At 46.1% G+C, this 224,410-nt stretch overlaps 3 protein-coding genes, 1 long non-coding RNA gene and 1 pseudogene across 12 annotated transcripts; 3 read left to right on the forward strand and 2 right to left on the reverse strand.

Annotated features, from left to right (window-relative positions):
* Window positions 1-68,855: 68,855 nt before the first annotated feature.
* Window positions 68,856-69,876, reverse strand: LOC140216353 (uncharacterized). The gene is made up of 3 exons (XR_011892997.1): window positions 69,806-69,876; window positions 69,465-69,743; window positions 68,856-69,185 (listed from the first exon to the last, which is right to left on the reverse strand). It is a non-coding gene; the product is annotated as an uncharacterized lncRNA (long non-coding RNA).
* A 35,999-nt stretch (window positions 69,877-105,875) lies between these two features.
* LOC126546924 (uncharacterized) lies at window positions 105,876-155,448 on the forward strand. Of its 2 annotated transcripts, XM_050194645.3 has the most exons (10): window positions 105,876-106,138; window positions 131,185-131,266; window positions 131,756-131,831; window positions 133,843-133,998; window positions 134,523-134,708; window positions 136,174-136,263; window positions 148,045-148,111; window positions 149,442-149,541; window positions 152,750-152,901; window positions 155,135-155,448. In XM_050194645.3, exons 2-10 carry the CDS (start codon window positions 131,201-131,203, stop codon window positions 155,256-155,258), a joined length of 1,017 nt encoding a protein of 338 aa, XP_050050602.1. In that variant the 5' UTR covers window positions 105,876-106,138; window positions 131,185-131,200; the 3' UTR covers window positions 155,259-155,448. The 2 variants fall into 2 exon arrangements, with proteins under 2 accessions (XP_050050602.1, XP_050050608.1); XM_050194651.3 differs by lacking the exons at window positions 148,045-148,111; window positions 149,442-149,541; window positions 152,750-152,901; window positions 155,135-155,448 and adding exons at window positions 139,934-140,155; window positions 141,983-142,904 and having other exon boundaries at window positions 105,884-106,138.
* LOC126546906 (uncharacterized) lies at window positions 140,069-190,613 on the reverse strand. Of its 8 annotated transcripts, XR_011893384.1 has the most exons (6): window positions 190,438-190,613; window positions 188,424-188,527; window positions 182,232-182,441; window positions 178,429-178,552; window positions 177,775-177,909; window positions 176,862-177,353 (listed from the first exon to the last, which is right to left on the reverse strand). XR_011893384.1 is itself a non-coding variant. In XM_072287168.1 (5 exons), exons 1-4 carry the CDS (start codon window positions 190,463-190,465, stop codon window positions 172,031-172,033), a joined length of 399 nt encoding a protein of 132 aa, XP_072143269.1. In that variant the 5' UTR covers window positions 190,466-190,613; the 3' UTR covers window positions 167,790-169,697; window positions 171,768-172,030. The 8 variants fall into 8 exon arrangements, 4 of the variants coding, with proteins under 4 accessions (XP_072143269.1, XP_050050584.2, XP_072143270.1 ...); XR_011893383.1 differs by lacking the exons at window positions 176,862-177,353; window positions 177,775-177,909; window positions 178,429-178,552 and adding exons at window positions 167,790-169,697; window positions 171,768-172,067; XM_072287168.1 differs by lacking the exons at window positions 176,862-177,353; window positions 177,775-177,909; window positions 188,424-188,527 and adding exons at window positions 167,790-169,697; window positions 171,768-172,067.
* On the forward strand, window positions 174,765-176,750 carry LOC140216276 (uncharacterized; annotated as a pseudogene).
* Window positions 190,614-190,833: 220 nt separating the features above from the next.
* Window positions 190,834-212,841, forward strand: LOC126546960 (coiled-coil domain-containing protein 86-like). The gene is made up of 4 exons (XM_050194691.2): window positions 190,834-191,033; window positions 194,065-194,194; window positions 211,543-211,617; window positions 212,689-212,841. The coding sequence occupies exons 1-4, from the start codon at window positions 190,942-190,944 to the stop codon at window positions 212,794-212,796; spliced, it is 405 nt and encodes a 134-aa protein (XP_050050648.1). The 5' UTR covers window positions 190,834-190,941; the 3' UTR covers window positions 212,797-212,841.
* The last annotated feature ends 11,569 nt before the right edge of the window (window positions 212,842-224,410 follow it).

A 224,410-nucleotide genomic window follows, 5' to 3' on the forward strand; every position in this document is an offset into this window, starting at 1 on the left:
TCGCAGGAAATGACAGCGATCGAGTCAGTTTGGAATGTGCACGACAAAACAATCGCGGACCGCGCTTTGCGTGAATAATGCGAACGATTCAACATCATTAACGTTCGAAATTGTCCCACTCTATCAACCACTATCGGAGTAACAGCGATTATCTTGCGACCGAACGCCGTACGTCTATTAATTGTACCTTGCACCGTGTTCTTTAATTTTCTTTTTTATTTCTTCGTTGAATACATAGCTTGGCTAAAGTTAGCTAGGACACCGTGTATACGGATGGGCTGATGGCGTTAGCGCCTTTTCCCTGCTGCGTAGTTGCTTCCTTGAGCCTTGTTGAAATAATAGCTTATTACCATATACAGTTTTACCCTAGCTATATATTTTGTTACATTGCAGTTTTATGATCATCCTCATCGTCATCATCACCAGCAGCACCAGCGATTTCCAATTACCTTTGTCCTGCGCAAGCTCATATCAACTTGCGCCTGGAATCTTGAAAAGATCTCGAAGGGTACTTTTCTTTTATTACTAGTACATATTTGAGCGCCATATATTTGCAAACCTACTTGTGACTGATTGCGCTGTTCTTGCGGTACACAGCACCGCAGCTTCTCTATCCCTATTTTTGTTTTCCTCAGCAAGTACAATGCACGATGAATGTATTGATCAAATCATCCCAGCGTTCGTTCTATATAAGTGTCGGGTAGCTATACCTCCGACAGAAAAACCGCACAAGTGTAATTGGAGTATTTTCGTTCGCATGGTGAGTTTTTCGTCTGTAAATGTAATGCACGATCAACGTACCGATTAAATAATGCAGGCGTTCGTTGTTTTTTATTTTGTATTTTTTTAGCGTTGGGTACCTATCTCCAACAGAAAGATGAAAAACCACTGAAGGCTAGGTATTTTTGTTTGCACAGTGAGGGTAAAGTCGAGTATAAGTACGCACCTCAGATCGCTTGCTCAGGTACCAGAATGCCTAGCACATTTGTCCTCAGCGTTTGGTTTTCTTATTATTATCCAAACAACACTGCCGAAGATCAAATAATATATGACTCATACCATCTTCGAAAGATTCAAATCCTGGAAATAAAAGCGCTCATTTTACTGCGGCGTAAAATCTGGACTCGGAACCTAAAATTTAAAAAATAATTCTGGGGTCTTACTGGCCAAAACAGCAATATAATTGTTATGCACACTAAAGTAGGGGAGTCGGGGTTAATTTCGACCATGCGGGTCCTTTAACGCGTGTCCAATGCACCGTACACGGGCGTTTTTGCATTTCGCCCACACCTCAGTGCTGCCGCCGCAGCCAGCATTTGATCCCGCCACCTCGGGCTGAGGAGCGCAACGATAAAGCCACTAAGCAACCACAGCGGGTATCTCGGAATTTTTTATGCGCCAGGTAACAGCGTAGCTAGTGCATATAGAAAACATTATTCAACGGACGGACGGACGGACGGACGGACGGACGGACGGACGGACGGACGGACGGACGGACGGACGGACGGACGGACGGACGGACGGACAGACAGACAGACAGACAGACAGACAGACAGACAGACAGACAGACAGACAGACAGACAGACAGACAGACAGACAGACAGATAAAAACAGACAGACAGACAGACAGATGGAAAGAACTCTGCGTTACACAATATTCCTATTTAAGAGAAATGAGCGGAAATTTTAAGTGCAATGTATCCCTAAATTTTAACCATAGTGGCGTAATTGTGGGCGTTACGGAAAGTTCATAAACCCTTATCATTACGATATTTTCATGCATGATACGACGTTCACCCGTTGTCCTAGGAGAACTAAAGCAAGCATCTGGTTTGTTTTTCATGCAAGTAAGGGCCAGGTAATGGTAACATTGGTTGATGAGGTAGTGGGTACACAAAGTTCAAAGCGGGTGGGATTATTGCGACTTCTAGAATAAATTACGCATGCCAGCACTCCGAAGCGTTAAGAGTGTTTTACGAGCCCTCAGAATTCAGCCCGTTTCACTTGTAGAAAAACAAACGCAACCAAGTTAAATGGCAGCAATGCTATGGAAAAGCTTTTCTAAAGTTGAATGCGTGTGAAATATTGTCAGGTAGTAGTGACGCTGAATAGTACAGCTGCAAAACTGAATGACGAAACTGACTTTTTATTGGGCGAACTTCTGCCCACAAAGGCAAGTTACACTCAAAGTGCAGCAATAGCGGTGAACACGGTCGACAATCGTCGAAATCTGATGGGCCGGTCAAGTGCGTCGGCTTTTATGCACGAACCATCGAACCATCGAACGTTCCAGGGTAATCGCTGGTGCCCGCCTGTCTTCCAGCAAGTTCTACAAGATTCGCGTCGCGCAAATATGAAATCAAAGAACACAAGGTTCGGTAGCAACAGACAACTGATAGAACCACCCATAAAATTCCATAAACATCCAATACATGCATGCAAGCGCCTCTCGCGCTGAACGATAACATTTGTTAGACGATGAAAAGCGCTCACCCAAAAAAGATAAACAAGTCCACGTGTCAATATACACTCCATTTGCTAAAACTTTCAGCAAGTGTTCCAAAGTTTCATACTGCCGTTATCAGCTATGCTTCCTAATAACCCAAAATATTTCTATTTTTACACCAAGGTTATGCTTACAGGAAACGGGGGTCATCTTCAGTGCAACGCGTGGAGAAGCTTTAACTTTCCTAGCCAGATTAGAAGCGTTGCACGTAATAACAGAACTCCTCTCTCTCTCTCTTTTTTTTTTTTGCTTATTTATTCAATCAACGTGGTTTGCAGTAGGTTTCCGCGATGACCTCGACGAACTACAAAAGGCACATAGTTTATATTTGTTTAAAAGTAGAGGCAGTACTCTGTGTAGATAATGGATTCGGTGCCTCAAAGAGATGCGATGTAATGCTAACACATTTTTTTCGCACTTACCGATAAATTGCCACTAAATATTTTTTGCTCTATCATCGAAATTACTCTCCCACACCTAACAATCGTTACGATAAGAACAAGAGACTTTATGTGGACGGACTGGGATGCGTTCCGTAAACGCCGTGTAACAGCAACAACGGACACTCCCATTACCGACATAGACTCATGGTCATGCGATCTGCAGTGTGATACTATATCGACCACCCGTACAATCACAACAGATGCCCCGACTGAGCGCATGGACAGCAGATTCGCCCACCTTATCGAGGCCAAAACATCCATCCTCTCTAGAAGGAAGGGACAACGGCTCAATAGAAGACTCAGACGGAAGGTCGAACTTCTCAACAAGGAAATTGAAGCACACTGCCACGTTCTAAGTCAACAGCAATGGACAGAGCTCTGTAACTCTCTAGACGGGCAACTCCACCACTCTCGCTCGCGTAAAATCCTCAAACATTTGCTTGATAGCACCACCGCCCGCTCATATCAACCAGATTGCCTTACCAAGCTTTTCACAGAAAGCAAGACGCATGGCCAGGATCATATTAAGGATACCTTATGTCAAAAGTACATCGCATCTGGGCCCGCTCAACTTCACGGGCCATACACAGGGACCTCCAACCCTGCCCTTGATAAAGATTTCAGCGTCGCAGAGATTCATGCTGCCCTGTACAAACTGAACAGCCGTTCGGCGCCAGGCCCAGATGGTGTTACGAATAAAACACTAAGAAATCTAGCTGACCCCTCTGTGCAACAACTCACTGAATACATCAACTTCTGGCGCCAAGGATCCATTCCTCCGACATGGAAAACGGCCAAAGTAATTATCATCCGCAAACCCGGTAAGCCATCTAACCTCGCCAATCTCCGGCCCATCTCGCTAAGTTCATGTGTAGGCAATGTCATGGAGCACGCACTCCTAACCCGTGTAAACACTCACCTCGAAGACACATCTGTTTACCCTCACTCGATAATTGGTTTTAGACAGCATCTTTCCACCCAGGACGCTATGCTCCAACTTCAGCATCAAATACTAGATGGAAAATCCCGTCACACGAAGGCGATCTTGGGTCTCGACCACGAGCGCGCCTTCGATAACATCAGGCACTCCACCTTCCTCGACCGCAACTCCTTGCTCAACCTTGGAGAACGCACTTACAACTACGTAAGAGACTTTCTATCCAATCGGAAGGCATTCCTGTCGGTCGGAGACATTCGATCGGAGGAACTCTCCCTCGGCAGCACGGGCCCACCGCAAGGCTCTGTCATTTCCCCAATACTGTTTAATCTGGTTATGCTCAGACTAGCACCAGAACTACAAAAACCCGACGGCGCTGAACACACCATATACGCCGACGACGTTACAATCTGGGCAGCAAAGGGCAGTGACGGCCAAATTGAAACTGCCCTACAAAACGCCATTGACGTCGTAGAAAATAATCTTCAAGGCACGGGACTCCACTGTTCCCCTGAAAAGTCGGAGCTTCTCCTATACCGCCCCGCACTCCGTGGACGCTCCCCACGGGTCTCCACGAATGAACGCCAATACGAGGAAGTCGAACTCCACCTGAGGGATGGCAGACCCATATCCATGGTCCCTAGCATCCGCGTTCTTGGTATGACCATAGAAGCCAACGGAGCTAACTCTACGGCTATCTCCCAGATCCTCCGACAGACCGCTAATACATCCAGACTGCTGAAACGAGGGACCAACCGACGAAAGGGTATGAAGGAAGAAAGCCTCATCCGCCTTGTCCAATCCTTTATCATCTGTCACAATACTTACGTTGCGCCCTTTCTCAGCTGGTACAAAGCTGAAAAGACTAAACTGGACATCATCATCAGAGGAGCCTACAAGCAGGCCTTAGGACTACCCAACAACACCAGCACGGAACTCCTACTACAATTAGGTATCCACAACACGCTAGACGAGTTAATCAAAGCGCAACGCCGATCCAAACTCGAGCGGCTTACCCTCACGGAAACGGATTCATTCTAACCACGCATTCACGATTCACGCATTCTAACCAAGCTTGATATCACCTACCATCGCGAACATGAAGACAAACACCCAATACCACGCGACATTCAGCAATGGATACACGCCGACCCTATTCCCCAAAACATGCACCCAGAGCACAACAAAGAATGCAGGAAGGCACGAGCTACCTCCTTCATCAAAGCTTATGCCAACACCGCGGGCGTCACCTTCGTCGACGCAGCTGAGTACTAAGATGGACGGCGCTTTGCGGGTTACCACAGCAGGCGGCTTGCTCCGACATGCTGCCAGCATCGTTACCTAAAATGCCGAGACGGCCGAGGAAGTGGCCATTGCCTTGGCCACTCTCGACCCAGCCTGTCACACCATACTAAGCGATTCTCGCGCAGCAGTCAGCAACTACATCAAGGGTCTTATTTCTCAACAGTCACTTCGTATCTTACAACAAGCCCCGCATTCGTATGAAAATCAAATCACCCTCGTCTGGATCCCAGCACACCCCGGCGTTGTCCACCCCCAGCTCACCAACCTCAACGAGGTTACACACTCCGTAGCACGAGGACTAGTCAACCGTGCCGGAGAGGGTGCAGGTGCACCCGCAGGACGCGACCGCCTTACAAGATACAACGACCTTGTGAAGTCATTTTACCTCGCAAGAACTTCCCCACACCTCACCGCAAGTTAAACAGAGCACAGGCAACCACCCTTGGCCTCTTACAGACCAATACATACCCTTCCCTCACACGCTATCATATCATATACACGGACATCTACCCGAGCCAGACTGGCAAGATCCGTAAAACTCAATCAGCAACACTCCGCCACATGCTATGAGAGTGCAAACATCAATACCCAGATCTTAATCCCGCGACCCTCTCGTCTAGATGGCACGCCGCCCTGCGCAGCTCCCACCTCGACGACCAACTCTGGGTGACCCAGCGGGCCTACGAAGCGGCGAAGAGGCAAGACCTCGATGTCCCATCGTGGGAGGCCTGGGCCCAGCCGACTAAACTGCTGGTTCTCATTAAAGTTCACTCTCTCTCTCTCACACACACACACGTCGAATTATGCAGGCTCCACGTTGAAGGGCAGGTAGGAGTTTCTTGGGCTGCAGTGGTGAAAGCTTACACCTTCAAGCTGCAATGCAGGCTGCTTAGGGGCCAGAGAATTTGCTTTCATATGTAAATATTATTATGTACGAGACAAAGATTACCTTGTCTATACCTCGCCTAAACAACGAACTTCATTACGCGTCTTATTTCTTTTATTTCTTTTTTTTTAGCCAGTCACCTGATGTTTTTGGCTCTGACGTCACATTTTATTGTATCCGCGTTGGAGGCCAGGTTGGAGATTGTAAGATTGCGACAGTGAGAGAAAAGGGATACAATCTAATCAGTGTTATATACATGCATAGCAGTCTAACATTTTGCGTATTGATCTTCGATATCTCTCTTTTCACCAAAATCTGCTATATAAGTGTCTATATTGCTGTTGTCCCGCAATGCAGCCCGCGTGGAATGCCGGAAGAGTCAATTTGAACAAACTGTCGGTGCGAACGCGCAGGTGACGTCGGTGACTTATCATCGTAAGAACCACCCACCCACATACGATTAGCACGCGCGAATAGTGTTATACCTAGCTTCTGCAGCTCTGCTGTCCTTGATGTATAAGTTCTTGAGATGGGCCTGTTTTTGCGGAAAATTTTATTTAATGCAAAGCATTGTTTGTCTGCTTTGGGCACTTTGAGTCTATCTATGTAGCCTCTTAGGCCATCAGGATGCCGTCGTGGTCTTTCCTTTAACTGGACATATATCAAAATGCACACGACCCGCATGCATGATATGAATGACATGACATGATGTACATGACATCATTAGATTCGAGCGGTCGTAGTCGTCGGGAGGACCTTGGGACGACAGGACTAGGCGAGCAGGCTTTAATGGCAGTAATTACATTTAAAACAGGACTTACATTGGCAGACTAGCGCGACTCCCATATGGAGCCCGCAAAACTAACATACAGCAAACAGTTTACGAGCACACAGCTCACTCCTACATTTCGAGAATGACAGAGCACTCAGCTCCCGACAACGAGCACGACACGAGCACACTCTAGCAGTCGGCAAACGCTGCTTATAAACTCTCCGCTTGACGTCATAGTTCGACGTCACCGTTCGGCGTGGACGGAGCAGGAATGGTCGGGAAGGTTCGTCCAAGCATTGTAAACTTGCCGCCGCTCCGCACTATGGCTCACACACACTAATGCACACAAGTTCGAGCCCATACACACAAAGGCTCCGGAGTCCACGACCGAGGGCTTCGTAGAACTGTGCTCCGTCTCGGGTGGCGCGGCGGAGTACCACATTCCTGAGCTGACCGCGCGCCACGTGGCCGCCGGTCATCCGCAGTTCTCGGTACCGCCCAGCTTTCAGTGCCGACGTCAGAGGGCTTCCTAGAACTGCTTTGTCCCGGGTGGCTCGGCCAAGTACCAATTTCCTGAGTTGATCGTGCGCCACGTGGCTGCCGGCCCTTCGCAGTTCTCCGAAGGGCGCCCCGTCTGGTGGGCTTGGAACACGTGCAGCGGGCTGAAAGCTGGCACGTTGCCACCCCGTACGGCCATTCTTAACAACATGCATCTCCTGACATGCACGACGACATGCATAACATGTCGTGATGTTGGGCACACCATAGATTGCCGGAGTCAAGCCACTGGGGCAGAATCAACGGTAATACAACGTCCTGTGCTCAGAAGATACCACTGGGAAAACACTGGACAGTATCTTTTGGCATTTGGGCTGGATACTGCTGGTGGGGTCCTTCTTTAGCAAGGAGTACGTCACTTCATTCTATAGATTGTCCGGCATCTTTTCGTGGTACGTGTAGCATTCTAAAAGAACCGTGCCGTTGCCCTTATCCGCCGGCAGAATCGCCACATTCTTGTTTCTGTGTGGTGTTACGTCTCAGAATGGCACTTGTCCAGACGGCGACACGGCCCGACACAGTCTGTGACGCGCAAACAAAGGAGCTCACTTCGTTGCTCAGACATTTAAAGTGCTCCTACATGAAGTGGGCTTCCATATCTGGAGCCAGTTTACATATGCAAAATAAACACTTTTTTCTTTCCATCCTACTCCCGGACGTACTCAAGCCTGTGCCCGGAGGATTCGTGGCCAAAGCGCTATACGGAGCCACGACAGTAGGCAACGGATGGCTTCTTTTCCTGCGGGCGGGAAACTGGACGCTGTGCTGCGTTTCTGCCATGATGAGAGCCAAGCTCGTGCATCTGCTCCCTTTATACATCAGGTGATAGCTCGGAAACCGGTCGCTCCACAGTGCAAATCACTTTTCTTCCGATCAGATGCGGCACTTGTGTCGAAGTTCATACCACGGGGCAAGACCAATATTTCGGAAGGAGTTGGCTGGTAGGGTTGAAACTTGATCACGGTTACGTTCGCCTCGACTGCAGTCTTCGGACTTAGCGCATCAAGTCTCCTTTCCTGGGAAGCCTTGCACTGCTGCTCTTTCAGACAGGAGGTGCATGCAGCTGAACAACTGGAAACTCCTGCCCGACAAAGGCTAAGAATGCTTCATTCTGAAGGTTCTTGGTTTTCTGCCCGCTCTCCTAGGTTCTGGCTGTGGAGAGTTTCTTTTCTGTTTGCCGGATGTTCGTGTGGCCACAAGGCGTAGGAAGTGGAGTCCATGCGAAGAGACTTTGGCATCAAGTACTCGTATCTGCATGTCTGGTCGAAGCTCAAGTGGGGCTTGAAAGCTTCCGCTCTGAATGTTAGCGGAACAAATTGCCGTATCTTGGAAACAACACCTTGTCCGTGTATGTTTCTGTAGTATACATAGTCAAGATCTCGACGAAAGCTCGTCTGCTCGTGCGGCATATTAAAAAAGCAACATTACGGGGACTGACTAAGCCAAAACTAGTTACGACGTTTCGGAGCCCGTAAGGTTTCCTTATTGGCAATACAGCGGACTAGGGTCGTAGACAGTGTCTGTGCATAGCTCGTGACAAAGGGAGCGAAGATAAACTAGGGACCTTGTGCCATCCGTCTGGTTCACAGTGTTGTATTTCGTCTCTATCAGTAAGTATTCTAGGAGAAGGCTCGTTGTCACGTTCTTTTGTTCTAGCTATCACTGACGCATTGTCCCAGTTGAGTGCGTGATTGTACGTCTGCACGTGTTATGCAAGCGCGTTTGGCACATGCGAACAAACGCACTTGCAGAAAGCTCAATAACGCACTCAGCTCCAACAACGTGTAAATTATCGCTCTTGACTATTCTGTTATATAATTGAATAGTTATACAAGTAGGCGGAATAAAAGAAACAGCGCGACTTGTTCCACAAAATAGTCAGGAACGTGCACTTAGTCGCATTTTCACAGAGTGCTGCGGCATACTTCTGAACCTTGCCTAAAGTTAGCTGGGACGCTCTGTAAACGTAAGGAAGTTCGGTGCTCAAAAGCATAGTACCCTATAATTTCTGGCTATAAAAGTATTTTCTTACCTTGTCATTTTTATTATAGAAATTCTAAGTTAAAAGTGACAAATTATATGTAGAGTTTCTAGATTTCGCAGCTATGGTATCTTCATTTGCTGTAGTAAGACTAAGTGTTGAGTAATGTGCCAGGTCTACAACCAGGCCAAACTTTAGGGTGATAATGTATGACAAACAGGACGGAGCAGCAGTGGTTCTGGCTCCGAAGCAGTAAAAGCGTGCAGGCTTAGAAGCATTAAATTTAGGTCGCGGCGAAATAACGCTACCAGGGGACATTAAACAGACCGAGCATATGCAAATACTAGGTATCAAATTTTGTACAAGTGGTGTTTCACCTCACACGTGGCGAGACATTGTCAGCTCCATTAAAGAACAGTCAGAAGCAGTGACTGCGTCGCCACTGCCGCTGGCAGAAAGGGCTTTCTTCATTAAGAACGTATTGTGCAGTAAACTGTGGTTTGCTGCAAGGGTAGCTCTCCCGCCGTCACCAACAGTACGAGTAGTAAACTCATTTATTTTCTCATGGTTCTGGCTAAACAAGTCGCAATACGTAGCGCAGCAATTTTTGCGTCTGCCAAAATCCAGCGGAGGATGGAGCTTGCCGTGCATAGTTACATTCGGTAGGCTGTTGTGCACTAAGAGTACATGTGATCTACTTGATGATGATGAGTACCCTGGTAGGCCACTGCTCCTTTATTGGCTGGGCCATTACCGTCGAACGCTTACGCCGCAGAGTACAGGCAACTTGCTTCCGACGGCGGTAACGCCAGCACCGCAGTATGCGGCGGCTGCGCGCTTGCAAAGCCAGCTTGTACAACTAAGAATTACAAAGTGGCGTGCGACACCAGTTTCCAGGCTTTGTGAAATGTTGTGTGAGACAGTTGTACCTCCACGGACAGCTACTACACAAACATGGACAGCTGTGCTTTCACCTGATTTGCCCTCTCAAGTGAAGGATTTTCATTGGCAATATCAGTGGGGCATTCTACCTACAAGAGACAGGCTTGAACGCTGGCATATGGTAGCGAATGATAAATGCATATATTGCGCACAAACAGAGACCAACGCGCATGCAGTAAAGGACTGCGTTGTAGCACGCACCTTCTGGAAGCTAGTTGCAAGAATGTTCGGAATATCCATCGTGCGGCCACCACAGCGCCGAGATCGGTTTGCGAGTCTCGTCTACTACAGCGCTAGCTACATTTTGCGGTGCTTCCGTAACATCGCAGAACGATCTCGGCAGTCAAATAGAGCAATGTACCCCAGAATGCGGAAACTACGGGTGATAATATGGGGTCATCTTGAAGAACAGTTGTTCAAACTCGGTGAAGCCGAGTTTCTTCGCCGCTGGTCTACGCGGTACATAACCGTCTCCCGAGGCAAAGTCTTTCTACAGCCAGAATAATGCTCAATTCTGTTGCCTGAGTTCAGACTGTATCTGTATGTGCCCCGGGTACCTTTCATAAATTCGAGGCTGACAATAATGCTTTTGCGTGGATGCGGTAATGAGTTTTGTTGTTGTTGTTGTTGTAGTTGTGTGTGGCAAAGCCAGTGTCAAGTAGACACCATTTATTATTTCATTTGTTAATCTGTTTTGTTTACATCAAGTATGATGAATTACATGTGATGTACTTTATATTGTACTTTTCTTTCATACCACAGTTGTAAGCGTGCCTACGGGTCAATAAATTTCCTTGTCAGCATACTGGGCTATTTATTGCCAAATTGAGCTACTTTTTAAACGGGCTGGCGTCCAATATTCCAAGTTGGCTGCATTGCAATATTTGGGCTATATTTGTCTTACGCACTTGCGAGTCCCGAGCACAGGCCAACACTGACGAAATTCGGGAACGCCGGTTTATGGGACCCAAAGCTCAGTGCTGCTACAAAGATCCGTAGGCAATTTCGAAGGTTGTGTTTTTAAGCAATGTCGGCCCTGGGACGATGGCGTTACGTCATGGTTGCCATGTTTATGCGTCATTCAAGCGCAAAGCTCTCTTCGTTCTGTTTGGATTTCGGCGCCGTCTGCTTCCGGTTCACGCGTGGTTGAGTAAGAAAAACGGTGGGGCTGACACGAGCACGTGTTCTTTGTTACAGCTTAAGCTGCTATGGGCTTATTCCAACAACCGTTTCGGGTGGCGATCGTGTCCGCTGCCGGTGTCCGGTGTAGCTATCGCCGTAGCAGCTATCGTGGCAGCTATCGTCGGTCCGTAGGAGCTATCGCCGGGTACGGGAACAAAAGGATCCAGCTCCCGCTGGGATCGAATCTGGATCCGCTGCATGGGAGTCAGCTACTCTACCACTAAGCCACGCCCACTCTTGCTAGCCTGCAGGAGATCTAACACGAGGAGATCTAATGAATACATTGAATACAGATACGCGCCGCATACCGTCGATACGTGCTCGTTTTGCATTGCATTGCGTTTTATTACACCCGGTAGAACGTCATGGAGCAGATGCACATGTATCGCTACAAGAAGGTTTGAGGAAGAAAAAGAATTAGTTGAAAGATGTGAACAAGAATGCTAGAAAAAATATACATTGTGTACCTGATTGTGTGCCTGATCATGCCAGATGCCTTGCAATGTGAGATTCGCGCCGCGTAGCGTCTATACGTGCGCCCTTTGTACTGCATTTCACATTATCACATTAGGTGGCACGCCATGTAGCAGCTGCATGGGTAACGATGCAAGGTAGACAGAGAACTCTTGAGGAAGGAAAAGGAGATGATGGAGATGTATAAATATTGATTTAATGAAAAATATGTACGACATACCTCATCAATTTAAGCAGACTGTTTTTCATCACTCCGTTTCAAAGGTAGTGCCGTTAAATCAGGATCACCATCATTACAATCGCGTCAGGCCATTTGACATGCGCACTGCATAGCGTCGACATATACAAACTTCGCATTGCAGTTCCGTTATATTCCACAAGCTGTGTCGACATGTAGCAGTTGCATATAACAGTTCCATGCTGCATGTAGTTGACCCTGAATGTAGCAGGTTAGGTGACTATTTGTCACCATCCCGTTTCGAAGGGGATGCCGTCATTATCGTCACCATCATCAACAACAACGTGCCGTGCCACAGGTCAAGGGATGTGACATGTGCGCGACGGAGTCTGGATGCCTGTGTTTACTCTTCGGTACACGTTATGGCGCCTCCTCGCAGGGGACTAACCTAAAGAAGCGATTGGTAGAGCTACGCGCGCGGCTGCAACCAGAAAACATCGGGCTCAGCAGACCGCTGTGCAGAGAGAAGCCGCAGCTCGCCGTCGACGCCGGGCGGACAGGTCGGATCGTTCTCGTGAAAACGACGCGAAGATGCTTCGCCGCGAAGACGTGTAGTGCGTGGTGCCCAAAATGGAGCCCCTATGTAAGCGCTCCTCCAGCTTACGCTGTGATTGCGCTGCGTGTGCCGCGCAGGCCTGTGGCTTTTTTTAGTAAAGCAGCTACGTATTTCGTCAAAATTGCGATTGTTTCATTGTACTTCTTGAACGTTGCATATAATTACAATGATAGGCTCTGTATATATATGAAAAGCGGTGTTCGTCCACAGTGAAGACGGCAAAACAATCGCTCACCAAAGGTCGGTGAGGGATCGTCTTTATAACGTCAGGGTGATAGCTCGTCGGTTTTCATACCGTACTCCTGCGACAATGTTTTTTTTTTTTTCATTAAATCATTGCGCTGCGCACATACGAGGAATTGCGATTATGGCTTACCTTTTATATGCACTTACTTTATCATCGTTATAATTCCTCTTATTTATATTACTAGTCATTAGATTGTACTTTGCTCACGCGTATTTTCCAGCCGTGGAGAGAAAAGAATGAGTTCGATATACACAATAGCTGCTCGTGGTGCTCTTACATCCATATTGTTACGGAGCAGGGGGGCATAGTCATAGTACTACTATGAACAAAGCCGACGATTTGTCGAGAGGACCATATGTGGCTGGTTCGGGCAGCCATCTTGTGCATCTAGTGCTGCTGCAACTTCTATATACTTGTAAATACACCTACGCTTCACTAATTCGGCCCCGTGGCATTTTGGTCGTTGCCTCGGTATTAACATCATGACAGAGGAGGTGGGGCCTGCGCCAGTAGTGACAACTCCAACCGTTGTCCTTGCGTTTCCGAAAGATCTAGGAACGTTCTGCAGCACCGACAACGTCGACGTGTAAGATTTTTTGGATCGCCATGTTGGAGCGTATGAGTACCCACAAAAGATGGGATGCAACCGTAATGTTGGCCAACCTGATGTCGTTCTTGCAAGGCATGGCGAGGGTGTGCTTTGACAACCACGAAGAGGAGCTTGCGGACTGGGAAACTTATAAACAGAAGTTGAAGGACTTCGCCGCTAAGAAAGACCTAACAACTCGCGCGCGAACATCCACGGAATCGTACGTCGCTTACATCCTGAACGTGCTTGCTCTGTGCCGCAAGGCTGACAGTGACATGTGCGAGTCGCACAAGGTCGGCCATGTTTTCAAGGACATCACTGATGATGCTTTCAACTTGTTAATGTGTAAGAATCGTGCGACAGCCGGCGATATTATCAAGGAGTGCAAAAGCTTTGAGCAGGCAAAGAGCCGGCGTACTGCAATGTCGTTCGCCCGCTTGCCGAACACAACTGCGACTTCCTCATGCGTAGGCAGCAGAATGAATGCCGCGACCATCGGCTTCAGAAAACGTGACACGAATTGTTCGGTGTGAAATTGAAGCAATGTCACCTGCCACCCTTGATCCGCGCGTCTTTGATCCTAACAGCTTGTCCGCGGTACCACTTGTTCAAGCAATAGTCCGCGAAGAGCTCCAATATCTTAGGGTTCATTCCATCTGCTCTATTACAACTTTACCACGCTCTGATGGACCTTATCCTTCGCCTAGCCAGCGGTACCCTTCAGACTATCAAAACCTTGCCGAATGGCGAACTGCAGACGATCGACCAATCTGCTTTGCTTGCCTCCGAATCGGTCACATTGCCCGTCATTGCCAGAACCGCATCACTTCTTCGCTGCCACGACCGACCTATGGTGATTACCTTTCTGCGCTGCCCACGCCGTTTCCAGCCTCCATTAGACCAGTAACCACCCAACGCCGGCGCGACTGCTACGTGGAACAGTTTCTCACCGTCATTTCGCCGTCACCAGTCCTGTTCGACACCATCTCGTCGGCCGTCGTCCCTATCGCTTCAGGCTCGTCGCCCGCCGTCCCCCAAAAACGTCCGACGCTCTTCGGAAAATTAACTGCTGCAGCTCCCAGAGGTGATGCTGTACTGATGATCCGACCTAAAAATCCTCTGCTCACTTTATCGACCAGACAAAACTTGATAGAGGTTATAGTCAACGGAGAAAATATTTCGTCGTTGATCGACACTGGTGCGCAACTATCCATTGTGAGTGCCCAAGCGTGTCGCCCCCTGAAGAAAGTCCTCACACCTGCCACATAACGAACCGTCCACGTCGGCGATCGAGGAACGTCCACCAAGCTCCGAATGTGCACTGCTCGCGTCGGCATCGCGGAGCATTTTACTACTATTTTGTTTGCAGTTTTGGAATAATGCCATCACGACATTATCCTAGGGTTAGACTTCTTATCTCATTCCGCCCTCTGACTGCGCGTCCGGTGTAACTCAACTGCAACTGCCCAAGAGCTGCGACATTCCGCAAGAGACACAACCGCGCTTATGTTCCCTCGATGACATCCGCCTGCCCCCGCAATTAAGCCACCAAGTACTTTACTGTGACCTCATTTCCCCCTGTTCCTTACGGCGTCTATGTGGTGTGTCCGAGTGCTGACGTAATGCTTGAACGTAATGCTGACGTAATGCCCTTCCACACACCCTACTCACTATTGAAAACAATCGAACCACACTCACTCTGCTAAACTTTAACTACTTCGCGCAGGTCATCCCAGGAGGCATGTCGCTGGTTGATATCTCGCCTATCGATGATTGCGAGATATTCGTATTAGACGCGAAAGTTCCACCATCGCCCGCAGGTGATGTCGATCAGACTAATCCTGCACCAGACGAACTAACCGAGATGATCGCACCTGACCTTCTTCCTACATAGGTTGCCGTTGTGCGTCGTGGAGGCTCATCGACACATTTTTGATTTTGATTGCCTTCGCTTAGGCCAGAAGTCAGTCGTCACTTACCGTATATATACTGGAGGCGCCAATCCTATACGCCGACGTCCGTACCGTGTTTCACATGCCGAACGTGAGGTTATACAGCATGAGGGGGACTAAATGCGGAGTAAAGGCGTCATCGAATACTCGTCTAGTCCACGGGCGTCCCCAGTTGTCCTTGTTAAGAAAACGAATGGCAGCTGGCGCTTTTGCGTCGATTACCGACATCTTAATAAGATCCCGCGCAAACACCTGTACCAGCTGCCACGTATTAATGACGCCTTGGACTGCCTGCATGGAGCAAAGTACTTCTCGTCCATAGACCTTCGCTCTTGGTATTGACACATCTCTGTAGATGACATGGACCGCGAAAAGACCGCTTTCGACGGCTTTATCAGTTCTAGCTTATGCCCTTCGGCCTTTGCAATGCCCCGGCAACCTTATAGCGAATGATAGACTCTCTTTTTCGCGGATGTAAAGGGTCCACTTGTGGATGTTATTTAGATGACGTGATAGTTTTTTTGCCAACATTTGTTAGTCTCCTCACGCGTCTGTCGGCCGTTCTTGCTGTTTCCCGACGTGCTGGCCTGCAACTCAACTCGTCCAAATGCCACGTTGGACGTTTGCACACCATGCGACTTGTATGCGAAACATTAGCGGTGGTAGAATAGCTAGCAGCTACAATGCTACAAGCTGACCTGAACAATGTGTTTGAACGTGTGGTTCACCCGTTTCTGTTTGCCTTGCTAGAGGCAGTCGGCGTGGAAGCTCGTCTCTGGAAGATACACTAGTATATGTAATGTCGGCATTCCAGCGCGCCTAAGCAATACCTGCAGAAATAATATCGGCACAATCAAGATCAGGCGCAGGTACTCAGAGTTTGCCTTGAAATGTCGCACTGCACATCGACAGAGGAAACAATTGCGATAGCTCAAGATTACCCAGTCACAACTCATGTTACATTGGAAGTGCTCAGAGAACAGATCAGTCACATCACCCGCACCCCTTCCCACCCCCTCGCCGTATTGTGAAAGACCGCCCCAGTGCTGCCTTTTGCCAGGAGTTACCGGTGTATCGTGACTACATTACTCGAGATTATACGCCTGCCGAGAGGCTGCCATCACCTCCTTGTTGTTTCGCTCGCCCACAAGTTCAACTCTCGGTACCAGGAATTCGAAAGAAAGCAGAAAATCCCATCGCCAGCTCCCAACAAGCTATCTCTACTCAGGCTGCACGAGGGACACAAAGACCATCTTCACATGTGCGCTGATGGCTCGACAACTGTGGGCGGATCTGCAGGAGCTGTGATCTTTCCCGAAAAAGCCGTGACTATTAAGTTTAAAACTTCTCACATGACAATGTCGACTGCTGCGAAGGTTGCTGCACTTCGCAACGTGCGTCGCATGATTCATAAAGATCTACCACGAAGATGGAGCATATTTACCGATTCGGAGGCAGCACTACATTCTCTGCTATCCGCTCTACGTCGCGAACCAAGAGACCAACTTGTGCTGGAAATAAGGCAGCTGTACCACGAACTAGCAGAAAGAGGACATGACATCAATTCGCAGTGGCTTTAAGACCACTGCAGCCGCAAGGGCAACGAACATGCCCTGCTAGGAGGGCTCGCGAAAATTCCGTGAAGGAATCCATCCCGCTATAAAGTGCTGATTCAATACCAAAGCATCGCATACCCGCGCGTGATGCCACACGATCCATGTCAAACACGCCAGGTTTCCGGCATACTCGGCTGCCCCACCTGGACCCATCCCTCCGACTACGCATTCCATCTGGACTATCCCGGGTGTGTGTGTGTGCTTGGAGTAACTTTTGCGAATGCATTTGCCTGCCACATCGCATTTGCTGAAAGTTCTGCCTGTGATATGTGCGTGCGTGCGTGCGTGCGTGCGTGCGTGTGTGCGTGTGTGCGTGTGCGTGTGTGTGTGTGTGTGTGTGTGTGTGTGTGTGTGTGTGTGTGTGTGTGTGTGTGTGTGTGTGTGTGTGTGTGTGTGTGTGTGTGTGTGTGTGTGTGTGTGTGTGTGTGTGTGTGTGTGTGTGTGAGAGAAAGAGAGGGAGAGAGAGAACATTTAAAACAATGCGCCGCAGCAAGTTTGTTTCTCAGTCACGCAAAAGGAGGGGTCGGAATCATGGACTTCGAGTTAAAACTACAAGCTGAGAAATTTTTACGCTCTAGTGAAAGAAGGATTGCAATCTTTTCGAAATCTTTAGAGCATCTAGGCGGCGCTGCCTTGTCAAATTGTATGGATGCGCCGATAAACAGGTAAAGGAACTGGTTGAGGATCTATAAGGAGATAGCAACGGCATTTAAGTTCTTTCATTAACGCTTTTCTGCAGAATATCCCCAGTAACGCGAAAACGAGTTCATTGGGAGTGCGTGGATTGATTGCGTCCTGTTCCATTATATCGCTCAATTTATCTGGGCTCCAGAGGCTCTTCTATGTTTAGCCGGGTTCGAAAGTTGCCCGTGTTAGGACATTTCAATGCATATGAAAGTACTATATGTCCCATTAAGCGAGAACCCGTATGCGTCAGCTTGACCGAAACATTGTACCAAAATTAGCCGATGGAGCAAGGATAAAAAACACGTCGAAAATGCTCGGATTGATGTCGAATTTCTCAGGGAGGTTTCTGTAAACAAAAGTCTTTCAAAAGAAAATTTGGTACAATCGCTCTGGGTGGGAATCGAACATGGACCTCCGGGATGCGAGACGAGCACGCATCCCCAACACCACAACGGCTCCGTGGTGCTGGCTGACTAAACGTGTGCCTAGTGCGTGCACTGACGCCAGGGAAAGCTTGACGTTGTACGAACTCAGCCAACTCGTCAGCGACGATCCCATCACGTGCGCTGTGTACTCATATTTCACCAAAGCGACTATAATACTTCCCCATTCCCACACGTAAGCAGTCTTAAGTGTCTCTGCTGAATTTCTTTTTCGTTTCACGTAGATGTATGTTCTACCTGTTAAGACTTGGAAGGAACGTAAAGGATTTCGTGTTGCTTGGTCTACAAACTGTGCCCTAAGTCCTGTGACAGAAATTTACTTCAATGGCGTCTTGGCCGTTCTAGTGCTTATCTTTCTTGGACGCGCTGGTGTGTAGTGCTAAATATTGAATTCTATCCGAACTAGAATATCGCTGAAACGCTGTTTGGCGGCGCGAGTCGTAATATAGTCAATGCTATGAAGTCCTGCAGCTTTTGGATCGGCATGCTCCTTGGAAGGTGAGGTCTGATTACGTTATAGCCAGAGAAAGGCCCAAGCCGGCGTGGTGGTACATTTTTGTCAGATGCCGTCACAGTGGCATGCTGGTGGAAGCGAAAGGTCCAACTGGCATGGGGCAACTTGAAGCCTATAGAAATGAAGCTGGTGCAAGCATCTTAGCCTCACTGATGCAAGCGCGGCCCAGCATGCGCCGTTCTAACATGACATATATGTATGTGTGTAGATGCTTGAATAATAAAGCATTAACGAAAAAAATGTGGCGTAACGGTTTTGATATTGGGCTTGTGTGCTAGACGTCCGGCGTTCCATTCCTGCTCGAGTTATAACGCCGTACATTGCTGAAAATGATGAGTTTGCAAAGTCATAAGGCCGTTTGAACGCAAAAGGACGAACTTTTGGCAAATTTATGCACTAACCCATAAAAATCATAACATATTCCTTGTAGAAAGCTCTATGCACTAAGGATCATTCCAACGCTGGCTCAATCGCTCTTCCTGCAGCTCCCGCAGACACGGGCGCCATGGTTCCCTCCAGTAATTATTGTATAATGCTCTATGTTTGAAAGGGTAAACTACTTCACTGCATCACTTTTAGATGGCGCCACGAGTCCCGTTAAACTCGTTCACCATTAGAGGCCAGATCCGTACGAGACAATCTGAGGACACCTAAGAACTTATGAGTTGTGAATGCGACTGTGAGCTGAGTGGTCCTTCGAGTTCGGCGCTGCGGGTAATGTACCATTGCGGTACGTGTTGCCCGAGCCAGTATGCAGCAACTGCCTGCAGTGCCAACGTCGCATGCGACTGACGTCCTGCGCGTCTAGAGACTGGGGAAACAGCAGCGGTCACCAAGGCCGGCAGGCATGTAAGCCCAGCGGGGATGAGAGAGAGAGAGAGAGAGAGAGGGGGGGGGGGGACGGACTGCACGCTGGCTTCCGAGGGCGAGGGAGACGTGGTGTCGCAGCAATGCCCTCTCCCCTCACGCAACAACTGGCGCTCTACTGTTTCAGCGAGTGTTCCCTTTACCCCGGCCGCTCTGCTCCGTTGAGGCGTGATCGTGGCGTGGCGTCGCAGCCAATGGAGAATTTAGGCGCCCTTTCGCTACACTAGACGACAAAGACCGGTTTCTTTCTCAATGCACCATTTGACGCTTTCTCATCACAAGTGCCTCGAACTCGGCAAGATATCTTCGACGAAACGTCTCCCAACTCTTTACTCCTTACGCAGCGTGTACGTTCGGGTCCATTGATAGGGTTAATGTTCCGACCTCGAGCATGCACTACCTTAACATTTTGGACGAGAACTACGTTCTTTTAACATAGTTCATTTAGATTTAAATACTTCATTAAAAGGCGCTTAGCGGTAGCGGAGTGCTTCCACTTTTGTTGCTAAACCTTCACTTGCCTCTATATTACAAGTAAGTGCACTGATAAATACCCGTCTAATTGCCAGACCAATCTTTGTGAGTATGATATAAGACAGGCATTGCAGAGAGCAAATTGCTTTGGCTCCAAATGCGAAAGGTAAGCTGGCTGCCTGGTATACGGGGGAAAGTGCATTTTGTCGACACCATAGGCGTGACAGAACTTCGCAGTTTCAGGCCATTGTAAGCGTTATAGCCTGTAGGCGAACAACTTTCTGCGGCAAGGTAGGGAAAGCTACGGAGGTGAAGCGCGTACAAGCGAGTCCGTTTCCGAAAAAGTTCCGCTTTCTGATCCGCGTTAGCTTAAGCTGGGCAAGAAAATGCATAAACACCTTACGATGAGGAAGCTTTTGTTGCAGGCCTCCAATCTAAATACATGGGAAAAGAGAAATCGTTTTTCTCGGCAGCCACTGCAACAAATTTGGTAAGGTTTGTCGCATTCAAAAGATAACGTTAAAATCTAGCGACTGTTGACTGCCCAATTTTGATTTAGGTTGTCAATATTTTAATACAAATTGATAAGCACCGCAAGTTTTCAGAAAACGAAACTGTGAAGTTTATAACTCTGTAATTCAGCAATGAAAAAGGATATCACAATTCTGTAAGTGGCACTTGGTAATGCACTTAAATCAGACAAAATTTGTATAATATACATGGCTTTCAAGAAGACCACCAAGTTGTGAGTAGAACTCTTTCAATGTCCTTGTAAAGAATGCAGCAGATTGACATAAAATATAAGTTGGCATATCAGATTTGTCTGTTTGGGTGCTCTAATGTTTGCAGTTTACAGAACTGCGATATCTGTTCCAGCTGCAGAGTTATGAATTTCTAAACTTTGTGCCTCTATTTTTTTTCAAACCTACCAATTTTTGAACATTCCATTTAAAAAAATTCAGGCCCTAAATAGAAATTCTGCTTCTAGCAGTCACTATAACTTAACTTTCTGTCTCAAATGCAATCAATTTCATTTAAATCCACGGCGTGGTGATCTCAGAAAAGCGTTTCGGCGTTTTACATGAATGTGAATAGGCGGCATCGGAGTTGGGCCCGTCTTAACATTCGATGGCAAGAAAACCACGTGATCAAATGGTGACGTCACGTTCCCGGTATTGACCTGCTCCAGCTCTCACTGCCAAATCCACCGCAATGGCCACGGCGTCTGTCCGACGCCGTGGCCAACACCCAAAAAAAAGAACTTTGCCGAGAAGCGGCCTCTATTTTAGAGAAAAGGACTTGCCCCGGTTTTCATTATATCACGTGGTTCCCCGCACACATGGGGACGAACGTTCTCGAGGGCTTCCCAAACCTCAACGAGCTTGCCCACGACCGTGCGCGAGAACTCACGCGGCACGACGGTCTGGAGGCTCCGGAGGGGCAGGAAGGGACTCAGCAGAACGATCCACTCCTCACATTTAATGAAATTACCAAACATTACCAACTTGGTCGGAGAATTTATCCTCTGCCTCACCCGAAGCTCAGTAGAGGTCAGTCAGCTACACTTAGAATGCTGCAGACGGGATCTTTCCCGTCGCGGGGATTCCTCAGTAGGATGTACTCGGATGTGGACCCTAGTTGTCCCGACTGCACTGAAACCTTTTGCTCAATGGCTCACATGCTCTGGCGATGTCCCGCGTTGCCTAACGACTTCCTCTCCAGCGAAGCCGAAAGGGAGGAGGCCATCAGAAGCACGGTACTCCGAAAGCAAGCCCAGGCTATCCAGAGGGCCCAGGAAAGAGCGGAGCGTCACGGCGTTCTGTCCTTTACGTGTGTGCGGCGAGCGGCTACAATGGCCTCCCGTTAGGAGGTCCTGACAGTAGCTCCTCAGGATTATTTTAAATAAAGTTCGTTGTCTGTCTGTTTGTCTGTCTGTCTGTTTGCCCGATTCGGAAATTGAGTTGACCCACGTTCAAATCAGACCTGGCCCACTCCAAAAAGTGACTTGGCCCACCTCCAAAATTTGGGTGGCCAACACCCAAAGATTTACTTTGCCCTATTCGAAAATTGAGTTCATCCACTTTCAAAACGGCTCTGGCCCATACCCGAAATTGACTCCGCCCACCCCGAACACTTCGGTGGCCCACACCCGAATAATTGACGTTGCCCTATTCGAAAACTGAGTTTATCTATTTTCAAAACCGCCCTGACCCATTCCCAAAATTAGCTTGTAAGTAAAGGCACGTAAGGAGACATAAGTGTCTCTGTTACTTCTTTACAACAGATACATAAGACCACCAAATGTTAAAGTTTACTTATCTTGCGGGTTTTCCCTTCCGCTTCCGAGCAAACGCGAAACATCGCACGTCGAATCAGCGTCTGTCCCGAGCATAGTTGCGAGAACCGAAAAGTGCTGCCAAACGCTGCCGGACTACTTAGCGCAGTGACACATGTGCGAAAGCTCCGCCTCCATAGCTTTCCCTGCATTGCCATAGGAACTTGTTCACGATTATAGCAATGTATTAGAATATTACGCGAAGTAGGGCTTAAATTCATAATATCATTGTGGGCAGTAGATAAGGCACTAACTGCTTACCAACTAAAAAAGCAGTGGATCCAACCAGCTGGAACCTATATATACAACAAAACTTAGTGTGATTGTATAAATGGTCGAAATACGAGTACACGCACGCACACAAAAACGCGGGTGCACACAAATTATACCGAGCGTTTTGTTAAGCGGAGAGCTGCTATTAACGAATACGACAGATGCTTTGAACGCATCATGGTTTCAGAAGCAGCATGTGCATGCGCACGTAGCGCAATTCGAATCCATTCTATCAGCAAGCAACGTTTACTTCCTCATTACCGTGCAGCCGCGGATGCGTGAAGATGAGCTTTCTGGTTCTTTTCTTTTTGTTTTCTCCGCACGGCCGGCGCCGCCACCGCCGCGGATGCGCGGAGCGCCACCTGGTGGTGGTGCAAGCAACCCAGCGGCGCGTGGCGAGCGTACACCATTACGATTGATTGGCCTATTCGGCAAGAGAAAAGCCAGGCCGCACCACTTACTTCTGTATTCAGAAATGTAACTTGAAGTTCATACTTGACTTGATATAAATGGCGCCTGGTGCGAACGCGCCGAAGACGCTCATTGCGTTTCTTTTGGTACGTTAACGATAGGCGTCATTTAAATCAAGTCAAGCGTGGGCTTCAAATTAAGATGCATTTCTGAATACGGGAGTTAGGGTCACGGAGCCCGGCAAGGTTCGCAAACAAAAGCTTCGCTTTTAAAACGGAGAATGCAGTGCTCGTGCCCTGGAGAAACATGATCAGAGTCGATTCCATGTCCACGACTAGCAGACGTCCGGCAAAGCTGTCTTGGCGAGTTGATAAGTGGTGTCGCCAGTACGGGTGCGCTCGTGCTTGTCCCAAGAATGAAGAGAAGTAAATATTTTAAAAATCCATCTCGCAAGCTGGTTGCAGCACTATGGAAGCTCCACGAATTCTAAGCCAATAGGAAGGCAGAATTCCCCTCGAGATGGGCTCATGCGCGCCGCGTTGTGTGCTCCGCGTCTGCTTGCCAGCCTGCTACATGCTCCATGGTTAGCTGACTGACGCTAAAGACGTTTTGGCGCCGTAGCCATAAGCTGCATTTACATGTATGCGACAGCAGGGCTCCGCTTTACCTCTACACTTTTCCTGCAGTTACTTTGCAGCCTCCTTTGCAAGTAGTACGGGCGAACGCCTTTACACATGTTAGCCTGCGCCACAGCGTCTGCTCGGCGTCTACTTGGCGCTTGCTCGCTACCGTCATGATGTACCAAGCTAGAGTGAGACCCGCCGTGGTTGCTCAGTGGCTATGGTGTTAGGCTGCTGAGCACGAGGTCGCGGCATCGAATCCCGGTCACGGCGGCCGCATTCCGATGGGGGCGAAATGCGAAAACACCCGTGTACTTAGGTTTAGGTGCACGTTAAAGAACCCCAGGTGGTCGAAATTTCCTGAGTGCTCCCCTACGGCGTGCCTCATAATCAGAAAGTGGTTTTGGCACGTAAAACCCCATAACTTTTTTTAAAGCTAGAGTGAGGCAGTAAAATAAAGATGCAGTGAACTGTTAGGCTTTCATAGCGTTCCGCAACATCAACGCACCAGCAATGCTAATGTTGTGGAGTCATCTGCTGACTAGAAATCAAACCAATTTTACGGCTCGGCGCTGTGTCTCTAGCCCTAGCGCCGTGAGAACAAACACCAGATCTCAATAATTACGATCAAACATACCTAATGATTTGACCTCAGCTTATGATGAGACTCAGCGATGACGAATTTCGCCGCTCGTTTCTTGCTGACTGGGCGGAGAGCCAGTAACAAGCGCCAATTCGAATCGAAGCGGGTGGTCGGTGCTTTAACTGCCACAGTAATTCTCGGCATACGACGTGTAGGCGCAATGGTACTAACATCTCACGTGTCGCTCTACCGTATCATGTAGTGACCAAAAATAAAACTCTCTTGTGTAGCCAATAATCAGCCAGTTACGCCCGGAACTATATACCGCTGCGCAAGCATATTACCTGTGTACGTCTTGTATACCTTCGGCAGTGCTGCAATAAACTTGTGAGATGGATTATAGCACGGAGCATGACGCCAGGCAACCACGCTTCGCAAGCAAAGGTTCCGTGCTAGCGTTCCCTTTACAATTTATATGCATCCTGCCTCCAGAATTCAGCAGATCGATTAACCTTCAACATTCGGCGATAGGGAAGAGGGCGTTCATCAACGTACCCGCCTTGGCGCCGTAAGTGCGCTGAGCATCTCTCCAGTTTTCTTCTTATCGACCACCCTGATGAAAACTTGCACTTTGTTTCGGTTCCTCTATGATACTGTCATCGCTGAAACTTAACCAACCTTGGTGACAACCAGTGCACACTTGGTAGAACAACATCCACTTGAAGGAGCAGCCCATACCACTCGGCGTAGGAGGTTTTACGCTTGTCAGCCAGGTTCAGCAACCACCAGCCGTATGCGGCTGCTGAACCTGGATGTGATATGAGAAAAAAAAATGGATAACAAAAAATGTGGAAAGAAGGAAACAAAATAACATTGGGGAGTTTTACATGCAGACGACAGTCGGTCATTGAGGTCAGTCGAATTAAGCCTAGCAATGCATGCGTTCCATTCTGAAGTGTGTGAGTTTTTTATCAGCACAATCAACAGTGCTAAACACTTGTTTCCTTTTATTGCTTACAGGCGGTATATTACACACTTCCAAGGTTTTCTCACTTCACTGCGAGAATCATTTTAGACTACTGCAACGTGTACATTGCCACGCTCTCAATTTACACGATGACTGCAACGACGTTTCTTGTTGCATGAGACACAAAAGACAACGGACATCACACAAGAGGGCTCATTGTGGCTACCAAATAACCAGGTAGGAAATAAAAACGTTTCCAAATAAGTTATACAATAATTTCAATTTCAACATGACTGGGAATGCATTCAAAATGCATTTGAAGAATTTATTTCTTGCTCAGTGTCCGGGAAACTGTTTGTGGAAAGGGAAGGGAGAGATATGTCCCCTTTTGCCTTTCATTCACGTGTCTGACTCTTCACTTTGCATTTTTCAAAAGATAAGATGTATTCGTGTCTGGCTACTGTTCGATGAGTGCATGTACTGAATGAAAAAGTACTTGTGGTAATCGCATGCTCTCGAGTTAGTTGAGAAAACTGTCTTTCACTTTCGTGCAGATTTCTTTATGCCATTACATGGGAAAAAATTCTTATCTTTTCTTATTTTAAACATGATTAAAAGAATGAACTTGTCTGAACCATAATAATTTTCAATTTTCTTGGCAAGACACATAAAGTGCGTCATAATATGTAACTTCTTGTCTGATTTTTCATTTTTGTTTTCTTTTTTTTTAGTGGCCAAATACCTTCTGTTAGTCGAAATTACATATATGTATATGTAACAAGTATAGGAGCCTGTGTCAGGCCTCGCGTGACTTAAGCTCTTGCCCCTTTCTTGAAGTGCACTCAAGAAAAATAAAGACTCAACGCAAACAAGGGTGGCCCCGATTTTATATTTATTTATCTTTGGAGAGAATGGGGCAGCGTGTCGAACCGAACCGGAACTGAACTAAACAAACATTCTTGCAAGAATCCTTGCGAGCTGGCTCGACCACAGGTTCAGCACGTGGTTGCTGTTGCTGAGATTCTTTGAGGGCATACGACGTCTGTTGATTCAGCGCAGCACGCGGCGTGGTTCCCCGGGAACCGTCATTGCGGCTGTACGCATGGTCACCTCACCTGTAGCCTCTGAGCATAGCACAATTTTAAGCTATCGTCATCCCTTATGTAAATACATTAGTAAGGTAAAAGCCGTCTACGTCCTGGTGGTAAATTCAGTGTTAATCCGTCACCTGCGCGGGCATGAAACGTCCAGGTAAATGATTTATAACAATGAAGCTGTTCATAGCCAGCGTTCTGTAGATTTTTCGAGTCCGTAAACAAATCTGCGTGTGCAACAAGTTAGCTCCGGAATTTGATGGAAAAACACTTCATTCTGTGCAGTACTTTATAAATCTCATCACTTGGATATACATTTTCAGTACAATCAATAGGTACCATCATCGAGATCAGTTGACTCTCAGGTAGATAATTTTGTTTGCTTGCTTATGGGGGCATACGTGATTGCTAAAGGGGGTATGAGCTATTCATTGTCTTACATGCCGGAGAAATTTCTCGTTGCATAGGCGTACAAATGCTTACGCATTTCATAAGAGAGGTGATGCGAGAATGTGTGTGCGTACCTATCGTCGCGCTTGCTCTATCAAAACTATCCCCCAAAACATTATGCGATAATTGGCCGCTAGGTCGACTCTATCATTACGCTGAGTTTCATTTACTTTTCTTAATTACGTAGTTCACACGGAAGTCGTAAATGTTGTGGAATTCCCGTCTGCTGTCAATACATCGTCTTCTACGGGAGGGAAATGGAAAGCTCCATCTTTGCTAGGATAAAGCTCTAGTCCTTCCTAGTTCCATTAAGCTAATTAACTAAGACGCATGCTCAATCGCAAATTACAACCAGACGTGTTTCGTTTCGTGCACTCGTGTGGCTTTGCTGTCCGACCACTTTCACACAATCGATTGTGGCCGAATTTGGGAGCACAACATCTTCGCCGGCATTCCATCATCACAGACTGCATTGGCCCGCATTTTTTCACATTAGCTTATATTATTTCACAACTTCAGTTAAAGGTTACAAATACACCACGATTTAAAAGAGCATAAATAACCTAATTTTCCTAGAGCGAAGAGTCCTTTACTCATTATCCCTAGATTTTTCTGGTCCTCAGCAATCGTGAAAGGAGAACGAAATTCTGTAGAACACGTTTGGCTGCACGCTCTTAACATGACGATGAGAAATATCCGAGCTTTATATGGGTCAAGAAAGACGTTAAAGAAATGGACAACTATAAGCCCATTAGCTTGATTTCGGCATTGTATAAAATATTCACAAATTTACAACAGAATCAGCGAACACTTCACTTCAATCAAGCAAGAGGACAGGCTGGCTTCAGGAAGGGATATTCTACAGTGGTTCACATTCATGTCACCGATCGGGTAATTGAGAATTCTGCGGAGCACAAGGGCGACGTGCCAAAATTCTACCTTTGGACAAGTTTGGTAAAAAGCAGATGTTATCTAACTACCAAGCGATTTCCCTGATCTCTCACTCTAGCAAACTACTCGAACGTATAATTTACAAATATGTCACGGATTACCTCGAATTCAGTAACATACTAAGTGATTGTCAGCATATTTTTCGTCGTAATATTACCACCGTAACTCAGATAATTGAATTCAAGCATGATATTGCTAATGAATTAGACCTTGGTACATAGGTTGACGCAATTTTCATAGATCGGTCCAAACAGTTCGACACTGTGGTTCCCCATAAAGTACTTTTTAAACTCAACCTCATTCTAAACAATACTAAACTCGAAGACTGGATTGCCAGTTCCCTGTGCGACCATTCCCAATATGTACGTTATAATGCGTCTGACTCCCCTATTGCTAATGTTTCCTCTGGGGTGCCGCAGGGTACAATCTCGACCCACTTCTCTTCCTACTTTACATTTATGATTTGCCAGAAAATATAATTACTAACATATGTCTCTATGCTCATTATTGCGTCCTCTACCACAATATTAACTCCTTTGAAGATCATACTGCTCTTAACGACGCATTCTCACACGTCTGCTTACGGTGTACACCTGGCAGATAAGTATAAATTTCGTCAAAACCGTTTCAATGAAATTCACTAGGCCGTTTAACACCTGTTTTCTCGTACTTCTTCAATTACTCCTTGCTATTAAAGGTACCCGAATATAAGTACCTCGGTCTCCCTTTCACTCACAATTTATCTTGGAGCAAGCGTATTGAAGTAATATGTGCCACATTATCAAAAGAGCTCCGCTATCTCCAACGTCTATCCAGTAGTAAATCTAAAAAAAAACGCTGTAAACGTCGAAAGAATGTACCATTGTTATTACTGAACAACAAAAGCAATAAACATGTTGCGTCGGCATGTGTATAAATGCCTGTGTAATATTAGCCCTGGCTAAAGGTCACTTGCTGAAAAGTAAAATGGGAATTTAGTTCACATGACATTACCATGACATAACAACTTGTGAAGTTTAACAAACACAAGAACGCTAGAAAGCCTTGGACATCTCGTGACCTCTATAACATAATTAAATGTCGCAACAACCTCTTTCAACCTTTTCAGGGACACAGAACTGAAGATTAAATTCGGTCGTTCATATCTGAGCGAAATAGATTAAATTTTGATATTAAACGTGCCAAACAAGAATCTTACATGAACAAGTTTCCTGCTATCACGGAAAATTCAAATGTCACGTGGAAAGCAATCAATGAGGTAACGAAGAAAACTCTATCGCAAAAAAAAAAAACGACGTTGAATTCCAACATAGCGAATTATCGGACATCGAGGTTGCAAATACGTTCAATTCTCATTTTATGAATGTTGGTGCGCCCTCACCAAATGATGCACAGGTCTCTTGCACGGAACATACATTAAATCGATGTCCTTCTACAGTGTTATTGGCAGCTCCTAACCAACACGAGATACAGATCATAATCTTATCGTTAGGTGTGAAGTTATAAGACATCCGCACGTATTCACACCGACAGTATTTTCTTCCCTCCCTACCCTTTCTTTTCTTCCCTTAAACCCCTTCCCCTGTGTAGGGTAGAAAATCGGACGTGCGTCTGGCTGACCTCCCTACCTTCCTTCCTTTTCCTCTTCCCCCTTGTCGTTAAAAGACAATTGTACTTCCAGTGCAGATGACATAAAAGCGAACCTCTGAAAGCCGTCAACGAAGTGGTAAACATGCATCTTGCCCATATCTGTAATTACGTCTAACGGTGTGTTTACAGATAAAAGAAAGCTAGCATGAGTGACTGTTATTCATAAATGTGGCCCAGTTGACGATATGAATAACTACAGGTGAATTTTCGTACTTTCTGTCTTCACAAAAATTGCTGAGCATGTTATTATCAGAAGATTGCATGGGTTTTCAAATGCGTATAAAATAATATCACAACAGCAATGTTGTTTCCGCAAGGGTATATCTTCAGAAACCGCTTTCTTCAAATAAAAGAACAAATCCTTGAAAACATAGAAAGGGGAACGCTAAATCCAACGATCTTTCTCGATTTTAGGAAGGTCTTCGATTGCGAGCACCATGATGTTCTTCTCGAGAAGCTACCTTTTTGTGGAATTCTAGGCCTCGTACTATATTTAAGAAAAGGCTATCTCACCACAAGAACACCGTACACACTAATAAATAAAGCTAGCTCCGAAATTCAATTTATTAAATGCGGGGTGTCTCAAGGATCCGTCTTAGGGCCTGTTTTATTTTTACTGTGCATTAAAGTATTGTGCATATTAGAGGCTGTTCCAATATTATGTTATACGCGGCTGATACTAGCGTGTTCTTCTCAGGAAGAGAAACGCACAATCTTTTTCAGCAAGCTAAGATCTGGTTACATCAACTAAGTTTTGGGCTGAATGCAAATAAGCTCCAGTTAAACATAAATAAAGCTAAGTATTTAGTATTTATATCGAAAGGAACAATAACCCATCCTGAACTACAACTGGAATTTCAAAAAGTCAAAATCAAACAGGCACCGAAAACGAAATTTGTAGGAATTACATTCCATGAGAATCTGCTTTGGTCGCCGCACATAGATATTTCAGAAACATTATTGCCCGTGCAGTAGGTGCGCTAAACAGGGTGCGATATTCCCTACCCATAAATGTGAAGCGCAATACTTATAATGAGCTTATACATTCTCTATTACCTTATTGTTTCCTGGTTAGGTCGACAACTACACAATTTAACTTAAGATCCCTTCAAACACTTCAAATCCGAGCACTGCATACAATAGGAAACTTAGGACGTATTGATACCACTAAACCGTACTATAACCAATATAAAATACTAACAGCATTAAAACTTTACACTTATAAATTATTCCTCGAATTCTCGCGGCAGTTCTAGGCAGAGCAATGTTCCTTCCAAAGCAAATAACATGGTAAAACGACAGGCTATTACTTCAGAAACAGTCTGATAGCTAGACCACGTTACAGAACAAGATACGGAGATCAAAAACTGGCAGTACAACTTCCTAACCTTCAAAACGACTACCCCTTAGTTTGTACCTTCTAAATCGTGGAATTTCAAAGCAAATTTTTAAGAAGGTAAAAGAATTGTTACTATCAGAAGACTAATACTAATCTTTAACTACAAGTATAAAATATTTCGTATATGTTTTTGTTTGGTGCTTCAAGAGCGTATCAAACTGTATGACACTCAGCTTTTTTTTTTCTTTCTTTCTTCATGAATTGTGCATTGAGTTGTTTAAAAATATGTGTACTTCTTTAATTTTATGTGTGCTGTCTCAAATGTCTGCCATTTTTGCCATACTGCTGCTACTGTACGGGTGGCACGGCCTAGTCAGGCAAATATTCGCCTTGAGCAGTGTCCCCTAAGACGACTTCAATGTTTTCTTAAATAAATCAATAAAAAAGAAAAGGCATCCTTCCACTGTCATTTGCGTATTTTTCAGACGAAGTCTTCATCGAAAGTTTGTTCTCATCAGGACAGAGAGAGAAAAAAAAAGGAAGTCAGGGATGTTAAGCAGTCAAGAGTCCGATTGTCTACCCCACGCTGAAGGCATAGAGAAGGAGAATAGAAAGGAGAGAGTGGGGGAGAGATGTGCACAGACAGCACTACGGAGTCAAAGGCGCTGGCACAAGCCATACGTTCTAAGGAAGCGCGAAAATGCCTTCACTGCCTTCTGAGCTGTGCCAACGCCTGCTCAGCTCTGTCGAGGAGTGCTTGCGCCGAAAGTGAGAGGGAGCGTGACGTGGCGTCGTGGCGATGCCCTCTCCCCTCACGCAATACTTGGCGCGCTACTGCGGCAACGGGTGTACCCTTTCGCCCACTCTGCTCCATCGAGGCGCAGCTCTTGACGTACCGTCGCAGCCAATGGCAATACAAGTTTAGGCCCGTTTCGCTGCTACAGATGACAGACACCGGTTTTTTCGTTGAATGGGCCATTTGACACTTTCGCATCAAAAACAAAAAAATGAATCAGGAAGCTCGCCTTCGCGTATCTACGGCAGCGGCGGCGGCATTGCATTATAGCCTCTTTACAATGCCCGAGTAAAGCCTTCCGTGTCACTTTGTGCAGACATTAAATAAACACAAGCTCGTGTGTTTCGAATCTTTATGCACTCACACAAAGCGTCAATGCATGTAGATTCGATCTCGTTGGACCTGCTGGATTTTTTATTCGGTTTGGCTCAGGAATAGAAAAAATCGTAAAGCTGCGGTTCAGTTTCAGTTCGCACAAAATAACTACCTCTCTTCTTTTGCTTTTGGTTTTTCATCGAGTTCCGGTTCGCTACCTTCACACTGCCTAACGCTCCCAGGGTTACACAAACATAAATATCCGAGAATGTGGACGTTAGAACAGCCACTGCTGCAGCACAATTGGTAATGCACCTCAAGCGTAATGTGATAATTGTGCGTTCGGCTTCCACCGGCGGCAAGTTGTTTTCTTCGTTCAATTTGATTTTTCTTTAAGTTATTTCTACATTTAGATTAAAACTACAGATCACTTCCCCTATGCTTCCTTGGCTTCGTTATCTGTTGGCTTCATACGGTTTGGTTTAACGAAAATCATAATATATTATTTGCTGCAATCTACGTCTCGTTCTCACTCCAGTAAAATTAGTAGCTTATTTAGCACTTGTTCCTCCCTAAATACCATATGCGGACTCTGTTTGGGACCCATACCAATTTAAACTCTCGCCAGACTACGTATGTAGTTTACGTGTTTAGGCAGCATACGTTACGTCTTTACATCACACAAACTATTTTGTTCGGAGTGCGGTTGTATGGGACGTAAAGAGCGAAACAGCCGGAACAGGCGCGAACCTATTTGACCGCAGGTCCGCTAAATTTTTGTATGATCCAGATATGACCGTTACGAAAAGGCCATGCGCGCTGTAGTTCCGGTTTTGCTTTTTCGGTTACTGAATTTAGGCATCCATGTTTAGGGCAACGGCTGGCAGGCAGCCACGGTGTGGGCATTCGAGCGCAGTGGCTGTGCTTCTATTTGTGTTTTCTTCTGTTTGCGTGCGCTCTTGCGGGCGTGACCTATACCAGAATGCGTACATCTCGAATGGTCCCCTGGCCACCCCGTATATTGATTGGCCGCGTACAGCGCACGTGACGTGTGTCAGTGGCAATGCGAACGACGACCAGCGCTTATCAGAATGCGCCTGCTCAAGCCCAGTGCAGTCGATACAGTAAATGTGTGCTTTGCAAACGTTATCACCGCAGTCTGAACATAGCATAGCCGTTAGCCCTACTCCCGGCCCCATTTCGTAAGTGAGGTCTCATGAATGTCTGCGCAGCATCCGAGAACATGACACCCTTCCCCCCCCCCCCCCCCCCCCCGTAGCATATCTACAGCCTCTCGTTACCTTTCGCGAGAAATATTTTTTTCGCAGTGCCCAACTATGCGGGATAGATGTTTCTTCTTTTCAGATTTAACAGGCGAATGTCACCGTCTGGCCACTTCAACCTTCCTTCTGCTGCAACCAAAGTAAAGCATTATTGAAATACTTGCACCAGACTGCTGTTTTGCTGAAGTTTTAAGTCATACCCGTGGTCTCACTGTTACCTCTTCTCACACACAGCACGTATGCCGATGCGCGCATGACCCTCACGTACTCGTCAAGCCGCCCAACGGACGCGTATACAAGGGTTTCCCGATGAGTTAGCGCGCCAGGTTGCGCGCTCCTTCCACCGTAAAGGCACGCACACGCCTCCAACAAACACAGGAAGGCAGCACAGGCGGCTGTCTCGCTGGGGTGACGCGCACAAAGCGCGCCACCCCAGCGAGACAGCCCAATTGGTTGCTGGTCGCGTCGCTTGCTCTGGCAATTTGATCCCCGTTAGGCTAAAGGCAGACCGCGACCTGCCACGACCGTTCGCCGGTCGATCACCGACGCATTGCCGAACACGACCAGCAATCCGATGAGAGCTATCCCACCGCCCGAACAAGAAAAAATAGGAGGGAAGATAAGGACGGGCGGTATTGGGCGGAATGAAAACAACGGTATACAGAAACGTGCCAGCACGGCAAGCCGTCCAGACGGGCTACTAATCTCACGACGAATTCGCCGTGCTTGCCGCAGGTACAAAACGCGACTACCCGTCCGACGACGTATAAGATTGTCACCCTCTGCGATCCATAGGCCCTATACTTGGTCTTGCCAACTCTATGTGGTGCAGCCAAGGCTACTGGTGACGTCAGCCAACCGTGATAGAGAACCGGAAGAAGAAGAAGAGCTCCCCCATTGTACGCTTCTGATCGCCCTCCGCGCGGCACCGACTGAATGGAAGCTTCTCATAATTTTGATAGGCGTCGGTGATGAACAATAGGCGAACCCTATTCCTGTCTGGGAATGCGCTACAGAATCTCGTTACTGACTGGCTGACAATTACCCGAACGCGCTACAGGATCTCGTTACTGAATGGCTGACAATTACCCGTATCTTTCATTGAACTACATGGAGGTGGCGAGACGTAGTGTAGATTTTGGAGTAGTGCCTACAGGGAGCCGCAGTGGAAATGGATGGATGTCTACCTCCTGCGCAACGCTATTTCACATAGATGCGGTATAGTTGTGTATATGCCTACCACTAGGCTGGCGCTTCGTCAATTGGATATAACGGAATTTTTTTTGGTTTAAATAGGCAGCAATACGTATGTGAGTTTATTTTTCTTAAAACTCTGTTACACCCAGTGGCTGGGTAAATTTTCTTGTCCTGCCGAAAGAAAATCCCCATAGACGGAGATTCCTGCAACTTCATTAGTAACACCGGTAGGCACACAGACTCCAATCTTCTCTCTGCCAATACAGTAGTATGCTAGTGACTTCGCAGCACTATTTCGCTTTCTTTCTTTTTTTTTTACATGTATGAAGGAAAACTCCGCGCGGTTCTTCGTGGAATCAGTAATCACTGCCCAGCACAAGAAAAAAAACGTTCCACAACACATATCATAGGAATGGGCCATTTCTGAACAAAAACGACGGAATGTGCTATCTACAATGCCAGTGGATAATTGACCACATGTCTACTGGGATTGGGTAAAGGTCCTTCAAAAATCACTGTTGACTAGAGCGCTTCTCCCTAATTGGATCGATGATCCAGATTTCTGTGTGGGTATAACTCGGGAATTTCCAGCGAAGAAGCTAACCCCATTACCATGAGGACGACTGTAGAGAAGTCAAACTGCTGCATCACCATCCTGCCACCTACAGGTGCAGCACCATGACAACCAGCTTCCTATTAACTGCCGGCGTAGTACGAGTAGTTCAAAGCGGAAGTATACGTTAAAAACATCGTGGTGCGAGAACGCTCCCTCTCTGGTCTGTCGCACATGAGTAAAAACAGCACGTGCTGGTGGTGTCCCTAGAGCTTTAGAAATAGGTTCTGCCACGGGACCACAACAATGATCAAGTAAGAAAGGGAAGACAAGCCATGTGAACGAGTAGTTTGGCTAGTTTAGAGGGGGAGGCGTTCGTGTGATGCGATGCAAATGAGTGTTGTGCCAGCGGCGACGTTATTGTACGAGATTTGTGCGCCATCGGCCACTCATGATTCGGAGGAGATACTCCAAGTGTGATTTTGCGTGTAGAGTCAAACGCGGGGACAGCGGAAATGCAGAAGAGAACTTTGTAACTCTGCAGTTTCATAATTTTCTAGTGCGGAAGTGAATAACGCAATTCGCGATATATTTTCACCGTATGAGGCTGAGCAGAGGAGTTATGACGTACAATGCGGTCAACTGTTAAAGAGAACACTCAAATTGGCGCCTCTCACTCTGCAGGCGCACCAGCTGCAAGTGGCTGCGGCAGCAATGTCAGTGTACTGCACAGATATGCCAAAAGGAGCCAGAGCAACCAACCACAGGTTATCTGCTGCAAATGTAGTTAATTGTGCTCTTGCGAGAGAGAAAAATTCGGACATGCTCTGCACGAAAAGGCTCACTTTTTTTGTGGACCCGTCTGCACATCGGAGACTATAAACCCGTATAAAGATTACGTAAATATATAATCGCTTAACGTTTGCTGGACATAATAAAAAAGCCGAATTGGCTCTGCAGGCAGCGTGCGGCTACAGACAAGGAAACCGACGAATGACGGCGCAATGCGAGAAGATTTCGCGCACTGAAAACTGCACAACTGCCGCTTTTATAGCGTTCGTTCCAGAATTTCGGGAATCAGTTTGCGACATCATACTCGATGAAATTCGCGAGCCAACTAATATTTCAATCTTCTTTTCCAAACCAAAGTGTGTGGTACGGACGCGAATTCAATAAATACACACACTGGATTCATATTTGTGATCTAGGCAATAGACATTTTTTACAGAGCAATACAAAGCAACGTCGCCTATGTGGAGACGATCGGCCTTCAGTTTCTTTATACTGCAGACAGTGTACTTAATACAGGAGTGTCAAGTTGGAGTTGATAAGATAAAAAAGGAGGTGCACGAGCTTCTTACTCGCACGTGAAAGTATATCGAGAGTTTACTGATAAGTTCTGAATACACTGCGGCGATTAAGGATGCGCTGCCAAATGTTAGTGATTTATTGTCATGTCATGCAACCTGCGAACACTGCTTGTGGGGGCGCTTCTTTTATATTCTTTTACGGCCTCCGGCAGCCTAACTAAGGCAGATATGTTTCTCGCAGAACTCTGCGTGCGGCCACCCTCGTGTGGGCCGTATGATCACCCTCCTCTGTTCGCATTGCCAGTGTCTCTCTTGCCCTGCTTTATTCTCGTATCATAACCCCCTTTCCTATGTGTATGGCAGCACACAGAACGCACATCTTGTCAATTTTCCTATGCTTTTCCGTACTCTCTTCCCTCCTTCTCTTCCTCTGACAATGTCACGTGCATGTAGGGTCGGCAAAATGACAGGCTTAATCCAAAGCGCATTTAGCGAGAGTGGCAAAGCATCGGCACCTGAAGTTGCATTGAAGTACTTCGGCAACATTGGTCAGTGAAATGGAACCTCTTTTAGGGGTGAACTATCACTAATAATCGTCATTCCCAATTACCCGACGCTCACGAGTTACTTTAAGAAGGAACACGTAGAGTAGTATCGGGAATGTTACCCATTCACGTGCTTCTACATCAATTGTATCTTTAGCGTTCATCCGCGCATCTTACACAGCAGTTAGTTCTTTAGCGTAAAGTCTAAGCAACGAGTACAAAAACTTCTGATTGCCCGTCAATAATATAACCGAAGCTGTCCATAACACCTCTACGACGAGCCTCTCGCTGTGACACGTATTGACGTATCTGTCAACGTGTTTCGGCAACGAAGCTACGACTTGCCCCTTCTGTGTCACTCTGTCCTGCATAGTTTCGCCCTGTCACTGCCACCCGCAAAGCTGCGCTCTATGTTGAACCACCGTTCAATATTGCTCCCGAACTTGGTTGCACTCTGTGGAACAAACGACACAAAGGCGAGCAACCATATACCGCCTACATCCCTGTTAAGGCGGCTGTCGTTTTCACGATATTTCACGTTTCACGATATTGTCGGCGGGTGACGTTCACAAGGAAGCGGCATTGATATTATTATTATTTTTAACTATTCGCGCAAGTTGGCTTTGTCGAAGTGTTATCGCGCTTTTGCGTTTCTTATATTCAAAAAGAAAAAAGAATGAGAAAAAGCGCAGACGCTCAGGGACGTTAGTAAAATATATCTTACAGCGACAGGTTTAATTCTGAGGTGCTTTGAGCGAAATTCTCGCGGCATCTGTCGCACGTATCATCATCCTATTTATCATCCAAATCACCACCACCATCACCATCATCATCATTATAAATAGAGAGTTTTAGAATAGGGGCCCCAATAGTTTGGGGCACCCAAGAGCTTTGCGGGTGTTAGCGTTGGGGCACGTAGGAGTGAAGAGTTTGCGGATAGCGTCTTGCGTTGGACAGCGTCACTACGGCGTCAAAGAAAAGCTATTAGAAAGAAATAAAGAAAGAATACCATTTTATGATAGGAATAGTAATTTTGACTTGCATGTACTCGCGTTTAATTACAATTTAGAGGTTATTCTGTAAGCAGCAAACAATTACTTGCGCTTAGTTTTGAGCAAACCAACTTTAAGTGCCTTCACCAGCCAAGCTTAGCCGTGTTAGGCCTACGAGCTATAACATCCACAATCGAATTCGGAATCAGCGGCGTCTAATGAATCAATCTTCATAACACACGCTAGTTGAGAGAAAGCGATAACCGCACTCACTTCTCCTAGCTTGCGAACTTCACGCGTTACCATGAATCGAACCCAGTTTCGTGCTAGGTTAGAGCCGTCGATTCAATGGGTGCCGCCATGTTTGCTGACGCAAAGCTTTTGGGGACGCTATTTGGGCTACCGCTAAATCGGTGAAATAGCGTTCCCAACGCTATTGCGTCCAGCGCATGCGCAGTGGCTTCGACGCTATTTCCTTAGGGCCCTAAAACGTTTGGGGCCCCTATGCTAAAACCATCTATTATCATCTTTCCCTGTCTGAAAGAATCGCCAGCTTGCTCCATTTGTTATGTTGTGTTGTAACTTCAGAAATATTGCAAGAAAGCGCAAATAATAAATTTGCAAAAATAGCTAAAGCTCTGAACAAATAAACGAATAACTCCTAATGGAGATAATCATAATAAAGATGGCGCTCCATTAGCCCTCAGGCAAGATTTGATCCGGTCTGAATATTTTAGCTTCTATACGCATGCTTCTGAAATTTAACGCTGGTATGTACGCGCGTGCATCACCCCTGTTCGCTTTCCTCCTCCTCCTCCTCCTCCTCCTCCTCCTCCTGTTGTTATTATTATTATTATTGTTGTTGTCGTCGTCGTTGATGATGATGAAGATGATGATGATGACGATGACGACGACGACGACGACGACGACGACGACGACGACGACGACGATGATGATGATGATGATGATGATGATGATGATGATGTACGCGAAGGGCACTCACGACGCACCTCTGCTCATCAGGGCACGACCACGGTCCTAGCCCACGTCTGCCTAAGGATGTTCAAATGCTCACGCAGACGAACCCGGTGTTGGACATACTGCGGAACTCATGAGAGTCTCCCTGTAGCAATGGCCCATGCAATGGTACTCATGCACAATCTGGCAAACTTCCTTTCGGTCTCGACCAAGGTTGCTTGCACCAAAAGATAACATTAATCATCGAGAGAAGAAGACCCATACGCGATAGGGGCTGCTCTAAATGGGTCTCCTTTCGCAATTATATTTCTGCAATAGAGGAGAGTAAATGGTCCACTGATCCTATATCCCCACTCTAGGCACTAAAGTTGGATGGAGCGAACACACACCCACTCATGTACAGATTTATTGCGGTATTCAACAACATACTAGGGTAATCGAAACTTCCCATTACCAAGAACGACACGACCGGACATTCCAAGGGAACGATAAATCTCCGTAATGCAACGCAGAAAGCAGGGTCTTTTTTTGTAATTTAGCATAAGATACAGAGACGCAGTCATCTTATAATGGTTACGGCTATTCCTTTTCGCATAGTGGGAACAACATTAAAGGTATATGTGATAAAATGAAAGAAAATCACGTCATAGGGTCAGAAACCCACTGCACATATACACTCATGAACATATACAAATAAAAGGCAAATACAAGTTCCACCACAATGAGTTTGTAAATAAATTCACCAACACACACAAGCGGCCATGATGTCGACTGCGATGAGCGTATAAACAGATAAGGGAAAGAACAGAGTTAAAGTAATGCACGCATAGAATACAAAAAAAAAGTGTAACACGTAATATACAAGCGCTAATAATCCCGATAGAAGCAAGTTGTAGTGTCACTATTCGATGCGATATATAATACTTGTTAAGGGCCGCATTATTTCAACCAAGGGTTCAGAATACTGTCGGCTGTTCTCGGTGTTGTCTTTGTTGTACGCAATGCCTGGTATGTTACCACTTTCTTTATGACATTGAGTGCTCTCCCTTGACTGGCCTTCAAAGTTTTCGCCTTTTTTTTTTTGCAAAAGGCGTGATACGGTATCTTTTTTTTAGTTTCAAGATGAATGTGCTTTTTTTTGTCTCCCACCACAACGAGTTAAACTCATTTTATATATTCAACTTGCTTGCTTGGCAGAAGGCTATCCTAATACAGAGTAACCTTTCTGTAACGGCTGCTTAATCAAGGTCGTCGGCACTCCGTTAACACATGCATCCATGGTTAAACTGATTGCGTTATCAATTAATGCTTACACTTGAGGGACATCTACCTACACAACATCCCAAGACACCTTGCATCGCCAATTCAAAATAAACGAGTGGCAATGGCACTCCTTCGTTTCGTAGTCGTTTGTCGACGTCATTAGGTGATTGCAACCCCTCCATTCAAACACGCAAGCACCCTTTCTTCTTTTTCTTCTTCTTCTTCTCTTCGTTCCTTTTTTTCCCTTTTTCTTCAAGGAAGAGATCTTCGACTGAGCGCCGCTCACGCGAGGGCGGCTTTTAGTCGAGTGTTTACGGTACTACCATCCCCCAAATACCCTGTCTCAGATTTGTTTCGCCCCTGCCTCGATGTCGAGTTACGCGGGTTTTATCTTGACGTGCTTTGTAGACGACGTCGCCATTTACAGTTGACATGCTCACAAGTCGTCGCAAATTTAAAGAAGATTAGCATGGCGTGCTACCCGTTGAAAGACGAGTGCGCCGCTGGAATAAACATGGGAGCAGCAGAAAAACAAAATTCAGCTTGACGCCACCGGTGTAAGCGAGAGAACAAAGATGGGAGACGAGAACAGAAGCTGTCAGATACAACACGCTCCATTGGTTGTATACACTTTGAGCAGCCTAATGTTTACAAAGTAGGGAGAGAAATAAGTCATACAAAGTAACGTTGTTCGAACGCGTCAGCCTGCTGGCTCTGCGGTGATATTACCATATGAGCCAAAACGTTGGCCAGTGTTTGTCGGCAAGAGGAAATGAATTTTATGCGAGCAAGAAATTATCTCGACAGCTGGTGTCAGCAGGGTGTTGCGTGCTTTATTGCGGTGCTGTCAAGCGTAAGAAACCTTTGGAACAAAGCTGTTGTACCGTATAGCTGCCTGCAGGATAGGTGTGTTAGGCTTAATCAGGATCAAACTGTGATCTGCCACGTTCCCGGATACTGCGCTTCACTTATGTAAAAAAATAGGAATTTGCTTTATACGTAAGGCTGTTCGCAGTTCAACAGATTGTTTCTTTTCTAGTTGGGAAAAATTACAAGGAGCCGCAAAACTTTCGCGCGAAGATTCGAGCGTCATAGTTGAAGGGACAAATGAATCAACTTTCTTTTTTTATTGATACTTGTTAGTTAGTTAGTTAGTTAGTTAGTTAGTTAGTTAGTTAGTTAGTTAGTTAGTTAGTTAGTTAGTTAGTTAGTTAGTTAGTTAGTTAGTTAGTTAGTTAGTTAGTTAGTTAGTTAGTTAGTTAGTTAGTTAGTTAGTTAGTTAGTTAGTTAGTTAGTTAGTTAGTTAGTTAGTTAGTTAGTTAGTTAGTTAGTTAGTTAGTTAGTTAGTTAGTTAGTTAGTTAGTTAGTTAGTTAGTTAGTTAGTTAGTTAGTTAGTTAGTTAGTTAGTTAGTTAGTTAGTTAGTTAGTTAGTTAGTTAGTTAGTTAGTTAGTTAGTTAGTTAGTTAGTTAGTTAGTTAGTTAGTTAGTTAGTTAGTTAGTTAGTTAGTTAGTTAGTTAGTTAGTTAGTTAGTTAGTTAGTTAGTTAGTTAGTTAGTTAGTTAGTTAGTTAGTTAGTTAGCACGAGACCGCAGGTCCCCCCCAATCGCCCACCTCGCAGGAGGTATTGAAACGGTTATACGAAACGCAAGAACGCCCTCAGGCATTTCTTGCCTGCATTAACGCCAGCGATCTCCGAGGTCCGAGCCAGCTAGCGAGCCAGCTTCATCTAGCGAGCCAGCGGTCGCTAGATGAAGCGGCAATGCTACGAGGGAGACATCCGAGCTCCTCTGTAGCCGCACCTCTCCGTTTCGTAATGCAACGCAAGGATAGCTTATAAAAGAACGACGGACATTTTCTTTCGAAGTGCAATTTGATAAATATTCAAGCAGATATAGAAGACATTCTTTGATGCGGAAGAAAATGAAGCTCTGCTGAATTTCCTCCATGCAAGGCTACTCGCCCAAGGAAAGTCCCTCTCCCACAATACGGGGTGATCATTTTTAAGTTTTGCCTGCCTTACCCTGCCTTACCGCACTCCCTCTCATTACATGGAGCTTATAAAGAAAGCAATTGACATGAAAAAGGAAATTATAGAACCAGGAACGATAGGCTGCAATACTCTGTGAATCCTGATGACCCATATTGTTATCGTGCGCGAGCAACCACTGCAACGCCGCTGTTACGCTGGCTCGCTGCTGGACGAGTTAGGTCACATTGATTAATGCCATGTCGACACTCACGAATACGCGTTCAGTCATCACTGATTACCGCGGCGTTTTCAGGTCCCTACCCGTCCTGTCCCTTCCAAGTCTAAAAGCGACCATAGCAATTTAGTCTCACTCTTCAAAAAAATGATGGGATTGAGCAGCGTGGACCTCCTTTCGCGTTCAAAGGTCGAAACAGGAACAGACTTCGCTCCGCCAGGCATTGGTGCTTCTTCTTCTATAAAGCTCGAAGGGAATAATTTACTCGGTATAGACTGATGTAGCCGTCACGTACACCAGCGGTCCCACGTCCGTGTTCCTCTTTCCCTCCTGTCCAATAAATACTCAAACGGCGTAGTATGACATCCAGAGCGCTTGGTGCGCATGTATTTGCATAACAAATGAGCACAGCGCTCCACTGCCGTTACAAGCAGGGTGCCTGCGTTGCCCCGAGGCTTCAAAGCTGCAGGCAAGATTTCACCATGTCGTTAGCCAGTACATACAATAGCTATAAGCCGACCATTACAATATCAACAAACTCTAAAAGTCTGTGTCTTACCTTCCTGGGCAGGCCATACTCTGAGTCTTAGCAAGGATGCTTTCTCGCTCTGACGCACATATTACTTAGCAGCAGCGGTCGTGTTTCGATGCGATGCGTAATAAGAAATCACTCGCGTACTTGAATTCAGGTGCACGTTTACACAACCACAGATATTAAAAATTAATCAACTGATCCGCAGGCCTCCAGTACTGTCTCTCTCATAGAGAGAGAGAGACGTTGACAGAGAAAAGGAAAGTCGCGCGCATTTCCGTTTTCTCAAGGGCACATACACGCGAGAGCTATACCGTGTTCGCCTGATCCTTGTGCACATGCGTGAGTTGCTAAATGAAAATCTAGGGACTGCGACAAGGTACTACGGAAGAGAACACACTTTGCTTCGTGTGTGTCTAACTGAGCAGCGGCCGACCAATGAATAATGGCACGTTGTTACTGCGAATTTGCTCTGCTGTATGCTCAGCAACCACAGACTCTGTTTCGGCTGCTGTGACCACGTTCGGATGCAAATTAAGCGCCTGTTCTAGCGTTGTGCGAATTGTCATCGGCTGGGGACAAAGGTAGAGAAGTGCGCTCTCCTGCATAGTACCTAGGCAAAGAGAGATTTTGAGAAGCAAAAGTCCCCAGATTTGTCTCCCGAAACTCTCACATGCGCACAAGGGTGGGCCAAAGGCGGTGCAGCTCTCGCGTGTCTGGACCCATGACAAAACGGGAGTACGCGGTGACCTCACCGTAACTGTCTAGCACGTGGCTGACACCTGAACATCGGTCAGCAGTGTGGGGAAGACGAGAAGAGATGAAAAATACGACAGAGATAGAAAGTGTCTCGTTGCCCAAATGTTGCGTCGGGACGCGAGACTCTATCAGTCTAACCCCTGAGGCATACACTACACCATTGTGCTGTTTCTCCTGAAGAGGCCAAACTCTTCATCGGAGCCCGGCCATGGCAAATGGGAACGTATCTAGCTTTAAAAAACGAAATAATTGAATAAATATGTCTGAAATGTGGTATGCATTACTCAGCCTCCCCTTGAAGGCTGTGATGACTTCGGTGTTAGCATCAGTGCACTTGCGAGCACGAAATGTAGGCTTTCTCGAAAAAAAAAATAGCATGTGAAGGGCGAGCTTGTCATCCATTTTAACTTCCTAAATCCGGGCCTTCTGGGTCGCAGAACAGTAATGAGCCGTTTGTCCTTTGCCGTTTGTTTTATATTGCATAACCATAGTCAAAGCCTGTGCTTTACTTGAATGCTTCTATCCTTGTTCCTTCTGAGTTCACGTTTCATTTTAGTTAGTTAGTTAGTTAGTTAGTTAGTTAGTTAGTTAGTTAGTTAGTTAGTTAGTTAGTTAGTTAGTTAGTTAGTTAGTTAGTTAGTTAGTTAGTTAGTTAGTTAGTTAGTTAGTTAGTTAGTTAGTTAGTTAGTTAGTTAGTTAGTTAGTTAGTTAGTTAGTTAGTTAGTTAGTTAGTTAGTTAGTTAGTTAGTTAGTTAGTTAGTTAGTTAGTTAGTTAGTTAGTTAGTTAGTTAGTTAGTTAGTTAGTTAGTTAGTTAGTTAGTTAGTTAGTTAGTTAGTTAGTTAGTTAGTTAGTTAGTTAGTTAGTTAGTTAGTTAGTTAGTTAGTTAGTTAGTTAGTTAGTTAGTTAGTTAGTTACAGAACATGCTCGCTGAATGGTGCGTATTTGCGACGTTTGGCGACAAGGTGCAGCATACACACACACTGCGTTGACTAACAACTGCATGTTTATTATCTTGCTGAACGTTTAGTACAGAGAACTAAGGCAGTACCAACAAGATCGTAAAAAGAAAACGCGCGAGAGAAAAAGAAGCAAAGAGCTTACACCCAACGGGTTCTTGTTACAATGCCGTAGCCAAAAAAAAGCTTTGTTTCTTGGACAGCGTAGGAGACGGGATGCTGAGGCAATCAACACTTAAGCGATTCACTTCAAAAGTCTACACACTTTCCATGGTGCATTTATGAGGGCGTATATGCACTGCTTCACACTGCGAGAACATTGGCGCATACATCCAAACTGCCGACAATGCATGGCAAGATTTCAACAGATAGCATGTCTTTTTTTTACATTGCTGTTACGTTCGCTTAGCCTGTAGTTAATAGAACTGCGTGACTGGCCGACATATCGTTTTCAACACGTCGGCGGCACCGAATACACTAACTCTTGCACACAGTCAGCAAAACGGTTCTTGTGTTTAGTCATCCATGCTCACTGTGTGTACATGTCGGAATTGACCTTAGCGCATAAGCCAATTACCATGAGCGGCGCAGAAAAAAATCCATGCTAAGGACTGCCGCCTGGCCGATCGTTTTAAGATTGTGTGACACCTGGGGCAGGCAAGGCCGCACAACAACTTTTCCTTGCCAGCCGTTGCGTTGCCACGTTTCGGCTGACGTCATTGCGCTTCCTTAGTTAATTAAGCTATGGAGTTTTACAAGCCAAAACCACGATCTGAATATGAGGCACGCCGTCGTGAGGGAGGACTCCGGAAATTTTGACCACCTAGGGTTCGTTAGCCTGCACCTAAATTTAAGTACACGGGTGTTTTTCGCATTTGGCCCCGATCCAAATGCGGTCGCCGTGGCCGGAACCTCGTGCTTAGCAGCCCAACACCATAGCCACTAAGCAACCACGGCGAGTATTGCGCTTCCTTAGTAAACACGCTGCCGCAGATATTAGCACGTGCCCAGGAAATACTGCAGACAAAAGGGGATCGACTTGCCTGCAGAAGCTGTCCGGTGCAGTGTGCGCACAAGATTTGTGGACCGCGTTCCGAAAACAATGTGCCACAATACTTCCTTTTTTAGAAATTTAGTGTGTGCCGATGTAAACGGGAGCAGAGGCTTGTTGCCTCTTGGCTCGTACCACCAGCAGACATTCCTTTGGCCAGAAGGAAGTTTTAAGTCAAGAAATCTAGTTGATTCATTTGCCAGCGTTTCATGAGTTAGGGGATTCAAGCATTCACGGAAAACAGCAAGAGTCGTCTGGATATTCGAATCGTAGTCAAGATGTTTACAATCTAAAAGCATCAAAAATCATCTACGCATAACGAAAGGTCTTAACACATGAACCACTCAGAGTGGCGAGCAGCATTCTGCCATAGTAAGCTGAGTACAGGTCACTTAAGAGTAGTGCTATGCAGGAGCCTATACATATCCCATTTGTCTGAATGAAAAAAATCATCACCCCAAGTAACGAAGGTCGATTCCAGGTAACATTTAAACAGCTCAAGAACGCCACCTGATGTCACAGCTAGTGCATTTTGAAAGCGAACTATTCCGTGTTGGTCGGTCGCATCTTCAATGCCGAAAATTAGTTCATTGTGAGGGAGGGAGCAGAATGAGACTTTAATGTCAACATAAAAAAATTCTGAGCTCTTTGTTAAGGGTATCCTTAAGGAACATAATCACGTGGTCCAAGTTGTTACTTAGGAAGGGTCGTCAAACATAAGAATTTTGAGCTATACCAGTAGTATTGCTAGAGCTTTGCTATTAGTAGTACAGCTTTGCTAGTAGTAAATAAGATATTGCTAATAAGTGATTAGTAACGGAAAATAAGTAATAATGGAAATAAGTAATTGATAGCGGAAAAGCGTCCACATCTAGGTCGGCCGAATGAGAGCACTTCGCAGAAAGGCGTTATTCAAGAGACCATGCCAGATTGTTTCAATATTTAACCCGCGCAAGGTTCTCAATATTCCAACATGCGCTCATCGGTCACGCTGGAACATCGTCTTATTCGTGTGTTCTTAAAATGTTTTCAGGTCATTCAATTGACATGACAAAAATCGAGTGAATTATGCGTTCAAAACCAGAACTATTGTATAAATGGCGACAGCACGCTGCGAAATCATTTATGAATCGCTCTTTACTTCGTCAGCCAGTGGCCATAGTTTATTATATAGCGCGCATTGACTTCTCTGCGAGAACTTCGTACATGCCGGGGTACCCTGCCAATGTTCCATTGTTACCGAGCGCCGAGAACTTGTTCACAGAAGACGCGCTGGACAATGTAGCAAGGTTAGGCGTTAGAGCAGTACTGCAAATCGAACGTCATCTTGTACTCGCCCATTCTACCTCAGTTGTTCACTTTTCATGACCCAGCTACTTAAATCAAGAAATACAGTGAGTGGAAATTTTACTTGGTGACCTGGGTAGCGACGTCACCACTTATGTGCTTTCAAAACCACAGTAACGCTTATGCGCCGAGGTGGGCTTATACCTCGCTTTCGCGAAACAGAAAAACGGCAACCAAGTTGACAGCTGTTCTTTTCCTACTTCGCACAGGGCCTCGTTGATCTGCGAAAGAACTGAGCTAAAAGGCGTGTACAACTTCTACGGGATCTCACGCGGAAGCAACAAAACAAGTCAGACGTCAAGCCCTAAAGGCTGGACAGAAAGTGAAGTTACGCATGCAACGACACTAACGGCCGCCGGGCAGCCATCGGCAACGCGAGTAGAGCGCAGGTGACCCTGACTTTTCAAGTACGTGCTCAGCGTGCCCAACGAGGTGGACACGTCCGTTCAAGGTGTCCGGGCAAATGCCGGTCACTGCTGCATTCTCCGGCAATGTTATGACTGCAGTATGCAGGCGGGCATCAGAGCTACTCGTAACCTGACAACCACTACGCCGAAGCTGCAAAGTTCTCTCTCGGGACTCCTGTCTCTCTCTTTCTCTCTCCCTATCACATTTCCGCTGCCTTGCACGTGTACCTAATGTCCTGTCAGTTACGCACGCACGATTCAGCGGCATGCTATGCACTCCAGTAGCATCACTGAGGTGGCGCCGAACGTGGGCGTCAGATTTCGAATGTGAGGATTTCACAATATGTCCCTCATCCTACAGTACTTCCGTCACGCTGGTCTTTCCGCCATGTTATTGCATTAATAATTGGCCGGTGTTTTCGGGCAGTGATACCTGCAACGTGCTTGCTTCCCACTGTCCTAGGACATTCTAATTTGCCCTTGAGCATCGATTTCGCGACGATAATAAATTATTACTCCACTATGTGTGAGACCACGTTCGCCGGCTGCACGATCTCTGCCGTCTATTTTCATGTGCTCTTTGCTTCCGAAAGTGCCAAGCACTTGCCGCGTGAGACAGAAGTAATAATTTTCCTTTTCATATTATTTAGCTTGCTCGGTGATCTGAATCCAGCATTCTGGCAATGGACCATATATGCCACCCCGTCAGGCTTGTTTGTAAACAACCACTCGATAGTCCTATCGTGGAAACTTGTAACCAGGCAGCACTTCGTACTTTATGACATCAAGAAAGCAAAACATGCTTAGAGCTAGGCTTTCCGCCCGTGAAATGTTTATTTCCGTCTGTTTTCGCTGCGGCGGCCACAGCATCTGTTGCTACTTATTTTGTTAAGGCGACAGCAACGCGTGCCTTCAGAGTAACACGACTCGACCCCAAATCTCTATAAGCTCTTTTCTTCACACTAACTCGGACGATGCTGGGCATTTATCTTGTTCCACCGAAAAAGTTTTGTTTCTTTATAATTCCCTTAGCTGAATGCACTCTGACAACAGATGATTTCATTTTTGTGTTTAGGCTGCCTTCATGTTCGGTCGTGTTCTTTGCTTAGAATTAAAGACGCTGTAGTACACCGGAAAAGGCGCAGTCGCTTCTCGGATCTAAGTAATCCTCGTTTTGAACGTTAAGTTCTAAGCGACGAAGATTATGTCTGCCCTCGAGCTCAACATTCCCTCGGGATATATAGCTGTTGTAAAGCTCTCACTGTCACTTCATGCTGTTGCCCACAAACGCTCTTGCCTTTGCATGAATTTTCCGCAGCCACGTCTGGCATGTTGACATGGAGAAATCAGTCCTGTCTGCGCTCTCTCTCTCTCTCTCTCTTTATGTGTTTGTGTGTTGGAGCCCCTGGCCACATGTGCTGTTCATTTATTCCTCACGCTTTCCTTCTTTCCTCCTCTGCTTATTTCTTCTGCACAGTAGCCTTCTTTTGCTTTTCATCCTCTTCTTCTCACATTGAAGTTGATGGAGTGTCTGTGTCCGTCTGTTGCAGCGACCCAGGATGTCTGCATTTGCACGAAATGCGGCTCCGAGGTGCGGAATATCTTTCCCGCATGCCCCGCTTTTGCGAATCTGCGCGTCGTCTGGTTTTCTCTAAATCCTGCGCACTGCGAGAAGAGTCGCCATCTGAACAGTCGTCATTTATCACCTGAGAACGAGAGAAAGCGCCCGGGCGCCCTGTTCGCTCGTATATTTCCGGCGCATCAGCAACGGTCTTCGGCCACATCCTTGTTTTCTATGAGGCGGTACACATCTGTTGTGTTTTAGAACGTCGTCGTTGTGGTAAAGCTTGGAAACTCGCCGGTATCGAAGCACCTTTGCTGCCGTGTGTAGCCGTGCTGCATTCGCAGCTGGATGTGTTGTCAGTCTCTCGTGCATGAGAAACTGAAGCTATGATAAATGACTTTGCCAAATGTTTCAGAGCGCATATTTTAGGCGTTACCTCTCAACCGAGTGAACGAGCGCAGCGAAGGATGAAAGAGGGAAAGTGGAGTGCAGCGGCAGGTGAAAAACGGCGAGAGCGAAGAGAACGCGAGAAGGAAAGTGGAGGATGGTGCAGCGAAAGCGTGTGGAAGAAAGCGGAGTGCTGCACGAGACAGGCTCAACGGTGCTTCGGACCCCCTGCGCCGCCACCACTAAAGAATTCGCCTCGCGTGCGCCACACATTCCCATGTTTACGCTTTCTTTCAGAGCAATGAGCGACACAACCAATGGAAATGCTTTGTCTGCCGCTACTGCTAAACGAGCTGCCTGGCCAGAAGCTCAACGCCACCGACCCTGTCGTTCAGAATCAAATTCTTTGCCGCAATATATGAATTCGAAACACCTAAACAGCTGCGCTAAATATCCGCGTTAGAGAGTATCGTAATCGACCGTGATTTTTTTTTTTTACCGGGTTGTACAGCGACAGCTGTAAGGGACTCACTCCAGCTGTCGTATTAGTGTTCAGAGTGGCCGCTTGTGTACTCCCACGCAATTGGCAGTATTCGCAAAGTGTTTTTTTCGATAAGCTAAAGAAGCGAAAGGACCTCTTTGCCCCGCGAGACTTATAACTAGGGACTCCCACATCGGCAGTCGAAGATTTTATTTTTCAGGCACTCCGTCGATATTAAATCGGAGAATAATACAGCCATGGGAGCTTCTATGGTTGGCCCACACCAGCTCAATTTCTCGTCCTCTCTACTGGATTGCGCTGGCGTTGCTGCATCCTTCGCCTGCCAGCGCCTCGTCGTCCCATTTGCGAAGGGCCGTTCTGCACCACTTGGGGAAGAAGACGACCCCCAACAGCGGCTACTGCGACACCCCAGACTCTTCTGTGGTACACTTTCTCGTAGAGTGTTCACAATATGCTCAGCAACAAGTACATTTTTTGCGACAAGTTGAGCAACCTAGAGAGACATGATTTTTCTCATAACCAATACACTTCGTCCATGATCATACCCCGATAACAAACCCTGCTTCTTGACAGCCCCGCGGGATTTTCTTGTAACGAGCAAGCCAAATAATTCGATTTGATTTCGAAGTTCTTATGAAATGTATGTATACTAAGTATTTGATTTCGGCACTACTTCCTCTGTTACATCTGTGTGTTACATGTATACTGGTGTTTTTATTGCGCAGTGGGCATGAACCTTTTCTTTTTACTTAATGCAGCTGGCAACTGTTTCTGGGCTCCCTAACTTCTTAACACAATAATCAGGGAGCAAGGAAACATAATCAGCAAGTGACCCATCCTGGAAACCTAGCTGTGCGCTGTAACCAATGCTCATGCGCACCAAAATTTACCAGAGTAATTATAGAGCCAACAAAAAAGCGACAAAATAAGAGTAATGTTTAAATCGGTAGTCATGGCTCCACAAATGTCAGAAAAGTGTGCGACTCCACTACGTGTCAGCATGTCATCGGTAATGACTGATTCGATCGCGGGTGTGCAACTGAATTGTTAGAGATGGTGGCGCTTTATCGATTTTGTTTCGTGATGCCTCCGTCTTTTCACCACCATGAATATGACAAGGTATGGAAGAATAAGCCCTTGCTAGGCACGGTTTCTCCTGTGCATCTATGCCTCCGTCTCCTCTAACCATGTCGTGCTTTCAACTCGGCGCGTTCTCAATAATATCATTTTTATTATTGTCGTTGCATATATTTTTATGAACCGCTCCCATCATCTGTCGATGTTGGCCACTCCTCACCTTTTGGTACCGCCGTATGTAGACGAACAAAAATGCCGAGAATACGAGTTTCTTAATGAACGACTCACACAAATATGGCAGATTGATCAGCATTCGATGGGTTCACACTGGTGCAGTGTAACTCAATCGACGTTATATACCGCGCTACCGCTCACTGGCACATTTTTTTGTTTTGTTCGTTTGTCCGTTGTCATGGTCGTGAAAACAGTGTCGGCTGCACAGGGGAAACGTGCATGAAAATGATGATGATAGCCTTCAAACATGGCACATACCCACAGCAAAGGACGCGCCGAGAATAAGGTAGTTCGTGGAAAACATCGTCGAAAGCATCGACAGCATCAATGCCAACAACGACAACGCAGCGACAACACCACATATTTTGCGCAGTAGCTCACAGGATTCACAGTCGCGAAGTGCACTGTATAGCAACACTGTACACGTACAAAGCAAAAGAAACGGCTCAAATCTCGTAGGTTGCACTGCGTTATTTCACTTATCACATCAATTGCGATATAATTTTTGGCCTCATAGTTAATTCATCCCTAGGCAGAAGTTTAAACTGAGTAATAGAACCTAACGAGCGTGCAGTCTCGAGCACTGCAAGTGGCTCTTCACCTGCGTCCTAAATATTTATATACAAAAAAAATTGGGTATAAATACTGTGTCAGGAGACCAAGTTCGGAGACTGATGATTTTGAATGACATGCTGCCGTCGCGTTGGGCAGGTGGGTGCGTGGACGTTGTTTTACTAAACAATGAAAACAAAGAAATGTCACCGTTGAACATAAAAAACAAACTAAAGTATACATGAAGTACCAAGATTACCTCAATCAAATATATTTAAATAGTGAAATGTAGAACCAGCTCAAACAAATTGCATGTCTTTTGCTAAGCAGCTGCGAACAAAATGTTTCATAAACTATTCATTCTAACTGAACAAATGTAGCCCCCTTAGACCGAGTTAGTCTGGAAGTAATAAGGTATGCCCATGTGTCCAATTCAAATTACGCAGCCTACATTACTATGTCAAACAAAAAGGAAGTTGTTGTTGTTGTTGTTGTTGTTGTTGTTGCTGTTGTTGTTGTTGTTGTTGTTGTTGTTGTTGTTGTTGTTGTTGTTGTTGTTGTTGTTGTTGTTGTTGTTGTTGTTGTTGTTGTTGTTGTTGTTGTTGTTGTTGTTGTTGTTGTTGTTGTTGTTGTTGTTGTTGTTGTTGTTGTTGTTGTTGTTGTTGTTGTTGTTGTTGTTGTTGTGCTTATGAAAACTTATGAAATAAAATGAAACTTATGAAGTAAAATTTTTGAGAGAGGTAAAAGTGTTCCGAATAAAACGGTGAATTAAAATAAGAAAAAACTATAATAGGTAAATAAATACATAAAAAATAAATAAATAAAATAAATAAAGACTATGGTGGGGAGGGCAGACGATCAGCCTAGCACGGTAATCGACCATATTCATTGAGGTAATTTTGGATTGCCAAGCAAACATTTCTGCTGCTGAACTCAATAATAAAGGTTGCGTACATATTAAAGTACGAGTCAGGATTTCTTTATCTATCCACCCTTGTTTTTCTGTACTATTATATAGTTATATTACAGTTTTAACTATTGTTACGGTGCATTTGGACAGGACCGTGTGCGCAAGAGGGAAACGAAGAGGAAGTCGTAGACTCTCCCCTGGAGCTGTGACCTTTGTAGTATCAGCCTGCGCGACTACTACTAACGTTTCCCTATGTAAATAGTAGTAAATACATTTGTGCATTCTTCGTAAAAAATATTGCAATACGAAATGTTTGTTTTTCAAGATTCTTAAGTTATTGAGTTTTTATACGACCACATCCCTCTCCCCTCCAGAAAGTACATTACCCGTGTGCCTGGGACTTCACTGGGTCCCACGTGTGACAAGAAAGTTCAAAGGCGCGTTACAGGTTCCCGAGCCCACAGGGGTACGTGCCATCGATCTTGGACCCTTTCTGCACTATCACCAGGATCGGTCCACATGATGATTTTCCTGTTTCCGGACGCCGAAAAAACTACAGAAGAGTAGTCATACACAGATTTCGCAGTAAAACACAGAATACGATTGTGGTCTTCACAGCGGGCGAATGCTGCTGTCACAGAAACTGAGTTCGACGCCTAAGGAATCGCTGGAGTGTGCTGTATTTGTTTCTCTCTCAGTCTATTTTCCACAGAACGTAACGGAACAAGTTGTTCATTACTTGGGGTAACCGATACAGGAAGTGCCTTCCACAGGAACTCCTGCTTCCCGAATAGTGCTGCGGGAAAGACAGGAAGCCATGCGACGAAGAATGGGAACCCGGATAAAAAAAAGCTCATGCATGCGATCCGGGAAACGCGGACGCACTAATTAAAAACAAAAAAAGAAAGTAAGATAGCGAGCAACACCCCCAGAGTCCCTGGTCAGACCCTCTTGCGATGAGCCAGACTGTTTTAACAACCGAGAAACGCAAACAAGAAAGACCGCCGCGCCCGGTTCGTTAGCACAGACCTTGCGGTTGTGTCGCACTGATCTCCACTAGAGGCTGTGGAAGCTAGTGCTCTTGCGGTTGTTCCGCGCAGTCAATGCCAGATCCCCTCAGCTGACCTCCCGTTTGATGGCGTATAGTCAGGGCTGTGTGCAACTAATCAGATAGTCCCGCGGACACTGTTCCACCCCGAAACCGCGACTGCGATCTGTTGCGATTCGGTCGCGTACATTTTGTGAGTGCAGCAGAGTGTAGCAGAAATTCAACGGTGTAATTAAGGGTACTAGTTGGCTGATGTTTCCTTCTACTAAAGTAGACTGCTGACTTGACTAATTTTACAAAAGTTTACTTTTTTCTTTTACCCTTGTATAAACACGTGTCTCGTGTCCAAAGGGAACCGGTAGTTCCATTTGCGTGTACGCGTGATCGTTGTTCTCGGCTTAAAACTTAGCGCTGGTAGTTAAAGTTAGTACCCAGACGCTATGCTTTTAATGAATATAAACACTCGCAAGTGCTTATCTTGCGCATATGGACTATGGAACTGCTCAGGCATATGCGGAGCATGACCCACGTGGAGTGAAATCTCCTTGCGCCCTCTCTCTTTTCACGTCCCCGTTTTTTTTTATCACTGTTTATCCGCGCAGCTACTAGTCAACGTGATTCATCTGCATTCACTTCGTGTACGTACTTACGCGCGTTCACGCGCTTCAGTGTAGCTTGTAGACAGGACTAGCAGTCACACACTTTGTTCTGAAAAGCGACTCGTGCGGGTGGCAGTGCAATTCCACTTGACCACTACATAAAGCACTGAAGTTCTGAACTACACACTTTAATGCTGCACATTTAATAATATCGCCTCGAGTTATTTATTTATTTATTTATTTATTTATTTATTTATTTATTTACTTATTTATTTATTTATTTATTTATTTATTTATTTATTTACTTATTTATTTATTTATTTATTTATTTATTTATTTATTTATGTTATTTCTTAGCATGGTTCCAAATCTCGCTTTTCCATTGTTGCGCTGAACATTGCCGTTACATTCTGAGTAGAATTGTTGGTATTATTAAAGTGTATTTTTTCAGGTGTTGCTTATCATTTGTGCATCAGCTCCTTTTCTCCTTTTTTTTTTCTGGATACACATGTATGCCTACATGTACAGAGGCAAATATGTATAGATGCTGGGTTGGTGTAGATACGCATGTGAATCTATGTGTGTAGATGTTATAAACGTTCTGATGTGAATATCAGTGTCTGTATAATATGAAATTCTTTTGTACATATGTAACAGATTCTCTTTGTGAATATGCTGCAACTGTTCGTCAAAGACAGAGGACAGGAACCTCGTCAAGCTGCGGTTGTGCCGCTTTTTGTTTTTGCCCTTGCATTTTCTCTTGCTGTAAAAAGGAAAATGCGAAATAAAGTTGTAAGTTGAAATAAAGTGAGAATGGGAGGAGAAGGAGGAGGAGGAGGAGGAGGAGGAGGAGGAGGAGGAGGAGGAGGAGGAGGAGGAGGTATCGCCAGCTGTAGGCGGACTTAGCCTTGCAAAAGTTGCCGGCAATTGCTCCGCCAGACTGCTGACTTCACGGGCATCCTGCACAGGCCGGCTTAAGCGACGTCGCAGACGGTCTTTTTTTTCTTTTTTTTTTGCGTGCGCTAGTTGTACATTTCTGAAAAGAGCGACGTGTATTACTAACGCTTTAATGTTTGCTGAGACAGCTCCTATGCTCTTGAAAAAAAAGATGACAAACCTAACTGCTCCTTCGCTGCACGTGTGACCCCGATAGAGCGATACCTGGCTAATAATGTGTCTTCACATAAGCAGAAATTATCGCTGAACTCTCGGCCGAAAGGTGACGTAGTCCGCAAAGTCTGATATGCCGCTGCACGAAAGTTATTAGGAGCGAATGTCAGGACTATATATAAAGGGAGGAAACGCTCTTTGGTTTCACGTGTTTCGTTTGTTTCTGATGTTTGTATTAACATCAAAAATTAATAATATAAAGTGGTAGCTAACCTTCGCGTTTCAATATTGTCAGTAAGCTTAAACATACATCTGGAAAAAAAGAAAATATTTATGGCAATTTTATTTCTTTAGAAGAATATCGTTATGGAGCGATAATGTTGTTTCCAAGTGTCATATTTTCGTGGAATAGTTGAGTGCAAGTGATGCACCGTTTTCGCAACCAATTGATTAGCGGAAGAAACATTTTCAACCGATAAATACGTTTCGCACTGTAAGCGGCAATCCGTTTCGCCTAATGGTATTAACCTTTCACGGGCCTGAACCCCACGTATCTGAAGCGGTTCATGCCCCTTTGTGCCCTTTCGAAATCCGTGTCGCACGAGAGCGCCGTTTCCAGCCCAATTCTTTTTGCAGAGGCCTCATTAGAGTCAGTTCAAACGCGAAGACCTTTGAAACTATGGTTGCTGAGCTCGCAGAAGCACCCTAGTTAGTTGCATGCTTCGCATTTGAGCATTCGCTGTTAATGAATAGCGTTCGCTTTTCTAGAGAGCAAAAATATCATGGGGAGCTCATCGAGAACGTTTCGCGCACAGCTTAGCCCATTGTACTGAGCTACAAAGGCTACTTATGCAATGTCTAAGCCGGCGTGATTCGTTTACAATGCGAGCGTTAGCCTCTGACATCTGTTTTCAAGAGGCCTGTAAAGTTTGTTTGGTTTTTACAGGCCTCACTTAGTTTTACTTGTTTTGCCGGCAGGGTGCAATAGTACGTTGAATGACAGTATGCAACGCGAGCTGTACTGATAGGAAAAACTAAAAGTACAGACAAGAACAAACTTAATCGAGAGAGCGTGTGGCTAGAAATATGTAGGCGGCATTCATTTTCTAAAAAGGATTTTAAAAAAACGCAATTTCAGTTGAGTCAGGAGAGACAATGTGCAAGGTTGTGGAAGTGATTTAGAGCCTCACTCTAAACCACGATATCATTTTTCAATCTGTGACGACAGCTTTTTCTTTTCTAACTTGTTGTTTCTCGTGGCGCTGCCCTGCTTCTCGGAGACGTCGTCTGAGAGCGCGCGCGTTATAAGCCTCGTATCTCAAAAGCTCGCAACGTGCTGGCAGTTCAATGGGTCCTTGTGCCGGCGTTGCTATTGCGCAGAATGTATGCGTGTTGTTGCTGTAACCACCAGTGATTGCTTGTACACGCGTGGTTTCGTTTAAATAACCACGAAACCACACGAAAAGGGCGCGCTCTTTCGACATTTGTTAAAGTAAGCACGCTTCAGAAGTTGGAGAGTCGTGTAAGAAAACGCAGGCGTCCTTTAACCCTGTCAGGGAGAGCATCCGTGCTTCAGTGGTTTTGAAACACTTGTGTCATTTTTTCAAGCGGCAAATGTTTCTGCAAGGATGTATTTTATTGAGTTTATTAGCTTCCTGGCTTCGATTTCTTTTTTTTTTGTACTTACTTTATCTTTTCATACAATGAATTTATGCCGACACTATTATAATCAAACGACGCTAGAAAACCTGTACTGAATTTGAGTGGTAAGGTAAGACCCAAACTTCTGGCTGTGGCCACCGTGCATCCAAGCTAGCTCAGTCAGATAACCCTGCGGGCTGTCAGGCCACCTTGTCAGAGAATCCCAGCCCAGACGATCCTGCGCGCCTGCAAACATACTCGAATTATCCGTGGTATACGGGTTTTGCTGATCGGGGCAGATGGCACGACATCGTATTTTTCAATGGTTTTAACATCGCGGTTTCGGAGTCTCCCGTACGCATGCGGCCATGAAGGCGGCTAGATACACGATGCATTTTCGGCGAACTTGAACAGCACTTAGAAGTAGTGTGAAAAAAAAATATGAGAAAAAGAAAAACTTTCCGCGCTTACCGGGAATTCACTAATCGCTTATGGACGTGCACAAAACAGCTCGCGGTCTCCTCTACCTGCCTCAGGCATCGCGGAAGTCTTTCCGAACGAGACGGAACTGATGCTGAAGCGCCGCCCAAGGCTGAGACGTCGGATGAGAGGAGGGTGCATTGGCAGAGACTCGCTCAAAGGGAAAATCCTCAGAGCGGTGAGACGGTCCGCCAGAACGATATAGTTCTGAGCCGCGCGTAAAATAGGCGACCTTGGAAGCGGCCTTGCTCCATGCTTGGAAAACGTTGATACGATCCCTCCTTTAAGCTACAGCGAATGCACCTGCTATCAGTTAGACATTGTCTGTAACGCTTCGCGCGGAAAAGCTATTGACGTCCCTTTTGCTGCCGCACTTGCAATGCATGCAATTTACCAGTTGCGAATACATAGTCCTAATCTACGGGAGTACAAAACTGAAACACGCGAAAACGAATGTAAATGCAAATGTCAAAGAAATAAATGGATCCAAACTACGACCTTTTTTACTTGATCAAGCTCTGTATGTGAACTTTGCAAGGTAGGAAACTCGAACTCACCTCCCCCAGTACACTACATTTCCAGGCTTGGAGTGGCGCCTGACACCGGCAAAGACGGCGAGAGCACGCAGGGCTATACTAATCCAGGTACAACCAAATTAGGAAGACCCACTAAGCTTCAACAAGATACTCCCTCACCAGAACAGGATTGGCCTCCCTGGTGCAGTATTCGGCCACGCCTTCCCAAATGACTCACTCAATTATCCAATGGCCCTCAGTCCCCAGCAGCTTCGGAGCACCTGACCAAGACGGCGGTCAGACCTGTAACGCAGCAGAGGGTGCTAAGAATCTCTGGACCCGAACAGGCCACCAGTGGAAACTGACCCTTGGAACGTCTAACTCGCAAACCGTCTCGAGTGAAGCTAGCCTGGCAGGACTCTTTGGGGAACTATCAGGCATTGTTTGGGATATCATTGGCCTTAGTGAGGTTAAAAGAGCTGGTGAGGCTCATACAAATCCCCCCGTCCTCTGCTATAGAGGACTACCAGACAAGAAGCAGTTTCCTAATCTATAAACACTTATCGGGCAACATTGACGAATTCTAAAGCATTAATGAGAGGGTAGCAGTAGTCGTAATAAAGCTGAATAAGAGGTATGGAATAAAGGTAGTACAAACTAACGCTCCATCCTCCAGTCCCAATGATGAAGAAATGGAACAGTTTTATGAAGATGTTCAATTAGCGATGCGAAAAGTGCAAACTCAGTATACTGTAGTCATGGGCGACTTCAATGAAAAAGTGGGGAAAAAGCAGGCTGGTGAACAAGCAATTGGCAACTACGGCGTGAATTGTAGGAACACTCGAGGAGAGATGTTTGTAGAACTCGCGGAAAGTAATAAGCTACGAATAATGAACACCTTCATCAGGAAGAGTTGGAACAAACAGTGGACCTAGAAAGTCCTAATAGTGAAACAAGAAATGAAAAGTATTTCGTACTTTCTGACGATCCCAGCATAGTGCAGGATGTAGAAGTGTTAGAGAGGGTAAAGTGCAGTGATCATAGGTTAGTAAGGGCTAGGGTTCACCTCAATTTGAAGAGAGAAAGAGTAAAGTTGGCCAAGCCGAAACAGACCAACCTAGACGCAGTAAGGGTAAAAGCCGACCAATTCAAGTTGGCATTTGCAAACAAATATGCAGCCTTAGAAAAGAGAGATGAAGATGACATAGAGGCAATGAATGAAACCGTAACTGGGGTGGCTTCAGAAGCAGCAATTGAAGTGGGAGGTAAGGTACCAAGGCAACCAATAGGTTAGCTCTTCCAAGTAACAAAGGACCTAATAAAGAAACGACAAAGAATGAAAGTATCCAACACAAGAGATCAGACTGAATTCGCGCAATTGTCAGAACTAATCAACAAGGAGAAAATAAGGGATATTCGAAATTATAACGTGAGAAAGACTGAGGAAGCAGTAAAAAATGGACGCAGCTTGAAAACGGTGAAGAGGAAACTAGATATCGGGCAAACCGAGATGTATGCAGCGAAAGATAGACAGGGTAATATCATCAGCAATCTCGAAGATATAGTAAAAGCAGCAGAAAAATTCTATACTCACCTGTACAGTATGCAAAGCAGCCACGATACCTCAGAGTAGTAGGGAACATATTACAGAGGCTCCTTCTATAACAAGCGATGAAGTTAGAAGGGCCTTGCAAGACATGAAATGGGGAAAAGTGGCAGGAGAAGATGGACTACCAGTCGATTTAATCAAAGGTGGTGGAGACGTAAGGCTCGAAAAACTAGCGGTCCTTTATACGAACTGTCTATCGACTTGAAGGGTGCCAGTGAACTGGAAGAAGGCCAACATTATACTGATCCACAAAAATGAAGTCGGTAAAGAATTGAAAAATTATAGGCCCATTAGCTCACTTCGAATATTATATAAAATACTCACCTAAGATAACCTCCAATAGAATAATGGCAACACTGGACTCTAGTCAACCAAGAGAACAGGCATGTTTCAGGAAGGGATACTCTTCGAGAAATCTGCAGAGTACAATCAGCGTCTCCATATTGCTTTCATAGATTACGAAAAGGTGTTTGATTCAGTCTAGATACCAGCAGTTATAGAGGCATTACGTAAGCAAGGAGTACAGGACACTTACGTAAATATCTTGGAAAATATCCACAGAGAATCCACAGCTACCTTAATCCTCCACAAGAAATGTAGGAAGATATCTATAAAGAAAGGGGTCAGACAAGGAGACACAATCTCTCCAATGCCATTTACTGCGTGCTTGGCAGACGCATTCAAGCTATTAAACTGGGAAGGCTTAGGAGTAAGGATCGACGGCGAATATCTCAGCAACCTTCGATTCGCGGATGACATTGTCCTGTTCAGCAACACTCGGGACGAGTTACAACAAATGAATGAGGACCTTAACAGAGAGAGTGTAAGAGTGGGGTTGAGTATTAATATGCAGAATACAAAGATAATGATCAATAGCTGGGCAAGAAAACAAGAGTTCAGGATCGCCACTCAGCCTCTAGAGTCTATGAAGGAGTACGTTTACCTAGTCAATTACCTACAGGGGACCCCGATCATGAGAAGGAAACTTACAGAAAAATAAAAATGGGTTGGGGCGCATTCGGCAGCCACTGTCAGATCCTGACTGCAAGCTGACCACTACCGGTGTTGACATATGGGGCAGAAACTTGGAGACTGACAAAGAAGCTCGAAAACAAGTTAAGGACCGCGCAAATAGCGATAGAACAAAGAATGTTAGGCGTTAGGCATAACGTTAAGAGAAAGGAAGACAGCGGTGGTGGATCAGAGAGCAAACAGGGATAGCCGATATTCTAATTGGCATTAGCAGGAAGAAATGGAGCTGGACAGTTCATGTAAATGCGCAGGGTAGACAAACGGTGGACCATTAGGGTCACAGAATGGGTGCCAAGAGAAAGTAAGCGCAGTCGAGGACGGCAGAAGACTAGGTGGGGTGATGAAATTAAGAAACTCGCGGGCGCTAGTCGGAATCGGTTGTCGCGGGACAAGGGTAACTGGAGATCGCAGGGAGAGGTCTTCGTCCTGCAATGGACATAAAAGATGATGATGATGATGATGATGATGATGATGATGATGATGATGATGATGATGATGATGATGATGATGATGATGATGATGAATACTCGAAGTGGCTGACGAACAGGCATGCTAAAATGCAAGAAACTGAGCGCGATAACCATAGTCACAAGCATGTAATTTCTTTCGTCGCAGGAGTGGTTTATGTAATGCTAGCTACACACATTTATGAGGCGAACAGACCAGTCCTAGATTTCATATACTCCAGGTGGGGCAAAAGCGGCAGCGAATTCTTAAAGATGTCGAACAGAGCAAGGTGCTAAAAAGTGTGACGGAGAAGGCCCAATTAAGAACGTTTGCAGGTAGCAGTAAGAAAACAACTCCGTGCATACACGTCTACATGCAGGGCAACCAAATAGGCTGGATGTCCTTGTTTACATCCAGTTCAATTTACACTTCACGATTAAGGTGGCCTCCAAGAGACCCGAGCCTCTCCCGCTGTTTACTTCGGACCGCGCCGAATTTCCCACTCCTCGGATCGCACGGGGACTGCGAAATTGTTGAAGGTAGTGGAGAAACATAATAAGCAAGCCATTGTAAGATTTCTGGGCATTCTACACAAAACGTAATCAGTGCCCATCATCTCTGCCCGTCGGTGCCCACCGACGTATTCACGCATTAGTAGCTGCATCGGTTTTCTTTTTCATTTCTATACAAACAAGTAACTTTTCCGTGAAGCCATACAGAAAAAAAAATGACGCTGAAGTTACAAAAAGAGATAGATAAGAGCAGTCAACCTGCTCCGCTCCTGCAGTTTATCCCAGCGGAACAAAATCCGGAGGACCTGGAACACTTGTTACCGACGCATGGACATTAATTAGCAACGAACGGGGCCCTGCGGAAAGTCTAGTTCAAAATATTAAATTATTGGGTCAACCTCTCTCTCTCTCTCTCTCTCCCTCTCGTTCTCTCTCGTTCTCTTTTCACGGGAGTCGACGAGAAATAAATGGCTGGAAATTGTTTGAACAGTGTCTCGTGCCCGGCTGCACGCACTAATTAATTTCCGGAACCGGAACCACGCACTGGCAGCGACACCGCGCTTCGCCCACGCGAAAGAGCGCAGCCTGGTTTCTTCCAGCGTGTGCTGATAATAATGTGAATATAATAACATAATAAATGGGTGTGCGTGGGGGTTACGTGCAGCGGTAACGCAAACCGTGCGCAAGAACTCGGGGATCAAACCTGGGTGCAACCACTGCGTTCTTTCGATTTTACTATTTGAGATTTTCCCCTGAAGTTGTACGAAACCGATGCTGCGGCTTCTGGCGTCCTTCTTTTTTTCTCACTTCTTTTCGTTGAAGAAACTTGAGAGAAAAGTCATGCTTTCAAGTTTAGCAGCTTCCTACGAGAAGTTGATTTAACTGCTGCTAGTGGCGGATGCGCCTAATATTTGTGTTGGTGGTCATCGCTTATGCGAATGCTTCTCGATGCTCCATCCCAACGATATAAAAGAAACAAAGCCCGTTCTTTCATGATCGAAAGAACTCGTCGTCGGCAGAGTAAATTTTAATTGGAACGTTAGGCTGTACGGTCAGCAAGAAAAAAATGTCTTGCCAATTTGTTACGCGAGAAGTACCGCGTCCGCGAAGAAAACTCCGTATCTGAAAAAAAGTCTCGGCACGCTTTCTGTCGTTTTCTCACCTCGCGAAGGTGTTGTCACGTTATGGTTGTTTGTGACTGCGCAACGCGAGAACCCGCAGCTGCAGGGCTTCTTTCGCTCCCACGTGAACTTACACACTTGCACAGTGGAACTCGAAGGAATTTACCAACGCACGTCTCCACAAGTTGGATTACAATGTACGGTTAAGTCTTCCGTTAGGACTACCTAGAGCTGAGGAGACGCATCTGTGCCGCTTGTGGCTTGGTGTGGCCTTCACGAAAGCTTACTCATTTCGGATCGGAATGGCCAACAGCCCTACATGCGATAACTATGGGTGCGCGGAAACAATCGCCCACCTTCTCTGTGAGAGCCCCCCTTCAGTGCGCGCAGGAAAGAACCTTCAAAAGCGTTAGATAGTCTTGACAAACACCCGTTGTCGGAGGAAAGGATCCTGGGACACTGGCCGAGACCGTCCCCAGCGCAGAAGGCTTTGCAAGCGTTATTGCACTTCTTGCGGAGAACTGGTCTTAGAGACGGAGTTTAAGCAATATTGTTTTCTCCTTTCCTTTTTTCCTTTCTTTTTCGCTCTTCTTTCCTTTTTTGCAACATTTCTGTTATCCTTAACTCCCCTTAGGCCCTTTCCCCAGCACAGAGTAGCCAGCCGGTCAGAGAACTGGCTACCCTCTCTGTCCTTCCGCCTATTACTGCTTCCTTCTCCTCCTTCCTTACTGGGTCTATAGGCTTTGGTTTTATTTTATTTTTATTTTATTTTTTCGCAAAAGCCGAGCAGCATGGGGAGCGACGTATTCGCCAAATCACCGCTTGGCAGAGGAGTGATTGGACCCGGTTGCGCCGACATTGTAATCGGCGATAGGCTTGCGTTTATTTTATGTTCTTCGCGGAAGCCGATCTGTGAATGCTTGTTATTCACGTCGCGAGTTGACACCAGCGCGTGGATTAGCATGGGAAGGGACGCCGAATCAGCGCTTTCCAAAGAAGTGACTGGACCTGGCTGTGCTGACATTGTAATGGCTATACGCTTACTTTTTTTTCCTTTCCCGCCAAGCCCAATCTGCGCATGTCAATTTATTCATCTCGCAAATTGGCGTCAGCACGTACATTAGCAAGAGAAGGGATGAATGCGCTAAACCGGCTCTTTCCAGAGAAGTGATTAGACCTGGCGGCGCCGACACTGTAACAGGCTATAGACTTACCTTATTCTGGAAAGCCAATCTACGTATGACCTTTTATTCATCGCGTAAAATGGAGTCACCACGTGCATTCGCAGAGAAGTCATTGGACCGGGCTGCGCTAACATAGTAACAGGTTATAGGCTTACCTTTCTTGTTAGGGAAAGCCAATCTACGCTCGTAAATTATGCAGCAATTATGCGTTGAATGCGTACATATTTGTTCCACTTAGGGTGTGCAGGTGCGTTATGTTGTTTCCCTGCGTCATGCCTGAGAGAACAGAGCCAGCGGCCGGCACATCTTTACGATTTGTGCACATGTATGTGCGCATATGAACCGATTCGTCACACGAGTGCTGTTCTGTGGGTGAGCAACTTAGCAAGACCGCAGCAGCAGAACCTAGAAGTTCCAGTCACGGTCAGTAAAGCCGGGTAAAGTTTGCCTAGAAAGCTTCGGTTGAGAAGCGCGCGAACGGAAGAGGGACACAAAGTAGGGTGACAGCACGAGCCCTTCTTTATGTTACCTACCACCTAACCCACTTGACAATCCTTCTGCGCATAGGTTGACCACACGTTAGTCGAAGTGACCCTCCCCCGCGTCCCCCCCATGTGTGACCATATCCACGCCCAGCTTAGCGCGGACAGGCAATCAACCTAAGTCAGAATGAGGCAGGAGTGACAGCCTCAACCCGTTTCTTAGCGCGAGTCTTCAACTAGCTGGATTACAGTGGCCATATGTTTTTATTGAGAGACCGTGCCGGCGCACGCCACAACTCCCTGGCGATCGAGGGGGCCCCATCCGTTTGTCAACACCAAAACAAATCGAGCTGTAATGCTATCCAGGCCTTACTTGACTTTTTTTCAAAAGCATGGAGCACGGGCCTGGACTGTAGGCGTTAAGCTATCCAAACAGCTTACTGTTTGCTTTACATCTTTCCTCATCATCGTCACCCATCATGCGCCTTTTTCTTCTCTCTCTTTCCCTCGTCCCCTTCTCCCAACACAGAGATGCTGGCTAGAGGAATGTACCTCACGCCGACCTCTCTCCATTTCCTGTCATTAAACTCTCTCTCTCTCTGTCCCTCTCCGTATTCCTTCATGGCCTTTCCCTTGATACGTTTTAAACGTCATTTTGATAAGAGGTTGTCATTAGCTACAAACGTACTGCCGCAATAAATCTGAGCTGGAACGCGCGAGCCGCGGCTGCAGCAAAGCTCTCGAGAAAAAAGTGGAAAGGGTGTCGCCATTTGAACGATGCGCTCACCCATCCTAGATAGCACATGACCTGTGCACTTCAATTCATGACGTCGTGCTACCTTGCCGGACTGCCACAGAATCTAATGGGGATGCTTCCGAGTAAGCCGCTGTGATTTTGACGCCAATGCTTTCGTCACGCCGGGCTTGGCAGTGGAAATGTCGGCCCAAGTAGCAAGACGTCATAAAACAGAGTTCACAGACCTGCCATCAAGGAGGCGTCGGCATACCCCCTGCTTACCCTTGTCTGCTTTCTTCGAGGAGCAATACGACGCTAGTGCACTGCTCCCCATCACGAAAAAAAATAGTTATGAAGCTAGAACAGCTTGCGCCATGACGAATAACGCTGCGCTAAGTACATACGGGCTGCTCTGCGGGCAACTGTATTATCGCTCCGCGAGAAATGCAGTTAGCGTAAAGCACAAAGGTATGCACGATTCTCTAATGGCGAAATTTTTTTCGAGCGCGTAACTGTGGTCACGTCTCGTCTGTTGCATATCATACAGAGCACGATAACACAGTCTCCATTGGAGGCATAACTATGATAATTAAGAAGGAAATTAGCGAGTCCTTGGTAATGAGGCTGTTGATGTTCTCTAAACGACTTTCTTTTTGTCCTTAGACGGCTGCACTGAATTAGTTAAAGGAGCGGGAATGAATAAAGGGGGAAGAGTTGTGATGGTGGAGAATTATAAACTGCATCGTCGGAGCCGACGCGAGAGGTTATTAGATTATTGCGGCTAGGGTGGCGTTCAGTGCATGTAATCCACCAAGCCCATCAACTACATCAAGTTGTACAAAATGAAGGAAAAGGGTTTATTAAGGTTAGCTACGCGGCTTGTAAGGATTGGCGGCCGAAGCTGTAGGGAGGACCTTGGTGCGACAGGACTAGGCGAGCAGGATTTATTTTCAGGATTTACATTTTAAAACAAGACATACATCGACAGTCTAGCGTGACTCCCAAATGGAGCACGTGAGACGACGCATACAGCAAACAGCTCACGAGTACATTTCGAGCATGACAACGAGCACACAGCTCACTACGACGAGCACACAACGAGCACACAGCTCATGACGACAAGCACACCCTAGCAGCCGGCAAACGCTGCTTATAAGCACTTGTTCCCCCCTTGATTCCCAGTGGACGGAAGCGTTCGTCCAGTCATCGTTCGATGTTACCGTAGATGACCCGCCCTTTTGGAGGAGGTGTCACGAACACGTGTTGCACAGGTTTCAGTGCCGCACACACACACACAGGTGTAAAGGTCCGGAGCCGACATCAGAGGGCTTCGTAGAACTCTGCTCCGTCAAGGATGGTGCTGCCGAGTACCACATTCCTGAGCTGACCCCGCGCCACGTGGCTGCCGGTTATCCGCAGTTCTCTGAAGTGCGCCCCGTCTGGTTGGATTGGAACACGTGCAGCGGGCTCAAATAGCTGGCACGTTGCCACCCCGTACGGCCATTCCTAACAGGCTCCAGTACGGGAGCCCGCTTTATGCAGGAGCTCAGTTCCATATCAGTATCCTCTGTCCTCATTCTCGAAAATTATCTGCTTTTAATCCCGTCGTTTTACCTAGGCGAGTCGAGTACGGAATCTGAAGACTGTCCAGCAGCAAATCATCACCGTCGGCTCCGTTGCGATACCACGCCCATCCTATCCATAAGCCGCAGTAACTCCGCCTTGAAGAAAGTGGTTTGCAATTTGTGGCAGAAAGAAATCATCCGGCGACACCTGGTTCGTTCATCGTTGCCCACACCAGGTGAAGCGCAGGCTGAGGTCTTTTCGTGGAACCCTGCAACAGCCGGTTTACGCACTGTCTTGACGGCTGGATAAGTGCCGAGGGATGGGTGGTGATTTGACTCGTCTAATTAACTGCGCCTATCCATTCGCTGTCGTGGCGCGATCCCGTTCATCCTTTTCTCCAGTTTTCAGGTAATGGTGGAGTGAGCGCTTTTAGTCGTTGTCCACGCCGCTCTGACGCCTGGTTAGGAGGTGCGGTGGTTTGACACATGGCAAACGTTCAATTGACACCCTTGGTTGTGTCGAGACGCAAGATGACGGATAAACTAGTGCCAGTGGCCAGAATATCAGGATCATCCAAGAATTCTCGTTGCGACCACCATAGTTCGTTGGCGACTGCAGTGGTGTTTTGCCCCAGTAATGCCACGATCTGGGGGAGGCACGTCGCCATTCCGTCGCAAGTAAAGCAAACGGCCCGTAGCCTGGGGCCAGGCAACAGCTGGCAGTCCCAGATTAGGTGTTCGAGGTCCGATCGGGTGTTTCAAGGGGCGCAGGTACCCGTATGCGAATGTTCTAGGTCATCAATTCTTCCTTCTTGCGAAAACGCTGCACTAAGAAGCTGTACGATCATCTGACAAAGTTTCCTTTCGTCCGTCTTTGTTGTCATTCTTGTCCTGCGATAAGTAATACTAGATTTGAGTCGATTGACTCAAATCTTTACGAAAACTTACTCTCTGGCGGGGCGCATTCATTCTGGCTCTATCTTTACCAGATGCCAGAACTGCGGCTGCAACTATGACGGAAACGAAGCTTCCTAGAAAAATCGATATACGGCAGCATATATAGCCGCCGCGTGCCGCAATGGCGATCTACGAGACCATTGTCAGGCCCTTAGAGCATAGAGGAAGCATGCTTAAATTAAGTTTTTCAGCTTTGCGCACCAAAACCACGATACAATGAGGAGGCATGCTACAATGGGTGATTGTTGATTAACGTTGACTACCTGTGCTCCTTTAATGGGCACCAAATGCACGGTACAGGAGCATTTTTGCATTCCGCCTCCACGGAAAAGAGTCTGGGATCGAACATTCGACGTAGTGCCCCATACCACCAGCGCCATAGCCACTGAGCTACAGCGGTAGGTGGAAGCCAATTTCTTTCCTTAGACTGTGGCCTAGAGACAGAGACAGCGCGAAGTAAAAGTTAGTTCAACCAACAGCGCTATCGATGCCGCCTGGTATGACGTAATTAAGTCGCTAGTATTACTGGCTCCCAAATCCACGTCCCAGCGATGGCTTTCTTGGAGTAACAGATCTCGAGGGCTTTGCATTTGCTGGCTGCAGGAGTCAGGCACACATCGTTGCCCCCATTTTTTCGTCGTTACTTTGTGTTGTCCACGACCAAATGACACGTGTTACTCCAAAGCCCACGCTAACAAAGAGCTCTTCACTATCATGAAGGATGATTCACTGATTGATCTTACAAACGGCCGTCGCAGTCCCGTCCGGCAAGCCATCACCATATGTTGCCACTTTACTATATGGCGCTTTGCGACCTTCCTTTTGCGTCAGCTGCATGAACTATCCCTTAAATAAAAAAAGCCATCAATAAGGTTACGCCAGGGCATCGCCAGAACGCACGTAAACACTGCCTTTTTATCGAATTTATATGTTTCGCTGCAAGGCTAAGGTAGTTGAACTCTCTCGAAGCCGACATCGACGGGCGTCGTCTACAAGCTCACCTGCACCGTCGGCGTACCTAAGCTGAGAACTAGCGCAGGTAGTTCACCTTGAACCTCTTTTCCTGCCTCCATTTCACAACATATTGCGGCAGCATACGCACAACTAAGCACCGAGTCATTATTTCACTGTTTCCTTACCGGAATAGTAGTACAGCACATAGACTGAGGCCTCTGTGGCATCTATTATTGAGTCACCGCTTATTCGCTTGCAACAGGCATCAGCAAGGTAGAGTTGCTATTGCATGCAATAACGGCGTCAACTATAATGCGCCCAAGCCAGCTATACAGCAAGCACTTAGAGCATGGACAGGAACCAGACAGTCGGACGTAATTCTTAAAAAAGACGCTTATTTTCTTTCAAACACTGTTTCGCGCGTCGTGCGGCAACTCCGAACTGGCAGGGTAAGTCCACTGCGAAGAAGGAGTTAGCCGCTGACTGAAGATCACAATGCGGTAGCATAGGTCCGTGGTAGCAAGAGAAGCTCAGACAGCAGATGGTATGACGGCAGCACGAAATCAGTCGTCGCAGCAGCAAGAGGCAGCAGAGCCGGCAGTGTTCGGGAAATAGCGCCTGCAAAATCCATAGAATCTGCAACGACACCAGAGGAAAAAAATCGTTAAACGAAGCCCCAGTACAAGAATGACTGAAACGCGAACACAAATCGAAACTTAACACTAGTCATATGCGCAATCACATGCGAGCGCGATATGCAATGTCGCCCAGCAGCCGGTTTCTAAGGATGGTTGTAGGCAAATATCGTAGCGAACCCTGAACGAGGCCTTTCGCAAAGTTAGGTGAATGTGAAAACTCAATGAAGCGTTGAAGTCGTAGACGACTTGTTCGCATATGCGCCGAGAATATACGTGCGGGAAAATGACGGCCGAGCTGGAAGGTTGGCGGCGCCGCGACGCAATGCTTGCGGACCAAGATCCATGGCCTAGAAGGACGGCGCAGCCATTCCCGGGAACGGGCAGACGAAGCACCGCTTTCACCTAGCCGTGAGAAGAGGACGAGGCAGCTGCGAAGCTTCTCCGCAGAGTTTTCCGCCGAACGAAGGTCCCATGGCAGATCCGCCGCCAGAATTGCAGCAGAGCCATGCAGCACTGCGGACCAAGCGCCCACACAAGAGCCCAAGGGTACGTGTAACTGCGATGTCGGCAATAAAGAAAAAATTTAGGAAAGCGTAAGCAAAGATGCGATATACTCACCCTGGGGATGCGGTGACGGTCGAGCGCGAAAAACGCTACAGAAAAAGTAACAAAACTCAGGCGCCAAGCGTCAGACCAGTGCCGCGAAAAAAAAAAATAATAACGGAAGTTTCTTCGAAAGGCCACGGCTAAAGGGCGCGCATGAAAAGAACTGTGCAGCCGTGGCCTAAGTTCTGACGATGAGTTTGCGTTTTTCCGGAGACGGCCGAAGAACACTGTGGGTCATTGAAGTGGCACCACACGGTGGTGCGCAGTTTCCAGTTTTTGCCGGGGGGCGCACAGGGGCGTCGGATCTGCAATGAGTACGAGAAGTGGTTAAGCAAAAGTAGGAACAAAGGTAAGATGTACTCACCTGAAAACCCAGTGGTTTAGCGGAACGTCGGTGGCCCAAAAGGCACGGTGGAGTTGATTCGCAACACGCGAAAAAAGCGTCGTTGAAATGCGAAAAGCTGTTCGAGATTGCAAGGAAAGAACGAAAGGTAGCAGAAAGCTGCAACGCCCTTTCGTCTGCATCCCAGGACAGCCGAATTCCGAATGCGAAATTGCGCCCGGGAAGCACTTATCGTTCAAGAGCACCTCTGACGCGCGCGGGCATGCCTTGACACGATAACGTGCACCCTTTGCAGCGGCATGCGGAACGAGTCACCGTCCGCGACGCAAGCGTAGAAGTGGCAACCCTATACAAGCTACTCCTTCCTAGTGTTCGCTAAACCTGAAGCTCGTGTGCGAAGACACCCTTCACGCTTCCGTCACCGACAGGACCCGACATAACGACGGCCCAACAAACCTTTGACTCAATTAAGCGTAGCAACATTCAACGCAATATCGTTAGACAAAAATCACGCTCGCGGAGGTTCACCTTTGGTTAACGAAGCCCGTCGTTCCCAGTCGGCTCCTTCCGCGAAGGCCCTCTGCGAAGTGCTCGCGGCGCTTACCGGGTGCCCCCGACGACCGGCCAACGGTCCGAGCACAAGCACGCGCACAAGAAAAGCATAGTCCGGTCCAGTTCTCTTGGGAACACAGCAGCACAGACAAGTACTGCAGCGCGAAGTGACTCGCAAGGGTAGCTGCGTTGTGCGTTTAAAAATAGGTGAACTGGCCTTACTACGCAGGCGCAGATGGCGCCGTCCGATCGTGTAATGTTCTAGAAGATTCTTTCTTGATAACGAACAGAAGCGGCGCGCACGCGCCGACGGGAACGGCCAGTGACGCGGCACTTCTGTTAGGTTCGCTCCTATCGTCAGACTAGCTTATCGATGGCGTCGTTTGCTTGCGTGTGTGCGCTGTTTTGTATTCTAAATGTTGGCATAACCAGCTACAATTTGTCGTCTATGCCAGACAGCCGCCATATCAGGCCCTGTTTCAATCCTAACGTGGACCGCGAAGACAACTTGATATACCGAAGCCTGCAACGATGCCGTCTATTTTTGCTGTCTGGGGAGCAGACGGCACAGATCGTTTTGATCCACCGAGCACTTAAGATATCGTTTAACATTGTTGGGATGTTAAACATTGAGCGTGGATGTTGTGTAGGAGAGAGGCGTTCCCTCGGAAAAACGCAGGTTTAGGTATGCGATCTGCATGAGTCGTCATACATCCGACGTCTGCATTATCGGTTGTCTCTAATGACGGCGACTAAGTAGCCCCATAGCCTCAAACTATGAGAGAACAAGGGTCATTTTATTTCTTTGGAATTTTTCGCAGAAAAATACTCACAAAATCTTTTGGGTTTGCTTTGGCGAAAGAAAAAATTGATGTCATGGGTTCGGCAAACGATGTCGAGGCGTGTTCCAATACACAGTGTGACGGTGAGGAAGAGCTGCCTTAGTATACAGCTGCTGGAACGAATTGAAACACGTTTCGTTAGTCTGTCGCTGACATCGTTCGAAGCGCTTGATATAGAGCCATTGCGAAGTTCTGTCTGGGTGTAAAACTCAGCGGCCGCTGTGATTGAAAAGGAAGGGAGGAGGGGGAGGGGAGGCGAAAAACACGTTGCAGTATCAGAGCCTACCTAATCAGATATTGGAACGTAGAAAGTTTAATGGCACGTTGACCAACTTCTGGTGTAATTACTCTATAGCCATCATTTTAGAATTCACTCCTCCGAAAGAGGCCGGACGTCAGGGTTAACGCGGTTGCGAGTGACTGCCTGCTATAATGAGGACAACGGAAAACGGCAAACAACACATTGAATAGTTCCATCGCTGCATCAGCTGTCAGAAGCACACCTGTCGGCCATTCCAATGAGTAAAGCCAAATATCTTGGGAAAGGAACGCCCAGCCACACTGAACAAAGTACTAATGTCTCGGTTCAGGATAGCCCAGATGAATGACGGAGCCAATGAGGGCGATCAAAGCGGTGCAGACGTGCGTGAGGCAAATCTGGTTATGTCCCATAAGGCACCATTTCGAGACATCATTCGCAAGCGCTCGAAGTTTCGCTGCTTCTTGACAACGGGATGCATGTAGATAGATACGCTTCATGAGCAGCTTTATCGGCATGATCGTTGTTTATTGTGCCGCATTTGCCCTGGAAGCAGTGAAACTCGATATCGTGTCTTTGCTCGGCGATTGGTCAAGCAGCTGTCGCTTTCTAGAACTAGTTAGTATACTTTCCACGGTGTGAAGCGGTCAGTAAACAATGTAGAGCGTTTTTGGGGTCACTGACACACTCCATTTCTGAGAAGCAGTTGAGATGTCGCGAGGTGAGCACGTCAACTACCGACTCAGGCAGCGCCTGCAAGCGGCGTTCCTGCCCTGTCTTTTCTAATTCTTTAGCCCTTTGACGTATCGCAGTAAAGAGTCCACGTAACGTTCACGTCACCTATACCGTCACCAATGTGCATTAATCTGCACGAATCTGTCCTTGCGGCGCGTACGACGAAATTGTGTGATCTGCCATTAATGGGGAGCACTCTTCTGGCGTTGCTGCTTGCTGTTGGGTTCTGCACCACGTCCTAATATCTGACGTTGCAGGCCAGACACGCAAGGCTCAGCATTCGTCATCGTCTTCCTTGGCGGGGAGTCTTGTTGTTGCAGGATGAAAGTGTGCACGGGCTTTCGTTCGAACTTTCCGCACTTCACTTCTCATAGCGTACTACTTAGACACGACCCTCAGCGAGGGATCGACGCGCCGGGATTTTTCGCATTGTCCAAAGCTGGCCATTTAAAACTTTCGTTTTTTTTTCTGCTATTAGCCATTTGCCACACCTCCAGAGTGAGTCGCTCTGGCGGTATCAAATGGTTAATATCTCACGAATGCTGTGTACCTTTCACGAAGGATCAGCCGTCGGCTTAAAGGTCCTTGTGATATACCTCTCGGCTTCTTCTCGCGGTTCAATACTTCTTGCTCTTTCGTGGGCAGGTTTTCGCTCCTGATAAAAATACGACGGCCATGTTTTTGTCACGAATCGTTACAGGCAGCAGAACAGAGCTTTACGTGTAAAACTCTGCATGCACTGGGAACCGGCAGTGGCGGAGGCTGCAGCAACAAGCAGCGGTGGCAGCTGGAGGAGGTGGAGGCCGCCGCCTAGATTTGTGTCCTCTGCAGGACGAAGGTCTCCCACAGTGATCTCCAGTCACTCCTGTATTGCGTGATAAGAGAGCCGCGAATTCTCTTTGGAAAAATAACTTAACTATGCGAGAACTTACAATGAAGTGTTGGTTAGTGGTCGGACGGACAAAATATCATTATCTATCTGCAAGAGTCATAAGATGGTAAGACAGCATACAACTATAAACATATAATTATTTTACAGAAGAAACCTATACGGGTTCTTAATAATGGACGCCTCGCAGTTTAAGAAAACTCGCTCTACTCAGGGGAGTGAACCTTGGAGTGGGACAGTCGCTCAAAGCTTTTATCTTGTCAGAAATATTAATATAGTAATTCCTTTCGTCATCATTGGGCCACTGACAGAGTCCCGAGAAAGCTTCCGGTGCCTTGGTTTTATTAAATTTATCTGTTAATAATAACGAAGGACTGAATTAATAATTTAGTGATCGACTTATGGTCCTTGTGTACTTTCGCATAATTGTTCGCACATTTCGTGTTCGCCGCAGTTCCACATTTTAGGAAGTCGAGAGCTCCAGCAATCTGCCGCCAAACGCGACAACGCCGCTGAAAGTAGCTCACAAACGTTCTGACCGCGGAGCTCGAATTCCTTGCAAGACTTACATCTGCCGCCGAGCAACGCCAAACGCGAAAGCAGTTTGGCAGCCAGCGCCATCCTTCCCTTTTCCCTGTAAACACGCAGCCGTTTGCGCGCCCTCCGAGATTTCCAACGCCACACTGTGCTAAAGATCGTCGAGAGGAAGCGCTTGAGTGCTTCTCGGCTTTGTACCAACTCAGCTTGGGTGCGTAGTTACAGCATAAGTGCAATAAAGAGAGAAAGCGTTAAGGCTTTGGTTTTGTTTTTGTCTTATTTTGAGAAATGTTCATAGAAATAGCAAGAGGAAGGAAATGTTTCATATTCATCTCTTTTGAGATCATCGGCACAGCTGCAGCCTGAATGTTTCTCTATCTCCAAACCTCCAGCCTTTGGATTGAAGAAGCAATAAGTAATGCGCCTTATCTAGAGGCTGACGATCTGTGAGGCTCGAATACTAAACACAACGTCACGGTAATTTTTAATGCTCTAATTTGACGATGGTGAGCTTAAAATTCACCTCCTGCAGCGCACATCTGCAGGCTTGGAGTGACGCCTGACACCGGCTAAAGATGCCAAGAGCGAGTGGGGCTATACTAATCCAGGTACAACCAAACTAGGAAGGCCCACTGAGCTTCAACAAAGACACTACTTCACCAGAACACGAATTGGCCTCCCTGGTGCAGTTTTGTTCGGCCACTGCCTCCCGAATGATGATTCCTATAATTAATCTATGGTCCTCAGTCCCCAGCACCTACGGAGCACCTGACCAAGGCGGCGGTCAGACCTGTAACGCAGCAGAGGGTGCTAAAAATCTGTGTCCGGACAGGCTGCCAACGGAAACTGACCCTGCAAACCTGTAATTTCCGAACTCTGTCGAGTGAGGCTAGCTTAGCAGGACTCTTTGAGGAGCTATCAGACATTGTTTGGGATATCATCGGCCTTAGTGATGTTAGAATAACTGGTGAGGCTTCTACATTGCTAAATAACGGGCATGTCCTAAGCTATAGAGGTCTCCCAGATAAGAAGCAATACGGGGTAGGATTCCTATTCCATAAGGACTTAGCGGGCAACATTGACGAATTCTACAGCATTAATGAGATGGTAGCTGTAGTCGTAATCAAAGTTAATAAGAGGTATAGATCAAAGGTAGTACAAGCCTACGCTCCAACATCCAGTCACGATGATGATGAAGTAGGTTAGTTTTATGAAGATGTTGAATTAGCGATGAGAAAAGTGCAAACTCAGTATACTGTAGTAATGGGCGACTTCAATGCAAAAGTGGCGGAAAAGCAGGCTGGTGGAAAAGCAATTGGCAACTACAGTGTTGATTTTGGGAATGCTAGAGCAGAGATGCTGGTAGAATACGCGGAAAAGAATAAGCTGCCAATAATGAACACCTTCATCAGGAAGCGTAGCAACAGAAAGGGGACCTGGAAAATCCCTAATGGTGAAACAATGAATGAAATTGATTTCATACTTTCTGCCGATCCCAGCATAGTGCAGGATGTAGAAATGTTAGGTAGGGTGAAGTGCAGTGATCATAGGTTAGCCAGGTCTAGGATTCACCTCAATTTGAAGACAGAAAGAGTAAAGTTGGACAAGAGGAAACAGGCCAGTCTAGATGCAGTAAAGGTAAAAGCAGACCAATTCAGGTTGGCACTTGCAAACAAATATGCAGCCTTAAAAAAGAGAGATGAAGATGACATAGAGGCAATGAATGAAACCATAACTATGCTGGCTTCAGAAACAGCAATTGAAGCAGAAGGTAAAGCACCAAGGCAACCAGTAGGCAAGCTCTCCCAAGTAACAAAGGACCTAATAAAGAAACGACAAAGAATGAAAGTATCCAACTCAAGAGATCAGATAAAATTCACGGAACAGTAAAAACTAATCAAGGAGAAAATAAGGGATATCCGAAATTATAGTGTTAGAAACACTGAGGAAGCAGTAAAAAATCGACGCAGCCAGAAAACAGTGAGAAGGAAACTAGGCGTCGTACAAACCAAGATGTATGTACTGAAAGATAGGCAGGGTAATATCATCAGCAATTTCGAAGATATAGTAAAAGCAGCGGATGAATTCTATACTGAACTGTATAGTACCCAAAGAAGCCACGATACCTCCTTTCAAGGTAGTAGTGAACGGGTTACAGAGGCTCTTTCTATAACTAGCGATGAAGTTAGAAGGGTCTTGCAAGACATGAAACGGGGAAAAGTGGCAGAAGAAGATGGAATAATAATCGAGTTGATCAAAGATATTGCTTGAAAAACTGGCGACTCTCTATACAAAGTGTCTCTAAACTTCAAGGGTCCCAAAAAACTGGAATGCCAACATTATACTAATCCACAAAACGGGAGACATTAAAGAATTGAACAATTATAAGCCCATCAGCTTACTCCCAGTATTATATAAAATATTCACCAAGATAATTTCCAATAGAATAATAGCAACACTGAACTTTAGTCAACCAAGGGAACACAGGCTGTCTTCAGGAAGGGATACTCTACGATGGATCACATCCATGTCATTAATCAGCTAATCGAGAAATCTGCTGAATCCAATCAGCCTCTCTACGTGGCTGGGACAATGTCTGATAGTTCCTCAAAGAGTCTTTCTAAGCTAGCCTCACTCGACAGACTTCGGGTGTTAAAGGTTGCCAGGGCCAGTTTCCATTGGTGGCCTCTCCGGGTACAGGGATTCTTAAAACCTATGCGGCGTTACAGGTCTGACCACGGCCTTGGTAAGGTGCTCCGCAGCTGCTGGGGACTGGGGGCCGCCGGCTGATCGAATGAGTCATTTGGGAAGTAGAGGCCGAATACTGCACCAGGGAGGCCAATACCTGTATGAAACGTGTGTGTACGGTTCAAAACCTAATGATTAGAGGTATGTGTGGTATAACGCATGTTTTATTTAGTGTATCCAATTAAGGGATACATTGTTTAGTTATCAGAGTAAACATTTATGGACACCCTGTATAGCACGGCCGAGACATCAGCCCGTTAGAAAAGAAGCACAACGTATAGACGACGAAACTTGTAACGTCACTTTTAGACAGTCGATAGCATGGTGACCGCTGCCATCACCCCACAGTTGTCGTAGATCAGGCGCACCAGGTGAAGCCACAGGGTCTGGCGCAGGTCTTCTGAAGGCGCAGCTCAGCTCACCCATGCGTATATGAAATAGACGGATTGGTGCCTACCCGCGCTACAACAATGGGTGACGTGAGGGCTCAAAGGCATTGCCAGGACGTGTGTTTCGATCAGGGGCGCTGACCACGGACATGATTGATGGCGTAGCCTGCTCTACGCTTAATGTGATGGATGATAGCGTTAAAAGGGAGAGGCAGGATAAGATTGTTCTGGAAAGATGCGTTCGCACGCAAAAAGAGGGTTTTTACCTCCTCCAGTGCTGTCAATCCCTTTCATCAGTATAAGTCACGATTTGATATTTGAGCAGCAGCAACAACAACAACAATAACCACAAAATATATTACCCGGGCTCTTTGATTCGAGCGCAGCGTTTATATCACCGAACATGAGTCGCACAGATTAGCATGTGCGCTTCGTTGTTTTCTTCCCGCGTGAAATGCGCTGCGGAAAGCAATGTGGAAAGAAATCAGCAATATAAAAAGAACGAGGCAACTGGTGTTGTCTAATACCACGTGGTTGGCTCGTTCTTTGGATTCACGCAAATGTCAAGACCCTCCCTAATCAGGTAAATGTTAACATTAGGAATGCCTTCACTTGGACACCGCTAAACTAAGTTGAATGGCATTTGCATCAATTGAAATGTGAAAAATTATATTCTTGAGACTGTTAGGAGCAATTTCTTTTATTTGTGTCCTGAATTTAGGGGGAGAAAAATTTAAAATTGGAAAACATTTAGAAACATAGAATATCAACTCTGCAGCTCCGGGATAAGAACAAATTTCCACATTGTGGAAAGTGCACACACAGGATGTCTAAACCAAACAAATCATACATGGCGTTCGCTGCGTTTGAAATATACCATCAACTCGCGAACTCAAATTTCTCAAACGTAAAACTTTCGCGTTGACTTAGACTTTACTCTTCCGCGAGACTATGGCGCCACCGAGCAGCATAGGGTTTTTCGTGGTCTAAGAAAATCTTAACCGAAAGAAACTTGACGCAGCGCTCCATATATGTCACCCCTACCACGTCGAAGTGCCAAACCAGCAGCTTGAAGGTGTCACACTTTGGCCTTCTCCGTCACTCTGCCGTAATCGGTGTCGGTTGTCATCATCATGCCATCTGTACATCCGTCTTTAGTAGCACTAAAGTATTTCCTCTAAATGGCCTAGTGCAGGTCATCGTCTTATTATTTTTCTTCCTTTGCTGGACATCTCCTACATACACTTCTGTCACTAGCGTAATTCACCTAAAACTTCGCATCCTCACTTGAGTGAAACTGGGTGACCTAAACGTCGTCGCTTCGCCTCCTCGCCGTGTATAACCAGTGAGCGGCAACCTCGACTCCGCCTTACCGCACTCCCTCTCATTAGATGGAGCTGATAAAGAAAGCAATTGACATGAAAAAGGAAATTATAGAACCAGGAACGATAGGCTGCGATACTCTGTGAATCCTGATGACCCAGATCGTTATCGTGCGCGACCAACCACTGCAACGCCGCTGTTACGCTAGCTCGCTGTTGGACGAGTCAGGTCACATTGATTAATGCCATGTCGACGCTCACGAATACGCGTTCAGTCATCACTGATTACCGCGGCGTTTTCAGGTCCCTACCCATCCTGTCCCTTCCAAGTCTAAAAGCGACCATAGCAATTCTCACTCTTCAATAAAATGATAGAATCGAGCAGCGTGGACCTCCTTTCGTGCTCAAAGGTCGAAACAGGAACAGACTTCGCTCCGCCATGCATGGGTGCTTCGTCTTCTATAAAGCTCGAAGGGAATAATTTACTCGGTATGGACTGATGTAGCCTTGTGTTACGTACACCAGCGATCCCACGTCCGTGTTCCCCTTTCCTTCCTGTCCAACAAATACTCAAACGAGTTAGTATGACATCCAGAGCGCTTGGTGCACATATATTTGCATAACAAATGAGCACAGCGATCCACTGCCGTTACAAGCAGGGTGCCTGCGTTGCCCCGAGGCTTCTTAGCTGCAGGCAAAATTTCACCATGTCGTTAGCCAGTACATACAACAGCTATAAGCCAACATTACAATATCAACAAACTCTAAAAGTCTGTGTCTTACCTTCCTGGGCAGGCCACCCTGAGTCTTAGGAAGGATGCTTTCTCGCTCTGACACACATATTACTTAGCAGCAGCGGTCGTGTTTCGATCGTGCGTAATAAGAAATCACTCGCGTACTTGAATTCAGGCGCACGTTTACGCAACCACAGATATTAAAGATTAATCAACCGATCCGCGGGCCTCCACTACTGTCTCTCTCATAGAGAGAGAGAGACGTTGACAGAGAAAAGGAAAGTCGCGCGCATTTCCGTTTTCTCAAGGGCACATACACGCGAGAGCTATGCTGTGTTCGCCTGACCCTTGTGCACATGCGTGAGTTGCTAAATAAAAATCTAGGGACTGCGACAAGGTACTACGGAAAGAGGACACGCTTTGATTCGTGTGTGTCTAACTGAGCAGCCGCAGACCAATGAATAACGGCACGTTGTTACTGCGAATTTGCTCTGTTGTATGCTCCACCATCACGGACTCTGTTTCGGTTGCTGTGACCACGTTTGGACGGAAATTAAGCGCCTGTTCTCGCGTTGTGCGAATTCTCATCGGCTGAGGACAAACGTAGAGAAGTGCGCTCTCCTCCGTAGTACCTAGGCAAAGAGAGATTTCGAGAAGCAAAAGTCCCCAGATTTGTCTCCCGAAACTCTCACATACGCACAAGGGTGGGCCAAAGGCGGTGCAGCTCTCGCGTGTCTGGACCCATGGCAAAACGGGAGTACGCGGTGACCTCACCGTTACTGTCTAACACGTGGCTGACACCTGAACATCGGTCAGCAGTGTGGGTAAGACGAGAAGAGATGAAAAATACGACAGAGATAGAAAGTGTCTCGTTGCCCAAATGTTGCGTCGGGACGCGAGACTCTATCAGTCTAACCCCTGAGGCATATACTACACCATTGTGCTGTTTCTCCTGAAGAGGCCAAACTCTTCATCGGAGCCCGGCCATGGCAAATGGGAACGTATCTAGCTTTAAAAAACGAAATAATTGAATAAATATGTCTGAAATGTGGTATGCATTACTCAGCGTCCCCTTGAAGGCTGTGATGACTTCGGTGTTAGCATCAGTGCACTTGCGAGCACGAAATGTAGGCTTTCTCGAAAAAAAAAAATAGCATGTGAAGGGCGAGCTTGTCATCCATTTTAACTTCCTAAATCCGGGCCTTCTGGGTCGCAGAACAGTAATGAGCCGTTTGTCCTTTGCCGTTTGTTTTATATTGCATAACCATAGTCAAAGCCTGTGCTTTACTTGAATGCTTCTATCCTTGTTCCTTCTGAGTTCACGTTTTCATTTTAATTATTAGTTAGTTAGTTAGTTAGTTAGTTAGTTAGTTAGTTATGAAGCGAGCCAGCGGTCGCTAGATGAAGCGGCAATGCTACGAGGGAGACATACGAGCTCCTCTGTAGCCGCAGCTCTCCGTTTCGTAATGCAACGCAAGGATAGCTTATAAAAGAATGACGGACATTTTCTTTCGAAGTGCAATTTGATAAATATTCAAGCAGATATAGAAGACATTCTTTGATGCGGAAGAAAATGAAGCTCTGCTGAATTTCCTCCATGCAAGGCTACTCGCCCAAGGAAAGTCCCTTTCCCGTAATACGGGGTGATCATTTTTAAGTTTTGCGGAATGTTTAGAAAACCCTGTTTCATGATGATGTAATTCATGTCCTTGAGGTAGATTATTCAGGGAGACGGGCATTACTTGCATGCGAAATCAAAACAAATAGTCAATTAACAAGAAATCGCAAATTATATTGAGAATTCATTACTTTATGGCACATATTGCAATTTACAAATTGTAGCGCGTGAGTATGCAAAGCGTATCCACTTGAAATGAATTTCTAGAAGTACGCCAATTTGGAGATATGCGCCATCAAGCTCTCCGTAAAACTGCAGCGTTCTTCCCCTTAATTTTTTATTAAAACGCATTTTTATGCAATGGAGCACTAAAGTTACTGGAACGCCCACGTATTTCGTCCTACACTTGGTAAATAATATATGGAAACCGGCGTCATCCTGGAAATTTATTTCAAGTAAATACGTCTTGCAAGCTCACCGGCTAAAATTCGTAAATTGGGATATGAACCGTTAGTAATTAATTATGAAGTTAATTACTGCGTATTAATTATAAGTTGAATATGTGTTTAATATGCGTTAGTAATATCCGTCTCTTCGAACAATCCAGCTCAAGGACAAGAACTATGCTATCTGCCACTGGCGATCTTTAAAAATTCCATAAAACTTAAAGATGATCACCCTGTTTACTGCCAATGTCGGTTTCTAATCACAGAGATGGCAGACAAAAAATAACCGCCGAAGCACTCCGTACAGATGGTTAGCCAGCGAAGCTGAAACGTGCGGCCCCGGTGTTTATCACTGGGTTAATCCCGGCGATTCACTATACGACGGCTAGGTAGCTTGCCGGATCCTCAGTACGCAGTTGCTGCTTGCACTCGGCTACACGAGCCTGTTCTTGTGCCCGGGCTGCAGCGTCGGCACGGCGTAGACGAGCTCGTTCCAGGTTCTACTCGCGGCGTTGCTAATCGAAGGCTGCCTGTTCCTAATATGTACGTATGACACGTGGCCTACCCATTTCGGAGCCGGAGAGAAACTGCTGCACGCGCGCTCGGCTGCGACGGAGAGCAACGACATCACTACTGGCGCAGCTAAACCAACACCACCTATATGGAACAAGGCCGTTTCAGTCCGATCCATGACATCATGTTACCTGGCCCGACTGGCATAGAATCTTATGGGGTTTCTCCCGAGTAAGCAACAGTGATTCTGATGTCACCGCTTTCATCACGCCAGCCTTGTCGATGGAAATTTCGGGCCAGGTAGCATGGCGTCATGAATCGGAGTAAGCAGGGCTTGTGATATCTAGGTGGCGTTCGCTAATCGCGCGCCTCTCTCTCTCTCTCTCTCTCTCTCTCTTTCGCACATGCGCATTGGGTTGCGCTGGATGAGTTTACGTCGTGCAGGCGACCGACGGATGGACGGACGGACGGATTGACAGACGAATGGCTAGCCATATACAGCTTCGCTGTACAAACGCCACCGTGCCGCTCCCAAAAGGGAGACAGGAAGAGGTTGAGGATATCGCTAAAAGTTAGTTTTAATTTTAAATATGAAGCGAATGCGAGCAGGATTTGCGTATGCCTCGCGCTCCCAGATCAGGCGCACAGGATCACTTTCCGCTCGCCGAGTGGTTGTGTTGGCCGGATGTTGCCCTTGCACTTCCCGGAGGCATTCTTGCGGAACCTTGCAAGCTGTGCGAAGAACAAATTAATTAGAGGCACGTGACACGGGTGCTTCACCTTTGCGCGGGAACAGGCGTACCCGGTGAACGTTAAACAAACATCGAGACGATAACCGAAGTCACAAAGGGTTTGAAAATTAAATGAAGCATCGAGCAGGCAACTTTCGCCCTGTTCTTCACTCTAGCCTTTTTGGTTAGACACATTGGCTATCATATCTGCAGCATTTCCACTGAAAAGAGGCATGTTTTCTTTAGCAAAAAAGCAGCGCAACACTGCAACATGGCACTAACAACGTGACAACTCACTAAACCTTGGTAACACTGTAACGGTTGTTGCCCTGCACAACGCACGCGCTTTTCGGCGGTTGCAGATCACCGTAGCTGTTCCGGCTTAAAAACGAGCAAGAACTATATACGTGAAAGCTACCATAGAATAAGTTCAAATTTCACATACGTATGCACGGCTCCCCTGGAAGCTCTTTTTCGAATGGGCCGTATGAGACATCGTTGTTTCTCAGCCTGAACCGACAACGGTTTTCCATAACGCTTCTAAGCAATGCGGGTTGTGAGCAGCCGCCAGAAAGATACATTTCCACTCCACTGTAGTTATTTTTTTTTTTTTTACGGCAACCATTTATTCTGCCTTTTTGGAAAGGTAGTCATACAGCAACGATTCTTTCTTAGAAAATTTGTTTGTAACCAAGTTCTGAAGTTGCTGGGAGGCTAAACGCGCATTTATTTTCAATTATGATTAGTGATCTTGTGTTAGGAACGGATCCTTCTAGCCAGATAGTTAGATTATGGTTGTGGTTTTTTTTCTTTTTTTTTTTTGCATTGATCAACACAGGCGTGGTGCATAATTATACCGAAATAAATATTCCTGCTGTAGATATAGGCGTCTGCGTTTCATTATTCGATATTCGATTGGATTTTCGGCACCTTACTATTCATATTCGATTCGCATTCGCTAGAGTTGATATTCGCCCACCAAATAATTTCCTATACATAGGTACAATCTCCCTTCTTGCTAGATACCATCCGGTGAGGAAGGGAAAGGGGCGGGGTTCTACAGAAGAGGTGTAGCTATATGTAGAGGAGCCCCTGTTCTTGAAGGAGATAGTCCACGAGGGAGTCCAAGATGTACTCTCCAGGCTCCGGTTCCCCGCTAACCTGCTCTACTACGATAGCGCAACGATAAACTGGCCTGCTCCCGGAAATTCCGAGGTGAAAAGTGGGTCGGTCCTGAAGATAAATGCAATCAGCGATCATGTGGATCCGGTTGGTCGGTTTCCATGTCTTGCTGGCTTCCTGGCGATGCATATAATCGCTATGCTGAAGATGAAGTGCTTTATAACATTTAATGAATTGCTTCATCATAGCTTCGCTTCAAGTATATACAGGATGCGCGACGTATCTGAACAGACAGACAGACAGACAGACAGACAGACAGACAGACAGACAGACAGACAGACAGACAGACAGACCGACAGACAGACCGACAGACAGACAGACAGACAGACAGACAGACAGACAGACAGACAGACAGACAGACAGACAGACAGACAGACAGACAGACAGACAGACAGATAGATAGATAGATAGATAGATAGATAGATAGATAGATAGATAGATAGATAGATAGATAGATAGATAGATAGATAGATAGATAGATAGATAGATAGATAGATAGATAGATAGATAGATAGATAGATAGATAGATAGATAGATAGATAGATAGATAGATAGATAGATAGATAGATAGATAGATAGATAGATAGATAGATAGATAGATAGATAGATAGATAGATAGATAGATAGATAGATAGATAGATAGATAGATAGATAGATAGATAGATAGATAGATAGATAGAAACAAATCACATTAAGTCGATGTGCGTTTGAGAACGCAAGGGATAGCATACTGCGGCTGAAGTGACCTCCAGGGTTTGCGTGCAGACCACCCAAGTAACATTCTCGGACCAAGGAGGCGTCGTCAAGGATCCGGAGTAGAGGTAGTACGACGTCGGAGGAATGCCGGGAAGCATCTGGCTCAACACGAGCGGGGCAACCTGTGCTGATAAGTAGGCCAGAATGTACGCTATGACCAAGGATCGAGATCGCGAATACATTTAGTAGCTGAAGAACTTCTAACATCTGCCTAGCACAGTCGCTCGCGCAGTTTAAATAAACAAACAGCAAAACACCTGCAGTTCTGTGAAAATTTGCAGTGGAATACGCAATTTTTCCAAAAATGAATGAACTGTGTGAAACAGAATTTACAGCTTATGATGCTAGCCATTTTAAACAAATCTGGAACGCGCGTCACCAGTGTATAGTGTTTGATGTTTTGATCTGTTTTTGTGAACACAAACCTTCAGGGCTTATCCTGTGCTCCCTTCTCTTACACGACTGAATGCTTGTAATCGCCTGACTGCGTACCTAACTGTTGTGCTATATTTTCAGCGCGGAGACAACCTGAGAATCTAGTGTCGTAGCTATCCACTGTTACAAACGGCCTGCAGGGGTACCGACCCACAAAATTTTCCCAGCCAGCTGCTGCTGCGGGGGTGGCGAGCTTCCCAGAAGCAACCTTGGAACCCTTCCCCACGTGCTGCGGCGACTCGCTTTGTTGGGACGACGATGTGCCGCATCAATACCCCCTCGGCGCTGCTATGACTAAACGCGGTCGGCGGACCAATTTTGTTAGTGGATTCGCCGTCGCGGTCACGGCTTGTTTGAAGCGTTGGAAATCCTGGGAGATGATGTCCTGCGGCCGTCTCATAAGGCTTAGAATTATGGACAGACAAACGGCCATTGTCTGCGGAGTGAAGCGCCGTGTCTGCGAGAACCCTCTCACCTTGGTGTGGTCAGTGCAACCTGTGCAGAAGTGAGTGCGTAAACCCTCCCCCTCAAAGACGGATCGGCTACGATGACTTTGGACGCTCCGAATTGGTCGGGGGTGAACTGCCGTTTTCCCTCACCTAGGAATCTAGGGAGGACAGAGCGTATTTAAGGAGCCGTTGGCGGCTCCTCGGTGTGCATTCCTTTTTTAGTCATGTTAGACTGATGAACTGTAACGTTCTCATGTAGATACTGTAAATAAATCCCATAGTCCTCGTTCTCAATGAGAACAAGACTCTCCCTTCAACAACGTCCTCAGTGTGGATAAGTTGGACGACGGCATGGGTCAGCTACCATCTATTTCATGCCCGACCCCAACCATAACACCACCTGAGATTCACCTCCTGCTTGGCCAATACTCTCTGAAATAAATAAAGATTCATTCGTTCATTTATTTTCTGTGCAGTCCAGTGATATGTTTTTAGTAACCCTATGAAAAACTACACTCGTCAATTCGCACGGTACAAGAAACTTAGTTATAATTCGTTTATCTTCAACAGCGTGCCGAAGCGGCGAAACTACTTTCACGTCAAAATTTCCTATTTGCGTGAATTTGTTACACCCTCCAGCTATGTTGCCATGATTATATATGTAACCTTGACAGCTAGTCAAACGCTTTAGCAGTAAAAGGTAAATGCTAAACGCTTCTACAGAATTCGCTTGAAACGGTCCTCCCGCGGGCAACTAATGGACAAGTGCCGTCACCTCGCCTCTTTTAGGCTAAACTCTGGCGTTCTCCTTCAGTTATTTTCAGGTAGATGGCGCGCCGTTACAAGTTGCAAATGGGTTGGGAAAATGTTCAGATATTTCTGCAGGAGAAACGTTGACTCACAGTGGAGGAAAAGAATTAGGTAGCTTAGTTGCAGCAGGTACGCAACCGGTAGAATAAGTAACATGGCAACAAAGAACGTCAAAAAAATGTCAGAGGCGCTGAGACATCTCATGGGTGGCGGCAATGGAAAAGAAACCTGCTATGACTAACTACCTAAGAGGTAAAAACGAAACCAGGAAAGACACAATTTATGATAACTAAAAGGGAAGCTGCTTACTTTTCTAAGGGAGATCAGAATGCCTTAAAAAGGTTAATTATAGAGTGAAGTACACTAAGGAAGAAGAAGCATGTGCTTGCTGTGGTAAAGCTAGAGAAACAATAAACATGTTTTATTAGAATGTGAAGATATCTGCCCAGCGGTTGGTTCTGGCTCCTGTGGCCTCCTTGAAGCAAACATGCCCGCAATAGAGACTATGAAGAGGGATTGAAACTTTAGCAGAAAAGTAGGGAGACTACAAACAACGGAGGCGTACAAAAACAGTTCCCAATAGTGGTTCAGAAAGTTTGATATTGGAAATCCTGTATATTTCTCTTTCTTTCTCTCTCTCTCTCTCTCTCTCTCTCTCTGCGCGCGCGCGCGCGCGTGCTTGCGTGCGTGCGTGTGTGTGTGTGTGTGTGTGTGTGTGTGTGTGTGTGTGTGTGTGTGTGTGTGTGTGTGTGTGTGTGTGTGTGTGTGTGTGTGGCGTGCGTGTGTGTGGCGTGCGTGCGTGTGTGTGTGCGTGCGTGCGTGTGTGTGTGTGTGTCTGTCTGTCTGTCTGTCTGTCTGTGCGTGTGCGTGTGTGTGTGCGTGGGTGTGTGTGTGTGTGTGTGTGTGTGTGTGTGTGTGTGTGTGTGTGTGTGTGTGTGTGTGTGTGTGTGTGTGTGTGTGTGTGTGTGTGTGTGTGTGTGTGTGTGTGTGTGTGTTTGTGTTTCACAGCCACTTTTGAAGACGTCGGGCAAGCACAATTTTATAGTATTGAGAGCGCGGAGCTTTACTGCAAAGATTTAGTCGTACCTTGCTACTCCCGGGTGACTCCATCGCGGACATAATGGCTTGCAGGGATTCCGGGCTCTTGTGGTCGGACAGCTGCAGCGTTGAAACGTATCTTATCAGCCCGCCTTGCAAGCGAGCAAGCATTGGTAGAGTAAACATTGGTGGAGCACGCCCTCGTAGTGTTGTAATAATGTATGCCGAAGTTTTGCGACAATTCGCTTCGCGGGGAGTCCGCAAACTAAAATGAAGACCACGCGCTTTCTCCGGCGGCAGCATCGGTTTCCGTTGGCCGGCCCAAGTGACGATAGCTTTGCTAGCTTGTCTTTTGTGACTGTTCACGAGCTCCGATTGTTTGATCATATTTTGGCGTAGCGCCTAAACAGGTCAAGGAAAGCTTTCGCGCCTTGAAGTCGTAGACCGTCCTCGAGGCGAGAATTAAGCGCACAGTGACGTTTTATGTCAAGAGATCTCTGCCAGCAAGGAATTCTGTTTCACTTCAGAGAAAATTGCTCGTCCTCATCATCACTGGGGACTGAGTGTGATCCCCAGTGATCCCCGGAACAGCAGTTTACGATAGGTAGCGAGGCACTTCCAGTGCCTCGGTACCTATCTGCATCTACTTAGGGCAGGTAGTGATAACTACTAAATTTACTAAATACTACTAAATACATCTACTTAGGTCATGTAGTGACCGCGGATCCGAATCATGAGACTGAAATAATCAGAAGAATAAGAATGGGCCGGGGTGCGTTTGGCAGGCATTCTCAGATCATGAACAGCAGGTAGCCATTATCCCTCAAGAGAAAAGTGTATAACTGCTGTGTCTTACCAGTACCCACCTACGGGGCAGAAACCTAGAGGCTTACGAAAATGGTTCTACTTAAATTGAGGACGATGCAACGAGCTATGGAATGAAGAATGATGGGTGTAACGTTGAGGGATAAGAAAAGAGCAGATTGGGTGAGGGAACAAACGCGAGTTAATGACATCTTAGTTGAAATCAAGAAAAATAAATGGGCATGGGCAGGATATGTAATAAGGAGGGAAGATAACCGATGGTCATTAAGGGTTACGGACAGGATTCCAAGAGAAGGGAAGCGTAGCAGGGAGCGGCAGAAAGTTAGGTTGGCGGATGAGATTAAGAAGTTTGCAGGGACAACATGGCCATAATTAGCGCATGACTGGGGTAGTTGGAAAAGTATGGGAGAGGCCTTTGCCCTGCAGTGGGCGTAGCCAGGCTGACGATGATGATCATCACTATTTAGATTATGATGAAGAAAATAAGGATAGTCGCGGCAATTGTTGTAGGTGCGTGTAATTACCGCTCGTTCGTCCGCCTCGGTAAGGAAGCGATCAGCATTTGCACAGAATTGTGCCCTGAATGACATGTCCGTCGTGGCCGTGGTACGGATCTTTGCTCCTCATGGAAGCCCTAATTACGCTACATCGACAGAAAGCAAGTGTCATCCCTGATGGTGGCAAGTGGGTGTCGCCAACGACATAGTTAAGGTCCGTGGTGGGCTGGCTGAAGATATGAGGTACTGAGATAACGCCGCGTAAGTTGCTGCTGTTTAATCGCTTCAAATCGGCAATTACTTCGTTTATTCCGGAAATGTGTGAGGAATATTTTTTCATAGCGCAGTGCCCTTTAACTCCTCGTATTTAGCCAATTCTGGCACTGTTAGTTGGATATAAATAGTCAGTAAAGCAAAACTACCCTCCGGCGACGCTTCCACCTCATAAACATGCTTTGTTTTTGTGGACGTCTTATAAACCCGAATGGGCATTTGTGCGGACGCGCCCACCTTGAAGAGGACTGAAATCACGGCCAGGCCGTCCTTTCTCCGTCACGGCTTCTTCGAAGCTCCTGAACTGGTCGTTGTAGTGGACAAAGTGGTCCTGCAAAAAAAAGAAAAAAAGAAGAGGAAAGGTTGTGCGTCAGAACAGTCAACGTATTTACCACAAAGTAGTAAAAATGTAGTACAAATTAGGTACAAATAGGAGCACAAATAAAGCACAAATGGCGCCTAAATGGAGCACAAATGGAGAAGCATTCGATTCGACAAATCAGCGTTCGCTATGTTAGGATTTTCTACATAAGCGTGCGTAAGAAATTACTACACTTATTAGAATCGGTCTGCCACAATAATTAGTCCACGATTATTGTCTGCCGGCAGCCTCGAGCACACTTTCTTTACCGCCCACGAACCATCGTGACTTCTACCCTATTGCTCTTGGTAAGGTGCTCAGATGAACTAACCATTGCCTATGTTGAATGAAATAACTATATCTTTTCTTGTTATATTTGTTCGAAGTAATTCTTTCTTTTTATACTTTCAGAAAGCGTGTTAGTATCTGGTATTCTACTTTGTATTCGAAGTTTCGACTTTTCGAACGTTAGAATTCGAATAAGAATATGTCACTGTACAATTACCCCCAGAGCATAGAATACCTTCTCGCAAACGTCCACCCTACCTCCATGGCGAACGGTTTGCCGTCGACGGTGTGTTCAGAGCCATAGGTGTTGTCGAGACCAATGTGGAAGTGCAGATCATGCAGCAGAAACCTGCCGGGCAGACCTGATCCACTTCCGCTAGGCTGGATAGCTCCCAGAGGTTGGACCCTCACTGCGAAACACAATGAAAGGCACACAAAGAAAGACGAAAGAATTATCCCTTCAGATTCACTCAGGAAAAGTGCGCGTACGTGAATCGAATGTGCACAAAAATCACAGCGTGCGATTCAAATTGTGAGGTCGCATTCCCGAGCATTTCTTACGAAGAACTGTTCGCGATCACTCGGAATTTTCATTATCACTTCCCCACCAGATCGAGATCATGATTGTCCGCTAAATAGCACGAGTAAGAGAACGAACAGTGAGAATAAACGATGGGCTATACGGACGCGAGCTCACCCGTCTCTCGTTATCGCGTTGTCTTCCGCGTCTCAGTATGTGAAACACAGCGCATCCAAGTTCGTGCTCAGCAGGCCATAAAAGGTCAACTGAGGCTCTAACCGTGTTCACTTATGCGCCGCTAGTACAACGCGCACTCCGCTGTCGATATTCTTGCGCACAGTCCAGCTACATCCTACTCGTAAAAGTTTAACTGTCGCTGCAATTGATTCTGCACTGGGGAATCTCCTCCGCAAGTATCCCCCGACATTTCACCTGTAAAGCGTGCACCACCGCACACACAAGTGTGCTGCAACAAAAACAAATAAAATGCGAGGGAGCGTTTTGTAGCGCAGATGTTTCGAAAGGCACGTTCAAAAACAAAGTAGTAATTGCAAATCCCCAATTTTAAAGCTAATAGCTTCTTTAAGTACCGTGTGCACTTTATTTTGCTGGTTTGTAATTTTTTAGAGAGAGAAAGAGAGAGAGAAAGAGGAATGCCAGAGCACCGACGACACCTCTCCCGCCGCCGCCACTATCGCCCTCTCCCTCTTTGGCAGCTGCTGAAGAGGGCTCCGGTGGCAGGAGTCTGAGGTTACCTTCTAGGCAGCGCCCCTTGAGACAACATGGGCATAATTAATCAGCTTGTATGGACGTTATACTACCACTACTGGTGTGGCACGAGATACGACGTTGTCGGCAGAATTGCGCAATGAAGCAACAAACGCTACCTAAATTATCTTCACTGCAACAAAGATATACACACTTTCAAGCACATCCTTCCTTTATTCCTTTATTCGTCCGCCATTCCCCTAGCCATTCGCTTCGTAAGTCCTATAACTATTCATATACTTAAGAAACACGTCTTGTTATATTTCGAAATATGCTTTAAATAAGTTGTATAGAATGTACACCCAAACTTGCCCTCACCCAAGAAGAGTTAGAGCGGCGAAGGTGCCGTGTCGCGCGCGCAAGAACGCCTCCGGGAGGCCTCCGTGTCCTCGAAAGCGAACGTTCGCGTTCCGCTATTGGCTTACATTGCTTCCCTGGTGTTACGTTAGCTTTAAAAATTGGCTCAGTTACGGTGACGGGAGCCCCAGCTACCACACATGCGTAACTGTGCGCTTCGCACCAGCATGTGCATAAAGAAGACGGGTACGCACATGTCGCGCTGAGCAATTGTTAGGATTCATCGACGCCTGTATAAAACGCATGGACCCCTTGCGATACACATCGTCTCAGAGAGGATGATGGACAGGAAAGGCTTCAGTATGAGCACGGCCAGCCAAGCGTGTGGGTCGCTGCTTCTTTCCGCGGCTCTCCTATCGAACGTCCCTCTGAGAACTCAGAAACGACATGCCTTCAGTCATTTCCGAAGCTCCCCGTAGACCTGTTGTCTGAATTTACCGGCAAGCTGATTAGCCAAAAGCATGGTGAAGCTCAGCTTAAAGATGGCGTCACCTCCAGGCAAAAAAATGTTAGGTGGAATGCGTCATGCCAGAAAACGTGCTTTTTTCTAAGCATCTCCTGGAAGCTGCCAAATGCTCACTGATGCGAATTCAGCAACTAAAGAAGTGCAACTGAGCGCATTATTTCTCAAATTCCGCTTTCCTATTTTTCACAGTACCCAGATGTGCTTAACCTAAGCAGCAAAGCTTCAGCTGCGTGGCCATTCGTGGAATGACAGACAACAACACAACAACACGGCGCTTCCACTTGGCACTTGAGGTTGCGACAACTCTACGTTCCGCTGATTGTATCCTGTCGCCTTACGCAGGTTTCCTGCAAATTCGTCGCAGTATAACCACCAGCTGGTGGCCCCACAGCACCAAGTGGCCACAGATAAGCTTGTGTGCCCATCACGAAGATAAAGCATAAGTGGCTGTCAGACCACCAAGTGAGTGTTGTTGTTGTTGTTGTTGTTTTTGTCGTCGTCGTCGTCGTCGTCGTCGTCGTCGTCGTCGTCGTCGTCGTTGTTGTTGTTGTTGTTGTTGTTGTTGTTGTTGTTGTTGTTGTTGTTGTGGTGGTGGTGGTGGTGGTGGTGGTGGTGGTGGTGGTGGTGGTCCGAAAAGTTTACGAACCCACGACCTTTGTGGCAATTAAGGCAAAGTTAATTAAGGTATACTTAATTAATACAGAGTTAATTAGGGCAATCTAACCCACAACAGTTGGTGCTTATTAAGGCGAAGTTAATTAAGGTAGATTTAATTATCAAAGTTTATTTAACACATCGTTAATTAGGGTAGGGCTAATTAGGACACTCGAACCCATGGCATTTGGTGGGAATCGGGCCCTCGACCTTTAGTGAAGTCGAAGCCACGACCTTGTGTTGTGCGCACATTGTGACGAACAAAGTTGGTCACGCCGTAGCGCTTCTGCTGACGAGCCGTTCGAGTCACGTGACTCCGCCAGTGGCACCACCGGACGTCGCCGTGCTTCTGCTGACGTGGCCTTAATGCTGTCGCATTCATCTACGAAGTGATAACTAAGTGTCTCTTAAATTTTCGCTCGTTAGTTATATTTTGTCCTTTCTGATGTTAGTAAAACTTCATTTCGCGCAGGCGTTCTCCCAATGGGCCTCGAACAAGGCAAAGTAAAACCTGTATTTAAGAAGAGAGAACGAAACACTTTCTCTGTCACCCGATAATCACCTTCCTATTTTTTAGCAAAGGAATTTACAGGCTCATTGTTATTCGCCTAATGAACTGCCTAACAAAATTTAGCCTCTTGGTACCTAACCTGTTCAGTTTCCGCGGTAAATTTGAACATTTTGACACCTAAGGAATTTGGTTTGGCCCATTGACTTACCAACAAAATTAGCACGAATAATATTTGCTGACCGCATAAAACAGTTTATTCATAATGGCCTAGGAGCAAGGGCTGTATTCATTGATTTAATTAAAGCTATTGACACAATCAACCCTGCCATACTGCATGCTAAACTTGAATCCTTGAGAATTTGCTGGCCTGCTTGTAGAGCTCTGCGAAGGTATCTTACTGACAGTACCCCAAGTTGTTAGCTATAGAGGTGCTTTAGCTTGTTCAAGAACATCTAACTGGGACGCGTTCCACAAGCACCTATTTCGGGTCCTCTTCTGTTGTTCGTTTATGTCAGTGATTTACCATCATCGCTTAATTTTTGTAATAGCATCCTCTATGCCAACGACACAATCATTTTCACAGTGATCAAGATATCAAGCCAATACTAACGCCGACGTCGCGAATGTTGTTTCACGGTGTAACAATTACTTCTTAAAAGTAAACCCTTTTAACTCCGTTAAAATACAATACTCAAGTAAAATCAGTTACTAAGAAGATTGCTTATGGCATCCGCGTACTCACTTGAACAAGGCACTGTTTCTAGCAGCGTATTCCAAAATCACTTTACTGCACTTTCATCAACAGTCTCGTGTCCTACTGTTTTTCATCGTTATGCAACACGTATCTCACACCTATCCTTCCTGATTCACCTTCAGATCCGGGCAGTCCGAATAATCACGCATAAATCATACATGTCTTCTGCACCTCCCATTTACCGCAATCTTAAGATTCTACCGCTAACGTTGAACATTTTGACACCTGAGCAATTAGGTTTGGCCCGCTGACTTACCAACAAAATTAGCGCGAAACGCTGAGCCGCGAGGGGCAGCTTTTTCTGCATGCCCCTCGCGTCATGTACTGATGCAAATAAGCATCATTGTCACTGTCATTGTCATTATCACCTTCACATTACTGCAATCTTGAGACTCTAGTTCTAACCTTCACATTCCAAGTTCAGTTCGGTCTCTTATTGTTTAGAAACCGTAACGGTGAATTTTCCGCGCGGCTGCTTACCCCAGTGCAACATTACAATACGAATAACACACGTTTTTCAGAACAGCCTCTTACTGCCAAAATTAAACACAAGCTACAGTAATATGGCAGCTTTCTTTTCAGCAATTTCATTTCGGAATTCTCTGCTGTCGAACACTAAATCATACCCATCGCGATACCGTTTTCGGCGCCTTCTAAAACAGGTTTTACTTACAACGTAGGTTACTTCATTTTGTGTTAGTAATGTGAAATTCTGCTTCACTGTTCTTCTCAATTGTTGTTCGTGAATTATTGCTTGCCTATAAAATTTTTGCTGTGTTGCTTTGTGCACTCTCGATTTTATACAGTCATTATTTTACTGATTAAATATTTTAATGACTGTACAAACATGCCTAATCCACAGTAGATATTATTCTTGGTCATTCCTGCGTCGTCTTAAACAACCTGGTGTTTTGGTTATCTGCTTCTAATATGCTTATTTGTATTTTTTTTAACGTCAAAGTTTTAAACCTTAGTTTCCATTCGTATCGGTCTGTATTTTACACATGTTCTAACCAAAGATACCCTTGGCAGTTATTTTACTTTGGGACCTCCTTCAGTGTTACGTTTACATTGTAACAATAAAAATGTAATAACGCTTGAATAAACACTATCAGAATGCAATAATGAATACCAATTATTTAATTTTTAATATGTATCATCAATAAGTATTACCAGCTGGTATGATTGGTGAACAGGGACGGCATTCACCAGCCTCCCCCAAGGAAGTTGGCGCGCAGATATGCAATCAGAGTAACAAATATATGTGTGCAAATGCTCAGATCGAGTAGGAGGACATCGAGTCACTCACGGACGGCATTTCTGTCGTTCACTTCGTACTGGGAGAACGGGACGTCGTAGCCGTGCATGTTCAGGTCGGCCCCGGCTCTCTCCAGCCTTTGACCACGACCGGGTGTGCAAAGCCCGATGGGTGACTGCCACTTTCCCGTGCACGGGTTGAGCTTGAAAGCTTCCCGCGTACTGCTCCGAGAATACCCTGCGCCAGTGAAAGCTGTCTTAGCGAACGGGAAAAGTTGAAACGTGAAAGTCCATAAGCGAACAACAGTGTATTCTTTCCGGTTCTCTGATCGCCTGTGTATTCGTCCCTAGTGGTGAACGTCAGTGCGTGCGTGAGTGCGTGCTCACGTGCACGTATGCACACTTTTAGTTCTCCTGGATCTTTTAAGCAAAGACACTTAGCGAAGCCATCGGGAGAGATAAAATACCCTTTCAAAACGCCGTTCGCGCGTACGGCTGAGCGATAACGTTGGAAACCGTCTCTTCACTCAGGGCTCTCGACTTGAAAGTACTCGTCTCTAAGAAGCCTAACTGTGCATCCGCGCACTTTAACCTTGAAGGGTGGTCGTAGTCGTAGACGATCCACGCGAAATTTGTGTCACCATCTTTCCAGCGCCAGAACGGTAGCCCCTTCTCGTGCACCTGCGTCGGCAACGACAGGTCATTACTTGAAAGTTGGACAAACGGTTCATATTTTAAATTAAAGCTACGCGCTACTTCTTTACTTGGGAGGCAGCACCAACGCGCGGAACAGCTTAGCTCGGTATCCATAGAAAATATAAACCGGCACCAGCAACGTTCGAATTACGTCCCTCCGTGTATTCCTTAGAAAAATCTGATAAAACAAATTACGCGCAAGCATCTTCTCTAAAAACATCAGAACCAGGTTACTCAAAACTTGGGCCTCGCTTTAAGTTACCATGGCATGGTGTAAAACGTCAGCCGTATACGTTTTTCTAGATGCAACGTTTCCTTACTACTGCAGGAATATCCTTTGTTGACAATTGGCAATGTCATTTTCTTATCTGCAACAACGATTCCATATATACTCATTGCTTTAAAGCAAAACTAACAAATCCGCTTTGATAATAGCAACACGACAAACACAATCATTATAATTTAGAATGACACGCAAGCGCTGCCTAATCTAGCCACCGCGATTGTCTAGTCGACATCCTTCTGGCACGCGAGTAGGGTTTTGTCAAGTCGGAACTCGTAATAAACAGAAGCACGGAAGTTAACACGCGCGAACCCAGAGCTATACAACGAAATTTTAATGTAAGAAGATGCTGTGAAGGTTGCCTGTGCGACAGTCAGAGCAACGTAACTGCCTATAACGTTTGATTGGTATATCGACGACTACGAATCAGAGATGCGCAGCGACCTCGGGCGTGTCCAGTTTTCATTAAAGGCAAATGAAATAGACATGCGAGTACGTACGCGAGTATTATTGTTGAAAGCATGGCCCCGTAATCTTTAGACGTCCAGGGCGAATTTTGGTCAAGAACAACAAAACACGCGTGGGCGTGGAATGCGGCGACGACGAAACTGTGCCTTTCGACGCGCGCGCATTGTTGATGGTGGTAATGATAATGATGAGTAAAGACAATGGCCCATACACACTTTGGGTGATAGGCCCAGAATCAGCTCGTAGTAAGAAACCGAGAAGGCCTCTTCCGGAAATCTCCAATTGCTCCTGTTTTGCATCAGCTGATTCCATCTTACGATGTGCTCGGCCAGCATAACTTTGCACGATGATGATAGAAAAGAAAGGAACGACAATACCATTCGCTACCAACTGAATTTTATTTAGCGGGACTATGGCCATCTTAACCTGCAAATTCCGCAGTTTCATCACACCACTTAGTTCTCTGCCGCCATAAACTGCGATGCCCTTGCCTTGCCACCCCTTCTGTAACGTTAATGAACCACCGTTTATCTAGCCTACGCATTACATGGTATTCCCAACCACTCTTCCTCTTCTTAATGTCGACTAGAATATCGGCTGGAAATCCTGCTTTGCAACATTGGCCTACATTTATCGGTGCCTAATGTGATCCAATGTTTTGGAGCCTCCATTATTGGGTTCAGTCACAGAAATGTTTGCTTGCCAATCCAGAATTACCTAATTGAAACCAATTGATTACCACGTTAGACTCATCGTCCTCCTTCCCCACCATAGCTTTCCTTTATTTATTATCTATTATTATATGTTTTATACACAGTTTTCTTCCGATTGTTCTTTTTTTCCCACACACAAGAAGTTTACTTTTTAAGCTCGAACGTTCAAATTGTTAACTCCCTTTTTTTTATACACCTAATTTAACGACCCGATTCACGTCCAATCCCCCACTGTGTGTATGTGCCACAGCCACTCAGGACAACAACTACTACTACACCAGTTTGTTCTCTCAACCACGCCGTTTTCTTCCTGTCTCCTTAACATTAAGCCTATCATTTCTCATTCCATCGCTCGTTGCGCGCTCCCTATGTTTTCCTAAAGCTTCTTTGTCAACTTCCAAGTTTCTGACCCATACGTTAGTACCGGTACAATGAAATAATTGTGGACTTTTCTATCAAGGATTGTAGCAAGCTGTCCGTCATGATTAGGTAATGCCTGCTATTTGTGGTCCAACACATTTTTATTCTTCTCTAAATATTATTAATCAGGGTCTCCAGTCAGCCGTCACAAGAGCATAAGAAGATAATTAGATGTAAGAAAGGCATATCGAAGCATTTATGCACAAGTCACAGAAATATAGGGTAGAAAGGAGAAAGAAATTAATTGGAGATGTGGAGGGAAGTCACTAAAATAATAACTTTAACATGATGGTCCTTTACGAATGCTAATCTTCTTATAAATGGCTGACGGCTCGCGTCTTCTTCTTCTAATTTCGTGAGGCCCCTTTCACATGTGCAAACGGCCCATGAGCGACATTTAGCGCAGCGCGACAAGTTATGAGTTGATAGTTGTAGAAGGATGGTCGCAGCAGACGCCAGGCGAAGTGTTGCCGAAGAAAGCTGGCCCCTACCTGATGACTTCACGTCCTTCCCATTTGCGCCTGAAGCACCAGAAACACTAACTTCGCAACGTGTGCCTAAGAGTTCTGTACTACAGCAGCCGTTCACTTCTGTTAGTACAAATTATCTACGACGCATTAGCCAAGTAAACGCTAAGCAGCCATAAAGGTGGCAGATCTGTCTGCATTAATTATAAGTGCCCATCGGAAAGCCCACATAGTCACCCCAGAGGCAGTGGATAGTGTACCAGAATGCGCGAATATTTCGCCGTCGTCACCTTCGCCTTCAGTGACGGCTTCTAGAAACCTCAAAAACAAGCCACGGGCTAGAATATATTTCCTGCCCAATGTGGGTGGTTGTCTAAGTGTTGTCCTTTATTCACAGCGACAGTTGTCAGGGTACTTCACAGTGTGCTTCAGCCATGTTTGATAACATTTAAACCAAATATTGTAATCGTGCCGTTTAGCAAAAATATTCCGAAATGAAATGTCTGTCTGAACCGTGGCTTCGCTTCTGGGTCCTTGACCGTGTGAAACATCGTGCCGCCATCATCCCGCTATCGTTGGCTGTCATCGTCAGCTCTCATCGTCGCTGTTGTCGCGCCATTATCGGTGTCGTCGTCATGTTCTAGCGGGCCGTGGTCGCCGGCCGTCACCGCATGCCCGTGTGTATGAGTGTGTGTCTCTCTGTGTTTGTCGTGAGAGATACACAAAAAGAAAGGAAACGGTGAAACATGTCGTCATCGTACTGTGCCTTCTCTCACTTTTTTCTCGCACACAGCTCGCGTAAGCACAGCGCTTAACCGCCTTTGCTTTGTCAACCGCACCGCACCGCTATAAATTGCGGACTTCCCCCCTCCCTCGCATTCCCAGAGAGGAGACTGCGGAAACGTGCGTCGAGTCGCCAAGGGCGATCTGTGTTGAGCGCGCGGAGTATTTCGAGCAAGGTAACGGTGCAGATCTTTTCTGCCCCCTCCCCCCCCTCCCCCCGGCTTCTCTTCTCCACTCTGACCTTCCGGCCTATCTCTCTCCTAACTTGTCATCAGCACGGACGATCTCTGGTGACCCTGCAGTTCCTTGCCGTTGTAGTGCCGTTCTCCATCGCTCGCCTTGACGGCCGACGCATTCGAGCAGCTGGGGCTCTTACGAGTACACTGATACAGAACACGTGAGCTCACTTTGGGGGAACGCAGCCAAAAGGCACGGTTCAACAAGCGCTTAATTTAGCCCAATGGCGTCTGTCGTGTATTAAGTGGACTGGCATCTCGAGTAACAAGGCACGTAGAGCTAGACAGTAGCACGCTGTGGAGAGCACACAGGAAGTGCCGTCGGAGCTGGAGCGGAGTCCACGGGGCGGGCTCTGTAACTCCAGATCGTACTCACCAATGAGTCGACAGCGAGGTTCTAACGCTAAGGAAAACGTGGCACAGTACTGCGTGTATTTCTGCTGCCACGCTCCTGATCAGTTAAGGCGAAGCTGCCGCTTCTGCTGCAGAGCATAAATAGCTGTGCAACAATGTAAACAAAACTACGCCTGTTTTCAGGCTACTCTTGAAAGTCTTGCTTTTGTAGGAGCAGGGACGTGTTATGCAAATACATATATTACGCTGTACAAGCATATATAGCCAGGTTCATTGCTAAAGGACATACCTAATTATTATTCTAACCGACTTCACAGGAAGAAAAATATACTTGACATAACGCGTTAAGTAGTCTTCATGCGTAAAAAAAATTACTGCTTACGCCTTAATGCAAAAAAAAAAACTAAGCTGTAATCAAACCTGGACTGCTACTTTGGTGTTCCCTTTAACAAGACACCTTACTGTAAAACGCTATGCAACTGTAAACAGTGTTGCGAATGCGTATACAACGCCATACATTCACTTCCATGCAAATAACCAGATGCAACGACACAGTTGACTATGCAAATAGGAAAGCAAATCCACATGCGCTGCTGTGTTTCCCTCCCACTGTACCTGTCACATTCTCTACACGCAAGAAATAAGATCTCAGCGCAGATAACTAACGCCTCCTGAACTCAACGGCTCGAAACTATCACCCATGGATTCATCTATCAAAGAGCGCTCCGAGGTGCATGGACCAATACCGAAATCAGTGCAATACCGGTACATTGACTGATGCCGCAGTCATTGCCAATTAGCGTTAGACATGAACTCACAACACAATCACCCTACCTCGCCCATAAAGTTTGACTACATTGGCTTCGCCAACGCAAAACTTTATCTGCGTGAAGGCGGGTGGATTTTCCCGGACAGTAGCTCGCTATATGACAAAGCGTACCCGCCCTGCATACGAGTGACAAAGAAAACACCACCTTCAAGTTCCATAACAAAGAAGATATTAGGCAATCCCCTGCACTGTTTAACGGGTGAGCTGATTCCCGCATATTCCCTCGCCAACATATGAAACAACGCTTTAGAAGAAATTTCTGGCTTATCAGTAATTCAGTGCTGGCTTTCAAAATGCGCAGGACAGTGCAATTTATTTCCAAGAACTACAAGCCACTGCACGGGTTTCCGAAAGCCTTTATTCACCCTACCTTACGCCTTCTGTGGCACAATAATATTGTCGTACCGCTCTACGCTGTCCGGCTCCGTAGTACCATAGGAGGCAGAAAGAGGAGTCACCTGTCACAAAGCGCACTCATGTTGCGAACATGAAAGGCCCACGAAAAGAGCTGCGATTAAACACTCCATCAGACTAAGGGAAACCTTCTGGGGTGATAAACCTTTAAAACCTAAGCTATGAAAAACATTACCGTTTGCTCCCAGCAAAGGACTCTTATTCGCGGATTCTTTCAAGGTTTCAGCGCGCCCGTCTAGCCCGTTAGCGGCGTCATAGCGAACTGTTTGCGAAAGACAAGACGCTTGCCCTGCTGTTACCGAAGCGCTTGGGAAAATGGCAGCACAGGAATGCACGCTCCGTGCACCGGCCAACCGGAACATTAATCACCCCGAGTCGTTGAACCTTCTCGCTCTGCTGCAGCCTCCCGTTAAGATTTTTGTTTAGTCAGAATTACACGCCCGACTGGAAAATCGGGGTGCGTCGCGGGTCTTTGTATAGCTCTAAGAAGCCCTCGGGTTGCTTGCCAAGTCACCCGGGGCAGCTGTCTGCGCCTTTGACGTCGTCCCGGGCGAAAAAAAAAAAGAAGGACGCTTTGAAACCGTGTCAATGGGTCGGCCATGCGTCACAGGCGTATACGTAGACGTATGCTGTCGCCCGTAGCTCGTCACGTCAATGGTTCATGGACGGCCACCATGGCTTCGACGTTTTCACCGAGGCAACAGGGCCCGCATAACGAAAAGCCATTCCGTTCTGATTTCGTTCCAATCTCCTCACGTCAAATTTACGTGGACACCGACGCACGCATGGGGCGGTGACCCGCAGCGTCGTTTGAACGGTCCCATTAAACGTTCTCTTCCTTTATAAGAGGTCACTTTTGTTTGATTTAAAAGCGGGTGGCATTGCCTGCCTTCACAGATCTTTCTTATCTAACTGGCTGGCAGGAGGTGAGGAGGGCGCCTAATTGGAGAGGGTTTCAATGGGTCCGAGAGCTACGAATTCGATTTATTTCATGTTTGTTCGAAACATGGGGAGATGGAAGAAAAAGCTGCGGAACAGCAGCGTGACAAGCTTCCACCCCCCTTGTTTACATAAGCAACCGCAGCTTATACAATATACATATACAGATATTAGCATATACAGATATTATACAGATATTATCAGCATACACGCACGCACACACGCGCGTTTTGATGGATATCTTATACATCACTAAAAAATGGTGAAAAACAATTTTTGTAAAATATATACAAGTACGAAACGTAGTGCAAGTATGCATGATTGAAAATACTCCAAAGATTTGAAAGAACAGCCGTTATAAAATCAAACAGAAGAATTAACAGGTACACAGAGCATACAAATCAAACCTGAGAACTTTCCATAAAAGGTAGTGGATAGGTAGTACATTTGTTGCATTTGAGAAAGAAAAAAGAAAAAAAAAGAAGGAATTACTTTTTATCAACGCTATTTCTAAACAACTAAAGGAATAAATCTATGAATTCTGTTTTCGAAATGCTCATCATATCAATTTCTTTGCGAAAAAAATAATTTAATACACTTGGTACTGTGTGTCATAACATTTGTTCACCGTAATTAGGGCGGCTATGATGGACTTCCCAGTGCTCAGGATGTCTAATTGTATAATAATGGGTATTCGTTTGCAAGTTTGCCAGATTAGTTATGAGATTAATGCCTTGTTTCTTTTCATCTCCTAATTTTTTACAAAGGTGATAGTTATACAAGTTTCCTATGTTAATTAGTCTAAACTTTCTAAGCAAGCTGTCTGCTGAGTAGTCTGGTGGAGAATTTGCAATAATCCGGATTACTTTATTTTGCACTACCGTCAGTTTCCTGACGTTTGTTGAGGTTATCTTGCCCCACACTAAAAAGCAGTAATTTATGCGCGATAAGAATAGTGAATGATAAATGAGCAGTCTTGTGCTTACAGGAAATAGGTCTCGATGCCCGTAGATTAATCCTATAGTGCGAGCTAGGATCGTGATAACATGATTAGTGTGCGAGTCCCAGAGCATGTGCTCTGATAAAATTACGCCTAGAGTTTTAAATTCTGTCACAATTTCTATCGGCTGACACTGTATTTGAAGAAGATTATTTGGAACAATGTCTCTGCCCTTCGCTCTGAAAACGACTGCTTTAGTTTTTTGGGTATTAATAACCAATCGTGAAGTTTACTTAAAGTGCTGTTTGCGCGATTAACAAGTTTTTCGTAATCGTCACCCTCGAAAAACAGGCTGGTGTCATCTGCGTAGATCAGGAATTTCGTATCACCATCAATGTTAGCAATGTCATTTATGTAAATATTAAATAAATACGGTCCCAAAATACTGCCCTGAGGAACACCAAACAAAGTAGATTTAAATGTGGAAGTGCTGTTGTTTACTGAAACGGACTGCATGCGAGTACTAAGGTATGATTCCAATAACTTCAAGGCAACACCACGAATTCCGTAGGATTCTAATTTTGTCAGCAAAATACCTCGGTTAAGAGAATCGAATGCCTTTGTAAAGTCTATAAATACTCCCAGTACGTATCGTTTTTCTTCAAGTTTTTTTAGAATGAACTCTTTTTGATGAAGCAGGAGAAGTTCTTTGTAACATTGTTTCCTAAAACCGTATTGACAGTCAGTCAGGATGTTATGTTTATCTGTAAATAAAACCAGACGTGAATGGATGGCATTTTCAAGTACTTTAGAAAAAATTGGTAATATAGAAATGGGTCTGTAATTTGCTAAATTATTTTTTTTCACCTTTTTTGTGTAGAACACAAACCTTTGCGCACTGTAGCTGTGCTGGAAATACTCCACTTGACAGACAAAGATTGAAGATGTGGGCAAGTGAGACAACAATAATGTCAGCGATGTATTTAATCGGGCGGACTTGAATGTCAAATATATCACTGGAGCTAGTATTTCTTAATTTCATGATAATGGAGAAAACTTCCGTTTCCGAAACTGGACTCAAATAAATGGTCTCAAGACAACTGCCAGTCAAGTATTGGGTACAGTCTCCTGATGATGCAGGAAAGTTCAAGTTTCAAGCTAGCGCAGTGAAAGTGGATAACCGGATGAGGAGGCTGGTATGGGTGCCTGCGATTGGTCAGCTTCCCCTTGCTTGGCTTGCTGTGGCTGGTCGAAAATTGGGACTGCGTGCAACGAGGAGTTAAAAATTCCGCTAAGTCGGGTCCTCAGGAAAGAATATTAGGCAGAGTGATGTGTACTTACCGAAAGGGATCGACAACGTTGTATTGGCACGCAATTCCTTTTTTTATTATGCGCAAGTATTGTACTCGGAGCTGCCATTTTTGCCGGCAGCTCCGGGTAACCAGTGCTAGAGCTTTAGGCGGGCAGCCATCTTCTATTCCATTCGGAACGGGGCAGTCTCCGGAGATAGTATTGCATTTATAGTGCGTACGTGTCCCTTTTACGTGGTGAGTTTTGACGGTTTTGTGACATCGTGTGACAGAGAAGCGAAGTGGGCGCAGCCCGAAGTTTTTTTTTTTTACCAATGTCCGAGGGCTAATGACAAAAAAGGCGCAGAATTAGAAAGGACAGCAGTGAAAGCCCCCTCAGCAGTGACCGCTGTAGCTATTCTAAACTTGGCTGTGGTTCATAGGGTGGCATATCCGAGTGGGCCGAGCCACTTTTACTGTGATATTCATTTCGATTGCTTTGTTCAAGTTTCTTGACGTGTGTCGCAAGTATCATGGGGCTCTTTATCTGAATGTGACATAACATGACTCTGGCTTTGAAGAGAACGCAGCAAGGAAGAAGTCGTAAACAAGCACACTCACGCGGTTTATTGTTTGCTTAATGTGGAGCTGCTTGTTTTTTTGGAACGAGCGGCCCGCCCGCCGTGTTGAATAAGACCCTTTGTTAGCGCCTTGACTTAAACAAAAAGCGAGCGCTCCACTGCCCCACTAACCCGCCCACTCATATTCTTCCTGAGCCAGTCGTCATGTGCAACCATTTCTAAACACCATAAGAAATGAACTAACTAAATAAAAAAACATAAAACTCGCCTATCAATGACTGCCGATGTCAATCACTGCAGGGGTGTCTGACGAACACTCGCATCATCATCGTCATCATAAGCATAAGGCATCACCATAAGCATGGGTATCGTCATCATAATGACCAATATTATGGACATCACCATCATCATATATCGTAACCATTGTGACAACATCATCATAGACATCATCAGGAGCACCGATAAGCAACGCAGTTTCTCTGACACATAGTGTGCACCTTTACGAGTGTTAGAGCTCCACCTGTGGGGCCCTAGCCCCTGCTTCGAGGCAATGAAGTAGTATTCAGCGAATTCGATGGGAGTAAAGAAAGAAAAATTATCTCACAATTTTAAAAAGAAGGTTTACACATGCTGCGCCGAGTTCTTGAATGCTCCGCACGCTCGTGCCTACTTGCTTCGTAAGTGCACAGCACCACGGAACCATTAAAATACGTTAAGGCAAAACCAGCTACAAGAATAACAAGGATAATTATGGCTACATGCACTTGTTCTTCGTGCGCCTTATTTCTATGCAAAACAGATGTGCATGTGATTCAGCTCGCACTGATGGACAGGGGACAGGAGCTGCTGGGAACATATGGGTCCCGTAACTAGGGAACCACATCGTCTGGTGCCTGCGTGCACCACCGATTTATTTCGGGCCCAGTAAATGTTGCCTCATCATCATCATTGAAAAAAAAGTTGTATTGAGTAGTTGTAAGGTTGACGTTATGCTTTCCAATTTCAGTGCGGTGAGATTAAATCGGAAACAACGCCTCTAGCGAAGAGTATGTTGCTCCTACCTAATATTACAACGAAAATGTTCTTTTTCTCTTCTATGATATGCACATTAAGTTTCATTTACCACATGTATGTTAGCGATGACTCATCTTGATTCTTTTATAGCTCAATCAAAAAAGTCAATCTTAAACGTTCTCAACATTCGCTTTCTTCATAAGCTAGACTTTAACACAGCCAAGTTACGCAATCTCCGTGAAGTTGTCGCTGGTGACATCACGAACTAACACGTGCCCGACTAAGAAATAAAAACTAGGCCTTACGGCCAAGTCACGCCGCTTTCACGTTCAGAAACGTCCACCGCGTCAGAGAGTCGTACGGAGCGCCTGGTCGCCGACCTCACTCTCGGGGACCCGACGGCAAAGGCGAGGGCAGTGGCTCTTTTTCGTGCACCTTGCAGGCGTTCGCGTTGCGCGTAGGCGCGAAATAAAGATGACAACTGGTCAAAAAGTGCTCAGTACTTCGTCACATCAGCGGCGCCCTATGGTGCTGGCGGGCAAGGGCACCGCCAGCAGCGGTGGCGAAGGTGGTTACATCGTAGGCTGGCCGGCGGAGGTGGGGCAAGCACTGTACAGCGGCGCAAGAGCCGCACAAACAAATAATCACAAAAAAAAACAAGAGGAGGCAGGCGAGTGATGCACCCAGCCTCACAAAACCACGCGTGCAACAGCCGGGGGGAGGGGGGGGGGGTGCTGCTGCGCGGCTTCTCTTTTTACCGCACGCGAGCGAGCAGCCGGCGTCTATTTTCGGGCGGGACTCCCCGAGCCCGGTGGTGGCTGGCGTTGGGCTTCCTGAGGGCAGACGTCACGTTCCCATTATATGAAGAAGAGGGGGGCCTGGCCGCCGTCCTGTCTTCACACCCGACCACTAGGGGGACCCCCTTCTCGCAACCCCCGTTCCTCCCCTTCGCCTTCCTTTGCGCGGGCACAGACGCAGCACACCTCCCGCAGGACGCTTAAGCACAGACACCTTGCCCAGGGGCATAGCGTTAACCACCGGCGAGCTACGAGCCAGCAAGGTGAGTTTCCCTAGCGCGCATCCTCCGAATTCGCCGGTGATGTGGGTGGCATGCGGGCGTTCGCTGTCGCTCTGGAATTCGCTTAACCGGGTTGAAAGTTCCGAAGCCGCCGCGTAGATGGCGAACAGCAGCGCGAGCTCCAATGAGGAGCACTTCAAGAAGAGCCGAGACAGCTTGGATACTTGACCGTCGGCTACTGGAAATCTAGATACATCTGAGCTACGGTGGCGCAATAGACCGCATTATTAGAAACTGGCTTCTGCGCAGTCACCTAACAGGACGAAAGTACGAAACCACTAGCCAAAAGCGTCAGTGCAGTTCTTGACTCAGCGGCTACGTGCCTTTCACGAAGGGCGGTGACGCAGGATGAATGCACTGATTGATTATGCGAGAGCGAATCTGTGCGTTTTGCGCGTCGCATAATCTGTCATAGCCCCGTTCGCGCTGCTATGCTGTCATCGTACACGTGGTGATCTTCGCCACCTAGGTTGAGGGAGGTGGTGGCTTGATAGTCTTCGTCGATGTGTAATACCCCAACTTGATACGAAGTTTGCCATGACGCCGAAAGCAATTTAAACGCAGTAACCTCGTCCAGATAGAGATCGTCCACTCCAATTAGCATTCATGTGACGCCTATGTCAGTGGTAGAGCCAACGCTACGTTCGTTGGTGACGACCGTCCCGTCCCTCCGATCGACTGTCATCGCTGTCTACGCTAAGTTCGGTGCAGCCTCGATTACAGGAGTAACCGCTCGGCTGTGTACGATTACGCATCCTTCTTGCTTCATCGTAACGACGTTCTGAGGCGTTCCGTAACGTTTTATGAAGATACATAAAGTTAAAGCACGCTACGCGCAGATATAGTGAACTTCGCGAATGACTACTAAACTAGACTTTACTGTCACAACACGAGCAGCATACGTGCTTCAGATTGCGTAGCTCGTTACGGCCAAGGTCACCAGAAAGGAAAAAAATTATACACACACGGCGTTACCACGATGAACAGTATCACATGCTTTTTGTTTGCTCTTGTTTCCCTTAACGCGCTGCGTAACCTGCACCACTGGCTCCATCAGCAGGCTCAAACAGATACGTTATGATGAGGAGTTCATGCTGGTGCTATATTGTTTGATCATAGGGAGCCCAAATGCCTCAACTCAGCTTTATTGCGTCTGATTGCGCGTGCGCATTGCGACGTAGACGTAATGTATCAGCGTGATTCGCCGCGCTATAAGTGCGCCGATAACGGGCTACCCGCAACGGATGTGAAAGCACCTCCTCAACTCTCGGAACTCAGCGCCGCGTACGACCTTAGTAGTAAAACATCCGCCGTGTTTGTTTTCGCACACATCAACGCCCGAAACTGTGGGCTCGGCGAACGGCGCTTCTGGAGGCCCCGTTCCCGAATGTCAGCAAGAGAAACTAAATGGGTCGAGGAGGCGTGCCAGAAATGCTCCGCTTGGTGTGCCTGCGCGCGTCATAAAGGACTGGTGGGATGCCTGCTCATCCGACAACGTAAACACTCGCCGGAGATGGACGACAGGCTCGGACTCCTTTAGTTACGCGTCGTTGGGTTACGAATGGTCTAGGCCTAGGTTTGACGGTCTAGGCAACTGCTCAGCTTTGATGCCTGGGCTGCAGAAGACGGGGCTACAGGTTCTCGCGAGAGTAGTGAGGAGTGTCGCATTGTGAAACAAATTGAGCGACTTAAAACTGTGCACCTCTGTCCTTGCAAACGGCAGTAAGTATGACGACACGTTTTACACGTTGATAAATATGACAAGCCTTTCTTTCTCTTTCTGTCTCCCCGTACCTCTTCTTCAGTGCAGGGTAGCAAACTGGATATCTAGATACCGGTTAACCTCCCTGCCTTTCGCATTTCATTTATCTGTCTATCTATCTCTCCCTCTATTGAACGTTTCTTTTTTCAATCAACGCAAGCAGTATTATTATTATTATTATTATTATTATTATTATTATAAAAAGAGCGCCTCCGACCGGCCGTAGGAATTTTGGAAGCATATGCGCAAGCGCTCTAGTAAACATGGAGACTGTTTTCGCCTATCGGCTCTAGTGAAGTAGAAGTCCAAGCAGTCACTGAACGTTTTGCTGCAAATTTCTCATCCTTATATGAAGCTTCAGATTTAAACGCTGATGTCAGCAGCACATGATGGTTCCCGCATTTAGTGCATTGTCGTTTTATGAAAAGCTCATCCGCGAATACCTTAAGCGCTTGAAGCCTTTTCTATCCCGCTACCCTGGTTACATCCCGTCCGTAATTCTAAAAACCTGCGGCAGTATATTTTCCCCAGTATTGACATGAATATTTGATAATGCTTTGAATACTTCCACTTTCCCTCACATGTGAAAATCTGCTCGTGTTTTGCCTGCATTTAGGTCCGACTGAAAAACCCACGTCTCGTAGTATCGCCCGATTTCTCTGTTCTGTACCACGTCCAAGGTTTCTTGAGCTGGCTCCTCACAACATATTGTCTTTTGGTGTGAAGAACTCATTGATTCAGAATCAGCATGGTTTCCTCACCAGCCGCTCCACTATCAAAAGTCACGCAAGTTGCATGACACAGATCGCCGTGCCAGTATTTCAGAGGGGACCAGTTGACACCGTTTACTGTGACATCAGCAAAGATCTTGATGTAGTCAGCCACTCACTGCTTCTGATCAAGCTTATGCACTTTTGTTAGTGACTCGTCAATTGTCAGTCTCTTGCGCAGTTATCTTCTCGATAGATCATGTTATGTTAACGGCAACGGCCAGATGTCTTTTTTTTACGGGGTAACTAGCGGCACCCCTCAAGGATCAGTATTATTAAAACTACTCTTTTTTTTTCATTTTTATTCATGACGTTCTTTCCTCTATCAGGAATTCTTCGTTCCTTCTTTATGCCGATGACATCAAAATTTTCAAGGAAATTCATGCTGCCGATGACGGCAGTCGCATCCTGCAGATCGACGAGGTTTTTTTTTTTTTTTCTGAATGGTGCAAAGTTAATAACCTCAACAAGAATGATGCTAAGACCAAAGTCATGACTTTCACACTGAAAACATCAAGCATTTATTTTTCTACTTCTGTAGATTATGTACCATTGTGTAAGGTGTGTGAGATCAATGGTCTCGGTGGTCAATGGTCAGTGGTCAATGGTCTCGACCTTACACTTTTCTGCTCGCAATAAACGTGTTGCAATGCGGGTCAAGCGCTTTCATGGTTCTGTTTGCAGACTGTCGAAGGCATTCAATTCTCCTAGACCATCCCGCAAGCTGTACACAACAATCTGTCTTCCTCAACTCGAATACGCATCGGCCGTCTGGAATGGCATTTCTAGATCCAACAGTGACCTTATTGAACGGGTCCAGATAAAGGGTCTAAGCACATATCATCACTGCTTTGCTAACACGGACACTCGACCTTGTTCTAGCATTGTTGGATTATTGTCATTGTCCTTACTTCGATGCCGATGTAATCGCGCTGACCGTCTGTTTCTTTTGAAACTCTTTTACGGAATCCTCACCTGCACCGAACTCCTCAGTTGTATCACGTTTCGTATTACGCGCAAGATCACTAGAGCACATAGACCTTTCCATGTTCCTTCACCAACACTCAACTGTCCACAGAATACTTATTTTCATGATCTCAATATTTTTCATAACTCGCTGTCATTATTCTTTTCCTCGCTTTGCGTTCTTGTGTCATAGTTTCACACATTGTTCAACAGCACATCTCCTCCTTTTTCTTTGATATTGACCTTGCGCCTTGTACTTGCACTCTTCTTTTCAATGTTATGATTTTTTTATTTTTCTTACTTATATTCCTGGAGACTCTAAATGACTGTGGTCCCAGAAAACAAATTATTTGTTAATTCATTACACTTGCGCTCATGTTAGCGCTAGTAAGCCTTTTGGCAGCACAATTTCTGCAGTGGGGCCGCAAAAAAAAAAAAAAACTATACATTCATGTATTGTAGTGCGACGCTGTGTAACGAAAACAACTGAACGCGACCACTAAAGAAGAAAAGCAATGCTAAATGGCTTTCTTTAATAAAAAGAAGGAAGCAGATATAACGCATTGTTGGAATCGATGTTATGCGAAGCACAGAACCACAAAACGTTGGGCTAGTTATTTGGCCGGAATTCACGTTCGAGGAAGGTTGGCGTCCCATAACCGCGCACATGTAGACGGAAACAGACACCACAAACACCACGCTTTTTGTAGCAGCTGGGTAGCCAGCTGACCAGCTGGCTACCCAGCCTCGTTTGGGATTACGCAACGCGTTACCAGGTTGCTACGTTACTACGTGTTTGCACAAGACGAACAGCTACGTGTCCCACGCGAGCGTGTATGTGCCGACAGCAGCAAGATGACTACAATCGTGTGTGCGCCCGTCGGCACGATTTCTACTACGGCCGTTCGACGTGAGCTTACGACATGTCGTTCTACATAGTACATGCACTGGGCGAGGTGTAGGCGAGAGAAACGTGGATTGTGACGTCATCAGTGACTGCGTGTTATACAGCCGTACGTATCTACGGCTATGTCACGTGTTGTGTAGTATGCTGAGACTACAACAGCATTTGCACTCCTGGGATGAAACGTGAAGAAAACCTGTTACACCTGGGCCGACCGTGAAGGCAGAACAGCGTCGCACAGTCTCTACGTATAGCATTAGCTACGACTAGGAAAGTGCTGGGGAATATGCAACGATCCCGGAGACGGGGTGGAAGTGTCTCGAAGCGCGCGCTGCCACGAGGGCGGAACACGAGAAACAGGCATGTCGCGTGCACGCCAAACGTTTCAAAGCGCTCTGGTGAGCTCTGGCTCGAGAGGTGCATGCGTGCGATTGGGGTATACTGGTCAGAACAATGAACTGCAGCGCTCGAATCGCACAGGTTAGATTCCTCTGTCGGTGCTGCATTCCTGTTCATTACAGAGGTCCGAAATGTGACGAGGCACGGAATGCTTACCTGCCTAGCTGTTTACCGACCCACCGCAAAGTGTCTAGAATGAGGTAAAGAAAGCTTCGCCTAAGAAATCGCTTAGGTAAGTCGCGGTAAGGTCCTGTTTGTCAAAAGTACAGCGATTTGCGACACTATACCAAATACACGGAGCCTCGCGAAGCTTCCTACATTTTAGGCAGCCTTTACGCAGTTTTTTCTTGCTTTCATATTGTCGCGACCGCCCGAAAGGGCATCGAAGAGTGCCGCTCTTTCTACGCTCTGTTCGAGTGCGTTAGAAAATCACAAACGGGATGACATTTTTTTCCCCTGCTCCTCTGGTGGGCTATAATAGAAAGGCGAAGAGAAGTAAACGAAGGGCGGCCTTGAGCTATGTTGGCAAAGCGGAAAGCTGACTTGCTTTAACGTCGTTATACTATAACTGTTTTTTTTTTTTTCGTGGTATGTTTCATTTGGAAACTCTGACAAGTACGCTATTGCCTCACCTTAATGAGATGGGGAACGCAAACTTGGCATCGTCGTTGCTGGTTGCACGTTTTTTACAGAGCTCCTCATCACCTGGGGGGAGCGCGTCAGAAAAATAATATGCGGATCCCACGCACTGTGGGAATCGATGTAAGCGAACCTTTCTGTCCTGTTTGCTTTGACGATAATTAGCGGTGATGTTGACGGGGAATGTTTAATTTCCTCAACGGTTAATCCAACACGAGAGTGGTCCGTAGATGTTAAACGTTACCTTGCGTGCACCACTGCTGTCTGTCTGAATAGTACACAGAACACACATGGTTAGGTGTTTGCATGAGGTGGTTGTTGTGCGCCGTACTTCATAACATCTGAGAAGGTTGAGCATATTCATTGCATCACATGGCACATCGCATCGTGGCAGAAGTATTAGACTTTAATTGAATTATGGGACTGTACGTGCCCAAACCACAATTGGATTATGAGACACCCCGCAGTGGCGGACTCCGGATTAATTTTGACACCATGGTGTTGTTTAACGTCTCCCTAAATCTAAGTGTACGGGCGTCTTATTATTATTATTATTATTATTATTATTATTATTATTATTATTATTATTATTATTATTATTATTATTATTATTATTATTATTATTATTACGCCCCCTTCGAAATGCGGTTGCCGCAGTCAGGATCAAAGCCGCGACCTCGAGCAGTGCCATAGCTGCAAAGCTACTGCGGCGGGCACAGAAGTTGATTTGACGTACGACCAGGTGCTTCCTTAGTGCCGCCTAGACCCTACAGTGTGCTTTAATGCGACTCTGCTTCCGCGTGGCATGAGCAAGTTGTCTGCCTGACAAATCTGCATGGTGCTTATTTTTTCAGAAATAGCAGAAACGTATCGTACCATACCTTGAATTTAAATTTATCCCGTTTGTCCACAACCACCGTCGTGTCCGTAGTAGCACCGTTTCCTTCCCTTATCCCATCACCTTCTCTCAACCACCCCCTACAACACGTCTGGGAACTGCGAGCGAAAACTGTCAAGGCTTCACTTGTTTCGCTACTACGTCGATTCCAATCATTCTCTGCCTCCTCTCACCACTCCTCTCTACCATTCTATCTAGCTTCCCTCTGGACTTGCACGTTAGTAGAAAGGTAAACGCTGCCATTTCTGCTCTGCTTTTGCCAGGGTTCACGCATAATTAAAGCTGTCAAGAGGCTAAAATGGCGACGCTCAGGGAGCTCCAAAGGGCATTGTGCACATTCGACGCGGCTCAGAGGTCCAAACGAGTTTCTCGCGTCGTATTTCCTCTTTGTCTGGCTCCTGTGATGTATGCACACGCCCCACCCCCTGATACGGTGTACCAAACAACAGCAGCAGCAACAGCAGCAGCAGTCGGAAAGTCGAAGAAAGAAGCAAAGAAAGCTTTGCTTTAAAAAAGACGATCGTAAGACGAAGCTTCGCAAGAACCCTCGACCGTAAGCGGTTCCGCTCCGCCGTCGTCGATGCAAGAAAAGAAAGTGAAGGCGACGAGAGAAGAAAGGCGGCGCTGTAAAGTGATTCTGCATTTCGCTTCCCCGTGTGGTTCTAAGTTTTGTTTCATTGGCGAAGAGGCATTGTAGTGGTGGCCTCATGCAGAAAAAGCAAAAGGAAGCAAAACAACAAAATGGCTAATCGTTTCGAAAGCTTAGACATTTACTTCTGAAATCAAGACGCCATTGTGGGGTCCAGGACGATGTGAGCGAGAACATGGCGTTTCACGCTGAAAGTACCGGTGATACGAGCACCCATTTATCTTGCGCTTTTTTTTTTTAATTGGCGACGCATCCATCTATTGGAGATAACTGGCTACCTTAATGCAGATAGCACTCTCTCTTATGATGGGTGTGTTTTGGTGACGATATATATTGTGTGATTATTACTATGAAAACTGGCACATACCCAGTATCACGCCCTGTGACCCAGGTTGGCGTGGAACGTGTCCGTTGAAGAGTGGCGCCTGCCCAGTGACATAGACCCGGTGACCCAAGTTGGCATGAAACATGTTCATTGAAGAGCGGCACACAACTATCGGTACATACCCGGCGACCCAAGTTCGAATCAAATAGGTTAATCGAAGAGCAGCACGCACCCATTGTCACATAACCAGTGGCCCAAGTTGACGTCAAAAGGGTTTATTGAATACCGGCACATACCCACACCTGCACGTACCCTGTGACCCAAGTTGGCGTGGAGCGTGTCCATTGAAGAGTGGCGTGTACTCACTGTCCCGTATCCAGTGACTTGACCAAGTTGGTGTCACAGAGGTTCATTGAGATGAAGCACACAGCCAGTGACCCAAGCCGGCGTAAAAGAGGTTCCTTCAATAGCGGCACATACCCAGTGTTGCATGCCCAGTGACCCGAATTGGTTAACTGGTTCGTTTTGAGCCTCGTTGCCTCAGCCCAGCAGCGCGTTGCTCTACCCAATTGGCCATAGTGACCAGTGACGGAAGTTAGCGTGAAAGAGGTCAGGCACGTACGTACGTACGTACGTACGTACATACATACATACATACATACATACATACATACATACATACATACATACATACATACATACATACATACATACATGCATGCATGCATGCATGCATGCATGCATGCATGCATGCATACATACATACATACATACATACATACATACATACATACATACATACATGCATGCATGCATGCATACATGCATACATGCATACCGAAAGCTGAGTTATGTTCCCAAAGAAAAAGTGCGACTCGTATTAAGAAACATTTCGGGATCCTTTTAGTCATTTCGGAATACACTCAGTGTTTGCCACTCAGTGGCAAACACTGAATGGATCCGAGTGGATCTTTGCCACTCATTGACAAACACTGAATGGATCCGAGTGAATCTTTGCCACTCATTGACAAACACTGAGTGGTTAAATCAATGAAAATAAAGTAGGTCAAGATGATGTTGAACGTGAGTCACCATTGATATAACAGGTTGGCCTGTGAAACGAGATTACACGGTGAGGTCTTACCTATAAAGTTTTCTTTTTCTAACGCAATACAGAGGTGAGCATACTTGGTCAACACACAAGAGTTATATGAGCCACTTCGCGGGTACTTTCATATGACTTTGAATATATATATACACAAATCTATCCGGCGACAACCGACTGACCCAATGGCCAGACAGCCACGCTAAACACGCGAAAGTAGGCAAGGAAAGATTTGCTTTGAGAAAAGCCACACCTAGATGGATATTTGTTTTCCTACTCGAAGGCCAATATTTGGCATATGCAACCCGCAAGCTAACCCGCATTTCCTACAAATAAAGTTCCCTTTGTCATTGCCGGCACTTCTTTTGTCTTATTTGTACTTCAAAAAATGACAAGATTTCGTTAGATAACGTGCGGATTCTGAGCTAGTAGTTAGCTCTACACTAGAACGATAGCTCTACACATGCTTTGATAAAGCTAATAAGCGTCACAGTTACATACCGTAAAATCTTCAGATAAGCTACGAGGGATTACTTCGTGTGCAAATGAAATATACGACTACGCGGTTGTTGTTTTTTTACCGTGCACCAAGATGCACCAAGGCGCGTGTTGTTTAATTTCATCTCCCATCTATATTTCGTAGGCATAGGCGGACACGAACCCACGGCTTTGCACTCGGCATAGCAACACCATTGTCTCCTAGCTGCTGCGTTGCGGCAGTGGGTACGTTGTCTTATCTCCTGTGTTAGTTCTTTTTTTTTCTTTCGACCCACTTGAAGAGCCGGTGACGTGCTCTGCAATCCAATAAAGCGCGGTTTTATTTTTAACAATGGGAGGCGATCTCGACTGGGGCGTTTTACGCGTGCAATTTCCTCTCGGAAACTGCTGCATTGCGAAACGGTGCATTCGTAAGAGGTGCGCCAACTGGCGGCAAGCCACTTAAAATAAAGCCGGCGGGCTGCGAAGCGACGGTACTGACAGCTGTAAAGAAAGAACTCCCCATCCCTCTTCGCGATCTATTATTTACACACGCACTCGCGTAGACAAGAAAAAAAAAGACAAGAAAATTGTCGGAACAGTCACTCGTACAACTTGCGGCGACCGGGAGGAACCGCCTGATAAGCGGGTATTTCTCGCATTAGCGATCATCAAGTGCTATTTGGCACCACTTGCTGCGCAGAGGGTTCTCCTCAAGGTGTCTTTTGTTTGCAACCGTTTGGATTTAGAAACGATTCGGTTGCTTAGGCAGACGCTTGCAGAAAGCTTACCATCACTTCGCCTGCGTTACACCTAAGCGCTTGCGGAGCTACTAGATCGATAAGTACTACGCCATCTACGTCCACAAGCTGAACGCAAGGACACGAAAGACTGCACCACTGAAAGGCTCTAGAGAGAAATTTCAGCTAGTCTTGAGGAGTCTAATAGGATAAAAAATATCAACGAATAACATTTTTTCCCATACGTTGTCCTTTGACATTTTTTCATGTTTTTTCTTCCATTAGGATAAATGTTTAGCTCGGGAACTCCTATTCTAATACTTCAAGAAAAACAACGCTAAAGAGACGAGAACGAAAAGAAGAACATGTACGACATGTTTTTCTTGAAGTATGTTACCCCAACCCGCCCACATCAAGCTGCTGCTCCTATCTTAATACTTTAGAATAGAGAAATAGTTTTTAGTGGCAACCACTGCACCAATTTGATGAGCATTTAAAACAGAAACTAAGCTCCAGTATCTGCAACAAACAAGATTCTTTTTATTCCTGCCGTCAGTTTTTGAAGGAACATTCTTGAAAATTCAAAAATTTCAGGAAACTCAATTAATAAACTTACGACTTAGGAATTCAGCAATCAAGAAACGACATCACAATTTTGTAAAATAACCCTCATAATACATCTAAAGCGGGCAAGATCGATGTGTTATTCACCGCTTTGAAATTTACAACTAACTTATGAGTGGGACTTTTGCAAAACCGTCTTAAACGTTGTAACAATTTTTTGTAAGCTTTAAGTTCATATATTAAATTTGTACGCTTGAGGTGCTTCAACGATTTCAGTTTAGAGAACTGCGATATCTGTTTTTTGGTGCTGAGTTAGATGTTTGTAAACTTCGTGCTTCAATTTTTTTAACTTACACATTTTGGGCAAATTTTCGCAAAATATTGCAGGCCCTAAATCAAAGTTATGCTTTCTAGAATTACTAGAATTCAACCGTTTCTCTAAAATGCAACAAATGTAATCCAAGTCGATCGCAGCACTTGTCTTATAAAAGAATTTCTGTGTTTTACATGTATTTGAATAGGCGGCATTGGAAATGGCCCCAAGCTAAAGCTACCTCCTGAAATCGGACCGGGTATCGAACCTGCAACTTCCGACATGCAGCTTTCATTTTGCGTCCACAATTCTGGCATACAACTTTGTTCCCAGAAGCAATTAAGGCGCGTTAGCTGCCGGCTCTTCCTGTCACTGGGAGAGACACGACACGCGGGCTAACGAAGTCAGCTAACGAAGTCAGCTAACGAAGTCGGCTAACAAGTCAGCTAACGAAGTAATATTCATCAACAGAGGTATTCCGCGCACTTGCGAGAGCGTTGTAGATATTTAGTCATCACCATCTAGAGCAGTAAGCGCACGTACAACAAAAATTATCAGAAAGTCATAAACTACTCATTTCACACCTGACAGAAACCAGTTTCTAGGCACGTGTAAAACTTTCAGCTGAAAAGCAACTTCATTTCGTTATGGTTACGCCTTCTGGAGAAACAACATAAGGACAGTAAAAATAATGCTTCGAAGGCTACAGCTGTGAGTCACACCATAAGCACAAATTCTAGCAAATAGTTTCTTACTCAATGCCCCCGTCAGTATACATTCTGCTTTGTTTCCTTACCAATGCCTTCGCGTAAATTTGATTCGCAGTAAACTCAGCCTAAGTTTAAAACTACCTCTACGTACAAGTTAGACCTAAAGTTAAATACCGGAAAGAGGCTTGTTGCGCAAACCTTGAAGAAAGAAAAGGGATAGTAGAGCGTAGCTAACATAGCCTGCAGCGCAGGTGAACTTCTTGCTCGGTTTAGTGCGTCATCAGTCTAGCAGTCGCGTTCTTGCGTCACTAATCGCTCCTGGGAGGCAACGCTCTTCGCCAACTCCTGGCGGGAGGCATTACTCTCCGTTAGGCCTCCTTACTGATGCAGCGTTGCCACGGTGACAAAGAACGCCGCCTCCTCTCCATCATCTGACGTCACCTCTGACACAAACTCCTTGTTCTTTCTGTTCTGCAATTTCGTTTAGAGCAGATTCACGAATGTCGCAATCTCCCCCCCCCCCCCCCCTTCGAAAGCGTCAGGTCATTACTTCATCCGACACTGACACTCATGGGTTCGTCTTCAACGCCTATCAGAAAGCTACTTATACTGCGGTGGTCCGTCATGAGCAAAGCGTGTTATCGAACAGCTCAAAATTGGTGCACAAGTATTTGTAACCATTTGTCGGGGCACAGGAGCACGTTTCCTAACAATCGTTGCTATTGCTAAATGCTAATTTCTTTCCCCCTGGTGTCCTCCTGTAAAGCGTGCTTTCTCTGTAGGACAGCTCTGTACTAAGGATGAGCAAACTTACTCAACAAACAAACGCAGTTGCGTTGATCGCGCGTGTGTTTCCTGGGAATAATACACGCGTCGGATGGCTAACTGATGAAAAATAACGTGAAGTGGTGAGCATTCCGTCTACTGTGCGATCAAATAAACAGCAGCATCGAAATACGGAGATACTTCCCAAAGTTCAAGGCTCTCTTGCTACACAATATAGAATCGAAGTGGAGAAAGCCTGCTCTGGCGAAACACAGCGCTGCCGTTCAGCCACAAAATTTAAAGGAAGATACAAATAAAATTAGAGCCTTCATTTTCTCCGTTTTAATAATAAGCCTTCTACTGCCAAAGAAGCGCGAATAGACTTTGAAAGAATGCTGTAGCAGTTCAAGCTGATTTACTGCTGCACGTTAACGTTGTTTTAATGAATCGCCCGCGGTGGTGGCTCAGTGGCCGTGGCGTACTGCTGCTGAGCACGAGGTCGCTGGTTCGATTGCCGGCTCCGGGTGGTAGCATGCAAAAAAAAACTTTTTATAAGAAAAACGTTCTTGTACTTATGCACACGTCAAAGAACGCCACGTGGCCGAAATTGATCCGTAGACCCATACTACGGGGCTTTCATGGTTTCAGCGTTGCTCTGGTACGTGAAACCTGATCATTCCATTTACGTTTTGCATTAATGAAGCGAGTAGTGTCGCCCGGCGCACAATCTGGCGTTGTTGTTGTCGTTGCCCCCGTGCTGGCCGCTATTTCGAGAATCGCCGCCGCCACCGCCGCATCCCCACGAGTTGCTACGCCGACGCCCGCCGACGCCCGCCGACGCACGTCGTGGGGCCACTTGTTTACATGCTCTAACTGCTCGACCACGCGTCGACGTCCGCCACCTGGTGCTTCCCGGGGCCGGGGCAATCAAGGCCGCTTGTTTGTCCCACTTGGCACGTGATGTGGGCCAAGCGGAAGTGCCCGATTTTTTTTTTCTTTCCTTTGTTTCTTTTTTTTTTACTTGCTCGCGCAAAGGCGACGAAGTGGCAAACGACGGACGTCTGTTGACTTTCTTAATTTGAATGAGCTGACGTGTCGTGGCACGAGTGTTTGAAACGGAATGACGTTGTCGGTTGCTCAGACGGACGGTATTGCGAGAATAAGTGAAGCGAGCGATGGGTGGCTGTATTCGAGCAAATGCAATGAAGGTGTCGTACGCTTGGCTGTTTTAGTGACTGCTTCCAAATAATAGCGTCCTTCGCGTGCTGTATCGAACGCCTCGTAAACGGTAAGAAGCATAAACATGATAGACGCATCGGGATGGATCAAATTGATCGCTTTAGAATGGCACTACGCGTTGACTCGGGCACACTGAAGCTTAAGGACCAAACAATCAATCGTCCCTTTCCTTCGACCTCTTCCTAACCTTATGTGAGGCTTCTAAATGCGCACACTGTGTTTCTTTTCTTCCTTTCGTTTTTATATTCGCCGTATTCAATTGGCTTTCCTTCTTTCCAACAAGAACACAAAGACATGAAAATATTTATTAGGAAAAGAAGAATTAAACCTACAAAGTATACGCACAGATTAAATAACCATGCTTTACATTGTCACCACTTTAAGATAGCCGCACTCTCCTAGGGTGTAGCAATGTGTGGCATCTGTTAACTGGCAATTTTATTCGCTTGGTGAATGTCATTCTCGAACGGAACCAAATTTCTTGCCAGGTCATTCCGCTCTTTTCAAAAGAGAGGCGAAGGGAATAGATTACAGTAGAAAAGAATACACAAAAGTCTATAACGTAAGTCGGGCGTCAAGTTTTGCAGCGTCGTGATTGTTGAGTCGTTATCTTCGTGAGCACGGGTCAATGTATTGCAACTGTTTCGCCCTGTTTGCGGTTTCTAGACGAGGATAAAGGTATACATGCCATCCTGCACTTCTTTTTTGCTTAGGACAGTTGTCGCACTTAGGTCTTCTTGTTCTCATAAATTGTATTTCACCTTAGCCACTTTAGAAACTGGTGCCATCGGCATTTGCTCGTATTCTCAACGCATTATTATATATTTGCGGCTAGTAGCTAGAAGTCGCCATCGATATTGAAACGTACTGCGAAGACAAAGCACTAATTATAAACCTGCGCCCATGTACACACGTGATATAACTTCAACGTTACAGACACCGAAATATCACAATGCTGTTGCATGTACTGTAACGCAGTAACGTACTCGATAATGTTTACTCGAATATGTGAAAGAGGCCACGACCGCGCGGAATATTGAAATACCCGCAAAAAAAAATGAACACCCGATGCGCTGCCCTGCCACGTACTGATTGCTCCTAGTGATTAATATGACAGACACAATGACTTCTGCGCCGGGAACCCAGCCACATGGTACCCATTGCTGAGAGAGAGAGCGTAAGCTTTATTTTCAAATGAATAAGATTTGAGTCCGGCGTCTTTTTAGTGGGTCTGGGCACCCGCAGCGGACGCGGTTCCGAGATCTCGTCACGAAGCGGCTTCCTCGGCTCGCTGGACGGCCCAGAGTTGTTCTGTCAGGATCGAGCTGAGCAGTGCGGTCTTCCAGCGCGAGTGGGGGCTGGCGGTGAACATTGTGTTATTAAGTGACATGGCAATAGTGTAATGCAATGCCCCGGCTTCCGCCCCTATTTCAATGGCGCAATGTATAAAATTCAGGATCCCTACATCACGAACTTGCGCTCGTGTGACGTGGCCTGCACAGCCAGGCGACGCAAGCCCCTTTACACGAACCGCGCGTAACGGCAGTTGTTTATGCTACAGGCTGCTCAGAGCGGGCGACTCGTTTTCCTCGTACACCCGAGAGCTGCCGGGCGTGCTGACACGTGCTCCTCGAGGTGCTGCCGCTATTGCGGCTAGCTGCCGCGAACTCCGATGCCGTCGGTGGTGGCGTGTTTAGAACAGTCGTACACCGCCACCGTAGCCGCCGCGGCTGTGGCGTGGGCGGACCCTATTTGGAGTCCTGGCCCGTCTCCAGGGGTTAGAACGCCGACGACGAGAGGAGGATGGGGGTCGGCGTTGAGCGAGGGAAGAGGCGGATTAGGAACAACGAGGCAGCAAAACAGTCGGCACCGAGGAGAGGCTCGGGTCCAGCCAAGCTCCGGTCGGCAGCAACAGGAGGCTGCGCGCCGTTCGCGGGGCAGCAGGCGCATCTTGCGCAGGGCGAGAGCACGCACCCGCTCTCCGGTTTTGAGAAAAGAAGTTCAGCAGCGCATGTGTCGGGCTTGCGAGGCGTGTTGCAGGCAACGGGCGGTTTCTCTCCTTCTTTCCGGCGTTCGCCGGGCTCGCACTCCAGGCCACCGGCTTTTCTTAGAACGCGGCCGGGCGGGCTCTGCTGGAAGACGAACCACAGTCGTCCGTCGCGCCGCGTCTGTCTTTATCTCTCTCGGGGCCAGCAGGGAAAATGGAGCTGGACCGGAGCTGGCTCGCCGGCTGAAGGCCGGATATCAGCGCACTTGCCATTTACGCTAGCACGAAGCGTCGCTGAAGAACAGGCTCGCGCACAACATCCAAGCGGAAGCGATATGGAACATATTTCAGGTGTATTTTCGGCGTGGCGTCCCACCCAACATGTGCCTGTCTAGTACATTACGTTGCAGTGTGGCGAACACGCTGTAATTACCCGTAGGAACATGCTCCGTCTTGTTGCCGACCGAAGCCGAAATCTCCGCGATGCGCCCCAATCGAGGCCTTAATAACACCCCTAATAGCGCACAGCTTCAAAGAGAAGCCGCACGGGAACTGTGTCGTAAAATCGTTCCACGTGGTTGCCGAACTGTTCTACAGAGCGATGGGGTGACTTTATAGCGACTTCAGTTGTGACACTTGGGCGTCACGCTGCGGATCAAAAAATGGAGTCTGATTGAGTGCGAAAGGAGCCGGACTGCTTTCGAGGCGGTGCAGTGAACGCTTAATGCCGGAAGACGTAAAACAGAACGAATCCACGTGCACCGTTGAATGGGGAAGTAGCGGAGAGCATAGAGGCTTGTCATTCACATCAAATAATTGGGGCGCAAAGGCCAGAAAAAAAATTAACAGCAGGATGAACGCATAAACGAAATCCGCAAGACGAGTGCTTGTGTGTCGCTTGCGCACGCCTTCGTCCTCCTCGCACAAAAAAAAAAAAAAGCTTTGAAGCCGAATGTGCGCCAACTATACCAGCAAGAATTCATCGTACTTGCCTTTTGCACTGACGCGTTCTGTGCAGTCTACGTATGCAATCTTGGCTCCAAGAACTTGCTAAAATGGAGTACTGTGCTATAGGGAGAAACAATGTATTCATACGCAGCTAAGACACACAAGGCATAACTGATGAATCCAGTGTAAAATGAAAGCGCACACTAATGCATTCAGTACTTTTTCCTTCCAATAACTCCCACGTTCTTGTACCGCCAATTTTCTGCGAGTTCCTAAGGCAATTAGCAGGAGAATGTGTTTTCCTTCGAGCGCACTGGCGTGGTTTCAAAAGCTGCTACTCATAGTGACGCTCCATCCCATGCTATTATTGAGCCATGAACGAAATGTGCCACATGAAGATACATTTAATTATTTGAAGGCCAGATGAACCTTACAGGAACTGTAGCGGATTTCACGCTCTTATATTTTTACTTGACCATTTACACCATTTTACCACATATTAACGAATAAGGTACTTCGAAAAACACGGGCTTGGCACATTATAGCCTGCACTGCTGCTGCGCCCCTAAAATCCCCAATCATCGTCATCATAGTGACGCTCTCACCTGCAGGTCTTCAACTATGTTGTTTCGGCTTTGGTAGTACGTTAGCCTCCAGGCGAATGCGTTTACTTTCTTTGTAGCAAAAAGGGAGGTACAGAGAGCAGTAACCAGGCATTTGTTTTCTTTTTTTCCTTATAAGGATTTTGGCAATTCCGGTGGGCTTTTGTAGTCATTCAAAAGATGCAACGGTGAATTAGGTTTAAACCTATTGATTTGTGCAAGATATTAGCATGTTCAGCCTTCAACTTGGAGACAGCGCACAGACTCCGAGAGCAACTGAGAAAAGAAGACAGCGAAATTTAGATTCCATTCCTAAAGGTGCGAGAACGAAAGAGAGAGGGAGAGAAACAAAGCAAGAAAATGAATGGTAGTAGGTCAGCCGAACGAGCGACAAAGCTAAATCGACCGACGCCCCGCTGACGTGAGCAATGATCCAGAAACATGTGAAAAGCAAAAAAAAACGTGAGACTCGAATAACCGACGCTAGATGCAAAAAGGGCGAGGAAGCTGTTACACAAGACTCGTCATCTTGACGACGAAAGGCCGCGCCTCAGTGAACGGGGTCTCGGCTTTTTGTCGCCATCCAAGATGAGCGTGGACGACAGAATCCCGGGTTCGAAGAAAAAATGAAACGCTGCGAAAAATAACTGGGCCATGCTCGGTCGTCGCCCCATACGCCACACCTGGAACGAATGGAAAGTTGAGCAGTATCCCTGCTGTCAAAATTTCTCTCTCTAATGTTTGTCTTTTTTTTTTTGGCAGTCACGGTGAAGGTGTCGAAAGATGGCTTGCCGCAAGTCTATGATTTTTATTCGTTTGCCTGCGACATCACACCTTTCTCTCTGTTCCTTATTATTTGCTTTCTCGTCGGACGTAACGAGGACCTAGATAAGAAAGAAAGAGAGAAAGGTAGAAAGAAAGAAAGATGGAAGGAAAGAAAGAAAGCAGATGTAGAGGCCTTTTTGGAGGATCTAGGAGACGGGTACGCCAACGTCGAAACTGTGGAAGGAAGGAGAGAGAGAGAGAGAGAGAGAGCTCTGCGGGGTGCAGCCGCAGTTTATTCATAGTAAAAGGACGAGCCGGCCAGCGTTTTGGGACAGCGGTGCGCTGACAGCCGCCGAGAAGGCAGGTGTTGGACGCCTTTCGTACTAACCTAACCACACGTGGGCGGCACACTCGGCCTCCCATTTGGCAGCGCACACGCCAGAACTGCACAACAAAGCACCTCTTGTGAGGCGAAGCTTTCTTTAGCCATTTCCCCGTGGTTTGGCGTCGTTGGGTCGATCGGTCGGTTTCTCGCCTCGATGGCTCGACCCAAGCTGTCGGTCAATGAAGAGATTACGTGCACGATGGCGACGGCTGAATAACCTTGCCAGTCTGAGTCTCGTGCAAGCTTGCGCGTTAAGAAGCTCGGCACTCCTCCCCCCCCCCTGGTTGCTTTCTGGTTATGGTTTTGGGCTGCTAAGCACGAGATCGCGGGATCAAATCCCGGCCACGGCGGCCGCATTTCTACGGGGGCGAAATGCGAAAACACCCGTGTACTTTGATTTAAGTGCACGTCCAAGAACCCCTGGTGGTCCAAATTATTCCGGAGTCGCTCGCTACGGCGTGCCTCATAATCAGATTGTGGTTTTGGCACGTAAAACCCCATAATGTATATTTAATGCTTATGTTTGGGGCGTGTGTCGCGTCGCACACCGAGAAAATAAAGTTCAATAAGTGAGAGCGCGCTGTTTTCCTTCATCGTTCCCCGAGGGGCAGCAAGCGATTCGAGAGATTACGTAACGTTGCACCACCTTCTAGATCGGCTGAGGTCGACGGCAGGAAGCACGCGTTGCGTGTTGTGTAGTGTGTGACGAGAACGTCACGCATTAACGTTCTCGTTAATTAACGTTCTCGTCACGCATAAACGTGACGGAAACAAAGTTCACGAACAGTCACGCGCCTCGCTGTCCCACGGACGCTGGGCTGTGAGGTGCAGCCGTGCCACAGCGGCACGAAAAGGCGACGCGTCATGTAGACAAGACGAGACAAAAAAAACGAAAGCACGAATGCAAGCGTATAGCGTGGCACGAAACAGGAATATTTATTCAATTATCTCGAGTCTGTTCAAAACCGTGCAGCGCGTTTCATCGCCAAGCATAGCAGTAGGCATTCTAGCGTTACTGCTATAAAGAAATCACTATCCCTTCCATCTCTTCAAATCAAGAAGGACGACAGCCCTGCTTTGCTTACTCCACAAACATCGCTCACAGTCAACGCGCAATTAGTTTAACACTTTTCCGACTATTTCGCGCATCTCGCCGCTTGTGTAACACAAGGTTCTGCACGTGTGTTTGGCAGCGCAATCGCTTTAGTAAATCTGAATCACCTCGGGTGATAGCAGCTTGGAACGAACTTCCAAGCCACGTTGTTGAAATTATAACCTGGAACCTTTTAGAGAAACAGTTTTAAAAAATGATTCCGTAGTGTAGTCACGCGCGCATGTTGTTTCATTTGTCCCACGTGACTGAGCTGTTGCCACCCTTGTTTCTTGCCTGCTATTTACATGTGTACATAGGTTTGCACTTCTTTACCAAGGGTTTCGTTGAGCCATGCGCGTTTCTGATCGCCCAGAGTGTTGTTGTTTTTCCTCGTTTGTTTGATGTTAAACGGCGTCTTATTTTTCATTTTATTTTTCAGTTGTTTGATTTGTTGTTAGTTATGTTCTCCTGTTTTCGCTATATGTTTCTTTTTATCTTCCCCCCTCCCCTCACGCAATGCTCCCACTTGGAGCCTGTTTCTTGAAACTTTCTTGAAACGTTTTAATCAAATGTGCGCATTTAAGACAGACACGATGCACGCAATTTTATTTCACGTTCAAATGCGTTCATCTCTAACTGCAGGTGTTATGTGTCGTTTCGTTTCACGATAATTGTTGGGTAACGCCCGGTTATAAATATTTTGTTTAAAAACAAAATATCATAGCCATGAACAAAATAAAGGAATCGCGGAACTAACACATCCCATAAATCAAGCAAAGCCCGTCAATCTCTACACGTAGTCAGAGAGCACGATAGATCTGCAAACGATTAACGCTTAATCTCACCGCAGACTACCCTAAGATCTGTTCAGTACGCGCGATACTATCGCGTTAAAGTCAACTATAATGGGAGGTTTAAGAAAGGTGCACGAAGGTGCGCGTTTAAGAACATCAGCTGGTCAAAATTATTCCGGAGTCCCTCACTACTACGTGCCTTATGATCATGTTGTGGTTGTTGGCACATATAAAACCCTGAATTTATTTATTTAAACGCCACAGTAAAACCACAGTACTACAGATACGGCTTGTACTTCAGTGACAGTCCATGGCATAAGATAACGCATAGTATTTTATGGTGCAAGGGCCAATAATGACCGAAAAGTACTGAGAAATATTATGATAAAAGCGATGGTGCGGTCAATGACAAAAAATGGTACATGCGACATGGAAGTGACAGCGACAAAGCGGCGTTACGTGTTCAGAAGTAGAGTTTCTTTTTTAAGTTAAGTGCGATAAATCTCGACCGCACGGTCAAAATTATTTAAGATAAAACGTAATCAAGGTTTCTTCTTTTATTTCTTATTGCGTTAATTTACATTATGGCATCGAAAGTCAAAGTTTCTGGAATGCTTCCCGCCGTAAACTTCAACACACAAGTGGGCAGTGTGTTGAGGCTGTGTGCTAAAGTATGAAGCGATATTCGAAGTCTTGTTGAACCTTCTGGCGTCATCCTTCTTTATGGTTTTGTTACTGCATGCATGTGATGCCATTTTCTTCGCATATAAAGTCAAGCTTTATCATATCTTTCTGACCAGAAAAAAATATATGTAGCATTCACCTCTTCTTCTGAAGCTCCGCAAGGGCAGCAGCATAAACACATTTATATAAGGTGTCGCAGCTAACATTAGGCAAGCTGTTCAATAAACTGTGCAAGATACCATCTTAAGACCTATGGTGCTACCTCTGTTACCTCTGTTACCTCGACCTCTGACAAACGAACACCGCAAGTTTTATCATTGTATTTTGAACTGCGTTTGTTAAATATTCTCTTTCGTTGAACAGCTTGGCTAACGTTAGCTGGGACACATGGTATTCCGAATGAATGGTCCCAGAAACACATTCACAGCACTCACAAAGCAGGTCATACTCTAAGTCTACTCGTAACAGCAAGCACTGGGTGATTGGGATAATGGACCTATAGTATCACCAATGACACTCAACCGAATGTAATCTTCTCCCCCCCCCCCCCCTCTCAAAAAAAAAAACTCTGAATTTGGCCCCAAAACCAGAAATAGCACGGTGCTGACGAGCGTCAACAGAAAGAGAGAGAGAGAGAGAGAGATGAAAGGGGAAAGGCAGGGAGGTTAACCAGAGAAAAAGATCCGGTTGGCTACCCTACGCTGGGGAGAGAGGGGAGGGGGAGGTAAAGTAAATAGCCAACCGGCATACATACGCTGACGCGCAATGCTGCTCGTTGTAGCCCGGAGAGGGAAATTGTCAACGAAAGCACTGTCATGACTGCATTAGTAAAAATAGACACAGCAAGTTGCATCAGCGACGTATTACCCAACATTGTTGCAGTATGGGTAATTGCGCCATCACTACTGTAACCTGATAGCCAAGAGGTCTGGGTGAAAGCTACGCCGGCTGCCTTCCTACTACGTGAACTTGCGAAACAACAAGACGAAACAGAGCGGGGAAAAATGGAGTGACGGGCAGAAAAACCTACAGCGCACAGTTTTGAATGGTGAACAGGCGAACCGATAGGTCGTTTTTTTTTTTTTGGTAGTTGGACGTAAGTGTACTATGATACAAACGACGCACGTGCCTTTGGCAGGCATGTGGGCATGTGACAGGCGTCCACCAATAGAAGCCTCGATCAGCGTAGTCCGCCGGTGGGGGAAGGGTCGGGGGGGGGGGGGGGGGGGGGCGATGGAAATGCTAGGAGGTTAGCAATACGTTGTAAATTTTGGTACACTATACGTAATGGGCGGGGGGGTATGGGGAAGTGAAACAGAGAGAGAGAGAGAGAAGACGTGAGTCCAGAGCATTCACACGCACGAAGCAAGGTGCAGCATGCGCGTACACCATTTGGTGTGCGCGCAAGGGCCGCGGGTGAGTGTGAGACGATCTCGCGCGGCAGCGGAAAAGGACTTGACGCAACGAGGCGCGCTTCTATTTCTGGCCGCTGGTGGTGCTTCTTCTTTCTTTTGACACCTAACGCTCCAGCCTTATGCGCAGCACAAATCTCGGAAACACAGTTTAGCAAAGGCCGAAAACAAGGGTAGAGATTGTGTGCCCCACGGAGGTCGGAAAGCTCCGGGAGAGGCCTCGGCGAACAGGCCAGGCCTGGTTGCGCCACAGCAAGTCTGGAGGAAGTGGAATGTTCTTTTTTTTTTTTTAAGCAGGGATTTCTTTGCGAACCCTCGCGAACCTAATTTGCTGACCACGGCTGCTGGGTGCTGCTGCTGCTGCGGTCTTGTCCAGTAGCTCCCTCGCGGGACAGCACTCATATAACAAATCGGTTTATATATGCATACATATCTGTGCGCAAACATTACATTGGCATGTCCTGGGCCGGCTCGGGACTTCAGCGGGCAGCTGAAGTAGGAGCATTCGCTACGCGTTTCTCTCCGTTGCCACAAGAGTAGAACGGGCATTGTACTCTTTCTCTCAGAAGAACTGAGTATAAATAACATTCCACTATCTTGTTCCTAACGGAGTAAACAATACATTTCACTCCATTGACGTTTCGAGGGAGTAAAATAATGCTTTGAAGAGTGCTCGACCCTTCTACTCTTAACATACTCTGCCCGTATTTAGAGCGTACGCCTACTAATGACCGGCTCTGTTCTGTGCGGAACTACGCACTGAAAGCGGTAATTAAATATCATCACTGCAAGAAACATAGGCCCTCGAGTGCGTAATTCCTTTATTAAAGCGAAGCTCTCTATGCTTTCTTTCTCGAGGTCGGGCTCGTCTGCTTGGTCGGTTTCTCGCCGAGCAAAGTGAGTACATCCAGGAAACAGTGAACCATAGTAAACTGGGCCGACTTAATGGTGTAATAAATACTTGGCCGTTGCCGGATGCAGCGCAATTCTCAGTCGCGTGGTTCACGTGGGTCGCGTGGTGGAGGTCTTGCCGCGCAGGAGTGCAGTCACTATGCTGCGAAACGCCATGTCAAAGATGGAGAGTTGCATAGTCTTAAATCAACTTTCTAAAGCTGGTACAGCGCGACATGGAAAGGAAGAAACAAAGAAAGAAAACAAGAAAGGTTTCTTCCTTTTCATGTTGCGCTGTACCAGTTTTAGAATGCAATACCAACTCGCCCATTCCTCAACCCTAGTGAACTTATAGTAACTGCTTCACAAAAGTTTCGCTTCCCACAGATTCCAACATGCGCATCGCATCTGCCTAATTTCTTTTTTTCGCGAGGAAGCTATGGTGTAAACAGCAACGTAACCGCACTTCCGTAGGTGATTCGCCTCACCGTGTGGGACTAGCCTACGGTCGGCTCTGTGAGGCCTGTCAGCTAGGTCGTGCTTGCACCGGGCCCAAAACTCCCCGATTGCCGAATATCCTGGCAATGCTGGGAACGCTGGGAACGCTCTACGCAACCACAACTATGGAAAAACTTTCACTTAGTCGCCATCTCTTTGGAAATGCCGGTGACTCGATGCTACAAAAATCCGACACTCGTCATGGCACGGCGTGACAGTGCGGTAGAGGCGAGACAAGCCAATGGACTCACAAGAACGCACGTGACAGTAATGATAGTAGGCAGAGGAGAAAGAAGGTGGTCCCAGCCAGTTGCGTAATTCGTCCCGTTCTGGCCTCAAAAGAGTTGCGTCACGACTTCCGCTCAGTTTGTTTCCTTCATACTTGCGGTGCATAAACAACCAGTGGCCCTAGATGCGGCACTGAGCTGAATACATGCAGGTGCTGTAACAGTGTCTTTCCGCGGGCATCTAAGCACGCACACAGACCCTGAACTGAGATTGCCGTATATATGAAGCAGATTCTACGCGTGGCTTCGCAGATAGAACCTTTTTTCTGTATAGAAGTTGGGTTGTGGGTATGAACAACTAGCGCCTCTAGCGACCGCGAGCCATTAACGACCACTGAAACGCTGTCTTTCGCGAACAGACGAGACCTGGAATCGGCCGCGGTAGTGATGATTGTTACACCTTTATTCCGCGACCACAAAGAACGTAATTCCGGCTTGTTTTAGTGTCACATAGCGAACTGCATTCAATTTAGTGTCGTGTGGTGCGGTGCCGCATAGTTGCATCGCACGATTGCTGGCTCATGATGGCGGCTAAAATGCATATATTCCTCGTGGTTGCCGTCTGGAACGGACGCACTACGGCATGCCCTTCTGCCATCGTGACAACGGTTGACTACACCTGCAGACGCAGGCCACACTTAGAACGCGTTGGAAGAAGGACCGCATTCCTTGCGGTGCAGTGCTCCACTTTCTTTAGCAATTCTACAGAAGCTTCGAGAACACGAGACCCAGCGGTTCGAGACGCGGCCTGGCGTGACGCCAGTCGCGTGCCGGTGAGGCGCGTGCCTTTCTGTGGAGTTGACAGCAAACAACAAACACCACGGATTGATCACTAGTTCAAATTCTGCTAAGGAACAAGGAGCGCCAGGAAACAAAAGAAACTGGCTTTGTCCGACCTCACGCTTTTGACGCAACGCCGTGCGCGCATTTCCAACGTGAAACAATTACTGTAACATGCCGTCTCTTCAAAATACTCAAGTGGATTCGAGAGAAATGTTTATGGCCACTGAGCCAGAATTACGCTGAGTTTTCTTAGCTTTTGTAACTGTTCGCGCGCGCTACGGGCTCTCCATAAATATCGCGATCACCAAGCTCAAACATGTCTTTCTAACATAACTCGGGTGCGCTGCACAACGTTCGCCCGCACTGCGGGCACCAGTTGATGCCGCTGTAACGCACCCCGGAGAAACCTAAATATAGGAGCACTCACTTCTACATGCGTGTGTGCGTACGTGGGTTGCGGACATACGAGTGCGATATTACATCTTGCTGTATTTCTACGACTATTCTGTCCTTCTATCATTTCCCCTTACCTTTCCCCCCTGTGCAGGGTAGCAAACCGGAGTCTCTTTGGTTAACCTCCTTGCCTATCCCACATTTCTCTATCTCTCTCTCTCTTTCTCTCTTAATATCTATTGACTGTATATCTATACCTACCCGCTTTACTCTTCTTGCAGAGACAAAGCAGCAATAATGGCACGGGTAGTGAAAGGCATCAACATCGACAGCCTTGATGACGAGTTCAAGTTGATGGAAATCGTGAGTGAACATTCCTTTCTTAAGTCTCTTGGCAGTCACTGTGGAACGAGTATAATTCGAAGCTAATACAGAATAATGTAACTTTATATTTGAAACATTCGCTAATACCTGTATTTTCTTTTCAACTGTACCTCCTGTCCGGTACTTGTTCACTTTCATGCACAAGGCACTCTTCTGTAGCTTTGCGAATTGTCAATTACGTACTGCTCGAAGTGCATAGAATTACATATATTTTCTGAGCAGAACCAAATTAACATGCCCCAGTGGCCTTTAAATTTACCGTAAGTAAAACAAATAAATAACAAACACGACGAAAAATAACACTCGCACGCAATAAAAGACTAGCAAATATGAGGGGTATTCACAGTCGCTTACGCACAGTTATTTAGAAGTCGAAGACAAAATTAGGCTTGGAAATGTTTAAGCACAGGCTTCTCCCGCACCCACTGGGTATGTACCACAATGTTTTCTATGCTTTCCAACTCCCAGCTTGACTCAACGGAGGACTTCGAAGAGCGTAAGGTGGTGCGTTCCAGGCTTCAGGAGGTGAAGGCCGTAAACAAAGGTGAGCTCTGAGATGATGGTGATGATCTTGTCTGCGCCGTATCATAGCAATATTTTTTTAGTTCGTCTCCCGTAATCTCCTCGCGCCAGGTGGCTAGAAATTACTGATTGCCTGTGAAATGGCAAGGAGCTATTTCCCGTGAGCCTTGCCTTCGTGTAATGTTTTATGAAAGGGCTTCAAAATTGTCGCGTGACTTTCGCTTCTAGTCTTTTTCTTACTTCCATCCCTTTACGCGTTCACCTTTAAAAGTGCGAACACTTAGCATGCATACACTTGTGTTTTCTTCTTTTCTTCTTCTTTTCTTTATTCCCTTTCGTTCAGGACACGTTACTGAAACACATGTTTTGCCGCCAGATGGTCAAGGACCATAGACGATCAAATCCGTCAATTCTGAGAAGTCAAACCGAGCACCCTGTTGCCTTGGTACTTGAACACCCCACAGAACATGGCTGTGCGCTTTTGTTTTCCCGTACTGCTTTCCTTTTCTTTTTTCACACTTTGCTCCAGAAACGTTATTCCGGTCGCCAAAAGTCAGCGCAATGTAACAAAGGTCTCCCTTCGTCTTGAAGATGCTTTCGTACACCCTGCAACATTAAAAACTTAGACCCCTCATTTCACTGTTTTCGCAAGTGCCGATAATCGACATTAGATAAGCAACGTGACGTTCGACATAGCGATGTCAAGGAGACGCTGTATTACCCATTATTTTTCCACTTATGCCTCACGGCATGCATCTTACAAAGAGACTAGACATGACTACTCACACATCGCACATGTGTAGCCGGAGCGGTCACTCACAAAATGACGTGCGTGGTTTCCACATTTGTTGTCACAAGTCTTCGTGAATGGCTTTGCGAATTCGTCTGATGCAGGTCGCCTTTCATAGTCATTACTTCTGTACCACGAAATTGCATTATCTTGTTTCCTTTTACATTATTTCTTTTCTTGTAATTGTAAATGCGCAGAGAACGCCAGAGCGAGCATGGAGGTCGTATTAACAGGTTCTGGTACAACATCGCCGCCGACGAAGCGACCGCGGTCTTTAGTACTAGCACCAACCGGCTACGCCATTGAAAAAAATGTAGCTGACTAACCATCAGATCCTGAATGAACATCGTGTTAGAGTATGTCCTATACGACATGTGCGACGGGCATAGCTTTCGACGCTTATCTACGCCGCAGCCAAAGGCGTAGTGCTGGAATAGGACGCTTCGATAACATGTTTCCCAGGCATCTCCCGCAATATTCTGTCAAAAAACACTCACTGACAGAGATAATGTCAAAGCTCATCAATCAATATTTGTACGAACAAGTTCTCTCGGGATCTTGGTCACGCACTTTTGTCTCCGGCGTGCTACAATGTCTATCTATCTATCTATCTATCTATCTATCTATCTATCTATCTATCTATCTATCTATCTATCTATCTATCTATCTATCTATTTATCTATCTATCTATCTATCTATCTATCTATCTATCTATCTATCTATCTATCTATCTATCTATCTATCTATCTATCCATCATCTATCTATCTATCCATCATCCATCCATCCATCTATCTATCTATCTATCTATCTATCTATCTATCTATCTATCTATCTATCTATCTATCTATCTATCTATCTATGGCTACAATGTCAAATTATTGCGCGACAGTGGTCTGTATACTTGAGGCTTTTGAACAGTTTTTCGCCGTTCGTGTTCATTCGTGCCATCATTTTCGTGCTCATCATCAACACATTTCTCTCTTTCACTTTCCACTCCCATTTTTCTTCCCTCGCGCTCGAGCAACGTGTCAGAACTTTGATTCAGGCCGACCTCGCAGCTCTTTTTGTCTTAATGAATGAATTTATCCGCGTCTCTAGTGCGGAGATGTGCGGCATCGAGTAACTTACTTCATGCTGACGGAGTCACTCGACGCTGAGCTACCGCGAGTGATTATGCTGATGAAGTGACCAGCCCTTTCTTTCTCTCACTGCTGATTCCTCTCCCTACCTTCTTATGGACAGCCAAGCGGGAAGCCCTGGTTCGCAACCGTGAGCAGGAGCGTGAGAACGCCATCCGCCAGCGGCAGCAGGAAGCTGCTGAGCAAAAGCAGCGCACACTCGCCATGTACGACAAGATGGCCAAGACCGGCAAGCTGGACACGACGCTGTACAGGGAAGGTCGGTATCTATCTATCTATCTATCTATCTATCTATCTATCTATCTATCTATCTATCTATCTATCCATCTATCTATCCATCATCTATCTATCTATCTATCTATCTATCTATCTATCTATCTATCTATCTATCTATCTATCCATCATCTATCTATCTATCTATCTATCCATCATCTATCTATCTATCTATCTATCTATCTATCTATTCCCCATGTGATTTTTAAGATTTTCATGCCGCTAAAGAATGCCTTATATGTTTCCGTGGCAGTCTTTCAGAAGCGTAGAAGGCGAAAAGTACTAAGAAAAAGAAGCCGGGGCCTTAACGGGTCAATGTCAACGCCCCTCGACTGAGAAGCGTATGCGGAACATAGCAGTCGCGGCAACGGTAGCGGCTACGGACGCTGGCGCAGTCCGCAGCCGGCCACTCGACCACTATAGACGAGTGTGATTCCGCCTGTGCACGTTCGCGTTCATTCGCACGAAAATGTTAACGGCCCGGCACACGTTCGACGTTTGTTTGCGCAGGCGTGGAGTCTCAGGAGGACGACGAGTCGGGCAAGGTGGACCTCGTGGAGGACGCCATCAAGCAGCGGCAGCGGGAGGCCGATTTGCGCAAGAAGCGCATCCTGGCCGCCTACGACGCGGCGGCCAAGTCCGGCCCCGCCGGCGTAGTCAAGACCGTGGACTTCGACTCCTTCAAGAAGGCCGACGGTGCGTCACGCTCCCGACGTGCCATCGCCGCGCGTTCGTGCAGGCATGCGAAGACGAAGGACGCGTGACGTACAAAGAAAGAAAAGAAAGACGCGAGGCGGTTTTGATTATGGATGCGGACTATGGGGGACGATATGACGATCTATGGCGTTATCTTATTATGCCACAATTTCTCATCATTAAGAAAGAAAACTAGTTTAGAAGGACCATTTCGCCGTATTTGCATTGAACCATTCCATTCCTAATATTTTGTCTTTAGGAAGCCTCCTCTGTAGGACATTGTCTTAAGGTTGCATTCGAAGTAATCGGGAAATTTCTGCTTCTTATGACGACTACCTGACTACATTCTTAAAAAGTTCATTTATCTTACTCTTCCTTTGATGTTATCACGTTTTTTCAATGTAGTTTCTTAGACTTGACTAATCAGCTTTCTAAACCACCCGATTTAAGGCTAATCCCCGATAATGGGTATGATCCATATATGGGGGGCAGAGCAAACAAACAGTCCAGGAGGCTTTAGAAAGATGGAAAATCATTTTGATTGTGTACGGGCAGAGGCGGATCACCATAGGGAAAGAGGGGTGGGGGGCGGGGGTGGAGCCCTCAGTCACAACCCGTAGGCAGCGACGAAATGGAGTGAAGCTCCCATGTCGCGCCCAAGCTGCGTCCGCGCTTGGTTGCGAAAGTAATGTAGGCGAATTGGTCCATAATCGGTTAAAACGTATACTTTGTATGACTTTTCGAAAACTTTCACGCAATTGGTCAAAGTGCAACTGTTTGTCGCAGTTGACTTAGAAATTGTAACAGCGCAACCGCATGCAACCATAAAGTAACAAGGACGAGACACAAGCGCTTGTGCCTCGTCCTTGTTACTTTGTGGTTGCATGTGTTTGCGCTGCTACAATTTCTAAGTCAAGTATGCACCAACTCGCCCAGAAAGAAGTTATAATGTTAGCCGCAGGTCAGCCCAAATTAAAGTCAGAGTGATAAACGAGGGCTCTAACCTGAATAGTGCGGTAGAAGAAGAAAACGTTTTCTTGGTACAGCAAGGTGACGTTAAAGTTGTTTTGACGTGTACCAGCGAGCATATGCGACGCTTCACAGACGTCTCGGCTATTCCTTCGGTAAGCTGAAAGGTGCTTAATGACTTGGGGAACTTGGTATGCAATTAGCGTTCTCTCACTGTAGAACACAGGAACGCATACACTAACGACACTTCGGTTGTTGCCTCACCAAACACGGCGCATGGAGGATAACATCTGCGGAAGTCACAGTTAAACCAAAGTTAAACCCGACAAGCTGTGCCGTTAGGAATTAAATAGGAAGCAACATTAAAACGTTCGATTTTGACCCAACGCAACACCAGCACGAGCTTCTTTCAGAGAAATATTATGTGAACCGGATGCTTTTGAAACATTTGACGCCTGTGGCGTGCCGGAGCAACATGGTTACCGAACTTCCACAGTGTCAACGTTCGAAGTCCCCAAGCCCACCGGTGCTGCCACAGGCTCGTCGACATTCTGCGCAGCTGGCGGAGTGCCAAAGATCGTCAAAGGTCAGTACTTCTTACCGACGTGATTTCTTTCTTTCATTTCTTTTGTTTGTTCATGTGTAGGAGTTGGTGCCTGTTATCCTGGCTAGCAAGTCGCCTTGGAGAGCGTGCGAATAGCGCATGCAAACAGTATTTGCCAACAGCGTATAACGAATGATCATGTAGCATATCCGGGTAGCGTAGGTGCGTAGCCTAGTAACTTGCAGAATGCGAATACCTTATGTGAATACAGAGCATGCCAAATAGCGTAGCATTCCATTCGGTAATGCACGCACACGCTAGCGTCAAAGCTTGCAGTAGCCGCAGGAAATAAACTTTACCACACGCCAAGCTCCCCAGTTCTTTCCTTACACTTTTCAATCAGAGAATAATTTCAGTCGATTAAGAGTGATAACCATAAACGTTAGCCTGTCTTGAGGCATAGTGATATGATTCTGACAGGTTTATGTATGTTGCGTTTCTTTTAAGTCCTTCTTGACAATAGCACGCCTTATTTCTGAATTTAGCTATAGCTAGGTGCGATTCTGAATGGCATAGAAGAAGACTGATACGCGTTTTACAAGTTGTGTTCGCGATCTGCTACTACAGATGGAGATCTCCATAGGCTACAGTAACTGTATAAACTACTCTTTGACCTAGAAGCTTGTAGTCATCGGCGCATGGATTCGGTTTCATGAAGTACTGTTCTGGGCTCATACTCACAAACAGCTCTTACGATATAATTGTTCGTAAGAGAAAAGGTCAGCCAGTCCTGATGCTGTACCTATTTTTAGCGAAGGCGGCTGGCCACTGATAAAGAACACTTATGAATGAAAAGCTTTGTGAATTCGGCCCCTGGCCGGCTGGTACTTCGAGGTTATCGGCGCTGTGGAGGACTACCCTGATCACTTGAGCAAGGCTAGCTTGTGTCTTTGAGCGCCAGAAGCAGCTGGACATCGTTCTGTTGAGCTTCTCCACACAGACTGCAATGAGAATAGGCAGCCGTGGCCCAGTGGGTAGGACGCCCGACTCAGTTGCGGCAGATGCATAGTTCGATCCCCACCGCCAGACAACGTACCGGTTACAAGCGGCCCCCGGCCAAGCGTCCGGCTTTGCAGGCGTGCGTTGCTTGGGAGAGAGTGGTTCGTGCAGATCGCTTTGCACGCGGTGCAAGAACCAAGAAAAACAAAACACCAAACAACTCAGAAGAGGCCGCCTAGAATAAATATAAAAATATACAGAAGTGCCAGAATCGAAAGTACGTTTCTAAGAAGTCGTTAGGAGTGTCGGCGCTCAATACTACAAGAAAGACAGTCTTCTGCACTGCTTTGTTTTATCGTTATAGCTTCTGGAGTAGCAGAGAACCCTCGCCCCACGTTTAGGCGACCGTTCTCACCGCGAGAATGGGCGGTCCGGGCACTTTCGGTAAATGGCGTACTGCGTCAGCAAAACTGAAGCAATAGAAATCGATCACTTGATTCAAGGTTCTGGCATACTCCGGCGGTAGGCATATACTTCGGTGTTAGTCAAAGATAAGTTTGGAAGTAAATTAAACAACAACAAAGTTCAAGAAAGCAGTTCATCTGCCCGCTTTCTCTGAATGTCCAACAGAAATCGGGATGGTCAGACGTAACCTGGTGGGGTGCAAATCAACCCAGAATTGTGAATGAGTTTCATGTAATTTTCACTCCAAAGACGAATAAGACGAATAAAGTTCATACGCTATTTCTTTCTTCTGTACATGAAGGGAACTTAATAACAAGAACAGTGAACAAACTCTGAGACAAAAAAATATTACGCAGCGTAGCACATTTCATCCAAGCTAAGTACTCTGGGGTATTCCCGGATACGAACCCCGGCTAACTGGTCCCGGTCATTCCTGCGCTCTGCTTCTACCTCTTTCTTGGGGTTGATGTCCCTGCTCTTTTGATGTCGATGTCGCTTTCTTCTGCTCGGCGCGTAGGCTGAGTGTACGTCAGTTCCTACTGACTCAGCACGTCACAGCAAATGAAGAAACGACCTGATGCGGAGATTTACTAGAAACACGCCATGAATAAAATGTCAAGCTGTGGCTGATATCCAAATGAGACATAAGTCTACAGATTGAAGGAGGCCTGAAGTGATACAGTGGCCGAACAAGGACTGTCTCAGGCTGATGTCGAAGATTTAACAAGGGCACCGGTCTCCTAACAGAACTCTTGTCTACATCAGACAAACAACTGACAACAACTTCCCTGACAAAGACGCCCTCGTCGAGACGTTGGCTCCAGCCTGAGGCATCCTTTGTTCGACCGCTGCTTGCAGCTGACGCATTTAGATACACCGGCCCTGTAGAGGAGTCTGGCAGAATTCGCTGCTACTATTGAAACAACTGGTTCGCTGTTTATCCCAGTATTGCTCCTGTATACTCACCTCGCACAGTTTTCTTGCTGCTACGCCCGATGCCTCCCGTCTTATATGTGCCGACGAATACTTTTGACCATGTTGAAATGAAAAATCTTTTGATGTGTTTGACAGAAAATACGGAAATAAAAAGCTCTAAAGGGGTTCCCTAGGCGCTCAAGCCTGTAACGCCCGCGCACGACAACCTGTTGCTCCAATATCGCAGTTGGCACAAAGCGCACCAGAACTTTCGCTTGTCCTTGTAGCGACGCAAGCGCCGCTGCCCAGCTCTCTCGTCGGCCGTCACTATTTCATTTTTTTTTCTCTTCCCAGCATGCCTCTTTCTGGACACCTCGCGAGCATGATCACCCCGCATGGTTGTTGTGCCCATTTGTTGGTGCTCCTGTGATGCGGCCTTGTGTCTGCGTGTTTTTGAGCGCCGCTTTGACAATGTTTCTTTACTTTTTTTTGCATCGTTTGTCTCTGTTTGCGCGCAACAGCTCTTTTTATTCCTTAAGGCTGCATAGTACCTAGCAAACCTTTACTGTAGTTTTAGTTTTTAGTGTAGAATCAAATTAACAACTTTGTTAATCTGGAGATTGGTCCACACGAACGGACGTTTGGTCTCAATCTTTCTTCTTTTCTTGTTCCAGCTTATTGTAGCGTGTCGCAGAATTTTCGTAGTAAAAAACTTACCCCGGTACACCTTCTAGTAGGTTGGAGAAAATGGCGACGTCTCAGAAGATTCACAGTATTGTAGTTAAGTCGCGCCAGAGACCAGTAGTCGCGAGACACAAAAAACTGCTGACTTAGCACCGAACTGGCCCCACAAGAGTACTTGAGCCCCACTGAAAGTTGCAAGACAATACGCCCTTGAGGGATGGGACTCGTTAGTGCAATCTTTCTTGCCTGCTGGTTCATGTGAAGATGCCAGCTTAAAGCACGCAAGACGAAATGTAGGCAGAGACATGCAGAACGACACTGGAAGCCTAAACACTTCTCTATTTTGCTCTTCCAGTCCGCTTATTAAGGTCGATCGGGAATTCCACTCAAGGTAACTCGCCGGCCCCGCAACACCTTTTAAAGGGAGATTACGTTATTTCGAGGTTACGCAAACGAAGCGCTCGTAGTTGTCCTTCTCGATCTGCCGCAGCTTCGTGCTGCGGTCACCCGGATTTCAATCTCTTGTTTCGCTATTCAAACACGCGCATGACTAAAGACTCCACGCGGGTTGTAGAAATTGCACGACTTGGCATTGTCAAAGGAACGAGGGAGCACAGGTGTAAATCCTAGCGGTGGTCGTCGTCTCCAGCGGTGCCGGTGACTCCGCCCGCGGCGGGCGCCCCAGCGTGGCGCCAGATGTCGCTGACGGGCGAGGAGGAGCCCGAGATGGACGCCGTGCAGCGCGGAATCCGGCAGAGGCAGCGCGAAGCCGAGGAGCGCAAGCGGCGCATCCTGGCCGCGTACCAGGTGGCGGCGCGCAGCGGTGCCGGACCCAAGACCGTCTGCCTCGAGGAGTACACCAACCTGCAAGGTACGTACCTTGAGCGTAAGCATTCGCGTATACGCGAGGCGAAGGCACAGAACTGTGAACGTGAACAGCCACCATCGCGATGCAGCCTTGTTGGTATGCCATCTCGGCATGTAGTGCAGCGCAAGCAAAACGATGACGCTTGAACGATGAAACGATGAACTTGAAACGATGAGTGCATGAACACGCAGACACGGCCACTAACTACCGACAGCAGTGTTTATTTCCAAGTACCGAGACGTACCTTTTGCATCACGCGTCAGAGAGCACGCGTGTAAGCGTGAACACTTATACAAAAGAACATGCAAGTGCTCGCACTTGTCGCTTGTCACTTGTCAAATAAATAATTAAACTTCTTGCGCATGAGCTGAGGTTAAGCACTGAGTTTCAGTATTTTATTCTTCTTTCCTTTCTTCTTGCTATTCTTTGTTCAGTCGCACAAGCGTTTGCAATTTGACGCCGCCTATTCAGTGACAAAGGCGATTGCTGTTGGAAGGTAGTGCCACGTCTTTGTGTTCGTGCGGTGTTCTCGATACTTCGTTTTGTTTGCGCTACGGCATAGCAGTCCAAGATGAACAACTGCCAGTGGCGCGCGCGAGCTGAAAACAGGGGCTGAAACGCCGTCTTTTGAGAGCGCACGTTCGCACCATGGCACTGGCGCACGACAAACTAAAGGCTCGAAGGCAATACAACCATTCGCTTACGAATGTCAGTTGAGTTCGCTAAATGTTTCAGCCAGCATTACGACTCGATCCCATATGCGTCGATCGAGATGGAAGAAGAAAAAGAAAGCTTACTTATAGCTCGTAATCGCGCGAACCGTCGTAAGGCCTCGCATTTAATTTGCAGCTCCACACACGATAAGCAAGAATGTTTTCACTAAAATTTGAGAGCCAGTACAAACGGGCGTCCGACTGCTTGCTCGCAGACGCCCGGATGTTCGTCATCAGAGACGCGCGAGTCAGGCTTCGCTGCATAAGCACTAATATCGTAAGAAAGCCCCCTTTCTGAGGGAACTAAAACGAAATATCGGCTACTGCAATTCCGGTTGGACTCCCGTCTTTCTTCTTTCATGATAAACAAGAATACTGAAACCTGTAAGTTAAGTAATACACACTTCGACATCTGAGCATTCCGGATCAAATATTGCTGTTTTTGGCGAGAGGGTTTTTTCCCGCACCTGCTTTTTCGTATCCTTTCCCGGTGATCCGGTACATTCGTGCAAGCTCAAAGACGTGCCCTACGCTCCGTACTGAGCGTAAATTAAATAATGGATTTAGTGTCATAGAGCTGCACATTGGGTTATGAGGCGCTCCGGATTGGAGGGCTCCGGATTAATTTTAACCCCTCGTGGTTCTTTATCGTGCTGCCAGTGCACGGTATACGAGCGGTCTTGCATTCCGCCACCGTAGAAATGCGGCCGCCGCGGCCGGGGTCGAACCTAAGACCGCTTTCAGCAGCGCAACGCCATATTCGACGAGATACCGCGGCGGGTGATACTGAGCTTGAGAGTGAGCAGACGACGATAACAGAGAGAACGACAGGCAGCATAGGGTCATCGCGCATCCACGGGACTGCGCTTTTGATTGGCTTACGCCAGCTGCAGCTTTTATTACATTGCCAAGTTGTCACGTAACTGAGTGTAAGTGATCTTACAGATCCTACGGCTCTTCGTTAAGAAAAAAAGAACGAACAACCACTTTACTCAAAACCATCAAAATATTGATCAAAGCATTTCTTCTTTTTTTTTTTTTTTCTCCTCCTCTTTGCCTTCTCCTCTACCCTACCGGCGTGGTTGCAATGGTCATCACCTGACCGGCTGCCGCGCAGTGCCCGAAGACGTGACCTTCGAGAACCCATACAGCTGCACGACGGGATTCAAGGGCGGCATTGCTGCTGTCAATACGCCGCAGAAGCAGCGGGCGGGAGCCCGGTAACTGCGTCACTGCCCTTCTCTTCCCTCTCAACCTCCGTCACCCTCTCCCTCGCTTTTGAGTCACCCCGTCAGCGCCCTCACGTGGGCGAGCCGAATAAGCAAGACGTCCCCGACGATGGCAACGGCCACAGATTGACGAAACGAAAAGAAGGCAACACAGCAGAGCAACGCCGTTTTTTCTTTGTGCTCCCTATAGCTCGACGTAAGCGAAGTGTACCGACAACGAAATGCTCATAACCCTCCGGACCGGCTAGCGAAGATCTCATTACCTCTTGTGCCGAAGAAACATCAAAGTACTAACTGCTGTGAACGCCCTCACACTTCTGGACGGACGGTCAAGCGACGTGCGCGAAGTGTGAATGTTATGTTTCTGTTGCGCCGGCGTGACGCGCGCTTTGTCACTGGTCGCTAGACGCCATCGCGCATGGACTCGGGACAACTCGGCCGGCCCACTCAGTCTTTCGTGACTGTTCGCAAACGGTGGATACCTGTTGCTCCGATGGTTGAGCTATGCGGTGGGGCAATTGAGGCATTTTACTACCGTGAGTCCAATCGCGATTGCGTTCAAGGGCTTTTGTGTTTGCCCGCGTGACGCCCCTATTGTTTTTGTTGCTTGTTGTAATTTTTTATTGCTGCTGTTGTTTACAATACTTGTTTTCCAAAAAACGTACTTATCTGTCAAGCTGGAGCACGAACTTCGTCAGTAGACAGAGACGATACAACAAATTGTTAAGTGTTGAACCACAATATTTACATTCTTTCTTGTTTTTAAATTTTAGCTCAATAAAGCAGATGTATAACTTATTTCATGGAAAATCTGGTTCTGCATTCCCCTTTTTCTTCTTTTCTTTTTCACGTTGCGAACGTGCACAAAGTGAGTATCGCGCGCGCTCGAGTAGGCCATTTTATAGAGTCCACCTACTTTAGGTAAGCTAACACCAGTTAATGTTGGCTTCAGCCCGCTGTAAATGGGCAAAAAATACGATGAAACAGCAGTCCATGACAGTCTCTTACCATCTCGTTGCAAGGAATGGTGAAAAAAGAAGGGTTTTTGACAGTCGTACATTCACTGCTAGACTATATTTCTTTATACTTTTGTCTCACTGTGACAAGTGAATGTACAGTTCCCGCCCAAGAGCAGCCAAAGCATAAATAAAGTTCACCCCACTAGTATATGTGCGGTATTACAAGCAAATGACCACATTGGTTTAAGATGCCAGCCGTTACTGATACTGCTGTTAAACATGAAGGGTACATAACTATCTGATGTACAAAAGGAGCACATGCCATAAAATGAGATTGATCGATTCATTCATTCATTCATTCATTCATTCATTCATTCATCTATTCATTCATTAGAGACATGTGCTTCATGATACGCCATTTAACTTCATAATGGAATGGGTTAAGGCTCAAATTAGTAGAAAAATAAACTCCAGAGAAATTACTCGAAAAATGCTGACGGGTATGGAAAAAGCAATAAAGAAACAAATAGTGGATGACCTAAGGGCACACTGATTCAAGTTCAAGTTGAAGGTTCAAAGATGAAGCTAAGAAATTTGCAGGCTCGAGGCGCCTGGCTGTCTGCACCTGACAGGTAGTCATCGAGATAAACACGTGTCTCACAGAGGATTCGATTCAGTTCGTATTTGACGGTGACGACGCTGATTTGCGACGATGGTAACGATGAAAGCTCCGGGGTGAACAGTCCCTGTTATACAGTGGCGCACGAGAAGTCTGATTCTAGCATTTAGTGCACAGAAATCCCAAGTCCAGGGAATGGTGAACAACGGCCTCTGCGGACGCCGCCGTCTCGGCATCGATGCGGAGCAAAGCCCCTCAGTTCTCCACGAGCAGGTGAGCACGCTGTCTGCGCTCCGCAGACGAGAGTCGAAACCCCGCTAACCCGCTGCTATTCTTCGCTCTCACATTGCCGTGTTGTCTCTCTTCGCGCTGCCTGTGTGCGGTTTCTTGTGACGTCACTAACCCGGTCCTGCGTCGGCCGAGTACCGCTGTGCGTTAACGCTGCTTCTTGGTTTCGATGCTTCCCGTCATGGCCGCCTTTTTACCACGTGCTCCCTGTCGGAGGCGCGTCGGAAGGAGCGTGAACTTTTTTTTTTTTTTCGCCACACTTTCGCGCATGACGTGAATCGAAGGCATCATTCGCTACAAGGACAAGTAGTAGGGAATAGTTAACCACTCGTGCGGTGACAGAGATAACATATATCAGTCCGTGACGTTCACTCTTTCTATGCCCCGTTTTCTTGCTTGCGTATAGTTCATCACCCGATATCTAAAGCAATGTTTCATCCTTTCGCGCACAGAACCATCCTAAACGCTCACAAGAGCTCACAACGGACTCGGCCAGGTCATAGAAAAACTCGCGGAGGGCTCACAAAGTACTAACGAAGGGCTCATGAAGGACTCGTACAAATGCTCATATAGAAAGGCTCACTACGGGTTCATACAGCATTCGTACAAAGCATAGCGACGAGATCATAAAGGAATTACAAAGCAATCATAAAGCACTCATGTCAAGGCTCATGGAGGGCGCATAAAGAACTACCGAAGCGCTTATAAACGGCTTTTGTAAATGTTCACGGAGGGCTCGTGGAGGGCTCGTAAAGGACTCGGGAAGAGGTTATAATGGCTCGTGGAACGGAGGACTGGTAAAAAATCTCATAAATGGCAGGCAGAAAAGCTCACGAAATGCTTACAAAGCACTCATAAAGCGTAGCATACAATCTTCGAGAGAATATACGGTAGATACGTAACCACGCACTCCAAAAATTCGGTGGCACGACATTTTCGAGGAATCGCATTTTGCGGTCTTTCGAGAACAGAACAGTACTTTCCGCCGACAAGCGAGACCGCCCACGCGTGTATAGTGCGTTCGCGAGGTCAGGTTGAGTACCTTATGTGAAGCCGCTCTCTGGGATTCCAAGAATAATTTTCCAGCAATGATCCGCATTGGCGGGAGGAAATCAGTCAAGGTGACATGGAAATGCGACAAAATAAATAATAAACGCTTTCCCATACATCTTGATGGTCGGGTGCCCGCTTTTCTTTCTTTCACTTATATTTTTATTTCATTTTTATTTTGCCGACACCGTAAAGTTTCACGGGTCGTACAAGCTGCAGCACGAGTATAGATTACAACTTTCGACTCTTTCTTTTTTACCGACAGAAGCTTGAAAGAGCTAGACTGAGGGCTCTCTCTCTCTATCTATCTCTGTTGCCTAAGAGAGAGATAACGTGCAGCCTCGGAGAACAAATCTGCTCAGGTGGTTGGGGAAGGGGTGAGAGTAGACATGCTGCGTCGGAGTAACCTCGCGGGAAGAAGGTGAATACAGTAGAAAAAGACAAAATGCTTATGCGTCAAATGATATACTGTCCCACGCTCAATGCGAAATCCTTCAAATTCCTTTTCGAGAATTTCATTGTTACCTTCTGTGCAAAGCAGACTACATGTACAGGCAAACATACAAACGTTTTAAATGCACTTTGAAGCTGCCGCTGCTGTTCGGCATTACAGCACGTCAAGAACGAGATAGTGAAGCGTGGAACTCTCTTTGTCACCTGTGGCGTGTTACGTAGCTGTGTGGCGGCGCCGGTATATGACGGAATTCATTGCGCAGGTTGTCTGTGTTGTACAGATATATAATAACCGCAGGGCTATCGAAGGCCCCCGATGTCTTTAGCCGACTGTGGTTAAAGCGGACAGTGGCATGGTATAACCTTGCTTGTTGTAAGGGTAAGTTCTTATCGTTATAGTACAAGGAAAACCCAAACTACTGCGGTTATTTTTGGTAGCGAAAAAACAATATGGAGGATAGCAAACTGGTCAAGTTTATACCGAATCACGTTTGAAGAGCAGCGCTGAAACCTGTACAAAGCGAAAGAAAGACACATAGGGATTTTCGACAGTCAGTTGAAAGGCGTACACCTTCACAAGGTCATGTCTCAATGCATGTGACGAAACTCTACAGATACGAATTTCGCCCTTACGCTTTTTATTTTTGTTGATTTGTCGTTGTTGTTTTTTGCTTCTTTTCCGGGGGGGGGGGGGGGGGGAAGGAGGGTTCGATGAAAGCAAACGGATGGATTCATAAGTTTAGCTCGTAATCAGTGACTGAAGCAGTCAATATCGGTATATAGATATGTGAGATAGCAACTAAAACAGTAAACAATATGACGAAACATTCGTTTGTACGAAAACCGAAGTCATTCGTACAAACGCGTATCCACGTACGTCGGAAGAGCTCATTTTCACCGCCAGCGGCATGTCGAAAACATATAAACAAGACAAATATGTCCGACTTTATTATCAGGTACTGGACGCAGCAGAGGACGAGATGTCATGTCACGCCCTTTCTCGGGCACTCCCTTAACACAAAATGAAAAGGTAAGGCCTGGGGTCGAAAAAGTACAAAGCAAGCCTTGCTCTCGTATATAAGAAGGCGATTGTAAAAGCCTACGTGCAAGTCCAACAACAGATCCCTCTCGTCCAGGAAATTTAGGGAGCCCCATGAACCTGCTGTTGCGAAAACAATAATGTGACGCGTATATATATATAGTTCCGAGCCCATTTTCTACTCGCTGCGACGACTTGTTTCGGTTTTATTACGTCATGGGACACATGTATTCGGTCACCCTTTCTCAATGCAACCACACCTTGCACATATATGCAACTAGCAGTGTTTTGCAAATGTTGAAATGTCCATTACATTTTACAGCGAAGCTGTTAGCCTCTGGTTGGTAGAGATTTTTCATTTCCGTCAGCAAAAAAAAAATTTTTTTGAACAGAAAAAAAAGTGAATATCTCCTTCGTAATCCAGCATACAACACACAGCTCAGTATTCATCTCAATAAAGAAAAGCACAAAACAAGCGTCGAAACCGCATGATGGATTATTAGGCGCCTGTGAACAATGAAAGGTTCCTTCTCCCCACATTTGTTTCCCGGTAGAGATTACGGTTGCATAAGCTGCTCCGGTGGGAAAGGGGCAACAGCAGCATACGAATCAGTGAGTGACGCCACCAAACTTCATATATAAAAGAGAGACCTACTTAGCAACTTACTCAATTCAATGCAAGCCCGCTACGGGTAGACCACGCAGACTCCCGAAGAGCAGCGTGAATACGATGAGCGTCGAAAAGTGCAAAATCCTAATGCTCAACAACGGTTTCGTGATAAGACTAGGCAGAACAATTAAACATTTCATATCCCCATCGGTGGGATCTGAGCGGTTTTCCAGCAGCTTCGCTGGCCATCCACTTTCCCAGGGTCGGGATGACGAGTCAACATTTTTTTTAGTTGCTTTCTTTCGTTTTTCGTAAGCAATATCGCAATGCCTTCTTGAGCATTCAGTACAAATGACAACCTTGCGGGAAAATAACAAAATGGAAATCGGACCACATCAATGCTGTACTTGAAGTCAACACTCACTTTTCCAATAATAAGACTTATAATTACCATTGAAGGAAAGGTCGTACCCATGCGCGTATGCCATTAAAATACAGATATAAATGAAGGGGTGAAAAACGATATAGGCGCGTATCTTTCACCTTGCCGGTTTCTAAGTGATCCGTTCATACCCTTCCCCAGAAACCCTATAACGGCATTTATCACAAGAGAGTTGGCAATCCTGATCAAACGGCCGGCCGGCGCAGCATTGTCAAATAGCTTTGAATTTCCGTTCACGTAAACGCTGTAACTGGAACTGAGAGCCCTCCTTCCTATTTCCTTCATCCACGTTCTTTCTCCTTCCTCAGTTTCGTGCACTTACGGCATCCCCAGCTCGTGGCTGGCGACGCCGCTCTCTTTCCGTAATCCAATTTCCGCGAACGGAGTGTTACTTAAGACCCCTGACAAGGGGATAGTAGAAAAAAAACTACTATATCTATTTTTTCTCTCTCTTTTGACGATCACTGTCACGTACTCCCGTCTCTCGCAGACGCCCCCAAAAATGCGTTCGCCAAGTTCCAGCAGATGGATGCCGCTACCAAGCCGGCGAGACCCGCGTAAGTATACAGCGCTCTAAGGCGTGTAGTTGCGTGCAACGGTGGTACGTTGCATAGCGAAGGTCGCGCTACGCGGCATTTAAGATTGCGTATAGCACTCGATGTACAGCGAGAGTCTCGACTACGGCCATCACGATGCCACGAGATGTAACATGCGAGTGTTTATTGGACAGTTGCCTATGCTCCTAAGTTCACGTGCCACGTGACGCCTGCATTTCAAAGATTGTTGCGCATCCGCCGCCATGGCCGTGAGCGGCGCTGGCTAACACTCACAGGGCTAAATCTACTACGCATGCGCAAATACCCCCCCCCCCCAAAAAAAAAAGAAAGAAAGCAGACGGGTGGACGACCGCCGCTGTAGCTCAACAGTTGAGCATCGCACGCATAATGCGAAATACGTGGGTTCAACTTCCACTTGTGACAACTAGTATGTTGTTCAAGTTCAGTTTCCTTTAAAGCTTCAAAGAAAAGATGGTTAATTTTCCCTGTTTTCCTTGGCTCTGTTCCCTGTTGGCTTCGTGTATTTGTAAAACGAACACTCTCTATATATCAATTTAAAAAGTCCCACGTTGTACTCTCAAAGCAGCCCTGCAACACCTCTCGCTGGCGCACGTATTTCAATCATTGCCTTTTTTTTTTCTCCTCACGTTTGCGAATTGTAAAGGGGCCGCGCCGCGGCTCATAGTGACTACGGCGTTCTCCTCTTCAACACAAGGTCACTGGTCCGACTGTCACGTTCCTAGGTTGACACGATGCAAAAAAAGAAAACAGGACCGCGAGGCATACATTTACACACAGGTTAAATAACGCCAGAACGGTCGGAATTATTCGGTAGTCCTCCACTAGAACGCTTCCCATAATACAACCCCAATATCCAGCTGAGAAACAGCCAATGACAGCTTTCGTTTTCAATGACGCAATACTGTAGGCATGTCCAGCGAAAGCGTGCGCACGAAGTGTCAGGAACGACAGGTACGCACGTGTTTTTCACGGCATAAGAGCAATATTTACCCGACCCAACTAATGCAAAAATCAAGAAATAGCTTAGTGGCTCATTCTTTCAGTAAAAATGGCTGGACTGTATTACAGATTACCAAAGTCAGAAAAATACTTTTCACCTTACACGGCGGCGTCGGATAATAAAAACGACACAACCGCGATATATACGTAGGCGGCATCATAAGCACAGCTAGACAGTCCGTGTAACATCTCTCGCTGTAATTGGCAAACCAATTCTTGCCGAAATAATGAAGTTCGAGCTGATCCTTGGGTTACATGAAGCGTGCTACAGGACACGGTGGTTAACTGCGGTGTCTCTTCGTCACTGCAGCTTCAGCGTTCCGGTTCGTGGAGCAACGACGGCGCGAAGTGCCAGCGATATCAAGGAGATGCTGCTGAACTGGTGTAAAAGCAAGACCAAGGGGTACGAGGTGAGTCATTTAGAAGATTGCAGGAGCTCCTGAACAATGTTCGTTCTTCCTGGCGTACGTCGCTGAATGAACATGTCCGCTCATTTTATTTTATTTTTTTATTTCGACAGCAATTATATGGGCACTCCAGGCGCATTTCTGCAGTCGCCATTGCCGTCGCCATGATGTTCTGTGTAATGTTAAAGGGCGACAACATCGTCGCCGCGCGCCGTATGCTGTATGTGCGAGTGAAAGCGTGCGAAGGTTAGCCGAGGATGAAGGCTCAATCTCACGCGCGCAAGGGAGGAAAGCGGGGAGGAAGCACGCCGTCTTCCGTCGCGCGCAAGACTCCGGGGGAAGCGATGTAGCGGGGAGGGGGAGTTCTACTCCGGCGGCAGCTGCGTATGGCCCGGCTGCGCTCGGCCGCACGGGCCCTATCTTGAAAGCGATCTGCGATGTGGACAGAGTGCTGGTAGCTGCGATGTGGACAGAGTGCTGGAGAACACAGCGTGCGCTGTGTTCTCGCCGCTTGGTTTGCGTTGAAGCGAGAGGCAGCACGAAGGTCAATTCGCTCGCTGCTGGTGCCATCTTGCTCACGCCAGCGTTTCGACGGCGAGTGTGCGCGGTCATCCAGTCAGATGTGTTCATGTTTGCTTGTGCGCGCGTTACACCATGCTTGTTAATTTAGTTAGTAGGCGAGTGTTTACAAGTTTATACGGCTGATAGAACTACTAGCCTTACTTCGTATAGCTGTCTACTAATTTGCTATTGCAATCGATGCATCGCCTTTCGGGCGAAACTGCGACTTTCTTTAAATGGTTTCATTGAACGCGCGGCTAACATGACACGTGAGTGTCTGGGCTAGGTGGGAGGAAACAATATACGCAAAGAATCGAGCTGGACAACGACAACGGTTGTTATTACCACATCAGATTGACGCATGCGTTTCTCGCGCACCTCGTCCTCGGCGCGCCCGCTGAGTAACCTCTCAAAGGGACAGGAGAAACGTGGCCGCAAACCTTCTGGCAGCAATTCAACTAAGCTGCCAGCTTCGTGCGGATACCTGCCCGAACGTTCAAACAGGGCCCCAATCACACTTTTCGAGCGCTCTTAAATTATGCGCTAGGGGTAGCTGTAGGGACATTTGCAATATTTCCGAAATGCTTCTTGACTATATATCTGCAATAATTACAACGCATAGGGTGAAGCATAGCGCGTGGGCCAACGTATATACGTCCCTTTTAATGCAGCAGCATTATAAGCGGACCTCGCACACTTTGTAGGTGCTCGCCTGACGAAAAAATGTGGGCTGATCCTGAAGGCAGTGCAGTGTAGGCAGTGCAGTGTAGGCAGTGCAGCACGTGACACACGCGACACGTTTCAAATAGTGAATTTGGCATAACAGAAGCACACTTGCCATCGTGGCCTAATGGTTGGAGCATTGGCATGCTTTGCTGGAAGACAGATGTTCGATCTCGCCATCGGTCATGCACTTCTTTAAAGCATTATGGGTGGACTTCGTCTATTATGCAGTTATCTCAGCGTACGCGATCGCGTCACAGTGCGCACGAAATCGCGAAAGAGAAGAGAGGTATAGGAACGCCACTTTGATGAATGAGACTGTGCACATAATCGCTCGTCACTACACACCTGTCGAGAGGAGGAGGAGGAGGAGGAATAAACTTTGTTTGTAAAAATGAGCTGACGGTGTAGTCGTCCGAGGTGGACGGCGTCCCTAGTCCAGGATGCCGTGGGCTTGAGCCGATAGCTTGGCCCTGCTCACCAGACAATGCTGGCCTTCGGGGCCCGCGGGCTTGTCAGCTGGGCCTCCCACTGCTCGACGGTTGGTCCGATTACGTGTGGTATAGCTGGGTTGTGTCTACACTCCCATGACATGTGGTACAGGGCATTGGGCGCAGGGCAGATAGCGCACTTGTAAGTGTAGCTCGCAGGATACATGGCGTGCAGTAGGGTGCCGTGTGGAAATGTACCGGTCTGTAGATTGCGGAAGATCACCGCCTCTTCTCTAGTCAGTTTGGGATGCGGGGGTGGGTAGGTCCTTCTACCCAGTCTGTAGTGGCTCAGGATGTCGTTGTATGTTTTCGGGACGGCATCGTGTAGGTCTACGTCAAAATCTAATTATGCTGTCGCATACTCAGAGAGTTAGCGGTGCCAAGTTCTGGTTCAGTTTTTTATTTATTATATGTACTTAGCAACAGTGGCAGCATGCCAGGCTATTGATTATAAGCTAACCTCTCCAACATACCGACATACATACATACATACATACATACATACATACATACATACACACACACATACATACACACACACATACACATACATACATACACACACACATACCGTGTTTACTCGAATACAGGTCGGCCTCTATTATTGAACTTGCCGAGAAATAAAACGTTATAATTTGAATACAGGTCGACCAATGTCCTTATTTAAAAAGAAAACGATAAACGTTAAACATAACACAGCTTTACTTACCGTAAGCCAGGCCACTAAACCTACTAAACCTCTCTAGTTGATGCCGCAAGAGGCACCCTCGTCGCAACAGCCGGAGAACTCGCCCTCGTGGGATGCTTCGCGGGCGTCGTCGGCACCTTAAACGACATCGTCCTCGGTGCGGTCGAGTGTGTTGTAGTACATGCAGAATTTGTTAACGCCAGTCTGGATAATCTCCAGGCTGGCTTTACGGAGGGCACGAGGGAGAAACTTCGTTACCTCGGTACCTTGCCAGCTTTGTTCCCTAATATAAGTCGAGATTCTTTGCTCACGAATATAGGTCGATAACTCATTTTGGGTCGGATTCCCGGGGGAAAAAGGTCGACCTATATTCGAACGCATACGGTACATACGTACGCAATCCCACAATCACACACGCACACTTCACAGCTGCAGTAGCGAGCGCAGCAATATAGCATATTCTGGACGAGCGTGATGGGATGCCCGTGTCAAAATACGCAAATGCTCCTAACGTATACTTGCTTTAGAGTTATAGATCAGGAGCCGAGTTTTGACATGTGTTGAATGCATAATAACTCAACCAGGCTAATTTTTCAAATCCTCGTGTATAGCCCAACTAACTTCCTCAAGAGACACTCGATCAATGTAGAACTGCGTATACTTAACGTAACGAGAGGCGGTGCGGCATCTATCAGATGCGTGGTCTGGCGTTGTAAATTCCTGCTTATTGACTCTTTCTTGCGTGCAGCACGTGGACATCACGAACTTCTCGACGAGCTGGAATGACGGCATGGCGTTCTGCGCGCTCATCCACCACTTCTACCCTGACGCATTCGACTACGACCAGCTGGAGCCCAAGAACCGCAGGCACAACTTCGACCTCGCCTTCCGCACAGCCGAGTACGTGAGCTTGTCTTCAAGAAATTGACCCACGAAATTTACACAGAAAATACATTTCTGCTCGTTTTTTTTTTATTTTTATTATTGTCGCTTATCATAGGCAAAGTATATATTTTCTAAAATTTAGCCAGGATACATTCGGCACAGTGCGTTTGTGTTGTGGTAGAGCGGACACCTTCTTTACGGAAATTTGTTCACAGAAACTAGCGTAACTACAGGATCACTGTTCCACTTTAAAATTCATAGTTCTACACGCTGCTTTGGTGCGGTCGTTGCGATAGCCCGCCAACAAGGCTAAGTCCAATCGTTTGGCGTTCATAAATGCGACGTAACGGTGTTGCAGCAATATTGGAGCGTTTCACATCAGAACGAGCTCTCGCGAAATCGTCATGCCGCTCACACAGGCTTTATCCTAAACCCGACATTTCGAAATGACAGCGATGCCAACCACGTAATTTAAGGCGTCGTCTTTCCTATTGCGGCCCAAACCTTCGTAGCGAATGTACATTCTGATAACAAACATCGCTTTGATCCTCGATCGGCATCATGATGGAAGTTCAGATATGTGCCTATGCAGCCTCGTTCAATATGAGCTGCAGGACGTTGCCCTTTGTTCTAAAGAGCGCCAAAACTGCACGGCGACGCTGAAATAGGATTAATTGGGGAGCTAAGTACCGTTACTATTACTGGGGCGTGTTGCGATAATTTTTCTTATATATGTCGGCACCCCCATGGTATTCTTGGAGCCCTGTCGACCGCGGGCACCGTGTTTGCAGCTCGCATTGAACGCCTCTGTGCATCTTGTCATGCACGTCTCGATTTCCCTTCACTGCCTGAGCGATGGTAGCAATACTAGTTGTTGCTGTAGTGGTGGTAGTAGTAGGATAAGTGACGCTAGTGGTTGTAGCGGTGGTGACAGTAATAACAGTAACTCAATCCTCGCTGTCCTTTCCAAATCGTTGCCAAAATTTATTCTTCCAGAGTGTAGAAAGCTCGTGAGCACTCTGCTGTGAAGGATATACTATAGTATACACGCAATATCTTTCTAATGTGTATAGTTCATGATTACGCAATCACGTACTTATGACCTCACACTAACTATCAACTTCGGGGTAGACTCGTTATAATTGAAATTGGAATAATTCAACGCGTCGACTGACTCGAAGAAACCTTTCAATTTTTATTGGCCCGTTATGTGTTACATGCATTTTGTAACCACCTAATGCAAACCAAGCTTACAGTTTAATCAAGCGTATTTAGCTTCCCACGAAGCATCAACGCCAAAAAAAGAAAAAGAAGCGGCAGTGAGATTCGTGAGTAATCAAAACGCACCCATATTTGATATTCACGCTGCCGTGTGTACTGAATCGGTCGTCATGAGGGAAGTTCTGTCGTCTATCGGTTCATGCATCTGTTTGGTCGGTAACTGTTCGAAAACGACTAAGAATATATATTCATGCAATAACCCATCACATTATTTCCCATGTGTTATTTCGACTATATCATTCAATATTGCCAGTTAAAAAGTACATACAATTCAAAGTATCACTTGGCTCCACAACATCGAGTTGTTGCGATTGATTGATTGATTGATTGATTGATTGATTGATTGATTGATTGATTGATTGATTGATTGATTGATTGATTGATTGATTGATTGATTGATTGATTGATTGATTGATTGATTGATTGATTGATTGGCTAGCTTGGGTCCAAAGACAAATTTATATAAAGGCAATTCGGACAGCATAAACAACGCTGCACAAAAGTGAGACATGCATAAATCCCCCGTTGTGGTTCTGTGCATGTACTTTTGTGTATCGAACGCACACTCTTTGTCAAAAGTATACGTACTACGTTGCCTGTGACAGGCAAGCTGACTACAGACTGTTCAAAAGAGTTCCTGCGATTTGCCATACGTTCTAGTGCCATGAACGAGCGAAAGGGAACTCTCGTGCTCACCATGCAGAGGTATGTATTGCCACGAGCGCCACAGTAGCCGCACCACACAGCCGAACCAGATTTATCGTGAAGGCGCGAGCACACTTCTTGCCGGAAACTGTGCACCCAGACGAACTGCTAAAGATACAAGGATCCTAACTTTTCCGATTATACCTCCATACACAGTAGTCCAGAAACCACTTGGGTCACTCCACAATGAACAATGGTCTCGTAGCTCTCTGCGATGTTCCGCGTGATGAAGGTGACGTAACGCAAACCGTTCCTTTTTCAGGGAGCAGGCTGGCATATCGCCGTTGCTCGACACGGAAGACATGGTGCTGATGAAGAAGCCCGACTGGAAGTGCGTCTTCACCTACGTGCAGAGCCTGTACCGCAACCTCGTCAACAAGGATTGACCCCTCCGTAGCGCCGACGACATACACCTATCTAGTCTTTTATTGTTGTATTTTCAACGGAAAAGAGAGAAAAAAAAAAGTGAGCTGCGCGTTCACGAGTGTACAGTACCCATCGCACTTCGTGCGTTTCTGTGAGGGGCGTCACTCTAGAGATGGGCATTTTTTTGTTTCTATAAAGACGAAAATTTTATACCTGTCTCGATGTGCTTGCTTAAGTCATCGTATAGTAGACCCGTATCTAAGAGCAATGACATGGTGGGGCTCGAACAACTGCATTTTGAGTTCTATCTGCGCAAACAATTTATCAGCAGTTGCTCCTGTTTTAGTCGGTTGCAAGTAGCACCTGGCCCCGTACGAGCAAGTCAATTCTGAGCATTATAGATACGTTGTCACACAAGAAACAATAGCGTTGTTTCTCTCCATTACATGTAATATAGTTGTGTGTACGCTGCTTTCGAAGTTTAATGTTAAAGGGAAGTTAAATTGACCGATAAGTTGGGCTATATTATACTTAATGAATTTCATCGAAGCTATTGTTACAGCCAGCTAAGCCTTTATAAGCCATAAGAGACGTGAAAAAGAAAGACAGGAGGCGACGCCATCTGGGCCTTGCCGCAACACCACTCGGTGACGTCATTTTGACATCTGTTCTGAGTTTTCCCATTGCATATAAGTGTAGACAACGTATAGATTGCCCTCGAAAAGATGTAAAAAGCTCTTACTGAGCTATTTCACGATTTTTTTTCAAAAAAGGCGCCGGCTAAATGAGCGAAAATTCAACAACATCCGTTATCTCAAGCTGACGTCATGGCCGTGGCAGTCTGGGGACGACGAGAACTTTGCCCGCTGTCTCGGCGAATAGACGACCCCTTTCCGCCTACGAAATGCAAGTGGAGCATTGGAATAATAACCTACTAGTCTAAATGGACTTAATACCGAGCTTTAGCGTGTCCGGTATTTCGTTAAACGCAGGCGCACTGGACGTTTTGCCAGATGGGCGGAGGCGCAAACGTGAGTGGCCTAAGGTGCCTCGATATATTCCGAGGAGGTGCACATTGAGGCACCTTGTAGTGGCCTGCATGGTGCAGCCACCTGGTGGCGCAGAGCTCAACCAGACAAAGACAGATCTATTACTGCTTGGTAACCGCAGTAATAGCTCTGTCTTTGTCTTATTGATCGCTACGTCACCAGGTGACTGCACCGCACAGGCCAGTCACATTTGCGCCTCCGCCCATCCGGCAAAACGCCCAGCCCGCCTATGTTTAGCAAAATAACGGACAAGCTAAAACTCTCTAATATTTCTCCGAAGCGTCCTTTTAAGCTATGCAACGGAGTGTGATTTGTCAATGTGTGTATGCGAGTTACGCACTCTATTTTCGGTCGACTTTTCCTTCGGCATGGTTTCTGATTTTGCGAATGTCAACGTATTGTGTCGAATGTCGATGTAAGCTGTGAAATGAACTACGTTATTGAACTCTGTTATCGTCCGGTCGTTAAATGTTCAACTGATTGTATTGCGACCGCAATAATTGGGCCGATAGCATGAAACAGCTCGATGACGCTTCAAATAATTATTTTTGGTTCCCTAGTGAGGTAGGTATACATTCCTGTGGAGGCAGAATGGCCGATGTGGTGCGTGGCATCAAGTGATATAGGCTCACCAGGGGCTATTTACTCTCGAACATAGCTCGTTGAATTCGTAGAATAGAATCATTGAAGTGATTAAAAAATATTCGACAAACCATTCTTTCAGCAAAAAGAGCCCTATAGCCATTTTTTTCCTATTGATGGAACAGAACAGTAAATGAGCTTTAAATGTCGCGTTTATGCACTTCCGGACGAAGCAGACTTTAATTTTAATCCCTATGCTTTACTACAAGGGCTAAATGCGACCCTATAAATCTTTCTAAAAGATTTTATGCTTCTCGCAAGTTTTGCGCACACAAAGTTTACGGTAAAGTGAAATTTCAAGAAAATGGCATCGCGCTTCTGACATCTTCGCTTTCTAAGGAGACTTTACTGCACCCAAAGCGACAGTTTAGTGCACTGTAAATCTCAGCGTAAAACTATTGTCGCCATAAGGTAAGCGGGAGTTCTTTAGACGAGTGTGCCTTTCGCCAGCTGGCACAGAACTGATCTTGAGACTGGCGTGTAGTCTCAGTCGGAGAAGACGGTCAAGCAGGCACGCTCAGCGGCGTCAGCACTCTACCAAAGTGGTAACCGGTAAATTTGTTGCCGATTTGACCGTATAACTGCAGCAAGTGTACTTATCAACGGTACACTTGTGTGCGTTAGGATGCAGGAACACCGCGCTAGGACGCAAGTAAACAAAATAACAGTGTAAACCTCTCATGGCAGCTTCTCGCAACACTCGCTTTTGTCGTCTTTTCCCCTCACGGCGGTAATAATTCGGAGCACCTGTGCGTTCTGACATGTAGCCACAGTTTTGCGAGTCCCCTGCTGCCTCAGCCTCATCTGTTGACACTTTGCAGTCATCTGCTGATTCAAACAAACACATCCGAGTGCGCAGTAGGCAGAGAGAGCAAGTAAGCTTCAGGCTTTTTTATAACAACCATATAATCGTCAAACCATCAAAGTTTATATCACGAACGCAAGCTTAAATCTTTCCAGCCATTGCAAAAGACTCGCACGGAATGCGTCCACAGTGAAGTATGAGCGAAGAGATGATGAGTAATGGGGTGTGAAGTTTTCTTCTTTATTTTATCAATCGCTCCTTTTGTGATTGTTTGTTTCCTGTAATATATAGATATACGCTATACCTTTGCGTCGTGCAGGTCTTCTAGTGCTCGCTAATGCATTATGCTGTATACGCCCGAGAAAATATTGATGACCCTCACGCTTTCAGCATTGCGCCCTCATTCGCTGTATTGTAAGCTGAATAAAAAGAAAGCTATGCAAGACAAACCAGGCAGTGTGACTGTTGCTTACTGAGTGCGGTACTAGTGAGGGTCAGTGTTCCCACGACACCTAAAAATAGTAGATTTTTTCGCGAAAAATCGGCAGAAATCAGCACATTTTTTATTTCGATGTTTGCACTCAGTTCTTCAATCCGCGAATTCAGCGCTTATATAAGTGTGTACAAGCACGGTTTTAAAAACATTTAAGACCTGGCGATGGCCTATTTGAAGACGTCAAATGGTAGTTAGTACCTGAGCGCTTTAGTGTTGGTGAGCTCTGGTGAGCTATAAATGAAGCGCGCACGCTGAAGCTGTAAAGCGCAGTAGATCGTAGTAATGCGTAGAGAGCGAAAGCTCTACTACGCATTACGACTGTGTGCATAGTCTTTGCAAAACCAAGCCAAACAGACCTTTCGCCTGGGATAACTAGGTTTACAAGAGTTAAACCTCAGCTAATTTTTTTAGAGCGATAGCTCTGCTACTCCAGGTACAAACCCAAAAAACGCCTGGTTCCGCAAACCTGACCTTCAAGCTCAGCCAGGGTCAAACTGCGACTTAGCCTGTCTAATGCATTGTGGAATGAAAACGAATAGCGGCTCAAGGTCAGTCTTTCGTGCCGCCACCGCCAGAGGTACTGGCTGTATCCAAGTGTCTTTTTTTTTTTCTTGTTTAACCTAGATAGGACATTAGGCAGTATAATAGCAAGAGCTTGGTGGCGCAACCCACCGCCCCGTTCCAAAGGAGACGCTCATAACATCTATCCATCCACTGCGCGTTCGCGCCGACGGCACCGAGCAGCGTCTGTGTGCTGTCTTGTGGTCCAATTGTAAATGCGGTACTTGCTGCTACAAAAAGGTAAATCTCTGCAAACCAATGATCTCGTCCTTTCTCAAAGCAAGCAAAACCGAGCTACCGCTCGACAAACTTGGTTCAACCGCGTTCAACTACGGCAAGTTTACTTTTTCCGCGCGCAATGCATTGTGGGTCGGCGCAGTCGGCGCGACCGAAGCGCGGATGGAGCAGGAGCCAAGAGACGCCGGGCGCGTCGGAGCGCGTTGGCCGCGTCCGGTTACGTTAGCTGAGCCAGTGCGTCGCTGTTCTCGCCAACGTAGCGTGCGCGCGCGCTCACGCTACGTCGGACTATGGCTGCATTCCAATACCCGCCGTAGACGGCAAAGTAGACGACTTAGCGAAGAGTGCCCATCTTAACCGAATACCACGGGAAGTGCATTGCATACCTGCCAGTGCGCGTAGTCGTGGTGGAACAGGAGCACACGGTGACTGCAGGACCAGAGACATCCCAGCACTATACGCAGGAAAACAAGACGCCGATGCATGCACCCTACGATAGGACAGGGTAGAATATCCTTCTACGATGGCGCGTACCTACTGCGGGGGACTGGCCAGGATTTGAATGAAATCAGGAAGATTCTGTTAATACAAAAATTGGTAAAAGTGTCAGGTGGAAATGGATAAAAATAACGTTTGCAGAATTTAAGAGAATCACCTTGAAACAACTATACATTTCTCTACGGCTTAGCAAACATCCATGTGGTAGTTTCCAAGAGAGGATCGAGAATCTTCAGAGAAAGAATATTTAGAACGGAAAAATTTAATCCAACTCGCCTGAGCTTTGGTTCTAAAATGTTTTTCCTATAAGAGGAAAAACGGCGGCAGAATAAGAAAAGTATATCTATGGTCCCATCTTCTGCACAGATTGGGCACAGAAGGGAGGGTGCCAGACCAGCCCTGTGAGTTAGCAGTTTAATACTGGTATTCGACAACGTAATCGGTTAAAAATTACTTGACTTTTTCTGGTGTGAAAGCAATTCTTCTGTAAAGGGAATAGAAGGTGTCGATATTCTGAAAAATTAGCTATCGCTGGGTTCATAAAATCTTGACACCTCTTGAATCTGGCAGTAGTTAGGTAAGCTGGTGTAGGAAGTAATGACTGTACAAGTTGTTAAGAACCGCCAGCTGCAGTGCAAGTTTGCCACCCAGTTACAACTATGGCGGCAACATTCCGGGAGCGTCGCCGCCAACTTCTAGCCACAGCGTGACTAAATCGACTTTGTGTCGGGGAACAATATGGGCATCCCCCACTCTCCGTCGCTTCAGCTAGGATGCGTTCGATGAAGCAGGCTTTGTGCTGAAACCGCCACCAACCTCTAGCCTCATCGCCGTTGTGACGGGATGAGTTCGGCGGGCCAACTATTGTTCCCAAACTCCCCAACGCGCTACTCGGAACGGCTCCGAGTTCTACGGGGCCCCTCTGACGTCGGCTCCGGACATTCGAACGTGTGTGCATTTGTGTGTGTAGACCGTCCTGCGGGGAGGCAGCTAGTTTGCGATGACGAAACGAACGTTCGCATCACCTTGTATCGGGAGAGGACCGAGTGTTTAAAAACCGCTGTTGTGCGGCTGCTCAGGTCACTCTCTCTCAAGCAGTCGTGTTAGACTGATGTACTTTCTCAAACAGTCATGTTAGACTGATATAAATACTGTAAATAAACCCATATTCCTCGTTCTCGATGAGAAGCAGTCCTTCCCCTCATCAACGTCCTCAGCGTGGATAAGTTGGACGACGGCATGGGCCAGCTACCTTCTAATTCATGCCCGACTCCAATCTTGACAACGGATCACGAGCGATGGGATTGAGCCCCCAATCCTGACAAGGGCCACTGAGGGCCGCTCTCGCGAGACTGTCAGCTATTTTGTTCATGTATAATCCCTTATGACTTCGCACCCAAAGTAATCTTAGTTTACGCGGGCAGGCACTAGAAAATGAAGTGTACGTAAAAGGTTAGTACCACAATATGTTGTGAGCGATGTACATAAAAATAAATAATCCGTCATTATGACTACCGTCGATATTGATGAGTTTACGTAAGGCTAACACTACAGCTAAATATTCAGCCAGAAATACGGGTAAGTAGTCCGGAATCCTGATTGAGAATGACCAGTCTACAGCAGGAGCGCAAATACCAATTCCAGATTTTTTCTCCACACTGTGAGGCGCCTGTTACAATGGCCGTATTTATATCTAAACACAATAAATGATCTTGTAATAGCCCATTGAATACATTACGAGAGGGAAGTTTCGCATTGTTTGGGTAGATGTCATCATAGACGATTTGTACACTCGCACATAAAAAACAGGTGGCACCTCCCAAATGCGTACATATAAGGGATTGATCAATGTTTGTACAAAGACCACCTGTGGTGCATGAAACCGGGACCAGTGTACTCCGAAGAATAATGCAGGCTGGGAAATTGATATGTTTTAGTCTTCTAATTGGGGTTTCGTACATATTTAAGTATGCTTGCACCGTCAGCAAACAAAATCTGCCCAAAATTGAGGGCAACCTGATTTCTTGGTGCAATACGTTATTAGCAATAAATGTTTGTGAGCGCATTGACAGTACACAGCGCGAAATAACACGGGGATGGAAAGCAACCAGACTGGACAAGCGGGTGTGTGCCGTTTGTAACAAGTGAGCGGGAAACACCTCGGAAGTTCTGCAAGCTGAGAACAACTTTCTAATTGAGCCGTGTGTGCCTGGTGGACTGTTGCGGACAGGTGATGGTACAAAGTACACGTGCACGTGCCGCTTTCAAGTCTGGTTCAGGCATGTCAATACCGGCATGGCGCAGGTTCGATACAGGCTCGTTTGATACTGCGCTGAGTCGGTTCCACAAAAAAAAATATGCAACAAGAGTTTCTGCTGACGTTTTGCTTATCTGAGCTGCAGGATGCAGCCCAGGGCCTCACCTCGGACAGTAGGAGAAGGGGGCCCATTTATTCTAACCTGCTTAGTATATGTTTCTTGGGGGAACGAGCCTCTTGCAATAAAACTTCCGAATACCTACGAATACAGCGAATACTTTACGAATACAGCGCGAAGCGGGTGATGGCTTAACCAAGACTGTTGCGATCCCGTGTATACATGGTGTGTCCCATCGCATCAAGAAAGCCGCAGGCCGGGCCGGTGTAAAGGTCGTGTTTACTGCGCCTAACAAGTTGGGAAGGATGTGCAAAAGAGTCAACGAAAGCCGGAGAACACCTGGACTGTGCAATAAGCAACATGTCGCCAAGCCTGTAGATTGCAGTACCAATGTAGTGTATTCCATTCCCACCTCTTGCGGCTGCACTTACATAGGGCAAACAGGACGTTGTATCAATGAACGTTTGCGTGAGCATGCGCACTGTGTCAAGATTAAGACTGGCAGTAATCTGGCTGTTCATTGTGCAAAGTGTGGCTGCTCACCACCCCTTGACGACACACGTGTGTTGAAAAGGTACAGCAATCAGATGGCCAGAAATCTTAGAGGCATTTTCAATGTGTCAGTTAGGAGCCACCTGTGTTAGTTCCCCTTCCATAGCACTTTGTGATAAAGAACTTAAGTTCCTTAGAAGTTAATCAGTTTGGCCTGTGTCCACCATGTTATAGTTACTTTTATATTGTTTAATATTATTGACGCATGTGCAGCACGTGTTGACCGACGATGACTCGCCTTCCCCTTCTTTCACTCTCTTTATGCCCGTTGCGAATTCTATATATTTGCGCAGGCTCCAATAAAGGTGTTGTTGGCAGTCAACACTCGTCCTGTGTCCTCCCTTGTCCGCGTTTTTTTTTTGTTTTTTTTTTTTGCACTGTTTTAAATATGAATGATCCGTACCAACTAGCCCGCACCCAAACCCTTTTGATGTCTGCACAAGTCGAAGCAGCTCGCCCTCACCCATGCCGTGGTGCCGATTAGCCACCCGGCGAATGAGCTGTGGTGTGTAATTGGTCGCCCTCTGCACTTTCTTTAACATAAGCCCGCAGCGCAGCGTGTTCTGAAAGTCTAGCCCCCATATCTTGATACTGGGGCGCTCCGGGATGGTAAGTCCTCCGATCTTAAGTTCAAGGATGCGCCTTCCCCGTGGTATAATGTCACGGGACAGCTACTTCTACAGGTCTTGATCAGGAGGTATTCGGATTTTTCCGCTGAGCACGTCAGGCCCCTTGACTCCGCATAAGCTCGTACGACATTGAAGTCGCGTTGCACGATCTCTTGGCGAGTTTGTGGATCATCCGCTGCCGCCCATAACGTCACGTCGTCAGCGTAGAGGCTGTGGTGAAGCCCGGTGATAGAGCACAGCAGCTCCGGGAGCGCGCGCATCGCCGCATTAAAGAGAAAAGGGGAAATGACTGATCCCTGCGGTGTGCCTCGACTCCCGAGCTCTATAATGTCAGTTTCATGTTCGCCGACTTTGATCCGGCACTTTCGGTCGGTGAGAAAGTTTCGGACGTATTGTTATGCTCGGTTCCCAACCCCCAGTTGGGTCAGGTCTTCGAGCACCGCTGCATGGGCGACATTGTCGAAGGCCTTCTTCAGGTCGAGGCCCAGGAGGCACCGGAGCCGGCGAGCGTCCGCCGGACTTTTGGCTTGCATCACCTGCCTTCTTAACTGAAGGAGTACATTTTGTGTGGACGGGTGTGGCCTGAAACCAAACATGGAGTGGGGAAACTCGTCCCCGTCCTTTAAATGTTCATTGAGACGGTCCAGGACCACGTGCTCCCCCGAGCCGCAACACGCGTCGTAGGCACCGAGATCGGAAGTAGGGGGAGTCTGTGTGAAGATCTAAAATCGAATTTGAACTGCACGCCACGCTGACGTTCAGTAAGCAGAGCTTTGTGGGCACGTCCAGCTCCGCATAGCCTCCGCAGTGCAAGACATTGAAGAAGCAGGGGCACTACGAGAAGGATGTTTAATTGCCAATAATTCCGCTTCTGCTGAAAAGTGTTTATTTTACATTATTTAGACTGGCTCCAGATAAGGAAGCCCACTCCATGTAAGAGCACTTTAAATGTCTCAGCTCACGTGTCCGAGCACACATCAGGAGACGTCAGGAAACACCACTGCACCAAGCGTGTCCCTCTTAAAGCAGTTCGTTTTCCTAGGTGACTAGAGAAGGGAATCTGACGACTGTGCCTTGGCCAATCACAATCGTCAAATCGTTCCAAGATCCCACTCATGAAGTCGCACCATTCCGCCGGACTCCGCCTCCAATGTTGCGCCATCACCCACGTGTACCACGTGTACGAGGCAACCACGTGGCAATTTGGGAAACCGGTCAACGCAGTTCCCACAGAAATCCCCGACGTTGGCCTCGTGCATCATTCAGTGGGCTCTCCGCGACGGTCAGGTTGTCAAGGTCAGGAGAATAACCTTCGCGGTAGTTCCCGCACCTATGGAGGGCGGCGGCTATTGTCGCCTCGAAGTAAGCGCCTTTGTTTTCTCCTAACACTCTATGTCGGAGCCCATCGCCGTCTGGGCAGGTGCTCATAAAGGGGCTGCCTTGTGGGAAGCACCTAAGGAATGTCCGTTGCCGTTTTGAGACGTAACACGCGCTAAACGTGGTTGTCCTGCGCGAGCTGCAGTGCGCTCTGCCGGCGGACTCGCTTCGGCACCTCGCGGCAGCCGCATTATCTACGCTAACTAACAGACCGCAGCAGCATGCAACTGTAGTGCATGTGCATCAACATAACCCACATCTACACTGACAAACTCGGCGCAGATAAGCAAAAAGCTTGCACATTTGTGAGCATATACACAAAATTCACAATTCTACATGTGAAAATTACTGTATGCTGGGTACAGGCACATGGTCATGAACACAACAATGAATTTGCAGATCACGTTCCTCACTCTTTCTTAACACCCGTAACTCCTCCTCCTTCCGTTTTCTCTGACCCACGCTATGTTTTCATAGCCTGAAAATCCATTCTCCAGCATGTCACGCATGCCCTCATCACCCCGCGTGTCTCCTGCCTTCCCCGCAATCTTTCTCGGGTGGAGGAAGCCTCTGTACAGAGATTTCAAGTTGAGGAGGGCATTACGCCAGCCATAAGGGGTCTTCTGCTTCTGGTCAGCCATACGAAGACACTGTCCAGTGTCTGAAGTGATCCTTTCCTGCGTCTGCAGTGGGTACCTACCATCTACTTTGAGCGCTCCCTAGGTCAAAGACAACTTGCAAAAGTGTACCTAAAGGTGTAAAATTGAACAGTGATCAAGATGAAGACTATGAATGATGGATTATGGACAACACATACTATAAGTTTGATGCAGTATATCTGTGAAACGAGCCTATATGCTAATATTTAGCTTCATACCGACTTTAGCATGCGTGGCAACCCAAGTGAATAAAAAACAAGTCTTTTGTTTCTTGTGAGGAGCGCTGCCATAGCCAGGCGACGTGGGCATTTAGACTTAGCATTGCGATTGATACACAGAACACCACTCCGGAACGCAAGTGACGTGACATTTCATTGTAAAAAATACTATAGACTTTTGTGCATCTGACACTGCCATTTGCGTGATCATGCTGATAGTGGCTCGCTGTGCCTAGGGTGGTAGCCATATGGTTGGCATGCACGGTGCATTATGCAGTGCAGGAAATGAATTGCTTGTCTATGTATTATCATAAGTGCCTCAACAAGATAACTATTTGGCCCTTGAGAGTAAAATAACACATAGAAATGTAAATAATAGCCAAACTTAGACGCGGTGGCAACGCTAAGGTGGATCTAGAGGTTCCACTTACACCTCCTACCCCCAATCCTTCTTCCGAGACATGCCGGCCTCTCAGCGCTCACAGCATTGAGTGTGCAGCAAGATCCCCCCCCCCCACCATAACACACTTTCCATTCTCTGTAAGCATTAATGAGCCCTTATGTCGTCTGTGTGTAAGCAGATTTGTGGAAAAGGAAGGGAGGGTTTTAGTAGCACCATGGAGAAGCTGTTGGGGTATCCTTAAGGCCAGAAAGTTTGAGAACTTCTCACATGTGTAACTATACACCGTTCCATCTAATAAAAGTCCATAGGCCAGCAGAAATCCCCGAATGAATCTGAAGTGACATACCAGGGCTCCAATTTGTCACTCATTATGAAGACAGCCTGCACGTGGCAAAAATTATAAGCATAGGACAGAATTGCTAATGCCTCTTTTGCTTCCAAATTATTGCACAGCAAAGGATAACTCATGGCAGAATGGGTTCAAAACAAATGAGCAGGTTAATTCACGAGTGCATCCTCAGTGCCTATGTTCCAAGCGTCTCAGAAATGTAGCTTAGCTCCAACTAAACAAGACATCCACATATTGGTTCTACGTAACCACACAGACCTTCCCAACAGTTCAGGACATTAACAACTCAGACAGGGAGTATGCAACTAACTTTTCTTGTGCATATGTAAACGTCTTTTCATGCACAAGGATGTTCATTTAGGCAGCAGTCTACTTGGAGAACATTCACAATTTATCGTAAATAAGTAATTTACCATACACTGGAGTCTCATGTATGCATAGTAAGTAAACAAGTACTTGCAACTTTGTTGAGCTGTTAAAACAAGAAATATTACATGGTCGTGGCCACTGAAATACATGCTGCAAACTGATTACCAAAAATGTTTCTGCAACCTTTAGCACAGCTGACCTCAGCCATGTCTAAACATAATTAAACAACTTGGTAATTCATAATATATTTATTAACGCGATAGCGTTAAGGAGCTCGTGTCGCAGAAAAGCCGGTGTCGTCGGCGTCGGTGTCAGCGGCGTTGGCCGTGAGCGATAAATCCCAGAAGGCATTTCATAAATAAAAAACATCTTGGCAAGATGGGCTGGTGGGAATCGAACCAGGGTCTCCGGAGTGTGAGACGGAGACACTACCACTCAGTTCGTTCTTTCAAAACGGGACAAAGTCGCCTCTAGTGAATGCGGTGTTGCCTTAGAAACGTGCCGTAGAAAGTTGTACTGCGGTGTATATCGGTAATTATGACCATGTAACTTACAGAAGTCGCAGTTTCACGAGTAGCGAAGTACGTTTCCGTTACATTTCTTCTGCGCTCTGCGCACACGGAGAGCCATCTTGCGGCAAACACAGAAGACCCCCTCCTCGCAATGTACGGCGCTGCCCCGACACGTGGCGCGCCACTCGCCCCATGATCGCGTCCGCCTTCATGGCGCGTGGGGGCCTGGCTATCTGTGCCGATCGCGACGTTTGGCTGGCGTAGCGCGTTTGAGTAGGCGGTGTGAACGGGGTGCGATAACGCTATTGCGTTCCACTCTTGAAGGCCAAGCTTAAGCGTCCTCCAATTTCTTCCACATTGTGTACCTGCACAACTTGACTGCGGTATCGTGGTGTTGACAGTGTCATATGTCACATAATATCAGTGTTCTCGAATTGTTTTGTTGCATTTTGAAAACACAATGAAACTTGTCAAATTATGCTGGAACATTATATGAATTACCTTGGCAGAACAAAATGTCCCAGCATATGGTAATGCTTGTGTAACAGAATGCCACGCAGTGTACTGCACATGTGTACATATTTCCAGTTGAGATTTTAATACATCGACGCCTACATGGCTCGAATGTATGGACAGACAAGTGTCCTTGGAGTTCATAAGTTACAAAGAAGCTTTGAAAGAACCTGCACTGAAATAGTCACTTACGCTTGTGTTGGTGCAGGTGCCTCTTCATGTGGCTGTAACATTAAGTCTGAAGCCGCAGGTGCTGCCAAAATGGCTGAGTGGATGTGGAGGCAATCTTTAGGTGTGGAACTTGGCAAAAAGCAGAAACTCTCACATGTTTATTTCATGTAGGTACATTGTTGCCCAGTATAGATCAAAACTAAGGATGTGTAAAAGTAATGTTTCACATTGCACTGAATCTAATAGGGCCAGAAGCGAATCAAGTCAGATGCATAATACATTTCGAGTCATTTTAGAAAAATAAACAGCTACAATCAAAACAACCATAAAATAATGTGTACATCCTAGTTTTCATTACATTGGCAAGTTCCTGTCATGTCACAGATTATGAAGCTTTGTTTACTATATGTACCAATTGAGAATATGGAAATGAGGAGTTTGCTCACATACGAAGAGTTCTTCAGAGAGCACGAATGATCACTGTATAGCCAGCAAAGTTTATATCCCTGAGCAATGTATACAGCCTCCTCTACTACGCAAGTTCTCACACTTTATCCCTATACATACTACGTACACGGGGCCAAAATTTATCATATTTTTGCTTCCATTTGATGTTTATTTCTAAATCACAAGCTAGCTAAGAAGTCGGGGCGTATATTCAGCTATCTGACATATGTTTATCTGGAGGGCCTTAATTAATGCTTAAATTCGGCCTGGATATCGCAAGAAATTCATTTTCTGCCAACTTTTTGAGGTAGCTTTCTGAAAAAATATGTCTTAATAACTTTAAATTATTTTTAGCATACACAATAGTAACAAACTAAAAGGAAGAAAAATTATTGTAACTGAAAAATAATGCAGTTCATGCAATAAATTTCTCAAAACGTAACTTTTAGTGCGTTTTTACATAGCCAAATAAACAGAAAATTCTAAGACGCATTCAATTATAGATGCCAATACAACGTTCTAAAACGAACTTTGTTGTTTCACCTAGTTTCAGACTGGAATAAAAAAAATGTACCTCCAACCAACATTTGCCTCTTTACAGAAATTTCCAAGAGTGCTACGTGTTCAAAAACGTTTTTTTCAAGAAAATCAATGACAGCCACGTTTCGGATCTGGGATATTTTGCTTGGAATCACCCTATAGCAAGCCCCTTCTGTGCTAATAATGAACTTCCAACTTCAATCACAACTTCTCTTCTAGCCCCCGATAGAATAAAAGGCTATTATCACTACAGTACATTGCACACTGTTATGAGAGTGCTAAAATACCAACAACAGACAATGAATGCACATTAAACACAAGCATTTATTTGGTACTCTGATAAAACAGACATTGGCAAGCAAACTCATTAATGAATCAATTGCGCTAAACAAGTACCTATCTGTGAAACAAAAGAAAAGGTGCAAATAGAATACGATCAAGAGTCTCCACGATGAACCATATATATCAGAACCTAGAGGCAACACATACATAAATGAGCCTAACAGAAAAAGTATCAAAAAACAATACTGGAATAATTTGAAGTAGTATAGTTTAGAGTAAGAGTAGTTGCAACAATAAGAGTAATTCTTGAGATCGAATAAGAGTGTAACAAAGAAACAGAATCAAATCAAATATTTGAACACTCTTAAATAATGAACAGTCAACAATTTAACGAAATTCTGAAATTCTAATACTATAACAAAGCAAATTGCTAATTCTACTGGCTTCGTTATATCAAGGTCTAACTGTATCTTGAATTTTTTCTGAGCAATAACTTGGCTTTGTGTGGTTCACGCTTCATAATTTCTTTTGCTCTTTATTTTATAACATGCTGAGAACAGATCTAGAGCAAATATGGTGACTCAGAAAAGAGCACTTGCCCTACACCTGATGCAGCAGAACAACACACATCTGGAGATTCAAAATTCAGACTCTAGTTCAAGATGGCTATTGACCTACTCTACAGTATCATAGTGCTGTGTTTTCTTATGTCTGCACAAGCAATCAGCCTGCACAAAGGACTTGCAGCAGATGGTGCAATGGCGTGGCCAGTCACCTGTATGAATGTACAGCCGTTTCGTCATGCTACAGCTGAACCTCGCAATAACGAGATCGGCAGGGAACACTTTTGCAAAATTCACTTTTGCAAGAATTTTGTTGTTGTGAAATGTGACAGCACAAATAGGTAATGCATCCAAGAACAAACATTTACAGTCAAAATTTCGTTAGCCTACTTTGGCAAGCTTGCTCGAGGATATAGGACCGCATCGCCGACAGTACAAAGTGCGCCGCATTATCTCGCAAAGCAATTGGCCGAGAACACTGCTCTAGGATAGTGCTGCCTCTGCTGATCGACGCATGTATCGATCAGCAGAGGCAGCCCTGTCGTAGAGCAGTGTTCTCGGCCAATTGCCTAGCGCGATATGGGCCGCTATCTTGTGCACATTCGAAAAGCCGACGTTCGAATTCACCTTGCGCGATTGTCCAGGCTACGCCGATATCGCGGCCTAGGCCAATCTAGTCCAATCGCGTGGGGTGAAACCGAACGTCGGCTTTTCGAACGTGTAGGAGACAGTGGCCCAGATCACTTTTGCGAGATTTTACAGAACTTGGCACCAGACGCAGAGCAACAGTGTTACATGCATGCAGCAGCATTTATCCAGCACACGCTGTCACCCACGTAAGCAACGACGCTTTCCTTGCTGAGCGTGAAAGTGATTGTATCTCTTATACCCAACATAAGCCTATCGAGATTACAGCCCCACAGCACAAACTTACGTCTGGCGCCGAATCCTCAAGCGATGCCTGCCAAGTGGCACCAAAACCAGCGTTCTTGAAGCAAGGAATGCGTACTCCCGGACAATTGCTCAATCACGACCCGATGGGTGGCACTCCACGCTGCGACTGCCATCTCAAGCACCATAAACAATTTCATGTCAGTGTGACGTGGATTTGCTCGTTTTTGGTGCAATTTTCTGGCTAAACAGCGCACTAGGTGTGCAAAAACCGTCGTCACATATCGGTATCAACATGTGTGCCGCTTCAAATGGGCATCAATGAACAAGATGGCGGCAATGACGTGTTTCCGCCGCGATCACTTCCGGCGCTTGGTTGTTTTTGTAAACAAAAATGGTGGCACCCATGCAAGCGTAATTCGGTGGTATTTTACGCAATTTAAGAGCAAAGAAATAGCATTTGAGCACATTTTGGAGCCTACTAGCCTTGCGCGAGTAGGTAATATGCAGGGTTGCGTTCCGGCAAATTTCGTTCATGCGGGACTGTAGTACAGCAACATTTCATTGCCGACAGGTACGAAATGCATTGAATCCTATGGGTGTTCGGTGGGGATACGAAAATATTTCGTTGCCATGAAAATTTCGTAGCCACGGAATTTCATTATTGTGGGTTTCGGCTATATACTTAATGAGAAACTTGACCTACTCTATAGTATCACCATGTTGTGTTCTCTTATGTCTGCTCAAGTGATCAGACCGCGCATAGGACTTGGAGCAGACGGCGCAACGGTGTGGGCGGTCACCTGTATGAATTTTCATGTGTTGATTCATGGCACTCTTCTGTGAGAACCTCCGAGTGCATGAATGGCACTGATATGGCTTCTCACCTGTATGGGTGCGCAGGTGTACTACCATCAAGGACTTACTCGAGAAGCTCTTAGGGCATGAAGGACATTGAAATGGCTTTTCGCCTGTGTGGGTGCGCAGATGGTCCTGAAGCTTGGACTTTCGTACGAATCTCTGAAGGCATGAAGGGCACTGATATGGCTTCTCGCCTGTATGGGTTCGCAGGTGTAGTGCAATCAAGGACTTACTCGAGAAGCTCTTAGGGCATGAAGGGCATTGAAACGGCTTCTCGCCTGTGTGGGTGCGCAGGTGGTCCTGAAGCTTGGACTTTCGTGAGAATCTCTGAAGGCAAGAAGGGCACTGATATGGCTTCTCGCCTGTATGGGTGCGCAGGTGTAGCTTCACAGCGGACTTGTGTGAAAAGCTCTGAGGGCATGAAGGGCATTGAAATGGCTTCTCGCCTGTGTGGGTGCGCAGGTGTTCCTCAAGCTTCGACTTACTCAAGAAGCCTTGAGGACATAAAGGGCACTGAAATGGCTTCTCACCTGTGTGGCTGTGCAGGTGGTCTTTCAGGTAGGTCTTACGTGAGAAGCACTTAGAACACACATGGCATACAAATGGACGCTCGCCAGTATGGATGAACAGGTGCCTGTTTAGGGTGCTCCTCCTTGAGAAGCTCTGAAGGCACAAATGGCATTTAAACAGGCTCTCGCCAGTATGGACCCTGGCGTGTTCTTTCAGACAGAACAGTTTATCAGCCTTATAATCACAAAGGTGGCATTGATGGAGGCATCCCTGCTGTGAGTTGTCACTGCTGGCACTTGATGGAGAAATAGGCCTGGATACTGCACAAATAAAGCAAAAGTAGAATTTATTATGGAATACAAAAAAAGAACACAGAGCTTAAAGTAAATAAGCTTTCTTTTCATTTATTTTTTTTTATTTGGGAGCTCTTGAGGGTGTTTGTAGGCATGATAGAAAGGTCACCTAGTCTTTTTTGATTTACTAAATATTTCTGTACTTGAATGCTTTATAACCCTGTTTATGAAGTACACCCAAATATTCACCAAAGATTCATTTTTCAAAGAGGTAAAATATCACGAAGCGAGAGAACGTGGAGCGCGAACATATTCACAGATTTCAACCACCCCTATAAAACCATGTCAAAAAGCTTCAACCCAGCTTGCTCTCTCATCCTCAAGGAGAACTCGAGCTTTGGTGGCCATATTTGGCACTTGCAAAACTTATGATTCGCTGACATGACAAATTTCGTATGAGACTTCAGCAATGGGTTTATTCTTGTGGATCACATGCCAAACTTTGGCAACATTTTCATAGCTTGAAACAGTAAAGTAGCAAGGACATACCACATTTCCCCCCGTATAACTTCTTAACACATAACAGCCCGCACCCCTTTCAGAACAGCCCAGAAAGAAAAAAAAATAGGCATATATAATCCATAGGAATAATGCTCAAATGCTCACAAAGAGTCTCCATTCGGGGATAAATCACTTATCCATGTCATATCTTTTGCCAGCAACTCAAACCCCCCATTTCGGCCATGCTGCTGGGCTGCTGAGTGCAGCTCATCATGATCCAAGTTATACTTTGCTGGCGCCGTGTGATCTACTCACTAATTGCTAAATGCATAATGGCAATCCGTAAATAGCAGGAGAATGGGAAAACATGAAGCTGGCCAGAAGAGAGCTTTAACATGCAGGAGCAAAAGGAGGTTGGGGTTTCTAAGAGATAACGAAACTTTGAATAGCAGAGAACCTTGCCCTGATGTGTGGCTTCATGGCAGCATGCGCTGCGCTGCCTTGAAGTCACATTTCAAAACTGAAATTTCTGCAATCTGCATCCTGACTTCACTGTCGAATTCGATTGCAATAGCAATTATATGCATACTTCAAGCGAATTTCTGCCGCCGCCGTATCGTCACCGTGATGTTCCGTATAAAGTCCAAACACGACAACATCATTGCCACGCGTCGTACGCAATGGTGGTCCAGCCGGTTTAGGATTTGGAGCAGGAGAAATGTCGTTCTGGAGCAGTTGAGGAGCAGCCACACCAGCATTTTGGAGCAGTTTCGAAAAAGAAAAATTTGTCTTTCTTGGAACACTTGGAGTAGTACAGCAGTAATCTGTAGCCATTTGGCAAAGCTTGTTATTACTGTGCAATCAGTAAATGCTGCTCAACAGTGAAGCAAGACACAAAGCCAACAGCGCCCAACTTAGCTTGCATTCCCATGGATGGTATAACATGCATGATATGTTGCAAACATTTTTTATTTGGGTAGGCAAGGAACTTAATTTTGCACACAAATAATATTTTGTAGGCTAACGAGAACAAAAATGTGCTCCTGGGTACAAGAGACATAAAATTACACCGGCTAGTCCCTCAGGACCTCAATAAAAGTTCATTGTCTGTCTGTCTGAGCTGGAACAATTTGCACTGTCAGGTAGAAGAGAAAAAGTGATGGCAAATGTCTGATGTGCATTCCAAATACGAGATGGACTTACATTACTGCACTAGATGAAATATGTACTATGCCAATAACAATGCTAGAAGCTCGACGAGAAACTATGCGTCTATGAACGGCGCCAAGATCAGATGCCTCCGCATGGTGTGTCGCAAAGAAAGTGATGGCAGTGGAGAACAATGTTCGTACCATCCCATACAGTCACTTTCATTGCGACATGGTTGGTAGGCTTCCTGTGTGTTGTGTGGCCTGTGTGAATAGATACGAGTTGATTCGCTGTAAGAGCAAAACTTGTCGCCGATATCCGACCTACCTTTCAAAATACTATCTTTTACGTCTAAAATAGCTCTGAAGGCCTGCCAGTACAACTATTAGGCACATTGGTGCTCATAATGTGACAGGAAAAGGCAGGTATATGGACACGTGTATAATTAAGGAATACATACTGTGTCCAGTGACAATTGCCTCTTCCCACTCTTGGTATGCTTCACCGCAATACTTCACGTATACTTCATCACATCACTGCTGTATTGAGGCGAAGCTGACTTTTGGGAACTGGCTTATGCAACGCGTCGTGCCTTTCCAGCTTCGAAGCCACTGGCGAGGATTACAAAGGCAAAGTAGGTGCAAACGGTAACAGCAGTATATTCTTTTAATGAAAAGCACCCAACAGCAAGAAGCTTGGTAGCGAACGTTGAAGTAGCTAGGCCTAGCATTGCCGCAGTGGTTGCTACCGCTGCCAGCAGATCTGCGTGTGAGAGCGCCTGGTCGAGGAGACGAGATGATCAAAACGGCTGTGGTGGTGGCTTCACTGAATGCCCTTTCGGACTTGCGGTCATGGCAAAAAGTTTGGAAAATCGGATGGCGAAGGGTTTTTTCACCCCAAATTTCAGACGTTCTTACACATTGGTTCCATGGGGTACCGTAGCAGTGCCGCGAAAGCGTTCAAATTATCGGATGTGTGAAAAACCAATTGTTGACTGCAGTAGCATAACCTAGCTTAAAACATTTCATTGCCGTGAAATAGCGAGAATACCACCCTTTTTCGCAGTTGGCGTAAATGGCGCATGTGTGGATGAAGCCAGGAGCATGCAGGCAAGTTGAATTGTAGCAAGATGGCGCAAATGGCGCAGCTGGACCACCATTGCATACGCTGTATGTGCGAGTGAAAGCTTGCAAGGCGCTGCCGATGATCGCGGCTCAATCTTGCGTGCGAGGGAGGAAGGCGGAGCGGAAGCACGCTGTCTTCTGTCGCACACAAGGCACGGGAGGACGGGGGTCAGATGAGGGAGGGGGGCTTTCTACATCGACAGCTGCTGCTTATGGTGGATCCACACGACGGACGGCTCCGCGAAAACCTGTTCCACAGACGCTTATTCCGCCATCCGTCTGGCTGCGAAGCGCATCCAGACGACGGACGGAGTGAGCAGACGACCGTGCCAGAAAATTAAGGATGGCAGCACCGCCCGAAGCAACTGCCATCCGCTCTAGCCTGTCAAGTCGTCATTGTCATCCACTGTGTGGCCCGTAACTTTCAAACTGAGGCTTGTATTTGGTTTAAATTTGTGTCCAGAAGCTTCGACAGCAAAGTATTTGTGATGAGTGGCCATCGTTTCCGAAAGCCATACTCAGATTCGTGTAGGCTTAGTGGCTGTAAGGTCATCAGTAGATTTCAGGAAGTAGCAAAATAGTAAGGCTACGAAAGCCTTCTTAACAGCTTGTCTATCCTTTATGTAAAAGTTGCTTGCCTTAGGATATGTCTGCTAATTACTGATGATATGCTTTTGTTTTCTTTAGCATATCAGCAGGAGAGAGCCACCACTTCTTGAGTCGACAATTTCGTCTAGGCCACTCGAGTGTAAACGATATCCACCAAACGTGTACGGCAATTTATGAAGAGTTGAAAAATGACTTCCCGAAAAGGCCATGCACCGAAGACGAGTGGAAAGAGGTAATCGCAGGTTTCAATCAAAAATAGAATTTTCTAAACTACGTTGGAGCTATGGAGGGGAAGGATGTACTAATTACAAAGCCAGCAAATTCTGGGACAGTGTACAGAAATTACAACAAGAGCTTCAGCATTATACTGTTTGCCGTCGTTGATGCCAACTACATACAAGTTTTTGTACACGGATATTGGTGCACCAGGCTCACAAGGAGGTGCGGGCGTCTGGCAAACGCCGCCGCTACAAACACATGTATCAAACATGATGGCTGGTCTTCTGGAACTTGCGAAGGTGGCAAGCTCGCCCGATGTGCACCTGCGACCCGTGTTCGTCGCAGATGACACCTTCACTATAGGAAGGAACTTGATGAAGCCCTATGGGGGCTCTTCCTTAACAGAAGAGAAGATAATCTTTAATTACAGGTAATTTATGCCTCTACACTGAAACGGAACTATGTATGTGATATGTGAACTATGTAAAGGTGAGGTCTAAGATCTGATAACTCCAGAATTGTTGCACTTATGAAATAATAGAAAGCTTTGAGATGAGCCAGTGTAATTAATGCAGTTGCTGGGTTGGGGCAAGCAAACCAGCGGGGAAACTTTATTGTAATATTTAGTGGTAGTTAAAGCCTGCTATCATCTTCTCCAGTGGTGTAACAGATACGAAACAGCCTAACGATTTGTGCTTACATTGCAGGTTGTCCAGGGCTCGGCATGTCGTTGAGAACGCCTTTGGAGTACTTGCAAATCGGTTCAGATTTCTGCCCACTGTAATCAATGCTGAGCCCGAAAGGGTGATAGCGATGGTAAATGCTGCATGCGTATTGCATAACTTTCTTGCCATTGATTTGCACTCTATTGACTCGAGTGCCGATACAATGTTTACTGGATCACTGTTCTCTACACAGCCCAGTTCTCATGGAAGAATTAGTACTGTTGGTTCTGCAGTGCGAGAGAGTTTATGTGCATTTTTAAATGGCAGGGGTGCTGTGTCATGGCAGCAGCAATCAGCGCACTTGGATGCGAATGTATACAGAAGACCTTAAGATTGTATAGAGACAGTGCAAGGCGCACTTGTGTTATGCCATATCATGCATTAAACTTTTGTGAAATTAAATGTGCTGTCTATATGATAACGGAGAAATCGTCTTGCGCCCTGCCAAACAGTCAGCATCTTTAACTATGGGAATGACGAGTGAACTGTTAGAATGCAAAGAAAAAGTGTTTTATTCAAATTACAATTGAGTTTCTTTCTCAGTCTGAACAAGAATGAAAGTAAACAACTCTTTAATAACTTCTCATTTAAGATGATCTCATTTCAGCTTCCTCACTCGCCGCTGTCCACATAATTTTCCAGTGTCTTCAGGATGGCGGTTTGGCATGCAATAATTTCAGCCTTTGGAATGAGGCGCATGTGCGCAGCAACTAACTTCTTCCCAAGTATTCAGCTGCATCTTCGGGTTGTGCAACTTTTGCTGGCTGGTCCATGCTGGTCGCTATCTTTTCTAGTACATTCTGTCTTTGCGCCCACATATCATCTGATGACATAGCAGATCGTCATCTCTTCCTGCCCACTATTGAGCGAAAGCTTGCAGCGGATGCCTTGCCAGTCGGTAGGTCAACCGCGGTAATGGCGTCATTGTCCAACACTGCGGTCTCTGCATCCGTGGCACCTGGAGTCTCCTCATTGACTTGGGCTGTCTGCAGTAAATAAAATAATGTATTAAGTCTCTTGTACTTCCACAATTTATCAGTTTCGTGGCAGACACCAACAAAAGGATTGTTTACTGTGAAAACCTGTATAGCGACAATCTGCAAGCAATCAGTTACTACTGCAGCGCACAAACAAAAGTGGGAGATTTGAACTTAAGCGCCAAAACTATTTTCATATCTCATCTACGCCTGACAGCATTTGGAGACACTTCAATATGCTTAACAAGATATGTTAATGGACATGTATTACGGCATGTTTTTATTGTAACATCTTACTGAAGCTAAGCGCACGTTAAATAAAAGACATATCTTCCAATATTTCATCTAGCAGAAACGGTTTATCACAGACGAAAAAAAGGAAATTTATCTCCGAGCTCTCCGGCATAGCTTGGTGAGTTTCACCACTCACCGAACGCCGACAGGGCACTTTCGCCACGTCCAGAAACTTGTTGTAGAAGCGCCAATGGCCTCTATAAACATCGGAGCATGCCATTCCACTCTTTGTCGTCTCCACCTTCTTTTTCTCCAAGCGGTACGTGTGCCTCTTGTTGTCAAAGAAACATCGTAGGGCTTCAGTAAATCAAAACATATTTTTAGTACCGTGCAAAAATTTCACTGTATTGTTAAGTCAGTCGCCATGTGATCACATTCTCGTGGGAACGACGTCACACATTTAGACATCTTTTATTATTCCACAATGCCTTCTACTTTTAATACGCAGACATACATGCTGTTTTTCGATGGCTACTTCCGTGAATATCTTCACTTTCGCCGCAATGTTGCGTATGACTAGCATCGGTGGCTAGAGATGTCGGCATTCGCTAGTAACAGCATCTGGGATCTGTGCCAGGGGCACTTGATCAAACCTTGCATTTTTATCGAGCGACCGTGCCTCTGCTGCAACAGCTTGTTTGACAGTAGACAAACCAACCCTATCGTTCCTAGACGCCAATGTGTCCAACGCTTTGTACACGAAGTGTAATTCTTACGATTATTGGCACGAAGTCTATCCACGTGACAGCGCCCAAATATAAACACTAAATGTATACTTAAGAATACTCACTGGCATCGTGTGGCCTGTACGCTGGCCACTCCATGTCCATTTAGCTGGCGATGCGCTGCCACATCGTCTCTTTCGCTCTTGTGTCCGTGCATTCGGTGAGAGTCATGTCCCACAATGCGGGGAACTGCTCCACGAGATGCAAGAAGAAGAAAGTTGCCTCATCGCTCAAGTTCATTGCAGTCGCTCTTGTGCAAGTCGTACGCGCAAGCAGGCACGAGTAGTGTCAACAGCAATGAAGCTGTTTCAGAAAGATCCCAAAGCCATGCTTGTTGCCAGACTGTAGAGCATGCTAGGCTAAATCCGCAACATTCGACCACCAGAATCCACATGCGAAAAATAGCTCGGCATTTTCTGTCCGTGAGGGTTTCAGACGACACGCAGACGGCATGAATCCGTGAAGCACAGTCACATGATGCGCCGTCCGTCGCGGAAAAGACGGATGTCTGTCGTGTGGATCCACCATTACAGGGCGGCCGTGCCTTGCAAGCGATCTGCTACCTGGACAAAGTGTGCGCCCGCACGGGCCTCATCTACAAAGTGATCTGCAATGTGGACAAAGTACGCAGAGTGCCGTAGCTTCGTATGCGCTGTGCTTTCGATGTTCAGTACGTGTTGTACCAAGAAACAGCACGAAGATCAATTCACTCGCTGCTGCTGCCATATTTACTCTCTTGAGCCTTTGACAGCGAGTTTCCGTGGTCATCGAGCGAGATATGTTCATGTTTACCTGTGTGCGTGTTACCACGCATGTTAATTAATTAGGTTAGTAAGCGTATGCTTGCAAGTCTATGCGCCCAATAAAACCAATATGCTTAACTTCCATGCGTGCTAATTAATTAGGCTAGTAAGCGTAGGCTTTCAAGTCTATACGGCCAATAAAACCAGTATGCTTACTTCGTATAGGTGTCTAATAATTTGCTATCACAATCGATGCTCCGCCTTTCGGGCAAAACTGCGACTTCTTTAAACAAAATGTTTGATGTTAAACACACAAAAATATGGTAGCTTCTTTTTGAGTAACATCCCAGAATTCTTCATCTGAGAAAACTACTTGCCGACCTGGGATTCATTCAGTGTCGTCCTAATGGGTTTAACAAAGTATGGCATCTTCAGTTGCAGTTTCGCTCGAAGTGAAACAATTTGACACATACTCTGCTCCTTGTGCTCTACCATCACAAAACTGTGGCAAATGATTGTAGAAGTGACAAGGAATGGTCCAAACGAAAATATTCCTACACAGAATGCAATGCAAATTAGCACACCAACACATAATCTAATAACCTAACCTAAACAGCTGGATGCATAAGAAATGCAGGCAAGTATGCACAACATTAGTTTCCGGTTACATTTGGTTCCTCCCTCACACTTGATTTTTGCACAGTTGAGCGATGAGCACTTACAATTTTGTTGCGTCTTCACATTAAGGAGTACCACATAAAAGTGGTGTAGCCAAAAATTTAGTTCGGGGGAAGGGGGGCTCTCCGCTGATAACTACTAAAGCCCCTGCATCCACGCGCCACCGCCGCTTTCTTAAGTAGCGACAACCTTTGTTGTGCACCGTCTTTCCCCTCACACCAAATACGGTTCCGGTATTTCTGGTTCCGGCATTTCCGGTTTAAAAATTTCCGGTTCCGGCGTTTCCGCTTCCTGGAGTTGTGCTGCGGGAATTTCCGCTTTGACTGCTGTTAGACAATGGTGAGACGCCCGCGCGTGCTTAGCAGAGCTGTGGCAGTCACCATAAGAAGAATGCACAGGGGACAAGCTGTTGTATTCCGCTGAAGTAGTAGTTCACGGTCGCTGTTTTCCAAATGCACGAAAAACAGCAGTGGTCTCCAAGCGCCCAGGCCCTACATTCCACTTTACGTTGTCGCGCGTGCAACAACCCGTCGCAGGCTGACGCGAAGCAGCGAACACGAGCAGATCGCTGGTTACAATAGGCGGTGGTTCTTGGATGGAATCGCATTCACAGTTTCAACCGCAGCTCATGCAATTAAAGCCTCTCCAGCGACGCGAAAGTAAACAACGCTAAAAACAAAGCATCACTTTCACTCGGAACAGGAAGCTGCAGCTACGTAAGTTCCGCTTGACGCCGGAAGCTAAGGGTGTGAGTGGGAGAGGACCGTGGAGGAGGAGGGCAGGTTGGCGGTACTTAACCTGGTCGGCGGAAACGTGTATGGAGGGGCTTTAATAACTACCATCCTCCCCCTCCTTCCCCTCCTCTCTCTCTACACACACACCCACACACAAACACACACATACAAAGGACAAGAAACGTCCAACACAAATTAAACATCATATGCCCAGAAAATGATTCATCATGGACAAACATTAATGAACAAGAACACATTTCGATCGAATGAGCAGTGTTTCCCACAGAATTCTTAAAGCTAAGCCAATTTTTTTTTTTGCTAGAGTATTAACACATGCACATATAAATGATTTAGTAAATGTAATTCCGCGGTCAGTGTCAGTAAAATTGTTCGCAGATGACTGTGTTGTATATAAAGAAATAACATCAATAGAAGACCATAATTTCCTCCAAGAATCTGCTTAAAATATGTAACTGGTGTGAGGAATGGAATATAGATTTGAACATTGATAAAAGTGTACTTCTCCGAGTTACACGACAAAGAAATATTAGCTGTTACTAATTTTGCCTCCAGAACAGTCACATTAGCAAGGTCTCACAATATAAATACCGAGGAATAACTCTTAACAACCAATTAACCTGTGGCACTCATATTTCTGAGAACTGTTCAACTGCATTCTCGAAGCTCTGTTTCTTGAGACGAAAATTAAAATATACTCCTAGCCATATTAAGCTCTTGCCTTATAAAACTTTCATCAGGTCCAAACTTGAATACTCGTCCGTAATTTGGGACCCCCCCACTAAGAAAGACGTCTATCAATTAGAGCTCGTTCAGAGAAAGGTAGTACGTTTCGTTTTTCATAAACACAGAAGGTCAGACTCCCCAACACAACTTATGAAGGACAATAATATCCCGTTGCTTAGTACACGTAGAAAACTGAATCGCATTTCTTTCCTTCATAAAATTTTGGCAGGAAAGCTTAGCATTGCTCCCCCCTCATTCCTCAGGCACTCCACTACTCGAAGGACCCGACATTATAGTGAACACTCATTACAGCCCATATTTGCTAAAACAAACTCATTTAAGCGCAGTTTTTTCCCTCAAACAATAGCTGATTGGAACGCGCTTCCTGAATCTATTTTTCGCGCTCCTGACGTGGAACAGGCCCTTCAAACTTTGTTTCTTCAGTAGAAAGCAAACAATTTCAATGTTCACTGTTTCAGTTTCTACTCTGTCATCTTTTAATTTTTGATTCTCGTATGTCACATGCAATGTAATCTTTTTTTTCTTTTTTGCATTTGCGTGCTGTTATGATTTGTGTTTTCATGCCCCTCCTGCTTGGGCCAATCTGGCCTGCAGTATAGTGAAACAAAATAAATAAATAATAATAAGTCTGATTTATTTCTTGGGTATTCTTACAGTTTCATTGAAGCTGTATTTTTTCATGGCTAAAAACACATTTAAAGATGCTGCTATTAGTCTGAGTAACACTCCATTTTTTTTATATCGAAACGCATGCAGAAACACTACTGGGAGTTATCTAAGTATCTGTAAACATACCCCAAATTTCAATTGGCCCATCCCCAAATTTCAAGTCCTCAGCAGCAGAATGTTACACACTTGGGCAAGTTGTACCAAGCTAGGTACACTTGGCCATATAACACAAACTCACAGAAGCAAGCAAAAGTAAAAGAAGTGCCGATCACTGCCCACCTGACGTGGAGCTTGACTGATTCACAGTCTCTGTAGTCTGCACGCTCCTCGACTCGCTCCCTGCTTTGAAGGAGCACCCGACAGACTTGTCTGCCAGAGGCAAACGGCACTGTATGCCAACCTCGACCTGACTGATGACCTTGGAAGGAGTATGGCAGGCCACTTTGGCATCAGTGATGCATTCACCAAGGCTCATTGCATTTGTGAGGCCTGCAGAAAATAATTGTAACAATTGCAGTCCTGTTACAGCATCAAGAACAAGGGGTAAATACAACAATTGAATAAATGCAGGGGCACTTCATAATGCATAGCCATGGAACACAAAATAATCCTTTCCGTTCAGTAGTCCTAAAGCACGACAATGAACAATCCACATTGACTACTCGAAAGCATGGCAACCTTTTTCTGTGCAAGGTGTATGGCAGAAGAACTTATCTCAGACATTTTTTTTTTTTCATGTCATATGTTTTAAAGCTATTGGTGCAGTCCAACTAATGCAAAGCGATTGCAAGGTCTTTAGGTCATCGCCATCAGCCCACTTAAAGGGAAGCTGAGGAGTCTGTCGAATTCAATAAGACGCTCATATACTGATGTGGAAACCTTATAAACCATGCAGGTAAAATCTTTTGGGGGATTTTTCGCTTAGGAGCGACGTAATCGTCGATTAAAATTGTGCTGTAGCTACGCCTCCTGTCGAGCGCCGCACGCTGCTGCTGACGATGCGAGCGGAGACCGGAAACCGGGGATAGTGACGTCAGCATTGGTGTTCCGTTCCTTCGCAACCTCTGCGACCGTGCCTGACCATGCTTATTTCTGTGTGCGTGCCGTCCTAATCTGCTTCGCTCGACCCTACATTCCTTTGTTTGTGTGTATGTAGAGTGGTAGTTGACATGCGCAGCATCAATTGAACTTGTAGGCCTATCATGCTGGCATTCTGTGCAGCCTACAGTTGCACGAACACCAGCGGCTATGACGATGTTCCGATGTTCCATTAGTTCCTGCAAGACAAGAAGCTTTCAGCTAAGTGGGAGGCTGCTGTGAAGCGAAAGAACTTCAAGCGCTCAAGAACAACAGTGCTGTACTCTAACCACTTACGTGACGACGATTACTACCAGAGTTTATCAATAATGCGTGCTATGGGTTCTCCTTCGTGTTAGCACGCTGAACAAAATTTGCATGTTTCTGTACCACCCTTGACGCAGGTTTCATCGCCAAGCACCACGAATTTTCTATTCGCACGTGTGTTGTGAAACAGCCTGCATGGAGCTACCATAACGCAGTGCAAGTGTAAAGTTTGCATGTGTTGGAAAGCCGGCTCACGCCAGGACGCTGCGCTCCCCCTTCTCTCGCGCACATAGAGAAACCAACCATCTCACATAGCCGATGGAATTCACCGGTTACGAGTAGCGTGCGGATGAGATGCTGATGAAGGTTACACGTGCTACAACAGCCGGTAAACTTTTACTGCGTTTAAACAGTCTGTGTAGATTGCAGACAGCTTTGGGGCAGCTCACAAATGCCGAAGAACGCATCACTGCTTACGTTCTACGAGGAGGCATGCAGGAACATAACACTACAGTTGTTTGCCTGGAAACGTACTCACTGGATCGCTGAGTGCAGCTTAGGAAAAAACATACTCGCCAAAGAACATTTCCAACACAAGGAGATGCTAACACTTCGCCTTCGTTCGCGTAGAAAGCACTGCTTGCACCAGCATTTTTTGCTTCTTGGAGAGGCCGGCTTTCCGTAATCGGCTCGTACATGTAGGGACAAGTACATGTGCAAGTATAAACCCCATACAACTGATCTTGCATGCGACAGCGACAAGCGAGGCGATGGCTGTCGCGTTCACTCGTTGCCTACAAGCAGAACTCCACGTGAGTGACGGCTTTGAGCGGCGGATTCCCGGTATAAGGGCAGCAATATACGCGCCGAAACTAGCGTGACGCGTGCTTTATCAATTTAAGTTGATGTATTTTACTGTAAAAAGGAGCACAAAATATTTCTAAAGGTCTTGCACTAGGTTCTTATTCTTGCACGTGTAAAATTCTATAGTTTGCTCGTTCTGTGCGACAAACAGTAGTATTTGAGTTATGTACATCCAGTTCCGGCTTCGCACTATTGGTTAGTCGCTCATAGCACTTCCGGGCGACGAGCGACGAATTCTCGATTTCTGGAAACGAGCGATCTGTTCAAGCGACGGCCTGTTTTGTCGCTCGAAGCCGTCGCCCGTCGCCGTTGAGTGCAAAATTGCTCTTGTGGGGTTTGGACTTAACGCCGAACTCCTCAGAGAAACGCAAGCTCTCAAAATTTTCCATGACCGTCTCAGCGAAATAGCACCAAACTACCTTGCACCGTGCTTCGTGTGTAGCGGCAGCAGTTGGTCCAAACGAACACCATTGTTGACGTCACGAGGCGCCCGACCAATCACTGGCGGAAACGAGGCGCGCAAGCTGCCCCGAGTCTGCTGCTGCACTTTTCGTCGAAATAAAATCTGTTCGCGCTTTCTTTTGCTCAATTTCGATGCGATATTCGAATGCAGAGGGTTGAAAAGCATGACGTACTGCTCTTCCCTCATTTTTTTCTGGAAAAGCTTTCGGCTTCCCTTTAATGTCCATTGTAGGATTCCCAATCACCACATGTCTTGTGCCAGGTGATACCATTTTATGCTTGCAAATTCTCTATTTCATCACACTACCTAGTTGTTTCTTGTCCGCAACTGCACATCAGTTTCATTGGTGCCCATTCAGTAACCCTTACAGACCACCAGTTACCTGCCCTACACATTACATTGACTGCCAAGGTTCATTTTTAATGCAATAGCATTCTTTAAGAACTTCACCCAGTTAGCGGTAGGTCTGTATGTATGTCTGTATGTCAGCACCCACTTCTTTCGCGCTAACTTGAGTCAGCGGGTAGTCTATAGTCAAAGAGGTAGAGCATCTGGCTGCTGTGCTGAGGGAATTGGACTCAAAACCCATCGTCGGCCCAACTTGGGTCACTGAGCAGCTAACACTTGGTATGTGCTGTTGTTCAACAAACTTCTTTGACGTCACATTGAGTCACCGGGTGTGTGCCACTCTTCAATGACTCTGGATGGCCTCTCCCAGTGATCTCCAATTAGCCCTATCGTACCCGATTTCAAGTAGTGCTTGCGAATTTTTGTATTTCATCCTCCCACCTAACTTTCTGCCATCCTCGACTGTGCTCTCCATTTTTTAGCACCCATTCTGTAGCTGTAACAGACCACCAGTTAACTGCTGTACACATTCACATGGCCTGCCCACCTCAATTTTTCCTCTGAATGTCAACTAGAATGGTGGCTGCTCCTGTTTGCTCTTTGATCCATACCGCTCTCTTCCTGTCTCTTCAGGTTACACTTAACCACCTCTCTTGTTCCAGCATTCGTTGCACGGTCCTCAGTTGTTCTCAAGACTCTTTCTTAACCTCTAGAATTCTGCTGCAATCGGTCACAATTTAATAATGGTTGCAGTGTGCGCACTTTCATGGTTTGTTGTTTCTTTACTACGTTCTTTGCTGCTTGAAAGAGTTTACCTGCCTTTGTGCCTTACCTCCCACTTCAATTACTGCTTCTGAAATCAGCCTAGTTACAGTTTCATTCATTACCTTTAATGGTGTGTTCATATTTGTTCTAAGCTGCACATTTGTTTGAATTCCCGAATTCATCTCTTTTTACCCAAGCATGTCTAGGTTGGCCTGTTTCCTCTTACCTAATTTGGTCTTTCTCTCTTCAAATTGAGAACAATCCTAGACCTCACTAACCTATGATCACTGCCATTTACTCTACCTAACACTTCTACATCCTGCACTATGCTAGGGTCGGCACAAAGTATGAAGTGTATTTCTTCTTTCCCCATTAGGGCTTTCACAGTTCCACTTCCTAGCAGTTATTGTGCACGGAAGAAGGTATTCAGCATTCAGAGGCAATTTCTTTCAGTGAACTCTACCAACAAATCTCGTCTACTATTTCTAGAGTTGATGCCATAGTTGCCAGTCACCCCTTCTCCCACCCGATTTCCCCCACTTTTGCATTAAGGTCACCCATGACTACTGTATACAGTTTGCACCTTTCTCATTGCTAATTCAACATCCTCATGAAACTGCTCTATTTCTCCATCATCATCACGGGCTGTTGGAGAGTAGGCTTGCACTTCCTGTAATCTATATCTCCTATTAAGTTTTATTATGACAACTGCTACCCCTTTATTAATACTATCGCATTCTAGTGACAAGTGAACAACCACAAGGGCACACCATAGTGGGCAAGCCTGCGCCCAGCAAAAGAAGTAACACTCAACACAATGATAGCGATCGTCGATCATCGAAATCTGATCTGCGGGTCAAGACAAAATGGGAAGACAATGTACAAAATGGGAAGACCAAGATGGTTCGACAATATGATGGGAAGAGACGAAAATTTCACCTCTGTGGAGGCAATTAGATGAGCTGTTGTGATGAAATTAGTAGATAAACATAAATACTACCCCAGAAAGTAGATGGGAAACGGGGCCGCAGTAGCTCAGTGGGCGAGAGCATCGCAGACATAATGCAAAGACTTGAATTCATACCCCATCTGTGGCCAGTTTTCTTTTTTTTTTCATCCATGTTTATTTCCATTAATTCATTTTCTTTAATTCAATTAATAAGTACACAAGTTATGTCCCATATGGTGACCTTGGTATCTTTGTTTGTTGGCTTCTTAAGATATGACTAATAAAAATTGGGCCTCTTGCTTTCCTTTCTTCTCGTTCATTGATAAGACAGTAATATAGAGACATTTTGCAGGACGTGGCTGGTGTAGATGAAGGAGAGGGGACAAATACATGTGACATGGGTACGTAATGCTAGTCTATGCTGTGTTGATATCAGCCAGGCTCATTTTGTCATAATCCCTGCTTACAAAATGTGACAGGGGATTTCAGGAATTTAACTGCGATAAAGGAGAGCTAGTTTAATAACTTATTCATAAGAACACCAAGTTATGAACACAGAATGAGAAATGAGTTGCTTCAATAAGGGCGGAAAGACAAAACTATATCAAAAATGCATTTTGACCTCTGAAGTTTCCATATTCCTTGCAAACAAGAGTGCAAGCCCTAAGCTCTTGTTGGTAAGCTTTCTGGGCCCTCCTTTAGCAAATTAGAGTGCGAACTTGTGTTAAAAAAAATTGTGCAGGAGACAATGACTGTCAATGGAAGCGAATAGCCCAAACGAATGAACGAGTGGGTGAACAAACAAAAGAACAAGCGAACAAAAGAGCGAACGAATGTTTTCTTTGCCGAGTCTGACCAACCACCATCACACACCTCCAACTAACAAGGAAAACGAACGAAAGAGCCAAAGGAAGATATCCACTTCAAAAATTTCATCACAGCGACTCGTCCATGCCAGAATGAAATGTACAGAGCATGCCACACTGCTACACATAAAGCCCAGAGCAAGTGGCAAAGCTGTAAGAATATTTTCACCATACTAACAATACACTAACAGTTGCCAACCTCAACTCTGACAAATACAAAGACATCTTAAGCATACCTGCAGAGCTGTTTCTGATGTGGTTGAGGCTATTCAAGCTTTTGTTTCAGCTTACTGACATTCCCTGTGTGCAAAACCTAGCATAAACTAAAGCTTTCGCACACCATTCATACAATCTCTTATGACACAGCCATTGGATCGCACAAATAGACACAACCTTATGTCCAAACCAGACGCCGAGGATGCAATTGGCAAGTGATAGTGCACCTATTGCAGAAGATGTCAGTGAAAAGACGTAGTCCCATAGAAAACTGGCTCGCATCTGAGAACGGTCATTGGTAGTCCGCAGGAAAATTCTTTCTCTGCAATTTATAATCTCTGGACAGCTGGAAACAAATTTTCTGGATCCTTCTTTTACTTTGTCCTTTGTGATGGCATCGGGCGTAAGTGCAATACAACATTACAGTGTTTTGGCCTACACAATTTTATATGCGAGTTTAACATGTTGTGGGCAACTTCCAACATTTAAATGGCCAGCCTTAATAGCTTAAACCTTAACAAGCCTTGCCACCTGTATAGCACGGTCATGAGAGGGTGTCATACATCACTCAAGCCACCATAAATTAAGTCCTCCTTTACTGGAGCAGCACAAGCTATACAAGCTACAGCATGCCCTTAGCAAATGGATATACATACCAAATACTGCACTGAGCCAACCAGCAGAAATCAGCACTCGTGGTTGTTGTCAATGATTCAGGGACAAGCTAGATCTTGATGAGCACAACAAACATCAGCAGAAGCTGTAAAGACAGCAGCAGCACAGTAAAACAAATTAAACAAATGGCTGTATACACTGCCAAGGATATGGGCCTAGGTATCTTCATTATGTAACTGTCGAAAATTGCAACATGTGCTCCTCATGCTACATGTGCTCCTCATGCAACATGTGCTCCTCACGCAACATGCTCCTCATGCTGCGTAATGCTACAAGACGCATTACGCAGCACGGACCTGGCGGAGCTGCTCTGGGCTGTCCAGCGAGCCCACGATGCGTCCAGGGAGTTACAACTCCCAGTCCCAATGTGGTAGTAGCCCGCTCTATGGGACCTTGCACCCCGTAGCTTGCAGGACCTTTCAATAAAGTTACTCCATCCATCCATCCATTCATCCATCCATACTCATGCAAACGGGAAAAAGGTTATTTTAGCTGTAAACATTGTGAATTGGTCTAGGTAGTTTTAATTGATATCCTAAAAACAGCAAAGACAAAAATTACGGCAGACACAGTGCCTGTGTCATCTACCTTCTTGTTACAATGTCAATGACGGATACAAAGTTATGCACATTATATACGAACAAAGAAAGCAACGGATGTGTGTATAATAGAGTGATGAGCTGATTCGTGCACTTATATATGTTTACCTTTGAAATAAGTGACAGCAGGCAGGGAAGTGGCTATGTTTACTTGCTCGCTCACTACTTACACATTGCACGACAACTTCACAGCTCACACATAAGAGCTGTTAAGAAGCTTCAAGCGCAGCCAATATACTGTCGCTATCCGAGTGCCACAAATGGAAAGTGCTGATGCCCTAGCTATAGTGGTCAGCACAAGCAGCGAGGCTGGAAAATAAATGCAGCCATGTGCGTGACCACTGGTTCAGCTGTGCGCAATACCATAACCGTCTCGTGACCTCCGCAAAAGAGACGCATACATATATTCACCTCATAAAGGTGAAGAAAAAAATACCCACAAGGCAGCATTTGCAGGACTAACAGTTCAGTGCATTTGCATGTTGTTGTTGTTGTTGCCGCAAAATGTGGCTCGTACCCACGAGGGGTATTGGGCCACACTGTATAGAATGAAATGAATACCGAACAACATACCAAAAGGGTTAAATTCAAACATTTATAATGAATCATTTGGCAATTAGCTGATAATACCCATTTTGTGAGTACCTATACATCAACTAAATTGATGAAAATAAAATTAGACTGAGAAGCTAATGAAAAATAATAATGAAATGTCCCACGGTCGGTACCCTAGCAGCAAAACCTTCCGGATGCTTCAATGAACTTCTGCAGAGCACAAATCATCGACCCATGACTTGTGCCTAATTGACAGGCACCTGTTTGAAAAAATGAACATTTTGCGAACGGAGGAGAAGCTGCGGCAAGAAAGGAAGAAATGGTCAATAGTTTCTGGTTCATAACAAAAAGAACAGAGGTTAGTTATGGATAGACAAGATCTATGAAGGTAAAAATTTAGGCGGGGTACTCGACAGCGGAAACTTGCTAACGTCACCTCGCATTCGGGTGAAAGGCATGTGTTCGTGTACCACTGAAATTTTAGATGTTGAAGATCATGTGCATAGATTATTCATTACAAGTCATTTGGCGCGTAGGAGGTGCCGTGGCACTTTTTTTCACATAACGACTAAAGACATGGCAACACACACCTTGCTGTTGCACATTTCTAACAGTGGCAATCTATTGTTTCAACTAACGGAAGAAAGCGCATAACCGCAGCAGTGCCCATCGAAGGCACGAACTGATTATACCGCGATGTCTGCGATACTGCGACAACTGTTTCAGGCTAGCTGGCACTCTTGAGATCACTTTATACCGAACGAATTCGAAAGCGCAGTTGCCCCTACAGGTGTCAGTAAACGTACAGATAATCATACAAAACTTTGAGCAGTACTCTCACCTTTGCTCCACATACGGTGCGGTAGCATGGTAGCAGCAGCAGCTAGGCAACTAATGTCAAGCAACGGCCCATCGCAATGTCCCGAAATTATGGCAACGACTGCCACGAGCGGCCGGATTAGGCGGATAACAATGAGGTCTAAAGTATTTTAGCGATGGCTTTTTCAGAATTAATCGGCTCTCGCTGGTGCTGCAAACCGCTGTAAACAACCATCTTCTGTAGCCACAGAAGCCAAACGGGCCAAACCATGGGTGTTCTTAAGGTCCCTAGATATTTTTTGCTTCTTTATAGAGCAGAAAATCTAGGGATTGTGGGGAAAAGGCATTGTCTGTCATAGAGTTTCTTGTCTGTGGCCACACTAGAGTCCCTAATTGTGGCCGACTAGCCGAGTCAAGTCAAACTGTAGCCGAGGCAAGTCAGTGTTTACAAACCGCAGTGTGTAGCACGTGCTGTAGTTTCGGCAAAGCTTCGTTGGACTGCAAAGGATAGCAACGCTCGATCATTATGACCCGCTCCAAAAAGAAGAAGGACGACGTTGAGGAAATTCCAAGAGGTGTCCCAAAGTCTGGCCGTGTGTGGAAAAGTGAGAAAAAAAGGTATGGCAGGAGTTCAGCGTGCAAACTCGTCCATGAAGTGCAGCGAAAAATATTGGTAAAACAGGCATTGCTTCTTATATATTTATTTAGATAGGATAGGTCTACCTATAATACCTGAGAACGCGTGAACACATCAAGAGAACTGTTAGAAATGTGATAAAACCATTTGTCTGTGCTCGTTGCGTGTGCTTCGTTTGTTTTCACGGGTGAGTGAAAACAACGTGCATCTGCTTGACAGACTTGCTGCGGACAGCAGTGATTAAATTTTTATCTTAAAAGATACAATGTTACAAAATCGTGTTCTGGTTGCGCATCGCTTTCGCCACCATTCAAGGTGTACCGTACAGAGACCGAAGCTAGGGCGCTTTTTTCGTTGCTGGGTGCTTTTTCCATCGCGGCGATGGATGGAATTTTCTACAAGTACTGCTCCGGTAGGGTACACGTAACCAGCAAACGGAGGCCTCAGGAGAGCACCTGAGATTATAATAACACTGTCTAAAGGTACGTCAGACGTACCTGCTTTGCTTCCGTTTCGCAAGCTCCGCGGCTCCCGCCTACCGATTATTGTACATGTTTTTGCAAAAGGATGTTTACTTCATTCAAGGGGGACCATTAAAACGTGCCCTTGAAGTGTTACGGAGAGCAAAATACGAAAAACCTGGCACGAGCGAAGATACTGCTCCAGGAGAGCAAGCCCGGTCTCTACTACGGCTCCTACTGCCCTGCCCCCCCGCCCTTCAGGAAAATCAGTGATGTTATTGTAAAAACAGAGCGCCGTAAGGCGCGAGAAAGTCTCTCCGACGGGTGTAGCAATGAAAAAAGCGCCCCGCGACTTCTACAACACCAAATAGAACCTTGCCGAAATCTTTATGAGCAGCCAAGAAAAGCGTTGTCCCATTTCTGCAAGGCGACGTATAATGCTTTGCGAGCAGGGTCTGTATGCTCAGCCGATTACTTTCTGGGACACGATCACTTACGTTTTACCACACCGCAACCTTGAGTGGGAAACGCTGCTCACGTGACACTGGAACTCTTGTTTATTGGCATATTTGGATGGTCACGTTGTGTTATGGCAGTGGTACGAAGGTACCACTACCAGAACAGAGTTATAAGAATCAGTGGATCTGCTTGCAATAATGTGTCTTCGCGATCATTAGGGATGTGCAAATATTCAAATCTCTCAAATAAAGAATTGAATATTGTCTAATTCGATTGTTTTAGAATCAAATAGCCTCTATTCATAAATACGAGTAGCTTTCGAATATTTTGAACCGTCAACTGTGTGATGTCTAAGTTAAAGTTGAAGTAAAGTTGCCACAAAATTCATCCCAGTGATCATAGTGGACATTATACACAAGAAGTTACATAGTGAAATGCACTATACGTCTGCCAGGGAGCCAGACACCTCCGGCTAAACTGCTATCGTTCGCACTCGTCAGAAAACCCTGAGGATGCAAGCAAATTCCTTATTTGTTCCGTATGCTCCATTTGTGGTTTTAATGAACAACGCTTCGCAATGTGCAATTTAATAATAGAGCCTTGCCAACATTGTGAATATACCGGGCGCACGAGGTATTTGAGAACATTATTCTTTGTCGCCATAAACACCAGCAGGCTCATCATATCTGTCTATAGTAGGATACAACTTAAACAAACAGCAGTTGACAGCCAAGGCACACAGACCGCACGGGGTTGTATTACTCTGCCAGCCAATCACAGAAGCAAACAAAATTGTCATGAAACCTTTTCAAATTGGCATTATACTTGATAGCTCCGGAGTGTCTGCTGTTCTTGAAGAGTCTTTTCATCGGTGAAAGCTATGAGGTGTGCAACAAGCATGGACAAAGTGTATGGAGTCTGAGCACTTAACTCTTCAAAAGTCCATGGTACAGTCCATTTCACTGCCAAGTCAATTTTATTGCTCATGAAACTTCACTGCCGACTGAAGTGAAACTTGACAATAAATATTGTCAAGTTTGCGCTCGATTTTCTTTCCTTTCTTGTCCCGTCCTCGTGTAGTTCACCTGAAAGGTAATATGCACCACCAAGCCCAGCTAAAAACCCTTCTTGACAATAAATAGTTGCACTGAAGCAAGACAGTGTTTTTGACATCCTTGCAGTTCCTTACTTTCCACCCTAAAGCCAGGCCTCTTCATATTGGTCATGCCTGTTGTATCAGCTGTTTGGAAATATTTTTTTAGCGAGAAGTGCTATTGATAGAGGACTCAACCTAAATTCACTTATACCCGTGCGTTCATCACTTCATAAAGTGCATACCGTTAAGGTCAGTCCATAGATATACGTCTCATTGTACTTTTTTGTGGTTGGACAGGAACACTGAAGAACCGCTGTCAGTTTGCTGGCATGCTTTCTGAACTGGCCGCTGGCATTGCAGGCAACGGTTTGAGATAGTCCAATCGTCAAGCATTATCTAACGGCGCATAATTTTCAGCTCGGTTACATGATTTCTGGGCACTGTGCAATGGTGAACACTGTCGTTGCGCGCTGACTGGGTTGCTGAGCCCGAGGATGGGTGCAATCCCAGCCGCTTCTTTGATTTGGTCTATAAAATTAATATATTTGTATGCCGCTAATTATTTTCATTGCAGCCTACTTATGCTCACTTGCTGTCTTACACGGACTTTCTAGCACACTGAAGTGACCATTTGAATGTGTTCATTCGAACAGCTGTTATGGCAGGTTTCATCCAGACCAGACATCACCTACAGCGTTATTGTTCTGTCTGGATAGAGCGCAATGTCATTCTGCGCTCTTCCATAAAGACTAAACTGTCTTGCGGTTTGCACCTGCAGCTACCCACAGCTAACACCAGCAACAGCATTGGTGTTCTGTTGGCAAAATTCTAGCAGTGGTTACAGTTCTGTTTGGATGGAGCACTAGTTACAGCATTGTTTGAACTATTGTGTTTCATTCATTGAATTAGTGCAACCTTGCCTCTTCTTCCCTTGCTGTTAGTGTTTGTACTCAATTAAACATGTTTTTCATTTTGTCTCTTCTGGAACATGCTCAGGTTCTCAAGCATGGTGAAGGACAGGCCTCTGAAGACATCATGGAAGTTTAAAATGGAACAGCGCGCAGAAAGAAAGGCGTTGCTGGCACTCGACCGTGAACTCAAGGAAGAGAAGAAGAGAAAAATTGAGGTAAAACTGAGCTTTTTGTTAAGTATAAACAGTTCGGCAGTTACTCTGCCTTCTTGCGACAATCTCCCATGCACCCGATTTTCAGCATCTGAAATAATACTGTGCCTGTTATTCTAAATAAGAACGCAATTAGAGTGAGTAAAAACTTTATTGAAATAAATAAAGTAAGGCACAATGGGCTGGGCCCCTGTTCCAGGGCTCCACTGGCATGAGTGGCTCACTGGGCTTGGTCCAAAAGAGCCAATCAGCTCTCCCAACCCTCGTCCACAAGCCATGCCTCCTACAGCCTATTCTTCATTAGTGGATGTTGGTGTATTATGGCGTTGTCTATGTGCGGAGGCCTCCTGGGGCACTCCCATGTGATGTGTTTTAGTGTGGGTGTGTCTGTGCACCACAGGCACTCGTCAGTGAACTTCGTGGGGTGTATTCTGTGTAGGTGGTGCAGGTTGGGGTATGTATTCATCTGAATGCGATGCCAGTCCTTCTCCTGTTGGCTGTTTTAATTAGAGGATGATGAAACTTCATTTTCTCAATGTACTATATAGTCACGAAAATGCACAACAGGCTAATTGTAGAAAAACGAAGACAACACTTTTGATTTTTGAGGAGCTGTGTACACTAAGCTGCAACCTTGGTTACCAAGCCATCAACACAATTATGATACTGTAGTTTAAAAAAAATGAAATGTTGGGGATGGTTTGAGCTGCCCATACAGCATTCTGGTTCACAGTGAAACAGTTAGCTTGTGGATAGGATTCTCACCAGGCCACCTTTGCACATAAGGCTTGGCTTAATACCAACTCCCAAGTGCTTACCTTGTGAGGCCAGACTTCGGCAGTACAAGTACAAGCAAAACCACAACAATACACTGATGAACAACAGCAACAATGTTTTTTGCAACCAGGAGACCCACTGGGTTGCAGACTAATGACCAAGATGTTTGCCATGGTCTTACGGCGAACAAAGGCAGAGTTCAGCAAAGGAGAAAAACGTGTCGACAAACTTGTCGACTCTCGCAGTCTTGTCCTCTCTCGCAGTCTTGTCAGTCCAATGGTCATGGGGCTCCGCAGCCACGTGACAGTCTACATTTGTGAGCGGTTTGTGAGAGTTGTGCCACTGGTGAGAAAGCCATCTCGCTGCCCGCAGGGGAGGAGAGAAAGAAGGCATCTGCTCTCCTCAAGTAGGAGTGCAAGCAAATATGAACCTTCATAATTCCCGCAAGCTAAGTCAACAGCATAATCAGGAGCCTTCTTTGTGGATTTTGAATCTGCACTGTGCACCATTTGCATGCACAGCAATGCTCATTTTTTATCTTTCTTTAGCCATTGATATTTCGAAGCTTATTAAAATGTCCAATTTGAAAATAACTTTATTGAGTCTTTAGTATTGTGCCTCATAGCCTAAAGTTCCAAAACCATTGTAGCCGTCATAATTGCTCCATTAAGAATTACATAGTCAAATGAAACTTGGCAAACAAATTTGAAAAGACATTAAAGGAACTGACAATTGGCTAGAATGTGTTGTGAGGCGCTGATGGAAATTAAATGACCATGATTTATAGTGATAGAACGCAGCGCGCTGTTCATGATGTAAATAGGAATTATATTTTAAATTGGTAAAGAAAGTCTCAAAAACCAGTAAGTGGCGAGACGTGGTGGTGAAATCTCGGCACTTTGAATGTATTGTACGAGATTACTGTAAATGTATTGTATGAGATTACTGTACATAAGTTGACTGTTATTAAGCACAGCACAATTATTGCTTAAAATTGCAGTTGGTATGCTGTTAGACACTTGCGCATTATTATATGCTTCAGAAATCAAAAACGCACAAGTGGCTATGGCAACACGCTGAACTCCATGTCTCGTGTAAAGGTGTCATTTCATTTTCCATCCGATTGCTTTCATTTTGACTGGTTAAATACCAAAGCAGTCGGACAGGAAACCACAAAGACACGTAGCTATTATCGCAGGAATCGTTTAACATTTCAGAATACATGAATTGCAGGAACATTGGCTTGATAAACAAAATCATATGTTGTTACAGCACGGCCACATTTGTCGTCTCCCTCCCACTAATGCCGGTGTAGAATCGCTGTTGCACTCACCTATCACGGTTTTCAGCATGCTTCCAGTGAACGACTACATCCTTACTGCAGATAGAAAAATTCTGCTAAAGAAGGTTCCATGGCGTTTTCCGCACTAGCACATTATATCATGAGAAGCCAACAAAAAAGGACTTTTGTCTGTGTTTGTTGGCTTCTCATAAGATGATTAAAAAAAAATTGGGCCCCTCAGTTAACCCCCTTCCTTCGTGTTCACTTCATGATTAGACACTCTGACCGGTAAGCTTTCTATCGCATTAAAAAAGATGGGTACCTTGAAAATTGGTTCTCAGTCCCTTTAATCCCCGGGGACCCTGAAACAATTTGGACTGCCATACATCACTATTTTGCATGAGCATTAATGGCCAGCTTTAAATGCCCCTGAAGAACAATGAGCAAAACATGAACAAGGTGAATGCAGGAGCCAACGTTTCGACAAGTGGACTTGTCTTCTTCAAGGCGACGTATGCTTTCCTCGCCACAGTATATATTGGGGGTGTTCTTCTAAAGGGGAGAGGTTGTAAGGCGGGAGGATGTGGAAACGAGGGAAAATGTGTTATCATGTCGAATTGAGAGTAAAGGAATGCTGTGTACAAGGTCAAAGCCAGGGCACCCCCCACCCCGATCTGTCAACGCACGCGTCTTTAAACATGTCTTTAAAGTTCTTGTTTTGCCGAAACAAGAACTTTAAATACTTGTTAGTGCACGCAAAAGTCAGCCAACAGCATTCCCCCGTAATAAAAGCATGTTTTCGCCCTAGGTGCAAAACCTGCAGGCACCTTCAAAGTAATATTAAAATTAAAAGCACCGCAAATAGTTATACACATGAAGTCAAACCTAGCTTCGCTTGTAGAAGTTCAGATGTGATTTATATGCTTGAATGTTCCTTCTGCAAGAAACAATATATCGGTGAAACAGGACAATCAATGAACGTCAGATTAAACGGACATTGCGCGGACACAGCTAAAAAGCTTCTCAAAGCCGTCGCCGAGCATTTCAACCAACCAGGTCATAACTTTGATGAACTTAAACTCTACATCTTACAGTCAAATTTCCGTTCTGAACGAGAAAGAAAATACAGATAATCATACCTTATCCATAAGTTCAAGACATTGCAACCAATAGGCATAAACGTTTCAAAGGGGGCTTTAGAATCTATTCGCTATGCTAAACTTCAAGCTATAGGCAACAACACTTAGTTTGATTTCTTGGCGTATCCCCCCCCCCTTTTTTTCGTTTCCTTTCCTTCTTTTTTTTTTTTTTTTTCTCAGCCGGCGTGTCAGACGCCCTTGACACGCCGACTAACGCGCGTGCATTGACAGACCGGGGTGGGGGGTGCCCTGGCTTTGACCTTGTACACAGTGTTCCTTTACTCTCAATTCGACACACTCACACATTTTCCCTCGTTTCCGAATCCTCCCGCCTCACACCCTCTCCCCTTTAGAAGAACCCCACCTATATATACTGTGGCGAGGAAAGCATACGTCGCCTTGAAGAAAACAAGTCCACTTGTAGAAACGTTGGCTCCTGCATTCACCTTGTTCACGTTTTGCTCGTCGTCTTGAATTTCCATCTCCCGCATTCCCCGTCTTTTCTCCTGAAGAACAATGTAACTTATAAACAGAGATTAAAAAATCTCAGATTTCTACTGATAACAGTGAAGCCTCTCAACATTTTTTCTTCCACCTCTGCCCTTTCTACATAAAACAGGTGACTTGGATGAGCAATCTCATTGTTTCACTCTCATGAAGCGATTCCCGCCCACCCACCCCTGCCTCCTTCCTCCGGAACCACCAGTGCTCCTAATCCGATGTTAAAGTGGTTTCTTTGACTCTTCCTTCGACTTTTGCACCGCTGCTGCTGCTGTCACTGTCTTGCAAGGCGTGTCAGGAAGTGTTTCAGAGCATGCATATACACAACAGGGATGTGGAAGAGAGGAAAGGGGACGCAAGAAACTTGTTTGTATCTTTCCATTGTGTGCACCACAATGCCATCTGGAGCTCACTGGGCGTTGCTGCAATAGCCTCTTAACAGCTGTAATTATCCATGACCCCCCGCAAACGCATTACAGAAACTGCAGCGCTTACCTTTGCACTAACATGCAGCAGTCCAGAGAGGAGGTAGATATAGAATCGTAGAGAGGAGGCGAAGAATAGGTAGAACTAGCAGAGTCACGAAATGAACAAATAAGAGCCTTGCCACTCTTCACTCGCAACTCCCATACATGGAGGAAAGCAGGAGATGGAAAAGGAGATGCTACTGCTAGACACGGCAGTGGTTGTAGACCAATTAGATAAATTTGAGTTCAAGGCACAGTACGGTATGTTACAGCTGTTTCTGAAAGGTAAACACCATGCAACTTTGTCAAGCGAACAACTGGTGCAGGGCATGCAGACACAAAGCCACATTAAAGCACCATGGTGTCTTGGTGACACTATGGTGGAAGTGGCCACATGTCAAACCAACACTTCTTTGCCTGTCTCGGTAGCTTTGCAGCTATGGTGTTGCTCGAGGTCGCAGGTTCGATCCCAACCGTGGCAGCCGCATTTAGACGGAGGCGAAATACAATAACATTCGTGTACTTACATTTAGGTACATGTTAAAAAACCCCAGGGGATCAAAATTAATCTAGAGTCTGCCACCATGGCATGCCTAATTTTCTGATTGTGGTTGTGGCATGTGTGGCCTAACAATTCAATTAAAGGTTAACATTTCTGCCACAATGCGAGGTGCTGTGTGAGGTAGTGACAATGCTAACCTTCTCGGACTTTATGGACTATGGCGCACAAGATTCCTCAAGCAAGCACCTCTTGCTATGTGTTCTGTGTACTACGCAGACAAACAGCAGTGGTGGATGCAAGGTAGGTCACCACTCTCGTATTGCACTAAATGCTGAAGAAATTGAACGTTTGCCGTGTACATCACTGCAATTATTGTCAACCAAAGCAAATGGCTCAGAAAGCTTTGTTTACATCAATTCCCACAGTGCGTCAGATATGCATGATTTTTAAGCTACGTGTTTATGCTGTAAGCTGTTTTTGTTCTCGTTCTTGGCACATCTGGCTGTTCCTGTGCGTGGTACGTGACCAAGGTATGCTTATCGTGGCTGGGCTACCGGGGCATACTTATGTAAGGGCACTCTTGTAAACCGTAATTGGTTTTTATATTTTATGTTTATTCAGGAAGATGGAAAAGGAGGTCCACTGCAATTGTGCAGTCAGCATGTGCCATGCAAATTTTTCTAGTTGCTATTAAAATGTTTGCTTTGATACTATGAACTAGTCAGTAAAGCTATCGACACCAAACATATGTTTTTATCCCCTACAAAGGGGGTAAAAACAGTGCGAAGGACAGCACGAAAGCAGAGACAATGTACACAGTGCTGTTGTCAGCACACTGCTGCAGTCCTTTACTTCCTTGCAAAAACTGTATAATAATAAGCAAGCAATCCCATTTCAAGCTAACGCTCATTTGGAGCATTTGTTTCTAATGTGTAGGAGAGTGTGTGCCTGAATGAAATATATGTGAACACATTTGTACACAACGGGAAAAAAATATCTCATGCTATGCGCTTTGCAGTAATCCACATGCCTTGTTTAGTACTATGCAACTGCAGGACACTGCAGAAATCTGTATGGCAGAACGGATATCCTAATAAGCGATAGCATTGACAAAATAGATCTTGCTAGAGGCGGTGGTGTGCAGCTCTATACTTCTGACAACACAACCACCACACAAGTACGCACATAAATGCAGAGGATGTGAGTTGTTTTTTTCATCTACTTTATATTTCATTACCTTATCATTTCTAGGCTGCAATTAAATATGGCAAATAATTTCCCTTCTGCTCCCCTTACCTTCGTTGATTGTTTGGCTTCATATGGCTGTGAGTAACAAAGGATCGGGCCCCTCAGTTCTCCTCCTTCTCATTCATAAATAATAAAATAAGCAATTGTGCAGGGTGGCAAATGGCTGTCCTCGCACAGCCAAGCAGTGATGCAGCCGACTGCACAGCCCAGTATGGTGGCTGAGCCCAGGCAACACCACTTACCCATGGTGGCAGCGGTGTTCGCAGCGCCCTTCTTGAAACGGTCTACACATAGCTTTCTTGGTGATAAGTGTTGCATATGAAAATGCAAAGGAAGATGTTTCCGGAATACATTTGTTGCCAAAGCACAGTGTGTAGTCAGTTGAGAATGTTACAAGAGAGAGAGTGGACTTTATTTATAGAAAAGCAGAGAAGTTAGGCCTGAGCTTGTGCACTCTAATCTGCTACTCTTGCGCAGAGGAAGGAGAACAGGAGAACAAGGATGGAGGACGATGATGACAAGAATAGTGATGAAATGAAAGCTGGTTATCAATACAGCAGCATACTTTTGAAGTTTTGAGTAGTCCTGTGTTGTGCAGAAATTACATTATGGCCTTTACACTTAGTATGGCCCATCACAAGAGAAAATTACAAAGCTACTAAAGGATATGTACAAGAAGATCAATGTTCAGCTTTCTTCGGAAGGCGTGAGTCAAGTAAATAACAGTGTGTATTAAGAAAGGGCTGGAACAAAGCTTTCCATTGTCCCTGCTTCTTTTTTTAAATTTATGAAAGGAGAATGGAAAAATGGTTAGAAAGAAAAAAGAAGGCTTTAAAGGCTGCATTAAATTGAATGTAGTATTTGCAGAGAAAGTGCAGCCAGGTTTAATGTATGCAGACATTGTGTTAGTAGCAAAAAGTCAAGATATTCAACGCCTTGCTAACATCTAATATGTGTGGCCAGTGTGGATGAAAAGCTAGGATTCCCATTTAGTGAAGAAAAATTGGCTTTCGTGGTTTCTAACAGTAAATGGATCAGAGCATCTCAAAACAGGACACCAACAATAAAAAAATGCAAATAACTTGGTATATGGATGTGTTAAAACAGTGCGGTATTTGAAAGCACAGAAAAAGGCATTTACAGCAAAAGGCATGAGACATGCAGCAACGAGGAAGCACAGAACATTATATACTAGTATACAAGTATGCAGTGGTGAAAGGCCTATGTGAAAGAGTAATTAGGCACTCACGGTAAAAGTGAAGCAGTAACAGGGCGGCATGGGACAACATTCGAGATGAGGGAAGCACAAGGAAGTGCAAGGAACTGGGGCGTATGGACAACAGTAGGTGGGCACTAAGTGTGCTTTAAGTATTTGTGTTGACAAACTCTGGATTTCCAGTGACACAAAAAGCAACATAGGGCTTACAGTTAGACAAGCAGGTGCTAAATATTGATTAGATAACATGCAAAGGAAGACTGCTTTGTAAAACTATTAAATGGGGAAGAAAGATGTTTTGCAATAACTCCAGTCTGGCACTGGAGTACTTTTCTAGGCCCCCTTAAGGCTGGCTGCTATAATATAACTTTGTAGGGGTGTGTGACTATTAGGCCCAAACAATGAACGCTCCTTTCCTACGAGCGCTTCCTAACCTTACGTGAGGCCTCCTTACAGCGAAGGACCGATGGAGGAAGCAAGCGTACTCTGAAAGCTCCCTTCACCCGTCCTCACGTAAGGAGCGGTTGCTGCATGCCTGGATTCGAGATTATCCATTAAAAGCTTTACGCGAACACCATTATTCTATAAAAAAATGTCTCGTCGAGTGTTTGTTCAAAGTGTGTGCTTTTATGGAGTGTTCGTCATGACCTGTACTGTTTCTGTGACGATGCGCTGACACTTTTTGTAATGGCTGTGATGAGTTACTTGCAAAGTTTTGTTTATTATTGGGGAGCATATTTACAATTGCTAGTAGGTACAACAGGGCGTGGCACTTGCGGACACGACGAACGTTTGCGCGCATGTGGGAGTAAGTGCGAGAGAGGAAATGTGGGGACTTTTGCTCCTTGAATATGCGATTCTGCCTAGGCGCTACAGAGGAGTTTCTTAGCACGTGTTGTATGTGCTCGTCCCTAGGCGCGCTGGCAGAAGTCGTGGGTCACGGTAGTGCTGAACCTAGCATCACAATTTGGCGGCTCAAGGCAATTATATTTATTCAATCATGTTGTTTGCTATTTAAAACAATGTGTCACTATTTCACATTATTGGCGGTGCCTCCAGCACACCAAAGCGGCAACGGGGACATCAAAGCTAGAAGCCGGACTGGTCCGTGGGGTTGGGGTTCGTAGAGGCCTGCGCATGCCAGGAGAGTATAAGATCAGCTGTCCGCTATCGTGGACAGCCAATTTTAATGTGACAGCGTTATGGAGCTTGTGTCGCAGAAAAGTCGGCGGCGTTGGCCGTGAGCGAAAAATGGCGGTAGGCAATTCCATAAATAGAAACAACTTGCAAGATGGGCTGGGTGGGAATCGAACCAGGGTCTCCGGAGTGTGAGACGGAGACGCTAACTCAGCCATGAGTTTGATGGTTCAAAGTGGGACAAAAACGCCTCTAGTCAATGCGGTGTTGCCTTAGAAATGTACCGTAGAAAGTTATATTGCTGTGTATATAGGTAATTATGAGCATGTAAATTACAAAAGTCGCAGTTAAACACGTAGTGAAGTACGTTTCCGCTACATTTCTTCTGCGCTTGGCGCACACGCAGAGCCATCTTGCAGCAAACACAGAAGACCCCCTCCTCGCAATGTACGGCGCTGCCTCGACAGGTGGCGTGCCACTTGCCCGCTTCTCCCCTTTGTCTCGTTTGAGCGCATTGGGGCCGTGCGGGGACCGGTGCGAGGATGCCCGAATACCCTTGCGTTTAATAAGTTTTCTCGCTCTCTCCCCCTTCCAACTTCCAGTGTGCGTCACTCGAACCCTCGTGTTTAGGCGATGCGGCTCCTCTTTCCACTCACAGCGCGATTCCTAGGTGCAGCATCCGATGCGGGGCACCTCTGACGTGATCACTGCGCCGTAGCGCGTCTGGTGGGAAAGCGTCCCCTGCGATGTGTGCCGTGCTGCTGGCGAGGAGTCATGCGTCTGCGTGGTGCTCCCAAACAAGATATAGGACAATCCCATCGAGGCATCAGCCCCATGATCACATCCACCTTCATGGCGCGTCGCGGCCCAGCTGTTCGTGCCAATCACGACGTTTGGCTCGCGTAGATCGTTTCTCCCTCCGAGACACCGAGTTCTTTGGTTCGTTCCGCTTGCACAGGTGCACGTTTTGTCTTTGTGTGACTCAAGAGCATGCAGAGCGTATGAGTGGGCGGTGCGAACGGGGTGCAATAACGCTATCGCGTTCCACTATTAAAGGCGAAGCTTAAGCGTCCTCCAAGTTTTTTTTTTTTTATGCGAACACCCCCTGGCACGCTTCGGCCTCCGTGGCCCCAACCCACGGGCTGCCCTGCTTCCGGCTTTGATCCCCTCACTACCGCTTGGGTGCCCCGGATATCGTGCGCCGCCTCAAGTGCTCTCCTGAGGCCTCCGTTTGCCGGTTACATGTACCCTCCTGGAGCAGTGCTTGTAAAAAATGCAATTTATCGTCACGACTAACAAAGTGACCCGCGACTTATACGACACCAGTCAGAACCTTGCCCCTTCAGAGAGAGTGATCACCAAATGGGGCGTCCGTGCCGACTGCCTCACCGCGTGGGCAGTCAGCGGCGGAGCGTCAACAAACTCGACCCCCCTCCGCCATGCCGGCACGCCTAGGGACAAACGCACGCTACACGTGCAAGGCAACTTCTCCACCGTAGTGCCTAGGCAAAGTCACATATTCAAGGAGCAAAGGGCCCCAGATTTTCTTTCTCGCACCCGCTCTACTCGTGCCTGCGCAGAAACATTGAGCGCCGTCAAAAGCGCCACACCCCGCTGTACCTACTAGCAATTGTAAAAACGCGATTGGGGAACATGCCAGTTAAATCCTAACAATTGCTAATTCAAGCATTTAGAGATAAATCTATGGGCCATAGCCCAACTCATGAGTGGTTTAACTGATTAAAAGTGGCTGAACCCTATGGAGCATTATGAACAGTGTGGATACTGTTGTGTGCACTGAGGTATGCGTGGCTGGCAGGAGGTCTGGACCCCACTTCACACACACGAGGAGATCTCTTCAGTGAATAGCTTTTTTTTACAGTAGATTACATGGTGTAGTGGTTTACTAGGAGAGAGCAATAAAGCGGCTGCAAGCTGCTTAAGCAACAGCTTTCGTTCCTCAGATCCTCATACTGTCCCCAAGTGTCCTTATACAAGAATTGGGGCTGAGGGAAGGTCCGGGCAGCCTCCCTGGCCCCAACAGCACTTGTATAAGATTATCAACACTTTCTGTAACTGCATTGCTGCATCGGGCTCATCCCGCGGTCAGCCAAATGGTGCTCTGGGCGCTGTTTAGGTCCAACACAGCTCAAAAGGAATTGTCAGGCACGGTGTTGAAATGCAAAATTCTGTTCCCGTAGTGCGGGGGCACCTGTGGTCCAGATGCCGCCGAACGCAGGTGGTTATGCACTGCCGCCAGTAGTGGGAGGGGCCAAATGGCAGTCCTTGACCAGTGGCCCTTTTCAATAAGTGGCCATTTCCTTTGCGGACGTTGTGCTGCAGCACATCGAAGAAACTTGAGCTGTGTACGCATCAACGTATAAAGTATAACTCAAAACGGGCCTCGTCCTGGAAGGAATGTGGCATTCACGTATGCGCCCTACCCGAGCTATGGCTTCTTGTAAAATAAACCAAGGCCAAACATAACAGTACCCTTCAATTGGGATAGCCGATGTCAACGTGGCTAGAGTTCTCACAATATTGAATGAAGATTGCCAATTAACCATCTGCTGAATTTGTAAACGCCTTGACAGGTTGCGTGAGATGTGGAGGGGCGTGAGCCAGGATCAGCTCCTCCAAAGATGTACATCTCAGCTATGGAACATACAGAAATGATATTGTGACAACCAGTGAAAAAAAAATCAGCAGAAATCATCGGGATTCAAGTCAAGCAATGACTTCATGGTGTAAAAGTGGTCAGATGTCCAGTTGTGCGTGATACGAATGTGTGTGCGACAATATGACAGTGACAATGATGTAATGACTATGACATGATGGCAATGGATGAAGGCAGAGTGACAACGATGCTGTGATGACGTTGAAATGATAACAGTGGAGATGACTTAAACAGCAGCATGATGAAGGTGGCACCACGATTAAATTATGATGACAGCATGATGAAGACGATGGTGTGATGATGATGGCGTGACAACAGCGGAAGCCTGCATGGGAGATATGGGCACACAGGACGAGGCTTCGAGCCAACACCGAGCTCTGCTTGGCACAGCGCTGGCTATGAAACTGGGGAGACGGCATGGGAACATTTGGAGACGGCCAAACGTATGTCAGTCCTATTCACCTGTGCTAACATGAAAGGGCTCACAAAAGTTATCAAAAGAAATTTTGCTAGCTTTTCTTTTTGTTTTTCCCGCTATTAACATCGCATTGACCATGAATACACAAACTTAGGGATTTTATCGGAAAACCAGGGATTTTCGAAGTGTCAGTTGAGGGATATATGTTGTAGGCATTGCCACAAGGTTGTTGCCGTCGCTAATTTCGCTTCCACATGCAGCTTTATGTTTCACACTGTTATGTTTGGTGCAGGGAATTTTACCCTTTTCTGGGAATTTTCAGTCACAATTTCAGACGAAAGGGAAAAAGGGAATTTTTGCGATATTGCATGCATTTTAATATTAGTGAAGTAGATATTAGAATTATGCCTTTGAGCAAGCCATCACTTCGACAACCCACAGCACAGCATTTTCAGTGCACAGGCCCAACTTGGAGTCGGTTAGCTTCATGTTCTAATAGCCTTTGTTGTTGAAAAGCTAGTGTGCTGTTGGGTACAAACTGGGAACTGCAGTTTGCTGCATCAGTACGTATTCGATAAGCTGACCTACTAAGAATCACAAAAAGCTGTAAGCCACCAGTGCTAGTTGATGCCAAAACTCTGATTATGTTGAAGATATGTTGGGAACTGGCATTAGAGAGTGCCCCATTAGAAATTGAGTTCTCGACATGTTGCTGTCCGCCCGAGGCGTTAAATAAACTGTGTAATATTGTCACCCAGCTATTACAACTAAAACAGTTTACCACCGACAGATTGGCAAAAAAACGTCTGCCTTTTGCGATGGCTGGTCCTCGAAGAGCGCGCGCGCAACCACAAACTTCGTTGTTCTCGTCTTAAGGGTCCCGTGTCATCACGCGCAAACTTATTTTGTGTCATTGCTCCCCTCTCAAAAGCGACCGGCCCGGTCCTTTCAAGGGCAGCGGGCGCGCACCATGGGCAAGAGTGCCAACATGAAAAGACAAAAATAAACATACAGGAATGTACACAATGCTGAAGCGGTTTGTGAGGGTTGCTTATCCCTCGCGTGTGTAGTACGGCTTCATCCGTACTACGTGGACGACCAGCACGGGGACGGCGTCGGTTCGAGCCAGGATCAGAGCCTTGAGGCACCACCTCGTAGTTCACATCACTGAGGCGGCGTACAACTTCATAGGGGCCGAAATAGTGGTGCAACAATTTCTCTGAGAGCCCACGGTGTCGGATAGGTGTCCACACCCACACGCGGTCGCCTGGTAAGTACTGGACATTCCGTCGGGTCCGGTTGTAACGGTAGGCGTCGGTATTCTGCTGGGTGCGTATGCGATTCCGAGCAAGCTGGCGAGCTTCTTCGGCTTTCTCGACGAAATCTTCAGTGGTGTCATTCCTTGTGGCTCCGTGGTCTACCGGGAGCATGGCGTCTGAGGTGGTTGTAACGCGACGTCCGTAAACAAGCTCGAATGGTGTAAACTCGGTGGTCTCCTGCACAGCGGTATTGTAAACAAACGTGACGTACGGCAAAATTTCATCCCATGTTTTGTGTTCCACATCAATGTACATGGAGAGCATTTCGGCTAATGTTCTATTTAGGCGCTTTGTTAAGCTGTTAGTTTGGGGATGATAGGCTGTGGTCTTTCAGTGGTCGGTGTGCGTCAGTGTGATGACTTGTTGCAATAACTCCGCTGTAAACGCTGCACCGCGGTCAGTAATGAGTACAGCGGGTGCACCGTGATGAAGCACAATGTTGTGGACGAAGAAGCTGGCGACTTCAGCAGCAGTTCCCTGTGGCACAGCTTTCGTCTCCGCATAGCAAGTTAAATAGTCAGTTGCCACGATTATCCACTTATTTTGCAAGGATGACGTGGGGAACGGCCCGAGAAGGTCCATTCCCACTTGCTGGAACGGCGCCAGAGGCGGATCCAAAGGCTGAAGGAGGCCGGCAGGCTTGACGGGTGGAACTTTACGCCTTTGACAGTCACGGCACGTTCGCACATAGCGCTGAACCGACGAAAATAGGTGTGGCCAATAGTATTTTTGCCGTATGCGCGCTAATGTCCTCACGAAGCCTAAGTGGCCGGCACAGGGATCGTCATGACACGCCTGTAAAACTTCCACGTGCAGTGCCGTCGGGACGACGAGAAGTAACGTTTCCTGGCTGTTCTCGAAATTTTTCTTGTACAGGACATCGTTTCGCAGGCAGTGCGACGTCAATCCTCGTGAAAGTGGGCGTGGGACAACAACGTCAGCTCCCTCAAGATATCGGATGACTGGAAGCAGCTCAGAGTCTGCACGTTGATAGTCAGCCATGTGCACCACGTCGACGACACCAAGAAACCGCAAATCTAGTTCCAAGTCGGAGGATGTCAACGGAATAGGAGAATGTGACAAGCAGTCAGCGTCGCTGTGCTTATGGCCGGATCGGTAGACAACAGTTATGTCGTATTCCTGGAGGCAGAGGCTCCAACGAGCGAGGCGACCTGACGGGTCTCGTAAATTGGCAAGCCAGCAGAGCGAGTGGTGATCACTGATCATTCGAAATGGCCGGCCGTATAAGTAGGGTCGGAACTTGCTGATGGCTTCACTAGTATGATGGATTTTTTACTAGTATGACAGGCGATGCCCGCGGACTTGTCGACGGCTGGATGACGTCGTCATTTAGCATTTCTTGAACTTGACGCTTAATCGCCTCCCGCTCCATAGGTGACACACGATACGGATGCTGACGAACAGACCGCGCCGACTCCTCTGTAACGATCCAGTGTTGGGTAATGGAAGTGCGCTGGACTTTGGATTCCGTGGAAAAACAGCCGGAGAATTCTGTCAGTAGGCCCAGCAGCTGATCCTTCTGTACATCTGCTAAGTCAGCATTAATGTGGACACGGGTATTCAGGCTGGCGTGAGTTGTTGCATCTGGTGAAGTCACTTGTAATGTGCCGATGTCTGAGAAGTCAGCAATGTCGTTCAGGAATGCCACAGCTGTACTTTGAGGGACGTGCTGATACTCATGGCTGAAGTTTGTCAACAGAACTTGCGAGCACTTATGCTGTATTCGAACAAGGCCCCGGGCGATGCAGATGTGTCTTTCGAGCAGCAGCGGGATATTTGCCTCGGCAATACCCTCATAGCCATCGAATGCGTCGCAGGTGACGAGGGTCAATACGCTGTTCCTTGGCAGCACCGTGATGTTCTCGTCAACAATCCTCAAGGCGTTGACATACGTGTCATCAGTGCTGCTCCCTGCTAAGGCCTGCGCCGTCGAAAACGTTACCCGCGACTTTTGTAAGTTAATCACAGCTCCATTAGCCTGCAGAAAGTCCATTCCCAGAATTAGGTCCCTCGAACAGCTTGGGAGGATAACGTAAACCCACGAATGCTCACTCGCGCTGTGCATCTTCCTACCGGGGTGCGAATCTGCAACCCAGTCCACTCGGTAGAAACTGTCTTCAGCTTGCAGGCAAGGTCCATGCTCATAACTGAGGTGTCCGCTCCAGTGTCGATTAACACCGTTATTTCTTCATCGTCTATGGTGACGGGAATGTTTGACATTACTACCTCTCGTAAGGTGTTTGACTCCGTCTGTACGTCTGCGTCATTCTGTTTTCGTCGTCGTCGTAGTGGAGGATCTTGCGTACGGTCGTCATCAGCGGCCTCACCTCCGGAGGTCGCTGAACTCAGTTTTCCCGACCCACCGGGCTAGGTGAGCGGCGTCTCAGAGTGCCGTGAGTAAAGGCTTGGCTTGGTGATGGTGACCTGTAACAAGCAGGAGACGACGAACGGGGCACCTGCCATCGCTGATCAACATTGCGACGATTCGCGACGAAACTCTCTATTTCCGGCGGCCGCTCACCAAGTCATGGACAAGGTGCATTCGGCGAGAATCCACAGAGCCCCACATGACGATAAGGACACATTCTGTAGATGTGTCCGGCTTCGCCACAATGAAAACAAAGGGGCTTGTAGTCTGTGGTGCGCCAGACGTCGCTCTTCCTAGTCCTTGCTTCGGCGATGTGCGGTGGGCTGCGAGGCGGCCTGAAGCTTACGTCCATTTGTTGAGTGGGGTGTACCATGTTGCACGCACTTGAGGGTGGCGGACGGCGTACTGCTTCAGCGTAACTCATTTCGGCGTGCGGTCCCTGCTGTGGTGCCTCGTACTGTCCAGGAATATGGATGGCCTGTCGGACCTTGGCGCGCACCATTTCCGCAATGGAAAGTTGTCCCACAGGGGCAGTGGTCGTCTGCATCTTCTACAGTTCCTCCTTGACGACAGCCCTGATGAGTTCTCGCAAGGCGGCAACATCGTTACCGAAGGTAACGGCAGAGAGCTCCCTTGAAATCATGGCGTCGCAGTTGTTTTGCCTGGCCCACCAGAAATGTCACCCAGCTATTACAACTAAAACAGTTTACCACCGACAGATAGGCAAAAAAACGTCTGCCTTTTGCGATGGCTGGTCCTCAGAGAGCGCGCATACAACCACGAACTTCGTCTTTCTCTCCTTAAGGGTCCCGTGTCATCACATGCAAACTTATTTTGTGTCAATATTCTAAACATTACTTTATCTACTGTTGCCAAGACAGTGTCTTGTGTGTGTGTGTGTGTGTGTGTGTGTGTGTGTGTGTGTGTGTGTGTGTGTGTGTGTGTGTGTGTGTGTGTGTGTGTGTGTGTGTGTGTGCGTGTGTGCGTGCGTGTGTGTGTACACGTGCACACACACATTTAAACTATGGGAAATTGACAGGGATATTTTTAAAGCAATGAAAAGAAAATTGTCGCAAACAGGGAATGCATAGGAATGGAAATTCTGAAAGGTACAGAACATCACTGGTTTCGCATTGGGAAGCGGGAGATGGCCACTCAGGTACAATGTCCTACAGGATCCGAGGGTCACAGCATAATCAGGTTCTTGCATACCAAGAAGCTGGAGTCTGCAGAGGTACACTGACAATTGTGCGAAGCGTACAGACCGGACATTGTGAGCAACAGTCTGGTCAGGCAATGGTGCAGGAACTCCACGGTGGGCCCATGCAGCGTGCACAACGAAGACTGCACTGGCCAGCCACCAATCGTTACGGTAAAACTGACCGAAAGCATGCGGCACGCTGTTGAAAAAAATAGACGCTTCTCAATTTCAAAACTCTGCTCCCTGTTGCACGAGATCATCACACAGAAGCTGGGGTATCAAAAGCCAAGTACAGGATGGGCACGACAGCAAAGCTTCAATCACCAAATTCAATGACATGGGAATGCAGATCTTAATGCTGTGGTATGAAAAATGTCTAAACAAGAGTGGCTCATGTGTGTAGAAATAGCTTGTGTTACTGTGGCTTACAATATAAACACTATTTTTCTGGTCATGCCTCATATTTTATTTATCTTAATTAGAACTTACTTTGTGGGTTCCCCTTGTATGCCTTCATTACATTGCTGCTTTAAAGTAGACATGGGAGGCAACACATAGGTATAGTAACCTTAAATAGTGCATACAGCACTGTACTAATTGATTTGTAGCAGAATGTGGCCGCTTCTACATTTGTGGCAGTATGTACATGTGTGTGTGTGTGTGTACAGGACATTGCCAAAAGAAACAAAGCTAATATTAGAAGCATGGATACTGCAGTCTTTTTTGCAACTTGTGGTGCAAGAAAATTCTGGAAAGGAGGGATGCATCAGGTGTAATGTAAGAGTGTGTTTATTTTCTTTTCAGCAAGCCTTATGCGGCATATTTTCTTCTACTTGCTTTTGCTTTGTGCACACTCTAACTTTTTTAAATTTATATTTCCCCTGTGCAGATAAAGCATTTCAATTCATCCCTTTCTTAGCTTCAGTTACTGTCAGCCTTATCATACCAGCACAGCCTTTGACTGCCAGGTTGTTGTTGCTGTGGGAAAGGCTACTTTTTTGCAATGTGTACGTGTGTGTAACATGTGTGTGTGTGCATATTTAGTTATTTAATTGGCTAAGCCTCATACTAATTTCAGGAGAAGAAGAAAAGGAGGGAAGAAAACCTGAGGCGACGTGAGGAGAATGCCAAAAAGGCAGAAGTAGTGCAAGTGGTGAGTTTTTGCATCTCTTACCTTCCTCTGTAATGAAATTTGACCTTGCAGGCAAGGCACAAGTGACACACCGCAATTGCGGCACAAGTTGTGTCTACACATTACTGTCTAGTATAGCATGTACAGTGTGCATTAAAATGCTCACAGTGTAGCTTTTTGGTCTCTTAGTTGCTGTTTAATTTTAGGCTGCTTATTAAAAAAACAAATTTGGGATTTACGTGCCAGAAACACGATTTGATTATGAGGCATGTCATCGTGGGGTAGTCCAAATGAATTTTTGACCATCCGGGGTTCTTTAAATGTGCACCTAATGCACATTAAATGTGCAAATGTGGCTGCCGCAGTCCAGATTTGATCCTGCAGCCTCATGCTTCGCAGCAAAATGCCACAGCCACTAAGCCATCACAGGGGTAGCTTGCTTATTATTACATATCTAATGCTATATATGGTTGTACAAGATTAACATTAGAAAATTGGCCATCCTACTTAGTGCTTGTTCATATATAAAAGGCGACTGTTCGGATGCCATTTTGAAAAGCTTGGAATGGCAGCAGGAGGCAGAAGCATACTACAATGGCGGTGTCATATCTGCAGATTTAGTTCCACTACTTACAGGTGGTGGAGCTAGTGTATATTGTTGCATAGCAGGATTTCATGACCCAGCAAATGAACATAGCATAACACTCTCTGATGCACATTGTTCCACCTGAAAAAAAAAAATAATACTTATGCGCTTGAGAGAGAAACAGAGATATTTACAGTCAAATGCTTTTATAATGACGTGCTTGAGGCCTCCGAAATCATTTGTTATGTAAAGGTCGCACACTGCACATGTCACATTAGGACCGGGCCAGAACTATTTCTTCATTATACAGGACATTTTGTTGTAGAGGTGCTCAACTGTATTGTGATAGAAAAGCCGAGAGGTCAGCCTAAATGCACTTGGTGCTCACCTAGAAAAGCACTGTAATTCGGACTGAGTGAGTCCATGCAAGATATATTACCCTTGTTTCTTGTATAGTATAAGTTACCACGTCAACATCAGCTTCTTCCCTTCTTTTCATACTTCAGATCAAGAACACTGCCAAAATCAAGCGGATGTCCAAAAAGCAGCTCCGGCATGTCAAGAAGGCGGATACTACAGTTGTTTCTAAGAAATCCAAGAATGCCGACCAGTAAAGGTGTGATGTACAGAATAACTAAAGATTAAAGTATACTCAGTAATCTTTGGTCTCTTTCCTGCTTTTTCTGCTCTATTTGCATAAGATAATGCAGAACTGGCATTAACAGAGCATGTGCTTATTAGCTGCTTCTCCAGGCATGTTCAGCTACCATTCCCTTATGCCCAGTGTGAACACTTTACATAAAGCCATGGTGAGAGCATGAGTGATAACTGCCCCGCAGTATTAATGAAGTGCCAAACAGCTTTCCATTGTTCGTGATTATCGGAAGGTTCAGTGAAATCTCAGCGGGGAAGCCACGCAATTCCTAAATTCTCTTGGTGACCATGAAAACATGTACGTATGCATCATAGTACCTTCAAAATGCCCCAAAGGGCGTCTGCGTCAGCAGACATTTGATTGAGGTATGAGGTAATTGATTTTCTACAGGAAATATATCGAAAAAATAATGTTGAAATAACATGGGAAGGAATTAAGAGTACGACAACTGTCGAGGTACACAAAGGATTAAGGCAAGGTTGTCCTCTATCACCGCTGCTGTTCATGCTTTATATGATAAGTATGAAAAGAAGGCTACAAGGAAGCAATCTAGGGTATAATCTGTCGTACAGATTAGGCGGAAGGGTTGTTGAGGAACAACTATCTGGTTTAATGTATGCGGACGATATTGTGCTGGTAGCAGATAGCCAGGAAGATTTGCAAACTCTTGTTAATTACTGTAGAGACGAAGGAGACAGTCTAGGTTTCAGTTTTAGTGCAGCTTAGTCCAGTGGGATGTTTTTCAACAATACTACTGATCAGGAGCTTACAATACAAGGCCATTAAATACCCCAAGTAGCCAAATACAAATATCTCTGGGTATGGATAAACAAAGGGCAGATGTACATGGAAAAGCACGAATAGTCTCCCATAGCAAAAGGGCGAAGAGATGCCGGGTTAATGAAACATAGGGCATTGTGAGGGTACAACAGGTATGAGGTACTGAGAGGTATTTGGAAGGGAGTAATGGTGCCAGGGTTTACTTTCGGGAATGCAGTCCTGTGCTTAAGGGCAGAAGTTCAGTCGAGACTAGAAGTAAATCAGAGAGTTGTTGGAAGATTAGCACTAGGTGCCCACGGGAAAACCACTTACGAAGCAGTACAGGGGGATATGGGCGGGGCATCGTTCGAAGCACGGGAAGCTCAGAGTAAAATCCTATACAAAAAACGCCTGACGAAATTGGACGATAACAGGTGGGCAGTTAAGGTATTTAGATACCTATACAGAAAGAGCATTGACTCACAATGGCAGAAGAGAACTAGGAAGCTAACCAGTAAGTATGCCAGACACAAGGACGGAGAAAGACAGAGCATTAAACGACAGGTTAAAAATGCGGAAGGTAAAAATTGGATAAATTCAATGGAAAAGAAGCATAGTGTTGAACTATATCGATACTGGAAACAGCAGATCAGGAAGGAGGCGTTTTATGATAAGAGGCAGGGCCCTACTCTTTGAAGCTAGGTCAGGATGTCTTATAAAGCGGAGCTATAAAAAGAAATTTCACGAAGAAGAAGACACATGTACTGTGTGTGGTAAATCTGTAGAAAAAATAGAACACCTCATACTAAAATGTGATGGTATCCATCCCAATGTCGATGCAGGCACAGTCACGCTTCCTGAGGGCCTAGGGTTCAGAGATAACAATAGTCATGTAAATAAATGTGCGGTGGAAATTAGCAAAAAGCGATTGGAGGATTGGTGCCTCAAAAGCAGAGAGGTGACATAAGGTTAAAAGTGTAGGAAGAAGTATTTAAAGAAAATGACGAATTTCATAACTTACAACACAGTTAAACAAAAATAAAAAGCTGTACATGGTGACAACTGCCACCACCCCGTTCCAAAGGGGACGCTCCTACCTTCCATCCATCCATCCATTTGGTGTGTTTCGACATCACAGACCTGAGCACGCAAAGGTTGGACCCTCATGTGCCTAACCATGCGTGGCTTTGCCATGTCCGGCGAAAGGGGGATCCTGGGGGTTGAGTTGATACCAGGAGTTTGGACCTTTATGGGCCCCTGACGGAGGCAACACATTTCTTTGGCCTCCTTTGGCTTCACGTAGACGGCACCCCCGAACTGACCCACCCAGCATAAATCGATAGTAGCGTCTTCCTATCTTCCTCTCCAATCATTGTCTTTCTCTCTCACTTTCAATCTTTTCTGTATTCTCCTCTCTACCTTTCACTTCTTATTTTACGGGCAGCAAAATTTGAGCTTGTGTGGATAGCCAACCTTGGGAATACTATATTTGGTTACAGCAGAAACGTACAGTTGATGTTTGTGGGGCTTGCGGTGGCAGGTCCTACAGCATCTCCATGTTGGACTCCACGGGACTGGCGTTCTTGCTGAAACAATAACATTCGCATGGCTAGCTCTTTTCCCACATTTTCTGATTGCCCCCAAAAGAAGAGGCGCATGAATAAGTATTTAACGTTTTTGGCCGACAGAATAAGAATTTGCCACGCTGCCATGTAATACATGGTGAAAGACCTGGAAAGACTGAGAGTGATCTCACCGTTTATTGTTGCCAAGACCTTGACAGAGAATATGGGACCAGGTTACTAGGTGACGAAGATGGCCCGAGATGGCCTTCTTTTGGAACTCTGCTGTAAGAAGCAGTATGATAAACTACAGGATCTAGTGTAGTTTGGAGACTTTCTTGTGACTGTGACCCCGCATCGCACCATGAACAGCGACCACAGAGTTATTTCTGATGATGACCCGTTAGGGCTGACTGAGGATGAACTTTTGGAAGGATGGAAAGAACAAAATGTTTTGAGTGTAAAACGAATCAAGATGAGGCGCGGTGGTAAGGAGATTAAGATAAAACACACAGGTCTTACTTTTGGCTCAAGTGTTCTACCTGAGACCATTGCAGCCTGTACATAAAAATTTGTGTCGGGCGATACATGCCAAACCTGCTCCAATTCTTCAAGCGCCAAAGATTCAGCCACAGTACACAGAACTGTTGGAGCTGACTGACATGTGCTAAGTCTAGTGCCCAGGAATATACATCTGAATTATGTGAAAACTCCACCGTGCGAACTGTAATAAGGAGCAAGCCACGCACTCACAATCCTGCCCACTTTAGAAGAAAGAAAAGGAAATTGTAACTATCAAAGTGAAAGAGAATACTTTGTTTAAAGAGGCATAAAGGTGGGGGTCATACTTGCCAAAGAACACCTTTGCTGAAGTGGTGCGTCAAGGGGCAGCGCCACAACGGCCTGTGGTGGCTGTCCGGCCCACACGCAGTGAGCCGGCAGTGATGCCATCTGCCCTCTCAGTGCCAGCAGCCAGCGCTGCTCCGGCATCCCAGAAGAAGGGGCCATCAACCTCCAGGCTGGTGGCCTCAAGGATCTCATCCTCTGAGATGAAGCCCTCTTGTCAAAAAAAGCACCCACAAGAGCGAGTGTCCAGTGCCTAAGGAGCAGCGAGAATCTTTTGACTGCTACAAGAAAAAGAAACCCCGCGTCACAGGGCCCAAAAAAGGCTCTGTAAGCTAAATTCTTCTTGTACAAGACACACAGCACAAACCTCTTCTGCAATACAGGAACAAAACTATTGCTGTGAAATGTTAGGGGACTTCTACATAATCTAGATGATGTTAAAGAACTCCTTTATAAGCTAAGTCCAAAAGTGCTGTGCGTTCAGGAAACACCTAATATCGACACAGACAAACTTTCTTAGACACTGTGCCATTTTTTGGAAACACTGCGACATTGATTGCGCCTCGTCAAGCGGTGTGGCTGCAATTGTAGATAAAGGTGTTGCCTGCCAGAAGTTACAATTCCAAGCATCCCTTGAAGCAGTTGTTGCCCAAGCACTACTGTTTGATAAGCTGGTCACAGTAACTTCCATCTACATTTGTCCCAGCTATCAACTGCACAGAACAAAATCTCAGAGTCTTATCAATAAACTTCCAGTACCCTATATATAGTCATTGGAGATGTAATCGCACATAGCACCTTGTGGGGAGACTCGTGATGCAAGAGGCCACCTAGTAGAAAATTTCCTTTTTCCCTCAGGAGCATGCCTCCTTAATAAAATCCTACAATGTATAGCATTGCACATACAACATTCTCCTCATTTTTTTATGGTTTAAAACTAGCAAAACCAGATGAATGCTCTCCACAAATTTCCAGATGGAAAGTCGATTCAGCCTACCGGACACAATTTCACAAACTTACGCAGTTGACCTGGGATGACGTTCATGTGCTCTGTGTTGATGATGCGGCAGCATATTTAACAGCATTTGTAATTGATGCCGAATCACTATGTGTTCCACAGACTAGAGGTTTGGCTTCTAAACGACACCTTCCCTGGTGGAATGAGGAATGTAAGGAAGAATGTAAGAAACAAAAGAAGGCATGGTGTCTCCTTCATAGCTCCCCAATGGCAGAAAATCTCATCAAACTTCAAACATGTTAAGTCGCAAGAAAGATGTACATGACATATTGCTATGAGAAAGAGTGCTGGCAAAAGTACATCACGAATCTTAATTCCTATATGCAAGAAGGAAAAGTATGGAACAAGATAACAAATTATTAGGTCGGCCGTCTTACCATCTGCTGTTGGCGGATGATCAAGGCAATAGCCTTGAAGACCAAGCCAATGCTCTTAGAGAACGTTTTGAGCATGTTTCCAGTTCAGCGAATTATTCAGCAACTTTTCTCAAACACAAAGTAATAGCAGAAAGTAAGGCACTCAACCGGAAATGTAGTAAAACTGAACCGTACAACCATCCTTTTAGTGTTGCCCAGTTCAGAGCTTGTTTGAACAGTTGAGAAGTCTGCTCCAGGTGCTGATAAAATCATATATTTATAGATAAACAGACCTTCACCCTGACGCACAACTAGCACTGCTGTCTCTTTTCAATACTGTCTGGGCTGCAGGATACCTTCCATTGTCATGGAAAGAGGCTGTTCTAGTCCCTGTCTTGAAACAGAGAAAAGACCCAACCTTAGTGTCAAGCTACTGTCCTGTTGCATTAGTGAGCTGCCTCTGAAAGTTATTCGAAAATATTGTTACGGAAGGATAAAAGAAGAGGAAGGAAGAAGAAGATCGCGAGATGCTGGCTGCTGCATGTAGTTGCTGGTCAGACATATTTAACTACACTGACTGTGCTTGTGTATATATAGTAAATACAGTATTTCATACTCCCAACATCCCCGTAACATATTGGTGGAGGTGCGGGGTACCACAGCTGGAAACGGAGCTCCGCAGTGGACGTCGCATCACCATTCTCACCATGAATGACGGAGAGCACGCGGGATCACGTCGTTGCTGCCTCCAATGTCACTGTCGCCAGCTACGTCGCTCTCCCCTTCGGTTGTGGTTGTGCAACCCAAGGATTCTGGAACTTTCTGCGGTACCGATGGTGCCGACGTTGAGGAGTGGGTGGCTATGTACGAATGCGTGAGTGGAATCAGCAGACGGGACCCTACGCTTATGCTAGCTAACCTGGTGTTCTACCTAAGAGGCACGGCGAAGGTGTGGTACGAAAACCACGAAGAGGAGCTAACCAGCTGGGACCATTGCAAAGAGAAGTTGACAGAGTTGTTTGGCAAACGAGCCAGCCGTAAAATTGCCACAAAGCAGGAACTGCCCTCCTACACTCGATCCCCCACGGAGTCCTATGTCTCGTACATCCAGGACGTACTGGTACTTTGTTGTAAAGCCGATCACGACATGACAGAAGCTGAGAAGGTCGGGCATGTGCTGAAGGGCATTGCTGACAACTCCTTTAATCTGCTCATCTACAAAAGCTGCACGACAGTTGATGCTATTATCAAAGAGTGCCGACAATTCAAGCTGGCCAGAAGCCAACGCGTCTTGCAACCATTCACCAGACTTCCCAATACTGCCGCAACGTCGACATGTGAAGATCAACCCTCACAGCAGCATGCATCGCCATCAGAGGACGTGGTGCGAATCTTTCGACGTGAACTGGATGTGATGGCGCCTGCATCTTTCTGTTCGCGTAGCCCTGATATTACTCCTTTTTCAGTTCCTCTCGTACACGCCATCGTTCGCCAGGAACTTGAAAACATTGGTTTACATTCTGTCTGTGCTGTCAGCAACCCCAGAGCCAACAAACGCTCTTCTACCATTTTCGCTCAGCCCCGACGCTTCTCTTTGTGCTATCCCAACCCGACTGAGTGGAGGACTGCGGACGACCAGCCAATATGTTTCACCTGTCGCCGCATTGGTCACATCGCCCAATACTGTCGCAACTTGTGGCTCTCAGCACCTCGCACACTGACCAACCTGAGTCGTATTGATGGAAATGCCCGCAATGTTCTGCCCACTGCCGAGTCTAACAGCGCCAACAACTCTGCTAGGAACACGTGGTACAGTCGCTCACCATCGGCGCACGGACACCAGTCTCATTCACCGCAAGCACGTCGCCCATCTTCCCATTCGCCGCAGCCACGTCGCCTTTTGTCTCCTGTGTCTTTTGGGCGCACCCTTTCAGAAAACTAAGAAATGCAGCCCTCAGAGGTGGTGCTGCATTGTCTACTACTGCAGCAAGTCCTCTGTCTGTGCCCACAAAGAGAAGTGTAATTGACGTTAAAATAGACGGCGCAGCTGTCTAAGCACTCGTAGACACTGGATCTCACGTAATTGTGATGAGTGGTAGCCTACGTAGACATTTAAAGAAGGTCCTCACCCCAGCAGCTGCCCAAGTGCTTCATGTGGCCAACAGCGGCGTGCTGGTTGTTGTTGGAATGTGTACTGCACATTTAAGTATAGCCGGCCGCCCTACTTCTGTTCTCTTTGCTGTGATCGACAAATGCCCTCACGACGTTATCCTTGGAGTGTACTTTATCTTATCATTCTGCTCCCATCGACTGCACAACCGGCATTCTTCAGTTAGAACTGCCTCAACTCGCCGATGCTCCGAGCACCGCCCCACTGCACTTGTGCTCGCTTTACGATGTGCATCTGTCATCCGATGCAGTTACTTACGTCACTTTGACTGCCCAGCCACAGGTTCCCGACAGTGAATATGTGCTTTTGAACCGGAACGTTGCTGTTCCGCATACGCTGGTCACGGTTACTAATAACAACATAATTCTGCCGTTTCTGAATTTCAGCCTGTGCCATCAAGTGCTTCCAGCTACCATGTTCTTGGCTAGCGTTTCTAGTAGTTCCAAATTTGACATTGGGAGTCTGAATGCCGAGAGTGGTTTATTAGCGCCAATTGCAGCTCACAGCTCTGGTTCCTTAATGGATGACTTCGCGAAAATGATTTCACCTGACCTCACCTCTGCACAGGCGACGGACATACGTCTCCTGCTCGAATCGTACTGTGACATCTTTGAATTCGACGATAGGCCTTCAGGTCAAACATCTCTTGTTCACCACCATATAAACACTGGAGACACCAATCCTATTCGTCGGCATCCCTGTTGTGTATCGCATGCTGAACATAGAGTCATCCAATCAGAAGTGGACAAAATGCTTCGCAAAGGGGTCATCGAACCATCAGCCAGCCCTTGGGCTTTGCCTATCATCCTTGTGAAAAAGAAAGATGGTACCTGGCGTTATTGCATTGATTATCGCTGCTTAAACAAGATCATGCAAAAAGACGTCTACCCACTACCTCGCATCGATGACGCCTTGGACTGCTTGCACGGAGCTAAATACTTCTCGTCCATCGATCTTCAATCCAACTACCGGCAGATTTCAGTTGATGAAATGGACTACGAGAAGATGTCCTTCATCATGCCGGATGGTTTATATAAGTTCAAAGTCATCCCCTTTGGCCTGTGCAATGCTCCTGCGACATTTGAATGTATGGTGGACTCTCTTCTGCGAGGCTACAAATGGACCACTTTTCTTTGTTACCTTGGCGATGTTATTGTTTTCTCTCCCACGTTCGGCAGCCACCTTACCCAACTCGCTGCCAATCTTGTGGTCTTCCGAAAAGCCGGCCTCCAACTGAACTCCATGAAATCTCAATTCGGCCGCCTTCAGATTACCGTGTTGGGACACGTCGTTGACGCATCCGGTGTACAACCGGATTCGGAAAAAGTTCGCACCGTTCGCACCGTTCGCAGTTTCCCTGTGCCACGTTCTGCTTCTGACATGCGCTGCTTCATTGGCCTGTGTTCGTGCTTTCGCCGTTTCGTCAAAAACTTCACCGATGTTTCTCGGCCTTTAACAGATCTTCTAAACAGGAACATGCCATTCTCATGGGGCCCAGAGCGGGCTCACGTGTTTGCCGCTCTCATCGGGTTTCTGACTACACATCCCCGTAACAATATGATAAATCATCGATTGTTACACTTCCTTGAAGCAAACAAATTGCTTGTATCAGTGTATCAGTGTAACAATTGTATCAGTGTGGTTTCTGAGAACTTTGATCCCACATTCGTCCCACCAATCGTCTCGTAAAGACTGAGGCGTGCATTTGTGAGGCTTTCGCTCACAGATAATATTTACTGTTCCTGTACCCTGGCACGGAAAAGGCGTATGACACTACTTGGTGATATGAACGAGAAGAAAGGGGATTAACTGAGGGGCCCGATTTCTTATTAGTATATTAGTCATGTTTTTTCACCCACTTTCATTTCCATCAATATATTGTTTCTTTATTTCATTGATTAAGCACAAGTAATTTCCCCTATGTTGTCCTTGGTGTCAGTGTTTGTTGGCTTCTTACGATACTTGGTGATATGGGATACTAGAGACTTCTTGGAAATGGGCATACGGGGCAGTATGCTTAATGTAATAGAAAGTTATCAAAGCATATGTTCCTGGTTAAAAACTGCGGTACCACAGGGTGGATTACTTTGTTGTACCCTTTTTATTGTAAAGGTAAACTCTTTATGTTCAATCATTCCGCGAAGTATTTTTAACTCTTTATATGTAGATGACTTGCAGTTAGGATTTAGGTCTTGTAGCCTTGCGATATCTGAACAAGTGCAGCTTTGTCTGAACAAGGTGTCTAAATGGGCCAATGAAAATGGCTTTAGGCTAAACCTCAGCAAAACCTTGTGTATAATTTTCTCAAAAAAGAGAGGCTTTATGCCAAATCCTGGCATTGAGTTAGATGGGCACCACTTATCTGCGCACACAGAACACAAATTTTTAGGTATAATTTTGGACACATAACTAACGTTCATATCACACATAAAGCATCTTAAAGAGAGACACTCTTCGAAAAAAAACATTTAAAAAGTATTTGTACTAGAGATTTGAAAATACATGCACTTGTAGATCATTACAAGTAGATTTCTAATATGTCATTAGTGTTTGTACAGCTACTATAGTTCTTGAGTTATGTCCTACAAAGTGGCAAAATAGTGTCATTTTGTGGGCACTATATTGTGTAATAAATTTTCGCAAAAAGCTTTATGCTGTAGCTTATTTAGCTCTTTGTTGACCGCTAATATGCAGAAGACAAAGATAATGATGAATAACCAGGCAAAGGAGCAAGAGTTCATGAGAAGGAAATTCATAGAATAAAAATGGGTTGAATCGCATACGGCAGGAATTGTCAGCTCCCGACTGGAAGCTTACCATTATCAATGAAAAGGAAGGTGTACAATCAGTGCATTTTACTGGTGCTGACATATAGGGCAGAGACTTGGAGACTTACAAAGACGCTTGAGAACAAGTTAAGGATCGCACAAAGAGCGATGGAACGAAGACTGTTAGGCATAACCTTGAGATACAGAAAGAGAGCGGTTTGGGTCAGAGAGCAAACGGGTATAGCTGATATTCTAATTGACATTAGAGAAAAAAATAGCACTGGGCAGGTCATGTAATGCGCAGGCTAGATAACTGTTGGAGCATTAGGGCTACAGAATGGGTACCAAGAGAAAGAAAGCGCAGTAGAGGAAGGCAGAAGACTAGGTGGTGCGATGAAATTAGGAAATTCACGGGTGATAGTTGGAATTGGTTGGTGCAGGACAGGGGTAATTGGAGATCGCAGGGAGAAGCCTTCGTCCTGCAGTGGAATAGGCTGATGATGATGATGATGAAGAAGAAGAAGTGCCGATATCTATTCAAACAGCATCTACAATTACTGCAAATATGGAAAAAAAAATATTCAACAATTTTTTTTTCACAGTCACATGAAAATAACCTTGTATATTTATAATTGTCTTATACTAATGAAATTTGACATACATACTCTTCAAGATATGTACAGTGACGATACTTACTTAAATTGCAATATCTCCCAGCAGTAGTTGCAAAAGTAGAGTTATATTTCAGGGAATGGAGAAAAAAAAATAGTTGAAATGCTCTAATGTTTTTGCATAGTTCCAGTAATTGTACACCCTGTTTGGCTAGATATCGGCACAAGTTTGTATAGGTGTTCTGTGTCGGCACTTTATGATCTACAAAGAGCTGAACACGCTACAGCACGATACGAGACGATGCTTTCTGTGAAAATTTAGTACATAAAGAAGTGCCCACAAGGATGTCTATATTTTGCCATTGTGCATCAAACAACAAAAAGTAATGGCATACTTGAAATCTGCATAGAAAACTATATATTTGGCTGAATTCTGAAACCTCTAGTACAAGTAATAAAAAAAATTGTTTCGTGGAGCATCTCCCCTTAAGAGATAATGCTTAAATACTACGAACATCCTAAAAATTTTATCGCACACAACATGGGGTAGTGATCGGAACAAACCTCTACATTAGCCCTATTACACAATTAGATTATAGCGCCATAATGTACCGATCCACTATGCCAAGCGCGCTCAAGATGCTGGATCCTATTCACCATCTAGGCATCCGTCTGCCCACAAGCACCTACAGAACAAGTCATGTTGCGCCTCTACGGTGTGAGGATGCACGACTCTCACACGTCCCCTGATATGTTGTTTTCCCGCATAGCTCCAGTCTCCTGTAATCCGGCTTCGACGCGTGGCTTGGTGCAAGCGGCAGTCGGTGTGGTTGAAGCACATTGCGAGAAGTGGCGCGAGTGTGGCTCTGCTAACGCCACCTAACAGCGGGGTTACTTGGGCGCGAAAAGGAGAAGGCTGTTTCCTTTTGGCTCGGAGTCGGCAAGCGGCGCGGATGTTCTGCACGTGCGTCGATCCATGCTTCTGCGAGGCCGTCGCGCGAGGCCTACGTCGGAACGGACGAACACGATCGTTCGAACGCGCCACCGTTCGCGTGACCGTACGCGCGAACGACCAGGCGTTGGTGTCCAGCATGGGGCGAACATATTCGCTCGTTATCCGGTCGCGGTGAGTCGGACTTCCACGATTTGTCGCACGCCCATCGGCATGTTTTGTGGATAGTAACCCGGCGAGCAGGCATTAGTCTATGAAAGGTGCAATAAATGCCCTTGTAGTTGTTCGCACTACTGTGTTATCATTCTTTTGTCCCAAGAGCACGGGTGAGAACCTCACAACGTAGAGGCAAACAAGTGGTTGCTCCATCTGCAACGTTCATACTTAAGCTTTACATATTTTCTGAAAGCGAATACAAACTCTGAACATCCATCTTATTCAACAATAAACGACACTACCAGTGCGACACTGTTTATTAGTCAACTGGCAGCAAGAGAGCCCTTCTCACTACGTGCAAGAAAACGGTGAGGA

Source organism: Dermacentor andersoni, chromosome 3 (genome assembly GCF_023375885.2).
Source record: "Dermacentor andersoni chromosome 3, qqDerAnde1_hic_scaffold, whole genome shotgun sequence".
Classification (NCBI taxonomy): Eukaryota; Metazoa; Arthropoda; class Arachnida; order Ixodida; family Ixodidae; genus Dermacentor; species Dermacentor andersoni.

Excerpts from the sequence above, each read along its gene's own strand:
- LOC126546924 (XM_050194645.3), top strand. The coding sequence starts at position 131,201 with ATGGCACGGGTAGTGAAAGGCATCAACATCGACAGCCTTGATGACGAG. Across the intron at positions 134,709-136,173 it reads CTCCTTCAAGAAGGCCGACG|TGTCAACGTTCGAAGTCCCC; the intron begins GTGCGTCACGCT and ends GAACTTCCACAG. Across the intron at positions 136,264-148,044 it reads AGTGCCAAAGATCGTCAAAG|ACGCCCCCAAAAATGCGTTC; the intron begins GTCAGTACTTCT and ends CGTCTCTCGCAG.
- LOC126546960 (XM_050194691.2), top strand. The coding sequence starts at position 190,942 with ATGACCCGCTCCAAAAAGAAGAAGGACGACGTTGAGGAAATTCCAAGA. Across the intron at positions 191,034-194,064 it reads TGGAAAAGTGAGAAAAAAAG|GTTCTCAAGCATGGTGAAGG; the intron begins GTATGGCAGGAG and ends GAACATGCTCAG. Across the intron at positions 211,618-212,688 it reads AGGCAGAAGTAGTGCAAGTG|ATCAAGAACACTGCCAAAAT; the intron begins GTGAGTTTTTGC and ends TTCATACTTCAG.
- LOC126546906 (XM_050194627.2), bottom strand. The coding sequence starts at position 190,465 with ATGCTACCGCACCGTATGTGGAGCAAAG. Across the intron at positions 182,442-190,437 it reads GCACCGTATGTGGAGCAAAG|GCCTCACAAATGCAATGAGC; the intron begins GTGAGAGTACTG and ends TATTTTCTGCAG. Across the intron at positions 169,698-171,767 it reads CCACCTGCACAGCCACACAG|GTGACTGGCCACGCCATTGC; the intron begins GTGAGAAGCCAT and ends ACATTCATACAG.